At 47.6% G+C, this 279,237-nt stretch overlaps 2 protein-coding genes across 2 annotated transcripts; both read right to left on the bottom strand.

Annotated features, from left to right (window-relative positions):
* Positions 1-42,982: 42,982 nt before the first annotated feature.
* Positions 42,983-175,411, bottom strand: DOK1 (docking protein 1). Its single transcript, XM_069744975.1, has 5 exons — positions 175,228-175,411; positions 90,494-90,796; positions 87,600-87,699; positions 61,837-62,009; positions 42,983-49,653 (listed from the first exon to the last, which is right to left on the bottom strand). Exons 1-5 carry the CDS (start codon positions 175,291-175,293, stop codon positions 48,337-48,339), a joined length of 1,959 nt encoding a protein of 652 aa, XP_069601076.1. The 5' UTR covers positions 175,294-175,411; the 3' UTR covers positions 42,983-48,336.
* Positions 175,412-257,839: 82,428 nt separating this feature from the next.
* MRPS26 (mitochondrial ribosomal protein S26) lies at positions 257,840-274,943 on the bottom strand. The gene is made up of 5 exons (XM_069744974.1): positions 274,796-274,943; positions 268,398-268,690; positions 266,678-266,824; positions 266,483-266,606; positions 257,840-258,187 (listed from the first exon to the last, which is right to left on the bottom strand). The coding sequence occupies exons 2-5, from the start codon at positions 268,604-268,606 to the stop codon at positions 258,047-258,049; spliced, it is 621 nt and encodes a 206-aa protein (XP_069601075.1). The 5' UTR covers positions 268,607-268,690; positions 274,796-274,943; the 3' UTR covers positions 257,840-258,046.
* Between the last annotated feature and the right edge of the window lie 4,294 nt (positions 274,944-279,237).

Below are 279,237 nucleotides of genomic sequence, written 5' to 3'. Positions count from 1 at the left end.
ATTATAGCTCTCAAAATGTGGTGATGCAAAAACTATTTTTTGCAATAAAAAGGGTCTTTTAGTGTGTGACGGCTGCCAACCCTAAAAATCCGCTAAAAAACTCGCTATAAAAGTAAATCAAACCCCCCTTCATCACCCCCTTAGTTAGGGAAAAATAATAAAATGTAAAAAAAATTATTTATTTCCATTTTCCCATTAGGGCTAGGGTTAAGGCTAGGGTTAGGGTTGGGGCTAGGGTTAGGGTTAGGATTACATTTACGGTTGGGAATAGAGTTGGGATTAGGGTTAGGGGTGTGTCAGGGTTAGGAGTGTGGTTAGGGTTACTGTTGGGATTAGGGTTAGGGATGTGTTTGGATTAGGGTTTCAGTTATAATTGGGGGGTTTCCACTGTTTAGGCACATCAGGGGCTCTCCAAACGCGACATGGCGTCCGATCTCAATTCCAGCCAATTCTGCTTTGAAAAAGTAAAACAGTGCTCCTTCCCTTCCGAGTTCTCCTGTGTGCCCAAACAGTGGTTCCCCCCAATATATGGGGTATTAGCGTTCTCAGGACAAGTTGGACAAAAACTTTTGGGGTCCAATTTGTCCTGTTACCCTTGGGAAAATAAAAACATAGGGGATAAAATATCATTTTCGTGGAAAAAAAAATATTTTTTATTTTCACGGCTCTGCGTTATAAACTGTAGTGAAACACTTGTTGGTTCAAAGCTCTCACAACACATCTAGATAAGTTCCTTGGGGGGTCTAGTTTCCAATATGGGGTCACTTGTGGGGGGTTTCTACTGTTTAGGTACATCAGGGGCTCTGCAAATGCAACATGACACCTGCAGTCCATTCCATCTAAGTCTGCATTTCAAACGGTGCTCCTTCCCTTCCGAGCTCTGCCATGCACTCAAACGGTGGTTCCCCCCCACATATGGGGTATCAGCGTACTCAGGACAAATTGGACAATAACATTTGTGGTCCAATTTCTCCTGTTACCCTTGGGAAAAAAAAAATTGCGGGCTAAAACATCATTTTGTGGAAAGAAAAAATGATTTTTTAATTTTCACAATGCTACATTCTAAACTTTAGTGAAACAATTGGGGGTTAAAAGTGCTCACCACACATCTAGATAAGTTCCTTAGGGGGTCTTCTTTCCAAAATGGGGTCACTTGTGGGGGGTTTCCACTGTTAAGGCACGTCAGGGGCTCTCCAAATGCGACATGGCGTCCGATCTCAATTCCAGCCAATTTTGCATTGAAAAGTCAAATGGCACTCCTTCCCTTCCGAGCTCTGCCATGCGCTCAAACAGTGGTTTATCCCCATATATGAAGTATCAATGTACTCAGGACAAATTGCACAACAACTTTTGGGGTCCAATTTATCCTTTTACCCTTGGGAAAATAAAAAATTTGGGGCAAAAAGATCATTTTTTGTGAAAATTAATATAAATTTTTTTTTACGGCTCTACATTATAAACTTCTGTGAAGCCAAAGCCAAAGCTCTTCAACTCCAAGGACGTCCACCCATTTCTTCTGATACATGTTGGCACCAATGACACGGCAAGGAAGGACCTACCGACAATCTGCAAAGACTTTGAAGAGTTGGGGAAGAAAGTAAAGGAACTGGATGCACAGGTAGTTTTTTCTTCTATCCTTCCAGTAGACGGGCATGGCACCAGGAGATGGAACAGGATCCTTGATGCAAACAACTGGCTAAGACGATGGTGCAGACAACAAGGATTCGGATTCCTGGACCACGGTGTGAATAACTGGTACGATGGGCTCCTCGCCAGAGATGGACTACACCTCAACAAACCTGGGAAACACACATTCGCCAGAAGACTCGCTACACTCATCAGGAGGGCGTTAAACTAGAAGAAGAGGGGACGGGAAGAAAAACATTAGACTTGAACAAAGAAGATCCAGGAAAACATACTCAGAAGGGAGGTAAGAACATTTCTAAAACAATCCACAGCGAGGAGATTGGAACAAAACAAAATCCTCTAAACTGGATGCTTGCAAACGCCAGAAGCCTGACAAACAAGATGGAAGAACTAGAAGCAGAAATATCTACAGGTAACTTTGACATAGTGGGAATAACCGAGACATGGTTAGATGAAAGCTATGACTGGGCAGTTAACTTACAGGGTTACAGTCTGTTTAGAAAGGATCGTAAAAATCGGAGAGGAGGAGGGGTTTGTCTCTATGTAAAGTCTTGTCTAAAGTCCACTTTAAGGGAGGATATTAGCGAAGGAAATGAGGATGTCGAGTCCATATGGGTCGAAATTCATGGAGGGAAAAATGGTAACAAAATTCTCATTGGGGTCTGTTACAAACCCCCAAATATAACAGAAACCATGGAAAGTCTACTTCTAAAGCAGATAGATGAAGCTGCAACCCATAATGAGGTCCTGGTTATGGGGGACTTTAACTACCCGGATATTAACTGGGAAACAGAAACCTGTGAAACCCATAAAGGCAACAGGTTTCTGCTAATAACCAAGAAAAATTATCTTTCACAATTGGTGCAGAATCCAACCAGAGGAGCAGCACTTTTAGACCTAATACTATCTAATAGACCTGACAGAATAACAAATCTGCAGGTGGTTGGGCATTTAGGAAATAGCGACCACAATATTGTGCAGTTTCACCTGTCTTTCACTAGGGGGACTTGTCAGGGAGTCACAAAAACATTGAACTTTAGGAAGGCAAAGTTTGAACAGCTTAGAGATGCCCTTAATCTGGTAGACTGGGACAATATCCTCAGAAATGAGAATACAGATAATAAATGGGAAATGTTTAAGAACATCCTAAATAGGCAGTGTAAGCGGTTTATACCTTGTGGAAATAAAAGGACTAGAAATAGGAAAAACCCAATGTGGCTAAACAAAGAAGTAAGACAGGCAATTAACAGTAAAAAGAAAGCATTTGCACTACTAAAGCAGGATGGCACCATTGAAGCTCTAAAAAACTATAGGGAGAAAAATACTTTATCTAAAAAACTAATTAAAGCTGCCAAAAAGGAAACAGAGAAGCACATTGCTAAGGAGAGTAAAACTAATCCCAAACTGTTCTTCAACTATATCAATAGTAAAAGAATAAAAACTGAAAATGTAGGCCCCTTAAAAAATAGTGAGGAAAGAATGGTTGTAGATGAGGAGGAAAAAGCTAACATATTAAACACCTTCTTCTCCACGGTATTCACGGTGGAAAATGAAATGCTAGGTGAAATCCCAAGAAACAATGAAAACCCTATATTAAGGGTCACCAATCTAACCCAAGAAGAGGTGCGAAACCGGCTAAATAAGATTAAAATAGATAAATCTCCGGGTCCGGATGGCATACACCCACGAGTACTAAGAGAACTAAGTAATGTAATAGATAAACCATTATTTCTTATTTTTAGGGACTCTATAGCGACAGGATCTGTTCCGCAGGATTGGCGCATAGCAAATGTGGTGCCAATATTCAAAAAGGGCTCTAAAAGTGAACCTGGAAATTATAGGCCAGTAAGTCTAACCTCTATTGTTGGTAAAATATTTGAACGGTTTCTGAGGGATGTTATTCTGGATTATCTCAATGAGAATAACTGTTTAACTCCATATCAGCATGGGTTTATGAGAAATCGCTCCTGTCAAACCAATCTAATCAGTTTTTATGAAGAGGTAAGCTATAGGCTGGACCACGGTGAGTCATTGGACGTGGTATATCTCGATTTTTCCAAAGCGTTTGATACCGTGCTGCACAAGAGGTTGGTACACAAAATGAGAATGCTTGGTCTGGGGGAAAATGTGTGTAAATGGGTTAGTAACTGGCTTAGTGATAGAAAGCAGAGGGTGGTTATAAATGGTATAGTCTCTAACTGGGTCGCTGTGACCAGTGGGGTACCGCAGGGGTCAGTATTGGGACCTGTTCTCTTCAACATATTCATTAATGATCTGGTAGAAGGTTTACACAGTAAAATATCGATATTTGCAGATGATACAAAACTATGTAAAGCAGTTAATACAAGAGAAGATAGTATTCTGCTACAGATGGATCTGGATAAGTTGGAAACTTGGGCTGAAAGGTGGCAGATGAGGTTTAACAATGATAAATGTAAGGTTATACACATGGGAAGAAGGAATCAATGTCACCATTACACACTGAATGGGAAACCACTGGGTAAATCTGACAGGGAGAAGGACTTGGGGATCCTAGTTAATGATAAACTTACCTGGAGCAGCCAGTGCCAGGCAGCAGCTGCCAAGGCAAACAGGATCATGGGGTGCATTAAAAGAGGTCTGGATACACATGATGAGATCATTATACTGCCTCTGTACAAATCCCTAGTTAGACCGCACATGGAGTACTGTGTCCAGTTTTGGGCACCGGTGCTCAGGAAGGATATAATGGAACTAGAGAGAGTACAAAGGAGGGCAACAAAATTAATAAAGGGGATGGGAGAACTACAATATCCAGATAGATTAGCAAAATTAGGATTATTTAGTCTAGAAAAAAGACGACTGAGGGGCGATCTAATAACCATGTATAAGTATATAAGGGGACAATACAAATATCTCGCTGAGGATCTGTTTATACCAAGGAAGGTGACGGGCACAAGGGGGCATTCTTTGCGTCTGGAGGAGAGAAGGTTTTTCCACCAACATAGAAGAGGATTCTTTACTGTTAGGGCAGTGAGAATCTGGAATTGCTTGCCTGAGGAGGTGGTGATGGCGAACTCAGTCGAGGGGTTCAAGAGAGGCCTGGATGTCTTCCTGGAGCAAAACAATATTGTATCATACAATTATTAGGTTCTGTAGAAGGACGTAGATCTGGGGATTTATTATGATGGAATATAGGCTGAACTGGATGGACAAATGTCTTTTTTCGGCCTTACTAACTATGTTACTATGTTACTTGGAGGTTCAAAGTGCTCACCACACATCTAGATTAGTTCCTTAGGGGGTCTACTTTCCAAAATGGTGTCACTTGTGGGGGTTTCCACTGTTTAGGCACACAGGGGCTCTCCAATTGTGACATGGGCTCCGATCTCAATTCCAGCAAATCTTGCATTGAAAAGTCAAATGGCGCTCCTTGCCTTCCGAGCTCTGCCATGCGCCCAAACAGTGGTTTACCCCCACCTATGGGGTATCAGCGTACTCAGGACAAATTGTACAACGACTTTTGTGGTCCAATTTCTCCTGTTACCCTTGGTAAAATGAAACAAATAGGACCTGAAGTAAATATTTTGTGAAAAAAAAGTTAAATGTTCAATTTTTTTAAACATTCAAAAAATTCCTGTGAAGCACCTGAAGGGTTAATACACTTTTTGAATGTGGTTTTGAGTACCTTGAGGGGTGCAGTTTTTAGAATGGTGTCACTTTTGGGCATTTTCTGTCATATAGACCCCTCAAAGTCACTTCAAGTGTGAGGTGGTCCGTAAAAAAAATGGTTTTGCAAATTTTGTTGCAAAAATGAGAAATCGCTGGTCAACTTTTAACCCTTATAACGTCCTAACAAAAAAAAATTATGTTTCCAAAATTGTGCTGATGTAAAGCAGACATGTGGGAAATGTTGTTTATTAACTATATTATGTGATATAACTCTCTAATTTAAGGGCATAAAAACTAAGAGTTTGAAAATTGCTAAATTTTCATAATTTCCGACAAATTTTTGTTTTTTTCACAAATAAATGCAAGTCATATTGAAGAAGTTTTACCACTATCATGAAGTACAATATGTCATGAGAAAACAATGTCAGAATCACCGGGATCCGTTGAAGCGTTTCAGAGTTATGACCTCATAAAGGGACAGTGGTCAGAATTGTAAAAATTGGCCCTGTCACTTAGGTGAAAACAGGCTTTGGGGTGAAGGGGTTAATGCTCCTAACAAATAAAAACATGAGAGTTAGTATCACAAATAACATTTACATCCAGGTACCTTATAGATGGCGTTGTCTCTGGAGCCGTTCTTCTTTTCTTCATCTTGTCCAGACCCCATGATGAGTTTTCTCATCCACAGCCGTCTCTGCAGACTTCCATCTTCTCCGCTCTTTTGCAGAAAGTCTCCACATGACGCCCTTAAAGATACAAGTGTCATTATAATGCTCCGGAATAAAAAATTGCCCCTCACTATATTGTCTGCATAAAATATGACCCCCACACTGTCCCTCTTATGGTACATGCTCCTCACACTGATCTCTCCTTTCCATACCGGCCCCCTCTTCACACTGTCCACTCACACTGTGTCCCCCCTATAGGGCCCAGTATTTATACTGTACACTCTCATCACACTCCTCCTCCTTGGTATACTGTCCACTCCTGGCTGTGACCTTACACTGTCCCCCCATGCTATGCCCCCACTACTCAGTTTCTATTCTGTGCCCTCTCACTTTTCTCCCCCATACTGTCTCATCACACTATTCCACTCCCTCCTCATACGGCCTCCTTTCACATCCCTCCTGTTCACCATACTGTCTCATATATTAACCCCCTCGCTTTCTATACTGCCTGTGCACCTGACTCCCCATACTGTGTCTGCACACATCCCATCACCCTCACTCCCTGTACTCTGTCCACATACATTTTTCATATCGCTACTCATACAGTGCCTGCATACATTCCCCCGTTCGCTCCCCATACTGTCTGCACCCATCCCCCGTACTGTTTCCTCATACATGCCCCCCATTGCCCATACATGCCCCCAATTCCCCAGTACTGTTTCCTCATACATGACCCCCATTGCCTAGAACTCTGTTTCCTCATATATGCCCCCATTCCGCAGAACTGTTTCCTCATACATGCCCCCCATTACCCCATACTGTTTCCCCATCTCCTCCTTTGCTCTTCATTTTGTCCTCAAATATCCCCCCACACATTAAATCCCCCATCCCCACTCCAATTCTCCCCACATAATAAATCCCCCTATCCTCACTCAAATTGTCCCCACACACAATAAATCCCTCCATCCCCACTCCAATTGCCCCCAGACATAATAAATCCCCTCATCCCCACTCAAACTCACCACATACAAAATAAATCCCCCCTCCCATCTTGTATGAATGGCTCAGCTCTCCCCCTTGTATGAATGGCTCAGCTTTCCTCCCCCTGCATGAATGGCTCAGCTTTCCTCCCCCCTTGTATGAATGGCTCAGCTCTCCCCCCTGTATGAATGGCTCAGCTCCCCCCCTTGTATGAATGACTCAGCTTCCCCCCCTTGTATTAATGACTCAGCTCTCCCCCTTGTATGAACGACTCAGCTTCCCCCCCTTGTATTAATGACTCAGCTCTCCCCCTTGTATGAACGACTCAGCTCCCCCCCTTGTATGAATGGCCCAGCTTCCCCCCCTTGTATGAATGACTCAGCTTCCCCCCCTTGTATGAATGGCTCAGCTTCCCCCCCTTGTATGAATGACTCAGCTTCCCCCCCTTGTATGAATGGCCCAGCTTCCCCCCTTGTATGAATGGCTCAGCTCTCCCCCTTGTATGAATGGCTCAGCTCTCCCCCCTGTATGAATGGCTCAGCTTCCCCCCCTTGTATGAATGGCCCAGCTTCCCCCCTTGTATGAATGACTCAGCTTCCCCCCCTTGTATGAATGGCTCAGCTCTCCCCCCTGTATGAATGGCTCAGCTTCCCCCCCTTGTATGAATGGCTCAGCTTCCCCCCCTTGTATGAATGACTCAGCTTCCCCCCCTTGTATGAATGACTCAGCTTCCCCCCCTTGTATGAATGACTCAGCTTCCCCCCCTTGTATGAATGACTCAGCTTCCCCCCCTTGTATGAATGACTCAGCTTCCCCCCCTTGTATGAATGACTCAGCTTCCCCCCCTTGTATGAATGGCTCAGCTTCCCCCCTTGTATGAATGGCTCAGCTTCCCCCCTTGTATGAATGACTCAGCTCTCCCCCCTGTATGAATGACTCAGCTTCCCCCCCTTGTATGAATGGCTCAGCTTCCCCCCCTTGTATGAATGGCTCAGCTCTCCCCCCTGTATGAATGGCTCAGCTTCCCCCCCTTGTATGAATGACTCAGCTTCCCCCCCTTGTATGAATGGCTCAGCTTCCCCCCTTGTATGAATGACTCAGCTCTCCCCCCCTTGTATGAATGACTCAGCTTCCCCCCCTTGTATGAATGACTCAGCTCTCCCCCCTGTATGAATGGCTCGGCTTCCCCCCCTTGTATGAATGACTCAGCTTCCCCCCCTTGTATGAATGACTCAGCTCTCCCCCCTGTATGAATGGCTCGGCTTCCCCCCCTTGTATGAATGACTCAGCTTCCCCCCCTTGTATGAACGACTCAGCTTTCCTCCCCCTGTATGAATGACTCAGCTTCCCCCCTTGTATGAATGACTCAGCTCTCCCCCCTGTATGAATGGCTCGGCTTCCCCCCCTTGTATGAATGACTCAGCTTCCCCCCCTTGTATGAACGACTCAGCTTTCCTCCCCCTGTATGAATGACTCAGCTCTCCCCCCTGTATGAATGGCTCGGCTTCCCCCCCTTGTATGAATGACTCAGCTTCCCCCCCTTGTATGAACGACTCAGCTTTCCTCCCCCTGTATGAATGGCTCAGCTTTCCCCCCTTATATGAATGGCTCAGCTCTCCCCCTTGTATGAATGGCTCAGCTCTCCCCCCTTATATGAATGGCCCAGCTTTCCTCCCCCTTGTATGAATGGCTCAATTTCCTCCCACTTGTATAAATGGCTCAGTTCCCCCTTGTATGAATGGCCCAGCTTTCGTCCCCCCCCTTGTATGAATGGCCCAGCATTCCCCCTTTGTATAAATGGCTCAGCTTCCTCCCCCTTGTATGAATGGTCCAGCTTCCCCCCTTGTATGAATGACTCATCTCTCCCCCCTTCTATGAATGGCTCAGCTCTCCCCCCCTTGTATGAATGGCTCAGCTTTCCTCCCCATTGTATGAATGGCTCAGCTCCCCCCCTTCAATGAATGGCTCAGCTCTCCCCCTTGTATGAATGGCTCAGTTTCCTCCCCCTTGTATGAATGGCCCAGCTTTCCCCCCTTGAATGAATGGCTCAGTTTCCTCCCCCTTGTATGAATGACTCATCTCTCCCCCTTGTATAAATGGCTGTTTCCTCCCCCTTGTATGAATGGCCCAGCTTTCCCCTCTTGTATGAATGGCTCAGTCCCCCCCTTGTATGAATGGCTCAGCTTTCCTCCCCATTGTATGAATGGCTTAGCTCCCCCCCTTCAATGAATGGCTCAGCTCTCCCCCTTGTATGAATGGCTCAGTTTCCTCCCCCTTGTATGAATGGCCCAGCTTTCCCCCCTTGAATGAATGGCTCAGTTTCCTCCCCCTTGTATGAATGACTCATCTCTCCCCCTTGTATAAATGGCTGTTTCCTCCCCCTTGTATGAATGGCCCAGCTTTCCCCTCTTGTATGAATGGCTCAGTCCCCCCCTTGTATGAATGGCTCAGTTTCCTCCCCCTTGTATGAATGGCTGTTTCCTCCCCCTTGTATGAATAGCCCAGCTTTCACTCCCCCTTGTATGAATGGCTGTTTCCTCCCCCTTCTATTAATTGCTCAGTTTCCTCCCCGTTGTATGAATGGCTCAGTTTCCTCCCCCCTTGTATGAATGGCTCAGTTTCCTCCCCCTTGTATGAATGGCCCAGCTTTCGTCCCCCCTTGTATGAATGGCTCAGTTTCCTCCCCCTTGTATGAATGGCTCCCATCTTGCACGCATGGTTCGCTCCCCCATCCTTGCTCCGCCCTCCTTCATCCTCCCCCCATCCTCCCTGGCTGTCATACTGACCTTTCCACAACGCGCCGAACCCAGCTCTGTCCCGGCACGGCAGCTTCTTCCTGCTTGAGTGGTCACGTGGTACCGCTCATTAAGGTGATGAATATGCGTCCATATTCATCACCTTAATGAGTGGTACCACGTGACCGCTCACACAGGACGAGCTGCAGGCACTGAGACCAGGCATCGCTGGAGTAGGTGAGTATGACATCCTCAAGCGGGGGGGGGGGGGGGGGTTGTGAGGTGGGAGGCGGGCGGGCGCAAGCGGGGAGGAGACCCCGGACTTAAATTAAAAAAAAAAAGAACAAAAAACTTGCTCAGGTGCCGCCGCCCCGCATCTTCCCGCCCTAGGCACATGCCCTCCAGTGCCTAGTGGCAAATATGGAATATATTTGAATATACTTATCAAAAAAGTGTGAAGCAACTTAAATTATGTCTTATATTCTAGGTTCTTCAAAGTAGCCACCTTTTGCTTTGATGACTTCTTTGCACACTCTTGGCATTCTCTTGATGAACTTCAAGAGGTAGTCACCGGGAATGGTCGTCCAACAATCTTGAAGGAGTTCCCATGATGCTTAGCACTTGTTGGCCCTTTTGCCTTCACTCTGCGGTCCAGCTCACCCCAAACCATCTGGATTGGGTTCAGGTCTGGTGACTGTGGAGGCCAGGTCATCTGGCGTAGCTCCCAACACTCTCCTTCTTGGTCAAATACCCCTTACACAGCCTGGAGGTGTGTTTGGGGTCATTGTCCTGTTGAAAAATAAATGATGGTCCAACTAAACACAAACCGGATGGAATGGCATGCCGCTGCAAGATGCTGTGGTAGCCATGCTGGTTCAGTATGCCTTCAATTTTGAATAAATCCCCAAAAGGGTCACCAGAAAAGCACCCCCACACCATCACACCTCCTCCTCCATGCTTCACGGTGGGAACCAGGCATGTAGAGTCCATCTGTTCACCTTTTCTGCGTCACACAAAGACACGGTGGTTGGAACCAAAGATCTCAAATTTGGGCTCATCAGACCAAAGCACAGATTTCCACTGGTCTAATGTCCATTCCTTGTGTTCTTTAGCCCAAACAAGTCTCTTCTGCTTGTTGCCTGTCCTTAGCAGTGGTTTCCTAGCAGCTATTTTACCATGAAGGCCTGCTGCACAAAGTCTCCTCTTAACAGTTGTTGTAGAGATGTGTCTGCTGCTAGAGCTCTGTGTGGCATTGACCTGGTCTCTAAGCTGAGCTGCTGTTAACCTACGATTTCTGAGGCTGGTGACTCGGATAAACTTATCCTCAGAAGCAGAGGTGACTCTTGGTCTTCCTTTCCTGGGGCGGTCCTCATGTGAGCCAGTTTGTTTGTAGCGCTTGATGGTTTTTGCCCCTGCACTTTGGGACACTTTCAAAGTTTTCCCAATGTTTCGGACTGACTGACCTTCATTTCTTAAAGTAATGATGGCCACTCGTTTTTCTTTACTTAGCTGCTTTTTTCTTGCCATAATACAAATTCTAACACTCTATTCAGTAGGACTATCAGCTGTGTATCCACCAGACTTCTGCACAACACAACTGATGGTCCCAACCCCATTTATAAGGCAAGAAATCCCACTTATTAAACCTGACAGTGTACACCTGTGAAGTGAAAACCATTCCCGGTGACTACCTCTTGGAGCTCATCAAGAGAATGCCAAGAGTGTGTAAAGCAGTCATCAAAGCAAAAGGTGGCTACTTTGAAGAACCTAGAATATAAGACATAATTTCAGGTGTGTCACACTTTTTGTTAAGTATATAATTCCACATGTGTTAATTCATAGTTTTGATACCTTCAGTGTGAATGTCCAATTTTCATAGTCATGAAAATACAGAAAAATCTTTACAGTACAGAGCAAAAGTTTGGACACACCTTCTCATTTATAGTCTATGCATTGTATTTGGTGGTGTATATACCATGCGCTCACTACGAGTTCCTGAATAACCGGCCTATTCATGGTAACAACCGCTTGGCTTTTTACATATTTTGTTACATTACAACCTGTGTGTTAATATTTTTGTAATCTGATTTGTGTGTCATGCTTCAGCACTAAATAGTCTAAATGAAGTGAGAAAAATATAGGCATAAACTAAATTGGCAAAAATTGGCATGTGCATACGTTTCCCTTTTGCTATGAAGCACTTGAAAAAATTCAGGTGTGAGCAATTCCGTTCAGAAGTCCCATGTTAGTGACAGGACGTCCCCTGTGTGCGATCTACACGTCAAATGTCTGTCATTATATATACACTTTTCTGAAAGCCACAGAGGCTGCAACACCATTAACAAGAGGCACCACTAACCTAACACCAAGAATAATAATCTTTATTTATATAGCGCCAACATAATCCGCAGCGCTTTACAGTTTAACAGTTTCATATACAAGTTATAAGTAACAACGTTAAAAATAATACAATAATTAAAGCAAAAAAAGCCGCCCCTGCTCGTGAGAGCTTACAATCAACAATGAGGTGGGGGAGATACAAAGTATAGGTGCGTATTTACATTGATGGTCCAGCCATCTTGAGGGAGTGGGGGTAGATAAAGCCTGCGGTATTTGTGGTGCTGTTGGGTTCGGTGGAATTTGATGGAGGGTTATTCTCAGATAGTGAATGGGCCACACACACACATAAAATGACTGATTACTGAATGTGATAGGCCGCTCTGAACAGAGGTGTTTTGAGGGAGCGCCTAAAACTGTGCAAGTTGTGGATAGTCCTAATTTCTTGGGGTAGAGCATTCCAGAGGATTGGCGCAACTTGGGAGAAGTCTTGGAGTCGGGAGTGGGAGGTACGGATTAGTGCAGAGGTTAGTCGAAAGTCATTTGTCAAAAGTCGTTTGCACAGCGTAACAAGCAGGTAGGTCGATAAACAGAAATGAGGGAGGAGATGTAAGGGGGGCCGCACTGTGGAGAGCTTTGCGGGTGAGAACAAGAATTTTTAATTGGATCCTATAATGAATGGGCAGCAAGTGCAATGACTGGCACAGAGGAGAGGCATCCGAGTACTGATTAGCCAGATGGACGACCTTGACTGCTGCATTAAGGATAGACTGGAGAGGGGAAAGTCGAGTGAGGGGGAGGCCAATTAATAGAAGATTGCAGTAGTCCAGGCGGGAATGGATCAGGGCAACAGTGAGGATTTTTGTTGTTTTTACATGGGGAGAAAGGGGTAGATTCTAGAGATGTTCTTTAGGTGTAAGCGGCACGAGCTGGTAAGAGATTGTATATGGGAGGTGAAGGAGAGATCGGAGACAAACATAACACCCAGACAGAGCACCTGCTGCCGGGGCGTTATTATGGTGCCACCCACGGAGAGGGAAACGTCAGGTTTAGGGAGATTAGTAGATGGCGGGAGCAGAAGAAGTTCAGTTTTGGAAAGGTTGAGTTTCAGATAGAGAGCAGACATGATGTTGGAGACTGCAGACAGTCAGTGGTGTTCTGTAGTACAGCGGGGGTAAGGTCAGGGGATGACGTGTATAGTTGTGTGTCATCAGCATAAAGATGGTACTGAAAGCCAAATCTGATGTCCATCCAATTGGGCCATGTAGAAAGAGAAGAGGGCCAAGGACTCAGCCCCGAGGGACCCCAACAGTGAGAGGAAGAGGAGTCTAAGTGGAGCCAGCAAGTGATACACTGAATGAGAGGTCAGAAAGATAGGAAGAGAACCAGGAGAGAGCCGTGTCCTTTATTCCTATTGACGAGCATAGAGAGTAGGAGATGGTGGTTAACCGTGTCAAAAGCTGCAGAGAGGTTGAGAAGAATGAGGAGATAGTGGTTAATGATACAAATTGCTGTCAGGAGGTCGTTGGTCACTTTGATGAGTCCAGTTTAAAGGGGAGGTTAGAGCCTGGTCAGTAGTTATCGGTGCAGGATGTGTCGAGAGATGTTTTTTGTAATAATGGAGTAATGATAGAGTGTTTGAAGGAGGAGGGGAAAATACCAGATGAGAAGGATAGATTGAAGATTTTAGTTAGGTGAGTAGTGACGACTGTAGAGAGAGACTGGAGGAGATGTGAGGGAATAGGGTCAGTGGTGCATGTTGTCGGATGAGAAGAGGAGCCTGGAGACTTCTTCTGTGATGGGATCAAGTGTGGAGAGTGAGCCAGGGGAGATGCAGGGAGGAATGGAAGTCACAGCACTTTGTGGCTGGAAGGGGATTTCCTGAGTGATATTCTCTATTTTCCCTATAAAGTGGGAAGCCAGGTCATCAGTACAGATATCTATGATAGGGACCTGTGCATTTGGACGGAGGAGGGAGTGAACGGGGTCAAAAAGTTTTTTGAGTTGTTAGTGAGGAGATCAGGGTGGTGTAGTAGGTCTGTTTGGTGAGGTGAAGGGCAGAGTTATATGTCCTTAACAAATTTGTAGTGGATGAAGTTGTCTGTTGTGCGAGTTGTCCTCCATTGGCGTTCAGCACTCCTGGAGCATCGCTGGAGAAATCTACTTTGCGATGTGAGCCAGGGATGCTTTACTCTGTGTTTGGAGGTTATGAGGGTGGAGGAAAACAGATCTCCAAACAACACCATGAAGACCAAGCAGCTCTCCAAACAACATCATGAACATCAAGGAGATCTCCAAACAACACCATGAAGACCCAGGAGATCTCCAAACAACACCATGAAGACCCAGGAGATCTCCAAACAACACCATGAAGACCCAGGAGATCTCCAAACAACACCATGAAGACCAAGGAGCTCTCCAAACAACATCATGAACATCAAGGAGATCTCCAAACAACACCATGGAGACCCAGGAGATCTCCAAACACCATGGAGACCCAGGAGATCTCGAAACAACACCATGAAGACCCAGGAGATCTCGAAACAACACCATGAAGACCCAGGAGATCTCCAAACACCATGAAGACCCAGGAGATCTCCAAACAACACCATGGAGACCCAGGAGATCTCCAAACACCATGAAGACCCAGGAGATCTCGAAACAACACCATGAAGACCCAGGAGATCTCCAAACAACACCATGAAGACCCAGGAGATCTCCAAACAACACCATGAAGACCAAGGAGCTCTCCAAACAACATAATGAACATCAAGGAGATCTCCAAACAACACCATGGAGACCCAGGAGATCTCCAAACACCATGAAGACCCAGGAGATCTCCAAACAACATCATGAACATCAAGGAGATCTCCAAACAACACCATGAAGACCCAGGAGATCTCCAAACAACACCATGAAGACCCAGGAGATCTCCAAACAACACCATGAAGACCCAGGAGATCTCCAAACAACACCATGAAGACCAAGGAGCTCTCCAAACAACATCATGAACATCAAGGAGATCTCCAAACAACACCATGGAGACCCAGGAGATCTCCAAACACCATGGAGACCCAGGAGATCTCCAAACAACATCATGAAGACCCAGGAGATCTCCAAACACTATGAAGACCAAGAAGATTTCCAAACAAGTCAGGAAGAAAGGTGTGGAGAAGTACAAGTCAGGTTTGGGTTATTAAAAAAAATCCCAATTTCTGATGATCCCTTGGGGCACCATGAAATCCATTATCATCAAATAGAAAGAACATTGTACCACACGAAACCTGCCAAGAGAGGGCGACCACCAAAACTCTCAGCCCGGGCAAGGGGGGCATTAATTAGAGAGGCAGCATAGAGACCAAAGGTAAGCCTTAAAGGGAATATGACACCCTCTGCATGCTTTTAAGCTATTACTCTGGGCTATTTCTGGTAACAGAATGGTTAAACCAGTCTTACCTGTATGCCTCATAGCTGCAGTCTAGATGTTGAGAAATGCACTTTTAATGATTTATGTTAATGATTTCTTCCAGGTTCTGGGGCATGCAGTGACTACTCAATGACTCGCCAGCACCTGTGCAGAATCAGGATGAAGACAATGCCCATATTAGGGTGAATAAGGTCCCCATAACCACACAAGTGCACAGCACATACGTGGAATTACGGTGCCGCAACTGCAAGTCACAGGTCCATGTGACATGCATGGGAGGGGGGGGGCTATTGTAATGAAGAGCAGAGGCACGGATTTCTTCCAGGCACTGTACGTCTCGAAGCCTGGAAGGAAGCTCTATCGTAAAACATTAAAAGTGCATTTCTCAGCATCTAGACCACAGCTATGAGGCATATAGGTAAGACTGATTTAACCATTACATTACCTGAATGCCCATAGTAATAGGTTAAAAGCATCCAGGCTGTGACAGATTCCCTTTAAGGAGCTACAGAGCTCCCAAGCAAAGACTGGAGTATCTGTCCATACAACCACAATAAGCTGTACAAGCCATAGAAGTGGCCTTTATGTAAGAGTGGGCAGAAAAAAAAGCCTTTACTTACACACAAAATTGTAAGACGTGTTTTGAGGTTGTGAAAAAACAAGTAGGAGACTCCCAAAATGTATGAAGAAAGATGCTGTGGTCAAGTGAGACCAAAATTGAACTTTTTGGCCACCAAGGTAAATGCTGTCTGGTGCCAAACTAACACATGTCATCGCCCCAAGAACACCATCCCCACATTGAAGCATGGTGGCAGCAACATTGTGCTGTGGGGATGTTTTTCAGAAGCGGAGACCGAGAATATGGCTTGAGTCGAGGGGAAGATGAATGGTACAAAATACAGGGATATTCTTGAGGAAAAACCTTTTTCAGTCTGTCAGTGATTTGAGACTGAGACGGAGGTTCACCTTCCAAAAAGACAATGACCCAAAGTATACTGCTAAAGCAACGCTCGAGTGGTGTAAGGGGAAAAGTGTAAATGTTTTAGAGTGACCTAGTCAAAGCCCAGACCTTATGGAGAATCTGTGGTCAGATGTGAAGATCGCTGTTCACAGAGGAAACACCTAACCTGATGGAGCTGGAGTAGTTTTGCCATTAGGAATGAGCAAAAATTCAAGTGGCAAGATGTGGAGAGTTCATAGAGACTTGTTGTCATGGGTTTACCGTGACAGAACGGAGCCAGAAGACCGTCTCCTACCCCTGCTCTGATTAGAAGCACTTCACCTTCATATTAAATGGTGCAGGTTTCTTTTAGCAGTGCAGAGGTTAATTTGTTCTGTTGAGAGCTCCTGGAAGCTTTCCTGCATTAAGATTCTCAGCTGTGCACTGTTAGCCAGTCCCATTTCCTATATAATCTGGGCCCTGGCTATCGCTCATTGTCAAAGATAGCTTATGCTGCATGGCTGGAGGTGGTTATTACTGGATAAGGTATTTGGTGGATTTATCTATGATTGTTGCTAGGTTTTGAGTGTGTGATACTTCCCTTTCTTCTACTTTGGTTTTACCCCATCCTCCACTTCCCGGTGCATTCCTCTGTTACATGTGTGAGTATATTTGTATGTTTGGTACTTTACGTTACTTCTGGTCGTATTACCTTGTTTGTCTGGTTGGTGTGTTACAGTACACTACTACTCCCCTCTTACCAGGGTGGTGGAAGGGTACAGACTGAGGGCGGATTCAGGAGCTAAGGCAAGGTATGTGGCCCCGGCATCTTCACCATCAAAAGCAATCCAGGGAACAGGACGAGCTAGGATGCATCTAGGGTTAGGGACAGAGAAGGAGCCCCTGGTTCTGCTGACACCGGACAACACAGTCTTGACACTTATCCAAAGAGACTTGCAGCTGTAATTGCTGCAAAAGGAGGAGGTGAATAGTTATGCACACTGAGGTTGTCAGTAATATTCCCCTATTTGTTTGTTTCACAATAAATAGAAAACCAAATGTTCACAATTGTCAGTATGTTCTTTACATGAACTGATGCAAACCCTAAAAAAAAAGCAGTGAAATTCCAGGTTGCGATTTAGCAAAACACGAAAAATGCCGAGGGGTAAATACTTTCACAAACTACTGTAAATCACTGTCTGAAACACCACTTAGTCTCAATAGCCTATACATAGTGCTATCCCCCCTAATGCAGTGCACTAATTCCCTTTACATAAGTTTTATGGCATAAAACCCTTCAAAACGTCACATAACTTTTAAGTAGACACTTTCATGTATCAGCTCCTTAATCATTTCCTTATCACAGATGACTGCTTTATCAAATTCCACCCTGACAGATCAGAAATGTCCAAACAAGTCTTCCTTTGGCCTCATGCACCTGATGATGCGTAACCGGTTCTCCTTTGTGATTCCTGATGCCTGACTCATTCTTACTAGAGTTGCTGAGACTTGATTTGCAGGACCCAGTATATCGTTCACACCAGTTTTCTGAGGCTCCTGGATGGGGGCAGTCTGCCTCCTAACTTTCCGCATTTGCGACTCTTCTTTTAATTAGTTGTCACACCACAATAATGACTGGGCGCTACATCGGCAAACCGAAGAGCCGTGGATGCCGGGAGGTATGAGGTGGTTCTCAGGGCTTTTGTCCAGCAGCCTCAGATTATTTACACGGCTGATGCATTGGGTCCAAAGATTCACACAAATGATGAAAACTTTTACTGAAAAATGCATGGGATTCATTTCAGACTTATTTTCTGACACCTTTACTGTTCTTTCAAAGTCTTATCAAAATATAAAGGAGAACTCTTGGTTACAAAAAGTGGGACAGACCAGTGCTCAAGGAAGCCAGGCTTGGTCATTGAAATATCCTTTGCTGCTCCCAGTGTACTGGTTAGGTTAGGCATTGGCACCTCCATTGTATGAAATTCCCCCAAAAAATATTAAAACCAATGAGAAGATAACAGCACTGCTGAAGTTGTGTGGGAGGCCGAAATCGCATCAAACACTGTTATAAGGACAAAAGGTTTGTAGAGGACAATCCGCTTCAGCATTCATCTGATGCTGTCTATCAGTCTGACTGCTGCTCTCTATCCAAAACCTATCTCCATTTGATAACTTCTATACGTCCGATGCCTTCCATCATCTGATACCTTCCCTCCATCTGATACCTTCTATACGTCTGATTTCTTCCGTCGTCCGATGCCTTCCATCTCCCGATGTCTTTTCTCCATCTGATACCTTCTCTCCACCTGATAACTTCTTTATCTCCGATGCCTTCCATCGTCCGACGCCTTCCATCGTCCAACGCCTTCCATCATCCAATGCCTTATCTCCATCTGATACCTTCTCTCCATCTTATACCTCCTATACGTCTGATGCCTTCCGTCATCCGATGCCTCCCATCGTCCGATGCCTTCCGTCGTTTGATGCCTTATCTCCATCTGATACCTTCTCTCCATCCAATAAGTTCTATATGTCCAATGCCTTCCATCGTCCTATGCCTTCCATTGTCAGATGCCTTCCATTGTCTGATGCCTTATCTCCATCTGATACCTTCTCTCCATCTTATACCTTCTATATGTCCGATGCCTTCCATCATCCGTTGCCTTCCATCATCCGTTGCCTTCCATCATCTGTTGCCTTCCATTGTCCAATGTCTTCCATCGTCTGATGCCTTATCTTCATCTGATACCTTCTCTCCATTTGATACCTTCTATACATTGTGAGGCAGTGACCCCTGTTACAGCTGGGGGGTGCTGTTTGTGCTCTCCAGAATGTGCACGGAGGCATAGTGAGGCCATGAGCGCGTACTGCAGACACAGGTGTGGCTGTAATTAGAATGGTGAAGCAGTGACTGATTAAAAGCCCTATAGTAGAGGGGGAGGCGTGTCAGTGTTGGTTTGGATACAGAGCAGTTGTCTGCAGAGCTCTTTCTGTGTGGAGTAACACAGGGCAAGAGGAACCAAGTGGACTGACTCCCTGCATCCCGGGCTGTCTTGTGTTTGCCTGGCTGCAATCCGGAGAATAGCGTGTGGTGCATGATGTGAGTAAAGAGACTTGGTAACGGTGTGCGGTTGCCCCAGGGAAACTGAACAAAGGGAAATCTGGCCTGTGTAGGGACTGCAAACTAAAGCCGTTTACTGTGTATTTCTAATGGACTGTGTGAAGAAGCCGTGTACTGTGTATTTTCCATTGGTCTGGATGAAGATTTACTGTGTATTGCTAATAGACTGTGAGAGGTAACACATTAAAGGAACGTTTTGTTTCAACTTGCTTGGGTCACTGCCTTTTCACTGCGTATGGTCCTACCGCTGCATCACAACGTTTGATGCCTTCCATCCTCCGATGCCTTCCATCCTCTGATGCCTTATCTCCGATACCTTCTCTCCATCCAATAACTTCTAAATGTCCGATGCCTCCCATCGTCTGATGCCTCCCATCGTCTGATGCCTTCCATCGTCTGATGCCTCCCACCGTCTGATGCCTTCCATCGTCTGATGCCTTCCATCGTCTGATGCGGTTAGCAGTGGGGTACCACAGGGGTCAGTATTGGGCCCTCTTTTTAACATATTTATTAATGACCTTGTAGGGGGCATTCAGAGTAGAATTTCAATATTTGCAGATGACACTAAACTCTGCAGGGTAATCAATACAGAGGAGGACAATTTTATATTACAGGATGATTTATGTAAACTAGAAGCTTGGGCTGATAAATGGCAAATGAGCTTTCATGGGGATAAATGTAAGGTCATGCACTTGGGGAGAAGTAATAAGATGTATAATTATGTGCTTAATTCTAAAACTCTGGGCAAAACCGTCAATGAAAAAGACCTGGGTGTATGGGTGGATGACAAACTCATATTCAGTGGCCAGTGTCGGGCAGCTGCTACAAAGGCAAATAAAATAATGGGATGCATTAAAAGAGGCATAGATGCTCATGAGGAGAACATAACTTTACCTCTATACAAGTCACTAGTGCGACCACACTTAGAATACTGTGCACAGTTCTGGTCTCCGGTGTATAAGAAAGACATAGCTGAACTGGAGCGGGTGCAGGGTTATTAGAGGACTGGGGGGTCTGCAATACCAAGATAGGTTATTACACTGGGGGCTATTTAGTTTGGAAAAACGAAGACTAAGGGGTGATCTTATGTTAATATATAAATATATGAGGGGACAGTACAAAGACCTTTCTGATGATCTTTTTAATCATAGGCCTGAGACAGGGACAAGGGGGCATCCTCTACGTCTGGAGGAAAAAAAATTTAAGCATAATAACAGACGCGGATTCTTTACTGTAAGAGCAGTGAGACTATGGAACTCTCTGCCGTATGATGTTGTAATGACTGTGATTCATTACTTAACTTTAAGAGGGGACTGGATACCTTTCTGGAAAAGTATAATGTTACAGGGTATATACACTAGATTGCTTGATAGGGCGTTGATCCAGGGAACTAGTCTGATTGCCGTATGTGGAGTCGGGAAGGAATTTTTTTCGCCAATGTGGAGCTTACTATTTGCCACATGTTTTTTTTTTGCCTTCCTCTGGATCAACATGTTATTCATGTTAGGTTAGGCTATGGGTTGAACTAGATGGACTTATAGTCTTCCTTCAACCTTAATAACTACGATGACTCCCATCGTCCGATGCCTTCCATCATCTGATGCCTTCCATCGTCTGATGCCTTATTTCCATCTGATACCTTCTCTCCAAAGCCCACATTCATTGTGCACCAATAAATTAATTACAGTGCTAAAGAGTGTGTATATATTAAGGTCCATCCATTGAGTATAATATATATTTTTATTTATTCCAAAGAGAGGGTATTTTTAGACATTTAACAGCATAGTTTCCGGGCTCTGCTTACCGCCCCGCCTTGAATATATTGCCAAGTCTCTGACTGGACTCCTCTCTCGGATGTCCTCTGTTTTTCTGATTTACCCCTGCTGGCAGTTTTTCAAATCCATTGTAGTCTCACTACACCTTAGATCAGGATATATATTATATCATCCGATAGGGAAGCCAGCAACGGCATAGCTTGTCTGATGGGACACGCGCAGATGTTCAGGCCTGTCAGTTCTTCAGTGAAGGCTAGACATGATGAGGTCTTTAGGATATCCAAGCCCCAAATGCTTGATAGCTTAGAATACTTGGAAGTGTTATTGGGCAAATCTTTTCAAAATCAATTTTTCCCCTGGTCAATTCATAAGTTTCGGAAAGTATTCAGACCCCTTTAAATTTTTCATTCTTTGTTTCATTGCAGCCATTTGGTGAATTCAAAAAAGTTCATTTTTTTCCATTAATGTACACTCTGCACCCCATCTTGACTAAAAAAACAGAAATGTAAACATTTTTGCAAATTTAATAAGAAAAACTGTAATATCACTTGGTCATAAGAGTTCAGACCCTTTGCTCAGACTCTCATATTTAAGTCACATGCTGTCATTTTCCTTTTGATCCTCCTTGAGATGGTTCTACTCTTTCATTTAATTAAACTGATAGAACTTGATTTGGAAAGGCGCACACCTAAGACCTCACAGCTCACAGTGCATGTCAGACCAAATGAGAATCATGAGGTCAAAGGAACTGGCCAAGGAGCTCAGAGACAGAATTGTGGCAAGGCACAGATCTGGCCAAGTTTACAATAGAATTTCTGCAGCACTCAAAGTTACTAAGACCACAGTGGCCTCCTGTCATGGTTCACGGGAAGGATACCTTTATCCCCACCACTCACACCAATTTGTCATGAACTGGGGTTGTTTGGTTGCCCCTGGTTCTTTCTGAAGGGGATTTATCTATATACCAGTTCCGGTTTGGAACCTGCAGCTCCCTGGCACCCCCTTACCCTCAGGAGAGATCGGGTACTGCACCTAGGATAATTAGTCGCCATAAAGGCTGCCTTACTTTGTACTGGCTAATGGGCACACTGCAGCGAGGGCGATATAACTACTCCCACTCAGGCGGGAACAATAATAATCAACGCCGCCGTCACTACAACCTCCCAAACACTGAGGACAAGTCCGCTGCCACCAGCTCCAATTTCTTAATTATAAACGGGTCCGGAGCCCACCCAAATTAGTAGCGTAATTCACCTCAGAGGATGTGACCATACGTTATAGAGTAAGGAGAGACAAAGCTAGTAATTTTATATTTTAATCCAAAAATGTAGGTTTACAGATGTATACAAAGGTGTTATAAAGAAGGCAAGTATCATATGTACAGTATAATTACAAATAAAATGGGTTTAAAGCTGAAAAAAACACGTATACTGTATTTCGTTATGTAATTTCATCTTATGGCTGACCGTGTTCTGTGGGGGAAGGGCAAGCATATATCCAGATGCATCACCCCTGTATAGAAAAAGACACGTGAAGACTGCTGCTTCACTCACATATTTCCCAGCCTAAAACTAAGGCTCTCCCACTGTGGTGACCTCACTTAGAGGCTGAATCCTCCCCTTTTCTTAGTTATGGCAACCATTTTTATACATATCTTGTTTTATGATGTTACGACCGCTGCACATACTTACCCGGCTTCTCTCATCCCTCGGCGCACTAGCGATCCTGTCCCGTGCCGCTCTGCTTCCTCCTTCGCCGGCTCACGGCGTCCGGTCTCACTGCGCATGCGCGGTCGCGTCTCCTCCATCGCAGAGCCTTCTGGGAGGTCGCGACCCGGTGGCTCCGCCCCAACATGGCGGCGCCCATCGGGTATTTCTTCCCGGCGTCTTCCTAGGTAAGACACCTTTGCTTTGTAGGTGCACTGTCTGTCGTCAGTGTCCCTATGTCCTAGGCTCCCCTATTCCGATATCTTTTCCCTGCTTAGTGTTCGCTTTGTTTCAGTGCGGTGTCCTACCAAGTTCCGTGTTCCTGCTGTGTGTCCTGCCTAGTTCCGTGTTCCTGCTGTGTCCTGCCAAGTTCCGTCTTCCTGCTGTGTGTCCTACCTGGTTCCGTGTTCCTGCCGTCTCCTGCCAAGTCCTGTGATCCATCCGTATTCTACGTCGTCTGTGTTCCTGTTGTCTTCAGTTAAGTCCTGTTTTCCTTTTATGCCCCGCCACTCTAAATAGCTCTGTAGTCTCCATCTATCTTGGGTCGTCCCTTTGGCTCTAGCTGTTGTGTCTCCATTCCCCCGAGGTCCTGCTCCTAACGCTCCCTGTATAGGGGGTGATTCCATCTGGTCCGCTCGACCCCGGGGGCTCTAGAGTCACGACCCAGAGGGTCCACTCTCGGATTTCTGTCCGAATCCCTACAGTAAGCAAAGGCCATGGACCCCGCTGGGGCCTCTGCTGCGCAAAAAGAGCTACTCTTTTTGCGGGAGAATCAGTCCCGTATAATGTCCTTTTTGAAAGCTATGGATTCTCGCTTGTCTTCGCTCCTGCCCTCTGATCCTGGCAACGCTGCTCTACTCGTTGGCGTACAGCAAGAGTTAGCTCAGCAGCGTGACACCCAGGCCCATATTCTTAGTTATATGTCTTCAATAGACGATCGGCTGCTTTCTATCCAGACAGCTACCTCTACATCTGCTCCTGCTTCCCACCCTCCACCCCGCTTGGCTAAACCGCCTCGGTACAATGGGGATCCTAAATCCTGCCGTGGTTTTTTAAACCAATGCCGTCTTCACTTTGAGCTTCTGCCCCAGCATTACCCAACGGATCGGTCCAAGGTTGCTTTCCTCATTTCCCATCTGGAGGGTGACGCTTTGGCATGGGTTAATCCACTCTGGGAGCGAGACAATCCCCTAGTCTCCCGGTTGTCTGAATTTTTGGAGACTTTCCGTCTTGTCTTTGACAAACCTGGACGTCTGGCCTCGACTACTGAAGCTCTATTTTCTCTCCATCAGGGATCGCTATCCGTAGGCCAGTACGCTATTCAGTTCCGTACCCTCTCCTCTGATTTGGGCTGGAACAATGAGGCGTTGGTGGGTGCTTTCTGGCGGGGCCTCTCTGGGCGCATAAAAGATGAGTTAGCTGGTCGGGACACCCCTACAGTTTTGGAGGAATTAATTTCCTTAGCTACCCGTATTGACCTTCGGTTCCAAGAACGCACCCGCGAGCGGAGTTCTCTTCGTTCCTCTCCTGCCACCCGAAAGCCACTCAGCCCACAGCCTAGAATTTCCTCTCAGGCGTCTGCACCGGAACCTATGCAGGTGGACCGTCTTAAGATGTCTGAACAACGTCGTAAAGAGAGACGCACTCAGGGGTTATGTTTTTACTGCGGGAGTGCTGCTCATTTATTGCGCTCTTGCCCTGAACGTCCGGAAAACTCCTCCACCTAGGTCAGGTAAGAGAGGCCTCCCTAGGTGTGTGTGATCCCTCTCAACCCCTTACTTTGTCCGTTCTTTTGCATGTTGCGGGCAAGGGCATTTCTTTGGATGCGTATGTGGATTCGGGCGCAGCAGGGAATTTTATCAGGTTGGAAGAGGTTTTGAAATTCTCCGTTCCAGTCAAAACCTTAGAGGCTCCTGTGATTCTTGCATCTGTGGATGGTAGACCTTTACAGGAGACCATTACTCAAGTAACACTTGAGGTGGAACTTCAAGTTGGGGCTCTACACAAGGAGAGAATTGCATTTTATGTTTTAGCAGGCCTGTCTCATCCTATGCTCTTAGGTCTTCCTTGGTTACGGAACCACGAGCCCATTTTAGATTGGTGCAATGGCAATATCTTGCGCTGGGGTGAGTTTTGTCGGGAACATTGTCTGCTGCCGGTGCATCCTGTGGGGTCTTCCTCTAATTCTTCTCCTTCCTCTTCTCTTCCCACCTTACCCTGTGTCTACAGCGCTTTTTCTGATGTCTTCAACAAGAAGGAGGCTGAGGGTCTTCCGCCTCACCGTCTCTATGATTGTCCCATAGATCTCGTGCCTGGAACTAACCCGCCCAGGGGCAGAATCTATCCTCTCTCTCCTGCTGAGACTCAAGCTATGTCTGAGTACATTCAAGAAAATCTTGCTAAAGGATTCATTCGCAAGTCTTCTTCTCCGGCCGGAGCAGGGTTCTTTTTCGTGAAGAAGAGAGACGGTTCTCTCCGTCCCTGCATTGATTATCGAGGCCTAAACAACATCACGGTGAAGAACAAATATCCTCTGCCACTCATTCCGGAACTCTTCGACCGTCTTCAGGGTGCGCAAATTTTTACCAAATTAGATCTACGTGGCGCATACAATCTGGTTCGTATTCGTGCAGGCGATGAGTGGAAGACTGCCTTCAATACTCGTGACGGTCACCACGAATACTTGGTTATGCCGTTTGGTCTCTGCAACGTCCCCGCGGTTTTCCAGGAATTTGTGAACGATGTATTTCGGGATCTTCTCTACTCCTCAGTCGTAGTTTACCTTGACGACATTCTCATCTTTTCTCTGGATCTCTCCACTCACAGGCGAGATGCCCGTCGTGTTCTGCAAAGGCTAAGAGAGAATCATCTGTTCGCTAAGATTGAGAACTGCGTCTTTGAACAATCTTCCCTTCCCTTCCTTGGATATATTGTCTCAAGATCTGGCTTAGAGATGGATCCAGAGAAGGTTTCTGCTGTCCTGAATTGGCCTCGTCCTCTTGGAACAAAAGCAATCCAACGTTTTCTTGGCTTTGCCAATTACTATAGACAATATATTCCTCATTTTTTTTCCTTGACCAAGCCTATCTCTGCCCTAGTTCGCAAGGGAGTCAACTCCAGTCTTTGGACCCCTGAGGCTGAAGAGTCCTTTCTGTCCCTCAAACAAAGTTTCGCCACGGCCCCTGTGCTTCATCGTCCTGATGCTAATAGACCATTTGTCCTTGAGGTCGACGCATCCTGTTGTGAATTCTGTGGCAGAGCTCCCTCCTGTGGTCACAAGTGGTACTTCGGCTGATTCTCTCTGGGAGCTTCCGTTTGTGGAGGAAACTGGTACTGCTGCTTCTGAGTTTCCTCCCTCAGGTGATCTGGTGAGGTCGTTAGGTGCTTCTCTACTTAACCCGACCTAATGCTTTGATTCATGCTTCCTGTCAATGTTCCAGTGTTGGACTTGTGTTTCTCTGGATCATTCCTGTGGCCTGCTGCTCTGCATAGCTAAGTGCTTCTTTGCTATTTGTTGCTATTTTTTCTGTCCAGCTTGTCTATTTGTTTTGCTGGAAGCTCTGGGACGCAAAGGGTGTACCTCCGTGCCGTTAGTTCAGTACGGAGGGTCTTTTTGCCCCTTTGCGTGGTTTTCTTTAGGGTTTTGTGTAGACCGCAAAGTTGTCTTTCCTATCCTTGTTCTGTCTGGAATGTCGGGCCTCACTTTGCTGAATCTATTTCATCCCTACGTTTGTCTTTTCATCTTACTCACAGTCATTATATGTGGGGGGCTACCTTTTCCTTTGGGGTATTTTTCTGAGGCAAGGTAGGCTTATTTTTTCTATCTTCAGGCTAGTTAGTTTCTCAGGCTGTGCCGAGTTGCATAGGTAGCGTTAGGCGCAATCCACGGCTGCCTCTAGTTGTGTTTGGAGAGGATCAGGGATTGCGGTCTGCAGAGTTCCCACGTCTCAGAGCTCGTTCTATTATTTTGGGTTATTGTCAGATCACTGTATGTGCTCTGACCTCCATGTCCATTGTGATACTGAATTGCCTTTTATAACAGTACTGGAGGCCCAAAGTACTAATGATTCTCAATAGAGGGAAAAAAGAAGTTCTGAGACCATTTTTTTTTCTTGGCTTTGTGTTTTGTCTTTTTTTTCCCCTAGACATTTGGGTGGTTCAGTACACAGGTGTAGCGATGGACATTAGAAGTCTTCATTTGTGGATCAGCTCTCGGCAAGAGTACAAAAGATTCAAGACACTATTGATCAGAAATCTATGTTAGAACCAAGAATTCCTATTCCTGATTTGTTTTTTGGAGATAGAACTAAGTTTCTGAGTTTCAAAAATAATTGTAAGTTATTTCTGGCCTTGAAACCTCGTTCCTCTGGTGATCCAGTTCAACAGGTTTTGATTATTATTTCTTTTTTGCGTGGCGACCCTCAGGACTGGGCATTTTCTCTTGCGCCAGGAGATCCTGCATTGAGTAATGTTGATGCGTTTTTCCTGGCGCTCGGATTGCTGTACGATGAGCCTAATTCAGTGGATCAGGCAGAAAAGAATTTGCTGGCTCTTTGTCAGGGTCAGGATGAGATAGAGGTATATTGTCAGAAATTTAGAAAATGGTCAGTGCTCACTCAATGGAATGAATCTGCGCTGGCAGCTATGTTCAGAAAGGGTCTCTCTGAAGCCCTTAAGGATGTCATGGTGGGATTTCCTATGCCTGCTGGTTTGAATGAGTCTATGTCTTTGGCTATTCAGATCGGTCGACGCTTGCATGAGCGTAAATCTGTGCACCATTTGGCGGTATTACCTGAGCTTAAACCTGAGCCTATGCAGTGCGATAGGACTTTGACCAGAGTTGAACGGCAAGAACACAGACGTCTGAATGGGCTGTGTTTCTACTGTGGTGATTCCACTCATGCCATCTCTGATTGTCCTAAGCGCACTAAGCGGTTCGCTAGGTCTGCCACCATTGGTACGGTACAGTCAAAATTTCTTCTGTTCGTTACCTTGATCTGCTCTTTGTCATCATATTCTGTCATGGCGTTTGTGGATTCAGGCGCTGCTCTGAATTTGATGGACTTGGAATATGCTAAGCGTTGTGGGTTTTTCTTGGAGCCCTTGCAGTGTCCTATTCCATTGAGAGGTATTGATGCTACGCCTTTGGCCAAGAATAAGCCTCAGTACTGGACCCAGCTGACCATGTGCATGGCTCCTGCACATCAGGAGGATATTCGCTTTCTGGTGTTGCATAATCTGCATGATGTGGTCGTGTTGGGGTTGCCATGGCTACAAGCCCATAATCCAGTATTGGATTGGAAATCCATGTCGGTGTCCAGCTGGGGTTGTCAGGGGGTACATGGTGATGTTCCATTTTTGTCAATTTCTTCATCCACCCCTTCTGAGGTTCCAGAGTTCTTGTCTGATTACCGGGATGTATTTGATGAGCCCAAGTCCGATGCCCTACCTCCGCATAGGGATTGTGATTGTGCTATCAATTTGATTCCTGGTGGTAAATTCCCAAAAGGTTGACTGTTTAATTTATCCGTGCCTGAGCACACCGCTATGCACAGTTATGTGAAGGAATCCCTGGAGAAGGGGCATATTCGCCCGTCATCGTCGCCATTAGGAGCAGGGTTCTTTTTTGTAGCCAAAAAGGATGGTTCGCTGAGACCTTGTATAGATTATCGCCTTCTTAATAAGATCACTGTTAAATTTCAGTACCCCTTGCCTTTGTTATCTGATTTGTTTGCTCGGATTAAGGGGGCTAGTTGGTTCACCAAGATTGATCTTCGTGGTGCGTATAATCTGGTGCGAATCAGGCGAGGCGATGAATGGAAAACTGCATTTAATATGCCCGAGGGTCATTTTGAATATCTAGTGATGCCATTCGGACTTGCCAATGCTCCATCAGTGTTTCAGTCCTTTATGCATGACATCTTCCGAGAGTACCTGGATAAATTCCTGATTGTGTACTTGGATGACATTTTGATCTTCTCGGATGATTGGGAGTCTCATGTGAAACAGGTCAGAACGGTTTTACAGGTCCTGCGTGCTAACTCTTTGTTTGTGAAGGGATCAAAGTGTCTCTTTGGTGTGCAGAAGGTTTCATTTTTGGGGTTCATCTTTTCCCCTTCTACTATCGACATGGATCCTGTTAAGGTCCAAGCCATCCATGATTGGACTCAGCCGACATCTCTGAAAAGTCTGCAAAAGTTCCTGGGCTTTGCTAATTTTTATCGTCGCTTCATCTGCAATTTTTCTAGTATTGCCAAACCATTGACCGATTTGACCAAGAAGGGTGCTGATTTGGTCAATTGGTCTTCTGCTGCTGTGGAAGCTTTTCAAAAGTTGAAGCGTCGTTTTTCTTCTGCCCCTGTGTTGTGTCAACCTGATGTTTCTCTTCCGTTCCAGGTCGAGGTTGATGCTTCTGAGATTGGAGCAGGGGCTGTTTTGTCGCAGAGAGGTTCTGATTGTTCAGTGATGAAACCATGCCCTTTTTTTTCCCGGAAGTTTTCGCCTGCTGAGCGGAATTATGATGTGGGCAACCGAGAGTTGCTGGCCATGAAGTGGGCATTCGAGGAGTGGCGTCATTGGCTTGAAGGAGCTAAGCATCGCGTGGTGGTATTGACTGATCATAAGAACCTGACTTATCTCGAGTCTGCTAAGCGTTTGAATCCTAGACAGGCTCGTTGGTCGCTGTTTTTCACCCGTTTTGACTTTGTGATTTCGTACCTTCTGGGCTCTAAAAATGTGAAGGCGGATGCTCTGTCTAGGAGTTTTGTGCCCGACTCTCCGGGTTTATCTGAGCCGGCGGGGATCCTCAAGGAAGGAGTAATTGTGTCTGCCATCTCCCGTGATTTGCGGCGGGTGCTGCAAAAATTTCAGGCTAATAAACCTGATCGTTGTCCAGCGGAGAAACTGTTTGTCCCGGATAGGTGGACAAATAAAGTGATCTCTGAGGTTCATTGTTCGGTGTTGGCTGGTCATCCTGGAATCTTTGGTACCAGAGAGTTAGTGGCTAGATCCTTTTGGTGGCCGTCTCTGTCGTGGGATGTGCGTTCTTTTGTGCAGTCCTGTGGGATTTGTGCTCGGGCTAAGCGCTGCTGTTCTCGTGCCAGTGGGTTGCTTTTGCCCTTGCCGGTCCCGAAGAGACCTTGGACACATATCTCTATGGATTTTATTTCAGATCTTCCCGTCTCTCAAAAGATGTCACTCATTTGGGTGGTCTGTGATCGCTTTTCTAAGATGGTCCATCTGGTACCCTTGTCCAAGTTGCCTTCCTCCTCTGATTTGGTGCCATTGTTCTTCCAGCATGTGGTTCGTTTGCATGGCATTCCAGAGAATATCGTTTCTGACAGAGGTTCCCAGTTTGTTTCGAGGTTTTGGCGAGCCTTTTGTGGTAGGATGGGCATTGACTTGTCTTTTTCCTCGGCTTTTCATCCTCAGACTAATGGCCAGACCGAACGAACCAATCAGACCTTGGAAACCTATCTGAGATGCTTTGTTTCTGCCGATCAGGATGACTGGGCGTCCTTTTTGCCTTTGGCTGAGTTCGCCCTTAATAATCGGGCCAGCTCGGCTACCTTGGTTTCGCCATTTTTCTGCAATTCTGGGTTCCATCCTCGTTTCTCTTCAGGACAGGTTGAGTCTTCGGACTGTCCTGGTGTGGATACTGTGGTGGACAGGTTGCAGCAGATTTGGACTCATGTAGTGGACAATTTGACCTTGTCCCAGGAGCAGGCTCAACGTTTCGCTAATCGCAGACGCCGTGTGGGTCCCCGACTTCGTGTTGGGGATCTGGTTTGGTTATCTTCTCGTCATATTCCTATGAAGGTTTCCTCTCCGAAGTTTAAACCTCGTTTCATTGGTCCTTATAGGATTTCTGAGGTTATTAATCCTGTCTTTTCGTCTGACCCTCCCAGATTCTTTTTTCATACATAACGTCTTCCATAGGTCATTGTTGCGGAGATACGTGGCACCTATGGTTCCATCTCTTGACCCTCCTGCCCCGGTTTTGGTGGAGGGGGAATTGGAGTATATTGTGGAGAAGATTTTGGATTCTCGTGTTTCAAGACGGAAACTCCAGTATCTGGTTAAATGGAAGGGTTATGCTCAGGAGGATAATTCCTGGGTTTTTGCCTCTGATGTCCATGCTCCCGATCTTGTTCGTGCCTTTCATGTGGCTCATCCTGGTCGGCCTGGGGGCTCTGGTGAGGGTTCGGTGACCCCTCCTCAAGGGGGGGTACTGTTGTGAATTCTGTGGCAGAGCTCCCTCCTGTGGTCACAAGTGGTACTTCGACTGATTCTCTCTGGGAGCTTCCGTTTGTGGAGGAAACTGGTACTGCTGCTTCTGAGTTTCCTCCCTCAGGTGATCTGGTGAGGTCGTTAGGTGCTTCTCTACTTAACCCCACCTAATGCTTTGATTCATGCTTCCTGTCTATGTTCCAGTGTTGGACTTGTGTTTCTCTGGATCATTCCTGTGGCCTGCTGCTCTGCATAGCTAAGTGCTTCTTTGCTATTTGTTGCTATTTTTTCTGTCCAGCTTGTCTATTTGTTTTGCTGGAAGCTCTGGGACGCAAAGGGTGTACCTCCGTGCCGTTAGTTCGGTACGGAGGGTCTTTTTGCCCCTTTGCGTGGTTTTCTTTAGGGTTTTGTGTAGACCGCAAAGTTGTCTTTCCTATCCTCGTTCTGTCTGGAATGTCGGGCCTCACTTTGCTGAATCTATTTCATCCCTACGTTTGTCTTTTCATCTTACTCACAGTCATTATATGTGGGGGGCTGCCTTTTCCTTTGGGGTATTTCTCTGAGGCAAGGTAGGCTTATTTTTTCTATCTTCAGGCTAGTTAGTTTCTCAGGCTGTGCCGAGTTGCATAGGTAGCGTTAGGCGCAATTCACGGCTGCCTTTAGTTGTGTTTGGAGAGGATCAGGGATTGCGGTTTGCAGAGTTCCCACGTCTCAGAGCTCGTTCTATTATTTTGGGTTATTGTCAGATCACTGTATGTGCTCTGACCTCCATGTCCATTGTGATACTGAATTGCCTTTTATAACAGCATCCTCTATTGGAGCTGGAGCTGTACTTCTGCAAAAATCTTCGTCCGGATGTTTGGTGACCTGTGGTTTTTTATCTAAAACCTTTTCCGCCCCTGAGCGTAACTACTCTATAGGGGACAAAGAACTATTGGCTATCAAGCTAGCTTTGGAAGAATGGCATTATCTTCTTGAGGGGTCTCTTCATCCTTTCACCATTTACACAGACCACAAGAATCTGGCCTATATTCAGTCTGCCCAAAGACTAAATCCACGACAAGCCAGATGGTCTTTATTCTTCGGACGATTTGAATTTGAACTTCATTTCCGACCCGGAAATAAGAATGTCAAAGCAGATGCTCTTTTGAGATCCTTTCAGCCTCAGGACATTGAGGATTCTCCGGCTCACATCATTGATCCTGCGAAGATCGTCACTCTTGCTCCGCTTAGAGTGATTTCTACTCCTCCTGGCAAGACTCTTGTGGCTAATCAAGACAAGGAGAGAGTTTTACCTTGGGGTCACTCCTCCAAAATTGCAGGACATGTAGGAGTCAAGAAGACACTTTCTCTTATCTCTCGGCACTACTGGTGGCCATCTCTCCGACAAGACGTCACCAAATTCATCGCCTCTTGCCCTTCTTGTGCCAAGAATAAAGTCCCTAGGCAGCTTCCTTCCGGTCTCCTGCATCCTCTGCCTGTGTCTTCCGTCCCTTGGAGTCATATAGCTATGGACTTCATCACTGATCTACCGTGTTCCTCGAATTGCTCTGTCATCTTGGTTGTTGTAGATCGGTTCTCTAAGATGTCTCACTTCATCGCATTGCCTGGTCTGCCTTCCGCTCCAGAGTTGGCAAAGATCTTTTTACACCAAGTCTTCCATCTTCATGGTTTTCCACATCATATCGTCTCAGACCGTGGAGTACAATTTACCTCACGTTTTTGGAGAGCTCTCTGCAGTCTATTAAAGGTTAACTTGGATTTCTCTTCCGCCTATCACCCTCAGTCCAACGGACAAGTGGAGCGAGTTAATCAAGTTCTAACTACATAACTGCGACATTTCTCCAACGCACACCAAGATGACTGGGTCTCTCTTCTCCCCTGGGCCGAATTCTCGTATAACAATCTTCCCAGCGAGTCTTCCTCCAAAACTCCTTTTGTTGTAGTCTATGGTCAACATCCGAACATTCCTCTTCCTGTTTCTCTTTCCTCGGGGGTACCGGCAGCGGATTTCTTGTCCCGGGAATTCTCTACGATTTGGAATGAGACCAAAGTGGCTCTTGAGAGAGCTAGCCTTAATATGAAAAAGTTTGCTGACAAGAAGCGTTTGGATGCTCCGCTATATTCTCCGGGTGATAAAGTTTGGCTCTCCTCTCGCTATATCAAGCTTAAAATTCCCTCTTGCAAACTGGGTCCTCGTTATATTGGTCCTTTTCCTATCTTGAGTCGCATTAATGATGTCTCTTATAAGTTGAAGCTACCTGCCTCTTTGCGCATTCCCAATGCCTTCCATGCGTCTCTTCTCAAACCCGCAGTCTTTAATCATTTTCACTCCGCTACCTCTCCCTCTACTCAGCTCTGTACTTCTGATGGAATCTTTAATGTTAAAGATATTCTTGCTAAAAAGGTAGTTAGGGGTAAGACTTATTTTTTGATTGATTGGGAGGGATTTGGTCCTGAGGAGAGGTCCTGGGAGCCTCGAGAGAACATCAATGCTCCTCTTATCATGAAAAGATTCCTTTCTAGCCTTAAAAAGAGGGGGACTAAGGAGGGGGGTACTGTTACGACCGCTGCACATACTTACCCGGCTTCTCTCATCCCTCGGCGCACTAGCGATCCTGTCCCGCGCCGCTCTGCTTCCTCCTTCACCGGCTCACGGCGTCCGGTCTCACTGCGCATGCGCGGTCGCGTCTCCTCCATCGCAGAGCCTTCTGGGAGGTCGCGACCCGGTGGCTCCGCCCCAACATGGCGGCGCCCATCGGGTATTTCTTCCCGGCGTCTTCCTAGGTAAGACGCCTTTGCTTTGTAGGTGCACTGTCTGTCGTCAGTGTCCCTATGTCCTAGGCTCCCCTATTCCGATATCTTTTCCCTGCTTAGTGTTCGCTTTGTTTCAGTGCTGTGTCCTACCAAGTTCCGTGTTCCTGCTGTGTGTCCTGCCTAGTTCCGTGTTCCTGCTGTGTCCTGCCAAGTTCCGTCTTCCTGCTGTGTGTCCTACCTGGTTCCGTGTTCCTGCCGTCTCCTGCCAAGTCCTGTGATCCATCCGTGTTCTACGTCGTCTGTGTTCCTGTCGTCTTCAGTTAAGTCCTGTTTTTCTTTTATGCCCCGCCACTCTAAATAGCTCTGTAGTCTCCATCTATCTTGGGTCGTCCCTTTGGCTCTAGCTGTTGTGTCTCCATTCCCCCGAGGTCCTGCTCCTAACGCTCCCTGTATAGGGGGTGATTCCATCTGGTCCGCTCGACCCCGGGGGCTCTAGAGTCACGACCCAGAGGGTCCACTCTCGGATTTCTGTCCGAATCCCTACATATGAACCTCGTATATGAAAGACACAAAGATCAGGATGTGCACCACATCGCGGGGATTCTTTTAAGTGTAAACACGGCGTAGTTACATGACTCGCTTACGGAGAAACACGCTCCATGCACTCGGGTTTAGCTCCTATTTATTTCCGAGAGCTATAGATCTCTCGATGGACATCTGAAATATATAATCCTTATATCTCAAGCCCTGATCGGTGCCAATATATATATAATTTTATAAGAACAATAGAATCCCATGATTTCTGTACCAGTTTTGGCTGGTATTAGGTGGGAGGGGGGGAATGAGGAGTTTGAGCTGCGAAAGCAGGTCTCCTTAAAGCCATAAAAATTATTTTAGGAGGGGGAAATGAGGGGTTTATGATTAGACACGCAGGCACAGAAAACTGCAGCTGAGAGCACTGTATGTGTAATTGAAGTAGTCAGAACTTCTTCCTATTTCCTGACACCTTCCCCTTTTGGACTGTCTACAAAGGCAGAACCTCACGGTACTCCTCCATGGGCACCTCAGCAGGTTCACCCCGGCAGGACAACCCGTCTGCATTGCCATGCTCCCTGCACGTTTTGTATTTGACTGTAAAGTTGTACTGTTGGAGGGCAAGGCTCCAGCGTAGCAACCTTCTGTTGGTTCCACACATGGCTTGTAGCCAGCGCAGAGGGTCGCCATACAGGTAGGCCTGCAAATGATGCAAGGCCCAGACTCTGGTCAGGCACTCCTTCTCGATGGTGGAATAGGCCAATTCCCTCAGCAGAAGCTTACGGCTCAGATACAACATGGGGTGCTCTTGGTTCCCCGAGTTGACGTGGCTGAGCACAGCACCGAGGCCAAACTAACTGGTGTCGGTCTGCACGAGGAACGGTCGACTGCTTTTAACACATGAGAGTTGCACTGGGCTGTTTTCAATGCCTGGAAGGCCCCCTCACAGCCGTCGGTCCAGTTGACTATATGGGGTAGCTTCTTCCTGGAAGAAGCGCCTATAGTACCCTGCAGTGCCCAGGAAGGTCATCACCTGTTTCTTGGTTAATCCTGGGGGTGGGCCAGTATGCGATCGCGTACACTTTCCCAGGCTCTGGCCTTATGGAGTTCCCGCCTACCCGGTGCCCCAGGTAGTGGACCTCTCTCATGCCCATCTGGCACTTTCCCAGCTCGATGGTCAGACCAGCTTGGTGAATTCACCTGAGCACCTCCTGAAGATGCTGCAAGTGTTCGTCCCAGTAGGAACTGAAGAGGGCAATATCATCCAAGTTTGCCACCGCGTACTTCTCCAGTCCCTGAAGCAGGTGGTTGACCATCCGCTGGAAAGTGGCAGGGGCATTCTTCATGCCGAAGGGCATAACTGTGGACTCGTACAGTCCAAATGGTGTGATAAAGGTGGACTTCTGCGCCTCAGTGCTCAGGGGAATCTGACAGTATCCTCGACTCAGATCCATTATGGTCAGATATTCTGTGCCAGCTAACTACTCAAGCAGCTTCTCGATGCACGGCATTGGATGCATGTCAGAGGCTGTGATGGCGTTGAGACCCCTGTTGTCCACGCAGAATGGGGTAGTCCGATCCTTATTTGACACGAGAACTACAGGTGGGACCAACATGCTCTTTGACCGTTGAATCACCCCCCGCTGTAACATCTCATCGCTCTCCTGGCACATAACCTGCTGCACCTCGTCGGAGATCCAATAGGGTGTTCGCCATAGTGAGTCATGATTCCTATTTCCTGGTATCCACATCGTGGACCCCGAACTCAGTCCTTCCAGGTCGGTTGGAGATCATGGTCCGGAAGGGTTCCAGTCCTTGATGGACCCACCGGCCTTGGTAGGTAAATCCTACCCGTGAAAAGATGGCCAACAGTCCATCCGCTACCTTATTTGCCCTAGTTGAGGACAGAGCCACTGCCTCTGGGAACCAGGTTGCGTAGTCTACCACAGTGAGGACGTATTGCTTTCCAGACCTGCTGGGGATGGCCAGCAGGCCCACAATGTCCACCACGATCCTCTGGAAAGGCTCCTCTATCACTGGCAAAGGGATCAGGGGAGCCTTAAGAGCCGGCCCCGCCTTCCCCACTCTGACAGATGATGCAGATGCGGCAGTAGTTTGTCACATCTGTCTCCATCTTGGGCCAATAGAAGTGTTGAGACAGCTGGGCCTTAGTTTTGCTGATGCCCAAGTGTCCAGCAAGTGGGATCTCATGGGCAATCCGCAACAAGTCACCCCTGTGACGGGGTGTGCGACAGAGCAAGCAGGGAAGGCAGACCGATGAATCCAAGAGACCTTTATTGCAACTGAGAGAATATTCCGGCAAACAGTGATCAGGTTCTTCAGCTTACAATAAGGCCGCAACAAAATAACAAATCCAGGGCGACACCCGATAATCCGACTCCAGGGAAAACAAAACACTAGTTCATAGACAGGCACCAAGATCTGGCCGCAGCAGCAGATCCTAGCTCCTCACACCACACAGGTCCCAGAAGAAAGATAGTTATATCCATAGGCTTATTGTTCCATCCTTTAGGGATCAGCCCCTTGGATGGGTGGAGGGGCTCAAACTGTCACACCTCAGCTGGGCAAAGATTTAAGAACTGGTCTTTGATCATCAGGTCTCCCAGCTGCTCAAAGGTGGTTACTGACAGTCCTTGGATCCACTGTTTAAAGTGGGTCCTGATTCCATGCACCACATCGCTGAAGCTGCTATGTGGGCCACGTTGGAGGTTCCGGAACGTTCTATGGTAAACCTCAGGTGTAAGCTGGTACTTCGTTATCAGGGCTTGCTTGATGGCCTCATAATCTTCATCTTGGTCTGGCGGGAAAGAAGCAAACGCCTCCAGAGCTTTGCCTTTAGCCCTGGGGTCAGGTATCAGGCCCACTGGTTCCCAGGCAGCCGGTTCTCTCTGCAGGCTTTCTCAAATGCCTGCAGAAAAATATACAAGTCCCCGTCCTTTTCCATCACAGGAAAGTGCTCTGGCAGGGGTTTAGGGTTCTGAGTGCTGTTGGGCTCACTGCTGGACTGGGACGACCTCGGCACCTGGAGTCAGGCTAACTCCAGCTGGTACTCCCGCTCCACTTACCACTCGGTTCTCTCCTGGTATTGCTGGATCAGCTCCTGATGTCTACTACAGTCATCGGCGGGGAGTTGTTCCAAGGCCGCCAGCAGGTTGGGGTTCAATCCGCCCTGGTTGCAAGTAGGGCCAGCATTCAGTGGTTGAACCTCTGCTGCAGCACCATTTTTGCTTGTGCTGCTTTCTGCGGCCACAGGACTCTGAGAGTGGGCTTGGTCTGGTTCAAATTGCACCAGTTCCGTGACCTATTGAGCCTTGGTTTTGTCATGGTGGTCCAGGCCGTGGTACGTGCATACTCCAACAAGAGTGTCCTTCTGCTGGGTGTACCAGGCTTCTCCTTTTGCAGCCATCATTGCCAAATAAAAGATAGGATAGAAAAATGAAGAGAAGGGAGGGGGTAAACGCAAGTACACACAATTGTCTCAGGACTAGTAAACACTGAGTTTGTTTTCCAAAACTTTTTGCGCCAAGTCCTCGCAAGAACTGTGCAAGTTTTTAACCCCTTTACCCCCAAGGGTGGTTTGCACGTTAATGACCGGGCCAATTTTTACAATTCTGACCACTGTCCCTTTATGAGGTTATAACTCTGGAACGCTTCAACGGATCCCGGTGATTCTGACATTGTTTTCTCGAGACATATTGTACTTCATGATAGTGGTAAAATTTCTTTGATATTACCTGCATTTATTTGTGAAAAAAATGGAAATTTGGCAAAAATTTAGAAAATTTCGCAATTTTCCAACTTTGAATTTTTATGCAATTAAATCACAGAGATATGTCACACAAAATACTTAATAAGTAACATTTCCCACATGTCTACTTTACATCAGCACAATTTTGGAACCAAAATTTTTTTTTGTTAGGGAGTTATAAGGGTTAAAGTTGACCAGCAATTTCTCATTTTTACAACACCATTTTTTTTTAGGGACATCTCATTTGAAATCATTTTGAGGGGTCTATATGACAGAAAATAACAAAGTGTGACACCATTCTAAAAACTGCACCCCCCAAGGTGCTCAAAACCACATTCAAGAAGTTTATTAACCCTTCAGGTGTTTCACAGGAATTTTTGGAATGTTTAAATAAAAATGAACATTTAACTTTTTTTCACAAAAAAATTTACTTCAGCTCCAATTTGTTTTATTTTACCAAGGGTAACAGGAGAAAATGGACCACAAACGTTGTTGTACAATTTGTCCTGAGTATGCCGATACCCCACATGTGGGGGTAAACCACTGTTTGGGCGCATGCCAGAGCTCGGAAGCGAAGGAGCGCCATTTGACTTTTCAATGCAAAATTGACTGGAATTGAGATGGGACGCCATGTTGCGTCTGGAGAGCCACTGATATGCCTAAACATTGAAACCCCCCACAAGTGACACCATTTTGGAAAGTAGACCCCTTAAGGAACTTATCTAGAGGTGTGGTGAGCACTTTGACCCACCAAGTGCTTCACAGAAGTTTATAATGCAGAACCGTAAAAATAAAAAATCGTTTTTTTCACAAAAATTATCTTTTCGCCCCAAATTTTTTATTTTCCCAAGGGTAAGAGAAGAAAGTGGACCCCAAAAGTTGTTGTACAATTTGTCCTGAGTACGCTGATACCCCATATGTGGGGGTAAACCACTGTTTGGGCGCATGGGAGAGCTCGAAAGGGATGGAGCGCCGTTTGACTTTTCAATGCAAAATTGACAGGAATTGAGATGGGATGCCATGTTGCGTTTGGAGAGCCACTGATGTGCCTAAACATTAAAACCCCCCACAAGTGACACCATTTTGGAAAGTAGACCCACTAAGGAACTTATCTAGATGTGTGGTAAGCACTTTGACCCACCAAGGGCTTCACAGAAGTTTATTGTAAGGACTGAGACTGCATACCTGTTTTTGTCTGTTCTTGCCCTTAGTTCTGTTGGATTCTGCCCTTACCCAAGATGGAGTGGCTGGCTTCATGGGGGCCATCTTGTTTCCTGTCTGATACTCCTTGTTTCCTGTCTGCTGCATATATAAAGGAACTCTGCACACTATACCTTGCTTGTGTATCTTGTATCTCACTTGCTGCCAAGCTCAAGGACTTGCAACCTGCTTGTTCTTCTACTCCTCGGGATACCCCGCTTGCTTCTGGATCTACGTACCACCGGAAAGACTCTGTTACTCTTCACCTGCTCTGCACCCACCTCTGCTACGGTCTGCCCCTCAGCTGGGAGCCAGCCTGAACTCTGACCTCTGGATACTGCATTGCTGGACTTGTACTTGCACCCTCGGTCTGTACTTCTAATATCTGCATATTCTTGAGACTGTTTAATTGCTTATCTGTAAAGCTGCAGTTTGCATCAGTTATCTGAAGCTCATCTTCCTACTATATATATATATATAGATATATATATATATCTTGAACTGTGATATACCGTGTTTGTCGTCATTCTGACTCACGTCATCGGTCTCCATAGAACAATAGCATAATCTTATTACATTTATAATGCAGAGCCGTAAAAATAAAACACATTTTTTCCTACAAAAATTATTTTTTAGCCCCCAGTTTTGTAGTTTCCCAAGAGTAACAGGAGAAATTGGACCCCGAACGTTGTTGTCCAATTTGTCCTGAGTGCGCTAATACCCCATATGTTGGGGGGGAACCACCGTTTGGGCGCATGGGAGAGCTCGGAAGGGAAGGAGCGCCATTTGGAATGCAGACTTAGATGGAATGGTCTGCAGGCGTCACATTGCGTTTGCAGAGCCCCTAATGTACCTAAACGGTAGAAACCCCCCACAAGTGACCCCATATTAGAAACTAGACCCCACAAGGAACTTATCTAGATATGTTGTGAGAACTTTGAACCCCCAAGTGTTTCACTACAGTTTATAACGCAGAGCCGTGAAAATAAAAAATCCTTTTCTTTCTCACAAAAATTATTTTTTAGCCCCCAGTTTTGTATTTTCCCAAGGGTAACAGGAGAAATTGGACCCCAAAAGTTGTTGTCCAATTTGTCCTGAGTACGCTGATACCCCATATGTGCACACGGGAGAGCTCGGAAGTGAAGGAGCATTGTTTTACTTTTTCAACGCAGAATTGGCTGGAATTGAGATCGGACGCCATGTCGCGTTTGGAGAGCCCCTGATGTGTCTAAACAGTGGAAACCCCCCAATTATAACTGAAACCCTAATCCAAACACATCCCTAACTCTAATCCCAACAGTAACCCTAACCACACCTCTAACCCTGACACACCACTAACCCTAATCCCAACCCTATTCCCAACCGTAAATGTAATCTAAACCCTAACTGTAACTTTAGCCCCAACCCAAACTGTAGCCCTAGTACTAACCCTAGCCCTAACCCTAATCCTAACCCTAGCCCTAACCCTAGCCCTAACCCTAGCCCTAACCCTAGCCCTAACCCTAGCCCTAACCCTAGCCCTAACCCTAACGGGAGAATGGAAATAAATACATTTTTTTAATTTTTCCCTAACTAAGGGGGTGATGAAGGGGGGTTTGATTTACTTTTATAGCTATTTTTTTAGCGGATTTTTATAATTGGCAGCCGCCACACACTGAAAGACGCTTTTTATTGCAAAAAATATTTTTTGCGTTACCACATTTTGAGAGCTATAATTTTTCTATATTTTGGTCCACAGAGTCATGTGAGGTCTTGTTTTCTGCGGGACGAGTTGACGTTTTTATTGGTAACATTTTCGGCACGTGACATTTTTTGATCGCTTTTTATTCCGATTTTTGTGAGGCAGTATGACCGAAAACCAGCTATTCGTGAATTTCTTTTGGGGGAGGCGTTTATACCGTTCCGCGTTTGGTAAAATTGATAAATCAGTTTTATTCTTCGGGTCAGTACGATTACAGCGATACCTCATTTATATCATTTTTTTTATGTTTTGGCGCTTTTATACGATAACTATTTTATAGAGAAAATAATTATTTTTGCATCGCTTTATTCTGAGGACTATAACTTTTTTATTTTTTTGCTGATGATGCTGTGTGGCGGCTCGTTTTTTGCGGGACAAGATGACGCTTTCAGCGGTACCATGGTTATTTATATCTGTCTTTTTGAGCGCGTGTTATTCCACTTTTTGTTCGGCGGTATGATAATAAAGCGTTGTTTTTTGCCTCTTTCTTTTTTTCTCACGGTGTTTACTGAAGGGGTTAACTGGTGATATAGTTTTATAGGTGGGGTCGTTACGGACGCGGCGATACTAAATATGTGTACCTTTATTGTTTGTTTGTTTTTTTATTTAGATAGAGAAATGAATTTACGGGAATAATATATATATATTTTTTCATTATTTAGGAATGTTTTTTAATTTTTTTTACACGTGTGGAAATGTTTTTTTTTACTTTGTCCCAGGTGGGGACATCACAGATCGGTGATCTGACAGTGTGCACAGCACTCTGTCAGATCGGTGATCTCACTTAGAGCAGTGCAGCCTTCACAGTACCTGCTCTGAGCAGGCACTGTGAAGCCACCTCCCTCCCTGCAGGACCCGGATGCCACGGCCATCTTGGATCCGGGGCCTGCAGCGAGGAAGGAGGTAGGAGACCCTTGCAGCAACGCGATCACATCGCGTTACTGCAGGGGGGGCTCAGGGAAGCCCGCAGGGAGCCCCCTCCCTGGGAAGCTTCCCTGTACCGCCGGCACATCGCGATCATGTTTGATCGCGGTGTGCCGGGGGTTAATGTGCCGGGGGCGGTCCGTTACCGCTCCTGGCACATAGTGCCGGACGTCAGCTGCGATAGGCAGCTGACACCCGGCCGCGCTCCCCCCGTGAGCGCGGCCGATCGCGCTGGACGTACTATTCCATCCTTGGGAATTAGGGCCCACCCCACATGGACAGAATAGTACGTCCAATGGCAGAAAGGGGTTAATGAGAGGAATGATTGCTCAAACCCGATCACTAATGCTCTATGATCCCACTGCGCTGGCACCAATATGTCACGGTTCACTGGGAGGATACCTTTATCTTCCCCACCACTCACACCAATTTGTCACGAACCGGGGTTGTTTGGTTGCCCAGTTCTTTCTGAAGGGGATTTATCTATATCCCACTCCCCAGTTCCGGTTTGGAACTTGCAGCTCTCTGGCACCCCCCCTTACCCTCAGGTCAGACCGGGTATTGCACCTAGGGTAATTTGTCGCCAGAAAGGATACCTTACTTTGTACTGGCTAATGGGCACATTGTAGTGAGGGCGATATAACTACTCCCACTCAGGCGGGAACAATAATTATCAATGCCGACGGTCGCTACAAAGCCTCCCAACCGCTCAGGACAAATCCGCTGCCACCAGCTCCGATTTCTTCATTATTGATGGGGCCGGAGCCAACCCAGATTAGTAGCGTAATTCACTTCAGAGGACGTGACAGTACGTTATAGAGCAAGGAGAGACAAAGCTAGTAATTTTATATTTTACTCCAAAAAAGGTAGGCAGTGTTTACAAAGGTATGAAAAGATCTTATAAAGAAGACAAGTATCGTATGTACAGTACAATTACAAATAAAAAGGGATTAAAGTTGAAAAGAACACTTACATTTTGTTATGTCATATCATTTCCTGGCTGACCGTGTGCTGTGGGGGAAGGGAAAGCATATTTCGAGATGCATCACCCCTGTATAGCAGATAGACCCCGGACAAAAGACACGTGAAGACTGCTGCTTCACTCACTTATTTCCTAGCCTAAAACCAAAGCACTCCCCCCTGTGGTGACCTCACTTAGAGGCTGAATCCTCCCGTTTTCTTAGAGTTATGGCAACCATTTTTATACATATCTCGCTGTATGAACCTTGTATATGAAAGACAATGATCAGGAGGTGCACTACGTCAGGGGGATTCTTTTAAGTATAAACACGGTGTAGTCACACCACCCGCTTACGGAGAAACCCGCTCCTTGCACTCGTTTTGTTTAGCTTCTAGAGATTTCAGGGGGTTATAGATCTATTGATTGATATCCGGAATATATAATCCTTATATCTCTAGCCCTGATCGGTGCCATTAGACATAACTTTCAAAGAACAATAGAGTCCCATGCCTTTTGGAACAGGCTGTACCAATTTTGGCTGGTATTAGGTGGGAGGGGGGCAATGAGGCATTTAGGGAGAGACTCTTTCAAAGCACAGGGCCATGTAAATTCTTCAGTGAAGCTGGCAGGCTCAGGGGGGAGGGAGAAAGTGTGGCTTAGAATTCCAGCCCTGTGCTGGCAGGCAGACAATGACAATGGGGATGCTTGAGGACAAATCATAGACAGTGTGATGAGCAGACCACAGGAGAGCAAATAAGATCTGTGATTATAGGTAGGAAGGTTGTGGGGGAATAGGTCAGAGATGTTTGAAAATTACACAATAAAGTATACAAGGTATTCTAAACTGAATTCAGTGAAAGAATTGGTAGAAGTAGTAGAGTATCTAGGGTAGGGGTGAATTACCTGGTGTTAGGAGTGTTATTCAGGAGGCCTCAAATAAGGTTATTTCAGTTGAGGTGGGAGATGATCACGCCATGAACTAAAATATTAGTAGATTAAGGGTTGAGGAAGTGATGAATTCTGAAAATATTCTTGAGCTGGAGGTGGTCGGGCTGTCTTGTGAGAAGGACAGGGCAGAATCAAAGGTTTCTCAAAGGCAGTGGACTTGTGATACAGAGGAAAGTGTGATCATTTATAGTGACATATAGATCTGTTGGGGGGGTCAAGGAAACGATGGTAAGAGGAGTTGTTTTGTCCAAATTAAGTATTAGAAATTGCAGGGAGTAGGAAGATACGGCTGATAGACACTCTGGGATTCCGGACAGCAGAGAGGTGACGTCTGGGCTGAGAAGTAGATCAGAGTGTCATCAGTGTATAGATGTTACTGGAAGCCATGAGGCTTTATGAGATGTGCCAGGCCACAGGTATAGATGGAAAAGAGCGGGCGTCCAGGACAAAGCCTTGAGGGACACCAACAAAGAAAAGGCGGGAAGAGAAGGTACTGTGGGAGTGGGAGACACTAAGTGTGCAGCTGGTGCGGTGTGAGGAGGTCCAGGAGAGTGTATCTGTGTTAGATGTATTATAAGATGATAAGGTCGTCACCATTACTGCAGTCCTAAATCTATGTGGTGTTTTATGTTTTACTGCTAAAATTTATGGAAAAATTACTGTTCAATGATTGGATATAGCAAGCGATTGTATCAGGAATTGTGGTGTTTCTTTTTGGTGGGATAGTTTTCATTGGTGCCATTAAGAGTCCACGTAATTTCCTATTTAGAGAACATCTGTGCTCTATAAAAACTGGACAAGGTTAGTTAAGCCTAAATCTTAGACCTAGGAATCCACTGATCCCCATGTACGGACGGATATTTGAGTCTACAGACATGCGATGCTAGAGTATTTCTCACAGTGGGGGCTCTTACAACATGGATGCTACATGGTGGTCTCTGTAGATATTGGTTTGTCATCTTTTCGACATTGCATAATTACATTTGTCATCATTGATAACATTCAGGTGATTGATTACAGCATGTTATGGGTTGATGGCATGGCATTTTCCCATCAGGCCCGAGGAGCGTCATGGACCATCAGAACGGCCATAGGGCATGTGCGATTTCCAGGTGTTCCCGGCCTTTTTTTGCATCATAGTAACATAGTTTTTAAGGTTGAAGGAAGACTTAAGTCCATCTAGTTCAACCCATATCCTAACCTAACATGCCCTAACATGTTGGTCCAGAAGAAGGAAAAAAACCCATGCAGCAAACACTGAGCACAGCACTTCAGCTCCTTTATTGAGTCGCGTCATTTACATCCCTTGTTACTGTTATCTGGGGATTGAAGCGAAGCGCCCACGCCATTGTCACGGGGTGAGGCATGCTGTTGGCGCAGGGTTCTCGGCACGACCCTGACACAATAGCCCTGTGAAGCGAGCTGGGCCTCTCTGTAACAAATCGCAGCAACCAACAGGAGAAGGCTGGTTTTTCTTGGTTCTCCACCATTGAAGCACTAACGAGTCTTTCTCATAGACGGCACTATAATCATTGTAAGGACTTAGTTGCAGGCTGTTCCGTCAGGACATAAATGCATCTGAGTCGTAACGCCCCTATTGGTGGTATCCATCATACTGATGCATATCTGTTATGTGATGTCTGCCACACACCCACATCTGACCGGCCAGAATATGTGTAGGCATTGATGTGGATGGTGGTTGGAGCCAGATGGGTTCTTACGACACGGAGGACTGCAATCATTGACATCCCGGTGAGTGGATACTGATATGCAGCTTGTGTGCATTCATGTCCTGGGCGGTCAGGATCACACTTCTGTTTGTAAGACAGCTATAAATATCCTGGAGACCGTAGTGTCACACATCATATACAGGAAGTGGTTAGAGCTCTGCTGATGGGCCGGTCGCGAGGAGTGATCATGGCGCTCGTCATTGCATGCCCTGCTGGGTTAGGTATTAGAGAATTATTGATGATGGGACGCAGCCGTTTATGGCACTGTCTCTCTGTCTCAGGATCTGTAAAACTTCCCTTCCAGCCGGGGTGTAAAAAGGCCAATCTGAGCAGTTCTCAGAACATTGACTCCATTAATAAGAGATTACTGCTGAAATTGGTTGAAATCCATAAATCATCGTGTAGCAGGCTCATGGACTTGTGTTCATCTCCATCCAATCTCCTCTATCTCTCAGCATCAACCAAATACCTTTGTGCCTCTTTCAGAACACACTAGATTCCTGGTGGCCTTTCGAAACAGCTGTCTGGCATTGTGCTTTCATTTATTCTACAAGAACACTAAGCCTTTTCTTATTTCTTATGGGTATGGTACGTAGGTCACTTTGGCCTACAACCAGAATTGTCCCTATGCCATTTATATGAAATCGGCTGACCATCTAATTTGTTCAGGGGCCTGCCAACTCTTCCCCAACAGATGTTGTGGAGGAGAGGAACCCCAGCTGTGGTAAACTTTGTCCTGACAATGCATGGGTATGGAGGAGTTGAAAGAGATTTCTGTTATTATGGGAGTATGGGCACCTCAGGGCACACAGTAGCGCCCAGCACTCAACTTCAGGGACATTAATTGTAACAGGAGACAATGATATGTTGCTCCTGACTGCGGGTCTCAGACACAGAATATGTCTCATTACTGCCTTATATCAGACCACAGAGTATCTTGGGGTCACGGGATATACATGGCTCAGTAACAGAAATGTACACACGTGTCCTATACTATTGTCAGAAATCATTAGAACCACAGCAATTTATTCACTGTATTATAAAAATGTACACATCATCCAGGAAACTGGCAATGGAGTCTCGTGGTGGTTCTATTAACTATACAGTAGTATAATATCTGCTGGGAAATAGATGGATCACAAGTCTGTGTGGAAGATATCTGGTTATATACAGATAGACAACTACCTAGGAACAGTCATTGCAATCTGACGTACGAGAACAGTTATTTAATATCCGTGAAAAGTCATTACAATCCAAGGTCCGAGAACAGTCATTATAATCCAAGGTCTGGGAACAGTCACTACAATCCAAGGTCCGATAACAGTAATTATAATCCAAGGTCCGAGAACAGTCATTACAATCCAAGGTCCGAGAACAGTCATTACAATCCAAGGTCTGGGAACAGTCATTACAATCCAAGGTCCGAGAACAGTCATTATAATCCAAGGTCTGGGAACAGTCATTACAATCCAAGGTCCGAGAACAATCATTACAACCCAAGCTCGAGAACAGTCGTTACAATCCAAGGTCTGGGAACAGTCATTACAATCCAAGGTCCAAGAACAATCATTACAACCCAAGCTCGAGAACAGTCGTTACAATCCAAGGTCCGGGAACAGTCATTACAATCCAAGGTCCGAGAACAGTCATTATAATCCAAGGTCTGCGAACAGTCATTACAATCCAAGGTCTGGGAACAGTCATTACAATCCAAGGTCTGGGAACAGTCATTACAATCCAAGGTCTGGGAACAGTCATTACAATCCAAGGTCTGGGAACAGTCATTACAATCCAAGGTCTGGGAACAGTCATTACAATCCAAGGTCTGGGAACAGTCATTACAATCCAAGGTCTGGGAACAGTCATTACAATCCAAGGTCTGGGAACAGTCATTACAATCCAAGGTCTGGGAACAGTCATTACAATCCAAGGTCTGGGAACAGTCATTACAATCCAAGGTCTGGGAACAGTCATTACAATCCGAGGTATGAGAACAGTTATTACATTTCAAGGTCCGAGAATAATCATTAGAATCCAAGGTCCTAAAACAGTTATTAAAATCTAAGGCTCGAGAACAATCATTAAAATCCAAGGTCCAAGAACAATCATTACAATCCACGGTCCGAGAATAATCGTTACAATCCAAGGTCCGAGAATAATCGTTACAATCCAAGGTCCGAGAACAGTCATTACAATAGAAGAGCAGTCACTAGCAAAGGTTGTTCAGTGATGTAAACATCTGTGGATACATGTTTTGAATCTCACAAGACAAGTGTTCCCAAAAGACATCTGGAGCGCCGCAAGTGGGAAGCAGAAGAAGCTAGCAGTGGATATTGATCAGCTCAGAGGGTGAACCCCAATGATCAGTGTTTTCATCCAGGAGACAAATATCTTACCCTATTGTGTCCATAACAGCAGCTTTATAACAGCCCCCCTCCCTAGCTGTGGCTGCAACCTCAAATAAGAGCAAGTCGAGTTTATTACTGCTCATCAGAGCAAAGCCCACAAACTAATTTATATCCGAATATTTAGACGAACAAGCAGTGTTCTTATCACAAAACCCCCAATTCCTCATAGATTAGATCATCAGACATTTCCTTTTCTGAACCCTGCAGAGGTTGAACTGCTTTGGGTACTGGTACTGAGATGCTCGTCACGTTGTCCACATCCTGATGGGTTACTGAACTTTGACATGTAGCAGGATGAGATCCATTTGATGGTGTCTCATGTTCAGGTGTGTTGGATGTATACTGTGATGGCTGAAAGTGCAGTTTGACCATCAATGTGGGAGGTGGTGTGGACTGTGGTTTTGGTGGCAAGCGAGGCATAGATTTTGGTTTAGTTTCCTTGGTCTCTACTGTCCCTGGTTTTAGCACTTGACTATACATAGGTTCTGAGTTTCCATTGTTGTTATTGCTGTTTGTCTGGGTAACTTGAGCTGGAAGAGATGCCTTCTCAAAGTCGTCTTCCTTCCCTGGAGGTTTTGGTAAGAGTTTTCCTTGAGGTTTCGGAGCAGGGATTGGTTTTGGACCAGGTTTGTTACGTGGTGGATTGCGTTTACCTGTAAAGTTTGGCACAGAGTAGTCATCGGAGTTGGGATTGTATGGGTACTCGTATCCCACCTTTTCATTACTGGCTTGCTTTCTCCAGGCTGCAGCCTCAGTTTGTACTTCTGAGTATAATTGAAGAGGACTGGTTGTTTGTGCTATACCCTCAGGCTCATCATATATATGCTCCTCACCTCCTTTCCGCAGTATTGGAGGACCCATAGGATTTGCACTGATATTTTCTCCCACAACTTCATATCCAACTTGTTCGTAGAGGTCTGAGTAGAGAGGAGAGGCAGCATTTCTCTCCTTGTGAAACCTCACATCTTTACCGGTCATGCTATCCACAGGATCTGAATACAGAGGATCAATGTGAGGATTCAGCCCCTTGACTAAATCTTTGGGTTCGGAATAGACCATCAGGTGCTCGGGGTCTCCAGAGTGACAGCTTAGAGACCGAGAGACTGGAGAGCGTGGGGGAGTGTTAGTCTTCCCTGGAGTCACTCTCAAAGATGTGTGGTCAAGCAAGTGCTGGGGCTGAGCAGGTTTAGCCACCGGGAGGTTAGGAAGAGCTCTGCCTTTAAGTGACTTCTCCTCCACATCCTTTCTAGCCTGGATGTCAGAACCACCAGAGTCCGAACCCAGTGAAGTGTTATCTGTCTCTATGTCCAGAGTGGGACAGCTGAGACGGTTTTCTGAACCTTGCTGAGCCCGGATGGAACTTTCAACTTTCTGAAAAATCTCATGACCTTGTGAAGTCTCAAAAGTAAAATTTCCAGGACCAGACTGACATCTTCTGCCGGCTTCAAAAGAGAACATGACCTGAAAGAGAAATATAAAAAAAAATCATTTTCATTGTGGAGAACTGGATGGACAAATGTCTTTTTTCGGCCTTACTAACTATGAGAAGCGTCTCCATTCAAACCAACCAATATATTATGTCTGAGGGGTTGTCACAGCCCCACCACTTGTTACTGACATCACTGATATCAGGTTGGGTGGAAATTATTCTGATATTAAAGGAAATATCTTCAGGAACAAGTAGATGTGGACCATCTGTGAATCACGAAAACAGATTAAAAGAATGTCCACATACTTCCAACAAGAGTTGTCCTTTCACCGTACATGAGATCATGTCTAAAGAGGAAGAAAGCAGGTGGATGACATGAATAGGACGTCTACATTATCTCTCCTTCGGTGACAGCCACTGCCGCTGCTCCCAAATGGTTCCCCTTCCATGCGGGGATGCCACCATACTCACTGCCCCGCTCATCCTCCTCCTCCTGTGCACGCTGCAATGACGTCCGGCAGGACGCACATGCTCCCTGGCCTTTAAAGGGGCAGAGTGCGCACTTGCAAAGATGCCCCCAACCAATGTATGGGAGGCATCTTGTATAAAAGGCAATGTCCCCCCTGGGGAAGGCGCCTGAGCCAGCCCTATAGGTTATTAGTGGTATTGTGTGCAATTGTATGTTGCCAGCTGCCTTGTCCTTAGTGTAATACAGTTATTTCCCTGTCCTGTCCTGTCCTGTCCTGGTGGTTTTGTAGCACAACAAAGAAACCTATGTATGGAACTCAACCGATATGTGTCTGACATATGAAGGGTAAGAATCTTAACCAATTTAAAAATTAGTATAAAAGCAAAATGGAATATAACCATTCCTTTATTACAATTATAACGGGCAAAAAATGGCACAAACAGAAATGTGCCTGTACCTGGAGGTGAGTATAAACTATGTGCTAAAATACATATATACGTACGGTATGTATATCAAGATATGCAAGAAAACATACACTGGCGACAATAAAACGGACGCAGAAAAGGTCAGGTATATATATAAGGAAAAATGATTAGCTCGATCCACACGGCACACAAAAGTGCATCAAAAGGTATATATACAGTGCAACATAAATATATGTAAAAGCGCAAAAAAGTGCATGTAGTGAAATATTTAAAAATGAAGAGTGCAAAAATGTAAGTAAAGTGCACTAGTGCTAAAACAGATATGTGTGAGGCATATTAGGGTAAGAGGTAACAGTATATACGCCAGAAAAATAGTGCTAATATAGGTGAACTATATGGATGTTGGCGGGACCGAGCAACAAGAGTAATGAAATGTATACCTTGTCCTTAAAGGGACTCTGTCACCTGAATTTGGCGGGACTGGTTTTGGGTCATATGGGCGGAGTTTTCGGGTGTTTGATTCACCCTTTCCTTACCCCGCTGGCTGCATGCTGGCTGCAATATTGGATTGAAGGTCATTCTCTGTCCTCCATAGTACACGCCTGCGCAAGGCAAGATTGCCTTGTGCAGGCATGTACTATGGAGGACAGAGAATCAACTTCAATCCAATATTGCAGCCAGCATGCAGCCAGCGGGTAAGGAAAGGGTGAATCAAACACCCGAAAACTCCGCCCATATGACCCAAAACCAGTCCCGCCAAATTCAGGTGACAGAGTCCCTTTAAGGTACCTTCACACATAACGATATAGATAACGATATTGTTGCAACGTCACGCTTTTTGTGATGTAGCAACGATCCCGCTAACGATCTCGTTATGTGTGACAGCGACCAATGATCAGGCTCCTGCTGGGAGATCGTTGGTCGCTGGGGAATGATCAGGACCTTTTTTTTGGTCGCTGATCACCCGCTGTCATCGCTGAATCTACGTGTGTGACGCCGATCCAGCGATGTGTTCACTGGTAACCAGGGTAAATATCGGGTTACTAAGTGCAGGGCCGCGCTTAGTAACCCGATATTTACCCTGGTTACCATTGTAAAAGTAAAAAAAAAAAAAAGCAGTACATACTCACATTCTGATGTCTGTCACGTCCCCCGCCGTCAGCTTCCCTGCACTGACTGTCAGCGCCGGCCGTAACAGCGGTGACATCACCGCTGTGCTCTGCTTTACGGCCGGCGCTGACACAGTCAGCTGACGGCGGGGGACGTGACAGACATCGGAATGTGAGTATGTACTGCTTTTTTTTTTTTTTAATTTTACAATGGTAACCAGGGCCCTGCGCTTAGTAACCCGATGTTTACCCTGGTTACCCAAGGACTTTGGCATCGTTGAAGACCGTTTCAACGATGCCGAAGTCGTTCTCCTAATTGTTGGTCGCTGGAGAGAGCTGTCTGTGTGACAGCTCCCCAGCGACCACACAACGACTTACCAACGATCATGGCCAGGTCGTATCGCTGGTCATGATCGTTGGTAAGTCGTTTAGTGCAACGGTACCTTTAGAAAGGTCCAATCCTCCAGGTACAGAGCACCCCGACGCGCGTTTCGGACTTGGTCCTTCGTCAGGGGGTGGTGTACAGGGGGAACCGGAGATCTATTTATACCTATGTACGTATCGCCGATGAATGGGGCAGAAGCGTAAGGGCGCGTGCGCCACCAGGAGGACCCGGAAGTGTGCAGCGCTCGCATCACGCGACCCGGCAGTAAAGAGGCTGCCATGGTAACAAAGACGCAAGATGCACTACCAACGGGACACAGGCAGCGCATGCGCACAGCAACGGCACCGAAACATGGGCGGATGCAGAAGAAACGGAAAAGAGGATAACTGCATATAACATGTGCGTGTATATGGACAGGATGCTGATTATGTGTATGTGAGGATGTGAAAGGTGCAAATACTAAATAAGGGAAGGATGGGGCGGTAATTACGGCTCACAAAAACCGAGAGGGATGTCACTAGTGCCCAAGTGAAAAAAGATATGAGAAAAAAATAAAAAAAAAAAAAAAAAAATATATATAATGGTTGAAACAAATATGAGAGATAGTGAAAAGTAAATATTATATGTGTAGATAACTACATAATTGAACAAAAACATAAAAAATGTACTATAAGAGCATGTGACTGATATAAAGCATACAAATAAATAGAATGAAAACAAAATGACAAAATGAAAAAATATAAATAAATATAATAGGTAAAGTCCAATTCTATTCAAATGAAGCTGCCACGTCCAGAGCGGCTAGAAAGGTGCTAGATACATCAACATGGATGCATCAGGCAGTCCAGGATGAGCACCATCATATCCGAACAAGGAACACAAATAGAAATAACAAAATAAGAAAAATAATCCAAATAAGTAAAGTCCAATTGTGTTCGAAGGAGCTGTCCCGTACTTTTAAAAAAAAGTAAAAAATAAAAAATAATAATGTAATATATTATTTATTATTTTGTACTTGTTATTATTTATTTTTTCTATATAATTTATTTTTATCCGTTATTTTTCGTATTTTATATTTTTTTGGGACTCAGACTATACACATGTGCTTTTATATGATTTTAATATTTATATTTTTAATTTATTTCTAGTATATTATATGGTGATTTCTTGTGATTATTCCTGGCAACCTCCTCTCTTTTTTTGAAACGGATGTGACGGTGCCCACTCTGGATTTTCTGATGCATCCCTGTTGATGGATCTCGCGCCTTTGAGCCCCTCTGGACGGGACAGCTCCTTTCATCGGCGATATGTACATATGTATAAATAGATCTCCGGTTCCCCCTGTACACCACCCCCTGACGAAGGACCAAGTCCGAAACGCGCGTCGGGGTGCGCTGTACCTGGAGGATCGAACCTTTCTAAGGACAAGGTATACATTTCATTACTCTTGTTGCTCGGTCCCGCCAACATCCATATAGTTCACCTATATTAGCACTATTTTTCTGGCGTATATACTGTTACCTCTTACCCCAATATGCCTCACACATATCTGTTTTAGCACTAGTGCACTTTACTTGCATTTTTGCACTCTTCATTTTTAAATATTTCACTACATGCACTTTCTTGCGGTTTTGCATATATTTGTGTTGCACTGTATATATACCTTTTGATGCACTTTTGTGTGCCGTGTGGATCGAGCTAATCATTTTTCCTTATATATATACCTGACCTTTTCTGCGTCCGTTTTATTGTCGCCAGTGTATGTTTTCTTGCATATCTTGATATACATACCGTACGTATATATGTATTTTAGCACATAGTTTATACTCACCTCCAGGTGCAGGCACATTTCTGTTTGTGACATTTTTTGCCCGTTATAATTGTAATAAAGGCATGGTTATATTCCATTTTGCTTTTATACTAATTTTTAAATTGGTTAAGATTCTTACCCTTCATATGTCAGACACATATCGGTTGAGTTCCATACATACAGTTAAGTCCATATATATTTGGACAGAGACAACATTTTTCTAATTTTGGTTATAGACATTACCACAATGAATTTTAAACAAAACAATTCAGATGCAGTTGAAGTTCAGACTTTCAGCTTTCATTTGAGGGTATCCACATTAAAATTGGATGAAGGGTTTAGGAGTTTCAGCTCCTTAACATGTGCCACCCTGTTTTTAAAGGGACCAAAAGTAATTGGACAGATTCAATAATTTTAAATAAAATGTTCATTTTTAGTACTTGGTTGAAAACCCTTTGTTGGCAATGACTGCCTGAAGTCTTGAACTCATGGACATCACCAGACGCTGTGTTTCCTCCTTTTTGATGCTCGGCCTTCACTGCGGTGGTTTTCAGTTGCTGTTTGTTTGTGGCCTTTCTGCCTGAAGTTAAGTCTTTAACAAGTGAAATGCTGCTCAATTGGGGTGAGATCAGGTGACTGACTTGGCCATTCCAGAATATTCCACTTCTTTGCTTTAATAAACTCCTGGTTGCTTTGGCTTTATGTTTTGGGTCATTGTCCATCTGTAGTATGAAACGACGACCAATCAGTTTGGCTGCATTTGGCTGGATCTGAGCACACAGTATGGCGGCTCTGAATACCTCAGAATTCATTCTTCTGTCCTGTGTCCCATCATCAATAATCACTAGTGGCCCAGTGCCACTGGCCGCCATGCATGCCCGCGCCATCACACTGCCTCCGCCGGGTTTATGCATGCCCGCGCCATCACACTGCCTCCGCCGGGTTTATGCATGCCCGCGCCATCACACTGCCTCCGCCGGGTTTATGCATGCCCGCGCCATCACACTGCCTCCGCCGGGTTTATGCATGCCCGCGCCATCACACTGCCTCCGCCGGGTTAATGCATGCCCGCGCCATCACACTGCCTCCGCCGGGTTTATGCATGCCCGCGCCATCACACTGCCTCCGCCGGGTTTATGCATGCCCGCGCCATCACACTGCCTCCGCCGGGTTTATGCATGCCCGCGCCATCACACTGCCTCCGCCGGGTTTATGCATGCCCGCGCCATCACACTGCCTCCGCCGGGTGTTACAGATGATGTGGTGCTTTGGATCATGAGCTGTACCGCGCCTTCGCCATACTTTTCTCTTTCCATCATTCTGGTAGAGGTTGATCTTGGTTCCATCTGTCCATAGAATGTTCTTCCAGAACTGTGCGGCTTTTTTAGATGTTTTTTAGCCTTTTTATTCTTGATGCTTATGAGTGGCTGCACCGTGCAGTGAACCCTCTGTAGTTACTTTCATGCAGTCTTCTCTTTATGGTAGATTTGGATATTGATACGCCGACCTCCTGGAGAGTGTTGGTCACTTGGTCGGCTGTTGTGAAGGGGTTTCTCTCCACCATGGAGATTATTCTGCGATCATTCACCACTGTTGTCTTCCGTGGGCGCCCAGGTCTTTTTGCATTGATGAGTTCACCAGCGCTTTCTTTCTTTCTCAGGATAAACCAAACTGTAGATTTTGCCACTCCTAATATTGTAGCAATTTCTCAGATCGTTTTTTTTCTGTTTTCGCAGCTTAATGATGGCTTGTTTCACCTGCATGGAGAGATCCTTTACCGCATGTTCACTTCACAGCAAAACCTTCTAAATGCAGCACCAATCCTCAAATCAACTCCAGGCCTTTTATCTGCTTAATTGAGAATGACATAACGAAGGGATTGCCCACACCTGTCCATGAAATAGCCTTGGACTCAATTGTCCAATTACTTTTGGTCCCTTTATAAACAGGGTGGCAAAATACAGAATTAAGAATACAGATAATAAATGGGAAATGTTTAAGAACATCCTAAATAGGCAGTGTAAGCGGTTTATACCTTGTGGGAATAAAAGGACTAGAAATAGGAAAAACCCAATGTGGCTAAACAAGGAAGTAAGACAGGCAATTAACAGTAAAAAGAAAGCATTTGCACTACTAAAGCAGGATGGCACCATTGAAGCTCTAAAAAACTATAGGGAGAAAAATACTTTATCTAAAAAACTAATTAAAGCTGCCAAAAAGGAAACAGAGAAGCACATTGCTAAGGAGAGTAAAACTAATCCCAAACTGTTCTTCAACTATATCAATAGTAAAAGAATAAAAACTGAAAATGTAGGCCCCTTAAAAAATAGTGAGGAAAGAATGGTTGTAGATGACGAGGAAAAAGCTAACATATTAAACACCTTCTTCTCCACGGTATTCACGGTGGAAAATGAAATGCTAGGTGAAATCCCAAGAAACAATGAAAACCCTATATTAAGGGTCACCAATCTAACCCAAGAAGAGGTGCGAAACCGGCTAAATAAGATTAAAATAGATAAATCTCCGGGTCCGGATGGCATACACCCACGAGTACTAAGAGAACTAAGTAATGTAATAGATAAACCATTATTTCTTATTTTTAGGGACTCTATAGCGACAGGGTCTGTTCCGCAGGACTGGCGCATAGCAAATGTGGTGCCAATATTCAAAAAGGGCTCTAAAAGTGAACCTGGAAATTATAGGCCAGTAAGTCTAACCTCTATTGTTGGTAAAATATTTGAAGGGTTTCTGAGGGATGTTATTCTGGATTATCTCAATGAGAATAACTGTTTAACTCCATATCAGCATGGGTTTATGAGAAATCGCTCCTGTCAAACCAATCTAATCAGTTTTTATGAAGAGGTAAGCTATAGACTGGACCACGGTGAGTCATTGGACGTGGTATATCTCGATTTTTCCAAAGCGTTTGATACCGTGCCGCACAAGAGGTTGGTACACAAAATGAGAATGCTTGGTCTGGGGGAAAATGTGTGTAAATGGGTTAGTAACTGGCTTAGTGATAGAAAGCAGAGGGTGGTTATAAATGGTATAGTCTCTAACTGGGTCGCTGTGACCAGTGGGGTACCGCAGGGGTCAGTATTGGGACCTGTTCTCTTCAACATATTCATTAATGATCTGGTAGAAGGTTTACACAGTAAAATATCGATATTTGCAGATGATACAAAACTATGTAAAGCAGTTAATACAAGAGAAGATAGTATTCTGCTACAGATGGATCTGGATAAGTTGGAAACTTGGGCTGAAAGGTGGCAGATGAGGTTTAACAATGATAAATGTAAGGTTATACACATGGGAAGAAGGAATCAATATCACCATTACACACTGAACGGGAAACCACTGGGTAAATCTGACAGGGAGAAGGACTTGGGGATCCTAGTTAATGATAAACTTACCTGGAGCAGCCAGTGCCAGGCAGCAGCTGCCAAGGCAAACAGGATCATGGGGTGCATTAAAAGAGGTCTGGATACACATGATGAGAGCATTATACTGCCTCTGTACAAATCCCTAGTTAGACCGCACATGGAGTACTGTGTCCAGTTTTGGGCACCGGTGCTCAGGAAGGATATAATGGAACTAGAGAGAGTACAAAGGAGGGCAACAAAATTAATAAAGGGGATGGGAGAACTACAATACCCAGATAGATTAGCGAAATTAGGATTATTTAGTCTAGAAAAAAGACGACTGAGGGGCGATCTAATAACCATGTATAAGTATATAAGGGGACAATACAAATATCTCGCTGAGGATCTGTTTATACCAAGGAAGGTGACGGGCACAAGGGGGCATTCTTTGCGTCTGGAGGAGAGAAGGTTTTTCCACCAACATAGAAGAGGATTCTTTACTGTTAGGGCAGTGAGAATCTGGAATTGCTTGCCTGAGGAGGTGGTGATGGCGAACTCAGTCGAGGGGTTCAAGAGAGGCCTGGATGTCTTCCTGGAGCAGAACAATATTGTATCATACAATTAGGTTCTGTAGAAGGACGTAGATCTGGGGATTTATTATGATGGAATATAGGCTGAACTGGATGGACAAATGGCTTTTTTCGGCCTTACTAACTATGTTACTATGTTACTATGTTAAGGAGCTGAAACTCCTAAACCCTTCACCCAATTTTAATGTGGATACCCTCAAATGAAAGCTGAAAGTCTGAACTTCAACTGCATCTTAATTGTTTTGTTTAAAATTCATTGTGGCAATGCCTAGCACCAAAATTAGAAAAATGTTGTTTCTGTCCAAATATATATGGATCTAACTGTAGGTTTCTTTGTTGTACTAGTGTACAGAATGGTCTGCCATTCACTTTTTAAGTAGTAACATAGTAACATAGTTAGTAAGGCCGAAAAAAGACATTTGTCCATCCAGTTCAGCCTATATTCCATCATAATAAATCCCCAGATCTACGTCCTTCTACAGAACCTAATTGTATGATACAATATTGTTCTGCTCCAGGAAGACATCCAGGCCTCTCTTGAACCCCTCGACTGAGTTCGCCATCACCACCTCCTCAGGCAAGCAATTCCAGATTCTCACTGCCCTAACAGTAAAGAATCCTCTTCTATGTTGGTGGAAAAACCTTCTCTCCTCCAGACGCAAAGAATGCCCCCTTGTGCCCGTCACCTTCCTTGGTATAAACAGATCCTCAGCGAGATATTTGTATTGTCCCCTTATATACTTATACATGGTTATTAGATCGCCCCTCAGTCGTCTTTTTTCTAGACTAAATAATCCTAATTTCGCTAATCTATCTGGGTATTGTAGTTCTCCCATCCCCTTTATTAATTTTGTTGCCCTCCTTTGTACTCTCTCTAGTTCCATTATATCCTTCCTGAGCACCGGTGCCCAAAACTGGACACAGTACTCCATGTGCGGTCTAACTAGGGATTTGTACAGAGGCAGTATAATGCTCTCATCATGTGTATCCAGACCTCTTTTAATGCACCCCATGATCCTGTTTGCCTTGGCAGCTGCTGCCTGGCACTGGCTGCTCCAGGTAAGTTTATCATTAACTAGGATCCCCAAGTCCTTCTCCCTGTCAGATTTACCCAGTGGTTTCCCGTTCAGTGTGTAATGGTGATATTGATTCCTTCTTCCCATGTGTATAACCTTACATTTATCATTGTTAAACCTCATCTGCCACCTTTCAGCCCAAGTTTCCAACTTATCCAGATCCATCTGTAGCAGAATACTATCTTCTCTTGTATTAACTGCTTTACATAGTTTTGTATCATCTGCAAATATCGATATTTTACTGTGTAAACCTTCTACCAGATCATTAATGAATATGTTGAAGAGAACAGGTCCCAATACTGACCCCTGCGGTCCCCACTGGTCACAGCGACCCAGTTAGAGACTATACCATTTATAACCACCCTCTGCTTTCTATCACTAAGCCAGTTACTAACCCATTTACACACATTTTCCCCCAGACCAAGCATTCTCATTTTGTGTACCAACCTCTTGTGCGGCACGGTATCAAACGCTTTGGAAAAATCGAGATATACCACGTCCAATGACTCACCGTGGTCCAGCCTATAGCTTACCTCTTCATAAAAACTGATTAGATTGGTTTGACAGGAGCGATTTCTCATAAACCCATGCTGATATGGAGTTACACAGTTATTCTCATTGAGATAATCCAGAATAACATCCCTCAGAAACCCTTCAAATATTTTACCAACAATAGAGGTTAGACTTACTGGCCTATAATTTCCAGGTTCACTTTTAGAGCCCTTTTTGAATATTGGCACCACATTTGCTATGCGCCAGTCCTGCGGAACAGACCCTGTCGCTATAGTCCCTAAAAATAAGAAATAATGGTTTATCTATTACATTACTTAGTTCTCTTAGTACTCGTGGGTGTATGCCATCCGGACCCGGAGATTTATCTATTTTAATCTTATTTAGCCGGTTTCGCACCTCTTCTTGGGTTAGATTGGTGACCCTTAATATAGGGTTTTCATTGTTTCTTGGGATTTCACCTAGCATTTCATTTTCCACCGTGAATACCGTGGAGAAGAAGGTGTTTAATATGTTAGCTTTTTCCTCGTCATCTACAACCATTCTTTCCTCACTATTTTTTAAGGGGCCTACATTTTCAGTTTTTATTCTTTTACTATTGATATAGTTGAAGAACAGTTTGGGATTAGTTTTACTCTCCTTAGCAATGTGCTTCTCTGTTTCCTTTTTGGCAGCTTTAATTAGTTTTTTAGATAAAGTATTTTTCTCCCTATAGTTTTTTAGAGCTTCAATGGTGCCATCCTGCTTTAGTAGTGCAAATGCTTTCTTTTTACTGTTAATTGCCTGTCTTACTTCTTTGTTTAGCCACATTGGGTTTTTCCTATTTCTAGTCCTTTTATTCCCACAAGGTATAAACCGCTTACACTGCCTATTTAGGATGTTCTTAAACATTTCCCATTTATTATCTGTATTCTTATTTCTGAGGATATTGTCCCAGTCTACCAGATTAAGAGCATCTCTAAGCTGGTCAAACTTTGCCTTCCTAAAGTTCAATGTTTTTGTGACTCCCTGACAAGTCCCCCTAGTGAAAGACAGGTGAAACTGCACAATATTGTGGTCGCTATTTCCTAGATGCCCAACCACCTGCAGATTTGTTATTCTGTCAGGTCTATTAGATAGTATTAGGTCTAAAAGTGCTGCTCCTCTGGTTGGATTCTGCACCAATTGTGAAAGATAATTTTTCTTGGTTATTAGCAGAAACCTGTTGCCTTTATGGGTTTCACAGGTTTCTGTTTCCCAGTTAATATCCGGGTAGTTAAAGTCCCCCATAACCAGGACCTCATTATGGGTTGCAGCTTCATCTATCTGCTTTAGAAGTAGACTTTCCATGCTTTCTGTTATATTTGGGGGTTTGTAACAGACCCCAATGAGAATTTTGTTACCATTTTTCCCTCCATGAATTTCAACCCATATGGACTCGACATCCTCATTCCCTTCGCTAATATCCTCCCTTAAAGTGGACTTTAGACAAGACTTTACATAGAGACAAACCCCTCCTCCTCTCCGATTTTTACGATCCTTTCTAAACAGACTGTAACCCTGTAAGTTAACTGCCCAGTCATAGCTTTCATCTAACCATGTCTCGGTTATTCCCACTATGTCAAAGTTACCTGTAGATATTTCTGCTTCTAGTTCTTCCATCTTGTTTGTCAGGCTTCTGGCGTTTGCGAGCATGCAGTTTAGAGGATTTTGTTTTGTTCCAATCTCCTCGCTGTGGATTGTTTTAGAAATGTTCTTACCTGTTTTTTTTCTAATATAATTCTTTATTTTATGATATTTTATGTAGTATTATTTATCATTATTTTTAGTATTTATCTAGTACTTTCGCCGCTATTCTGTTCATTCCTGGTAGTTTTGTGTAGTTTATACAGGACACTGTAGCCGCTCCGGTGGCACCTGAACTGTTTCTCGTGACCTATGTTTGAATGAAAACCTATCCCTGAATTTCACGATGTCCATACTGTCCGTCAGTATGGGGCAATCTTCTCTACAAATCACTGTATGTAGGGGGCACATTTGTCATATGTTACGGTAGGTAGGGAGGCACTTTTCTCTATGGACTCCTCAACCATGAAGCAGTGTAGGTGGAAGCAGATTTCTCCATAGGCTCCGTGCCACGGTAGGTAGAGGCAACCTCCTCTATATATTACCTGCCTATATACATGTGATAGGTTGTCAGTCCGGCCCTTGGCGATGCCATCCCTGATATGATACTACAGCACCTACAAGCAGTCTGTATACCATAGCCCCGTACCCGGTGTCGGACATCACACCATCACCTCACCACTCATTTCTGTCCAGGTCTGTAGATCTTCCACCGTCAGCGGAGCCCTTACCTTGTCTCGTCCGTATCTCCGCAGCAGCTTATAAGGCCAGGAGTACTCTGTATACCATAGCCCAGCACCCGGTGTCGGACATCACACCCTCACCTCACCACTTTCCAGGTCTGTGGATCTTCCACCGTCAGCGGAGCCCTTACCTTGTCTCGTCCGTATCGCCGCAGCAGCTTATAAGGCCAGGAGTACTGCGCTTCCTTTGTGCTCGGATCCTTGAGTATTAAGCAGTCAGTTTCCGCTCTCAAGAGATAAGCTCCACGGAGTGAGCATCGCTCTGCCGCTTCCGTCCTCTGCACCGTGACTCTGAATTCTGACACTGTAACGAGACGACACAGTCAGTCCTGGACCAAGATACAAAGATGATGCATCGATCACTAATGAGCAAATGTATTGAAATTCCAACTACCCTGCCCCCTCCATTATAGCAAGCCCTGAACAGATGACACCTGAAGTCCCCGAGCACTGGATCTAATCCTCTCCAAGGTCTATGACCTGCAGCTTCTGGTGACCTCAGCATAGCAATGGTTATATATCACAGTGCAGACTTGAGAATGAAAAATGCTTAAAAAATGAGGTGAAAAAAATGAGGATGAACAGATATCAGACAGTGCAGAGAAGGAGGACGACAAGCAGGAGATGAAACTGACCAGGACTACTTGAAGAAGACGAGGTGAGGAGGACAGCTTGAGCCTTGCTGTGAATAATGGCCACATGACCAGGTGATGTCACGTCATGTTCCTACTCTATTCTAGTCTGGATGTCCATGGCTTATTGTCTGAACACTGAAGAGATTTATCAGCTGGCATAAAAGCTTCCCTGAAGCCCACCATACTTTTCTTACACGGAGACCCGGCCGACATCTCCCTCACAGGGGAGACAGATATGGCAGTCAATGCGTCTTCCGGGATCTAGGCCCCAGACCGCCCCGGCGTCGTCATGATGCTTATGTTTTGACACTTGCACTCACAGGACCCTTTCACCTTTCTTGGAACCCGAAGAACGCCGTCACTATCTAGCATTTCTTTTGCACGCCTCTCACACATTTGACTCAAACTTGACTCCACACTGACTGACTAAAGCAGGAAGAGCTTCCATTAATAACTGATCTAACCCCTCATACTAGTGGGCTAATCCCAAGCTGTTAACTATACTACGATGTGTGATGCAAGCTATAACCCTATCATTAGTAATGGTTCCCCAAGTGGATAGTAGGGTAACCATTACAAAGGAAAGGGATGTACGGTAGTTTACATGAGTGGGGCACAATACTGTGTGACAGTCATTATACTATGTGAGGGCACTATATTGTGTTGAGGGCGGTGTGGGCGCCATTATACTGTGTGGGGGTCATTATACTGTGGGGGTTTATTATACTGTGTGTCAGTCATTAAACTGTGGGGGTTTATTATACTGTGTAGGGCTGTGTGTGGTCTATGTTACTGTGTGGGAGCCATTATACTGTGGTTGGACATTATATTATATGGAGGGCTATGTTGGTGTTATTATACAATGTAGAGGGCTGTGTGAGGGCCATTATACTGTATGGGGGGTCATTATACTTTGTGGAGGGCTGTGTGAGGGCCATTATACTGTGTGGAGTACTGTGAGGGGCCTATTCTATTGTGTGCAGGGCTGGGTTTGGACATTATACTGTGTGTAGGCTAGTATAATGTGTGAAGGGCTGTGTGGGGGCCATTATTTTGTATTGGGGCCAGTATAATATGTGAGGACTATTTTACGTGTGGATAGCGTTCTGCTGGACATTATATTGTGTATGGGCCAGTACCATGTATGGGAGCCATTATAATGTGTGGAGGGCTGTGTGGGGGCCATAATACTGTGTGGCGGTCATTAGACTATATAGGGGCCATTATAGGGCTGAGAGCTGTTTTTGGACCACTCAAAATCTCACGATACATGGCCCCATTCATTCTTTCATGTACACGGATCAGACGTCTTGGTCCTTTTTGTTATGACCTGGTAATTCATTACCACAATGGGCATAGAAGTCAGAGCACATACAGTGACCTGACAATAACCCAAAAACATAGAACGAGCTCTGAGACGTGGGAACTCTGCTGACCGCAATCCCTAATCCTCTCCAACCACACTAGAGGCAGCCGTGGATTGCGCCTAACGCTCCCTATGCAACTCGGCACAGCCTGAGAAACTAGCTAGCCTGAACATAGAAAATAAGCCTACCTTGCCTCAGAGAAATACCCCAAAGGAAAAGGCAGCCCCCACATATAATGACTGAAATAGATTTAGCAAAGTGAGGCCCGACTTTCTCAACAGAGCGAGGATAGGAAAGGTAACTTTGCGGTCAACACAAAACCCTACAAAAACCACGCAAAGGGGGCAAAAAGACCCTCCGTACTGACTAACGGCACGGAGGTACACCCTCTGCGTCCCAGAGCTTCCAGCAAGCAGAAAAACCAAATAAGCAAGCTGGACAGAAAAAAACAGCAAACAAAATAACAAAAGCGGAACTTAGCTATGCAGAGCAGCAGGCCACAGGAACGATACAGGAGGAAGCAAGTCCAATACTAGAACATTGACTGGAAGCCAGGATCAAAGCACTAGGTGGAGTTAAATAGAGCAGCACCTAACGACTTCACCACATCACCTGAGGAAGGAAACTCAGAAGCCGCAGTACCACTCTCCTCCACCAACGGAAGCTCACAGAGAGAATCAGCCGAAGTACCACTTGTGACCACAGGAGGGAGCTCTGCCACAGAATTCACAACACCTTTTACAGAGAATCGGCCACAAAGCATGATGTTGCCACCCCAATACTTCATGGTAGGTATGGTGTTCTTTGGATACAACTCAGCATTCTGTCTCCTCCAAGCACGACAAGTTTTCTTTCTACCAAACAGTTCTACTTTGGTTTCATCAGACCATATGACATTCTCCCAATACTCTTCTGGATAATCCAAATGCTCTCTAGCAAACTTCAGATGGGCCCGGACATGTACTGACAAGTAGGGGGACACGTCTGGCACTGCAGGATCTTAGCCCCTGACGGCGTAGTGTGTTACTGATGGTAGCCTTTGTTATGGTGCTCCCAGCTCTATGCAGGTCATTCCCTAGGTCCCCCGTGTGGTTCTGGGATTTTTGCTCACCGTTCTGGTGATCATTTTGACCCCACCGGGTGAGATCTTGTGTGGAGCCCCAGATCGAGGGAGATTATCAGTGGTCTTGTATGTCTTCTATTTTCTTATTATTGCTCCCACAGTTAATTTCATCACACCAAGCTGCTTGCCTATTGCAGATTCAGTCTTCCCAGCTTGGTGCAGGGCTATAATTTTGTTTCTGGTGTCCTTCGACAGCTCTTTGGTCTTCACCATAGTGGAGTTTGTAGTGTGACTGTTTGAGGTTGTGGACAGGTGTCTTTTATACCGATAACAAGGTCAAACAGGAGCCATTACTACAGGTAATGAGTGGAGGAAAGAGGAGACTCTTAAAGAAGAAGTTACAGGTCTGTGAGAGCCAGAAATCTTGGATGTTTTAGGTGACCAAATACTTATTTTCCACCATTATTTGCAAACTAAATCTTGGCAGACGCGGTACTGTATAAGGTGCGCGTCTCTGACTGGGGAGCACACAGAGAGCTGCACGTAAAGGTGGTCTGTGCCAGTTCCCACCTAGCATCACTCCCCCCCCCTTTAGTGATGCACTAATTGGAAGACCCCCAGCCGGCCAGTGGGCACTAGAGGGGAGGGGTCCTACGGCCACTCCTACAGGGGTTAAATCCAGGTGTCCGGCCGAGAACTTTCTCTTTCACTCTCGGCAGGACACCTGGAAGCGTCCCCTCTAGTGCCCACTGGCCGGCTGGGGGTCTTCCAATTAGTGCATCACTAAAGGGGGGGGAGTGATGCTAGGGGGGAACTGGCACAGACCACCTTTACGTGCAGCTCTCTGTGTGCTCCCCAGTCAGAGACGCGCACCTTATACAGTACCGCGTCTGCCAATCCTGTATATATACACTGCACAGTACCACCTCTATATCCTGTATATATATACACTGCACAGTACCACCTCTATATCCTGTATATATATACACTGCACAGTACCACCTCTATATCCTGTATATATATACTGCACAGTACCACCTCCTCCGTTTCGCCAGCTACCTGGCAGGTGTATGGTAAGGCTTGGGAGGAGTGGTGCTCACTAATTCAGGGTAGGCCAGTCGATAAATGCGATCAAGCACGAAGCGCGGTGACGACTGATTTTCTTATGCGGATGAGAGGAGATGGGGCGTCGGGCACCTCGGCACAACGGATGTTATCGGGGCTAGCATTTTTCTTTCAATTATTGGGATGGGTAGACGTAACTAAGTCCTTCAGCATAAGACAAGCCATAAAAGGTTGGAAAAGGCTTCAGCCAAGCCAAGAATGTCGCCGCCCCATTTCTCTGAGACTATTGCAGGACCTGATTGCGTTATCCCCGTCAGTCTGCTCATCGCAATACGAGGCAGCCCTTTTATCGGCAGCTTTTGCGACCGTCTTTTTCGGAGCACTGCGTATCAGTGAATTGCTACCGCGGTCAAAAAACGCGTCGGAAGGCGGCCTAATTACTGAGGACATAGTAATATGCAGCGACGCCCTGCGCATCAGGGTTAGAAAATCCAAATGCGATCCCACCGGTAGGGGAACATGGGTCCTGGTTAACTCCACTGATGGCCCAGCTTGCCCGCTAAAAATGGTTAGAAGATTCGCCGAGATAAGACACGCTGGTAGATTTTTCTTCACTCATACAGACGGGTCCCCCCTGACCAAGTACCAATTCCAGGCGATATTCAAGCTATGCTTGGAAAAAAACGGCGCAAACCCAAAGGAGTACGGAACACATTCGTTCCGCATTGGGGCAGCCACGGAAGCGGCTAGGGCAGGAGTGTCAGAGGCCGAGGTGCAGAGAAGGGGTCGTTGGAAGTCCGCATGCTTCGCCAGATACATTAGACCCGACTTGCTTAATTAACATGTGTTGTCTCTTACAGGGGTTGAAGTTTGGGTGGTAGGAGATTCCTACGTTTACTGGGCCGAAAAGAGGGCCGAACGGCGGCCAGGAGGGATAAATCTTTACCTCCCGGGCATAAAAGTTAAATGGAGGGGTGTCAGAGGCCTCCAGTGGAAACAGGTGTTCAAAGAGATGGTTGGAATAGCAGGGATGGCGGAACACCCGGTGATAATGGTGGTACACGCGTGTGGCAATGACCTTGGCAAACAAAAGGTGGCCGAATTGTACAAATGGGTGACAACTGATATGGAAAGGTTCAGCTGTCTATTCAGGAACATGATACTAGTGTGGTCGGATATAACACCACGGGCCGTCTGGCACGGAGCAAGAGATAAAAAAGCCATAGAGCGGACAAGGAGCAAATTCAATGCTCGGATTGGAAAATATGTGAGAGGAAGAGGCGGTATCGTGATTCGTCACCACCAGCTACAAGGGGATAACACGCCACAATTAAGACCGGACGGAGTTCACCTAACGGACATTGGCCTCGATATTTTTCTGTCTGGTTTACAGGATGGGGTTGAACAGGCCCTAACATCGAGGGGTGGGGTCGGAGTCCCGCGTAGGTAATACACGGGATCCTCCGTGGCGGAAGAAGCGGGGGAGGGCAAAGGTCGTAACCGCTCGTTGGGCCAATTCCCCTGTCGATCACGGACAGGAGCTCGGCGCGAGCCGCTCGTTACGATATGTAATTGCCCTTTCTCTGCTTATTTAATTAATAAACTGTGACCGACCTGTTCAACCCACCTAGGACTGTGTGTGTTTTATTACGGGATTGATGGGAGGGGGGAAGACACTGGTTACGACACCCAGGTCTCCACAGTCTGGCAGACGCGGTACTGTATAAGGTGCGCGTCTCTGACTGGGGAGCACACAGAGAGAGCTGCACGTAAAGGTGGTCTGTGCCAGTTCCCCCCTAGCATCACTCCCCCTTAGTGATGCACTAATTGGAAGACCCCCAGCCGGCCAGTGGGCACTAGAGGGGAGGGGTCCTACGGCCACTCCTACAGGGGTTAAATCCAGGTGTCCGGCCGAGAACTTTCCCTTTCACTCTCGGCAGGACACCTGGAAGCGTTTGTCCCACCCACCCTCCCTTTTAAAGGCTAATGATGAAACTAACCCGCAGGAGAATGTAAATGTGTAAATTATGTTGTAATATTTAAAAAAAAAAAAAAAAAAAGTGTTTTTTTGCATACGTATGTGATATAACTAACCCTGGTAACCTTTATTAAGTCACAGCGGAAGAAGCGGGGGAGGGCAAAGGTCGTAACCGCTCGTTGGGCCAATTCCCCTGTCGATCACGGACAGGAGCTCGGCGCGAGCCGCTCGTTACGATATGTAATTGCCCTTTCTCTGCTTATTTAATTAATAAACTGTGACCGACCTGTTCAACCCACCTAGGACTGTGTGTGTTTTATTACGGGATTGATGGGAGGGGGGAAGGCACTGGTTACGACACCCAGGTCTCCACAGTCTGCCAAATCAGACGTGGTGATTTTCTGGATTTGTTTTCTCATTTTGACTCTCATAGTTGTGATCTACCTATGATGTCAATTACAGGCCTCTCTTATCTGTTTAAGTGGGAGAACTTGCACAATTGATGGCTGACTAAATACTTTTTTTCCCCCTGTACACTTTGTGATGTTGTAGACGGACAATTTCGGACTTGCATAAATGTAGCCGAGGAAGAGAACAAGAATGTAAAATATAAAAACAACAAAAATAATAAATAACATCAGACATAAAAGAAATCTAAGAAACAGAGTTCCCAGAAGGGGGAAGCATAATTTTCCTACATAGTACATACAGGGGCTTCTCACTAAATTACAATATCATCGAAAAGAGAATTTATTTCAGTTCTTCAATACAAAAAGTGAATCTCATATATTCTATAGAGTCATTACACACAGAGTCATCTATTTCATGTGTTTATTTCTGTTAATGTCGATGATTATATAGTAGGAGAGAGCGGTATGGGAGCTGTCGACGTGATCCAAATACGGCCAAATACGGAAAACAGGTGGCTGCCAGTTCCCCTGGTGAGCACAGCCGTGTAGGGAAAAAAAGAAAGGAACAGAACTGGCAAGCCAACCCATACGATAAAATATCAAACTTTTATTCCGGCATGTCAAGCTATAATGAAAACATAGAAAACACTGACGCGTTTCTGGTGCATTAAAAGCTCCCTTAGTCATAGGATCTAGCTAACAAATAACACAGATTTTAAATAGAAAAAAGTGACCAATCAGCAACATGTGAGTAATTACATTATACACAACAGGCAAATACCTAAAAAGAACACCAAGTAACTCTGTAAATAGGCAAAAACAAACGGTTTACCGATCAATATAGTGTGTAAAGCAGCAAGGTAGATGTGTGCATAAAGAATTATTTTAAAATAGGACTTTTAATTTTCACTAATAAAAGAACCCATGTGGTTCGTAATCTTACTTGAATTAATAAAGACAACAGAAAACACACCAAACAAATCACACTCGTCTCAGTGATGCAAAATATATAGAAAAAGATAGGGATAATGGATACTACTTCAGATATATAATAATAACAATAATCTTTATTTATATAGCGCCAACATATTCCGCAGCGCTTTACAGTTTAACAGTTTCAAACACAACAGTCATAAGTAACAACATTAACAATACAATAATTAAAGCACAATAAGCCGCCCCTGCTGGTGAGAGCTTACAATCTACAATGAGGTGGGGGAGATACAAAGCACAGGTGTGTATTTACAATGATGTATTTACAATGATGGTCCGGCCATCTTCAGGGGGTGGGGGATAGATGGAGATAGTGAATGGGCTACACACACACACAAACATAAAATGACTTTGATTACTGAATGTGATAGGCCGCTCTGAACAAATGTGTTTTGAGCGAGCGCATAAAACTATGCAAATTGTGAATGGTCCTAATATCTTGGGGTAGAGCATTCCAGAGGATTGGTGCAGCGCGGGAGAAGTCTTGGAGTCGGGAGTGGGAGGTACGGATTAGTGCAGAGGTTAGTCGAAAGTCATTTGCAGAGTGCAGCGGTCGGTTAGGCCGATAGACAGAAATGAGGGAGGAGATGTAAGGGGGGCCGCACTGTGGAGAGCTTTGTGGGTGAGAACAAGTACTTTGAATTGTATCCTGTAATGAATGGGCAGCCAGTGTAATGACTGAAGAAGAGCGGATGTGTTTGAGTAACGATTAGGTAGATGGACGACCCTGGCTGCTGCATTAAGGATGGACTGGAGAGGGGAAAGTCGAGTGAGGGGGAGGCCAATTAGTAGAGCATTGCAGTAGTCCAGGCGGGAGTGGATCAGGGCGACAGTGAGGGTTTTTGTTGTCTCCATGGTAAGAAAAGGGCGGATTCTAGAGATGTTCTTTAGGTGTAAGCGGCACGAGCGGGCAAGAGATTGTATATGGGAGATGAAGGAGAGATCGGAGTCAAACATAACACCAGACAGCGCGCCTGCTGCCGGGGTGTTATTATGGTGCTACCCACGGAGAGGGAAATGTCAGATTTAGGGAGGTTAGTAGATGGTGGGAGCAGAAGAAGTTCAGTTTTGGAGAGGTTGAGTTTCAGATAGAGAGCGGACATGATGTTGGAGACTGCGGACAGACAGTCAGTGGCGTTCTGTAATACAGCGGGGGTAAGGTCAGGGGATGACGTATATAGTTGTGTGTCATCGGCATAAAGATGGTACTGAAAGCCAAATCTGCTGATGGTCTGTCCAATTGGGGCCGTGTAGAGGGAGAAGAGAAGGGTGCAAAGGACTGAGCCCTGAGGTACCCCGACCGCGAGAGGAAGAGGAGATGAAGTGGAGCCAGAGAACAGAACACTGAAGGAGAGGTCAGAAAGGTAGGAGGAGAACCAGGAGAGAGCAGTGTCCTTAATGCCAAGTGACTGGAGCCTAGAGAGCAGGAGAGGGTGGTCAACAGTGTCGAAAGCTGCAGAAAGGTCGAGGAGAATGAGCAGAGAGTGGTCACCGTTACGTTTTGCTGTCAGGAGGTCGTTGGTCACTTTGATGAGTGCAGTTTCTGTTGAATGTAGGGGGCGGAAACTGGACTGTGAAGGGTCTAGGAGGTAGTGAGTGGAGAGGTAACGGGTAAGTCGGGAGTAGATCAGGTGCTCCAAGAGTTTAGAGATGAAGGGGAAATTGGAGACCGGTCTATAGTTATTTGTGCAGGATGGGTCGAGCGGGGGTTTCTTTAGTAATGGAGTAATGATAGAGTGTTTGAAGTAGGAGGGGAAAATGCCAGAGGAGAGGGAGAGCATAAACATTGTAGTTAGGTGAGTTGTGAGGACTGGAGTGAGAGACTGGAGAAGATGTGAGGGAATGGGGTCGGTATTGCATGTAGTCGGACGAGAAGAGGAGGAGCTTCTTCGAATGTGGAGAGTGAGCCAGGGGAGGGATGGGAGTCACTGCACTTGGTGTCTGGGAGCAGATTTCCTGATGGATATCTATTTTCTCTATAAAGTGGGAGGCCAGGTCATCAGCACAGATGTCTGTGATAGGGGCTTGTGCTTTTGGCCTGAGGAGGGAGTGAACGGTGTTCAAAAGTTTCTTGGGGTTGTTGGATAGTGAGGAGATCAGGGAGGTGAAGTAGGTCTGTTTGGCGAGGTGAAGGGCAGAGTTATAGGTCCTTAACATAAATTTGAAGTGTATGAAGTCTTCTGGTGTGTGTGTTTTCCTCCATAAGCGTTCAGCACACCTAGAGCATTGCTGGAGAAATCGGGTTTGCGATGTGAGCCAGGGCTGTTTCACTCTGTGTTTGGAGGTTCTGAGGGTGAGGGGAGCAACTTGGTCTAGGGTGCTTCTAAGAGTGTCATTGAAGCGATGTACAGCCAGATCAGGACAGGAAAAAGAAGAGTTTGGGGGCAATGATGAGCGTAGGGAGTCTGAAAGTGTATGAGGGTTAATGGCTTGTAGATTTCTGAATGTGTGGTAGGTAGGAGAGTGCTGGGGTGAGCGAGGATTTGCGAGTGTGAAGGAGAGAATGTTGTGGTCAGAGAGGGGAAGTGAGTTATCTAGGTAGGAGATTGAACAGAGCCGGACAAAGACCAGGTCCAGGGTGTTACCGTCCTTGTGTGTCTCAGAGGTTGAGAGCTGTGAGAGGCCTAGAGAAGTGGTTAGTGATAGAAGCTGAGATGCAGATGTGGAAGTGAGGCTGTTAATGGGGATGTTGAAGTCTCCCAGGATAAGGGTTGGGAGTTCTGAGGACATGAAGTGCAGCAGCCAGGCTGAGAAATGGTCCAGGAAGTGGGTGGGTGAGCCTGGGGGCTGGTATTTGAATGAATGCTACTCTGAGGGAGAGGGGACGGAAGAGCCTGATGGTATGGACCTCAAAAGAAGAAAATGAGAGTGATGGAGCTGGAGGGATGACATGGAACGTGAATTGTGGGGACAGAAGTATGCCGACTCCACCACCAGGTCTGTTTGTGGGTCTCAGGGAATGTGAGAATTGTAAGCTACCATGGGAAATGGCATGGTCTGTCCCATGGGCACCACCATCTTTCAAAATGGCGGGAGCATGCGTAGTGCACCCGCCGAATCTGCCGGCCGTCAGATTCGTTACAGGTACATTTTGATTGCTGTGATAGCTTCTATCACAGCGATCAAAATAAAAAAAATAAATAAACCTCCCTCATCACCCCCATAGGTAGGGACAATAATAAAAGAAAGAAAATATATATATTTTTTTGCCCCACTAGGGTTAGGGTTAGAATTAGGCTATGTGCACACGGTGCGGATTTGGCTGCCGCTGCGGATTCGTTGCAGTTTTCCATCAGCTTTACAGTACCATGTAAACCTATGGAAAACCAAATCCGCTGTGCCCATGGTGCGGAAAATACTGCGCGGAAACGCTGCGTTGTATTTTCCGCAGCATGTCAATTCTTTGTGCGGATTCCGCAGAGTTTTACACCTGTTCCTCAATAGGAATCCGCAGGTGAAATCCGCACAAAAAACACTGGAAATCCGCGGTAAATCCGTAGGTAAAACGCAGTGCCTTTTACCCGCGGATTTTTCAAAAATGATGCTGAAAAATCTCACACTAATCCGTAAAGTGGGCACATAGCCTTAGGGTTAGGGTTGGAATTAGGGCTAGGGTTGGAAATAGGGTTAAGATTAGGCTGTGGTGAGGGTTATGGTTAGGGGTGTGTTGGGGTTAGGGTTGTGGTTAGGGTTACGGCTACAGTTGGGATAAGGGTTAGGGGTGTGTTGGGGTTAGGGTTGTGATTAGGGTTTTGGCTACAGTTGGGATTAGGGTTAGGGGTGTGTTGGGGTTAGTGTTGGAGTTAGAATTGAGGGGTTTCCACTGTTTAGGCACATCAGGGGTCTCCAAACGCAACATGGCGCCACCATTGATTCCAGCCAATCTTGTATTCAAAAAGTCAGATGGCGCTCACTCCCTTCCGAGCCCCGACGTGCGCCCAAACAGTGGTTTACCCCCAAATATGGGGTACCAGCAGATTCAGGACAAACTGGGCAACAATTATTGGGGTCCAATTTCTCCTGCTACCCTTGTGAAAATAAAATAATTGCTTGCTAAAACATCATTTTTGAGGAAAGAAAAATGATTTTTTATTTTCACGGCTCTGCGTTGTAAACTTCTGTGAAGCACTTGGGGGTTCAAAGTTCTCACCACATATCTAGGTCTAGTTTCTAAAATGGGGTCACTTGTGGGGGGTTTCTACTGTTTAGGCACATGAGGGGCTCTGCAAACGCAACGTGACGCCCGCAGACCATTCCATCAAAGTCTGCATTTCAAAAGTCACTACTTCCCTTCCGAGCCCCGACGTGTGCCCCAAAATGGGGTCACTTGTGGGGGAGCTCCAATGTTTAGGCACACGGGGGCTCTCCAAACGTGACATGGTGTCCGCTAACGATTGGAGCCAATTTCTCATTGAAAAAGTCAAATGGTGCTCCTTCCCTTCCGAGCCCTGTCGTGCGCCCAAACAGTGGTTCCCCCCCACATGTGAGGTATCAGCGTACTCAGGACAAATTTTACAATAACTTTTGGGGTCCAGTTTCTCTTTTTACCCTTGGGAAAATAAAAAAATTGTTGCTAAAACATCATTTTTGTGACTAAAAAGTTAAATGTTCATATTTTCCTTCCATGTTGCTTCTGCTGCTGTGAAGCACCTGAAGGGTTAATAAACTTCTTGAATGTGGTTTTGAGTACCTTGAGGGGTGCAGTTTTTAGAATGGTGTCACTTTTGGGTATTTTCTGCCATATAGACCCCTCAAACTGACTTCAAATGTGAGGTGGTCCATAAAAAAATGGTTTTGTAAATTTCGTTGTAAAAATGAGAAATCGCTGGTCAAATTTTAACCCTTATAACATCCTAGAAAAAAAATGTTGTTTCCAAAATTGTGCTGATGTAAAGTAGACATGTGGTGAATGTTATTTATTAACTATTTTGTGTCACATATCTCTCTCGTTAAACAGAATAAAAATTCAAAATTTGAAAATTGCGAAATTTTCAAAATTTTCGCCAAATTTCCATTTTTTTCACAAATAAACGCAAAAATTATCGACCTAAATTTACCACTAACATGAAGCCCAATATGTCACGAAAAAACAATCTCGGAACCGCTACGATTCGTTGAAGCGTTCCTGAGTTATTACCTCATAAAGGGACACTGGTCAGAATTGCAAAAAACGGCCAGGTCATTAAGGTCAAAATAGGCTGGGTCATGAAGGGGTTAATGATTTACCTGATAACCATTTTTCTGATAATGCCAAGGGTAATACTGATAATGCTGATGATGTAAATGTGTATGTTTTACCTGCTAAACCTTTATCTCCTAATGATAATGTGTCTACAGGTGCAGGAGTGCTCAGCCACATCACTATGCAGGGTGAAATGGCTGTGGAACCCCTATCAGGCGATGGTGCTAAGGGAGATGGGGAGATGCATGGGAACCATGAGGAAGGTGATGCCGTGCAACTGATCAGTGCCACAGAGGAAGGTAACTACCCCTTAAGTAGCACTGCTCCTGAAGTGTTGGGGGTGGATGAGGAGATAGTACCCATAGCAGCGCCGCTTGATGGGCCTGTGGAAGCCCCCGGGGAGACAGCCTACGTAGCTGCTGTCACCCGCAGTCAGAGTGCTCGGAACGGAGATAACGTTCTGACTTCTGGACCCTCCTCAGTCACAGATATGACTGAACCAGAGATGGACCCGGAGTAGGTCCCAGAGGGTTCCCGTGGGGAAGGGACCCTGACATTGCTTCTAGCTGCCCCTAGCCAGGAGTTCCAGGATTTTTTGCATTCAGATGCGAGCCTGGAGAATTTGAGACACCTCGCGGAGACGCCCACCTCTGTGACTGATAGGGAGAGGATGTTCTGAGAGCTTGGGAGGTTGTATCTGGAGACAGTACCCGGAGAATCACAAAAGGAATGGTTGAGGGAAAGACAGCTGGTCGTCCCGCAGCAATTCCGGGGTGAGTTGTTGCAGATTGCCCATGAGATCCCGCTAGCTGGACACTTGGGGATCAGCAAAACTAAGGCCCGGCTGTCTCAACACTTCTATTGGCCTAAGATGGGGACAGATGTGTCAAACTACTGCCGCTCCTGTGTCACCTGTCAAAGAGTGGGGAAGACGGGGCCTGCTCTTAAGGCTCCCCTGATCCCTTTACCAATGATAGAGGAGCCTTTCCAGAGGATCGCGGTGGACATTGTGGGCCCGCTGGCCGTCCCCAGCAGGTCTGGAAAGCAATACATCCTTACTGTGGTAGACTACGCTACCCGGTACCCAGAGGCAGTAGCTCTGTCGACAACTAGGGCGGATAAGGTGGCGGATGCCCTGTTGGCCATCTTTTCACATGTAGGATTTCCTAGGGAGATGCTTACTGATCAAGGGACCCAATTTATGTCTCGCCTAATGGAGGCTCTCTGTAAGAGAATGCAGGTGAAGCACCTGGTATCGAGTGCGTATCACCCACAGACCAATGGCTTGTGTGAACGCTTCAATGGTACCCTCAAACAGATGCTACGCATGCTGGTTGAGACTCAAGGGCGCGAATGGGAGCGGTACCTCCCACACCTGCTGTTCGCTTACCGAGAGGTTCCGCAGGCCTCGACGGGGTTCTCCCCCTTCGAGCTCCTGTATGGCTGGCGAGTCCGGGGACCCCTTGGGTTGGTAAGAGAATCCTGGGAAGAGGAGCCGAACCCTTCCGAAGTGTCCATAGTGGAGTATGTCATGCGCTTCCGTGACAAGATGCAGACCTTGACGCAGTTGGTGCATGACAACATGACGCAGGCTCAGGCTGATCAGAAGCACTGGTACGACCAGAACGCCCGGAAGCGGACCTACCACGTGGGTCAAAAGGTGTGGGTGCTGGTCCCCGTACCAACGGATAAGCTTTATTAAACCTAACAAAATTATGGCTTAGTAGATACGTGAGCGGACAAATGATAAAGTGCTTCAACTCATTAGAATAATTACTATAATGATTCAAATGATGACAAACAGCCCGGATTGCCAAATGATGAGGAATAGAATAATATAAATTAATAACATCACATGTGAAAGGGCATAGTTCTCTTTCCAATGAAAATGCTCAAAAGCCTGCAATACAATGTATCCTTAAGATAGGCTGGAACCCTGGAATTGAGAGGGTGCAGATTCGCATCCACCCCAAAACGTACATATTTGTTGAATCAGTACTGGAAATTATAGGTCGAAGCAGGGGAGGAAACATGTCTATGGGTTTTAGGAAGCCCGTGAAAAACAGGAATAATGGGATGATCAGATAAGAGCCAATAGCGGGTTTTGTATTGGGAACACCTGACTTTAAACGTTCCTCCAATATACCCAGTAATTTTAATTTACATGACAAAGTGGGATCAGCACCAAGATATACAGTTAAGTCCATATATATTTGGACAGAAACTACATTTTTCTAATTTTGGTTATAGACATTAACACAATGAATTTTAAACAAAACAGTTCAGATGCAGTTGAAGTTCAGACTTTCAGCTTTCATTTGAGGGGATCCACATTAAATTTGGATGAAGGGTTTAGGAGCTTCAGCTCCTTAACATGTGCCACCCTGTTTTTAAAGGGACCAAAAGTAATTGGACAATTGACTCCAAGGCTATTTCATGGACAGTTGTGGGCAATCCCTTCGTTATGTAATTCTCAATTAAGCAGATAAAAGGCCTGGAGTTGATTTGAGGTGCGGTGCTGCATTTGGAAGGTTTTGCTGTGAAGTAAACATGCGGTAAAGGAGCTCTCCATGCAGGTGAAACAAGACATCATTAAGCTGTGAAAACAGAAAACACCCATCCAAGAAATTGCAACAATATTAGGAGTGAAAAAATCTACAGTCGGGTCCATCCTGAGAAAGAAAGAAAGCACTGGTGAACTCATCAATGCAAAAAGACCTGGGCGCCCACGGAAGACAACAGTGGTGGATGATCGCAGAATAATCTCCATGGTGAAGAGAAACCCCTTCACAACAGCCGACCAAGTGACCAACACTCTCCAGGAGGTCGGCAGATCAATATCCAAATCTACCATAAAGAGAAGACTGCATGAAAGTAAATACAGAGGGTTCACTGCACGGTGCAGCCACTCATAAGCATCAAGAAGAAAAAGGCTAAAAAACATCTAAAAAAGCCGCACAGTTCTGGAAGAACATTCTGTGGACCGATGGAACCAAGATCAACCTCTACCAGAATGATGGAGAGAGAAAAGTATGGTGAAGGCGTGGTCCAGCTCAAGATCCAAAGCATACCACATCATCTGTAACACCCGGCGGAGGCAGTGTGATGGTGCGGGCATGCATAAACCCGGCGGAGGCAGTGTGATGGCTTGGGCATGCATGGCTGCCAGTGGCGCTGGGTCACTAGTGATTATTGATGATGGGACACAGGACAGAAGAATGAATTCTGAGGTCTTCAGAGCCGCCATACTGTGTGCTCAGATCCAGCCACATGCAGCAAAACTGATTGGTCGTCGTTTCATACTACAGATGGACAATGACCCAAAACATAAAGCCAAAGCAACCAGGAGTTTATTAAAGCAAAGAAGTGGAATATTCTGGAATGGCCAAGTCAGTCACCTGATCTGAACCCAACTGAGCAGCATTTCACTTGTTAAAGACTAAACTTCAGACAGAAAGGCCACAAACAGCAACTGAAAACCACCGCAGTGAAGGCCTGGCCGAGCATCAAAAAGGAGGAAACAGCGTCTGGTGATGTCCATGAGTGTTATGACCTGGTGGTTAGGAGCACCCGGAATGACCTGATAGTTAAACCTCATACAGGACGAGCTCTGGGATGTGGGAGCTCTGCTGACCGCAAGCCCTAATCCTATCACACACACTAGAAATAGCCGTGGAGCGCTCCTGTCCAGACCTAGGCACCTCGTCACAGCCTAAGAACTATCTAGCCCTAGAGATAGAAAATAAAGCCTACCTTGCCTCAGAGAAATTCCCCAAAGGTAAAGGAAGCCCCCCACATATATTGACTGTGAGTAAAGATGAAAGTCACAAACGCAGAAATGAAACAGATTTCAGCAAAGGGAGGCCAGACTTACTAAATAGACAGAGGATAGGAAAGGTTACTTTGCGATCAGCACAAAAACCTACAAAAGACCACGCAGAGTGTGCAAAAAAGACCTCCGCACCGACTCACGGTGCAGAGGGGTCACCCTGCATCCCAGAGCTTCCAGCTAGCAAGACAAAATCATGAAAACCAGCTGGACAAGAAAACAATGAACAAATAATGACTATCAGAAACTTAGCTTCTGCAGGAGAAGGCAGGTCACCAGAGAGATCCAGGAGCGAACTGAACCAATGCTAAAACATTGACAGCTGGCATGGAGTAACGATCTGAGAGGATTTAAATAGAGCAGTCAACCAAAGGATAAACCACGTCACCTGTGTAAGGAACCTCAGAAGCAGCAGCTTCACTCACAGCCACCAGAGGGAGCCCATAGACAGAACTCGCCGAAGTACCATTCACGACCACAGGAGGGAGTTCGACAACAGAATTCACAACACATGAGGTCAAGACTTCAGGCAGTCATTGCCAAGAAAGGGTTTTCAACCAAGTACTAAAAATGAACATTATATTTAAAATGATTGAAGCTGTCCAATTACTTTTGGTCCCTTTAATAATAGGGTGGCACCTGTTAAGGAGCTGAAACTCCTAAACCCTTCATCCAATTTTAATGTGGATACTCTCAAATGAAAGCTGAAAGTCTGAACTCCAACTGCACCTGAATTGTTTTGTTTAAAATTCATTGTGATAACGTCTATAACCAAAATTAGAAAAATGTTGTCTCTGTCCAAATATATATGGACTTAACTGTATATGTAGATTTATCATTCAAAATATTATACACCAAATCAATGTACAAGGTGGTATCAAGAAGTACAGGACAGCCCCCTTTGCCCGATTGTTGTATAATGGTGTCAGAATTGTTCCCTATCTATTTTGGCCTTTCTTTTAAATTGTTTCTACAGTTAGTTTGATTTGCTTGAGTATCTAATAATCTTACATCCTTTTCTACCAATGATTGAAACATATCAAGAGACCGAACTCTTGTTTGCAAAGGATGGTAAGAAGAATTTTGAGGAAAAACTCTGACATCCCCCATCGCAAACGACGTCTGGATTCTGCTTTTGATCCTGTAAAAAAAAAAAGAAAAAAGGAGTAGAAATGGCATTTTGTTCTTCAAATGAAAGATATGTCATATCCGTAGAGGTAGGAGAAGAAAGATCTCGAGAAACATCCTGATAAAAATCATCTTGGAAAAAGTGTTTTTTAACAGTCAAAAGTCTAGTGCGTTTATTCACGTCTTTGAAAGTTTGAAACAGGTTGATTTTTTTGCTTGGTACAAAGTTCAATCTGTTTTGAAATAAATCTATTTGATCCTGAAAATACTAACACTGGATGGAATCTCCCAGGAGCCTTCTGGATTCTAGAAGTGGACACGAAGTATCCAAGGGGTGTGAACTCAAGGAATGACTTATATCTACTGAGTTACTTTCGCTTTTTTTTAGGTATTTGCCTGTTGTGTATAATGTAATTACTCACATGTTGCTGATTGGTCACTTTTTTCTATTTAAAATCTGTGTTATTTGTTAGCTATATCCTATGACTAAGGGAGCTTCTAACGCACCAGAAACGCCTCAGGTGTTTTCTATGTTTTCATTATGGCTTGACATGCCGCAATAAAAGTTTGATATTTTATCATTTGGAGTGCCGGATCTGTTCCTTACTTTTTTATTTCCTACACGGTTGATGATTATGGCTCACCTGCAACGAAAATCCAAAAGTCATTATCTCAGTAAATTAGAATAATTAACAACAAACACCTGTAAAGGCTCCTCAGTGTTTATAAAGGTCCCTTAGTCTGTTTCAGTAGCTCCACAATCATGGGGAAGACTGCTGACCTGACAGATGTCCAGAAGGCGTCACTGACACACTCCACAAGGAGGGGAAGCCACAAAGGGTCATTGCTAAAGAAGCCGCTGTTCACACAGTGCTGTATCCAAGAATATTAATGGAAAGTGGAAGGAGAACGTGTGGTAGAAGAAGGTGCACAAGCCACAGAGATAACCGCAGCCTGGAAAGGATTGTTAAGAAAAGGCCATTCAATAATGTGGGGGAGATTCACAAGGAGCGGACTGCTGCTGGAGTCATTGCTTCACCACACACAGACGTGTCCAGGACATGGGCTACAAGTGTCACATTCCTTGTGTCAGCCACTCATGACCAATAGACAACTCCAGAAGCGTCTTACCTGGGCCAAGGAGAAGAAGAACCGGACTGTTGTCAGGGATCCAAGGTCCAGACTCTGGAGGAAGAGTGGAGAGGCCACAATCCAAGCTGCTGGAGGTCTGGTGTGAGGTCTCCACAATCAGTGATGGTTTGGGAGCCATGTCATCTGCTGGTGCAGGTCCTCTGTGTTTTATCAAGACCAATGTTAGTGCAGCCGTCTACCAGGACATTGTAGAGCACTTTATGCTTCCCTCTGCCGACAAGCTTTTTGGAGATGGAAATGTCATTCTCCAGCAGGACTTTGCACCTGTCCACACGGCCAAAAGTACCAATACCTGGTGTAAAAACAACAGTATCACTAGGCTTGATGGGCAGCAAACTCGCCTGACCTTAACCCCATAGAGAATCTATGGAGTATTGTGAAGAGGAAGATGAGACACCAGACCCAACAATGCAGACGAGCTGAAGGCTGCTATCAAAGCAACCTGGGCTTCCATAACCCCTCAGCAGTGCCACAGGCTGATCGCCTCCATGCCACGCCGCAATGATGCAGTAATTGATGCAAAAGAAGCCCCGACCAAGTATTAAGGGCATTTACTGATCATACATTTCAGTAGGCCAATTTTAAATAATTTTTTCAAGCTGGTGTTATAAAGTATTCTAATTTACTGAGATAATGACTTTTGTGTCTTCATTGGCTGTAAGCCATAATCATCGACATTAACAGAAATAAACACGAGAAATAGATCACTCTGTAATGACTCTATATATGAGTTTCACTTTTTGTATTGAAGAACTGAAATAAATTCACTTTTTGATGATATTGATGAATGTTGTGAGAAGCTCCTGTATATAATATAGTATTGGCTGTTATCTAAACAAAAATACACTTAGAAATGGTTATCAATGGATATACACCAATGGATGTTCAGAAAGATAGAGAGAAAAGAAGGAATGGATCACCCAAGGTAAGGAAAATCTTACATATAGCAAACGTAACATACATATATGGTATAAGAATAAATGGTGTTATCTCCTGGAATACCCTGGACAGAGCCAAGGAGGAGTATCCAAAGTACAAAAAAATAAACAGATTAGAAAGTATATTGGTACAGTAACTAGGTATAGGAGCTGGGGCACAGCGTATGACCACAAGCGCTTCCCCCGTCACTCCAACTTACGTTTTGCCGTTGCTTCTTCCGCTGGGATTCCTTTTATGTCTGAATTTATTTATTTTTTGCTTCAATAAAGATTGTTTTTATATTTTACATTCTGGTTTTCTTTCTCGGCTAAATTTATGTAAGTCTGAAATTGTGTGCATATTATTATTATTTATTATTAAAGCGCCATTTATTCCATAGCGCTTTAGATGTGAGGAGGGGTATATATAAAAATGTACAGTAATCTTAAACAATACAAGTCACAACTAGTACAGGAGGAGTGAGGACCCTGCCCGCGAGGGCTCACAATCTACAAGGGATGGGTGGGGATACAGGAGGAGAGAGGACCCTGCCCGTGAGGGCTCACAATCTACAAGGGATGGGTGAGGATACAGGAGGAGAGAGGACCCTGCCCGCGAGGGCTCACAATCTACAAGGGATGGGTGAGGATACAGGAGGAGAGAGGACCCTGCCCGCGAGGGCTCACAATCTACAAGGGATGGGTGAGGATACAGGAGGAGAGAGGACCCTGCCCGCGAGGGCTCACAATCTACAAGGGATGGGTGAGGATACAGGAGGAGAGAGGACCCTGCCCGCGAGGGCTCACAATCTACAAGGGATGGGTGGGGATACAGGAGGAGAGAGGACCCTGCCCGTGAGGGCTCACAATCTACAAGGGATGGGTGGGGATACAGGAGGAGAGAGGACCCTGCCCGCGAGGGCTCACAATCTACAAGGGATGGGTGAGGATACAGGAGGAGAGAGGACCCTGCCCGCGAGGGCTCACAATCTACAAGGGATGGGTGAGGATACAGGAGGAGAGAGGACCCTGCCCGCGAGGGCTCACAATCTACAAGGGATGGGTGGGGATACAGGAGGAGAGAGGACCCTGCCCGCGAGGGCTCACAATCTACAAGGGATGGGTGAGAATACAGGAGGAGAGAGGACCCTGCCCGCGAGGGCTCACAATCTACAAGGGATGGGTGAGGATACAGGAGGAGAGAGGACCCTGCCCGCGAGGGCTCACAATCTACAAGGGATGGGTGAGGATACAGGAGGAGAGAGGACCCTGCCCGCGAGGGCTCACAATCTACAAGGGATGGGTGAGGATACAGGAGGAGAGAGGACCCTGCCCGCGAGGGCTCACAATCTACAAGGGATGGGTGAGAATACAGGAGGAGAGAGGACCCTGCCTGCAAGGGCTCACAATCTACAAGGGATGGGTGAGAATTCAGGAGGAGTGAGGACCCTGCCCGCGAGGGCTCACAATCTACAAGGGATGGGTGAGAATACAGGAGGAGAGAGGACCCTGCCCGCGAGGGCTCACAATCTACAAGGGATGGGTGAGAATACAGGAGGAGAGAGGACCCTGCCCGCGAGGGCTCACAATCTACAAGGGATGGTGAGGATACAGGAGGAGAGAGGACCCTGCCCACGAGGGCTCACAATCTACAAGGGATGGGTGAGAATACAGGAGGAGAGAGGACCCTGCCCGCGAGGGCTCACAATCTACAAGGGATGGGTGAGAATACAGGAGGAGAGAGGACCCTGCCCGTGAGGGCTCACAATCTACAAGGGATGGGTGAAGATACAGGAGGAGAGAGGACCCTGCCCGCGAGGGCTCACAATCTACAAGGGATGGGTGAGGATACAGTAGGAGAGAGGACCCTGCCCGCGAGGGCTCACAGTCTACAAGAGATGGGTGAGGATACAGGAGGAGAGAGGACCCTGCCCGCGAGGGCTCACAATCTACAAGGGATGGGTGAGAATACAGGAGGAGGGAGGACCCTGCCCACGAGGGCTCACAATCTACAAGGGATGGGTGAGAATACAGGAGGAGGGAGGACCCTGCCCGCGAGGGCTCACAATCTACAAGGGATGGGTGAGAATACAGGAGGAGAGAGGACTCTGCCCGCGAGGGCTCACAATCTAAAAGGGATGGGTGAGAATACAGGAGGAGGGAGGACCCTGCCCGCGAGGGCTCACAATCTACAAGGGATGGGTGAGAATACAGGAGAGAGGACCCTGCCTGCGAGGGCTCACAATCTACAAGGGATGGGTGAGAATACAGGAGGAGGGAGGACCCTGCCCGCGAGGGCTCACAATCTACAAGGGATGGGTGAGGATACAGGAGGAGAGAGGACCCTGCCCGCGAAGGCTCACAATCTACAAGGGATGGGTGAGAATACAGGAGGAGGGAGGACCCTGCCCGCGAGGGCTCACAATCTACAAGGGATGGGTGAGGATACAGGAGGAGAGAGGACCCTGCCCACGAGGGCTCACAATCTACAAGGGATGGGTGAGAATACAGTAGGTGAGGATAGTGCTGGTCGTGCAGCGGTTTGGTGGATCGGTGGTTACTGCAGGCTGTAGGCTTGTCGGAAGAGGGGGATCTTCAGGCTCTTTTTGAAGGTTTCGATGGTAGGCGAGAGTCTGATATGTTGTGGTAGAGAGTTCCAGAGTAGGGGTGATGCACGAGAGAAACCTTGTATGCGATTGTGGGAAGAGGAGATAAGAGGGGAGTAGAGAAGGAGATCTTGTGAGGATCGGAGGTTGCGTGTAGGTAAGTACCGGGAGACGAGGTCACAGATGTATGGAGGACACAGGTTGTGGATGGCTTTGTACGTCATGGTTAGGCTTCTGTACTGGAGTCTCTGGGTAATGGGAAGCCAGTGAAGGGATTGACAGAGTTGAGAGCCCGGGGAATAGCGGGGGGACAGGTGGATTAGTCGGGCAGCAGAGTTTAGAACAGATTGTAGATTGGAGGAGTGCGAGAGTGTTAAGGTACCGTCACACATAACGATATCGTTAACGAAATCGTTATGTGTGACACCGACCAACGATCAGGCCCCTGCTGGGAGATCGTTGGTCGCTGGGGAAAGTCCAGAACTTTATTTAGTCACTGGATCACCCGCTGACATCGCTGAATCGCCGTGTGTGATGCTGATTCAGCGATGTCTTCACTGGTAACCAGGGTAAACATCGGGTTACTAAGCGCAGGGCTGCGCTTAGTAACCCGATGTTTACCCTGGTTACCAGCGTAAACGTAAAAAACAAACACTACATACTTACATTCCGGTGTCTGTCCCCCGGCTCTCTGCTTCCCTGCACTGTGTCAGCGCTGGCCGGCCGCACAGCAGTGACGTCACCGCTCTGCTTTACGGCCGGCCGGCGCTCACAGTCAGTGTGGGAAGCTGAGGCCGGGGGACAGACACCGGAATGTAAGTATGTACTGTTTGTTTTTTTTTTTTACATTTACAATGGTAACCAGGGTAAACATCGGGTTACTAAGCGCGGCCCTGCGCTTAGTAACCCAATGTTTACCCTGGTTACCCGGGGACTTCAGCATCGTTGGTCGCTGGAGAGCTGTCTGTGTGACAGCTCCCCAGCGACCACACAGTGACGAAACAGCGACGCTGCAGCGATCGGCATCGTTGCCTATATCGCTGCAGCGTTGCTTAATGTGACGGTACCTTTAGAGGGGAGGCCACAGAGCAGGAGGTTACAGTAGTCAAGGCGGGAGACGATGAGGGCATGGACTAGGGTTTATGCAGATTCTTGGTTGAGGAATGTACGGATCCGGGAAATATTTCTGAGTTGAAGATGGCAGGAAGTGGAAAGGGCTGGGATATGTGGTTTGAAGGATTACTCTGAGGCAGCGAGCTTGTGGGACTGGGGAGAGTGAGCAGCCATTTACTGTAATGGATAGGTTCGTTGGGGGAGTCGAGTGAGATGGGGAAAGATGATGAATTCTGTTTTGTCCATATTAAGTTTTAGAACTTGAGCGGAGAAGAAGGATGAAATAGCGGACAGACATTGAGGGATTCTGGTTAGTAGGGAGGTGATATCTGGTCCTGAGATGAAGATCTGTGTGTCATCAGCATAGAGGTGATACTGAAAGCCGTGAGATTCTATGAGCTGTCCCAGGCCAAAGGTGTAGATGGGGAATAGCAGAGGCCCTAGGACTGAACCTTGCGGGACTCCGATAAGGGGCGAGGTCTGTGACCGCTCCTGGCACTTAGTGCTGGGTGTCAGCTGTGAGAATCAGCTGACACCCGGCCCCACACCCCCCGTGTGCACGGCCGATCAGTAACGACGCACTAGTCCGTCCATGGGGATTAAGTCCCAGGTCACATGGAAGGAATAGTACGTCGGATGGCAGAAAGGGGTTGAAGAGATGGGTTAGGGATGGAAATAAGACTGTGGTGAGGTTTGGGATGAGGTGGGATGGGATCGGATCAAGTGCACAGGTGGTGAGATGTGATCTTGAGAGTAGAGTGGAGAGTTGATCTTATATTACGGTGGATGAGTTGGTTATGGAGGAGGAGGGCTGAGCAGTTAGGAGGAGGGGTTGTTGGGGTTGGAGGCCAAAGCTTTTGCTGATGTTCTCAATCTTGTGCTTGAAGAATGAGGCAAAGTCTTCAGCTGAGATGAGTGGAGAGGGAAGAGGTGCTGGATATGAAGTGCTAGCTATTCGCTTTATGGACAACTTGATAAATTTACATATGTGACATAGAAGTTAAGTTTTACCTTTTTGCCAATCTCCTGGTCTTACACATTCTTGCTCTGCTGGCTTCTGTTTCGTGCCTTTCGCTCACTTTGCCTGAGGTTACGCGTTTTGTTCTGATAACATTTCGGTGACACCGGTCCTGACCTAATCCTGCTGACACAGCTCAGGGCTTATTTCACTCCTGTTTTCAGTGTAGACCTGGTCAGGTCCAAGTGCGTCCTATGGGCCACATCCAGAACAGCCAAAAGACTGGATACAATGGTGCCGCAAACCACTCTGTTCCTCCCCATGAAGATACTGGTTAATACAATGGTGGAGAAGGAGCCATTCAGCCTGTACATCTGAGGCTCTGCTCAGCGGCCGTGAAGACGTTCTCAGGTCACAGCGGCTCTTCAGTACGCACTGTGCACATAGCGGAGCAATACAGCGGCAAATGAGGTGAGCGGAGTAGTTTTATTATTTTCTTGTAATCATTGGTAAATGCTGCTGTTGAGAAAATGTGGAGTCCATAATACTGTCTGGGAGCAGAGTGCTTTATGGGGGCTCATACTGTGTCGGGGACTGTAGACGCATCATAATGGGGGGGTTGATTATACTATGTATGTGGATTGTGGGATCTATCACACTGTGTGTGGGGGCTGGAGGGTCCACTAAACAAACTATGTGTGGGGAGGCTATGAAGTCCATTATACTGTATCTGGGTCTGCGCCATCCATCACACTGTGTGGGGTCCATAATACTCTGCTAAAGCTTTAAGCCCCATTACACTGTAGGGGGAGTTTGTGGGGTCCATTATACTTTGGTTGGGGGGCGTGGAGTCCATTAATCTGTGTGTGTGAACTTTGGAGTCCATCATATTGTGGTGGGGGGGCTGTGAAGTCCATCAGACTGTGTGTGGGAGCTGTGGGGTCTATTAAACTATGTGCACGGCTGCTATGAAGTCTATTATACGGTATGTGGAGGGCTGTGATGTGGGGTCCGTTATATTGTGGTGGGGGGCTGTGAAGTCCATCAGACTGCGTGTGGGAGCTGTGGGGTCCATTAAACTATGTGCACGGCTGCTATGAAGTCTATTATACGGTATGTGGAGGGCTGTGATGTGGGGTCCGTTATATTGTGGGGGCCATGGGGCTGTAGTTCCCACCACACTGTGGAGGAGAGGGGCAGTGTGCTCCATCACATTCTGAGTCAATGAATGTAGGATCATCATACTGTGTGTGGGGGTTGTGACGTCCATTATACTGTGGGTAAAGAGCTGTGAGGTCCATTGGAGCTATGGGGTTCATCAATTAGAACGATGAGGGTGGCACCCACCATCACTGATCCCTGCCCTGGTCACCTCCATTGTCAAGTTGCCACTTTTGTGTCTCAGGACATTGATGTTTTTGCAGTAGGAGTTTTATAAAGGATTTATTATATCTAATGATTGATGTTATCAATTCTTCCATCATTCACATTTTCTTACCGTCCTCTCTAGAGACGTAAAGGCTGTTAACTGCCATTTCCAGGGATGTGGCCCCATCTGAGACCTCTGAGCTCTTGTCCTGGGAACCATTGACCTTTCCCTAAGAGTACACATCGAAGAATAAGGTCAATGACATCGGAGAAAAAACATCCAACATCTAGCAAGACTCAAATGTATCATCTCTATAGAGCGGACACAGCGGGATCGTCTCCTATAGAGATTACACAGCAGGGTCATCTCCTCTATAGAGCAGACACAGCGGGGTCGTCACCTCTACAGCAGTGTCGTGTTCTCTATACAGTGGATGCAGCGGAGTCATCTCCTCTATAGAGCGGACACAACTGGGTCATCTTCTCTATAGAGTTATCTTCTCTATAGAGCGGACACAGCGGGGTCGTTTCCTCTATAGAGCAGACACAGCGGGGTCGTTTCCTCTATAGAGGAGACACAGCAGGGTCATCACCTCTACAGTGGATGCAGCAGGGGTCATCTCTATAGAGTGGACACATCGGGGTCATCTCTATAGAGCGCACACAGCTGGATCATCTCTATAGAGTAAACACAGCGGGGTCGTCTCCTCTATGGAGCAGACACAGCGGGGTCGTCTCCTCTATAGAGCAGACACAGCGGGGTCGTCTCCTCTACAGCAGGGTTGTCTTCTCTATATAGTGGATGCAGCGGGGTCATCTTTTCTATAGAGCGGACACAGATGGGTCGTTCCTTCTATATAGCGGACACGGCAGGGTTGTCGCCTCTATAGAGCAGACACAGCGGGGTCGTCTCCTCTATAGAGCAGACACAGCAGGGTCGTCTCCTCTATAGAGCAGACACAGCGGGGTCGTCTCCTCTACAGCAGGGTTGTCTTCTCTATATAGTGGATGCAGCGGGGTCATCTTTTCTATAGAGCGGACACAGATGGGTCGTTCCTTCTATATAGCAGACACAGCGGGGTCGTCTCCTCTATAGAGCAGACACAGCGGGGTCGTCTTCTCTATATAGTGGATGCAGCGGGGTCATCTTTTCTATAGAGCGGACACAGATGGGTCGTTCCTTCTATATAGCGGACACGTCAGTTTCGTCTCCTCTATAGAGCAGACACGACAGGTTCATCACCTCTATAGAGCAGAAACAGGGAGACGTCATTACTATGGAGCAGATGCAATTCTTTGTCACCTCCATGGAGCGGACATACAGTGGGGCAAAAAAGTATTTAGTCAGTCAGCAATAGTGCAAGTTCCACCACTTAAAAAGATGAGAGGCGTCTGTAATTTACATCATAGGTAGACCTCAACTATGGGAGACAAACTGAGAAAAAAAAATCCAGAAAATCACATTGTCTGTTTTTTTATCATTTTATTTGCATATTATGGTGGAAAATAAGTATTTGGTCAGAAACAAAATTTCATCTCAATACTTTGTAATATATCCTTTGTTGGCAATGACAGAGGTCAAACGTTTTCTGTAAGTCTTCACAAGGTTGCCACACACTGTTGTTGATATGTTGGCCCATTCCTCCATGCCGATCTCTAGAGCAGTGATGTTTTTGGCTTTTCGCTTGGCAACACGGACTTTCAACTCCCTCCAAAGGTTTTCTATAGGGTTGAGATCTGGAGACTGGCTAGGCCACTCCAGGACTTTGAAATGCTTCTTACGAAGCCACTCCTACGTTGCCCTGGCGGTGTGCTTTGGATCATTGTCATGTTGAAAGACCCAGCCACGTTTCATCTTCAATGCCCTTGCTGATGGAAGGAGGTTTGCACTCAAAATCTCACGATACATGGCCCCATTCATTCTTTCATGTACCCGGATCAGTCGTCCTGGCCCCTTTGCAGAGAAACAGCCCCAAAGCATGATGTTTCCACCACCATGCTTTACAGTAGGTATGGTGTTTGATGGTTGCAACTCAGTATTCTTTTTCCTCCAAACACGACAAGTTGTGTTTCTACCAAACAGTTCCAGTTTGGTTTCATCAGACCATAGGACATTCTCCCAAAACTCCTCTGGATCATCCAAATGCTCTCTAGCAAACTTCAGACGGGCCCGGACATGTACTGGCTTAAGCAGTGGGACATGTCTGGCACTGCAGGATCTGAGTCCATGGTGCCGTAGTGTGTTACTTATGGTAGGCCTTGTTACATTGGTCCCAGCTCTCTGCAGTTCATTCACTAGGTCCCCCCGCGTGGTTCTTGGATTTTTGCTCACCGTTCTTGTGATCATTCTGACCCCACGGGGTGGGATTTTGCGTGGAGCCCCAGATCGAGGGAGATTATCAGTGGTCTTGTATGTCTTCCATTTTCTAATTATTGCTCCCACTGTTGATTTCTTCACTCCAAGCTGGTTGGCTATTGCAGATTCAGTCTTCCCAGCCTGGTGCAGGGCTACAATTTTGTTTCTGGTGTCCTTTGACAGCTCTTTGGTCTTCACCATAGTGGAGTTTGGAGTCAGACTGTTTGAGGGTGTGCACAGGTGTCTTTTTATACTGATAACAAGTTTAAACAGGTGCCATTACTACAGGTAATGAGTGGAGGAAAGAGGAGGCTCTTAAAGAAGAAGTTACAGGTCTGTGAGAGCCAGAAATCCTGATTGTTTGTTTCTGACCAAATACTTATTTTCCACCATAATATGCAAAAAAAATGATAAAAAAAAACAGACAATGTGATTTTCTGGATTTTTTTTTCTCAGTTTGTCTCCCATAGTTGAGGTCTACCTATGATGTAAATTACAGACGCCTCTCATCTTTTTAAGTGGTGGAACTTGCACTATTGCTGACTGACTAAATACTTTTTTGCCCCACTGTATATGGGACCCCAGGATTGGTGAAGATGATCTGTTATTTATGTTTTCAGCTCTTGACCAAGTGGCTGACACTTCTACATGTCTGTGAGGTTACTCACCAGGAAGGCGACCTCGCTCAGCCTCTGCACCCATTCCTCGCACAGTGGGCGCTCAGCAGAGAGCAGCATGGTCTTGTCACTGGTCTCTATGATGAAAGCTGCCATGTTTTCTTTATAGCCATTCTCTGTGGGAGCAGGGGCCACATGTATACATTCTGCCAGTCGCACAACCTTACGGTCAGCAGCTCGACGGGCGTGAATCTTCTCTCCAGCTAATGTACCGTCCTTCCAGTCATAGATCTCTAATCGTGCCACACCGAACTGGGAGTCTGGAAACAGGACCACGTAACATCTCTTCCACTTCTGTCATAAAACACATATGGGACACAAGGTCAGTGTGAGCACAAATCCACAGGGAATCATCCAAAACATGGTCAGGACCACTCTGACCAATCGGGGTATAGTCTACTTTTATGGTGCATCGCTGCTCAGACCTCTCCGACCATGCTAAGAGACATGACTCCACTTTCTACACCGCCAACTTGTCATTATATGATGCTCCACTCAGATACGTTCCCAACCAAAGACCCGAATAAACGATGGCTTCCAACGTCATATGCTGACGTAATCTAGGACCTCTGAGACCTTATCAATATCTCTTCTAAATGTCAGCACTAGAAATCCCAGAAGATGCAGCCCCTTCCATGTTTACACTGGTAACTGGCAGTCAAACAACAGGACATAAGCTACATGTCAGCCATGAGTAGTTGCTTCTCAGCCTGTTAGATAGGGCCAACAGCAAAAGCCCCTATCACAGACATTTGTGCTGATGACCTGGCCTCCCACTTTATAGAGAAAGACCATATCCGTCAGGAAATCCGCTCCCAATCACCAAGTTCAGTGACTCCCATCCCTCCCTGCATTTCCCCTGGCTCACTCTCCACATTCGATCCCATCACAGAAGAAGAAGTCTCCAGGCTCCTCTCCTCTTCTCGTCTGACTACATGCACTACTGACCCCATTCCCTCACACCTCCTCCAGTCTCTCTCTGAAGTCCTCACAACTCACCTAACTACAATCTTTAATCTCTTCCTCTCCTCTGGCATTTTCCCCTCCTCCTTCAAACACTATCATTACTCCATTACTAAAGAAACCCACCCTCGACCCATCCTGCACAAACAACTACAGACCAGTCTCCTATCTCCCCTTCATCTCTAAACTCTTGGAGCGCCTGATCTACTCCCGCCTTACCCGTTACCTCTCCACTCACTCCCTCCTAGACCCTTCACAGTCCGGCTTCCGCCCCCTACATTCGACAGAAACTGCACTCAAAGTGACCAATGACCTTCTGACAGCAAAACGTAACTGTGACCACTCTCTGCTCATTCTTCTCGACCTTTCTGCAGCTTTTGACACTGTTGACCACCCTCTCCTACTCTCTAGGCTCCAGTCACTAGGCATTAAGGACACTGCTCTCTCCTGGTTCTCCTTCTACCTTTCTGACCGCTCCTTCAATGTTCTGTTCTCTGGCTCCACTTCATCTCCTCTTCCTCTCGCGGTCGGGGTACCTCAGGGCTCAGTCCTTGGCCCCCTTCTCTTCTCCCTCTACACGGCCCCAATTGGACAGACCATCAGCAGATTTGGCTTTCAGTACCATCTTTATGTTGATGACACACAACTATACACGTCATCCCCTGACCTTACCCCCGCTGTACTACAGAACACCACTGACTGTCCGCAGTCTCCAACATCATGTCCGCTCTCTATCTGAAACTCAACCTCTCCAAAACTGAACTTCTTCTGCTCCCACCATCTACTAACCTCCCTAAATCTGACATTTCCCTCTCCATGGGTGGCACCATAATAACACCCCGGCAGCAGGCGCGCTGTCTGGGTGTTATGTTTGACTCCGATCTCTCCTTCACCTCCCATATACAATCTCTTGCCCGCTCGTGCCGCTTACACCTAAAGAACATCTCTAGAATCTGCCCTTTTCTCACCATGGAAACAACAAAAAACCCCTCACTGTCGCCCTGATCCACTCCCGCCTGGACTACTGTAATGCTCTATTAATTGGCCTCCCCCTCACGCGACTTTCCCCTCTCCAGTCCATCCTTAATGCAGCAGCCAGGGTCGTCCATCTGGCTAATCATTACTCGGACGCGTCCACTCTTCGCCAGTCGTTACACTGGCTGCCCATTCATTACAGGGTACAATTCAAAGTACTTGTTCTCACCCACAAAGCTCTCCACAGTGCGGCCCCCCTTACATCTCCTCCCTCATTTCTGTCTATCGGCCTAACCGACCGCTGCGCTCTGCAAATGACTTTCAACTAACCTCTGCACTAATCCGTACCTCCCACTCCCGACTCCAAGACTTCTCCCGCGCTGCACCAATCCTCTGGAATGCTCTACCCCAAGATATTAGGACCATCCATAATTTGCATAGTTTTAGGCGCTCGCTCAAAGCACATTTGTTCAGAGCGGCCTACCACGTTCACTAATCAAAGTTATGTTATGTTTGTATGTGTGTAGCCCATTCACTATCTCCATCTATCCCCCACCCCCTGAAGATGGCCGGACCATCATTGTAAATACATCATTGTAGATACACACCTGTACTTTGTATCTCCCCCACCTCATTGTAGATTGTAAGCTCTCACGAGCAGGGGCGGCTTATTTTGCTTTATTACTGTATTGTTAACGTTGTTACTTATGACTTTTGTGTTTGAAACTGTTAAACTGTAAAGCGCTGCGGAATATGCTGGCGCTATATAAATAAAGATTATTATTATTATAGGGATAGGGTCTGCTTCTGCATCCTATAAGGGCAGCATCTAAGTGTATTGCAATGAATTAGACCAGAATTGAACTGAAGGTAACTAGATACTTAATCACAGTAAATGTTTCAGGTTGTCTTCACACTCACCCCCATAGTCTTTCTCTTCATACTAACCCCCCAATCCATACACTTTGTAATGAACAGGTTCTCTCTCTTTTCCTCAACATACAATCCTTTGTCTCCAAACACAGACAGCCCCCTCGTGCCCACTCCTGTTCCCACCTACTAACACTTTCTCTGTTCCTCCTCACTGCCCATGATATCTCTCCAAATGCTGGTCTTCCTCACTGTCAAGAAAATATGAATTATTTTCCATTGTTCTGGGGACACAACCAGAGCTGGTCTACTACTCCTCCCATCATTGGTTTCTGTAGGACAAAGTCCTACATACAGCCCCTCTCTCTCTGTGAATTTCCACCCCACTCTCTTCGTATGTCAGTTCACTCGTTGTGTATGTCCTATTCTAATGTATAATGTTCTTCTGTCAACTCCACTGTCATGTCAACTATGTAATTCCTTTATGATTTTTATGATTTAAGTTGTGCTGCTGTGATACCATAATTTCCCACGGGATCAATAAAGTGTATCGTATCGTATCGTAAGCAAATGGTTGGTTGGAATGTGGAGTTTTATAGCCTGCCAGGACTAGCAGAACTGTATGCGTTTTTCCCTAAAAAAAAACCCAATTTGTCTTCTAAGCAAAACACTCAAAGTCCAATTCAAAAATAAACATTAATCCCAAAAATATGAAAATTACATTTCCAGGATCTGGGCACTTGGGGTTACACATGGCAGCATTTTGCTGCCTTTAGGGCTATCAGAAACCTGGGAAATTAATTTCTTTCCACCAGCAAATCACAGACATACCATGTGTGGAGTCTAAAAAATGGTAAAATCTCAAGTGGAAAAATAATGTCAATACCTTTGGCCTGTGAGCTTCCAGGCCAAAGATAGGAAGAAAAGTAGTTATCGATAACTTTCAAAGATACGTGTACATCCCAGAAAACAGCCCATATGTGAGGTCAGCAAAGTGGGAGTTCTTAGCTTTATGGCTGACGCATAAAACAAGAACCTCCATCTTTGGCATGCATTCAGAGCCAGCTGACACCATGCTGTGGTACTGGATCATTTCTCTGGGATCTCTCCTCCCCTTTATCGACACGTCATACCTGTGACTGAGATTTAGTAAGTTTCACTGGCTGTGTTGCCGCCATATTAACTACATGGGTCCACGGCCTCGCTCAATGGTCTTCTGCATCGACTCACAAACACATCCTCACATTAAAGGGAACCTGTCACCTGAATTTGGCGGGACCAGTTTTGGGTCATATGGGCGGAGTTTTCAGGTGTTTGATTCACCCTTTCCTTACCCGCTGGCTGCATGCTGGACGAAATATTAGATTGAAGTTCATTCTCTGTCCTCCGTAGTACACGCCTGCGCAAGGCAAGATTACTTTGTGCAGGCATGTACTACGGAGGACAGAGAATGAACTTCAATCCAATATTGCGGCCAGCATGCAGCCAGCGGGTAAGGAAAGGGTGAATCAAACACCTGAAAACTCCGCCCATATGACCCAAAACTGGTCCCGCCAAATTCAGGTGACAGGTTCCCTTTAAACCTCATCTTCACCTGCCTCTGCTCCCTATGTAACCTCTCTAATTCACCTCTACCTCTGACAGACCACAACCTACTCACATCCTCTCCTGGTGCACAATCGCCACTACACAAACTGCACACCATCACAGAAATCTTAAACACCTTGATTTACACTCACTTCTCCCTCTTGTAGACATAAGTTCTTTACCCAATGCAGATGCTACCACCACTTTATATAACGCCACAACAGCTGCAGCTCTTGAAATGGTCACCCTCCTCACAAGTACCAAAGCTTCCATAGTCAACAAACAACCCTGGCACACCAACCAGACTAAAGAACTGAGGTGGGCGTCCATGGTTGCTGAGCGGAGATGGAAAAAAATCCCACTCCAATGAGCACTTCATCACATTCCAACAATCCCTCACTACTTTCAAGTCCACACTCACTGCAGCAAAACAAACCTACTTCTCATCTCTCATATCCTCCTTATCTCGCAACCCTACATAGCTATTCAACACTTTCCATTCTCTCCTCCGTTCCTCACACCTCTTCCCTCTCCTCTCAGCTGAACACTTTGCCTCATTCTTAAAGCAGAAGATCGAAAACATCAGATAAAGCTTTGGCCTACAGCTTTTCCTCATAACTACTCAGTCCCTCCTCTAAAACCAGATTCTCCACCATTACAGAAGATCAACTTTCCTCTCTACTCTTAAGATTGCATCTCACCACCTGTGCACTTGACCCGACCATGTCCCACCTCATCCCAAACCTCACTACACAGGCTTCATCCCAACCCTACACAACAAAAGAGTGGGGATCTCTATTTAAATCCAACCCAGTAAAGTCAAATGGTAGTACCCTAAAATGTTATCCATATAACCAATCGCAAGGTGACAGAAAAGCCATAAATCACTAGAAAAAAATGGTACATTTTATTGTACAAAAACTACAATAGCATATAGAAATATAGTGACATGGAATAAGAAGAGAAGTAAAAGAAGATATGGGGAAAGATGGAAAAAATGACCATATCAAAAATTAGACAAAAAATCCCTCATAACCTGAACGGTAATAGGCCCCTACAAAGATATAATGGATGCTAATCAACATGTGTCCAAATGTATCGAGGGCACTTCACATCAATGCAACAACCAGTCCCACATACAATAATATGTGGGACAAGGAAGAGATCCCAACCAATTATAATAAAAATACATTTTATTAATTACACAGTAAAAACAATATAATAAAACCAATAAAAAAGCAAAACGCCGTCTAGGGGACGCTAGAGCACATCATTCTAAAGTACAAACTCCAAAAAAAGGGGGGGGGGGGGGGGGCAATCAATCATAGCAGGAACTGGATGGGGCCAATCGATCATAGCATGAACTGGATGGGGCCAATCAATCATACCAGGACTGGGATGGGGCCAATCAATCATAGCAGGAACTGGATGGGGCCAATCAATCATACCAGGACTGGATGGGGCCAATCAATCATAGCAGGACTGGATGGGGCCAATCGATCATAGCAGGACTGGATGGGGCCAATCGATCATAGCAGGAACTGGATGGGGCCAATCGATCATAGCAGGAACTGGATGGGGCCAATGAATCATAGCAGGAACTGGATGGGGCCAATCGATCATAGCAGGAACTGGATGGGGCCAATCGATCATAGCAGGAACTGGATGGGGCCAATCAATCATACCATCAAGGGAATGGGGTCAATCAATCATAGCAGGAACTGGATGGGGCCAATGAATCATAGCAGGAACTGGATGGGGCCAATCAATCATAGCAGGAACTGGATGGGGCCAATCAATCATAGCAGGAACTGGATGGGGCCAATCAATCATAGCAGGAACTGGATGGGGCCAATCAATCATTGCAGGAACTGGATGGGGCCAATCAATCATTGCAGGAACTGGATGGGGCCAATCGATCATAGCAGGAACTGGATGGGGCCAATCGATCATAGCAGGAACTGGATGGGGCCAATCAATCATAGCAGTAACTGGATGGGGCCAATCAATCATAGCAGGAACTGGATGGGGCCAATCAATCATAGCAGGAACTGGATGGGGCCAATCAATCATACCAGAACTGGGAAGGGGCCAATCGATCGTAGCATGAACTGGATGGGGCCAATCGATCATAGCAGGAACTGGATGGGGCCAATCGATCATAGCAGGAACTGGATGGGGCCAATCGATCATAGCAGGAACTGGATGGGGCCAATCGATCATAGCAGGAACTGGATGGGGCCAATCGATCATAGCAGGAACTGGATGGGGCCAATCGATCATAGCAGGAACTGGATGGGGCCAATCGATCATAGCAGGAACTGGATGGGGCCAATCGATCATAGCAGGAACTGGATGGGGCCAATCGATCATAGCAGGAACTGGATGGGGCCAAATGATCATAGCAGGAACTGGATGGGGCCAATCGATCATAGCAGGAACTGGATGGGGCCAATCGATCATAGCAGGAACTGGATGGGGCCAAATGATCATAGCAGGAACTGGATGGGGCCAATCGATCACAGCAGGAACTGGATGGGGCCAATCGATCACAGCAGGAACTGGATGGGGCCAATCCATCATAGCAGGAACTGGATGGGGCCAATCAATCATACCAGAACTGGGAAGGGGCCAATCAATCATAGCATGAACTGGATGGGGCCAATCAATCATACCAGGACTGGGATGGGGCCAATCGATCATAGCAGGAACTGGATGGGGCCAATCAATCATAGCAGGAACTGGATGGGGCCAATCGATCATAGCAGGAACTGGATGGGGCCAATCGATCATACCAGGACTGGGATGGGGCCAATCAATCATAGCAGGAACTGGATGGGGCCAATCAATCATACCAGGACTGGGATGGGGCCAATCAATCATAGCAGGAACTGGATGGGGCCAATCGATTATAGCAGGAACTGGATGGGGCCAATCGATCATAGCAGGAACTGGATGGGGCCAATCGATCATACCAGAACTGGGATGGGGCCAATCAATCATAGCAGGAACTGGATGGGGCCAATCGATCATAGCATGAACTGGATGGGGCCAATCAATCATAGCAGGAACTGGATGGGGCCAATCAATCATACCAGGACTGGGATGGGGCCAATCGATCATAGCAAGAACTGGATGGGGCCAATCAATCATACCATCAAGGGAATGGGGTCAATCAATCATAGCAGGAACTGGATGGGGCCAATCAATCATAGCAGGAACTGGATGGGGCCAATCGATTATAGCAGGAACTGGATGGGGCCAATGAATCATAGCAGGAACTGGATGGTGCCAAATGATCATAGCAGGAACTGGATGGGGCCAATCGATCATAGCAGGAACTGGATGGGGCCAATCAATCATAGCAGGAACTGGATAGGGCAAATCAATCATAGCAGGAACTGGATGGGGCCAATCAATCATACCATCAAGGGGATGGGGCCAATCAATCATAGCAGGAACTGGATGGGGCAAATCAATCATAGCAGGAACTGGATGGGGTCAATCAATCATAGCAGGAACTGGATGGGGCCAATCGATCATGGCAGGAACTGGATGGGGCCAATCGATCATAGCAGGAACTGGATGGGGCCAATCGATCATAGCAGGAACTGGATGGGGGCCAATCAATCATAGCAGGAACTGGATGGTGCCAAATGATCATAGCAGGAACTGGATGGGGCCAATCGATCATAGCAGGAACTGGATGGGGTCAATGAATCATATCAGGAACTGGATGGGGCCAATCAATCATAGCAGGAACTGGATGGGGCCAATGAATCATAGCAGGAACTGGATGGGGCCAATCGATCATAGCAGGAACTGGATGGGGCCAATCGATCATAGCAGGAACTGGATGGGGCCAATGAATCAGCAGGAACTGGATGGGGCCAATCGATCATAGCAGGAACTGGATGGGGCCAATCGATCATAGCAGGAACTGGATGGGGCCAATTGATCATAGCAGGAACTGGATGGGGCCAATCGATCATAGCAGGAACTGGATGGGGCCAATCAATCATAGCAGGAACTGGATGGGGCCAATCATACCAGGATAAGGATGGACCCATGCATACCAGGATAAGGATGAGGGGACCATATTTACCAGGATAGGTGATCTTAAGTATAGAATTTACCACATTTTTTGCTTCAGTTTTTTTTCCCCAATTTCCTTCTCTAAAACCTAGGTGCGTCTTATAGTCTGAAAAATAAGGTAGATAATATTGGTAGTATTCTAGATTTGTCATTACTGGGTTGGATTTAGATAGAGACCCCTCTCTTTGGTTGTATACATTGCTTCAGGGTTTGGCACACTACTGTGTAGCAGCTATTTCTTTATAGGCTAATATTCATCCCAATCCTAACCCATCTCTTCAACCTGTCACTATTAGCTGGTGTCTTCCCTCATGTTTCAAACATGCTTCGATCACACCGATACTCAAAAAGTCTTCCTTTGACCCATCCTTTGTGAATAGCTATCGCCCTATATCACTTCTCCCCTATGCCCCAAAACTACTGGAACAACACGTCCATCTTAGGCGTTTAGGCGTTAAACTAGAAGAAGAGGGGACGGGAAGAAAAACATTAGACTTGAACAAAGAAGACCCAGGAAAACATACTCAGATGGGAGGTAAGAACATTTCTAAAGCAATCCACAGTGAGGAGATTGGAACAAAACAAAATCCTCTAAACTGCATGCTCGCAAACGCCAGAAGCCTGACAAACAAGATGGAAGAACTAGAAGCAGAAATATCTACAGGTAACTTTGACATAGTGAGAATAACCGAGACATGGTTAGATGAAAGCTATGACTGGGCAGTTAACTTACAGGGTTACAGTCTGTTTAGAAAGGATCGTAAAAATCGGAGAGGAGGAGGGGTTTGTCTCTATGTAAAGTCTTGTCTAAAGTCCACTTTAAGGGAGGATATTAGCGAAGGAAATGAGGATGTCGAGTCCATATGGGTCGAAATTCATGGAGGGAAAAATGGTAACAAAATTCTCATTGGGGTCTGTTACAAACCCCCAAATATAACAGAAACCATGGAAAGTCTACTTCTAAAGCAGATAGATGAAGCTGCAACCCATAATGAGGTCCTGGTTATGGGGGACTTTAACTACCCGGATATTAACTGGGAAAGTGAAACCTGTGAAACCCATAAAGGCAACAGGTTTCTGCTAATAACCAAGAAAAATTATCTTTCACAATTGGTGCAGAATCCAACCAGAGGAGCAGCACTTTTAGACCTAATACTATCTAATAGACCTGACAGAATAACAAATCTGCAGGTGGTTGGGCATCTAGGAAATAGCGACCACAATATTGTACAGTTTCACCTGTCTTTCACTAGGGGCACTTGTCAGGGAGTCACAAAAACACTGAACTTTAGGAAGGCAAAGTTTGACCAGCTTAGAGATGCCCTTAACCTTATAGGCTGAACTGGATGGACAAATGTCTTTTTTCGGCCTTACTAACTATGTTACTATGTTACTATGTTACTATCTTGAACTGTCCTCCCATCTCTCTTCTTGCTCCCTCTTTGACCGCCTACAATCTGGCTTCCGGTCACACCACTCCACTGAAACTGCCCTAGCTAAGGTCACCAATGACCTGTTATCCGCCAAGAGCAAGCGACACTTCTGTCCTCCTCCTCCTGGACCTGTCCTCTGCCTTTGACACAGTGGACCATTCCCTATTATTACAGACCCTCTCATCCCTTGGCATCACAGAATTGGCCTTATCCTGGATCTCATCATACCTAACAGACCGGACATTCAGCGTCTCCCACTCACACACCACCTCCTCTCCTCGCCCCCTATCTGTCGGAAGTCCCGCAAAATTCAGTTCTAGGGCCCTTGCTCTTCTCCATTTACACCTTTGGCCTGGGACAGCTCATAGAATCTCATGGCTTTCAGTATCACCTCTATGCTGACGACACACAGATCTACATCTCTGGACCAGATATCACCTCCCTACTAACCAGAATCCCTCAATGTCTATCGCCATTTCATCCTTCTTCTCCGCTAGATTTCTGAAACTTAACATGGACAAAACAGAATTCATCATCTTTCCCCATCATCCCTTTCTCACAATGGTTAGATTATATACACAATCCTTAAGCCTATTTTTTTTTTATTATACACGTTTGCATCTATCCGCCAGTCATTATGGGAATTCACACCCCATTGACATCTATAAGGGAGGGAGGGTGGGACAAAGGCTTCCAGGTGTCCGCCGGGGAAAGAGGAACTTACTGGCCCAGACACCTGGATTTAACCCCTGTAGGTGTGGCCATAGGACCCTTCCCCTTTAAGAACCATTGGCCAGCTGGGCATCCCAATTAGTGCATCACCAAGAGGAGTGGTATGAGGGGGGACTGGGCACTGACAATATTTTATTGGCATGTTCCTTATACAGTACTGCGCCTGCCATTCTGATTATGTGCTCGTTCCTTATACAGTACCGCGCCTGCCATTCTGATTATGTGCTCGTTCCTTATACAGTACCGCGCCTGCCATTCTGATTATGTGCTCTCTCCTTATACAGTACCGCGCCTGCCATTCTGATTATGTGCTCGTTCCTTATACAGTACCGCGCCTGCCATTCTGATTGTGCTCACTCCTTATACAGTACTGCGCCTGCCATTCTGATTATGTGCTCGTTCCTTATAAGAGTACCGCGCCTGTCATTCTTATTATGTGATCGTTCCTTATACAGTACCGCGCCTGCCATTCTGATTATGTGCTCGTTCCTTATACAGTACCACGCCTGCCATTCTGATTATGTGCTCGTTCCTTATACAGTACCGCGCCTGCCATTCTGATTGTGCTCACTCCTTATACAGTACTGCGCCTGCCATTCTGATTATGTGCTCGTTCCTTATAAGAGTACCGCGCCTGTCATTCTTATTATGTGATCGTTCCTTATACAGTACCGCGCCTGCCATTCTGATTATGTGCTCGTTCCTTATACAGTACCACGCCTGCCATTCTGATTATGTGCTCGTTCCTTATACAGTACCGCGCCTGCCATTCTGATTGTGCTCACTCCTTATACAGTACTGCGCCTGCCATTCTGATTATGTGCTCGTTCCTTATAAGAGTACCGCGCCTGTCATTCTTATTATGTGATCGTTCCTTATACAGTACCGCGCCTGCCATTCTGATTATGTGCTCGTTCCTTATACAGTACCACGCCTGCCATTCTGATTATGTGCTCGTTCCTTATACAGTACCGCGCCTGCCATTCTGATTGTGCTCACTCCTTATACAGTACCGCGCCTGCCATTCTGATTATGTGCTCTCTCCTTATACAGTACCGCGCCTGCCATTCTGATTATGTGCTCGTTCCTTATACAGTACCGCGCCTGCCATTCTGATTGTGCTCACTCCTTATACAGTACCGCGCCTGCCATTCTGATTGTGCTCACTCCTTATACAGTACCGCGCCTGCCATTCTGATTATGTGCTCGTTCCTTATACAGTACCGCGCCTGCCATTCTGATTATGTGCTCGTTCCTTATACAGTACCGCGCCTGCCATTCTGATTATGTGCTCGCTCCTTATGCAGTACCGCGCCTGCCATTCTGATTATGTGCTCGCTCCTTATGCAGTACCGCGCCTGTCATTCTGATTATGTGCTCGTTCCTTATACAGTACCGCGCCTGCCATTCTGATTATGTGCTCGTTCCTTATACAGTACCGCGCCTGCCATTCTGATTATGTGCTCGTTCCTTATACAGTACTGCGCCTGCCATTCTGATTATGTGCTCGTTCCTTATACAGTACCGCGCCTGCCATTCTGATTATGTGCTCGTTCCTTATACAGTACCGCGCCTGCCATTCTGATTATGTGCTCGTTCCTTATACAGTACCGCGCCTGCCATTCTGATTATGTGCTCGTTCCTTATACAGTACCGCGCCTGCCATTCTGATTATGTGCTCGCTCCTTATACAGTACCGCGCCTGCCATTCTGATTATGTGCTCGCTCCTTATACAGTACCGCGCCTGCCAATCTGACTATGTGCTCGTTCCTTATACAGTACCGCGCCTGCCATTCTGATTATGTGCTCGTTCCTTATACAGTACCGCGCCTGCCATTCTGATTATGTGCTCGTTCCTTATACAGTACCGCGCCAGCCATTCTGATTATGTGCTCGCTCCTTATACAGTACCGCGCCTGCCATTCTGATTATGTGCTCGCTCCTTATACAGTACCGCGCCTGCCATTCTGATTATGTGCTCGCTCCTTATATACAGTACCGCGCCTGCCATTCTGATTATGTGCTCGTTCCTTATACAGTACTGCGCCTGCCAATCTGACTATGTGCTCGTTCCTTGTGCAGTACCGCGCCTGCCATTTTGATTATGTGCTCGCTCCTTATACAGTACCGCGCCTGCCATTCTGATTATGTGCTCGTTCCTTATACAGTACCGCGCCTGCCATTCTGATTATGTGCTCGTTCCTTATACAGTACCGCGCCTGCCATTCTGATTATGTGCTCGTTCCTTATACAGTACCGCGCCTGCCATTCTGATTATGTGCTCGCTCCTTATACAGTACTGCGCCTGTCATTCTGATTATGTGCTCGCTCCTTATATACAGTACCGCGCCTGCCATTCTGATTATGTGCTCGTTCCTTATACAGTACCGCGCCTGCCATTCTGATTATGTGCTCGTTCCTTATACAGTACTGCGCCAGCCATTCTGATTATGTGCTCGTTCCTTGTGCAGTACCGTGCCTGCCATTCTGATTATGTGCTCGCTCCTTATACAGTACCGCGCCTGCCATTCTGATTGTGCTCGTTCCTTATACAGTACCGCGCCAGCCATTCTGATTATGTGCTCGCTCCTTATATACAGTACCGCGCCTGCCATTCTGATTATGTGCTCGTTCCTTATACAGTACTGCGCCTGCCAATCTGACTATGTGCTCGTTCCTTGTGCAGTAATGCGCCTGCCATTCTGATTATGTGCTCGTTCCTTATACAGTAATGCGCCTGCCATTCTGATTATGTGCTCGTTCCTTATACAGTAATGCGCCTGCCATTCTGATTATGTGCTCGTTCCTTATACAGTACTGTGCCTGCCATTCTGATTGTGCTCTCTCCTTATACAGTACCGCGCCTGCCATTCTGATTATGTGCTCGTTCCTTATACAGTACTGCGCCTGCCATTCTGATTGTGCTCTCTCCTTATACAGTACCGCACCTGCTATTCTGATTATGTGCTCGTTCCTTATACAGTAATGCGCCTGCCATTCTGATTATGTGCTCGTTCCTTATACAGTACTGCGCCTGCCATTCTGATTATGTGCTCGTTCCTTATACAGTACTGCGCCTGTGATTCTGATTATGTGCTCGCTCCTTATATACAGTACCGCGCCTGCCATTCTGATTATGTGCTCGTACCTTATACAGTACCGCGCCTGCCATTCTGATTGTGCTCACTCCTTATACAGTACTGCGCCTGTCATTCTGATTATGTGCTCGCTCCTTATATACAGTACCGCGCCTGCCATTCTGATTATGTGCTCGTTCCTTATACAGTACCGCGCCTGCCATTCTGATTGTGCTCACTCCTTATACAGTACCGCGCCTGCCATTCTGATTGTGCTCACTCCTTATACAGTACTGCGCCTGCCATTCTGATTATGTGCTCGTTCCTTATGCAGTACCGCACCTGCCATTCTGATTGTGCTCACTCCTTATACAGTACCGCGCCTGTCATTCTGATTATGTGCTCGTTCCTTATGCAGTACCGCGCCTGCCATTCTGATTATGTGCTCGTTCCTTATGCAGTACCGCACCTGCCATTCTGATTATGTGCTCGTTCCTTATGCAGTACCGCGCCTGTCATTCTGATTATGTGCTCGTTCCTTATGCAGTACCGCACCTGCCTGTTGTGAATTCTGTGGCTGAATTCACTCCTGCGGTCACAAGGGGTACTGCAGCTTCTGAGCTTCCTCCCTCAGGTGTTCTGGTGAGCTCGTTAACTGCTTCATTACTTAACTCCGCCTGATGCTGCTATCCTTGCTCCTTGTCAATGTTTCAGTGTTGGATCTGAGCTTCTCCTGATTGTTCCTGTGACCTGCTGCTCTGTATAGCTAAGTGCCTTTTGCTTTTTGTTGCTTTTTTTCTGTCCAGCTTGTCTTTTGTTTTGCTGGAAGCTCTGAGACGCAAAGGGTGTACCGCCGTGCCGTTAGTTCGGCACGGTGGGTTTTTTTCCCCCCTTGCGTGGTTTTGCTTTAGGGTTTTTTGTAGACTGCAAAGTTCGCTTTACTGTCCTCGCTCTGTCCTAGAATATCGGGCCCCACTTTGCTGAATCTATTTCATCCCTACGTTTTGTCTTTTCATCTTACTCACAGTCATTATATGTGGGGGGCTGCCTTTTCCTTTGGGGAATTTCTCTGGGGCAAGTCAGGCCTATTTTTCTATCTTCAGGCTAGCTAGTTTCTTAGGCTGTGCCGAGTTGCCTAGGTAGTTGTTAGGTGCAATCCACAGCCGCTTTTAGTTGTGTTTAGGATAGGATCAGGTGTGCAGTCTACAGAGTTTCCACGTCTCAGAGCTCGTTCTTGTATTTTTGGGTATTTGTCAGATCACTGTGTGCGCTCTGATAGCTATGCACACTGTGTTTCTGGATTGCCTTCATAACACCTGTCATTAGCAAACATAACACCTGCCATTCTGATTATGTGCTCGGCTAGGTTCAGAGACATTGCATTCTGCTTTTACAGGTCATTTTCCAGATTCAATACCTCAGAGCCTTGCTGTGACCTGTGGTGCCACGATGTCTCCATGTGCCCGAGTCAGACAAAGGAATCCAGTATGGCTGATCCTGCTGGAGAGTTCACACCCCTGTGATAATTGCTGGGTGGGGGGCACAGGGTCTATACCCATCAATCTCCCCTGAAATGAGCATCAAAGGGTTTGATCCTTGAGTTAAAGGAAAACATTGGACTGCTCTGTCCAAGGACGTGCCTTCTCGGATGATGAGGTCCCTTTGACTGAGGTGCATTTCATTCCCCTTTATTACCTGTGTTGAATGCAAGGCTGGGGGCTGAGTTTGGAGCAGGCATTTTGAGCCAGACTGCATCTTATAGAGAAGTCTATCAGATAGGAAAATGATATCAAGTAGATATAATTTTCCCATATCTCACACTCTCACATCCTTCCAATATTTCCTCTGCTACCCGACTAATCCACCTAAATAAGATTAAAATAGATAAATCTCTGGGTCCGGATGGCATACACCCACGAGTACTAAGAGAACTTAGTAATGTAATAGACAAGCCATTATTTCTTATATAGGGACTCTATAGTGACGGGGTCTGTTCCGCAGGACTGACACAACTGTGGTACCAATATTCAAAAAGGGCTCTATAAGTGACCCTGGAAATTATCAGCCAGTAAGTCTAACCTCTATTGTTGGTAGAATATTTGAAGGGTTTCTGAGGGATGTTATTCTGGATTATCTCAATGAGAATAACTGTTTAACTCCATATCAGCATGGGTTTATGAGAAATCGCTCCTGTCAAACCAATCTAATCAGTTTTTATGAAGAGGTAAGCTATAGGCTGGACCACGGTGAGTCATTGGACGTGGTATATCTCGATTTTTCCAAAGCGTTTGATACCGTGCCGCACAAGAGGTTGGTACACAAAATGAGAATGCTTGGTCTGGGGGAAATGTGTGTAAATGGGTTAGTAACTGGCTTAGTGATAGAAAGCAGAGGGTGGTTATAAATGGTATAGTCTCTAACTGGGTCGCTGTGACCAGTGGGGACCGCAGGGGTCGGTGTTGGGACCTCTTCTCTTCAACATATTTATTAACGATCTGGTAGAAGGTTTACACACAAATATCGATATCAGCAGATGATACAAAACTATGTAAAGCAGTGAATACAAGAGAAGATAGTATTCTGCTACAGATGGATCTGGGTAAGTTGGAAACTTGGGTCGAGAGGTGGCAGGTGCGGTTTAACAATGATAAATGTAAGGTTATACACATGGGAAGAAGGAATCAATATCACCATTACACACTGAATGGGAAACCACGGGTAAATCTGACAGGGAGAAGGACTTGGGGATCCTAGTTAATGATAAACTTACCTGGAGCAGCCAGTGCCAGGCAGCAGCTGCCAAGGCAAACAGGATCATGGGGTGCATTAAAAGAGGTGAGAGCATTATACTGCCTCTGTGCAAATCCCTGGTTAGACCGCACATGGAGTACTATGTACATTTTTTGGCACCAGTGCTCAGGAAGGATATAATGGAACTAGAGTGAGTACAAAGGAGGGCAGCAAAATTAATGAAGGGCATAGGGGAACTACAATAGCCAGAGAGATTAGCAAAATTAGGATTATTTAGTCTAGAAAAAAGACTGAGGGGCGATCTAATAACCATGTATAAGTATATAAGGGGACAATAAAAATATCTCTCCAAGGATCTGTTTATACCAAGGAAGGTGACGGGCACAAGGGGGCATTCTCTGCGTCTGGAGGAGAGAAGATTTTTCACCAACATAGAAGAGGATTCTTTACTGTTAGAGCAGTGAGAATCTGGAATTCCTTCTCTGAGGAGGTGGTGATGGCGAACTCAGTTGAAGGGTTCCAGAGAGGCCTGGATGTCTTCCTGGAGCAGAACAATATCGTATCTTACAGTTATTAGGTTCTGTAGAAGGACGTAGATCTGGGGATTTATTCTGACGGAATAGCGGCTGAACTGGATGGACAAATGGCTTTTTTCGGCCTTACTATGCTACCTGTCTCCCCTGCTATTCCCCGGTGTCTCTACTCTGTCAGTCCCTGCACTGGCTCCTCATTAGGCCGCTGTCATGCTTACAAGTGCAATGTGAAAAACTCATACGAGTCTCTCACATCAATTCCCAGCACTGCCGTCGGCACTTGGGACCTGTGTGCGGCTGCATGTATTTCTATGCAGCTGAACATTCCGCTCCGAAGCGCCGGGAATTGATGTGCGAGTTTCTCGCATTGCGCTGAAAGTGTGACACCAGCCTTACATAGAGACTCCGGTTTAAAACCCAAACCATGACATACAAAGTCATCCACAATCTGTGACCTCGTCTCACCCATCCCTTGTAGATTGTGAGCCCTCGCAGGCAGGGTCCTCTCTCCTACTGTATTCTCACCCATCCCTTGTAGATTGTGAGCCCTCGCGGGCAGGGTCCTCTCTCCTCCTGTATCCTCACCCATCCCTTGTAGACTGTGAGCCCTCGCAGGCAGGGTCCTCTCTGCTCCTGTATCCTCACCCATCCCTCGTAGATTGTGAGCCCTCGCGGGCAGGGTCCTCTCTCCTCCTGTATCCTCACCCATCCCTCGTAGATTGTGTGCCCTCGCGGGCAGGGTCCTCTCTCCTCCTGTATCCTCACCCATCCCTTGTAGATTGTGAGCCCTCGCGGGCAGGGTCCTCTCTGCTCCTGTATCCTCACCCATCCCTCGTAGATTGTGAGCCCTCGCGGGCAGGGTCCTCTCTGCTCCTGTATCCTCACCCATCCCTCGTAGATTGTGTGCCCTCGCGGGCAGGGTCCTCTCTCCTCCTGTATCCTCACCCATCCCTTGTAGACTGTGAGCCCTCGCAGGCAGGGTCCTCTCTGCTCCTGTATCCTCACCCATCCCTTGTAGATTGTGAGCCCTCGCGGGCAGGGTCCTCTCTCCTCCTGTATCCTCACCCATCCCTTGTAGATTGTGAGCCCTCGCAGGCAGGGTCCTCTCTCCTCCTGTATCCTCACCCATCCCTTGTAGATTGTGAGCCCTCGCGGGCAGGGTCCTCTCTCCTCCTGTATCCTCACCCATCCCTCGTAGATTGTGTGCCCTCGCGGGCAGGGTCCTCTCTCCTCCTGTATCCTCACCCATCCCTCGTAGATTGTGAGCCCTCGCGGGCAGGGTCCTCTCTGCTCCTGTATCCTCACCCATCCCTCGTAGATTGTGTGCCCTCGCGGGCAGGGTCCTCTCTCCTCCTGTATCCTCACCCATCCCTCGTAGACTGTGAGCCCTCGCAGGCAGGGTCCTCTCTCCTCCTGTATCCTCCCCCATCCCTTGTAGACTTTGAGCCCTCGCGGGCAGGGTCCTCTCTCCTACTGTATCCTCACCCATCCCTTGTAGATTGTGAGCCCTCGTGGGCAGGATCCTCTCTCCTCCTGTATCCTCACCCATCCCTTGTAGATTGTGAGCCCTCGCGGGCAGGGTCCTCTCTCCTCCTGTATCCTCACCCATCCCTTGTAGATTGTGAGCCCTCGCGGGCAGGGTCCTCTCTCCTCCTGTATCCTCACCCATCCCTTGTAGATTGTGAGCCCTCGCGGGCAGGGTCCTCTCTCCTCCTGTATCCTCACCCATCCCTTGTAGATTGTGAGCCCTCGCGGGCAGGGTCCTCTCTCCCCCTGTATCCTCACCCATCCCTTGTAGACTGTGAGCCCTCGTGGGCAGGGTCCTCTCTCCTCCTGTATCCTCACCCATCCCTTGTAGATTGTGAGCCTTCGCGGGCAGGGTCCTCTCTCCTCCTGTATCCTCACCCATCCCTTGTAGATTGTGAGCCCTCGCGGGCAGGGTCCTCTCTCCTCCTGTATCCTCACCCATCCCTTGTAGATTGTGAGCCCTCGCGGGCAGGGTCCTCTCTCCTCCTGTATCCTCACCCATCCCTTGTAGACTTTGAGCCCTCGCGGGCAGGGTCCTCTCTCCTCCTGTATCCTCACCCATCCCTTGTAGATTGTGAGCCCTCGCAGGCAGGGTCCTCTCTCCTCCTGTACCAGCAGTGACTTATATTGTTTAAGATTATTGTACTTGTTATTATATATACCCCTCCTCACATATAAAGCTCCATGGAATAAATGGTGCTATAATAATAAATAGTATTATTAATAGGGTGACCTCAAATCCCTTGCACACAGAATTATGGCTTGCATGGCCAGATTTATATGGATTCAGGCTGGGACTATGCACCAGAAAATGTGTGACCAGTGATGCGGCACTCTACTCAGATGTTTAAGAAAGATGAATCCAGAGAAGCTGAGGCTCATTCCCCACCTTCAGGCTTACTGGGGCCTTGCGATCAAGGCATAAAGCGTCACCTCATTCTGCAATGATAGTGTGAGGTTTCTCTAGGGACAGGAGCATGTGGCGTGTAAAGGAGGCGACACAGAAGAGGAGCTATTATGGATGAAACTCCAGATATCGGTCACTCATATCCAGCTCCACAATAACTCCAGAAAAGAAGCAATGAACCTACACAAAATGAGACAAAAGTGTGTTCACCCCACAAAATTAGAGAATGTCCACTTCTGACCAGGGCATGACCGGAGCTCGGAGAAGCTCGGGAAGTGACTGGCATATAGGAGGCATATAGGACATTTAGTCCCAGCTCCGCTCTCGCTCGTTTGGTGACATCCACCCCGGCACACTCACCCAACATTCACCTTATCCCCTTTTTTTCTTCACCGACACATCAGGTTTTTTTTTACTTCTGCTATTTCTATGTGTATGCTGAGATGTGCCACATATAACGTATTCATGCGTTTTCTATATCTTTTTGTTTTATTAGTATAACTGTTCTGATGAAGATCCAGATGTGGACCGAAAACATTCAACCTTTTTGCTTTATGGATGCACAATAAATAATTTGACTTTTCAAGCCACAATACCATTTGAGTGCCAAGTTACTTTCTTCTTCTCCTGGTGTATAGGACATGTAGTCCCAGCTCCGCTCGTTTGGTGGCATCCACCCTGGAGCAGATCTCTCGGCTAGATTTCTTACATGTCCTCAGCCTCACACACAGCAATGGGGAAGTGAGAATTTATGCTTAGCCCAGGAAAAGTTGGAATTTAGAGAAGTTGCTATAAAATGATGAAATGGAATTCAAGGTTGGAATTTGAGGAAAGCAGAAGATCTGAGCCATGATGTATTCATCATCTCCTGGACATCTACCACCTTACAAATATCTCCAATGAGAATCCGGAGTCTCCATCATTGTGGTCACCGATCTCCGCTGGAGCAGAAAAGTACAACTCTGTGCCCTGAGACAGCAGCAGATCCCAGGATGAGGACTGGTGCCAGGTATGCCACCCTGCACAACCTGAGGTGGCCATAGGAGCTGGTGACCCTTCCTTATGTATGGGGTCACCACTCTCTCCCAGCAGAAGATATCTGTTGGATTGGGTGATGCCTGATCCGCGGCTGATTTCCCTCTCCTCACACAGTACACATGCATGATCTTATGAGCCGAGTGTGCATATAAATGGAAGAGGTGTGGACAATGACTGTCGCAGTCCTTTCCCTGAAGACACCAATCATGTCAATATTGTGAACTGTGAACAGTGTCTTGCGTCTTTGTGAATGTTGGAATGTGTTCCTGGGTAATATATAGTAATGTTGGTAGTACAGTACAGTATAGGATAAGACGTGGATTAAAGAGAACCTGTTTGTAACTAAAAGAGCAACTCCGGGCCTCTGCCCACCGGGCGCCGCCTCCTCTTCCTTCAGTAGCGTCCTCGGCGCCTGCGCTGTAAGTTCGAAGGGCAGCGCAACTGCACATGACCGAAAAAAAACTTACAGCGCAGGCGCCGGGGACGCTACTGAAGAGGAGGTGGCGCCCGGCGGGCAGAGGCCCTGAGTGATGGCTGTGTTAGGGGGGATAGACCTGCCCCAGGGACGATTTCACGGTATGAGGGACAAATTTGATAAACTATTCTCTCAGCAGTGGCAGCAACAAGAACTAAAAGAGCCACATTGTCAGAATGCAGCATTAGTGCCGCACAAGTGGCTCTTTTAGTTACAAACACCTGAGGGGTGACAGGTTCCCTTTAAGATCTAGAGCATAAGGTGGTGTTTGCATAGAATGTAGGTGACAGGGTAAGGCTGCTCAGCAACAGACAGCAGGGTCAGAAGTAGTAAAGTGCTGGGACTAGCCCACAAGGGGAGGGCACAATGATAGGGAAAGGACTGAGTTGCCTGGTTTGACAGGACTTCCAGTCTGAAGTAGTAACAAGTGAGCTACGCTGCCATTTGGGTGAACTACAGCAAAGAAGATGAAAAGGACAAGGCAGTAGTGTGAACAGGAACTGACAGAAGAAACAGACTGGCCTTCCACCTTAAAAGGGCCCCTCGGATAGGTCAATGTGTTACGAGAAACCCTGAGCTTGCTAAATACCGAAGGTAATGGACCTAAACAGGACTGAGTTCATGGGGACTAGTGGGTGTCCACAGTGGTGGATCCAGGGCATCCATAGTGATAGGAACCGCTGAGCAGGTAGAGAGACTTGCTGATCAGGAACGTGGCATCAAGCAAGTTTGTAATGAAGTGGGGCGAAACGGTGTGCTTCACTGGATATAGACTACAGTGGAAGGACACTGTGTGTGAGAAGATGCGTTACACTGTGAAAGAAAGGTCCATAAGACTTTGTACCGTTACCCCTTGTATATAACCCTCATCAAGGTCAGTAAATGCCCCATGTACGAATGGAAGTCTTCTTTATTAATCTGTGGATCTCGTGGTCCTGGACATCCAACACCATTTAGAATTTATCTATCCTGACTTCATCTTAGTTTCTTCCTACATGGATTTCCTTCCTTCCACGATGGAGTCCATGATCAGGTAAAGGGTCTCAGGAATGAATGATTCAGAGAAACGAAAGGTGGAGGCTATACGACCCAATTAGGAGTATGTCTGCTAATGCCAGCACATAATTAGAGATAATGCACATTGTCCTGCTGGAGAAACCAGTCCTCAGAGTTGGGGAACATTGCCTGAGCAGACGGAATCAATGGTTTTTCCAGGATAACCTTGCACGCGGCTTGATTCATACGTCCTTCGCAAAGACTAACCTGCCCAATTCCAGCCTTGCTGAAGCCTCCACAGATTAACACCTGGTCATCTAAGGCGTCCTTCACACTTCCGTTTTTTACAATCAGTCACAATCCGTCAAAATGTTGAAAAGACGGATCCTGTGCCGATTGTAGAAAACGGGTACACTTGGCCCGTTTTTCGATGTATCCGTCGAGGCTATGTGCACATGTTGTGTATGTGTCTTCGCTGCAAAAATGCATACACAACACAACCCAGGTTAAAAATAATAAAAAAAATAAATCATGACATTCTTACCTTCCGGCATCACCCGGAGCCCTCCCGCGGCCTTCCCAATGCTGCTGACAGCTCCTGCTCCCAGTAATGCTTTGCGAGCAATGACCTGTGACTACGTAGCATCTCGCGAGACCACTACATCATCGGGTCATTTCACAAGGCATCACTGGGAACGGGAGCTGCCGGCAGCATCAGGAAGGCTGTGGGTGACACCGGAAGGTGAGAATATCACCATTTTTTAAATTATTTTTAACATTATATCTTTTTACTATTGATGCTGCATAGGCTGTTATTCTGACCATTTCTCATTTTCAGAAAATAAATACAAAATGTATAGCTTGGAACTTCGGAGACATGTGGTCAGTAGTTTATAAAATTAAAGAACAATTATATATATATATTTGATATAGAGAAGCCGGTAATTCATGTGCGGTGTACAGTAACATCACACTGACAGGTTATATATGTGTGTATATATATATATACACACACGTCAGTAACACACACACACATATATATTTGGTCTGTACTGTATATATATATATATATATATATATATATATATACATACATACATATACAGTACAGAGCAAAAGTTTGGACACACCTTCTCATTTTTTTTTACATAGTTATTAAGGTTGAAGGAAGACTATATGTCCATCTAGTTCAACCCATAGCCTAACCTAACTTGCCCTAACATGTTGATCCAGAGGAAGGCAAAAAACCCCATGTGGCAAAGAGTAAGCTCCACATTGGGGAAAAAAATTCCTTCCCAACTCCACATACGACAATCAGACTAGTTCCCTGGATCAGCGCCCTATCAAGGAATCTAGTGTATATACCCTGTAACATTATACTTTTCCAGAAAGGTATCCAGTCCCCTCTTAAATTTAAGTAATGAATCCCTCATTACAACATCATACGGCAGAGAGTTCCATAGTCTCACTGCTCTTACAGTAAAGAATCCGCGTCTGTTATTAGGCTTAAACCTTCTTTCCTCCAAACGCAGAGGATACCCCCTTGTCCCTGTCTCAGGTCTATGATTAAAAAGATCATCAGAAAGGTCTTTGTACTGTCCCCTCATATTTATACATTAAAATAAGATCACCCCTTAGTCTTCGTTTTTCAAAATAAATAGCCCCCAGTGTAATAACCTATCTTGGTATTGCAGACCCCCCAGTCCTCTAATAACCCTGCACCCGCTCCAGTTCAGCTATGTCTTTCTTAAACACCGGAGACAAGAACTGTGCACAGTATTCTAAGTGTGGTCGCACTAGTGACTTGTATAGAGGTAAAATGATGTTCTCCTCATGAGCATCTATGCCTCTTTTACTGCATCCCATTATTTTATTTGCCTTTGTAGCAGCTGCCTGACACTGGCCACTGAATATGAGTTTGTCATCCACCCATACACCCAGGTCTTTTTCATTGACGGTTTTGCCCAGAGTTTTAGAATTAGGCACATAATTATACATCTTATTACTTCTCCCCAAGTGCATGACCTTACATTTATCCCCATTAAAGCTCATTTGCCATTTATCAGCCCAAGCTTCTAGTTTACATAAATCATCCTGTAATATAAAATTGTCCTCCTCTGTATTTAAAGATTTTTCTGTATTTTCATGAGTTAGACCGCACATGGAGTACTGTGTCCAGTTTTGGGCACCGGTGCTCAGGAAGGATATAATGGAACTAGAGAGAGTACAAAGGAGGGCAACAAAATTAATAAAGGGGATGGGAGAACTACAATACCCAGATAGATTAGCGAAATTAGGATTATTTAGTCTAGAAAAAAGACGACTGAGGGGCGATCTAATAACCATGTATAAGTATATAAGGGGACAATACAAATATCTCGCTGAGGATCTGTTTATACCAAGGAAGGTGACGGGCAGAAGGGGGCATTCTTTGCGTCTGGAGGAGAGAAGGTTTTTCCACCAACATAGAAGAGGATTCTTTACTGTTAGGGCAGTGAGAATCTGGAAATGCTTGCCTGAGGAGGTGGTGATGGCGAACTCAGTCGAGGGGTTCAAGAGAGGCCTGGATGTCTTCCTGGAGCAGAACAATATTGTATCATACAATTATTAGGTTCTGTAGAAGGACGTAGATCTGGGTATTTATTATGATGGAATATAGGCTGAACTGGATGGACAAATGTCTTTTTTCGGCCTTACTAACTATGTTACTATGTTACTATGACTATGAAAATTGTACATTTACACTGAAGGCATCAAAACTATGAATTATCACATGTGGAATTATATACTTAACAAAAAAGTGTGAAACAACTGAAATGATGTCTTATATTCTAGGTTCTTCAGAGTAGCCACCTTTTGCTATGATGATTGCTTTGCACACTCTTGGCATTCTCTTGATGAGCTTCAAGAGGTAGTCACCGGGAATGGTTTTCCAACAGTCTTGAAGGAGTTCCCAGAGATGCTTAGCACTTGTAGGCCCTTTTGCCTTCACTCTCCAATCCAGCTCACCCCAAACCATCTCGATTGGGTTCAGGTCTGGTGACTGTGGAGGCCAGGTCATCTGGCGTAGCCCCCCATCACTCTCCTAAGTCAAATAGCCCTTGCACAGCCTGGAGGTGTTTGGGGTCATTGTCCTGTTGAAAAATAAATGATGGTCCAACTAAACACAAACCCGATGGAGTAGCATGCCGCTGCAAGGTGCTGTGGTAGCCATGATGGTTCAGTATGCCTTCAATTTTGAATAAATCCCCAACATTGTCACCAGCAAAGCCCCCCTACACCATCACACCTCCTCCTCCATGCTTCACGGTGGGAACCAGGCATGTAGAGTCCATCCGTTCACCTTTTCTGCGTCGCACAAAGACACGGTGGTTGGAAACAAAGAGCTCAAATTTGGACTCCTCAGACCAAAGCACAGATTTCCACTGGTCTAATGTCCATTCCTTGTGTTCTTTAGCCCAAACAAGTCTCTTCTGCTTGTCGCCTGTCCTTAACAGTGGTTTCCTAGCAGCTATTTTACCATGAAGGCCTGCTGCACAAAGTCTCCTCTTAACAGTTGTTGTAGAGATGTGTCTGCTGCTAGAACTCTGTGTGGCATTGACCTGGTCTCTACTCTGAGCTGCTGTTAACCTGCGATTTCTGAGGCTGGTGACTCGGATAAACTTATCCTCAGAAGCAGAGGTGACTCTTGGTCTTCCTTTCCTGGGGCGGTCCTCATGTGAGCCAGTTTCTTTGTAGCGCTTGATGGTTTTTGCCACTGCACTTGGGGACACTTTCAAAGTTTTCCCAATGTTTCGGACTGACTGACCCTCATTTCTTAAAGTAATGATGGCCACTCGTTTTTCTTTACTTAGCTGCTTTTTTCTTGCCATAATACAAATTCTAACAGTCATTCAGTAGGACTATCAGCTGTGTATCCACCAGACTTCTGCACAACACAACTGATGGTCCCAACCCCATTTATAAGGCAAGAAATCCCATTTATTAATCCTGACAGGGCACAACTGTGAAGTGAAAACCATTCTCGGTGACTACCTCTTGAAGCTCATCAAGAGAATGCCAAGAGTGTGCAAAGCAGTCATCAAAGCAAAAGGTGGCTACTTTGAAGAACCTAGAATATAAGACATAATTTCAGCTGTTTCACACTTTTTTATTAAGTATATAATTCCACATGTGTTAATTCATAGTTTTGATGCCTTCAGTGTGAATGTACAATTTTCATAGTCATGAAAATACAGAAAAATCTACACATGAGAAGGTGTGTCCAAACTTTTGGTCTGTACTGTATATATACATATATATGTGTGTGTGTGCGCAAATTACTGGACATGTATTTAATTAATAAAAGATTTTAGGGAACAAAATGGGGTGGGCTCCCGCGCAATTTTCAAAACCAGCAGAGGGAAAGCCAGTGACTGGGGGCAGATGTTTATAGCCTGGGAAGGGGGTAATACCCATGGAGCTGCCCAGGCTATTAATATCAGCTCACAGCTGTATACTTAGGCTTTACTGGCTATTAAAATAGGGGAGTTTAGAGATGAAGGGAAGATTAGAGACAGGTCTATAGTTAGCAGCACAATTTTGGTTGAGGGATTTTTTTAAAGTAATGGATGTATGATTGCATGCTTAAATGAGGAGGGAAAGATACCAGAAGAGAGAGAGGGGTTGAATATTTTTATTAGGTGAGCGGCGACAGCAGGGAAAAGGGACTGGAGGAGATGTGATGGAATGGGGTCACTGGTGCAAGTGGTCGGGCGAGAAGATGCAAGGAGCCTGATCACTTCTTCTTCTGTGACTGGTTGAAAATCAGAGAGTGAACTAGATGCAGTGGGGAAGGGAGGACAGTGCATGGTACAAGGGGATTGGGAGATAATTTCCTATCGGATATGGTCATTTGGTTTACCGTATATACTCAAGTATAATCGGACCCGAGTAAAAGCCGAGGCACCTACTTTTGCCACGAAAAACTGAGTAAGCTTATTGACTCGAATATATGCAGGGTATGCATTGTCCCCTCATACCCATCCTGGTAGGCATGGCTTCCCAGTCCCAGTCCCAGTCCTGGTAGGCATGGCTTCCCAATCCCAGTCCCAGTCCTGGTAGGCATGGCTTCCCAGTCCCAGTCCTGGTAGGCATGGCTTCCCAGTCCCAGTCCTGGTAGGCATGGCTTCCCAGTCCCAGTCCTGGTAGGCATGACTTCCCAGTCCCAGTCCTGGTAGGCATGGCTTCCCAGTCCCAGTAGGCACGGCTTCCCAGTCCCAGTCCTGGTAGGCATGGCTTCCCAGTCCCAGTCCTGGTAGGCATGGCTTCCCAGTCCCAGCCCTGGTAGGCATGGCTTCCCAGTCCCAGTCCTGGTAGGCATGGCTTCCCAGTCCCAGTCCTGGCTTCCCAGTCCCAGTCCTGGTAGGCATGGCTTCACAGTCCCAGTCCCAGTCCTGGTAGGCATGGCTTCCCAGTCCCAGTCCTGGTAGGCATGGCTTCCCAGTCCCAGTCCTGGTAGGCATGGCTTCCCAGTCCCTGTCCTGGTATGCATGGCTCCCCAGTGCCTGTCCTGGGATGCATGGCTCCCCAGTCCCAGTCCTGGGATGCATGGCTCCCCAGTCCCTGTCCTGGTATGCATGGCTCCCCAGTCCCTGTCCTGGTATGCATGGCTCCCCAGTCCCTGTCCTGGTATGCATGGCTCCCCTGTCCCTGTCCTGGTATGCATGGCTCCCCTGTCCTGGTATGCATGGCTCCCCTGTCCTGGTATGCATGGCTCCCCTGTCCTGGTATGCATGGCTCCCCTGTCCCTGTCCTGGTATGCATGGCATGTATGGCTTCCCAGTCCCTGTCCTGGTGTGCATGGCTCCCCAGTCCCTGTCCTGGTATGCATGGCTCCCCAGTCCCAGTCCTGGTATGCATGGCTCCCCAGTCCCTGTCCTGGTATGCATGGCTCCCCAGTCCCTGTCCTGGTATGCATGGCTCCCCAGTCCCTGTCCTGGTATGCATGGCTCCCCTGTCCCTGTCCTGGTATGCATGGCTCCCCTGTCCCTGTCCTGGTATGCATGGCTCCCCTGTCCCTGTCCTGGTATGCATGGCATGTATGGCTTCCCAGTCCCTGTCCTGGTGTGCATGGCTCCCCAGTCCCTGTCCTGGTATGCATGGCTCCCCAGTCCCAGTCCTGGTATGCATGGCTCCCCAGTCCCAGTCCTGGTATGCATGGCTCTCCAGTCCCTGTCCTGGTATGCATGGCTCCCCAGTCCCTGTCCTGGTATGCATGGCTCCCCTGTCCCTGTCCTGGTATGCATGGCTCCCCTGTCCCTGTCCTGGTATGCATGGCTCCCCTGTCCCTGTCCTGGTATGCATGGCTCCCCTATCCCTGTCCTGGTATGCATGGCATGTATGGCTTCCCAGTCCCTGTGCTGGTGTGCATGGCTCCTTATCCTTATGTATGATTCCTGTTACAAAAAAAACAAACAAAATTAAAAAAAAAAATCCTATTTACCTGCCTGCACTCCCTCGGTGGCACTGCATCTTGTTCCGGTTTCCAGCAGCTCTTCCTGCCGAGCGATCAGGTGTCCCTCGCTCATTAAGGTAATGAATATGCGTGCGACGCCTATTGGAGAGGTCTGCATATTCATTACCTTAATGAGCGGTACCACGTGACCGCTTGGATAGAAGAGCTGCAGGCGCTGGCGGCCAGAACGAGATGCAGTCACTGTGCCAGCACTGAGGGCGCGATGATAGGCGTGTATGATGAGTGCTGGAAGCCTGCGGCTGGCACTGTGCGCTATTACAGCAGCGGCACAGGCATTAGCCACAGCCGCCGGCTCCGGCCTCTCTGACCCACTGCTCCCCCTCCCACGCCAGCTTTCTGGGACAGTGACTCGTGTATAAGCCGAGGGGGGAGTTTTCAGCCCAAAAAAAGTGCTGAAGAAAATCGGCTTATACACGAGTATATACGATATTTACTCAGCATAAACAGCATAACGTAAAGTCCATTTCATTACATTCATGAACATATCATGACCACCAGTCCTGTTCATGTAGCGGATAAACCTCTCTGCCGCTTCTTACAACCCCCTTCGTCACAGGCTCAGCAGGTACATGGTCTCACCACGTGCTATTCAGGAATCCGGTCCACTCGCAGGACCTTCCAACATAGACCATGTGATCACACCACAGTCTCATTATATTGCATGAGACACACCCCTTCATGGGGGTATGCTGTTTGCCAGACCCACCCAGCTCTCCGGCCAACCCTGTAAGCCTAGCCCCTTAAAATCTAAACAAAGCTCGTGGAACTACAGGTCCCAGAACAATATTTCAGGCTTACACTGCAGAGGACCTCCTCCTCGGTGACACATACCGGCCATTCACCTCAACACCGGTCACTGTCTCACAGGATGTTGAAATAGGTTTGTTTGGAGAGGTGAAGGGCAGAGTTGTATGTTTTAAGCATGAACTTATAATGGATGAAATCTTCTGGTAAATTGGATTTTCTCCACAAACGTTCGCCGCACCTGGAGCACCGCTGTAGGAAAAGTTTTTGCAGTGTGTGCCAGGGTTGTCGCCTTCTGTGCTGTGTTGTCAGGGCCGGCGCCAGGTTTTCATGGGCCCTGGGCGAAGGAGTCCCAGTGGGCCCCTTTATCCCCTTAATCCCATATGACGTACCATCCCATCACATACTTAATTCCCAGGGACGGGATAGTACGTCATAGCGATCGGCCGTGTTTACGGGGGGAGCGCGGCCGATAGTGGCCGGGTGTCAGCTGACTATCGCAGCTGACATCCGGCACTATGTGCCAGGAGCGGTCACTTATTGCCCCGGCACATTAACCCCCAGCACATTGCGATCAAACATGATCACAGCGTTCCGGGGGCATAGGGAAGCATCGCGCAGGGAGGGGGCTCCCTGCGTGCTTCCCTGAGACCCTTGGCACAACGCGATGTGCTCACCTTGTACCGAGCGTCTCCTCCCTGCAGGCCCCAGATCCAAAATGGCCGCGGGGCTTCATCCAGATCCTGCAGGGAGGTGGCTTACCAGCGCCTGCTCAGAGCAAGCGCTGGTAACCAAGCAGCAGTGCACATCAGATCGCTGATCTGACACAGTGTTCTGCAAAGTGTCAGATCAGCGCTCTTACACTACAACATGATGCCCCCCCCCTGGGCAATGTTATAAAGTAAAAAAAAATTATTTAGATGTGTAAATATATATATCCCATAAATACATTTCTTTATCTAAATAAAAAAAATAATAATAAAAGTACACATATTTAGCATCGCCGCGTCCGTAACGTCCCGACCTATAAAACTGTCCCTCTAGTTAACCCCTTCAGTGAACACCGTAAAAAAAAACCGAGGCAAAATAACGCTTTATTTTAATACCGCCGAACAAAAAGTGGAATAACACGCGATCAAAAAGATATAAATAACCATGGCACCGCTGAAAACGTCATCTTGTCCCGCAAAAAACGAGCCGCCATACAGCATCATCAGCGAAAAAATAAAAAAAGTTATAGTCCTGAGAATAAAGCGATGCAAAAATAATTATTTTTTCTATAAAATAGTTTTTATCGTATAAAAGCGCCAAAACATAAAAAAATGATATAAATGAGGTATCGCTGTAATCGTACTGACCCGAAGAATAAAACTGATTTATCAATTTTACCAAACGCGGAACGGTATAAACGCCTCCCCCAAAAGAAATTCATGAATAGCTGGTTTTTGGTCATTCTGCCTCACAAAAATCGGAATAAAAAGTGATCAAAAAAGTCACGTGTCAAAAAATGTTACCAATAAAAACGTCAACTCGTCCCGCAAAAAACAAGACCTCACATGACTCTGTGGACCCAAATATGGAAAAATTATAGCTCTCAAAATGTGGTAATGCAAAAAAAATCTTTTTTGCAATAAAAAGCGTCTTTCAGTGTGTGACGGCTGCCAATCATAAAAATCCGCTAAAAAACAACTATAAATAGTAAATCAAACCCCCCTTCATCACCCCCTTAGTTAGGGAAAAATTAAAAAAATGTATTTCCATTTTCCCATTAGGGTTAGGGTTAGGGCTAGGGTTAGGGCTAGGGTTAGGGCTAGGGTTGGGGCTAGGGTTAGGGTTAGGATTACATTTACGGTTGGGAATAGAGTTGGGATTAGGGTTAGGGGTGTGTCAGGGTTAGGAGTGTGGTTAGGGTTACTGTTGGGATTAGGGTTAGGGGTGTCAGGGTTAGGGTTACTGTTGGGATTAGGGTTAGGGGTGCGTTTGGATTAGGGTTTCAGTTATAATTGGGGGGTTTCCACTGTTTAGGCACATCAGGGGCTCTCCAAACGCGACATGGCGTCCGATCTCAATTCCAGCCAATTCTGCGTTGAAAAAGTAAAACGGCGCTCCTTCCCTTCCGAGCTCTCCGGTGCGCCCAAACAGGGGTTTACCCCAACATATGGGGTATCAGCGTACTCAGGACAAATTGTACAACAACGTTTGTGGTCCATTTTCTCCTGTTACCCTTGGCAAAATAAAACAAATTTGAGTTGAAGTAAATTTTTTGTGAAAAAAAATTAAATGTTCATTTTTTTTTTAAACATTCCAAAAATTCCTGTGAAACACCTGAAGGGTTAATAAACTTCTTGAATGTGGTTTTGAGCACCTTGAGGGGTGCAGTTTTTAGAATGGTGTCACACTTGGGCATTTTCTATCATATAGACCCCTCAAAATGACTTCAAATGTGATGTGGTCCCTAAAAAAAAATGGTGTTGTAAAAATGAGAAATTGCTGGTCAACTTTTAACCCTTATAACTCCCTAACAAAAAAAAAATTGTTTCCAAAATTGTGCTGATGTAAAGTAGACATGTGGGAAATGTTACTTATTAAGTATTATGTGTGACATATCTCTGTGATTTAATTGCATAAAAATTCAAAGTTGGAAAATTGCGAAATTTTAAAAATTTTCGCCATATTTCCGTTTTTTTCACAAATAAATGCAGGTAATATCAAAGAAATTTTATCACTATCATGAAGTACAATATGTAATGAGAAAACAATGTCAGAATCACCGGGATCCGTTGAAGCGTTCCAGAGTTATAACCTCATAAAGGGACAGTGGTCAGAATTGTAAAAATTGGCCCGGTCATTAACGTGCAAACCACCCTTGGGGGTAAAGGGGTTAACACACACCACAATTCATAATGCACCGATACGGCAGAGAAATAAAAGTATAGTACAATGCCAAAGATTTCACTTACTTCTTACATTACATGAGTGATATCTATTCTACATTAGCTCAGAAACCGGACAGTATGGTCCTCTATACAGAATAATGAGCCCCATATATTGCTCCAAACAGAATAATGAGCCTCATATAAAGCTCCATACAGTATGATGGGCACCACAGAGTGCTCCATACAGAATGAGTCGCATATATTGCTCAATACGGAATTGATCCCATATAATGCTCCATACAGTATAGTGAGCCACATATAATTCTCCATACAGTATATGATCGGCCCCATACAGTATACGGAGTCCCATATATTGCTCCATACAGAATGGGCCCATATAATGCTCCAAAAATAATTGGCCCCATAAGATGCTCCATGTATAATGGGCCCCATATAATGCTCCATATATAATTAGTCCCATAAGATGCTTCATATATTATTGGCCCCATATACTGCTCCATATGTAATTGGCCCCATATAATGCTCCCTATAGAATTGGCCCCATAAGATGCTCCATATAGAATTAGCCCCATATAATGCTCCATATATGGGCCCCTTCTGATGGTCCCCATATATTGCTCCAAATATAAAAAAAAATGAAATACTCACCTCTCGTTGCTTGACGCTGCTCTGGACTCCTCACCGTCGGCGTCTTCCTGCTCTCTGTGCTGTGACTGCTCAGGCAGAGGGTGCGCACTGGTGACGTCATCGCGCCCTCTGACCTGAACGTCACAGTCAGAGGATGGAAGACGCTGCAGCGCTGGAACCGGGAGAGGTAAGTATCGCAAGTGCCGGGGCCCAGAGCAGGCGGGGGTCCACTCGCGGGGGCCAGCACTATAGCATGCCAGTGTCCCCGATGGCAAGTAGGCCCCCTGCCTGCTCAGGGCCCCGGCACTTGCCCGGGTGCGGACGCTCGCCCTGCAAATTGTTCTATGTATAGGAGGAGCAGCTTCATCCAGGACACTTTGCAGGGTTTCATGGTGATGCTTCAGTGCAGAATCAGGACATGAGATGGAGGAGATAGAGGCCAATGAGGACTGCAAGTTCTTCATAAGTTTCTGGGTGTTTATGGCCTGTATGTTTCTATAAGTGTGATAAGTGGGGGTGACCTGAGTGGACAGAAGGCATGCAGGGAATATTAATGAGATTTGAGGGGTTTCTGAGTGTAGCAGTTGAGGGGTTTGACTTACTATAACATAAGGGGCTGGGGTTGGGAGAGATGTCTCCTGCGACTAGGAGGAGGATAGAAAGAGTGAGCAAGATGGCTGATTTGTGAGAGCGCCTCTTGTGTTGGATGGTCGGACTGAATGGATCTGTGCAGTTTAGCAATGTTAAAAGAGCATGAGTGCTCTACATAGGAGAGGAGAGGGGCTGCGATGGATGGAGGATAAAGAGTTAATGAAAGGACGGTGGATGTGAGTGAATGCAGCAGCCAGGATATAAATTATACAAATACATATGACGAATATTTGGTGTAATCCAAATATAGATGGAATAGGTTTGTGTAATTGTCTTACCTGACTCCTGCCCTGTCTAACTGCCATGAAATAACTGCAAGGTACTTAGAAAAATGTACTTGGAATCAATGAACATAAATGCTATCCCCCTAGATAAATACATCCCCAAGCTCTGACTGAATATATAGGAGGCTAGCTCTAAGATCTATCCCTATTTTACCTCGTTAGCAATCAACTAAGTTAAGACAGCAGGAGGCAATAAATAAACTAACAAATAAACAAGTTTGCCGGCCTACATGGATCATAGACCTCTTTAAGAAAGAAACATGACCTTACAGCGTTAAGGGACAAGCAGAGTAAGATGAAAGAGCTATATACCATAAGATATGCTTGCCGACATGAATAGAAATGACTGGAGAAATGCAGGATCTATGCAGTAGTTGAATGAGCTGTTCTCTGCCTTCTACATGACTGCGTTCCTCCTAAACCTGTCCTCTGCCTTCTACATGACTGTGCTCCTCATAGACCTGTCCTCTGCCTTCTACATGACTGTGCTCCTCCTCCTGGACCTGTCCTCTGCCTTCTACATTACTCTGTGCTCCTACTCATAGACCTGTCCTCTGCCTTCTACATGACTGTGCTCCTCCTCCTGGACCTGTCCTCTGCCTTCTACATGACTGTGCTCCTCCTCCTGGACCTGTCCTCTGCCTTCTACATGACTGTGCTCCTCCTCCTGGACCTGTACTCTGCCTTCTACATGACTGTGCTCCTCATAGACCTGTCCTCTGCCTTCTACATGACTGTGCTCCTCCTCCTAGACCTGTCCTCTGCCTTCTACATGACTGTTCTCCTCATAGACCTGTCCTCTGCCTTCTACATGACTGTGCTCCTCATAGACCTGTCCTCTGCCTTCTACATGACTGTGCTCCTCCTCCTGGGCCTGTCCTCTGCCTTCTACATTACTCTGTGCTCCTACTCATAGACCTGTCCTCTGCCTTCTACATGACTGTGCTCCTCCTCCTGGACCTGTCCTCTGCCTTCTACATGACTGTGCTCCTCCTCCTGGACCTGTCCTCTACCTTCTACATGACTGTGCTCCTCATAGACCTGTCCTCTGCCTTCTACATGACTGTGCTCCTCCTCCTGGACCTGTCCTCTGCCTTCTACATTACTCTGTGCTCCTCCTCCTGGACCTGTCCTCTACCTTCTACATGACTGTGCTCCTCCTCCTGGACCTGTCCTCTGCCTTCTACATGACTGTGCTCCTCCTCCTGGACCTGTCCTCTGCCTTCTACATGACTGTGCTCCTCCTCCTGGACCTGTCCTCTGCCTTCTACATGACTGTGCTCCTCCTCCTGGACCTGTCCTCTGCCTTCTACATGACTGTGCTCCTCATAGACCTGTCCTCTGCCTTCTACATGACTGTGCTCCTCCTCCTGGGCCTGTCCTCTGCCTTCTACATTACTCTGTGCTCCTACTCATAGACCTGTCCTCTGCCTTCTACATGACTGTGCTCCTCCTCCTGGACCTGTCCTCTGCCTTCTACATGACTGTGCTCCTCCTCCTGGACCTGTCCTCTGCCTTCTACATGACTGTGCTCCTCCTCCTGGACCTGTCCTCTGCCTTCTACATGACTGTGCTCCTCATAGACCTGTCCTCTGCCTTCTACATGACTGTGCTCCTCCTCCTGGGCCTGTCCTCTGCCTTCTACATTACTCTGTGCTCCTACTCATAGACCTGTCCTCTGCCTTCTACATGACTGTGCTCCTCCTCCTGGACCTGTCCTCTGCCTTCTACATGACTGTGCTCCTCCTCCTGGACCTGTCCTCTACCTTCTACATGACTGTGCTCCTCATAGACCAGTCCTCTGCCTTCTACATGACTGTGCTCCTCCTCCTGGACCTGTCCTCTGCCTTCTACATTACTCTGTGCTCCTACTCATAGACCTGTCCTCTGCCTTCTACATGACTGTGCTCCTCCTCCTGGACCTATCCTCTGCCTTCTACATGACTGTGCTCCTCCTCCTGGACCTGTCCTCTGCCTTCTACATTACTCTGTGCTACTCATAGACCTGTCCTCTGCCTTCTACATTACTCTGTGCTACTCATAGACCTGTCCTCTGCCTTCTACACGACTGTGCTCCTCATAGACCTGTCCTCTGCCTTCTACATGACTGTGCTCCTCCTCCTAGACCTGTCCTCTGCCTTTTACATGACGGTTCTCCTCATAGACCTGTCCTCTGCCTTCTACATGACTGTGCTTCTCCTCCTGGACCTGTCCTCTGCCTTCTACATTACTCTGTGCTCCTACTCATAGACCTGTCCTCTGCCTTCTACATGACTGTGCTCCTCCTCCTGGACCTGTCCTCTGCCTTCTACATGACTGTGCTCCTCCTCCTGGACCTGTCCTCTACCTTCTACATGACTGTGCTCCTCATAGACCTGTCCTCTGCCTTCTACATGACTGTGCTCCTCCTCCTGGACCTGTCCTCTGTCTTCTACATTACTCTGTGCTCCTACTCATAGACCTGTCCTCTGCCTTCTACATGACTGTGCTCCTCCTCCTGGACCGGTCCTCGGCCTTCTACATGACTGTGCTCCTCCTCCTGGACCTATCCTCTACCTTCTACATTACTCTGTGCTCCTCATAGACCTGTCCTCTGCCTTCCACATTACTCTGTGCTCCTCATAGACCTGTCCTCTGCCTTCCACATTACTCTGTGCTCCTCATAGATCTGTCCTCTGCCTTCTACATGACTGTGCTCCTCCTCCTGGACCTATCCTCTACCTTCTACATTACTCTGTGCTCCTCATAGACCTGTCCTCTGCCTTCTACATTACTCTGTGCTCCTACTCATAGACCTGTCCTCTGCCTTCTACATGACTGTGCTCCTCCTCCTGGACCTGTCCTCTGCCTTCTACATGACTGTGCTCCTCCTCCTGGACCTGTCCTCTGCCTTCTACATGACTGTGCTCCTCCTCCTGGACCTGTCCTCTACCTTCTACATGACTGTGCTCCTCATAGACCTGTCCTCTGCCTTCTACATGACTGTGCTCCTCCTAGACCTGTCCTCTGCCTTCTACATGACTGTGCTCCTCATAGACCTGCCCTCTGCCTTCCACATTACTCTGTGCTCCTCATAGACCTGTCCTCTGCCTTCTACATGACTGTGCTCCTCCTCCTGGACCTGTCCTCTACCTTCTACATTACTCTGTGCTCCTCATAGACATCTCCTCTGCCTTCTACATTACTCTGTCCTCCTCCTCCTGGACCTGTCCTCTGCCTTCTTCATTACTCTGTGCTCCTCCTCCTAGACCTGTCCTCTGCCTTCTACATGACTGTGCTCCTCCTCCTAGACCTGTCCTCTGCCTTCTACATTGCTCTGTGCTCCTCCTAGACCTGTCCTCTACCTTCTACGTTGCTGTGCTCCTCCTCCTAGACCTGTCCTCTGCCTTCTACATGACTGTGCTCCTCCTCCTAGACCTGTCCTCTGCCTTCCACATTGCTGTGCTCCTCCTCCTAGATCTGTCTGTCCTCTACCTTCTACATTGCTGTGCTACTCCTCCTAGACCTGTCCTCTGCCTTCTACATTGCTCTGTGCTCCTCCTAGACCTGTCCTCTGCCTTCAACATGACTGTGCTCCTCCTCCTAGACCTGTCCTCTGCTCTCTCCATTACTCTGTGCTCCTCCTCCTAGTCTTGTCCTCTGCCTTCTACATTACTGTGCTCCTCCTAGACCTGTCCTCTGCCTTCTACATTACTCTGCGCTTCTCCTCCTAGAACTGTCCTCTGCCTTCTACATTACTCTGTGCTCCTCCTCCTAGACCTGTCCTCTGCCTTCTACATTACTCTGTGCTCCTCCTCCTAGACCTCTCCTCTGCCTTCTACATTACTCGGTGCTCCTCCTCCTAGACCTCTCCTCTGCCTTCTATATTACTCTGTCCTCCTCCTGCTAGACCTGTCCTCTGCCTTCTACATCACTCTGTGCTCCTCCTGCTAGACCTGTCCTCTGCCTTCTACATTACCCTGTGCTCCTCCTGCAAGATCTGTCCTCTGCCTTCTACATTACTCTGTGCTCCTCCTAGACTTGTCATCTGCGCTCCACCTCCTAGACCTGTCCTCTGCCTTCTACATCACTATGTGCTTCTCCTGCTAGACCTGTCCTCTGCCTTCTACATCACTCTGTGCTCCTCCTCCTAGACCTGTCCTCTGCCTTCTACATTACTCTGTGGTCCTCCTCCTAGACCTGTCCTCTGCCTTCTACATTACCCTATCCTCCTCCTAGACCTGTCCTCTACCTTCTACATACTCTGTGCTCCTCCTCCTAGACCTGTCCTCTGCCTTCTACATTACTCTGTGCTCCTCCTCCTAGACCTGTCCTCTGCCTTCTACAATACTCTGTCATCCTTCTCCTGGACCTGTCCTCTGCCTTCTACATGACTATGTTCTTCTCCTCCTACCTGGGATAGTACACGGCACAGCGACCCCAGAGTCTATACCTGGGATTATATACGGCACAGCGGCCCCACAGTCTATACCTGGGATTATATACGGCACAGCGGCCCCACAGTCTATACCTGGGATTATATACGGCACAGCGACCCCACAGTCTATACCTGGGATTATATACGGCACAGCGACCCCAGGGTCTATACCTGGGATTATATACGGCACAGCAGCCCCACAGTCTACACCTGGGATTATATACGGCACAGCAGCCCCACAGTCTATACCTGGGATTATATACAGTGACCCCACAGTCTATACCTGGGATTATATACGGCACAGTGACTCCACAGTCTATACCTGGGATTATATACAGTGACCCCACAGTCTATACCTGGGATTATATACGGCACAGCGGCCCCACAGTCTATACCTGGGATTATATACGGCACAGTGACGCCACAGTCTATACCTGGGATTATATACTGCACAGCGGCCCCACAGTCTATACCTGGGATTATATACGCACAGCGACCCCACAGTCTATACCTGGGATTATATACGGCACAGCGACCCCAGAGTCTACACCTGGGATTATATACGGCACAGCGACCCCACAGTCTATACCTGGGATTATATACAGTGACCCCACAGTCTATACCTGGGATTATATACGGCACAGCGACCCGACAGTCTATACCTGGGATTACATACAGTGACCCCACAGTCTATACCTGGGATTACATACAGTGACCCCACAGTCTATACCTGGGATTACATACAGTGACCCCACAGTCTATACCTGGGATTACATACAGTGACCCCACAGTCTATACCTGGGATTACATACAGTGACCCCACAGTATAAACCTGGGATTATATACGGCACAGCGACCCGACAGTCTATACCTGGGATTACATACAGTGACCCCACAGTATATACCTGGGATTATATACGGCACAGCGACCCCACAGTCTATACCTAGGATTATATACAGCGGCCCCACAGTATATACCTGGGATTATATACAGGACAGCGGCCCCACAGTCTATACCTGGGATTATATACAGCGGCCCCACAGTCTATACCTGGGATTATATACGGCACAGCGGCCCCACAGTCTATACCTGGGATTATATACAGTGACCCCACAGTCTATACCTGGGATTATATACGGCACAGCGACCCCAGAATCTATACCTGGGATTATATACGGCACAGCGGCCCCACAGTCTATACCTGGGATTATATACGGCACAGCGGCCCCACAGTCTATACCTGGGATTATATACAGTGACCCCACAGTCTATACCTGGGATTATATACGGCACAATGACCCCACAGTCTATACCTGGGATTATATACAGCGGCCCCACAGTCTATACCTGAGATTATATATGGCACAGTGATCCCACAGTCTATACCTGGGATTATATACAGTGACCCCACAGTCTATACCTGGGATTATATACAGCGGGCCAACAGTCTATACCTGGGATTATATACAGCACAGCGACCCCACAGTCTATACCTGGAATTATATACAGTGACCCCACAGTCTATACCTGGGATTATATACAGTGACCCCACAGTCTATACCTGGGATTATATACGGCACAGCGGCCCCACAGTCTATACCTGGGATTACATACAGTGACCCCACAGTCTATACCTGGGATTATATACAGTGACCCCACAGTCTATACCTGGGATTATACACAGTGACCCCACAGTCTATAGCTGAGATTATATACGGCACAGCGACCCCACAGTCTATACCTGGGATTATATACGGCACAGTGACCCCACAGTCTATACCTGGGATTATATACAGTGACCCCACAGTCTATACCTGGGATTATACACAGTGACCCCACAGTCTATACCTGGGATTATATACAGCGACCCCACAGTCTATACCTGGGATTATATACAGTGACCCCACAGTCTATACCTGGGATTATATACAGTGACCCCACAGTATAAACCTGGGATTATATACGGCACAGCGACCCCACAGTCTATACCTGGGATTATATACAGTGACCACACAGTCTATACCTGGGATTATATACGGCACAGCGACCCGACAGTCTATACCTGGGATTACATACAGTGACCCCACAGTCTATACCTGGGATTACATACAGTGACCCCACAGTCTATACCTGGGATTATATACAGTGACCCCACAGTCTATACCTGGGATTATATACAGTGACCCCACAGTCTATACCTGGGATTATATACGGCACAGCGACCCGATAGTCTATACCTGGGATTACATACAGTGACCCCACAGTATATACCTGGGATTATATACAGGACAGCGGCCCCACAGTCTATACCTGGGATTATATACAGTGACCCCACAGTCTATACCTGGGATTATATACGGCACAGCGGCCCCACAGTCTATACCTGGGATTATATACAGTGACCCCACAGTCTATACCTGGGATTATATACAGTTACCCCACAGTCTATACCTGGGATTATATACGGCACAGCGGCCCCACAGTCTATACCTGGGATTACATACAGTGACCCCACAGTCTATACCTGGGATTATATATGGCACAGCGACCCCACAGTCTATAACTGGGATTATATACAGCGGCCCCACAGTCAATACCTATACCTGGGATTATATACAGTGACCCCACAGTCTATACCTGGGATAATATACGGCACAGCGGCCCCACAGTCTATACCTGGGATTAAATACGGCACAGCGACCCCACAGTCTATACCTGGGATTATATACGGCACAGCGATCCCATAGTCTATACCTGGGATTATATACAGTGACCCCACAGTCTATACCTGGGATTATATACAGTGACCCCACAGTCTATACCTGGGATTATATACAGTGACCCCACAGTCTATACCTGGGATTATATACGGCACAGCGACCCCACAGTCTATACCTGGGATTATATACAGTGACCCCACAGTATATACCTGAGATTATATACGGCACAGCGGCCCCACAGTCTATACCTGGGATTATATACAGTGACCCCACAGTATATACCTGGGATTATATACAGTGACCCCACAGTCTATACCTGGGATTATATACAGCACAGCGACCCCACAGTCTATACCTGGGATTATATACAGCGGCCCCATAGTCTATACCTGGGATTATATACAGCGGCCCCACAGTCTATACCTGGGATTATATACAGTGACCCCACAGTCTATACCTGGGATTATATACAGTGACCCCACAGTCTATACCTGGGATTATATACAGGACAGCGGCCCCACAGTCTATACCTGGGATTATATACAGTGACCCCACAGTCTATACCTGGGATTATATACCGTGACCCCAGTGTCTATACCTGGGATTATATACAGTGACCCCACAGTCTATACCTGGGATTATATATGGCACAGCGACCCCACAGTCTATACCTGGGATTACATACAGTGACCCCACAGTCTATAGCTGGGATTATATACGGCACAGCGGCCACACAGTCTATACCTGGGATTATATACGGCACAGCGACCCCACAGTCTATACCTGGGATTATATACAGTGACCCCACAGTCTATACCTGGGATTATATACAGTGACCCCACAGTCTATACCTGGGATTAAATACAACGGGCCCACAGTCTATACCTGGGATTATATACAGTGACCCCACAGTCTATACCTGGGATTATATACAGTAACCCCACAGTCTATACCTGGGATTATATACAGCGACCCCACAGTCTATACCTGGGATTATATACAGTGACCCCACAGTCTATACCTGGGATTATATACAGTGACCCCACAGTCTATACCTGGGATTATATACAGCAGGCCCACAGTCTATACCTGGGATTATATACGGCACAGTGACCCCACAGTCTATACCTGGGATTATATACGGCACAGCGACCCCATAGTCTATACCTGGGATTATATACAGTGACCCCACAGTCTATACCTGGGATTATATACAGTGACCCCACAGTCTATACCTGGGATTATATACAGTGACCCCACAGTCTATACCTGGGATTATATACAGTGACCCCACAGTCTATACCTGGGATTAAGTACAGTGACCCCACAGTCTATACCTGGGATTATATACAGTGACCCCACAGTCTATACCTGGGATTATATACAGTAACCCCACAGTCTATACCTGGGATTATATACAGTGACCCCACAGTCTATACCTGGGATTATATACAGTGACCCCACAGTCTATATTTGGGATTATATACTGTGACCCCACAGTCTATACCTGGGATTATATACTGTGACCCCACAGTCTATACCTGGGATTATATACAGGACAGTGACCCCACAGTCTATACCTGGGATTATATACAGCACAGCGACCCCACAGTCTATACCTGGGATTATATACAGCGGCCCCACAGTCTATACCTGGGATTATATACAGTGACCCCACAGTCTATACCTGGGATTATATACAGTGACCCCACAGTCTATACCTGGGATTATATACAGGACAGCGGCCCCACAGTCTATACCTGGGATTATATACAGTGACCCCACAGTCTATACCTGGGATTATATACCGTGACCCCAGTGTCTATACCTGGGATTATATACGGCACAGCGACCCCACAGTCTATACCTGGGATTATATACGGCACAGTGACCCCACAGTCTATACCTGGGATTATATACAGTGATCCCACAGTCTATACCTGGGATTATATACAGTGACCCCACAGTCTATACCTTGGATTATATACAGCACAGCGACCCCACAGTCTATACCTGGGATTATATACAGTGACCCCACAGTCTATACCTGGGATTATATACAGTGACCCCACAGTCTATACCTGGGATTATATACAGCACAGCGACCCCACAGTCTATACCTGGGAATATATACAGTGACCCCACAGTCTATACCTATACCTGGGATTATATACAGTGACCCCACAGTCTATAGCTGAGATTATATACAGCACAGCGACCCCACAGTCTATACCTGGGATTATATACAGTGACCCCAGAGTCTATACCTGGGATTATATACGGCACAGCGACCCCACACTCTATACCTGGGATTATATACAGTGACGCCACAGTCTATACCTGGGATTATATACGGCACAGTGACCCCACAGTCTATACCTGGGATTATATACAGTGACCCCACAGTCTATACCTGGGATTATATACGGCACAGCGACCCCACAGTCTATACCTGGGATTATATACAGTGACCCCACAGTATATACCTGGGATTATAAACAGCACAGCGACCCCACAGTCTATACCTGGGATTATATACAGCGACCCCACAGTCTATACCTATACCTGGGATTATATACAGTGACCCCATAGTCTATAGCTGAGATTATATACGGCACAGCGACCCCACAGTCTATACCTGGGATTATATACAGTGACCCCACAGTCTATACCTGGGATTATATACGGCACAGCGACCCCACAGTCTATACCTGGGATTATATACAGTGACCCCACAGTCTATACCTGGGATTATATACAGCGACCCCACAGTCTATACCTGGGATTATATATGGCACAGCGACCCCACAGTCTATACCTGGGATTATATACAGCGACCCCACAGTCTATACCTGGGATTATATATGGCACAGCGACCCCACAGTCTATACCTGGGATTATATACAGCGACCCCACAGTCTATACCTGGGATTATATACGGCACAGCGACCCCACAGTCTATACCTGGGATTATATACAGCGACCCCACAGTCTATACCTGGGATTATATACAGCACAGCGGCACCACAGTCTATACCTGGGATTATATACAGTGACCCCACAGTCTATACCTGGGATTATATACAGTGACCCCACAGTCTATACCTGGGATTATATACGGCACAGCGACCCCACAGTCTATACCTGGGATTATATACGGCACAGCGACCCCACAGTCTATACCTGGGATTATATACAGCGACCCCACAGTCTATACCTGGGATTATATACGGCACAGAGACCCCACAGTCTATACCTGGGATTATATACAGCGGCCCCACAGTCTATACCTGGGATTATATACAGCACAGTGACCCCACAGTCTATACCTGGGATTATATACAGTGACCCCACAGTCTATACCTGGGATTATATACGGCACAGCGACCCCAAAGTCTATACCTGGGATTATATACAGTGACCCCACAGTCTATACCTGGGATTATATACGGCACAGCGACCCCACAGTCTATACCTGGGATTATATACAGTGACCCGACAGTCTATACCTGGGATTATATACAGTGACCCCACAGTCTATACCTGGGATTATATACGGCACAGCAACTCCACAGTCTATACCTGGGATTATATACAGTGACCCCACAGTCTATACCTGGGATTATATACAGTGACCCCACAGTCTATACCTGGGATAATATACAGCGACCCCACAGTCTATACCTGGGATTACATACAGTGACCCCACAGTCTATACCTGGGATTATATACAGTGACCCCACAGTCCATACCTGGGATTATATACAGCGGCCCCACAGTCTATACCTGGGATTATATACTGTGACCCCACAGTCTATACCTGGGATTATATACAGTGACCCCACAGTCCATACCTGGGATTATATACAGCGGCCCCACAGTCTATACCTGGGATTATATACAGTGACCCCACAGTCTATACCTGGGATTATATACTGCGGCCCCACAGTCTATACCTGGGATTATATACAGCACAGTGACCCCACAGTCTATACCTGGGATTATATACAGCACAGTGACCCCACAGTCTATACCTGGGATTATATACAGTGACCCCACAGTCTATACCTGGGATTAGATACAGTGACCCCACAGTCTATACCTGGGATTATATACAGTGACCCCACAGTCTATACCTGGGATTATATACAGCACAGCTGCCCCACACTCTATACCTGGGATTATATACAGTGACCCCACAGTCTATACCTGGGATTATATACAGCGACCCCACAGTCTATACCTGGGACTATATACAGCACAGTGACCCCACAGTCTATACCTGGGATTATATACAGTGACCCCACAGTCTATACCTGGGATTATATACAGCGGCCCCACAGTCTATACCTGGGATTATATACAGCGGCCCCACAGTCTATACCTGGGACTATATACAGCACAGTGACCCCACAGTCTATACCTGGGATTATATACAGTGACCCCACAGTATATACCTGGGATTATATACGGCACAGAGACCCCACAGTCTATACCTGGGATTATATACAGCGGCCCCACAGTCTATACCTGGGATTATATACAGTGACCCCACAGTCTATACCTGGGATTATATACGGCACAGCGACCCCAAAGTCTATACCTGGGATTATATACAGTGACCCCACAGTCTATACCTGGGATTATATACGGCACAGCGACCCCACAGTCTATACCTGGGATTATATACAGCGACCCCACAGTCTATACCTGGGATTATATACGGCACAGAGACCCCACAGTCTATACCTGGGATTATATACAGCGGCCCCACAGTCTATACCTGGGATTATATACAGCACAGTGACCCCACAGTCTATACCTGGGATTATATACAGTGACCCCACAGTCTATACCTGGGATTATATACAGTGACCCCACAGTCTATACCTGGGATTATATACGGCACAGCGACCCCAAAGTCTATACCTGGGATTATATACAGTGACCCCACAGTCTATACCTGGGATTATATACGGCACAGCGACCCCACAGTCTATACCTGGGATTATATACAGTGACCCCACAGTCTATACCTGGGATTATATACAGTGACCCCACAGTCTATACCTGGGATTATATACGGCACAGCAACTCCACAGTCTATACCTGGGATTATATACAGTGACCCCACAGTCTATACCTGGGATTATATACAGTGACCCCACAGTCTATACCTGGGATAATATACAGCGACCCCACAGTCCATACCTGGGATTATATACAGCGGCCCCACAGTCTATACCTGGGATTATATACAGTGACCCCACAGTCTATACCTGGGATTATATACTGCGGCCCCACAGTCTATACCTGGGATTATATACAGCACAGTGACCCCACAGTCTATACCTGGGATTATATACAGCACAGTGACCCCACAGTCTATACCTGGGATTATATACAGTGACCCCACAGTCTATACCTGGGATTATATACAGTGACCCCACAGTCTATACCTGGGATTAGATACAGTGACCCCATAGTCTATACCTGGGATTATATACAGTGACCCCACAGTCTATACCTGGGATTATATACAGCACAGCTGCCCCACACTCTATACCTGGGATTATATACAGTGACCCCACAGTCTATACCTGGGATTATATACAGCGACCCCACAGTCCATACCTGGGATTATATACAGCGGCCCCACAGTCTATACCTGGGACTATATACAGCACAGTGACCCCACAGTCTATACCTGGGATTATATACAGTGACCCCACAGTCTATACCTGGGATTATATACAGTGACCCCACAGTCTATACCTGGGATTATATACGGCACAGCGACCCCACAGTCTATACCTGGGATTATATACAGTGACCCCACAGTCTATACCTGGGATTATATACGGCACAGCGACCCCACAGTCTATACCTGGGATTATATACAGTGACCCCACAGTCTATACCTGGGATTATATACTGTGACCCCACAGTCTATACCTGGGATTATATACAGTGACCCCACAGTCTATACCTGGGATTATATACAGTGACCCCACAGTCTATACCTGGGATTATATACAGTGACCCCACAGTCTATACCTGGGATTATACACAGTGACCCCACAGTCTATACCTGGGATTATATACAGCGACCCCACAATCTATACCTGGGATTATATACGGCACAGTGACCCCACAGTCTATACCTGGGATTATATACGGCACAGTGACCTCACAGTCTATACCTGGGATTATATACAGTGACCCCACAGTCTACACCTGGGATTATACACAGTGACCCCACAGTCTATACCTGGGATTATATACAGTGACCCCACAGTCTATACCTGGGATTATATACGGCACAGCGGCCCCACAGTCTATACCTGGGATTATATACAGTGACCCCACAGTATAAACCTGGGATTATATACGGCACAGCGACCCCACAGTCTATACCTGGGATTATATACTGTGACCCCACAGTCTATACCTGGGATTATATACTGTGACCCCACAGTCCATACCTGGGATTATATACTGTGACCCCACAGTCTATACCTGGGATTATATACAGTGACCCCACAGTCTATACCTGGGATTATATACAGTGACCCCACAGTCTATACCTGGGATTATATACTGTGACCCCACAGTCTATACCTGGGATGATATACAGTGACCCCACAGTCTATACCTGGGATTATATACAGTGACCCCACAGTCTATACCTGGGATTATATACTGTGACCCCACAGTCTATACCTGGGATTATATACAGCACAGCGGCCCCACAGTCTATACCTGGGATTATATACAGTGACCCCACAGTCTATACCTGGGATTATATACGGCACAGCGGCCCCACAGTCTATACCTGGGATTATATACGGCACAGCGGCTCCACAGTCTATACCTGGGATTATATACTGTGACCCCACAGTCTATACCTGGGATTATATACTGTGACCCCACAGTCTATACCTGGGATTATATACTGTGACCCCACAGTCTATACCTGGGATTATATACTGTGACCCCACAGTCTATACCTGGGATTATATACAGTGACCCCGCAGTCTATACCTGGGATTATATACAGTGACCCCACAGTCTATACCTGGGATTATATACAGCACAGCGGCCCCACAGTCTATACCTGGGATTATCTACAGTGACCCCACAGTCTATACCTGGGATTATATACGGCACAGCGGCTCCACAGTCTATACCTGGGATTATATACAGTGACCCCACAGTCTATACCTGGGATTATATACAGTGACCCCACAGTCTATACCTGGGATTATATACAGTGACCCCACAGTCTATACCTGGGATTATATACTGTGAACCCACAGTCTATACCTGGGATTATATACAGTGACCCCACAGTCTATACCTGGGATTATATACAGCACAGCGGCCCCACAGTCTATACCTGGGATTATATACAGTGACCCCACAGTCTATACCTGGGATTATATACGGCACAGCGGCTCCACAGTCTATACCTGGGATTATATACAGTGACCCCACAGTCTATACCTGGGATTATATACAGTGACCCCACAGTATATACCTGGGATTATATACGGCACAGCGGCCCCACAGTCTATACCTGGGATTATATACATTAGCCACAGCCGCCGGCTCCGGCCTCTCTGACCCACTGCTCCCCCTCCCACGCCAGCTTTCTGGGACAGTGACTCGTGTATAAGCCGAGGGGGGAGTTTTCAGCCCAAAAAAAGTGCTGAAGAAAATCGGCTTATACACGAGTATATACGGTATTTACTCAGCATAAACAGCATAACGTAAAGTCCATTTCATTACATTCATGAACATATCATGACCACCAGTCCTGTTCATGTAGCGGATAAACCTCTCTGCCGCTTCTTACAACCCCCTTCGTCACAGGCTCAGCAGGTACATGGTCTCACCACGTGCTATTCAGGAATCCGGTCCACTCGCAGGACCTTCCAACATAGACCATGTGATCACACCACAGTCTCATTATATTGCATGAGACACACCCCTTCATGGGGGTATGCTGTTTGCCAGACCCACCCAGCTCTCCGGCCAACCCTGTAAGCCTAGCCCCTTAAAATCTAAACAAAGCTCGTGGAACTACAGGTCCCAGAACAATATTTCAGGCTTACACTGCAGAGGACCTCCTCCTCGGTGACACATACCGGCCATTCACCTCAACACCGGTCACTGTCTCACAGGATGTTGAAATAGGTTTGTTTGGAGAGGTGAAGGGCAGAGTTGTATGTTTTAAGCATGAACTTATAATGGATGAAATCTTCTGGTAAATTGGATTTTCTCCACAAACGTTCGCCGCACCTGGAGCACCGCTGTAGGAAAAGTTTTTGCAGTGTGTGCCAGGGTTGTCGCCTTCTGTGCTGTGTTGTCAGGGCCGGCGCCAGGTTTTCATGGGCCCTGGGCGAAGGAGTCCCAGTGGGCCCCTTTATCCCCTTAATCCCATATGACGTACCATCCCATCACATACTTAATTCCCAGGGACGGGATAGTACGTCATAGCGATCGGCCGTGTTTACGGGGGGAGCGCGGCCGATAGTGGCCGGGTGTCAGCTGACTATCGCAGCTGACATCCGGCACTATGTGCCAGGAGCGGTCACTTATTGCCCCGGCACATTAACCCCCAGCACATTGCGATCAAACATGATCACAGCGTTCCGGGGGCATAGGGAAGCATCGCGCAGGGAGGGGGCTCCCTGCGTGCTTCCCTGAGACCCTTGGCACAACGCGATGTGCTCACCTTGTACCGAGCGTCTCCTCCCTGCAGGCCCCAGATCCAAAATGGCCGCGGGGCTTCATCCAGATCCTGCAGGGAGGTGGCTTACCAGCGCCTGCTCAGAGCAAGCGCTGGTAACCAAGCAGCAGTGCACATCAGATCGCTGATCTGACACAGTGTTCTGCAAAGTGTCAGATCAGCGCTCTTACACTACAACATGATGCCCCCCCCCTGGGCAATGTTATAAAGTAAAAAAAAATTATTTAGATGTGTAAATATATATATCCCATAAATACATTTCTTTATCTAAATAAAAAAAATAATAATAAAAGTACACATATTTAGCATCGCCGCGTCCGTAACGTCCCGACCTATAAAACTGTCCCTCTAGTTAACCCCTTCAGTGAACACCGTAAAAAAAAACCGAGGCAAAATAACGCTTTATTTTAATACCGCCGAACAAAAAGTGGAATAACACGCGATCAAAAAGATATAAATAACCATGGCACCGCTGAAAACGTCATCTTGTCCCGCAAAAAACGAGCCGCCATACAGCATCATCAGCGAAAAAATAAAAAAAGTTATAGTCCTGAGAATAAAGCGATGCAAAAATAATTATTTTTTCTATAAAATAGTTTTTATCGTATAAAAGCGCCAAAACATAAAAAAATGATATAAATGAGGTATCGCTGTAATCGTACTGACCCGAAGAATAAAACTGATTTATCAATTTTACCAAACGCGGAACGGTATAAACGCCTCCCCCAAAAGAAATTCATGAATAGCTGGTTTTTGGTCATTCTGCCTCACAAAAATCGGAATAAAAAGTGATCAAAAAAGTCACGTGTCAAAAAATGTTACCAATAAAAACGTCAACTCGTCCCGCAAAAAACAAGACCTCACATGACTCTGTGGACCCAAATATGGAAAAATTATAGCTCTCAAAATGTGGTAATGCAAAAAAAATCTTTTTTGCAATAAAAAGCGTCTTTCAGTGTGTGACGGCTGCCAATCATAAAAATCCGCTAAAAAACAACTATAAATAGTAAATCAAACCCCCCTTCATCACCCCCTTAGTTAGGGAAAAATTAAAAAAATGTATTTCCATTTTCCCATTAGGGTTAGGGTTAGGGCTAGGGTTAGGGCTAGGGTTAGGGCTAGGGTTGGGGCTAGGGTTAGGGTTAGGATTACATTTACGGTTGGGAATAGAGTTGGGATTAGGGTTAGGGGTGTGTCAGGGTTAGGAGTGTGGTTAGGGTTACTGTTGGGATTAGGGTTAGGGGTGTCAGGGTTAGGGTTACTGTTGGGATTAGGGTTAGGGGTGCGTTTGGATTAGGGTTTCAGTTATAATTGGGGGGTTTCCACTGTTTAGGCACATCAGGGGCTCTCCAAACGCGACATGGCGTCCGATCTCAATTCCAGCCAATTCTGCGTTGAAAAAGTAAAACGGCGCTCCTTCCCTTCCGAGCTCTCCGGTGCGCCCAAACAGGGGTTTACCCCAACATATGGGGTATCAGCGTACTCAGGACAAATTGTACAACAACGTTTGTGGTCCATTTTCTCCTGTTACCCTTGGCAAAATAAAACAAATTTGAGTTGAAGTAAATTTTTTGTGAAAAAAAATTAAATGTTCATTTTTTTTTTAAACATTCCAAAAATTCCTGTGAAACACCTGAAGGGTTAATAAACTTCTTGAATGTGGTTTTGAGCACCTTGAGGGGTGCAGTTTTTAGAATGGTGTCACACTTGGGCATTTTCTATCATATAGACCCCTCAAAATGACTTCAAATGTGATGTGGTCCCTAAAAAAAAATGGTGTTGTAAAAATGAGAAATTGCTGGTCAACTTTTAACCCTTATAACTCCCTAACAAAAAAAAAATTGTTTCCAAAATTGTGCTGATGTAAAGTAGACATGTGGGAAATGTTACTTATTAAGTATTTTGTGTGACATATCTCTGTGATTTAATTGCATAAAAATTCAAAGTTGGAAAATTGCGAAATTTTAAAAATTTTCGCCATATTTCCGTTTTTTTCACAAATAAATGCAGGTAATATCAAAGAAATTTTATCACTATCATGAAGTACAATATGTAATGAGAAAACAATGTCAGAATCACCGGGATCCGTTGAAGCGTTCCAGAGTTATAACCTCATAAAGGGACAGTGGTCAGAATTGTAAAAATTGGCCCGGTCATTAACGTGCAAACCACCCTTGGGGGTAAAGGGGTTAACACACACCACAATTCATAATGCACCGATACGGCAGAGAAATAAAAGTATAGTACAATGCCAAAGATTTCACTTACTTCTTACATTACATGAGTGATATCTATTCTACATTAGCTCAGAAACCGGACAGTATGGTCCTCTATACAGAATAATGAGCCCCATATATTGCTCCAAACAGAATAATGAGCCTCATATAAAGCTCCATACAGTATGATGGGCACCACAGAGTGCTCCATACAGAATGAGTCGCATATATTGCTCAATACGGAATTGATCCCATATAATGCTCCATACAGTATAGTGAGCCACATATAATTCTCCATACAGTATATGATCGGCCCCATACAGTATACGGAGTCCCATATATTGCTCCATACAGAATGGGCCCATATAATGCTCCAAAAATAATTGGCCCCATAAGATGCTCCATGTATAATGGGCCCCATATAATGCTCCATATATAATTAGTCCCATAAGATGCTTCATATATTATTGGCCCCATATACTGCTCCATATGTAATTGGCCCCATATAATGCTCCCTATAGAATTGGCCCCATAAGATGCTCCATATAGAATTAGCCCCATATAATGCTCCATATATGGGCCCCTTCTGATGGTCCCCATATATTGCTCCAAATATAAAAAAAAATGAAATACTCACCTCTCGTTGCTTGACGCTGCTCTGGACTCCTCACCGTCGGCGTCTTCCTGCTCTCTGTGCTGTGACTGCTCAGGCAGAGGGCGCGCACTGGTGACGTCATCGCGCCCTCTGACCTGAACGTCACAGTCAGAGGATGGAAGACGCTGCAGCGCTGGAACCGGGAGAGGTAAGTATCGCAAGTGCCGGGGCCCAGAGCAGGCGGGGGTCCACTCGCGGGGGCCAGCACTATAGCATGCCAGTGTCCCCGATGGCAAGTAGGCCCCCTGCCTGCTCAGGGCCCCGGCACTTGCCCGGGTGCGGACGCTCGCCCTGCAAATTGTTCTATGTATAGGAGGAGCAGCTTCATCCAGGACACTTTGCAGGGTTTCATGGTGATGCTTCAGTGCAGAATCAGGACATGAGATGGAGGAGATAGAGGCCAATGAGGACTGCAAGTTCTTCATAAGTTTCTGGGTGTTTATGGCCTGTATGTTTCTATAAGTGTGATAAGTGGGGGTGACCTGAGTGGACAGAAGGCATGCAGGGAATATTAATGAGATTTGAGGGGTTTCTGAGTGTAGCAGTTGAGGGGTTTGACTTACTATAACATAAGGGGCTGGGGTTGGGAGAGATGTCTCCTGCGACTAGGAGGAGGATAGAAAGAGTGAGCAAGATGGCTGATTTGTGAGAGCGCCTCTTGTGTTGGATGGTCGGACTGAATGGATCTGTGCAGTTTAGCAATGTTAAAAGAGCATGAGTGCTCTACATAGGAGAGGAGAGGGGCTGCGATGGATGGAGGATAAAGAGTTAATGAAAGGACGGTGGATGTGAGTGAATGCAGCAGCCAGGATATAAATTATACAAATACATATGACGAATATTTGGTGTAATCCAAATATAGATGGAATAGGTTTGTGTAATTGTCTTACCTGACTCCTGCCCTGTCTAACTGCCATGAAATAACTGCAAGGTACTTAGAAAAATGTACTTGGAATCAATGAACATAAATGCTATCCCCCTAGATAAATACATCCCCAAGCTCTGACTGAATATATAGGAGGCTAGCTCTAAGATCTATCCCTATTTTACCTCGTTAGCAATCAACTAAGTTAAGACAGCAGGAGGCAATAAATAAACTAACAAATAAACAAGTTTGCCGGCCTACATGGATCATAGACCTCTTTAAGAAAGAAACATGACCTTACAGCGTTAAGGGACAAGCAGAGTAAGATGAAAGAGCTATATACCATAAGATATGCTTGCCGACATGAATAGAAATGACTGGAGAAATGCAGGATCTATGCAGTAGTTGAATGAGCTGTTCTCTGCCTTCTACATGACTGCGTTCCTCCTAAACCTGTCCTCTGCCTTCTACATGACTGTGCTCCTCATAGACCTGTCCTCTGCCTTCTACATGACTGTGCTCCTCCTCCTGGGCCTGTCCTCTGCCTTCTACATTACTCTGTGCTCCTACTCATAGACCTGTCCTCTGCCTTCTACATGACTGTGCTCCTCCTCCTGGACCTGTCCTCTGCCTTCTACATGACTGTGCTCCTCCTCCTGGACCTGTCCTCTGCCTTCTACATGACTGTGCTCCTCCTCCTGGACCTGTCCTCTGCCTTCTACATGACTGTGCTCCTCATAGACCTGTCCTCTGCCTTCTACATGACTGTGCTCCTCCTCCTGGGCCTGTCCTCTGCCTTCTACATTACTCTGTGCTCCTACTCATAGACCTGTCCTCTGCCTTCTACATGACTGTGCTCCTCCTCCTGGACCTGTCCTCTGCCTTCTACATGACTGTGCTCCTCCTCCTGGACCTGTCCTCTACCTTCTACATGACTGTGCTCCTCATAGACCAGTCCTCTGCCTTCTACATGACTGTGCTCCTCCTCCTGGACCTGTCCTCTGCCTTCTACATTACTCTGTGCTCCTACTCATAGACCTGTCCTCTGCCTTCTACATGACTGTGCTCCTCCTCCTGGACCTATCCTCTGCCTTCTACATGACTGTGCTCCTCCTCCTGGACCTGTCCTCTGCCTTCTACATTACTCTGTGCTACTCATAGACCTGTCCTCTGCCTTCTACATTACTCTGTGCTACTCATAGACCTGTCCTCTGCCTTCTACATGACTGTGCTCCTCATAGACCTGTCCTCTGCCTTCTACATGACTGTGCTCCTCCTCCTAGACCTGTCCTCTGCCTTTTACATGACGGTTCTCCTCATAGACCTGTCCTCTGCCTTCTACATGACTGTGCTTCTCCTCCTGGACCTGTCCTCTGCCTTCTACATTACTCTGTGCTCCTACTCATAGACCTGTCCTCTGCCTTCTACATGACTGTGCTCCTCCTCCTGGACCTGTCCTCTGCCTTCTACATGACTGTGCTCCTCCTCCTGGACCTGTCCTCTACCTTCTACATGACTGTGCTCCTCATAGACCTGTCCTCTGCCTTCTACATGACTGTGCTCCTCCTCCTGGACCTGTCCTCTGCCTTCTACATTACTCTGTGCTCCTACTCATAGACCTGTCCTCTGCCTTCTACATGACTGTGCTCCTCCTCCTGGACCGGTCCTCGGCCTTCTACATGACTGTGCTCCTCCTCCTGGACCTATCCTCTACCTTCTACATTACTCTGTGCTCCTCATAGACCTGTCCTCTGCCTTCCACATTACTCTGTGCTCCTCATAGATCTGTCCTCTGCCTTCTACATGACTGTGCTCCTCCTCCTGGACCTATCCTCTACCTTCTACATTACTCTGTGCTCCTCATAGACCTGTCCTCTGCCTTCTACATTACTCTGTGCTCCTACTCATAGACCTGTCCTCTGCCTTCTACATGACTGTGCTCCTCCTCCTGGACCTGTCCTCTGCCTTCTACATGACTGTGCTCCTCCTCCTGGACCTGTCCTCTGCCTTCTACATGACTGTGCTCCTCCTCCTGGACCTGTCCTCTACCTTCTACATGACTGTGCTCCTCATAGACCTGTCCTCTGCCTTCTACATGACTGTGCTCCTCCTAGACCTGTCCTCTGCCTTCTACATGACTGTGCTCCTCATAGACCTGTCCTCTGCCTTCTTCATTACTCTGTGCTCCTCCTCCTAGACCTGTCCTCTGCCTTCTACATGACTGTGCTCCTCCTCCTAGACCTGTCCTCTGCCTTCTACATTGCTCTGTGCTCCTCCTAGACCTGTCCTCTACCTTCTACGTTGCTGTGCTCCTCCTCCTAGACCTGTCCTCTGCCTTCTACATGACTGTGCTCCTCCTCCTAGACCTGTCCTCTGCCTTCCACATTGCTGTGCTCCTCCTCCTAGATCTGTCTGTCCTCTACCTTCTACATTGCTGTGCTACTCCTCCTAGACCTGTCCTCTGCCTTCTACATTGCTCTGTGCTCCTCCTAGACCTGTCCTCTGCCTTCAACATGACTGTGCTCCTCCTCCTAGACCTGTCCTCTGCTCTCTCCATTACTCTGTGCTCCTCCTCCTAGTCTTGTCCTCTACCTTCTACATTACTCTGCGCTTCTCCTCCTAGAACTGTCCTCTGCCTTCTACATTACTCGGTGCTCCTCCTCCTAGACCTCTCCTCTGCCTTCTATATTACTCTGTCCTCCTCCTGCTAGACCTGTCCTCTGCCTTCTACATCACTCTGTGCTCCTCCTGCTAGACCTGTCCTCTGCCTTCTACATTACCCTGTGCTCCTCCTGCAAGATCTGTCCTCTGCCTTCTACATTACTCTGTGCTCCTCCTAGACTTGTCATCTGCGCTCCACCTCCTAGACCTGTCCTCTGCCTTCTACATCACTATGTGCTTCTCCTGCTAGACCTGTCCTCTGCCTTCTACATCACTCTGTGCTCCTCCTCCTAGACCTGTCCTCTGCCTTCTACATTACTCTGTGGTCCTCCTCCTAGACCTGTCCTCTGCCTTCTACATTACCCTATCCTCCTCCTAGACCTGTCCTCTACCTTCTACATACTCTGTGCTCCTCCTCCTAGACCTGTCCTCTGCCTTCTACATTACTCTGTGCTCCTCCTCCTAGACCTGTCCTCTGCCTTCTACAATACTCTGTCATCCTTCTCCTGGACCTGTCCTCTGCCTTCTACATGACTATGTTCTTCTCCTCCTACCTGGGATAGTACACGGCACAGCGACCCCAGAGTCTATACCTGGGATTATATACGGCACAGCGGCCCCACAGTCTATACCTGGGATTATATACGGCACAGCGGCCCCACAGTCTATACCTGGGATTATATACGGCACAGCGACCCCACAGTCTATACCTGGGATTATATACGGCACAGCGACCCCAGGGTCTATACCTGGGATTATATACGGCACAGCAGCCCCACAGTCTACACCTGGGATTATATACGGCACAGCAGCCCCACAGTCTATACCTGGGATTATATACAGTGACCCCACAGTCTATACCTGGGATTATATACGGCACAGTGACTCCACAGTCTATACCTGGGATTATATACAGTGACCCCACAGTCTATACCTGGGATTATATACGGCACAGCGGCCCCACAGTCTATACCTGGGATTATATACGGCACAGTGACGCCACAGTCTATACCTGGGATTATATACTGCACAGCGGCCCCACAGTCTATACCTGGGATTATATACGCACAGCGACCCCACAGTCTATACCTGGGATTATATACGGCACAGCGACCCCAGAGTCTACACCTGGGATTATATACGGCACAGCGACCCCAGTGTCTATACCTGGGATTATATACAGTGACCCCACAGTCTATACCTGGGATTATATACGGCACAGCGACCCGACAGTCTATACCTGGGATTACATACAGTGACCCCACAGTCTATACCTGGGATTACATACAGTGACCCCACAGTCTATACCTGGGATTACATACAGTGACCCCACAGTCTATACCTGGGATTACATACAGTGACCCCACAGTCTATACCTGGGATTACATACAGTGACCCCACATTATAAACCTGGGATTATATACGGCACAGCGACCCGACAGTCTATACCTGGGATTACATACAGTGACCCCACAGTATATACCTGGGATTATATACGGCACAGCGACCCCACAGTCTATACCTGGGATTATATACAGCGGCCCCACAGTATATACCTGGGATTATATACAGGACAGCGGCCCCACAGTCTATACCTGGGATTATATACAGCGGCCCCACAGTCTATACCTGGGATTATATACGGCACAGCGGCCCCACAGTCTATACCTGGGATTATATACAGTGACCCCACAGTCTATACCTGGGATTATATACGGCACAGCGACCCCAGAGTCTATACCTGGGATTATATACGGCACAGCGGCCCCACAGTCTATACCTGGGATTATATACGGCACAGCGGCCCCACAGTCTATACCTGGGATTATATACAGTGACCCCACAGTCTATACCTGGGATTATATACGGCACAATGACCCCACAGTCTATAGCTGGGATTATATACAGCGGCCCCACAGTCTATACCTGAGATTATATACGGCACAGTGATCCCACAGTCTATACCTGGGATTATATACAGTGACCCCACAGTCTATACCTGGGATTATATACAGCGGGCCAACAGTCTATACCTGGGATTATATACAGCACAGCGACCCCACAGTCTATACCTGGAATTATATACAGTGACCCCACAGTCTATACCTGGGATTATATACAGTGACCCCACAGTCTATACCTGGGATTATATACGGCACAGCGGCCCCACAGTCTATACCTGGGATTACATACAGTGACCCCACAGTCTATACCTGGGATTATATACAGTGACCCCACAGTCTATACCTGGGATTATATACAGTGACCCCACAGTCTATAGCTGAGATTATATACGGCACAGCGACCCCACAGTCTATACCTGGGATTATATACGGCACAGTGACCCCACAGTCTATACCTGGGATTATATACAGTGACCCCACAGTCTATACCTGGGATTATATACAGTGACCCCACAGTCTATACCTGGGATTATACACAGTGACCCCACAGTCTATACCTGGGATTATATACAGCGACCCCACAGTCTATACCTGGGATTATATACAGTGACCCCACAGTCTATACCTGGGATTATATACAGTGACCCCACAGTATAAACCTGGGATTATATACGGCACAGCGACCCCACAGTCTATACCTGGGATTATATACAGTGACCACACAGTCTATACCTGGGATTATATACGGCACAGCGACCCGACAGTCTATACCTGGGATTACATACAGTGACCCCACAGTCTATACCTGGGATTACATACAGTGACCCCACAGTCTATACCTGGGATTATATACAGTGACCCCACAGTCTATACCTGGGATTATATACAGTGACCCCACAGTCTATACCTGGGATTACATACAGTGACCCCACAGTATATACCTGGGATTATATACAGGACAGCGGCCCCACAGTCTATACCTGGGATTATATACAGTGACCCCACAGTCTATACCTGGGATTATATACGGCACAGCGGCCCCACAGTCTATACCTGGAATTATATACAGTGACCCCACAGTCTATACCTGGGATTATATACGGCACAGCGGCCCCACAGTCTATACCTGGGATTATATACAGTGACCCCACAGTCTATACCTGGGATTATATATGGCACAGCGGCCCCACAGTCTATACCTGGGATTACATACAGTGACCCCACAGTCTATACCTGGGATTATATATGGCACAGCGACCCCACAGTCTATAACTGGGATTATATACAGCGGCCCCACAGTCAATACCTATACCTGGGATTATATACAGTGACCCCACAGTCTATACCTGGGATTATATACAGCGACCCCACAGTCTATACCTGGGATTATATATGGCACAGCGACCCCACAGTCTATACCTGGGATTATATACAGCGACCCCACAGTCTATACCTGGGATTATATACGGCACAGCGACCCCACAGTCTATACCTGGGATTATATACAGCACAGCGGCACCACAGTCTATACCTGGGATTATATACAGTGACCCCACAGTCTATACCTGGGATTATATACAGTGACCCCACAGTCTATACCTGGGATTATATACGGCACAGCGACCCCACAGTCTATACCTGGGATTATATACGGCACAGCGACCCCACAGTCTATACCTGGGATTATATACAGCGAACCCACAGTCTATACCTGGGATTATATACGGCACAGAGACCCCACAGTCTATACCTGGGATTATATACAGCGGCCCCACAGTCTATACCTGGGATTATATACAGCACAGTGACCCCACAGTCTATACCTGGGATTATATACAGTGACCCCACAGTCTATACCTGGGATTATATACAGTGACCCCACAGTCTATACCTGGGATTATATACGGCACAGCGACCCCAAAGTCTATACCTGGGATTATATACAGTGACCCCACAGTCTATACCTGGGATTATATACGGCACAGCGACCCCACAGTCTATACCTGGGATTATATACAGTGACCCCACAGTCTATACCTGGGATTATATACAGTGACCCCACAGTCTATACCTGGGATTATATACGGCACAGCAACTCCACAGTCTATACCTGGGATTATATACAGTGACCCCACAGTCTATACCTGGGATTATATACAGTGACCCCACAGTCTATACCTGGGATAATATACAGCGACCCCACAGTCCATACCTGGGATTATATACAGCGGCCCCACAGTCTATACCTGGGATTATATACAGTGGCCCCACAGTCTATACCTGGGATTATATACAGTGACCCCACAGTCTATACCTGGGATTATATACTGCGGCCCCACAGTCTATACCTGGGATTATATACAGCACAGTGACCCCACAGTCTATACCTGGGATTATATACAGCACAGTGACCCCACAGTCTATACCTGGGATTATATACAGTGACCCCACAGTCTATACCTGGGATTAGATACAGTGACCCCACAGTCTATACCTGGGATTATATACAGTGACCCCACAGTCTATACCTGGGATTATATACAGCACAGCTGCCCCACACTCTATACCTGGGATTATATACAGTGACCCCACAGTCTATACCTGGGATTATATACAGCGACCCCACAGTCCATACCTGGGATTATATACAGCGGCCCCACAGTCTATACCTGGGACTATATACAGCACAGTGACCCCACAGTCTATACCTGGGATTATATACAGTGACCCCACAGTATATACCTGGGATTATATACGGCACAGAGACCCCACAGTCTATACCTGGGATTATATACAGCGGCCCCACAGTCTATACCTGGGATTATATACAGCACAGTGACCCCACAGTCTATACCTGGGATTATATACAGTGACCCCACAGTCTATACCTGGGACTATATACAGTGACCCCACAGTCTATACCTGGGATTATATACGGCACAGCGACCCCAAAGTCTATACCTGGGATTATATACAGTGACCCCACAGTCTATACCTGGGATTATATACGGCACAGCGACCCCACAGTCTATACCTGGGATTATATACAGCGACCCCACAGTCTATACCTGGGATTATATACGGCACAGAGACCCCACAGTCTATACCTGGGATTATATACAGCGGCCCCACAGTCTATACCTGGGATTATATACAGCACAGTGACCCCACAGTCTATACCTGGGATTATATACAGTGACCCCACAGTCTATACCTGGGATTATATACAGTGACCCCACAGTCTATACCTGGGATTATATACGGCACAGCGACCCCAAAGTCTATACCTGGGATTATATACAGTGACCCCACAGTCTATACCTGGGATTATATACGGCACAGCGACCCCACAGTCTATACCTGGGATTATATACAGTGACCCCACAGTCTATACCTGGGATTATATACAGTGACCCCACAGTCTATACCTGGGATTATATACGGCACAGCAACTCCACAGTCTATACCTGGGATTATATACAGTGACCCCACAGTCTATACCTGGGATTATATACAGTGACCCCACAGTCTATACCTGGGATAATATACAGCGACCCCACAGTCCATACCTGGGATTATATACAGCGGCCCCACAGTCTATACCTGGGATTATATACAGTGACCCCACAGTCTATACCTGGGATTATATACTGCGGCCCCACAGTCTATACCTGGGATTATATACTGCGGCCCCACAGTCTATACCTGGGATTATATACAGCACAGTGACCCCACAGTCTATACCTGGGATTATATACAGCACAGTGACCCCACAGTCTATACCTGGGATTATATACAGTGACCCCACAGTCTATACCTGGGATTATATACGGCACAGCGGCCCCACAGTCTATACCTGGGATTATATACGGCACAGCGGCTCCACAGTCTATACCTGGGATTATATACTGTGACCCCACAGTCTATACCTGGGATTATATACTGTGACCCCACAGTCTATACCTGGGATTATATACTGTGACCCCACAGTCTATACCTGGGATTATATACTGTGACCCCACAGTCTATACCTGGGATAATATACAGTGACCCCGCAGTCTATACCTGGGATTATATACAGTGACCCCACAGTCTATACCTGGGATTATATACAGCACAGCGGCCCCACAGTCTATACCTGGGATTATCTACAGTGACCCCACAGTCTATACCTGGGATTATATACGGCACAGCGGCTCCACAGTCTATACCTGGGATTATATACAGCGGCCCCACAGTCTATACCTGGGATTATATACAGTGACCCCACAGTCTATACCCGGGATTATATACAGTGACCCCACAGTCTATACCTGGGATTATATACGGCACAGCGGCCCCACAGTCTATACCTGGGATTATATACAGTGACCCCACAGTCTATACCTGGGATTATATACAGTGACCCCACAGTCTATACCTGGGATTATATACAGTGACCCCACAGTCTATACCTGGGATTATATACAGTGACCCCACAGTCTATACCTGGGATTATATACAGTGACCCCACAGTCTATACCTGGGATTATATACAGTGACCCCACAGTCTATACCTGGGATTATATACTGTGAACCCACAGTCTATACCTGGGATTATATACAGTGACCCCACAGTCTATACCTGGGATTATATACAGCACAGCGGCCCCACAGTCTATACCTGGGATTATATACAGTGACCCCACAGTCTATACCTGGGATTATATACGGCACAGCGGCTCCACAGTCTATACCTGGGATTATATACAGTGACCCCACAGTCTATACCTGGGATTATATACAGTGACCCCACAGTATATACCTGGGATTATATACGGCACAGCGGCCCCACAGTCTATACCTGGGATTATATACGGCACAGCGGCCCCACAGTCTATACCTGGGATTATATACTGTGACCCCACAGTCTATACCTGGGATTATATACAGTGACCCCACAGTCTATACCTGGGATTATATACAGTGACCCCACAGTCTATACCTGGGATTATATACAGTGACCCCACAGTCTATACCTGGGATTATATACTGTGACCCCACAGTCTATACCTGGGATTATATACAGTGACCCCACAGTCTATACCTGGGATTATATACTGTGACCCCACAGTCTATACCTGGGATTATATACAGCGACCCCACAGTCTATACCTGGTATTATATACAGCGGCCCCACAGTCTATACCTGGGATTATATACAGCGGCCCCACAGTCTATACCTGGGATTATATACAGTGACCCCACAGTCTATACCTGGGATTATACACAGTGACCCCACAGTCTATACCTGGGATTATATACAGCGACCCCACAGTCTATACCTGGGATTATATACAGTGACCCCACAGTCTATACCTGGGATTATATACAGTGACCCCACAGTCTATACCTGGGATTATACACAGTGACCCCACAGTCTATACCTGGGATTATATACAGCGACCCCACAGTCTATACCTGGGATTATATACGGCACAGTGACCCCACAGTCTATACCTGGGATTATATACGGCACAGTGACCTCACAGTCTATACCTGGGATTATATACAGCGACCCCACAGTCTATACCTGGGATTATATACGGCACAGTGACCCCACAGTCTATACCTGGGATTATATACAGTGACCCCACAGTCTATACCTGGGATTATATACAGTGACCCCACAGTCTATACCTGGGATTATATACAGTGACCCCACAGTCTATACCTGGGATTATATACTGTGACCCCACAGTCTATACCTGGGATTATATACAGTGACCCCACAGTCTATACCTGGGATTATATACTGTGACCCCACAGTCTATACCTGGGATTATATACAGCGACCCCACAGTCTATACCTGGTATTATATACAGCGGCCCCACAGTCTATACCTGGGATTATATACAGCGGCCCCACAGTCTATACCTGGGATTATATACAGTGACCCCACAGTCTATACCTGGGATTATACACAGTGACCCCACAGTCTATACCTGGGATTATATACAGCGACCCCACAGTCTATACCTGGGATTATATACAGTGACCCCACAGTCTATACCTGGGATTATATACAGTGACCCCACAGTCTATACCTGGGATTATACACAGTGACCCCACAGTCTATACCTGGGATTATATACAGCGACCCCACAGTCTATACCTGGGATTATATACGGCACAGTGACCCCACAGTCTATACCTGGGATTATATACGGCACAGTGACCCCACAGTCTATACCTGGGATTATATACAGTGACCCCACAGTCTACACCTGGGATTATACACAGTGACCCCACAGTCTATACCTGGGATTATATACGGCACAGCGGCCCCACAGTCTATACCTGGGATTATATACAGTGACCCCACAGTATAAACCTGGGATTATATACGGCACAGCGACCCCACAGTCTATACCTGGGATTATATACAGTGACCCCACAGTCTATACCTGGGATTATATACAGCGACCCCACAGTCTATACCTGGGATTATATACAGCGACCCCACAGTCTATACCTGGGATTATATACGGCACAGCGACCCCACAGTCTATACCTGGGATTATATACAGTGACCCCACAGTATAAACCTGGGATTATATACGGCACAGCGACCCCACAGTCTATACCTGGGATTATATACAGTGACCCCACAGTCTATACCTGGGATTATATACGGCACAGCGACCCGACAGTCTATACCTGGGATTACATACAGTGACCCCACAGTCTATACCTGGGATTACATACAGTGACCCCACAGTCTATACCTGGGATTATATACAGTGACCCCACAGTCTATACCTGGGATTATACACAGTGACCCCACAGTATAAACCTGGGATTATATACGGCACAGCGACCCGACAGTCTATACCTGGGATTATATACAGCGGCCTCACAGTCTATACCTGGGATTATATACAGGACAGCGGCCCCACAGTCTATACCTGGGATTATATACAGCGGCCCCACAGTCTATACCTGGGATTATATACGGCACAGCGGCCCCAGAGTCTATACCTGGGATTATATACGGCACAGCGGCCCCACAGTCTATACCTGGGATAATATACGGCACAGCGGCCCCACAGTCTATACCTGGGATTATATACAGTGACCCCACAGTCTATACCTGGGATTATATACGGCACAATGACCCCACAGTCTATACCTGGGATTATATACAGCGGCCCCACAGTCTATACCTGAGACTATATACGGCACAGTGATCCCACAGTCTATACCTGGGATTATATACAGTGACCCCACAGTCTATACCTGGGATTATATACAGCGGGCCAACAGTCTATACCTGGGATTATATACAGCACAGCGACCCCACAGTCTATACCTGGAATTATATACAGTGACCCCACAGTCTATACCTGGGATTATATACAGTGACCCCACAGTCTATACCTGGGATTATATACGGCACAGCGGCCCCACAGTCTATACCTGGGATTACATACAGTGACCCCACAGTCTATACCTGGGATTATATACAGTGACCCCACAGTCTATACCTGGGATTATATACAGTGACCCCACAGTCTATAGCTGAGATTATATACGGCACAGCGACCCCACAGTCTATACCTGGGATTATATACGGCACAGTGACCCCACAGTCTATACCTGGGATTATATACAGTGACCCCACAGTCTATACCTGGGATTATACACAGTGACCCCACAGTCTATACCTGGGATTATATACAGTGACCCCACAGTCTATACCTGGGATTATACACAGTGACCCCACAGTCTATACCTGGGATTATATACAGCGACCCCACAGTCTATACCTGGGATTATATACAGTGACCCCACAGTCTATACCTGGGATTATATACAGTGACCCCACAGTCTATACCTGGGATTATATACAGTGACCCCACAGTATAAACCTGGGATTATATACGGCACAGCGACCCCACAGTCTATACCTGGGATTATATACAGTGACCACACAGTCTATACCTGGGATTATATACGGCACAGCGACCCGACAGTCTATACCTGGGATTACATACAGTGACCCCACAGTCTATACCTGGTGATTACATACAGTGACCCCACAGTCTATACCTGGGATTATATACAGTGACCCCACAGTCTATACCTGGGATTATATACAGTGACCCCACAGTATAAACCTGGGATTATATACGGCACAGCGACCCGATAGTCTATACCTGGGATTACATACAGTGACCCCACAGTATATACCTGGGACTATATACGGCACAGCGACCCCACAGTCTATACCTGGGATTATATACAGGACAGCGGCCCCACAGTCTATACCTGGGATTATATACAGCGGCCCCACAGTCTATACCTGGGATTATATACAGTGACCCCACAGTCTATACCTGGGATTATATACGGCACAGCGGCCCCACAGTCTATACCTGGGATTATATACAGTGACCCCACAGTCTATACCTGGGATTATATACGGCACAGCGGCCCCACAGTCTATCCTGGGATTATATACAGTGACCCCACAGTCTATACCTGGGATTATATACTGTGACCCCACAGTCTATACCTGGGATTATATACAGTGAGCCCACAGTCTATACCTGGGATTATATACAGCGACCCCACAGTCTATACCTGGGATTATATACTGTGACCCCACAGTCTATACCTGGGATTATATACAGTGAGCCCACAGTCTATACCTGGGATTATATACAGCGACCCCACAGTCTATACCTGGGATTATATACTGTGACCCCACAGTCTATACCTGGGATTATATACAGTGAGCCCACAGTCTATACCTGGGATTATATACAGTGACCCCACAGTCTATACCTGGGATTATATACAGCGACCCCACAGTCTATACCTGGGATTATATACAGCGACCCCACAGTCTATACCTGGGATTATATACGGCACAGCGACCCCACAGTCTATACCTGGGATTATATACAGTGACCCCACAGTATAAACCTGGGATTATATACGGCACAGCGACCCCACAGTCTATACCTGGGATTATATACAGTGACCCCACAGTCTATACCTGGGATTATATACGGCACAGCGACCCGACAGTCTATACCTGGGATTACATACAGTGACCCCACAGTCTATACCTGGGATTACATACAGTGACCCCACAGTCTATACCTGGGATTATATACAGTGACCCCACAGTCTATACCTGGGATTATATACAGTGACCCCACAGTATAAACCTGGGATTATATACGGCACAGCGACCCGACAGTCTATACCTGGGATTATATACAACGGCCTCACAGTCTATACCTGGGATTATATACAGGACAGCGGCCCCACAGTCTATACCTGGGATTATATACAGCGGCCCCACAGTCTATACCTGGGATTATATACGGCACAGCGGCCCCAGAGTCTATACCTGGGATTATATACGGCACAGCGGCCCCACAGTCTATACCTGGGATTATATACGACACAGCGGCCCCACAGTCTATACCTGGGATTATATACAGTGACCCCACAGTCTATACCTGGGATTATATACGGCACAATGACCCCACAGTCTATACCTGGGATTATATACAGCGGCCCCACAGTCTATACCTGAGACTATATACGGCACAGTGATCCCACAGTCTATACCTGGGATTATATACAGTGACCCCACAGTCTATACCTGGGATTATATACAGCGGGCCAACAGTCTATACCTGGGATTATATACAGCACAGCGACCCCACAGTCTATACCTGGAATTATATACAGTGACCCCACAGTCTATACCTGGGATTATATACAGTGACCCCACAGTCTATACCTGGGATTATATACGGCACAGCGGCCCCACAGTCTATACCTGGGATTACATACAGTGACCCCACAGTCTATACCTGGGATTATATACAGTGACCCCACAGTCTATACCTGGGATTATATACAGTGACCCCACAGTCTATAGCTGAGATTATATACGGCACAGCGACCCCACAGTCTATACCTGGGATTATATACGGCACAGTGACCCCACAGTCTATACCTGGGATTATATACAGTGACCCCACAGTCTATACCTGGGATTATACACAGTGACCCCACAGTCTATACCTGGGATTATATACAGTGACCCCACAGTCTATACCTGGGATTATACACAGTGACCCCACAGTCTATACCTGGGATTATATACAGCGACCCCACAGTCTATACCTGGGATTATATACAGTGACCCCACAGTCTATACCTGGGATTATATACAGTGACCCCACAGTATAAACCTGGGATTATATACGGCACAGCGACCCCACAGTCTATACCTGGGATTATATACAGTGACCACACAGTCTATACCTGGGATTATATACGGCACAGCGACCCGACAGTCTATACCTGGGATTACATACAGTGAACCCACAGTCTATACCTGGTGATTACATACAGTGACCCCACAGTCTATACCTGGGATTATATACAGTGACCCCACAGTCTATACCTGGGATTATATACAGTGACCCCACAGTATAAACCTGGGATTATATACGGCACAGCGACCCCACAGTCTATACCTGGGATTATATACAGGACAGCGGCCCCACAGTCTATACCTGGGATTATATACAGCGGCCCCACAGTCTATACCTGGGATTATATACAGTGACCCCACAGTCTATACCTGGGATTATATACGGCACAGCGGCCCCACAGTCTATACCTGGGATTATATACAGTGACCCCACAGTCTATACCTGGGATTATATACTGTGACCCCACAGTCTATACCTGGGATTATATACAGTGAGCCCACAGTCTATACCTGGGATTATATACAGTGACCCCACAGTCTATACCTGGGATTATATACGGCACAGCGACACCACAGTCTATAACTGGGATTATATACAGCGGCCCCACAGTCTATACCTATACCTGGGATTATATACAGTGACCCCACAGTCTATACCTGGGATAATATACGGCACAGCGGCCCCACAGTCTATACCTGGGATTATATACAGTGACCCCACAGTCTATACCTGGGATTATATACGGCACAGCGGCCCCACAGTCTATACCTGGGATTATATATGGCACAGTGACCCCACAGTCTATACCTGGGATTATATACGGCACAGCGACCCCACAGTCTATACCTGGGATTATATACGGCACAGCGACCCCATAGTCTATACCTGGGATTATATACAGTGACCCCACAGTCTATACCTGGGATTATATACAGTGACCCCACAGTCTATACCTGGGATTATATACAGTTACCCCACAGTCTATACCTGGGATTATATACGGCACAGCGACCCCACAGTCTATACCTGGGATTATATACAGTGACCCCACAGTATATACCTGGGATTATATACAGTGACCCCACAGTCTATACCTGGGATTATATACAGCACAGCGACCCCACAGTCTATACCTGGGATTATATACAGCGGCCCCACAGTCTATACCTGGGATTATATACAGCGGCCCCACAGTCTATACCTGGGATTATATACAGTGACCCCACAGTCTATACCTGGGATTATATACAGTGACCCCACAGTCTATACCTGGGATTATATACAGGACAGCGGCCCCACAGTCTATACCTGGGATTATATACAGTGACCCCACAGTCTATACCTGGGATTATATACAGTGACCCCACAGTCTATACCTGGGATTATATACGGCACAGCGGCCCCACAGTCTATACCTGGGATTATATATAGTGACCCCACAGTCTATACCTGGGATTATATACGGCACAGCGGCCCCACAGTCTATACCTGGGATTATATACAGTGACCCCACAGTCTATACCTGGGGTTATATAAAGTGACCCCACAGTCTATACCTGGGATTATATACAGTGACCCCACAGTCTATACCTGGGATTATATACGGCACAGCGACCCAACAGTCTATACCTGGGATTATATACAGTGACCCCACAGTCTATACCTGGGATTATATACGGCACAGCGGCCCCACAGTCTATACCTGGGATTATATACAGTGACCCCACAGTCTATACCGGGGATTACATACAGTGACCCCACAGTCTATACCTGGGTACCTGGGATTATATACAGTGACCCCACAGTCTATACCTGGGATTATATACAGTGACCCCACAGTCTATAGCTGAGAATATATACAGCACAGCGACCCCACAGTCTATACCTGGGATTATATACGGCACAGTGACCCCACAGTCTATACCTGGGATTATATACGGCACAGCGGCCCCACAGTCTATACCTGGGATTATATACAGTGACCCCACAGTCTATAGCTGAGAATATATACGGCACAGCGACCCCACAGTCTATACCTGGGATTATATATGGCACAGTGACCCCACAGTCTATACCTGGGATTATATACAGTGACCCCACAGTCTATACCTGGGATTATATACGGCACAGCGGCCCCACAGTCTATACCTGGGATTATATACAGTGACCCCACAGTCTATACCTGGGATTATATACGGCACAGCGGCCCCACAGTCTATACCTGGGATTATATACAGTGACCCCACAGTCTATACCTGGGATTATATACAGCACAGCGGCCCCACAGTCTATACCTGGGATTATATACAGTGACCCACAGTCTATACCTGGGATTACATACAGTGACCCCACAGTCTATACCTGGGTACCTGGGATTATATACAGTGACCCCACAGTCTATACCTGGGATTATATACAGTGACCCCACAGTCTATAGCTGAGAATATATACGGCACAGCGACCCCACAGTCTATACCTGGGATTATATACGGCACAGTGACCCCACAGTCTATACCTGGGATTATATACAGTGACCCCACAGTCTATACCTGGGATTATATACGGCACAGCGGCCCCACAGTCTATACCTGGGATTATATACAGGGACCCCACAGTCTATAGCTGAGAATATATACGGCACAGCGACCCCACAGTCTATACCTGGGATTATATACGGCACAGTGACCCCACAGTCTATACCTGGGATTATATACAGTGACCCCACAGTCTATACCTGGGATTATATACGGCACAGTGACCCCACAGTCTATACCTGGGATTATATACAGCGACCCCACAGTCTATAGCTGAGATTATATACGGCACAGCGACCCCACAGTCTATACCTGGGATTATATACAGTGACCCCACAGTATATACCTGGGATTATATACGGCACAGCGACCCCACAGTCTATACCTGGGATTATATACAGTGACCCACAGTCTATACCTGGGATTACATACAGTGACCCCACAGTCTATACCTGGGTACCTGGGATTATATACAGTGACCCCACAGTCTATACCTGGGATTATATACAGTGACCCCACAGTCTATAACTGAGAATATATACGGCACAGCGACCCCACAGTCTATACCTGGGATTATATACGGCACAGTGACCCCACAGTCTATACCTGGGATTATATACAGTGACCCCACAGTCTATACCTGGGATTATATACGGCACAGCGGCCCCACAGTCTATACCTGGGATTATATACAGTGACCCCACAGTCTATAGCTGAGAATATATACGGCACAGCGACCCCACAGTCTATACCTGGGATTATATACGGCACAGTGACCCCACAGTCTATACCTGGGATTATATACAGTGACCCCACAGTCTATACCTGGGATTATATACGGCACAGCGGCCCCACAGTCTATACCTGGGATTATATACAGTGACCCCACAGTCTATACCTGGGATTATATATGGCACAGCGGCCCCACAGTCTATACCTGGGATTATATACAGTGACCCCACAGTCTATACCTGGGATTATATACAGCACAGCGGCCCCACAGTCTATACCTGGGATTATATACAGTGACCCACAGTCTATACCTGGGATTACATACAGTGACCCCACAGTCTATACCTGGGTACCTGGGATTATATACAGTGACCCCACAGTCTATACCTGGGATTATATACAGTGACCCCACAGTCTATAGCTGAGAATATATACGGCACAGCGACCCCACAGTCTATACCTGGGATTATATACGGCACAGTGACCCCACAGTCTATACCTGGGATTATATACAGTGACCCCACAGTCTATACCTGGGATTATATACGGCACAGCGGCCCCACAGTCTATACCTGGGATTATATACAGGGACCCCACAGTCTATAGCTGAGAATATATACGGCACAGCGACCCCACAGTCTATACCTGGGATTATATACGGCACAGTGACCCCACAGTCTATACCTGGGATTATATACAGTGACCCCACAGTCTATACCTGGGATTATATACGGCACAGTGACCCCACAGTCTATAGCTGGGATTATATACAGCGACCCCACAGTCTATAGCTGAGATTATATACGGCACAGCGACCCCACAGTCTATACCTGGGATTATATACAGTGACCCCACAGTATATACCTGGGATTATATACGGCACAGCGACCCCACAGTCTATACCTGGGATTATATACAGTGACCCACAGTCTATACCAGGGATTACATACAGTGACCCCACAGTCTATACCTGGGTACCTGGGATTATATACAGTGACCCCACAGTCTATACCTGGGATTATATACAGTGACCCCACAGTCTATAACTGAGAATATATACGGCACAGCGACCCCACAGTCTATACCTGGGATTATATACGGCACAGTGACCCCACAGTCTATACCTGGGATTATATACAGTGACCCCACAGTCTATACCTGGGATTATATACGGCACAGCGGCCCCACAGTCTATACCTGGGATTATATACAGTGACCCCACAGTCTATAGCTGAGAATATATACGGCACAGCGACCCCACAGTCTATACCTGGGATTATATACGGCACAGTGACCCCACAGTCTATACCTGGGATTATATACAGTGACCCCACAGTCTATACCTGGGATTATATACGGCACAGCGGCCCCACAGTCTATACCTGGGATTATATACAGTGACCCCACAGTCTATACCTGGGATTATATATGGCACAGCGGCCCCACAGTCTATACCTGGGATTATATACAGTGACCCCACAGTCTATACCTGGGATTATATACAGGACAGCGGCCCCACAGTCTATACCTGGGATTATATACAGTGACCCACAGTCTATACCTGGGATTACATACAGTGACCCCACAGTCTATACCTGGGTACCTGGGATTATATACAGTGACCCCACAGTCTATACCTGGGATTATATACAGTGACCCCACAGTCTATACCTGGGATTATATACAGTGACCCCACAGTATATACCTGGGATTATATACGGCACAGCGACCCCACAGTCTATACCTGGGATTATATACAGTGACCCCACAGTATATACCTGGGATTATATACGGCACAGCGACCCGACAGTCTATACCTGGGATTATATACAGTGACCCCACAGTATATACCTGGGATTATATACGGCACAGCGACCCCACAGTCTATACCTGGGATTATATACAGCGGCCCCACAGTCTATACCTGGGATTATATACAGCGGCCCCACAGTCTATACCTGGGATTATATACAGTGACCCCACAGTCTATACCTATACCTGGGATTATATAGTGACCCCACAGTCTATACCTGAGATTATATACGGCACAGCGACCCCACAGTCTATACCTGGGATTATATACGGAACAGCGACCCCACAGTCTATACCTGGGATTATATACAGTGACCCCACAGTCTATACCTGGGATTATATACGGCACAGCGACCCCACAGTCTATACCTGGGATTATATACAGTGACCCCACAGTCTATACCTGGGATTATATACAGTGACCCCACAGTCTATACCTGGGATTATATACAGCACAGCGACCCCACAGTCTATACCTGGGAATATATACAGTGACCCCACAGTCTATACCTATACCTGGGATTATATACAGTGACCCCACAGTCTATAGCTGAGATTATATACAGCACAGCGACCCCACAGTCTATACCTGGGATTATATACAGTGACGCCACAGTCTATACCTGGGATTATATACAGTGACCCCACAGTCTATGCCTGGGATTATATACAGCACAGCGACCCCACAGTCTATACCTGGGATTATATACGGCACAGCGGCCCCACAGTCTATACCTGGGATTATATACAGTGACCCCACAGTCTATACCTGGGATTATATACGGCACAGCGGCCCCACAGTCTATACCTGAGATTACATACTGTGACCCCACAGTCTATACCTGGGATTATATACAGCGACCCCACAGTCTATACCTGGGATTATATACGGCACAGCGACCCCACAGTCTATACCTGGGATTATATACAGCGGCCCCACAGTCTATACCTATACCTGGGATTATATACAGTGACCCCACAGTCTATACCTGGGATAATATACGGCACAGCGGCCCCACAGTCTATACCTGGGATTATATACAGCGGCCCCACAGTCTATACCTATACCTGGGATTATATATAGTGACCCCACAGTCTATACCTGGGATCATATAAGGCACAGCGGCCCCACAGTCTATACCTGGGATTATATACTGTGACCCCACAGTCTATACCTGGGATTACATACAGTGACCCCACAGTCTATAGCTGGGATTATATACGGCACAGCGGCCCCACAGTCTATACCTGGGATTATATACGGCACAGCGGCCCCACAGTCTATACCTGGGATTATATACGGCACAGCGACCCCACAGTCTATACCTGGGATTATATACAGCGGCCCCACAGTCTATACCTGGGATTAAATACGGCACAGCGACCCCACAGTCTATACCTGGGATTATATACAGTGACCCCAGTGTCTATACCTGGGATTATATACAGCGGCCCCACAGTCTATACCTGGGATTATATACAGTGACCCCAGTGTCTATACCTGGGATTATATATAGTGACCCCACAGTCTATACCTGGGATTATATACGGCACAGCGGCCCCACAGTCTATACCTGGGATCATATACAGTGACCCCACAGTCTATACCTGGGATTATATACAGTGACCCCACAGTCTATACCTGGGATTATATACAGTGACCCCACAGTCTATACCTGGGATTATATACAGTGAACCCACAGTCTATACCTGGGATTATATACGGCACAGCGGCCCCACAGTCTATACCTGGGATTATATACAGTGACCCACAGTCTATACCTGGGATTACATACAGTGACCCCACAGTCTATACCTGGGTACCTGGGATTATATACAGTGACCCCACAGTCTATACCTGGGATTATATACAGTGACCCCACAGTCTATAGCTGAGAATATATACGGCACAGCGACCCCACAGTCTATAACTGGGATTATATACGGCACAGTGACCCCACAGTCTATACCTGGGATTATATACAGTGACCCCACAGTCTATACCTGGGATTATATACGGCACAGCGGCCCCACAGTCTATACCTGGGATTATATACAGTGACCCCACAGTCTATAGCTGAGAATATATACGGCACAGCGACCCCACAGTCTATACCTGGGATTATATACGGCACAGTGACCCCACAGTCTATACCTGGGATTATATACAGTGACCCCACAGTCTATACCTGGGATTATATACGGCACAGTGACCCCATAGTCTATACCTGGGATTATATACAGCGACCCCACAGTCTATAGCTGAGATTATATACGGCACAGCGACCCCACAGTCTATACCTGGGATTATATACAGTGACCTCACAGTATATACCTGGGATTATATACGGCACAGCGACCCGACAGTCTATACCTGGGATTATATACAGTGACCCCACAGTATATACCTGGGATTATATACGGCACAGCGACCCGACAGTCTATACCTGGGATTATATACAGTGACCCCACAGTCTATACCTGGGATTATATACGGTACAGCGACCCCACAGTCTATACCTGGGATTATATACAGTGACACCACAGTCTATACCTGGGATTATATACGGCACAGCGACCCCAGAGTCTATACCTGGGATTATACACAGTGACCCCACAGTCTATACCTGGGATTATATACAGTGACCCCACAGTCTATACCTGGGATTATATACAGTGACCCCACAGTCTATACCTGGGATTATATACAGTGACCCCACAGTCTATACCTGGGATTATATACGGCACAGCAACTCCACAGTCTATACCTGGGATTATATACGGCACAGCAACTCCACAGTCTATACCTGGGATTATATGCGGCACAGCAGCCCCACAGTCTATACCTGGGATTATATACAGCGGCCCCACAGTCTATACCTGGGATTATATACAGCGACCCCACAGTCTATACCTGGGATTATATACGGCACAGCAACCCCACAGTCTATACCTGGGATTATATACAGTGACCCCACAGTCTATACCTGGGATTATATACAGTGACCCCACAGTCCATACCTGGGATTATATACAGCGACCCCACAGTCCATACCTGGGATTATATACAGCGGCCCCACAGTCTATACCTGGGATTATATACAGTGACCCCACAGTCTATACCTGGGATTATATACTGTGACCCCACAGTCTATACCTGGGATTATATACAGTGACCCCACAGTCTATACCTGGGATTATATACAGTGACTCCACAGTTTATACCTGGGATTATATACTGTGACCCCACAGTCTATACCTGGGATTATATACTGTGACCCCACAGTCTATACCTGGGATTATATACAGTGACCCCACAGTCTATACCTGGGATTATATACAGTGACCCCACAGTCTATACCTGGGATTATATACAGCGGCCCCACAGTCTATACCTGGTATTATATACAGCGGCCCCACAGTCTATACCTGGGATTATATACAGCGGCCCCACAGTCTATACCTGGGATTATATACAGTGACCCCACAGTCTATACCTGGGATTATATACAGCGACCCCACAGTCTATACCTGGGATTATATACAGCACAGCGGCCCCACAGTCTATACCTGGGATTATATACAGTGACCCCACAGTCTATACCTGGGATTATATACAGCACAGCGGCCCCACAGTCTATACCTGGGATTATATACAGTGACCCCACAGTCTATACCTGGGATTATATACAGCGACCCCACAGTCTATACCTGGGATTATATACAGCACAGCGACCCCACAGTCTATACCTGGGATTATATACTGTGACCCCACAGTCTATACCTGGGATTATATACAGTGACCCCACAGTCTATACCTGGGATTATATACAGTGACCCCACAGTCTATACCTGGGATTATATACAGTGACCCCACAGTCTATACCTGGGATTATATACAGTGACCCCACAGTCTATACCTGGGATTATATACAGTGACCCCACAGTCTATACCTGGGATTATATACTGTGACCCCACAGTCTATACCTGGGATTATATACAGTGACCCCACAGTCTATACCTGGGATTATATACTGTGACCCCACAGTCTATACCTGGGATTATATACAGTGACCCCACAGTCTATACCTGGGATTATATACAGCACAGCGGCCCCACAGTCTATACCTGGGATTATATACAGTGACCCCACAGTCTATACCTGGGATTATATACGGCACAGCGGCCCCACAGTCTATACCTGGGATTATATACAGTGACCCCACAGTCTATACCTGGGATTATATACTGTGACCCCACAGTCTATACCTGGGATTATATACAGTGACCCCACAGTCTATACCTGGTATTATATACAGCGGCCCCACAGTCTATACCTGGGATTATATACAGCGGCCCCACAGTCTATACCTGGGATTATATACAGTGACCCCACAGTCTATACCTGGGATTATATACAGCGACCCCACAGTCTATACCTGGGATTATATATGGCACAGCGACCCCACAGTCTATACCTGGGATTATATACAGCGACCCCACAGTCTATACCTGGGATTATATACGGCACAGCGACCCCACAGTCTATACCTGGGATTATATACGGCACAGCGATCCCACAGTCTATACCTGGGATTATATACAGCGACCCCACAGTCTATACCTGGGATTATATACAGCACAGCGGCCCCATAGTCTATACCTGGGATTATATACAGTGACCCCACAGTCTATACCTGGGATTATATACAGTGACCCCACAGTCTATACCTGGGATTATATACAGTGACCCCACAGTCTATACCTGGGATTATATACGGCACAGCGACCCCACAGTCTATACCTGGGATTATATACGGCACAGCGACCCCACAGTCTATACCTGGGATTATATACGGCACAGCGACCCCACAGTCTATACCTGGGATTATATACAGCGACCCCACAGTCTATACCTGGGATTATATACGGCACAGAGACCCCACAGTCTATACCTGGGATTATATACAGTGACCCCACAGTCTATACCTGGGATTATATACAGCGACCCCACAGTCCATACCTGGGATTATATACAGCGGCCCCACAGTCTATACCTGGGATTATATACAGTGACCCCACAGTCTATACCTGGGATTATATACAGTGACCCCACAGTCTATACCTGGGATTATATACAGTGACCCCACAGTCTATACCTGGGATTATATACGGCACAGCAACTCCACAGTCTATACCTGGGATTATATACGGCACAGCAGCCCCACAGTCTATACCTGGGATTATACACAGCGGCCCCACAGTCTATACCTGGGATTATATACAGCGACCCCACAGTCTATACCTGGGATTATATACGGCACAGCAACCCCACAGTCTATACCTGGGATTATATACAGTGACCCCACAGTCTATACCTGGGATTATATACAGCGACCCCACAGTCCATACCTGGGATTATATACAGCGGCCCCACAGTCTATACCTGGGATTATATACAGTGACCCCACAGTCTATACCTGGGATTATATACTGCGGCCCCACAGTCTATACCTGGGATTATATACAGCACAGTGACCCCACAGTCTATACCTGGGATTATATACAGTGACCCCACAGTCTATACCTGGGATTATATACAGTGACCCCACAGTCTATACCTGGGATTATATACAGTGACCCCACAGTCTATACCTGGGATTATATACAGCACAGCGGCTCCACAGTCTATACCTGGGATTATATACAGTGACCCCACAGTCTATACCTGGGATTATATACGGCACAGCGGCTCCACAGTCTATACCTGGGATTATATACTGTGACCCCACATTCTATACCTGGGATTATATACTGTGACCCCACAGTCTATACCTGGGATTATATACTGTGACCCCACAGTCTATACCTGGGATTATATACTGTGACCCCACAGTCTATACCTGGGATTATATACTGTGACCCCACAGTCTATACCTGGGATTATATACAGTGACCCCACAGTCTATACCTGGGATTATATACAGTGACCCCACAGTCTATACCTGGGATTATATACAGTGACCCCACAGTCTATACCTGGGATTATATACGGCACAGCGACCCCACAGTCTATACCTGGGATTATATACGGCACAGCGACCCCACAGTCTATACCTGGGATTATATACGGCACAGAGACCCCACAGTCTATACCTGGGATTATATACAGTGACCCCACAGTCTATACCTGGGATTATATACAGCGACCCCACAGTCCATACCTGGGATTATATACAGCGGCCCCACAGTCTATACCTGGGATTATATACAGCACAGTGACCCCACAGTCTATACCTGGGATTATATACAGTGACCCCACAGTCTATACCTGGGATTATATACAGTGACCCCACAGTCTATACCTGGGATTATATACGGCACAGCGACCCCACAGTCTATACCTGGGATTATATACAGTGACACCACAGTCTATACCTGGGATTATATACGGCACAGCGACCCCAGAGTCTATACCTGGGATTATACACAGTGACCCCACAGTCTATACCTGGGATTATATACAGTGACCCCACAGTCTATACCTGGGATTATATACGGCACAGCAACTCCACAGTCTATACCTGGGATTATATGCGGCACAGCAGCCCCACAGTCTATACCTGGGATTATATACAGCGGCCCCACAGTCTATACCTGGGATTATATACAGCGACCCCACAGTCTATACCTGGGATTATATACGGCACAGCAACCCCACAGTCTATACCTGGGATTATATACAGTGACCCCACAGTCTATACCTGGGATTATATACAGTGACCCCACAGTCCATACCTGGGATTATATACAGCGACCCCACAGTCCATACCTGGGATTATATACAGCGGCCCCACAGTCTATACCTGGGATTATATACAGTGACCCCACAGTCTATACCTGGGATTATATACTGCGGCCCCACAGTCTATACCTGGGATTATATACAGCACAGTGACCCCACAGTCTATACCTGGGATTATATACAGTGACCCCACAGTCTATACCTGGGATTATATACAGTGACCCCACAGTCTATACCTGGGATTATATACAGTGACCCCACAGTCTATACCTGGGATTATATACAGTGACCCCACAGTCTATACCTGGGATTATATACAGCACAGCGGCTCCACAGTCTATACCTGGGATTATATACAGTGACCCCACAGTCTATACCTGGGATTATATACAGTGACCCCACAGTCTATACCTGGGATTATATACAGTGACCCCACAGTCTATACCTGGGATTATATACGGCACAGCGGCCCCACAGTCTATACCTGGGATTATATACAGTGACCCCACAGTCTATACCTGGGATTATATACTGTGACCCCACAGTCTATACCTGGGATTATATACAGTGACCCCACAGTCTATACCTGGGATTATATACAGTGACCCCACAGTCTATACCTGGGATTATATACTGTGACCCCACAGTCTATACCTGGTATTATATACAGTGACCCCACAGTCTATACCTGGGATTATATACTGTGACCCCACAGTCTATACCTGGGATTATATACAGTGACCCCACAGTCTATACCTGGGATTATATACAGTGACCCCACAGTCTATACCTGGGATTATATACAGTGACCCCACAGTCTATACCTGGGATTATGTACAGCACAGCGGCCCCACAGTCTATACCTGGGATTATATACAGTGACCCCACAGTCTATATCTGGGATTATATACAGTGACCCCACAGTCTATACCTGGGATTATATACGGCACAGTGGCCCCACAGTCTATACCTGGGATTATATACAGTGACCCCACAGTCTATACCTGGGATTATATACTGTGACCCCACAGTCTATACCTGGGATTATATACAGTGACCCCACAGTCTATACCTGGGATTATATACTGTGACCCCACAGTCTATACCTGGGATTATATACAGTGACCCCACAGTCTATACCTGGGATTATATACAGTGACCCCACAGTCTATACCTGGGATTATATACTGTGACCCCACAGTCTATACCTGGGATTATATACTGTGACCCCACAGTCTATACCTGGGATTATATACAGTGACCCCACAGTCTATACCTGGGATTATATACAGTGACCCCACAGTCTATACCTGGGATTATATACAGTGACCCCACAGTCTATACCTGGGATTATATACAGTGACCCCACAGTCTATACCTGGGATTATATACGGCACAGCGACCCCACAGTCTATACCTGGGATTATATACGGCACAGCGACCCCACAGTCTACACCTGGGATTATATACAGCGACCCCACAGTCTATACCTGGGATTATATACGGCACAGCGACCCCACAGTCTATACCTGGGATTATATACAGTGACCCCACAGTCTATACCTGGGATTATATACAGCGACCCCACAGTCCATACCTGGGATTATATACAGCGGCCCCACAGTCTATACCTGGGATTATATACAGCACAGTGACCCCACAGTCTATACCTGGGATTATATACAGTGACCCCACAGTCTATACCTGGGATTATATACGGCACAGCGGCCCCACAGTCTATACCTGGGATTACATACAGCGGCCCCACAGTCTATACCTGGGATTATATACAGCGAACCCACAGTCTATACCTGGGATTATATACGGCACAGCGACCCCACAGTCTATACCTGGGATTATATACAGTGACCCCACAGTCTATACCTGGGATTATATACAGTGACCCCACAGTCTATACCTGGGATTATATACGGCACAGCAACTCCACAGTCTATACCTGGGATTATATACAGTGACCCCACAGTCTATACCTGGGATTATATACAGTGACCCCACAGTCTATACCTGGGATTATATACAGTGACCCCACAGTCTATACCTGGTATTATATACAGTGACCCCACAGTCTATACCTGGGATTATAAACAGTGACCCCATAGTCTATACCTGGGATTATATACAGTGACCCCACAGTCTATACCTGGGATTATATACAGTGACCCCACAGTCTATACCTGGGATTATATACAGTGACCCCACAGTCTATACCTGGGATTATAAACAGTGACCCCACAGTCTATACCTGGGATTATATACAGTGACCCCACAGTCTATACCTGGGATTATATACAGCACAGCGGCCCCACAGTCTATACCTGGGATTATATACAGTGACCCCACAGTCTATACCTGGGATTATATACAGCACAGTGACCCCACAGTCTATACCTGGGATTATATACAGTGACCCCACAGTCTATACCTGGAATTATATACAGTGACCCCACAGTCTATACCTGGGATTATATACAGTGACCCCACAGTCTATACCTGGGATTATATACAGTGACCCCACAGTCTATACCTGGGATTATATACAGTGACCCCACAGTCTATACCTGGGATTATATACAGTGACCCCACAGTCTATACCTGGGATTATATACAGTGACCCCACAGTCTATACCTGGGATTATATACAGGACAGTGACCCCACAGTCTATACCTGGGATTATATACAGCACAGCGGCCCCACAGTCTATACCTGGGATTATATACAGTGACCCCACAGTCTATACCTGGGATTATATACAGCACAGTGACCCCACAGTCTATACCTGGGATTATATACAGTGACCCCACAGTCTATACCTGGGATTATATACAGTGACCCCACAGTCTATACCTGGGATTATATACAGTGACCCCACAGTCTATACCTGGGATTATATACAGTGACCCCACAGTCTATACCTGGGATTATATACAGTGACCCCACAGTCTATACCTGGGATTATATACAGCACAGTGACCCCACAGTCTATACCTGGGATTATATACAGTGACCCCACAGTCTATACCTGGGATTATATACAGTGACCCCACAGTCTATACCTGGGATTATATACAGTGACCCCACAGTCTATAGCTGGGATTATATACAGCACAGCGACCCCACAGTCTATACCTGGGATTATATACAGTGACCCCACAGTCTATACCTGGGATTATATACAGTGACCCCACAGTCTATACCTGGGATTATATACAGTGACCCCACAGTCTATACCTGGGATTATATACAGTGACCCCACAGTCTATACCTGGGATTAGATACAGTGACCCCACAGTCTATACCTGGGATTATATACAGTGACCCCACAGTCTATACCTGGGATTATATACAGTGACCCCACAGTCTATACCTGGGATTATATACAGCACAGCTGCCCCACACTCTATACCTGGGATTATATACAGTGACCCCACAGTCTATACCTGGGATTATATACAGTGACCCCACAGTCTATACCTGGGATTATATACAGTGACCCCACAGTCTATACCTGGGATTATATACAGTGACCCCACAGTCTATACCTGGGATTAGATACAGTGACCCCACAGTCTATACCTGGGATTATATACAGTGACCCCACAGTCTATACCTGGGATTATATACAGCACAGTGACCCCACAGTCTATACCTGGGATTATATACAGTGACCCCACAGTCTATACCTGGGATTATATACAGCACAGTGACCCCACAGTCTATACCTGGGATTATATACAGTGACCCCACAGTATATACCTGGGATTATATACAGTGACCCCACAGTCTATAGCTGAGAATATATACAGCACAGCGACCCCACAGTCTATACCTGGGATTATATACGGCACAGTGACCCCACAGTCTATACCTGGGATTATATACAGTGACCCCACAGTCTATACCTGGGATTATATACGGCACAGCGGCCCCACAGTCTATACCTGGGATTATATACAGTGACCCCACAGTCTATACCTGGGATTATATATAGTGACCCCACAGTCTATACCTGGGATTATATACAGTGACCCCACAGTCTATACCTGGGATTATATACAGTGACCCCACAGTCTATACCTGGGATTATATACAGTGACCCCACAGTCTATACCTGGGATTACATACGGCACAGTGACCCCACAGTCTATACCTGGGATTATATACAGTGACTCCACAGTCTATACCTGGGATTATATACTGTGACCCCACAGTCTATACCTGGGATTATATACAGTGACTCCACAGTCTATACCTGGGATTATATACAGTGACCCCACAGTCTATACCTGGGATTATATACAGTGACCCCACAGTCTATACCTGGGATTATATACTGTGACCCCACAGTCTATACCTGGGATTATATACAGTGACCCCACAGTCTATACCTATACCTGGGATTATATACAGTGACCCCACAGTCTATACCTGGGATTATATACAGTGACTCCACAGTCTATACCTGGGATTATATACAGTGACCCCACAGTCTATACCTGGTATTATATACAGCGACCCCACAGTCTATACCTGGGATTATATACAGTGACCCCACAGTCTATACCTGGGATTATATACTGTGACCCCACAGTCTATACCTGGGATTATATACAGCGACCCCACAGTCTATACCTGGGATTATATACTGTGACCCCATTCACCTTTCCAAACTTGTTCTGCTTGATGTGCAGCTGACCCTCCTTCATGGGTTTGTCAGGGGCGGCCATCCCGGGTGTGGATCACAGACACAAAGCTCCGAACCCTCTGCAGGACATTTCCAGTCACAATCCACAGATCTCCGGCTTCATCCAACTTTACTGCACTTCACTGAGCTCCAACCTCCCCTCCCCCACCTCAATTTCTGCTTTTTCTATAACTTCCTCCTCTGTCCGCTTCCTGTATACAGATCACTGCTCTATATATACTGGTCACGTGTCCTTATATACTGGTATATACCGCCCTGTATACACATCACTGCACTATATATACTGGTCACGTGTCCTTATATACTGGTATATACCGCCCTGTATACAGATCACTGCTCTATATATACTGGTTACGTGTCCTTATATACTGGTATATACCGCCCTGTATACACATCACTGCACTATATATACTGGTCACGTGTCCTTATATACTGGTATATACCGCCCTGTATACACATCACTGCTCTATATATACTGGTCACGTGTCCTTATATACTGGTATATACCGCCCTGTATACACATCACTGCTCTATATATACTGGTCACGTGTCCTTATATACTGGTATATACCGCCCTGTATACACATCACTGCACTATATATACTGGTCACGTGTCCTTATATACTGGTATATACCGCCCTGTATACAGATCACTGCACTATATATACTGGTCACGTGTCCTTATATACTGGTATATACCGCCCTGTATACACATCACTGCTCTATATATACTGGTCACGTGTCCTTATATACTGGTATATACCGCCCTGTATACACATCACTGCTCTATATATACTGGTCACGTGTCCTTATATACTGGTATATACCGCCCTGTATACACATCACTGCACTATATATACTGGTCACGTGTCCTTATATACTGGTATATACCGGCCTGTATACACATCACTGTACTATATATACTGGTCACGTGTCCTTATATACTGGTATATACCGCCCTGTATACAGATCACTGCACTATATATACTGGTTACGTGTCCTTATATACTGGTATATACCGCCCTGTGTACACATCACTGCTCTATATATACTGGTCACGTGTCCTTATATACTGGTATATACCGCCCTGTATACACATCACTGCTCTATATATACTGGTCACGTGTCCTTATATACTGGTATATACCGCCCTGTATACACATCACTGCACTATATATACTGGTCACGTGTCCTTATTTACTGGTATATACCGCCCTGTATACACATCACTGCACTATATATACTGGTCACATGTCCTTATATACTGGTATATACCGGCCTGTATACACATCACTGTACTATATATACTGGTCACGTGTCCTTATATACTGGTATATACCGCCCTGTATACACATCACTGCTCTATATATACTGGTCACGTGTCCTTATATACTGGTATATACCGGCCTGTATACACATCACTGCTCTATATATACTGGTCACGTGTCCTTATATACTGGTATATACCGCCCTGTATACACATCACTGCACTATATATACTGGTCACGTGTCCTTATTTACTGGTATATACCGCCCTGTATACACATCACTGCACTATATATACTGGTCACATGTCCTTATATACTGGTATATACCGGCCTGTATACACATCACTGTACTATATATACTGGTCACGTGTCCTTATATACTGGTATATACCGCCCTGTATACACATCACTGCTCTATATATACTGGTCACGTGTCCTTATATACTGGTATATACCGGCCTGTATACACATCACTGCTCTATATATACTGGTCACGTGTCCTTATATACTGGTATATACCGCCCTGTATACACATCACTGCTCTATATATACTGGTCACGTGTCCTTATATACTGGTATATACCGCCCTGTATACACATCACTGCACTATATATACTGGTCACGTGTCCTTATATACTGGTATATACCGCCCTGTATACACATCACTGCTCTATATATACTGGTCACGTGTCCTGATATACTGGTATATACCGCCCTGTATACACATCACTGCACTATATATACTGGTCACGTGTCCTTATATACTGGTATATACCGCCCTGTATACACATCACTGCACTATATATACTGGTCACGTGTCCTTATATACTGGTACATACCGCCCTGTATACACATCACTGCACTATATATACTGGTCACGTGTCCTTATATACTGGTATATACCGCCCTGTATACACATCACTGCACTATATATACTGGTCACGTGTCCTTATATACTGGTATATACCGCCCTGTATACACATCACTGCACTATATATACTGGTCACGTGTCCTTATATACTGGTATATACCGCCCTGTATACACATCACTGTACTATATATACTGGTCACGTGTCCTTATATACTGGTATATACCGCCCTGTATACACATCACTGCTCTATATATACTGGTCACGTGTCCTTATATACTGGTATATACCGCCCTGTATACACATCACTGCACTATATATACTGGTCACGTGTCCTTATATACTGGTATATACCGCCCTGTATACACATCACTGCACTATATATACTGGTCACGTGTCCTTATATACTGGTATATACCGGCCTGTATACACATCACTGTACTATATATACTGGTCACGTGTCCTTATATACTGGTATATACCGCCCTGTATACACATCACTGCTCTATATATACTGGTCACGTGTCCTTATATACTGGTATATACCGGCCTGTATACACATCACTGCTCTATATATACTGGTCACGTGTCCTTATATACTGGTATATACCGCCCTGTATACACATCACTGCTCTATATATACTGGTCACGTGTCCTTATATACTGGTATATACCGCCCTGTATACACATCACTGCACTATATATACTGGTCACGTGTCCTTATATACTGGTATATACCGCCCTGTATACACATCACTGCTCTATATATACTGGTCACGTGTCCTGATATACTGGTATATACCGCCCTGTATACACATCACTGCACTATATATACTGGTCACGTGTCCTTATATACTGGTATATACCGCCCTGTATACACATCACTGCACTATATATACTGGTCACGTGTCCTTATATACTGGTACATACCGCCCTGTATACACATCACTGCACTATATATACTGGTCACGTGTCCTTATATACTGGTATATACCGCCCTGTATACACATCACTGCACTATATATACTGGTCACGTGACCTTATATACTGGTATATACCGCCCTGTATACACATCACTGCACTATATATACTGGTCACGTGTCCTTATATACTGGTATATACCGCCCTGTATACACATCACTGTACTATATATACTGGTCACGTGTCCTTATATACTGGTATATACCGCCCTGTATACACATCACTGCTCTATATATACTGGTCACGTGTCCTTATATACTGGTATATACCGCCCTGTATACACATCACTGCACTATATATACTGGTCACGTGTCCTTATATACTGGTATATACCGCCCTGTATACACATCACTGCACTATATATACTGGTCACGTGTCCTTATATACTGGTATATACCGGACTGTATACACATCACTGCACTATATATACTGGTCACGTGTCCTTATATACTGGTATATACCGCCCTGTATACAGATCACTGCTCTATATATACTGGTCACGTGTCCTTATATACTGGTATATACCGCCCTGTGTACACATCACTGCACTATATATACTGGTCACGTGTCCTTATATACTGGTATATACCGCTCTGTATACACATCACTGCACTATATATACTGGTCACGTGTCCTTATATACTGGTATATACCGGCCTGTATACACATCACTGCACTATATATACTGGTTACGTGTCCTTATATACTGGTATATACCGGCCTGTATACACATCACTGCTCTATATATACTGGTCACGTGTCCTTATATACTGGTATATACCGCCCTGTATACACATCACTGCTCTATATATACTGGTCACGTGTCCTTATATACTGGTATATACCGCCCTGTATACACATCACTGCTCTATATATACTGGTCACGTGTCCTTATATACTGGTATATACCGCCCTGTATACACATCACTGCACTATATATACTGGTCACGTGTCCTTATATACTGGTATATACCGGCCTGTATACACATCACTGCACTATATATATATACTGGTCACGTGTCCTTATATACTGGTATATACCGCCCTGTATACAGATCACTGCTCTATATATACTGGTCACGTGTCCTTATATACTGGTATATACCGCTCTGTATACACATCACTGCTCTATATATACTGGTCACGTGTCCTTATATACTGGTATATACCGCCCTGTATACACATCACTGCACTATATATACTGGTTACGTGTCCTTATATACTGGTATATACCGGCCTGTATACACATCACTGCACTATATATACTGGTTACGTGTCCTTATATACTGGTATATACCGGCCTGTATACACATCACTGCTCTATATATACTGGTCACGTGTCCTTATATACTGGTATATACCGCCCTGTATACACATCACTGCTCTATATATACTGGTCACGTGTCCTTATATACTGGTATATACCGCCCTGTATACACATCACTGCTCTATATATACTGGTCACGTGTCCTTATATACTGGTATATACCGCCCTGTATACACATCACTGCACTATATATACTGGTTACGTGTCCTTATATACTGGTATATACCGGCCTGTATACACATCACTGCACTATATATACTGGTTACGTGTCCTTATATACTGGTATATACCGCCCTGTATACACATCACTGCACTATATATACTGGTCACGTGTCCTTATATACTGGTATATACCGGCCTGTATACACATCACTGCACTATATATACTGGTTACGTGTCCTTATATACTGGTATATACCGGCCTGTATACACATCACTGCACTATATATACTGGTTACGTGTCCTTATATACTGGTATATACCGGCCTGTATACACATCACTGCACTATATATACTGGTTACGTGTCCTTATATACTGGTATATACCGCCCTGTATACACATCACTGCACTATATATACTGGTCACGTGTCCTTATATACTGGTATATACCGGCCTGTATACACATCACTGCACTATATATACTGGTTACGTGTCCTTATATACTGGTATATACCGGCCTGTATACACATCACTGCACTATATATACTGGTCACGTGTCCTTATATACTGGTATATACCGGCCTGTGTACACATCACTGCACTATATATACTGGTCACGTGTCCTTATATACTGGTATATACCCCCCTGTATACACATCACAGTACTATATATACTGGTCACGAGTCCTTATATACTGGTATATACCGCCCTGTATACACATCACAGTACTATATATACTGGTCACGTGTCCTTATATACTGGTATATACCGCCCCTTATACACATCACTGCACTATATATACTGGTCACGTGTCCTTATATACTGGTATATAACCGCCCTGTATACGCATCACTGCACTATATATACTGGTCACGTGTCCTTATATACTGGTATATACTGCCCTGTGTACACATCACTGCTCTATATATACTGGTCACGTGTTCTTATATACTGGTATATACCGGCCTGTATACACATCACTGCTCTATATATACTAGTCACGTGTCCTTATATACTGGTATATACCGCCCTGTATACACATCACTGCACTATATATACTGGTCACATGTCCTTATATACTGGTATATACCGCCCCTTATACACATCACTGCACTATATATACTGGTCACGTGTCCTTATATACTGGTATATACCACCCTGTATACAGATCACTGCACTATATATACTGGTCACGTGTTCTTATATACTGGTATATACCGGCCTGTATACACATCACTGCACTATATATACTGGTCACGTGTCCTTATATACTGGTATATACCGGCCTGTATACACATCACTGCACTATATAAACTGGTCACGTGTCCTTATATACTGGTATATAACCGCCCTGTATACACATCACTGCACTATATATACTGGTCACGTGTCCTTATATACTGGTATATACTGCCCTGTGTACACATCACTGCACTATATATACTGGTCACGTGTCCTTATATACTGGTATATACTGCCCTGTATACAGATCACTGCACTATATATACTGGTCACGTGTCCTTATATACTGGTATATACCGCCCTGTATACAGATCACTGTCAAACCAGTCTAATCAGTTTTTATGAAGAGGTAAGCTATAGGCTGGACCACGGTGAGTCATTGGACGTGGTATATCTCGATTTTTCCAAAGCGTTTGATACCGTGCCGCACAAGAGGTTGGTACACAAAATGAGAATGCTTGGTCTGGGGGAAAATGTGTGTAAATGGGTTAGTAACTGGCTTAGTGATAGAAAGCAGAGGGTGGTTATAAATGCTATAGTCTCTAACTGGGTCGCTGTGACCAGTGGGGTACCGCAGGGGTCAGTATTGGGACCTGTTCTCTTCAACATATTCATTAATGATCTGGTAGAAGGTTTACACAGTAAAATATCGATATTTGCAGATGATACAAAACTATGTAAAGCAGTTAATACAAGAGAAGATAGTATTCTGCTACAGATGGATCTGGATAAGTTGGAAACTTGGGCTGAAAGGTGGCAGATGAGGTTTAACAATGATAAATGTAAGGTTATACACATGGGAAGAGGGAATCAATATCACCATTACACACTGAACGGGAAACCACTGGGTAAATCTGACAGGGAGAAGGACTTGGGGATCCTAGTTAATGATAAACTTACCTGGAGCAGCCAGTGCCAGGCAGCAGCTGCCAAGGCAAACAGGATCATGGGGTGCATTAAAAGAGGTCTGGATACAGATGATGAGAGCATTATACTGCCTCTGTACAAATCCCTAATTAGACCGCACATGGAGTACTGTGTCCAGTTTTGGGCACCGGTGCTCAGGAAGGATATAATGGAACTAGAGAGAGTACAAAGGAGGGCAACAAAATTAATAAAGGGGATGGGAGAACTACAATACCCAGATAGATTAGCGAAATTAGGATTATTTAGTCTAGAAAAAAGACGACTGAGGGGCGATCTAATAACCATGTATAAGTATATAAGGGGACAATACAAATATCTCGCTGAGGATCTGTTTATACCAAGGAAGGTGACGGGCACAAGGGGGCATTCTTTGCGTCTGGAGGAGAGAAGGTTTTTCCACCAACATAGAAGAGGATTCTTTACTGTTAGGGCAGTGAGAATCTGGAATTGCTTGCCTGAGGAGGTGGTGATGGCGAACTCAGTCGAGGGGTTCAAGAGAGGCCTGGATGTCTTCCTGGAGCAGAACAATATTGTATCATACAATTATTAGGTTCTGTAGAAGGACGTAGATCTGGGTATTTATTATGATGGAATATAGGCTGAACTGGATGGACAAATGTCTTTTTTCGGCCTTACTAACTATGTTACTATGTTACTATGTTACTATATATACTGGTCACGAGTCCTTATATACTGGTATATACCGCCCTGTATACACATCACTGCACTATATATACTGGTCACGTGTCCTTATATACTGGTATTTACTGCCCTGTGTACACATCACTGCTCTATATATACTGGTCACTTGTTCTTATATACTGGTATATACCGGCCTGTATACACATCACTGCTCTATATATACTAGTCACGTGTCCTTATATACTGGTATATACCGCCCCTTATACACATCACTGCACTATATATACTGGTCACGTGTCCTTATATACTGGTATATACCGCCCTGTATACAGATCACTGCACTATATATACTGGTCACGTGTCCTTATATACTGGTATATACCGCCCCTTATACACATCACTGCACTATATATACTGGTCACGTGTCCTTATATACTGGTATATACCACCCTGTATACACATCACTGTACTATATATACTGGCCACGTGTCCTTATATACTGGTATATACCGCCCTGTATACACATCACTGCTCTATATATACTGGTCATGTGTTCTGATATACTGGTATATACTGCCCTGTATACACATCACTGCTCTATAGTAACATAGTAACATAGTAACATAGTTAGTAAGGCCGAAAAAATACATTTGTCCATCCAGTTCAGCCTATATTCCATCATAATAAATCCCCAGATCTACGTCCTTCTACAGAACCTAATTGTATGATACAATATTGTTCTGCTCCAGGAAGACATCCAGGCCTCTCTTGAACCCCTCGACTGAGTTCGCCATCACCACCTCCTCAGGCAAGCAATTCCAGATTCTCACTGCCCTAACAGTAAAGAATCCTCTTCTATGTTGGTGGAAAAACCTTCTCTCCTCCAGACGCAAAGAATGCCCCCTTGTGCCCGTCACCTTCCTTGGTATAAACAGATCCTCAGCGAGATATTTGTATTGTCCCCTTATATACTTATACATGGTTATTAGATCGCCCCTCAGTCGTCTTTTTTCTAGACTAAATAATCCTAATTTTGCTAATCTATCTGGGTATTGTAGTTCTCCCATCCCCTTTATTAATTTTGTTGCCCTCCTTTGTACTCTCTCTAGTTCCATTATATCCTTCCTGAGCACCAGTGCCCAAAACTGGACACAGTACTCCATGTGCGGTCTAACTAGGGATTTGTACAGAGGCAGTATAATGATCTCATCATGTGTATCCAGACCTCTTTTAATGCACCCCATGATCCTGTTTGCCTTGGCAGCTGCTGCCTGGCACTGGCTGCTCCAGGTAAGTTTATCATTAACTAGGATCCCCAAGTCCTTCTCCCTGTCAGATTTACCCAGTGGTTTCCCGTTCAGTGTGTAATGGTGATATTGATTCCCTCTTCCCATGTGTATAACCTTACATTTATCATTGTTAAACCTCATCTGCCACCTTTCAGCCCAAGTTTCCAACTTATCCAGATCCATCTGTAGCAGAATACTATCTTCTCTTGTATTAACTGCTTTACATAGTTTTGTATCATCTGCAAATATCGATATTTTACTGTGTAAACCTTCTACCAGATCATTAATGAATATGTTGAAGAGAACAGGTCCCAATACCGACCCCTGCGGTACCCCACTGGTCACAGCGACCCAGTTAGAGACTATACCATTTATAACCACCCTCTGCTTTCTATCACTAAGCCAGTTACTAACCCATTTACACACATTTTCCCCCAGACCAAGCATTCTCATTTTGTGTACCAACCTCTTGTGCGGCACGGTATCAAACGCTTTGGAAAAATCGAGATATACCACGTCCAATGACTCACCGTGGTCCAGCCTATAGCTTACCTCTTCATAAAAACTGATTAGATTGGTTTGACAGGAGCGATTTCTCATAAACCCATGCTGATATGGAGTTAAACAGTTATTCTCATTGAGATAATCCAGAATAACATCCCTCAGAAACCCTTCAAATATTTTACCAACAATAGAGGTTAGACTTACTGGCCTATAATTTCCAGGTTCACTTTTAGAGCCCTTTTTGAATATTGGCACCACATTTGCTATGCGCCAGTCCTGCGGAACAGATCCTGTCGCTATAGAGTCCCTAAAAATAAGAAATAATGGTTTATCTATTACATTACTTAGTTCTCTTAGTACTCGTGGGTGTATGCCATCCGGACCCGGAGATTTATCTATTTTAATCTTATTTAGCCGGTTTCGCACCTCTTCTTGGGTTAGATTGGTGACCCTTAATATAGGGTTTTCATTGTTTCTTGGGATTTCACCTAGCATTTCATTTTCCACCGTGAATACCGTGGAGAAGAAGGTGTTTAATATGTTAGCTTTTTCCTCGTCATCTACAACCATTCTTTCCTCACTATTTTTTAAGGGGCCTACATTTTCAGTTTTTATTCTTTTACTATTGATATAGTTGAAGAACAGTTTGGGATTAGTTTTACTCTCCTTAGCAATGTGCTTCTCTGTTTCCTTTTTGGCAGCTTTAATTAGTTTTTTAGATAAAGTATTTTTCTCCCTATAGTTTTTTAGAGCTTCAATGGTGCCATCCTGCTTTAGTAGTGCAAATGCTTTCTTTTTACTGTTAATTGCCTGTCTTACTTCTTTGTTTAGCCACATTGGGTTTTTCCTATTTCTAGTCCTTTTATTCCCACAAGGTATAAACCGCTTACACTGCCTATTTAGGATGTTCTTAAACATTTCCCATTTATTATCTGTATTCTCATTTCTGAGGATATTGTCCCAGTCTACCAGATTAAGGGCATCTCTAAGCTGTTCAAACTTTGCCTTCCTAAAGTTCAATGTTTTTGTGACTCCCTGACAAGTCCCCCTAGTGAAAGACAGGTGAAACTGCACAATATTGTGGTCGCTATTTCCTAGATGCCCGACCACCTGCAGATTTGTTATTCTGTCAGGTCTATTAGATAGTATTAGGTCTAAAAGTGCTGCTCCTCTGGTTGGATTCTGCACCAATTGTGAAAGAATTTTTCTTGGTTATTAGCAGAAACCTGTTGCTTTTATGGGTTTCACAGGTTTCTGTTTCCCAGTTAATATCCGGGTAGTTAAAGTCCCCCATAACCAGGACCTCATTATGGGTTGCAGCTTCATCTATCTTCTTTAGAAGTAGACTTTCCATGGTTTCCGTTATATTTGGGGGTTTGTAACAGACCCCAATGAGAATTTTGTTACCATTTTTCCCTCCATGAATTTCGACCCATATGGACTCGACATCCTCATTCCCTTCGCTAATATCCTCCCTTAAAGTGGACTTTAGACAAGACTTTACATAGAGACAAACCCCTCCTCCTCTCCGATTTTTACGATCCTTTCTAAACAGACTGTAACCCTGTAAGTTAACTGCCCAGTCATAGCTTTCATCTAACCATGTCTCGGTTATTCCCACTATGTCAAAGTTACCTGTAGATATTTCTGCTTCTAGTTCTTCCATCTTGTTTGTCAGGCTTCTGGCGTTTGCGAGCATGCAGTTTAGAGGATTTTGTTTTGTTCCAATCTCCTCACTGTGGATTGTTTTAGAAATGTTCTTACCTCCCTTCTGACTATGTTTTCCTGGGTCTTCTTTGTTCGAGTCTAATGTTTTTCTTCCCGTCCCCTCTTCTTCTAGTTTAACGCCCTCCTGATGAGTGTAGCGAGTCTTCTGGCGAATGTGTGTTTCCCAGGTTTGTTGAGGTGTAGTCCGTCTCTGGCGAGGAGCCCATCGTACAAGTAATTCACACCGTGGTCCAGGAATCCGAATCCTTGTTGTCTGCACCATCGTCTTAGCCAGTTGTTTGCATCAAGGATCCTGTTCCATCTCCTGGTGCCATGCCCGTCTACTGGAAGGATAGAAGAAAAAACTACCTGTGCATCCAGTTCCTTTACTTTCTTCCCCAACTCTTCAAAGTCCTTGCAGATTGTCGGTAGGTCCTTCCTTGCCGTGTCATTGGTGCCAACATGTATCAGAAGAAATGGGTGGACGTCCTTGGAGCTGAAGAGCTTTGGTATCACATCCTTGATCATCGCACCTGGAAGGCAGCAGGTCACGTGTCCTTATATACTGGTATATACCGCCCTGTGTACACATCACTGCACTATATATACTGGTCACGTGTCCTTATATACTGGTATATACCGCCCTGTATACAGATCACTGCACTATATATACTGGTCACGTGTCCTTATATACTGGTTGTCATGATATGTACTTTTGCCCTGTCCTGTATTTGAATAATATGCCATTTGATGTATGTAACTGTTCTCTGGTTTCGATTAGCTGTAATTTATATATTTTCTTGTGCTGGGAGTTCACCTGTAACAATGTCTCCTTCCCCCAATACTTGCAGCCCTCAGCTCTAATGTAATTAATCTTTGTCAACATCACTAGTGGAGGAATAGCCATTCTTCCTCACAGCAGGTGGCTAGTCAAATGTACATACTACATAGACTACTTGGAGCCCACCAGTCTGGAATCTTCTGGTGGACCCAACCATTGAATAGAAGGTGTGACCCCTACCCCCCTTCATGGGCGGATCCCAGGAGCTCAGACAATCCATTCTTATTTTTGAGATCAGATGTGAGTTGATCCTTGAAGGAGAAGGAGTGGGGATTCTTAGCTGAGGCAAGACCCCACGCCCATCTAGGACTGTGGAAGCGAACGGGGCGAGACTTGAGCTGAGGACATATCTCGTCGTTTGTGAGATTGTTTTGGGATCCCTTGGACTAATTGTGGACTATTGCTTTGTTACCTGGCACAAGGATTATCGGGAGGTGCCCCCGAACCTGTTCCATTGGACTAATTGTGGACTCTGTAGCTCTACCTGCATGTGTTGTTCCAGCGTTCTTGATAATAAATCTGTTGAATCATCCCTCGGCCTGTTGTCCCTTCTTTCTCTGCCATACACCCCGTCACAAACTGGTGGCAAGCAGTGGGACCAGAGCAGAAGGAATGGAGGACAATGGCCCAACATCGGGAACCAACACCGCAGAGTACAAGAACTGGACTGCGGTGAACCTACAAACAAAGGCCCGTGAACTGGGAGTCAGCTACAAGGGACTCTCCAAGGAGCAGCTCATTGAGGCTTTGGAAGGAGTTCGCCTGCAAGATGACGCTGAGGAAGGATCCTCACAGCAAATAGAGGAAAGACTGCAGCCGGAGGTAAATGCCCAAAGGAGTCAGTGGGTTGTGTGGTACGAGGAGGAGTTGGCATTGCTGGGAGAAGAGGCCACCATGGACGATAAGAGGGAGGCCATTCACAGAGCTCAGGAGAGGGAGGCCATTCACAGAGCCGAGGAGAGGGAGGCCATTCACAGAGCCGAGGACAGAGCTCAGGAGATGGCATTGCTGGAGAGGCAGATCGCTTTGGAAGCAGCTAGAAGCTCCAGACAGACTTTTACCCCAGCACCCACCATGAGGGAACTCCCCAGAGTGTCCCGCAAAGACTTCAAGCCCTTTAATGAGGCTGCAGGCGACATTGAGGGCTTCTTCCAGGACTTTGAGCATCAGTGTCGATTAATGGAAGTCCCGGAAAGGGAGCGAGTCCGACATCTGGTGGGGCTCTTAGAGGGTGGAGCTGCCGCAGCCTATAGAGCTATGGACCCTCGGGGAAACTGTGAGTATGCGGAGATTAAACAGACTATTCTAGAACATTATGCTGTTACCCCAGACACTTACAGGACTCAGTTCCGTACTTTAGCCTGCGATGAGGAAGTGTCTTTCAAGATATATGCCCACAGACTCAAACAGATATGTCATCGCTGGCTGGAGGCAGATGAGGCCTTAACCTGGGAGACCTTCCTCCAGGTTATCCTAAAAGAGCAGCTTTACTTCAAGTTCCCTGCTGAGATCCGGGAATGGGTGCGTGAGAGGAGACCAGCCACTGTGGAGGAAGCTGCAGCTCTAGCTGATGAGGCTCTCACCATCAAGCCTCAGTGGAAAAAACTACTATTCAGTGAGAAAAAAACTACCAGCCCCCCAACGCTGGCGGCCCGTGGTCCTTCGGCCTCCAATATTTACCATCCCACTAGACCATCAACTCATGGTGACCTTTGCGTGACTGTGCCCCGGAATACTCCTGCTCCACCTTTGGGAATACGACGTGGAGGAAGAATCCCAGAGCGCAGATGTTATGGATGTGGGCAGCCTGGGCATCTGCAATTCCAATGTCCAGGTGTTCGGAGGCAGAACAGCTACAGACCGCCTTTGCCTGTTCATTATCTACAGACCCCCTCACCAGGAGAGGAGCTGGATTCAGTCCCTGATGACTTGCCAAGTGACTCTGATATCCTGGCTCCCCTACCAGGAGTCTATGGGGTGCGAGCCCCAGCCACCTGTTCTTCATCACAAACATCTACAGGAGGTTGTGCTGGATGGCCAAAAAGTTGTTGGCTTCCGTGACACTGGGGCTTTCCTCACCTTAGCCGATCCCCGAGTAATTCAACCAGAAGCAATTCAAAAGGGACCAGGAATTGCCATTGAATTGGCTGGAGGCACCCAGAGATATATTCCAAGAGCGAGTGTGACCCTGGATTATGGCTTTGGGGCCAAACAATGCATGGTCGGTGTGATGAGCGGCCTCCCTGCAGATGTTCTTCTGGGAAATTATGTGGGAAATCTTCATTGCAACTTTGTCGGTGCGGTAACCAGAAGTCAAGCCAAGAGAGCAGCGGATGTGGACGTGTACAACCCATCCATGGAAATGAGGCCACCAGAACTGCCGTCACAGCCGGTGAGTGATTCTTCTTGTGGGGATAATATGAATGTTACTTGGGATAAAGTTCAGTTTAGACAAGAGGTAGAGACTGACCCCACCCTTGCTAGCTTTAGAGCTCGAGCTGAGATAGGGCAGCTAGGGGAGAACGGGGAAAGAATTATCAGAGAAAATGGACTTCTATATCGGATTACCAATGCCGACTCCCTAGATAAGCCCTGGACTTATAGCAAACAGCTGATTGTTCCTCAGAAGTACAGAATTCCCCTATTACACCTTGCTCATGACATTCCTACAGCCGGCCATCAAGGCAAAACTCGCACGGAGAGACGATTGACTCAAACTTTCTATTGGCCGGGGATTTCCCAAGCTGTAGCGCATTTCTGCCGAACTTGTGACATATGTCAGCGTAGAAGGCGACCCGGAGATCACCCAAAGGCACCCCTGCAACTGCTGCCTATAATAGAAGAACCCTTTCAAAGAGTAGCTGTCGATATCATTGGACCTCTGGCTAAACCAAGTAAATCTGGAAAGCAGTACATTCTCACTGTTGTGGACTATGCCACCCGATATCCAGAAGCTGTGGCATTGTCAAGTATTTCCGCAGCCAAGGTGGCCGAGGCCTTGGTTACCATTTTTACCAGAGTAGGATTCCCCAGTGAGATCTTGTCAGACCAAGGCTCCCAGTTCATGTCAGAGCTGGTCCAGTGCCTGTGGCGCACTTGTGGAGTACGAGCAATCCGAACGACCCCATATCATCCCCAAACAAATGGACTTTGTGAACGATTCAATGGCACTCTGAAGAATATGCTAAGGGCCTTCACTGACAGAGATTCAGACTGGGAGAAGTACCTACTCCATCTCTTGTTTGCCTATCGGGAAGTTCCCCAGGAGTCCACTGGGTTTTCCCCCTTTGAACTACTCTATGGAAGAAAGGTCCGAGGACCCTTAACCCTGCTCAAGGAATACTGGGAGGGGCAAGTTGAGGATACAGGAACCCCTGTTGTCCCTTATGTCCTAAAGTTGCGAGAAACCCTGGCTCAACTTGCTAGTTTTGCCCAGAGTCATGTGCAGATGGCTCAAACCAGACAGACAGTGGCGTATCTAGGGGGGGGCAGCCGGGGCATTTGCCCCGGGCGCAGCCGGCAGAGGGGCGCAGTCGGGCCGCCTAATTCGGCGGTCCGCAGTGTCTCCCCCGGCGGCTGCATTCTGCCACCCCCGCACTGGGAGTCAGCTGTTCTCTGTGCCGACTGTCAAGCTGACAGCCGGCACAGAGAAGCTGCAGAGTGCCGGCTCCCAGTGTGTGCAGAGGGGGAGGGGAGCCCCTGCAGAGTGGCTGCGGCGGGCAGGGAGAAATCCCTGCAGCTCCACTGCCCAGCCGCACGATCTGTCTTCTTCCTGCTTCCTCTCACACAGACGCGCCGCTGGATGACGTCATCATTCAGCGGCCGGCTGTGTCAGAGGAAGGCGATGGAGCTGCTGTGCAGAGTACGAGGAGAGGTGAGAGGAGTGTGTGTATGTGTGTATGTGAATGTGTGTATGTGTGTGAATGTTAGTGTGTATGTGTGTGTGAGTGTGTGTATGTGTGTGAATGTTAGTGTGTATGTGTGTGAATGTGTGTGTGTGAATGTGTGTGAATGTGTGTGTGAATGTATGTGTGTGTGTGAATGTGTATGTGTGTGAGTGTGTGTGAATGTGTGTGTGAATGTGTATGTGTGTGAGTGTGTTTGTGTGTATGTGAGTGTGTGCGTATGTGTGTGTCTCAGTATTGTGTGTGTGTGTGTGTATCGCGCTGCAGGGGAATGTGCAGAGAAGTGAATGGTGTGTGTGGGGGGGAGGAGAGGGCAATGATGGGGCTGACGGGGGGCATATGCCCTTGGAGGGGGGGGGCACAAAATGAATTCTTGCCCCAGGTGCCAGAAACGCTAGATACACCTCTGCAGACAGAAGACATGGTATGACCCTAAAGCACGCTATCGGGAGTTTGTAGAAGGACAACAGGTCTTAATGATTGTTCCCCACCGGCAGAATAAACTGCAGACCACATGGGAGGGTCCCTTCCGGGTTCTCAGAAAACTAAATGACACCAATTATCTTCTTGCTTTAGATGATCAGGGGCTAAGACAAAAGACTGTCCATGTGAATATGATTAAGGAGTACCATGACCGGAACATTCCAGTGATAGCAAGCTGTCGGCTGGCTTCAGAAGATGGTCAAGAGGATGAGGACTCCCTACCTGATCTCGTGGAAGCAGCGAGAGCCCCATCCACTGTGGAACAGGTTCCACTGGGAGATCACCTGGATTCCTTACAGAAAAAACAGATGCTGGGAGTGCTTCAACAGAGACGGGCTGCTTTCTCATCCCAACCAGGTCGAACCACCGTCACCCAACATCATGTGGACACTCAGGGTATCCGTCCCATACAACAGGCTCCTTACCGTGTACCTGAATTAGTTCGACACACCATGCAGCACGAACTGGAGGAGATGTTACAGCTTGGAGTAATCCAGGCCTCCCATAGCCCTTGGGCCTCTCCTGTGGTGTTAGTACCCAAGAAGGATGGGAGTACTCGGTTTTGTGTGGACTATCGACGACTAAATGACCGTACCGTCAGTGATCCTTATCCAATGCCCCGTACTGACGAGCTTCTAGACCGCCTGGCTGGGTCCCGATATGTCACTACCTTGGATCTCAGTAAGGGATACTGGCAAATCCCTCTGACGGAGGAAGGGAGAGAACGGTCCGCTTTTATAACCCCATTTGGTCTGTATGAATTTCTAAACATGCCCTTTGGAATGAAGACTGCCCCTGCAACCTTCCAGAGAATGGTGGACCAAATCCTCCGGGGATGTGGTGACTTTGCTTGTGCCTACTTGGATGATATCGCCATCTTCAGCCAGACGTGGGAGGAACATCTGAACCAAGTAGCCGTTATTCTTGACCTGCTTCTTGCAGCAGGCCTAACCATTCGACCAGATAAATGCCAATTGGGGATGGGTGAAGTCCAGTACCTAGGGCATAGAGTGGGAGGAGGGAAGCTCCGTCCTGAGCCTGCCAAAATCCAGGCTATTAGAGACTGGCCTGTACCCCAAACTAAGAAACAGGTTATGGCTTTTTTAGGCACTGCCGGTTATTACCGAAAATTTGTTTCTCATTTCAGCACTGTGGCCAAGCCTCTTACCGACCTGACCAAGAAAATGATGCCCCGGCTGGTGATCTGGACTCCAGCCTGTGATGAGGCTTTTAACCGGCTGAAGGACGCTCTGGTCTGCGACCCTGTTCTGGCTGCTCCAGACTACAAGAGGAGATTCATTGTGCAGACGGACGCCTCTGCTTATGGACTGGGAGCTGTACTCAGCCAGGTGAATGCAGCTGGGGACGAGCACCCCGTTGCCTACCTCAGCCGGAAATTGCTGGACTGAGAAGTGGCCTATGCAACTGTTGAAAAAGAATGTCTGGCTGTAGTGTGGGCCCTCAGGAAACTAAGACCGTATCTGTATGGACGAGAATTCACTGTGGTTACTGATCACAATCCCCTCATCTGGCTGAACAGAGTCTCTGGGGACAATGGACGCTTACTACGATGGAGCCTGGCTCTGCAGCCCTATAACTTTACCATACAGTATAGAAGAGGCAGCCAACACCAAAATGCAGATGGACTGTCCAGGCAAGAGGAGCCCTGAGTCCGGTCAGCCATGCCTGTGTGTACTTAACCAGTGACCTGTAGAGGTCCCTGGTACGTACACAAATTGGGAGGGGATGGGATTGTCATGATCTGTACTTTTGCCCTGCCCTGTATTTGAATAATATGCCATTTGATGTATGTAACTGTTCTCTGGTTTCTATTAGCTGTAATTTATGTATTTTCTTGTGCTGGGAGTTCACCTGTAACAATATGTCTCCTTCCCCCAATACTTGAAGCCCTAAGCTCTAATGTAATTAAGCTTTGTCAACATCACTAGTGGAGGAATAGCCATTCTTCCTCACAGCAGGTGGCTAGTCAAATGTACATATTACATAGACTGCCTGGAGCCCACCAGTCTAGAATCTTCTGGACTATAGCAATTGTTACCATCCACCTCTCGTGTCTCCCCTTTTCCTCATAGTTTGTAAGCTTACGAGCAGGGCCCTCACTCCTCCTGGTATCTGTTTTGAACTGTATTTCTGTTATGCTGTAATGTCTATTGTATGTACAAGTCCCCTCTATAATTTGTAAAGCGCTGCGGAATATGTTGGCGCTATATAAATAAAAATTATTATTATTATTATTATTCTGGTGGACCCAACCATTGAATAGAAGGTGTGACCCCTACCCCCCTTCATGGGCGGATCCCAGGACCTCAGACAATCCATTCTTATTTTGAGATCAGATGTGAGTTGATCCTTGAAGGAGAAGGAGTGGGGATTCTTAGCTGAGGCAAGACCCCACGCCCATCTGGGACTGCGGAAGCGAACGGGGCGAGACTTGAGCTGAGGACATATCTTGTCGTTTGTGAGATTGCCTGCAATGTCCTGAACACATGTAAGTGTTAATTTCTAATTTAACCCCTGTTATTTTTATAATTACCTTGTACATATTTTCAATTGTCTCATATTGTAACATCCTTGTAAAACTTTTCATAAACATTGCCTAATTTTAATGGAGTAAAATATTTAAAATACTAGATTCGTTCTTCCTGTTCTAAAACGTACCCTAAGTCTTCTGAAGGGAATTACGCTACTGTTTTGGGTTAGCTTTGGACCCGTTTAATCGAAGCTGGTGGCAGCATACCTTTGTACTGGGTAGTTGGGAGTCATTGTAGCGACTGCGGCGATAATTATTGTTCCTGCCTGAGTGGGAGTATTTATATTGCATCGCTGCAGCGTGCCCAATAGCCAGTACATAGCAGGCAGCCTTTCTGGCGACTAATTACCCTAGGTGCAGTACCTAATCTGACCTGAGGGTAAGGTGGGCACCAGAGAGCTGCAAGTTTCAAGTGGAACTGTAAGCGGGATATACATAAATCCCTGCAGTTCGTGGTATAGTGAAGAGCAGTGGGATACCTAAAATAAGCCCCTGCTGTAAACTAAGAGGTCAATAGCCTTGTGTGTGTTTTTTCCATCACATTGTGGAGTGGAGGGATAACTAAGATAAGCCCCCCTGCACATGTGATAGCCGTGTTGGCCTAAAGTCACCCCGATCCGTGACGTGGGGGTGACGGTCACGGTGTGAATCATGACAAATTGGTGGCAGCAGTGGGGATTAGTGACAAATTGGTGGCAGCGGTGTGGATTTGCGACAAATTGGTGGCAAGGCGGTGGGATCTTAGAACATTAGTGATTTGGTTTGAGCAATCATTCCTCTCACTAAAAACTTGCAAAGTTCTTGCGAGGACTCTGCACAAATAAGTTTGGAGAACGAACTCAGTGTTTATTAGTCCTGAGGCAATTGTGTACTGGTAATTATCCCCTCCCTTCTCTTTGTTTTTCTATCCTATCTTTTATTTGGCAACCATGGTTGTGCTGGGAGAAACCTTTTATAAGCAGCAGACCAGAGACACCCTTATTGCCTTATGCAAGTCACAGCACATTGACTTTGCGGGCAAAAACAAAGCCCAACTGGTCGCAGATCTGGTGCAATGGGAAGCCGCCCTAGACCACTCTCAGAGCCCAGAGGCCGCAGAAGCCAGCACAAGCGAACATGGTGCTGCAGCAGAGGTCCACCCATTGGATGCCGGCCCTATTAGTAATCAGGGCGAATTGGACCCCCACCTGCTGGCAGCCTTGGAAGAATTCACCACTGACGACCATGAGGGACGTCGGCAGCTGATTCAGCAATACCAGCAAGAAGCCCAGGCCCAGCGGCAAGCGGAGCGGGAGTACCAGCTGCAGTTAGCCCGACTGCAAATGCAGCGGTCGTCCCAGTCCAGCCGTGAGCCCAGCAGCGCTCAGATACCGAAGCCCCGTCCTGATCACTTTGCTGTTATGGAAAAGGACGGGGACTTGGACATGGAGCGCCCCCAGACACAGGTCCACAGGATCTCGGTACCGGTCCTCTCTGTCTCGGTGCTGGGGTTGTCACGGTGGCTGGACCCGGTCCGTGACCCTGCTAAGGGGCATCCAATGAAAGGGGTGATGATAGTTTGTCAAGGGTTCGTGACGCCACCTGTGGTATTCGGTCAGGGTGACCGACGCTGCTTAGGGGTCCGCTGGGGTGATGGAATGGCAGCTGGGTGGTATACCTTCCCACAGGTGAAGTGTGTCCCCAGGGCTTCCCAGTAGTGTAGGTGTCGATGATAATGAGGACACAGGGTTGCAGTCTCTTTACCTTTTACTGAAGACTTCGGGATCCTCAATCCAGAGCACTGCTAACAGGGCTGTCTGAGATCGGCCGGTCCATAGTAACATAGTAACATAGTAACATAGTTAGTAAGGCCGAAAAAAGACATTTGTCCATCCAGTTCAGCCGATATTCCATCATAATAAATCCCCAGATCTACGTCCGAAGGCACATCCAGAGTTCCCTTTGCAGGTGGAAATCAGTGCCTACCACTAGCGCCTGTGTGTTGTAGTTCTTCCCTGCTGAGCATTCGGGATAGTCTTCACAACTATCGTGTTCGTTCTTTCTCTCTCCGTCCCCCAAGTTTATTTGGATAGGACGCACCCGTTTGATGGGAAGGCTCGGAGCTATTCTGGGACCCTAGAGACGCCCCTCTCCACGCTTGCCCCCTATGTCTGCTTAGGTGATGTAAGGTAGACAGCCAACCTATAATTAACTGTCCTGCGGTATTTGAAGTAATGCTTGAAGTCAGTTACTCCCTCGGTTTTCAGGGCCCCGGCTACACGCCTCAGTAAGATGTTGCCGTTCTCGGGGCACGACTCCTACTGGCTCTCCTTTGTGCTTTGATCTCGTTTCTCACTTTTCCACAATATCCTTCTCTTCGTGTCCTTTCTTGGGATACCGCCGCAAGGTAGTGCAGGCGAGGTTCCGTCACTCTTTATCCTTTCTGCTAGGCCCGTCAGGAACCCACCCCTGACAGGTCCTCCCTGGAGATCTCCCAGGCTGCATTCTGTTCAAACTTCCTGTCCGACCCCCAGTTTTACCAGTGTGAGGAGTAGCCTAATACATAGTGCCTTTTGCTCCCTCTGGTGGCCGGAGTGTGAAGTGTAATGTGTGCTTGTGATACCTGGTCAGGTGAACTCCTTTAATGCAATCAGACATAACATCACTCCCCTTAGCGGCAGATCAACATTACTTCAACGACCAGGACTCTGGGGCGCTACAGACACTTTTATGCGGGCATTTGAGAAAGCCTGCAGACAGTACCAGCTGCCGACAGATGAATGGGCACGATACCTGACACCAGGGCTGAGAGGTAAAGCTCTGGAGGCGTTTGCTGCCCTCCCTCAAGAACAAGATGGTGACTATGAGGCCATCAAGCAGGCCCTCATAGCAAAGTACCAGCTTACACCCGAGGTTTACCGTAGAAAGTCCCGGAACCTCCAACGTGGCCCACACGACAGTTACAGTGATGTGGTGCATGGACTCAGGACCCACTTTGACCAGTGGACCCAAGGACTGTCAGTGACCACCTTTGCACAGCTGCGAGACCTGATGATCAAAGACCAGTTCTTACATCTTTGCCCAGCTGAGGTGCGGCAGTTCGTGATGGACAGAGAACTCAAAGACGTGACGAAAGCAGCGCAGATTGCCGATGCCTATGAGGCCAACCGTAGATCGGAAGCGCGGAAGCCAGTCACCACCAGCTGGAGAGGGGGTAAGCCTGCAACCAACCCAGGACCCCTGCCAGCCAACACACCAGAGGTCCTGTCCCCGTGGCCAACAGCGCCAGACCTACCACCGAACCTCGCAAGTGTTACCACTGCAATCAGACTGGTCATATCAGTACCTACTGCCCAGTCAAGCTGAAGAACACCCCAGCCAAGGCCCCAGGGCCTAATGCAGCAGTTCTTTTGGTGGGTGGTGTGGTTGGGAGGGTGTGTGACAACGTACAGCACGTCAATGTGGGAGGCCATGTCGCTACAGGCCTCAAAGACACCGGGGCTGAACGAACCCTCATCCGACCCGAACTGGCGGCCCCTGAAGAAATCATTCCGGGGAAAACCCTAACTGTCACTGGGATTGGGGGCATCAGCTGTCCCCTACCGATGGCCCGGGTTTTTATTGATTGGGGTGCCGGGAGCGGGGTGAAGGAAGTGGGGCTGTCTGATAATTTGCCCACTGATGTTTTGTTGGGGACTGATTTGGGGAGGATGTTTGCATACTACGTTCCTGACACCCCTCCCCAATCTGCTAATAAGGGTAAAGTTAACCCTGATGATGATGATGATGGGAAATCGCATGTGTTACCTGACCATGCTTTATCTTGTAATGATGCATCTGATAACCATTTTTTCCCTAGGATTGATGGTGAAAATGTTGTACCTGTGCCAGCTGAACCTGATAATGATTTTTCTGTGAAGGTTGATGTGTCCATAGGTACAGGCGTGCCCAGCCACGTCGCTCTGCGGAGTGAGACGGCTGAGGAACCCCTAACAGGGGCAAGTGTCGGTGCTACAGGAAATGGGGAGATGCATGGGAACCGTGAGGAAGGTGACGCCATGAAAGTGACCAGTGCCACCGAGGAAGGTAACTGGCCCATAAGTAGCACTGCCCCTGGAGTGTTGGGGGTGGATGGGGAGGTAGACCCCATAGCAGCGCCGGCTGATGGGTCTGTAGAAACCCCCGGGGGAGACAGCCTACGTAGCTGCTGTCACCCGCAGTCAGAGTGTCCGGAACGCAGATAACTGTCTACCTTCTGGACCCTCCTCAGTCATCAGTGTGACTGAACCAGAGGTGGACTCAGAGCAAGTCCAAGAGGGTTCCCTTGGGGAAGGGACCCTGACGTCGCTTCTGGCTTCCCCTAGCCAGGAGTTTCAGGCCGCTCTGCACACAGATGCGAGCCTAGAGAGTTTAAGACAACTCGCCGAGACGCCCACCTCCATGACTGAGAAGAAGAGGGTGTTCTGGGAACGAGGAAGGTTGTATCAGGAGAAAAGGAGTGGTTGAGGGAAAGACAGCTGGTCGTCCCGCAGCAATTCCGGGGAGAGTTGTTACAGATTGCCCATGCCCGCTAGCTGGACACTTGGGGATCAACAAAACTAAGGCCCGGCTGTCTCAACACTTCTATTGGCCTAAGATGGTGACAGATGTGTCAAACTACTGCCGCTCCTGTGTCACCTGTCAAAGAGTGGGGAAGGCAGGGCCTGCTCTTAAGGCTCCCCTGATCCCTTTGCCAGTGATAGAGGAGCCTTTCCAGAGGATCGCGGTGGACATTGTGGGCCCGCTGGCCGTCCCCAGCAGCTCTGGAAAGCAATACATCCTTACTGTGGTAGACTACGCTACCCGGTACCCAGAGGCAGTAGATCATAAGAGGCGCCCTCTGCTGGTTGTCCTCATATGAACTCGAGCCAGGGAGCTTTCTAGGAAAGTTCCCACGATCTATGAACAGCCAGCAGAGGGCGCCTCACCGCAAATGAAGCTAAATATAGCTCATTGATCTATATTTAGACTCATTCCCTGGGGTTTTGCAGCAAGGAGTAGCATTGCATTAGCGGAACTCCTTGCTGCAAAATGTTTTAACCCCTTCAGAAGGATTTACATCGTTGGACGTTACAGATCTGCGGAGGGTAAGTATATTGTTGGTTTATTATGTTTTTTCTTTCACAGAACGAGGGTCTTCAGTGATTGGATTGGGCGTTAAATAAAATATTACAACAACCTTTGTTTTTATTTCATTAAAATAATTTTTAATAATGTGTGTGTGTGTTTTTTTTTAACCCTTTACTAGTATTGGATTAATAATGGATAGGTGTCATAATTGACGCCTCTCCATTATTAATTAGGCTTAATGTCACCTTACAATGGCAAGGTGACATTAACCCTTCATTACCCCATATCCCACCGCTACCACGGGAATGGGAAGAGAGTGGCCAAGTGCCAGAATAGGCGCATCTTCCAGATGTGCCTTTTCTGGGGTGGCTGGGGGCAGATATTTTTAGCCAGGGGGGGGGGGGCAATAACCGTGGACCCTCTCCAGGCTATTAATATCTGCCCTCAGTCACTGGCTTTACTACTCTGGCGGAGAAAATTGCGCGGGAGCCCACGCCAATTTTTTCCGTCATTTAACCCTTTATTTTAAGAGCTAGAACGGCCAAATTTTGCAGATACACACTACTAACATTAGTAGTGTGGAATCTGCAAAAAAAAATGGAGAGAAGACATGGTTTACTGTATGTAATCATGTCTCAAATCATGTCAGGTTTAGGAAGGAGAAAGAAAAAGCCGGTAATTGAATTACCGGCTTTCAAGCTGTATAGCGCTGGAAATAATATTAATATATATACATATATGTGTCTCACTGACATACATATATATGTATACCTATTCTATGTGTACACATTTATTCTACCTATTCTACTGTAAGCTGTCAGTGTGATTTTACTGTACACAGCAATGAATTACCGGCTTTTCTCTCTAACAGCGCTGCGTATTTCTCGCAAGTCACACTGCTGGTCCGTGTGTAATCCGTATTTTTCACGCTTCAATAGACTTTCATTGGCGTATTTCTTGCGCAGTACGGTGACAAACGCAGCATGCTGCGATTTTGTACGGCCGTAGAAAGCCGTATAATACTGATCAGTAAAATACGGCAGATAGGAGCAGGGGCATAGAGAATAATTGTGCCGTATTTTTTGCGAGTTTTACGGACGTAGTTTCTGCGCTCTTACGTCCGTAAAACTCGCTAGTGTGAAGCCGGCCTTATACCGAGTATCTATGGGGCAGTATGAACAGTGCAGAACACTATATGGGGCAGATATGGGGCAGTATGAACAGTGCAGAACACTATATGGGGCAGATATGGAGCAATATGAACAGTGCAGAGCACTATATGGGGCAGATATGGGGCAATATGAACGGTGCAGAGCACTATATGGGGCAGATATGGGGCAATATGAACAGTGCAGAGCACTATATGGGGCAGATATGGGGCAATATGAACGGTGCAGAGCACTATATGGGGCAGATATGGGGCAATATGAACGGTGCAGAGCACTATATGGGGCAGATATGGGGCAATATGAACAGTGCAGAGCACTATATGGGGCAGATATGGGGCAATATGAACAGTGCAGAGCACTATATGGGGCAGATATGGGGCAATATGAACAATGCAGAGCACTATATGGGGCAGATATGGGGCAATATGAAGGGTGCAGAGCACTATATGGGGCAGATATGGAGCAATATGAACAGTGCAGAGCACTATATGGGGCAGATATGGGGCAATATGAACAGTGCAGAGCACTATATGGGGCAGATATGGGGCAGTATGAACAGTGCAGAACACTATATGGGGCAGATATGGAGCAATATGAACGGTGCAGAGCACTATATGGGGCAGATATGGGGCAATATGAACAGTGCAGAGCACTATATGGGGCAGATATGGGGCAATATGAACGGTGCAGAGCACTATATGGGGCAGATATGGGGCAATATGAACAATGCAGAGCACTATATGGGGCAGATATGGGGCAATATGAAGGGTGCAGAGCACTATATGGGGCAGATATGGAGCAATATGAACAGTGCAGAGCACTATATGGGGCAGATATGGGGCAATATGAACAGTGCAGAGCACTATATGGGGCAGATATGGGGCAATATGAAGGGTGCAGAGCACTATATGGGGCAGATATGGGGCAATATGAAGGGTGCAGAGCACTATATGGGGCAGATATGGGGCAATATAAACAGTGCAGAGCACTATATGGAGCAATATGAACGGTGCAGAGCGCTATATGGGGCAGATATGGGGCAATATGAACAGTGCAGAGCACTATATGGGGCAGATATGGAGCAATATGAACAGTGCAGAGCACTATATGGGGCAGATATGGGGCAATATGAACAATGCAGAGCACTATATGGGGCAGATATGGGGCAATATGAAGGGTGCAGAGCACTATATGGGGCAGATATGGAGCAATATGAACAGTGCAGAGCACTATATGGGGCAGATATGGGGCAATATGAACAGTGCAGAGCACTATATGGGGCAGATATGGGGCAATATGAAGGGTGCAGAGCACTATATGGGGCAGATATGGGGCAATATGAAGGGTGCAGAGCACTATATGGGGCAGATATGGGGCAATATAAACAGTGCAGAGCACTATATGGAGCAATATGAACGGTGCAGAGCGCTATATGGGGCAGATATGGGGCAATATGAACGGTGCAGAGCACTATATGGGGCAGATATGGGGCAATATGAACAGTGCAGAGCACTATATGGGGCAGATATGGGGCAATATGAACGGTGCAGAGCACTATATGGGGCAGATATGGGGCAATATGAACAGTGCAGAGCACTATATGGGGCAGATATGGGGCAATATGAACGGTGCAGAGCACTATATGGGGCAGATATGTAGCAATATGAACAGTGCAGAGCACTATATGGGGCAGATATGGGGCAATATGAACAGTGCAGAGCACTATATGGGGCAGATATGGGGCAATATGAACAGTGCAGAGCACTATATGGGGCAGATATGGAGCAATATGAACAGTGCAGAGCACTATATGGCACAGCTATGGGGCAGTATGAACAGTGCAGAGCACTATATGGGGCAGATATGGGGCAATATGAACGGTGCAGAGCACTATATGGGGCAGATATGGGGCAATATGAACAATGCAGAGCACTATATGGGGCAGATATGGGGCAATATGAACGGTGCAGAGCACTATATGGGGCAGATATGGGGCAATATGAACGATGCAGAGCACTATATGGGGCAGATATGGAGCAATATGAACAGTGCAGAGCACTATATGGGGCAGATATGGGGCAATATGAACGGTGCAGAGCACTATATGGGGCAGATATGGGGCAATATGAACAGTGCAGAGCACTATATGGGGCAGATATGGGGCAATATGAACGGTGCAGAGCACTATATGGGGCAGATATGGGGCAATATGAACAGTGCAGAGCACTATATGGGGCAGATATGGGGCAATATGAACGGTGCAGAGCACTATATGGGGCAGATATGGGGCAATATGAACAGTGCAGAGCACTATATGGGGCAGATATGGGGCAATATGAACGATGCAGACCACTATATGGGGCAGATATGGAGCAATATGAACGGTGCAGAGCACTATATGGGGCAGATATGGAGCAATATGAACAGTGCAGAGCACTATATGGCAGAGCTATGGGGAAATATGAACAGTGCAGAGCACTATATGGGGCAGATATGGGACAATATGAACGATGCAGAGCACTATATGGGGCAGATATGGAGCAGTATGAACAGTGCAGAGCACTATATGGGGCAGATATGGAGCAATATGAACAGTGCAGAGCACTATATGGCAGAGCTATGGGGAAATATGAACAGTGCAGAGCACTATATGGGGCAGATATGGAGCAATATGAACGGTGCAGAGCACTATATGGGGCAGATATGGAGCAGTATGAACAGTGCAGAGCACTATATGGGGCAGATATGGGACAATATGAACGGTGCAGAGCACTATATGGCAGAGCTATGGGGAAATATGAACAGTGCAGAGCACTATATGGGGCAGATATGGGACAATATGAACGATGCAGAGCACTATATGGGGCAGATATGGAGCAATATGAACGGTGCAGAGCACTATATGGGGCAGATATGGAGCAATATGAACAGTGCAGAGCACTATATGGGGCAGATATGGGGCAATATGAACAGTGCAGAGCACTATATGGGGCAGATATGGGGCAATATGAACGATGCAGAGCACTATATGGGGCAGATATGGGGCAATATGAACAGTGCAGAGCACTATATGGGGCAGATATGGGGCAATATGAACAGTGCAGAGCACTACATGGGGCAGATATGGGGCAATATGAACGATGCAGAGCACTATATGGGGCAGATATGGGGCAATATGAACAGTGCAGAGCACTATATGGGGCAATATGAACAGTGCAGAGCACTATACAGGTAACTTTGACATAGTGGGAATAACCGAGACATGGTTAGATGAAAGCTATGACTGGGCAGTTAACTTACAGGGTTACAGTCTGTTTAGAAAGGATCGTAAAAATCTATCCAGATACTCTCGGAAGATGTCATGCATAAAGGACTGAAACACAGATGGAGCATTAGAAAGCCCGAATAGCATAACCAGGTACTCAAAATGGCCCTCGGGCGTATTAAATGCGGTTTTCCATTCATCGCCCTGTTTAATTCGCACAAGATTATACGCCCCTCGAAGATCTATCTTGGTAAACCAACTAGCCCCCTTAATCCGAGCAAACAAATCAGACAGCAGCGGCAAAGGATACTGAAATTTGACTGTGATCTTATTAAGAAGGCGGTAATCAATACAAGGTCTTCCAGTAGACGGGCATGGCACCAGGAGATGGAACAGGATCCTTGATGCAAACAACTGGCTAAGACGATGGTGCAGACAACAAGGATTTGGATTCCTGGACCACGGTGTGAATTACTGGTATGATGGACTCCTCGCCAGAGACGGACTACACCTCAACAAACCTGGGAAACACACATTCGCCAGAAGACTCGCTACACTCATCAGGAGGGCGTTAAACTAGAAGAAGAGGGGACGGGAAGAAAAACATTAGACTCGAACAAAGACGACCCAGGAAAACATACTCAGAAGGGAGGTAAGAACATTTCTAAAACAATCCACAGTGAGGAGATTGGAACAAAACAAAATCCTCTAAACTGCATGCTCGCAAACGCCAGAAGCCTGACAAACAAGATGGAAGAACTAGAAGCAGAAATATCTACAGGTAACTTTGACATAGTGGGAATAACCGAGACATGGTTAGATGAAAGCTATGACTGGGCAGTTAACTTACAGGGTTACAGTCTGTTTAGAAAGGATCGTAAAAATCGGAGAGGAGGAGGGGTTTGTCTCTATGTAAAGTCTTGTCTAAAGTCCACTTTAAGGGAGGATATTAGCGAAGGGAATGAAGATGTCGAGTCCATATGGGTTGAAATTCATGGAGGGAAAAATGGTAACAAAATTCTCATTGGGGTCTGTTACAAACCCCCAAATATAACAGAAAGCATGGAAAGTCTACTTCTAAAGCAGATAGATGAAGCTGGAACCCATAATGAGGTCCTGGTTATGGGGGACTTTAACTACCCGGATATTAACTGGGAAACAGAAACCTGTGAAACCCATAAAGGCAACAGGTTTCTGCTAATAACCAAGAAAAATTATCTTTCACAATTGGTGCAGAATCCAACCAAAGGAGCAGCACTTTTAGACCTAATACTATCTAATAGACCTGACAGAATAACAAATCTGCAGGTGGTTGGGCATTTAGGAAATAGCGACCACAATATTGTGCAGTTTCACCTGTCTTTCACTAGGGGGACTTGTCAGGGAGTCACAAAAACATTGAACTTTAGGAAGGCAAAGTTTGAACAGCTTAGAGATGCCCTTAATCTGGTAGACTGGGACAATATCCTCAGAAATAAGAATACAGATAATAAATGGGAAATGTTTAAGAACATCCTAAATAGGCAGTGTAAGCGGTTTATACCTTGTGGGAATAAAAGGACTAGAAATAGGAAAAACCCAATGTGGCTAAACAAAGAAGTAAGACAGGCAATTAACAGTAAAAAGAAAGCATTTGCACTACTAAAGCAGGATGGCACCATTGAAGCTCTAAAAAACTATAGGGAGAAAAATACTTTATCTAAAAAACTAATTAAAGCTGCCAAAAAGGAAACAGAGAAGCACATTGCTAAGGAGAGTAAAACTAATCCCAAACTGTTCTTCAACTATATCAATAGTAAAAGAATAAAAACTGAAAATGTAGGCCCCTTAAAAAATAGTGAGGAAAGAATGGTTGTAGATGACGAGGAAAAAGCTAACATATTAAACACCTTCTTCTCCACGGTATTCACGGTGGAAAATGAAATGCTAGGTGAAATCCCAAGAAACAATGAAAACCCTATATTAAGGGTCACCAATCTAACCCAAGAAGAGGTGCGAAACCGGCTAAATAAGATTAAAATAGATAAATCTCCGGGTCCGGATGGCATACACCCACGAGTACTAAGAGAACTAAGTAATGTAATAGATAAACCATTATTTCTTATTTTTAGGGACTCTATAGCGACAGGGTCTGTTCCGCAGGACTGGCGCATAGCAAATGTGGTGCCAATATTCAAAAAGGGCTCTAAAAGTGAACCTGGAAATTATAGGCCAGTAAGTCTAACCTCTATTGTTGGTAAAATATTTGAAGGGTTTCTGAGGGATGTTATTCTGGATTATCTCAATGAGAATAACTGTTTAACTCCATATCAGCATGGGTTTATGAGAAATCGCTCCTGTCAAACCAATCTAATCAATTTTTATGAAGAGGTAAGCTATAGGCTGGACCACGGTGAGTCATTGGACGTGGTATATCTCGATTTTTCCAAAGCGTTTGATACCGTGCCGCACAAGAGGTTGGTACACAAAATGAGAATGCTTGGTCTGGGGGAAAATGTGTGTAAATGGGTTAGTAACTGGCTTAGTGATAGAAAGCAGAGGGTGGTTATAAATGGTATAGTCTCTAACTGGGTCGCTGTGACCAGTGGGGTACCGCAGGGGTCAGTATTGGGACCTGTTCTCTTCAACATATTCATTAATGATCTGGTAGAAGGTTTACACAGTAAAATATCGATATTTGCAGATGATACAAAACTATGTAAAGCAGTTAATACAAGAGAAGATAGTATTCTGCTACAGATGGATCTGGATAAGTTGGAAACTTGGGCTGAAAGGTGGCAGATGAGGTTTAACAATGATAAATGTAAGGTTATACACATGGGAAGAGGGAATCAATATCACCATTACACACTGAACGGGAAACCACTGGGTAAATCTGACAGGGAGAAGGACTTGGGGATCCTAGTTAATGATAAACTTACCTGGAGCAGCCAGTGCCAGGCAGCAGCTGCCAAGGCAAACAGGATCATGGGGTGCATTAAAAGAGGTCTGGATACACATGATGAGAGCATTATACTGCCTCTGTACAAATCCCTAGTTAGACCGCACATGGAGTACTGTGTCCAGTTTTGGGCACCGGTGCTCAGGAAGGATATAATGGAACTAGAGAGAGTACAAAGGAGGGCAACAAAATTAATAAAGGGGATGGGAGAACTACAATACCCAGATAGATTAGCGAAATTAGGATTATTTAGTCTAGAAAAAAGACGACTGAGGGGCGATCTAATAACCATGTATAAGTATATGAGAGGACAATACAAATATCTCGCTGAGGATCTGTTTATACCAAGGAAGGTGACGGGCACAAGGGGGCATTCTTTGCGTCTGGAGGAGAGAAGGTTTTTCCACCAACATAGAAGAGGATTCTTTACTGTTAGGGCAGTGAGAATCTGGAATTGCTTGCCTGAGGAGGTGGTGATGGCGAACTCAGTCGAGGGGTTCAAGAGAGGCCTGGATGTCTTCCTGGAGCAGAACAATATTGTATCATACAATTATTAGGTTCTGTAGAAGGACGTAGATCTGGGGATTTATTATGATGGAATATAGGCTGAACTGGATGGACAAATGTCTTTTTTCGGCCTTACTAACTATGTTACTATGTTACTATGTTACTATATGGGGCAGATATGGGGCAATATGAACGATGCAGAGCACTATATGGGGCAGATATGGAGCAATATGAACGGTGCAGAGCACTATATGTGGCAGATATGGGGCAATATGAACGATGCAGAGCACTATATGAGGCAGATATGGGGCAATATGAACAGTGCAGAGCACTATATGGGGCAGATATGGGGCAATATGAACGATGCAGAGCACTATATGGGGCAGATATGGGGCAATATGAACGGTGCAGAGCACTATATGGGGCAATATGAACGATGCAGAGCACTATATGGGGCAGATATGGGGCAATATGAACGATGCAGAGCACTATATGGGGCAGATATGGGGCAATATAAACGGTGCAGAGCACTATATGGGGCAATATGAACGATGCAGAGCACTATATGGGGCAGATATGGGGCAATATGAACAGTGCAGAGCACTATATGGGGCAGATATGAGGCAATATGAAAGATGCAGAGCACTATATGGGGCAGATATGGAGCAATATGAACAGTGCAGAGCACTATATGGGGCAGATATGGGGCAATATGAACGGTGCAGAGCACTATATGGGGCAGATATGGAGCAATGTGAACGGTGCAGAGCACTATATGGGGCAGATATGGGGCAATATGAACGGTGCAGAGCACTATATGGGGCAGATATGGAGCAAAATGAACAGTGCAGAGCACTATATGGGGGAGATATGGGGCAATATGAACAGTGCAGAGCACTATATGGGGCAGATATGGAGCAATATGAACAGTGCAGAGCACTATATGGGGCAGATATGGGGCAATATGAAGTGTGCAGAGCACTATATGGGGCAGATATGGAGCAATATGAACGGTGCAGAGCACTATATGGGGCAGATATGGGGGAATATGAACGGTGCAGAGCACTATATGGGGCAGATATGGAGCAATAGGAACAGTGCAGAGCACTATATGGGGCAGATATGGGACAATATGAACAGTGCAGAGCACTATATGGGGCAGATATGGGGCAATATGAACAGTGCAGAGCACTATATGGGGCAGATATGAGGCAATATGAACGATGCAGAGCACTATATGGGGCAGATATGGAGCAATAGGAACAGTGCAGAGCACTATATGGGGCAGATATGGAGCAATATGAACAGTGCAGAGCACTATATGGGGAAGATATGGGACAATATGAACAGTGCAGAGCACTATATGGGGCAGATATGGGGCAATATGAACGATGCAGACCACTATATGGGGCAGATATGTAGCAATATGAACGGTGCAGAGCACTATATGGGGCAGATATGGGGCAATATGAACGGTGCAGAGCACTATATGGGGCAGATATGGAGCAATAGGAACAGTGCAGAGCACTATATGGGGCAGATATGGAGCAATATGAACAGTGCAGAGCACTATATGGGGAAGATATGGGACAATATGAACAGTGCAGAGCACTATATGGGGCAGATATGGGGCAATATGAACGATGCAGACCACTATATGGGGCAGATATGTAGCAATATGAACGGTGCAGAGCACTATATGGGGAAGATATGGGGCAATATGAACAGTGCAGAACACTATATGGGGCAGATATGGAGCAATATGAACAGTGCAGAGCACTATATGGGGCAGATATGGAGCAATATGAACAGTGCAGAGCACTATATGGGGCAGATATGGGGCAATATGAACGGTGCAGAGCACTATATGGGGCAGATATGGAGCAATATGAACAGTGCAGAGCACTATATGAGGCAGATATGGGGCAATATGAACAGTGCAGAGCACTATATGGGGCAGATATGGGGCAATATGAACAGTGCAGAGCACTATATGGGGCAGATATGGACCAATATGAACAGTGCAGAGCACTATATGGGGCAGATATGGGGCAATATGAACGGTGCAGAGCACTATATGGGGCAGATATGGAGCAATATGAACGGTGCAGAGCACTATATGAGGCAGATATGGGGCAATATGAACAGTGCAGAGCACTATATGGGGCAGATATGGGGCAATATGAACAGTGCAGAGCACTATATGGGGCAGATATGGAGCAATATGAACGATGCAGACCACTATATGGGGCAGATATGGGGCAATATGAACGGTGCAGAGCACTATATGGGGCAGAAATGGAGCAATATGAACAGTGCAGAGCACTATATGAGGCAGATATGGGGCAATATGAACAGTGCAGAGCACTATATGGGGCAGATATGTAGCAATATGAATAGTGCAGAGCACTATATGGGGCAGATATGGGGCAATATGAACAGTGCAGAGCACTATATGGGGCAGATATGGGGCAATATGAACAGTGCAGAGCACTATATGGGGCAGATATGGGGCAATATGAACAGTGCAGAGCACTATATGGGGCAGATATGGGGCAATATGAACGGTGCAGAGCACTATATGGGGCAGATATGGGGCAATATGAACAGTGCAGAGCACTATATGGGGCAGATATGGGGCAATATGAACAGTGCAGAGCACTATATGGGGCAGATATGGGGCAATATGAACAGTGCAGAGCACTATATGGGGCAGATATGGGGCAATATGAACAGTGCAGAGCACTATATGGGGCAGATATGGGGCAATATGAACAGTGCAGAGCACTATATGGGGCAGATATGGGGCAATATGAACAGTGCAGAGCACTATATGGGGCAGATATGGGGCAATATGAACAGTGCAGAGCACTATATGGGGCAGATATGGGGCAATATGAACAGTGCAGAGCACTATATGGGGCAGATATGGGGCAATATGAACAGTGCAGAGCACTATATGGGGCAGATATGGAGCAATATGAACGGTGCAGAACACTATATGGGGCAGATATGGGGCAATATGAACGATGCAGAGCACTATATGGGGCAGATATGGGGCAATATGAACAGTGCAGAGCACTATATGGGGCAGATATGGGGCAATATGAACGGTGCAGAGCACTATATGGGGCAGATATGGGGCAATATGAACAGTGCAGAGCACTATATGGGGCAGATATGGGGCAATATGAACGGTGCAGAGCACTATATGGGGCAGATATGGGGCAATATGAACGATGCAGAGCACTATATGGGGCAGATATGGGGCAATATGAACAGTGCAGAGCACTATATGGGGCAGATATGGGGCAATATGAACGATGCAGAGCACTATATGGGGCAGATATGGGGCAATATGAACGGTGCAGAGCACTATATGGGGCAGATATGGAGCAATATGAACAGTGCAGAGCACTACATGGGGGAGATATGGGGCAATATAAACGGTGCAGAGCACTATATGGGGCAGATATGGGGCAATATGAACAGTGCAGAGCACTATATGGGGCAATATGAACGATGCAGAGCACTATATGGGGCAGATATGGGGCAATATGAAAGATGCAGAGCACTATATGGGGCAGATATGGAGCAATATGAACAGTGCAGAGCACTATATGGGGCAGATATGGAAAAAAATGAACAGTGCAGAGCACTATATGGGGCAGATATGGGGCAATATGAACGGTGCAGAGCACTATATGGGGCAGATATGGAGCAAAATGAACAGTGCAGAGCACTATATGGGGCAGATATGGGGCAATATGAACAGTGCAGAGCACTATATGGGGCAGATATGGAGCAATATGAACAGTGCAGAGCACTATATGGGGCAGATATGGGGCAATATGAACAGTGCAGAGCACTATATGGGGCAGATATGGGGCAATATGAAGGGTGCAGAGCACTATATGGGGCAGATATGGAGCAATATGAACGATGCAGAGCACTATATGGGGCAGATATGGAGCAATATAAACAGTGCAGAGCACTATATGGGGCAATATGAACGGTGCAGAGCACTATATGGGGCAGATATGGGGCAATATGAACAGTGCAGAGCACTATATGGGGCAGATATGGGGGAATATGAACGGTGCAGAGCACTATATGCGGCAGATATGGAGCAATATAAACAGTGCAGAGCACTATATGGGGCAATATGAACGGTGCAGAGCACTATATGGGGCAGATATGGGGCAATATGAACAGTACAGAGCACTATATGGGGCAGATATGGGGGAATATGAACGGTGCAGAGCACTATATGCGGCAGATATGGAGCAATATAAACAGTGCAGAGCACTATATGGGGCAATATGAACGGTGCAGAGCACTATATGGGGCAGATATGGGGCAATATGAACAGTGCAGAGCACTATATGGGGCAGATATGGGGCAATATGAACAGTGCAGAGCACTATATGGGGCAGATATGGGGCAATATGAACAGTGCAGAGCACTATATGGGGCAGATATGGAGCAATATGAACGGTGCAGAGCACTATATGGGGCAGATATGGGGCAATATGAACAGTGTAGAGCACTATATGGGGCAGATATGGGGCAATATGAACGATGCAGAGCACTATATGGGGCAGATATGGGGCAATATGAACGGTGCAGAGCACTATATGGGGCAGATATGGAGCAATATGAACAGTGCAGAGCACTACATGGGGGAGATATGGAGCAATATGAACGATGCAGAGCACTATATGGGGCAGATATGGGGCAATATGAACAGTGCAGAGCACTATATGGGGCAGATATGGGGCAATATGAACGATGCAGAGCACTATATGGGGCAGATATGGGGCAATATGAACGGTGCAGAGCACTATATGGGGCAGATATGGAGCAATATGAACAGTGCAGAGCACTATATGGGGCAGATATGGGGCAATATGAACGGTGCAGAGCACTATATGGGGCAGATATGGGGCAATATGAACGATGCAGAGCACTATATGGGGCAGATATGGGGCAATATGAACAGTGCAGAGCACTATATGGGGCAGATATGGGGCAATATGAACGATGCAGAGCACTATATGGGGCAGATATGGGGCAATATGAACGGTGCAGAGCACTATATGGGGCAGATATGGAGCAATATGAACAGTGCAGAGCACTACATGGGGGAGATATGGGGCAATATAAACGGTGCAGAGCACTATATGGGGCAGATATGGGGCAATATGAACAGTGCAGAGCACTATATGGGGCAATATGAACGATGCAGAGCACTATATGGGGCAGATATGGGGCAATATGAACAGTGCAGAGCACTATATGGGGCAGATATGAGGCAATATGAAAGATGCAGAGCACTATATGGGGCAGATATGGAGCAATATGAACAGTGCAGAGCACTATATGGGGCAGATATGGAGCAAAATGAACAGTGCAGAGCACTATATGGGGGAGATATGGAGCAATATGAACAGTGCAGAGCACTATATGGGGCAGATATGGGGCAATATGAACAGTGCAGAGCACTATATGGGGCAGATATGGAGCAATATGAACAGTGCAGAGCACTATATGGGGCAGATATGGGGCAATATGAACAGTGCAGAGCACTATATGGGGCAGATATGGGGCAATATGAAGGGTGCAGAGCACTATATGGGGCAGATATGGAGCAATATGAACGATGCAGACCACTATATGGGGCAGATATGTAGCAATATGAACGGTGCAGAGCACTATATGCGGCAGATATGGAGCAATATAAACAGTGCAGAGCACTATATGGGGCAATATGAACGGTGCAGAGCACTATATGGGGCAGATATGGGACAATATGAACAGTGCAGAGCACTATATGGAGCAGATATGGGGCAATATGAACGGTGCAGAGCACTATATGGGGCAGATATGGGGCAATATGAACAGTGCAGAGCACTATATGGGGCAGATATGTAGCAATATGAACGGTGCAGAGCACTATATGGGGCAGATATGGGGCAATATGAACAGTGCAGAGCACTATATGGGGCAGATATGGAGCAATATGAACAGTGCAGAGCACTATATGGGGCAGATATGGAGCAATATGAACGATGCAGAGCACTATATGGGGCAGATATGGGGCAATATGAACAGTGCAGAGCACTATATGGGGCAGATATGGAGCAATATGAACAGTGCAGAGCACTATATGGGGCAATATGAACGATGCAGAGCACTATATGGGGCAGATATGGAGCAATATGAACAGTGCAGAGCACTATATGGGGCAATATGAACGACGCAGAGCACTATATGGGGCAGATATGGGGCAATATGAACAGTGCAGAGCACTATATGGGGCAGATATGGAGCAATATGAACAGTGCAGAGCACTATATGGGGCAATATGAACGATGCAGAGCACTATATGGGGCAGATATGGAGCAATATGAACAGTGCAGAGCACTATATGGGGCAGGTATGGGGCAATATGAACAGTGCAGAGCACTATATGGGGCAGATATGGGGCAGTATGAAGGGTGCAGAGCACTATATGGGGGAGATATGGGGCAATATGAACAGTGCAGAGCACTATATGGGGCAGATATGGGGCAATATGAACAGTGCAGAGCACTATATGGGGCAGATATGGAGCAATATGAACAGTGCAGAGCACTATATGGGGCAGATATGGAGCAATATGAAGGGTGCAGAGCACTATATGGGGGAGATATGGGGCAATATGAACAGTGCAGAGCACTATATGGGGCAGATATGGGGCAATATGAACGGTGCAGAGCACTATATGGGGCAGATATGGAGCAAAATGAACAGTGCAGAGCACTATATGGGGGAGATATGGAGCAATATGAACAGTGCAGAGCACTATATGGGGCAGATATGGGGCAATATGAACAGTGCAGAGCACTATATGGGGCAGATATGGAGCAATATGAACAGTGCAGAGCACTATATGGGGCAGATATGGGGCAATATGAACAGTGCAGAGCACTATATGGGGCAGATATGGGGCAATATGAAGGGTGCAGAGCACTATATGGGGCAGATATGGAGCAATATGAACGATGCAGACCACTATATGGGGCAGATATGTAGCAATATGAACGGTGCAGAGCACTATATGCGGCAGATATGGAGCAATATAAACAGTGCAGAGCACTATATGGGGCAATATGAACGGTGCAGAGCACTATATGGGGCAGATATGGGACAATATGAACAGTGCAGAGCACTATATGGAGCAGATATGGGGCAATATGAACGGTGCAGAGCACTATATGGGGCAGATATGGGGCAATATGAACAGTGCAGAGCACTATATGGGGCAGATATGTAGCAATATGAACGGTGCAGAGCACTATATGGGGCAGATATGGGGCAATATGAACAGTGCAGAGCACTATATGGGGCAGATATGGAGCAATATGAACAGTGCAGAGCACTATATGGGGCAGATATGGAGCAATATGAACGATGCAGAGCACTATATGGGGCAGATATGGGGCAATATGAACAGTGCAGAGCACTATATGGGGCAGATATGGAGCAATATGAACAGTGCAGAGCACTATATGGGGCAATATGAACGATGCAGAGCACTATATGGGGCAGATATGGAGCAATATGAACAGTGCAGAGCACTATATGGGGCAATATGAACGACGCAGAGCACTATATGGGGCAGATATGGGGCAATATGAACAGTGCAGAGCACTATATGGGGCAGATATGGAGCAATATGAACAGTGCAGAGCACTATATGGGGCAATATGAACGATGCAGAGCACTATATGGGGCAGATATGGAGCAATATGAACAGTGCAGAGCACTATATGGGGCAATATGAACGACGCAGAGCACTATATGGGGCAGGTATGGAGCAATATGAACGATGCAGACCACTATATGGGGCAGATATGTAGCAATATGAACGGTGCAGAGCACTATATGGGGCAGATATGGAGCAATATGAACAGTGCAGAGCACTATATGGGGCAGATATGGGGCAATATGAACGGTGCAGAGCACTATATGGGGCAGAAATGGAGCAATATGAACGATGCCGAGCACTATATGGGGCAGATATGGAGCAATATGAACAGTGCAGAGCACTATATGGGGCAGATATGGAGCAATATGAACAGTGCAGAGCACTATATGGGGCAGATATGTAGCAATATGAATAGTGCAGAGCGCTATATGGGGCAGATATGGAGCAATATGAACAGTGCAGAGCACTATATGGGGCAGATATGGAGCAATATGAACAGTGCAGAGCACTATATGGGGAAGATATGGGGCAATATGAACAGTGCAGAGCACTATATGGGGCAGATATGGAGCAATATGAACAGTGCAGAGCACTATATGGGGCAGATATGGGGCAGTATGAACGGTGCAGAGCACTATATGGGGCAGATATGGAGCAATATGAAAAGTGCAGAGCACTATATGGGGCAATATGAACAGTGCAGAGCACTATATGGGGCAGATATGGGGCAATATGAACAGTGCAGAGCACTATATGGGGCAGATATGGGGCAATATGAACGGTACAGAGCACAATATGGGGCAGATATGGGGCAATATGAACAGTGCAGAGCACTATATGGGGCAGATATGGGGCAATATGAACAGTGCAGAGCACTATATGGGGCAGATATGGAGCAATATGAACAGTGCAGAGCACTATATGGGGCAGATATGGAGCAATATGAACAGTGCAGAGCACTATATGGGGCAGATATGTAGCAATATGAATAGTGCAGAGCACTATATGGGGCAGATATGGGGCAATATGAACAGTGCAGAGCACTATATGGGGCAGATATGGAGCAATATGAACAGTGCAGAGCACTATATGGGGAAGATATGGGGCAATATGAACAGTGCAGAGCACTATATGGGGCAGATATGGAGCAATATGAACAGTGCAGAGCACTATATGGGGCAGATATGGGGCAGTATGAACGGTGCAGAGCACTATATGGGGCAGATATGGAGCAATATGAAAAGTGCAGAGCACTATATGGGGCAATATGAACAGTGCAGAGCACTATATGGGGCAGATATGGGGCAATATGAACAGTGCAGAGCACTATATGGGGCAGATATGGGGCAATATGAACGGTACAGAGCACAATATGGGGCAGATATGGGGCAATATGAACAGTGCAGAGCACTATATGGGGCAGATATGGAGCAATATGAACGGTGCAGAGCACTATATGGGGCAGATATGGAGCAATATGAACGGTACAGAGCACAATATGGGGCAGATATGGGGCAATATGAACAGTGCAGAGCACTATATGGGGCAGATATGGGGCAATATGAACGATACAGAGCACTATATGGGGCAGATATGGAGCAATATGAACAGTGCAGAGCACTATATGGGGCAGATATGGGGCAATATGAACAGTGCAGAGCACTATATGGGGCAGATATGGGGCAATATGAACAGTGCAGAGCACTATATGGGGCAGATATGGGGCAATATGAACAGTGAAGAGCACTATATGGGGCAGATATGGAGCAAAATGAACAGTGCAGAGCACTATATGGGGCAGATATGGGGCAATATGAACAATGCAGAGCACTATATGGGGCAGATATGGGGCAATATGAACGATGCAGACCACTATATGGGGCAGATATGTAGCAATATGAACAGTGCAGAGCACTATATGGGGCAGATATGGAGCAATATGAACAGTGCAGAGCACTATATGGGGCAGATATGGAGCAATTTGAACAGTGCAGAGCACTATATGGGGCAGATATGGGGCAATATGAACAGTGCAGAGCACTATATGGGGCAGATATGGGGCAATATGAACAGTGAAGAGCACTATATGGGGCAGATATGGAGCAATATGAACAGTGCAGAGCACTATATGGGGCAGATATGGGGCAATATGAACGATGCAGACCACTATATGGGGCAGATATGTAGCAATATGAACAGTGCAGAGCACTATATGGGGCAGATATGGAGCAATATGAACGGTGCAGAGCACTATATGGGGCAGATATGGAGCAAAATGAACAGTGCAGAGCACTATATGGGGCAGATATGGGGCAATATGAACAGTGCAGAGCACTATATGGGGCAGATATGGGGCAATATGAACAGTGCAGAGCACTATATGGGGCAGATATGGGGCAATATGAACAGTGAAGAGCACTATATGGGGCAGATATGGAGCAAAATGAACAGTGCAGAGCACTATATGGGGCAGATATGGGGCAATATGAACAGTGCAGAGCACTATATGGGGCAGATATGGGGCAATATGAACAGTGCAGAGCACTATATGGGGCAGATATGGGGCAATATGAACAGTGCAGAGCACTATATGGGGCAGATATGGGGCAATATGAACGATGCAGAGCACTATATGGGGCAGATATGGAGCAATATGAACAGTGCAGAGCACTATATGGGGCAGATATGGGGCAATATGAACAATGCAGAGCACTATATGGGGCAGATATGGGGCAATATGAACAATGCAGAGCACTATATGGGGCAGATATGTAGCAATATGAACGGTGCAGAGCACTATATGGGGCAGATATGGAGCAATATGAACAGTGCAGAGCACTATATGGGGCAGATATGGGGCAATATGAACAGTGCAGAGCACTATATGGGGCAGATATGGGGCAATATGAACAGTGCAGAGCACTATATGGGGCAATATGAACGGTGCAGAGCACTATATGGGGCAGATATGGAGCAATATGAACAGTGCAGAGCACTATATGGGGCAGATATGGGGCAATATGAACAGTGCAGAGCACTATATGGGGCAGATATGGAGCAATATGAACGGTACAGAGCACAATATGGGGCAGATATGGGGCAATATGAACAGTGCAGAGCACTATATGGGGCAGATATGGGGCAATATGAACGATGCAGAGCACTATATGGGGCAGATATGGAGCAAAATGAACAGTGCAGAGCACTATATGGGGCAGATATGGGGCAATATGAACAATGCAGAGCACTATATGGGGCAGATATGGGGCAATATGAACGGTGCAGAGCACTATATGGGGCAGATATGGAGCAATGTGAACAGTGCAGAGCACTATAAGGGGCAGATATGGGGCAATATGAACGGTGCAGAGCACTATATGGGGCAGATATGGGGCAATATTAATAGTGCAGAGCACTATATGGGGCAGATATGGGGCAATATGAACAGTGCAGAGCACTATATGGGGTTAGATATGGGGCAATATGAACGGTGCAGAGCACTATATGGGGCAGATATGGGGCAATATGAACGGTGCAGAGCACTATATGGGGTTAGATATGGGGCAATATGAACAGTGCAGAGCACTATATGGGGCAGATATGGGGCAATATGAACAGTGCAGAGCACTATATGGGGCAGATATGGAGCAATATGAACAGTGCAGAGCACTATATGGGGCAGATATGGGGCAATATGAACAGTGCAGAGCACTATATGGGGCAGATATGGGGCAATATGAACGGTGCAGAGCACTATATGGGGTTAGATATGGGGCAATATGAACAGTGCAGAGCACTATATGGGGCAGATATGGAGCAATATGAACAGTGCAGAGCACTATATGGGGCAGATATGGAGCAATATGAACAGTGCAGAGCACTATATGGGGCAGATATGGGGCAATATGAACGGTGCAGAGCACTATATGGGGCAGATATGGGGCAATATGAACAGTGCAGAGCACTATATGGGGCAGATATGGAGCAATATGAACAGTGCAGAGCACTATATGGGGCAGATATGGGGCAATATGAACGACGCAGAGCACTATATGGGGCAGATATGGGGCAATATGAACGGTGCAGAGCACTATATGGGGTTAGATATGGGGCAATATGAACAGTGCAGAGCACTATATGGGGCAGATATGGGGCAATATGAACAGTGCAGAGCACTATATGGGGCAGATATGGAGCAATATGAACAGTGCAGAGCACTATATGGGGCAGATATGGGGCAATATGAACAGTGCAGAGCACTATATGGGGCAGATATGGGGCAATATGAACAGTGCAGAGCACTATATGGGGCAGATATGGGGCAATATGAACAGTGCAGAGCACTATATGGGGCAGATATGGGGCAATATGAACGATGCAGAGCACTATATGGGGCAGATATGGGGCAATATGAACAGTGCAGAGCACTATATGGGGCAGATATGGGGCAATATGAACGATGCAGAACACTATATGGGGCAGATATGGGGCAATATGAACGGTGCAGAGCACTATATGGGGCAGATATGGGGCAATATGAACGATGCAGAGCACTATATGGGGCAGATATGGAGCAATATGAACAGTGCAGTGCACTATATGGGGCAGATATGGGGCAATATGAACGGTGCAGAGCACTATATGGGGCAGATATGGGGCAATATGAACGATGCAGAACACTATATGGGGCAGATATGGGGCAATATGAACGGTGCAGAGCACTATATGGGGCAGATATGGGGCAATATGAACGATGCAGAACACTATATGGGGCAGATATGGGGCAATATGAACGGTGCAGAGCACTATATGGGGCAGATATGGGGCAATATGAACGGTGCAGAGCACTATATGGGGCAGATATGGGGCAATATGAACGGTGCAGAGCACTATATGGGGCAGATATGGGGCAATATGAACGATGCAGAGCACTATATGGGGCAGATATGGGGCAATATGAACAGTGCAGAGCACTATATGGGGCAGATATGGGGCAATATGAACGATGCAGAACACTATATGGGGCAGATATGGAGCAATATGAACAGTGCAGAGCACTATATGGGGCAGATATGGGGCAATATGAACAGTGCAGAGCACTATATGGGGCAGATATGGGGCAATATGAACAGTGCAGAGCACTATATGGGGCAGATATGGGGCAATATGAACAGTGCAGTGCACTATATGGGGCAGATATGGGGCAATATGAACAGTGCAGAGCACTATATGGGGCAGATATGGGGCAATATGAACGGTGCAGAGCACTATATGGGGCAGATATGGGGCAATATGAACAGTGCAGAGCACTATATGGGGCAATATGAACGATGCAGAGCACTATATGGGGCAGATATGGGGCAATATGAACAGTGCAGAGCACTATATGGGGCAGATATGAGGCAATATGAAAGATGCAGAGCACTATATGGGGCAGATATGGAGCAATATGAACAGTGCAGAGCACTATATGGGGCAGATATGGGGCAATATGAACGGTGCAGAGCACTATATGGGGCAGATATGGGGCAATATGAACAGTGCAGAGCACTATATGGGGCAATATGAACGATGCAGAGCACTATATGTGGCAGATATGGGGCAATATGAACAGTGCAGAGCACTATATGGGGCAGATATGAGGCAATATGAAAGATGCAGAGCACTATATGGGGCAGATATGGAGCAATATGAACAGTGCAGAGCACTATATGGGGCAGATATGGGGCAATATGAACAGTGCAGAGCACTATATGGGGCAGATATGGGGCAATATGAACAGTGCAGAGCACTATATGGGGCAGATATGGGGCAATATGAACAGTGCAGAGCACTATATGGGGCAGATATGGGGCAATATGAACGGTGCAGAGCACTATATGGAGCAATATGAACAGTGCAGAGCACTATATGGGGCAGATATGCGGCAATATGAACAGTGCAGAGCACTATATGGGGCAATATGAACGATGCAGAGCACTATATGGGGCAGATATGGGGCAATATGAACAGTGCAGAGCACTATATGGGGCAGATATGAGGCAATATGAAAGATGCAGAGCACTATATGGGGCAGATATGGAGCAATATGAACAGTGCAGAGCACTATATGGGGCAGATATGGGGCAATATGAACAGTGCAGAGCACTATATGGGGCAGATATGGGGCAATATGAACGGTGCAGAGCACTATATGGGGCAGATATGGAGCAATGTGAACGGTGCAGAGCACTATATGGGGCAGATATGGGGCAATATGAACGGTGCAGAGCACTATATGGGGCAGATATGGAGCAAAATGAACAGTGCAGAGCACTATATGGGGGAGATATGGGGCAATATGAACAGTGCAGAGCACTATATGGGGCAGATATGGGGCAATATGAACGGTGCAGAGCACTATATGGGGCAGATATGGAGCAATGTGAACGGTGCAGAGCACTATATGGGGCAGATATGGGGCAATATGAACGGTGCAGAGCACTATATGGGGCAGATATGGGGCAAAATGAACAGTGCAGAGCACTATATGGGGCAGATATGGGGCAATATGAACGGTGCAGAGCACTATATGGGGCAGATATGGAGCAATGTGAACGGTGCAGAGCACTATATGGGGCAGATATGGGGCAATATGAACGGTGCAGAGCACTATATGGGGCAGATATGGGGCAAAATGAACAGTGCAGAGCACTATATGGGGCAGATATGGAGCAAAATGAACAGTGCAGAGCACTATATGGGGGAGATATGGGGCAATATGAACGGTGCAGAGCACTATATGGGGCAGATATGGAGCAATATGAACAGTGCAGAGCACTATATGGGGCAGATATAGAGCAATATGAACAGTGCAGAGCACTACATGGGGGAGATATGGGGCAATATGAACAGTGCAGAGCACTATATGGGGCAGATATGGGGCAATATGAAGGGTGCAGAGCACTATATGGGGCAGATATGGAGCAATATGAACAGTGCAGAGCACTATATGGGGAAGATATGGGGCAATATGAACGGTGCAGAGCACTATATGGGGCAGATATGGAGCAATGTGAACAGTGCAGAGCACTATATGGGGCAGATATGGGGCAATATGAACGGTGCAGAGCACTATATGGGGCAGATATGGGGCAATATGAACGGTGCAGAGCACTATATGGGGGAGATATGGGGCAATATGAACAGTGCAGAGCACTATATGGGGCAGATATGGGGCAATATGAACGGTGCAGAGCACTATATGGGGCAATATGAACGGTGCAGAGCACTATATGGGGCAGATATGGGGCAATATGAACGGTGCAGAGCACTATATGGGGGAGATATGGGGCAATATGAACAGTGCAGAGCACTATATGGGGCAGATATGGAGCAATATGAACAGTGCAGAGCACTATATGGGGCAGATATGGAGCAATATGAACAGTGCAGAGCACTATATGGGGCAATATGAACGATGCAGAGCACTATATGGGGCAGGTATGGAGCAATATGAACGATGCAGACCACTATATGGGGCAGATATGTAGCAATATGAACGGTGCAGAGCACTATATGGGGCAGATATGGGGCAATATGAACAGTGCAGAGCACTATATGGGGCAGATATGGAGCAATATGAACAGTGCAGAGCACTATATGGGGCAGATATGGAGCAATATGAACGATGCAGAGCACTATATGGGGCAGATATGGGGCAATATGAACAGTGCAGAGCACTATATGGGGCAGATATGGAGCAATATGAACAGTGCAGAGCACTATATGGGGCAATATGAACGATGCAGAGCACTATATGGGGCAGGTATGGAGCAATATGAACGATGCAGACCACTATATGGGGCAGATATGTAGCAATATGAACGGTGCAGAGCACTATATGGGGCAGATATGGAGCAATATGAACAGTGCAGAGCACTATATGGGGCAGATATGGGGCAATATGAACGGTGCAGAGCACTATATGGGGCAGAAATGGAGCAATATGAACGATGCCGAGCACTATATGGGGCAGATATGGAGCAATATGAACAGTGCAGAGCACTATATGGGGCAGATATGGGGCAATATGAACAGTGCAGAGCACTATATGGGGCAGATATGGAGCAATATGAACAGTGCAGAGCACTATATGGGGCAGATATGGAGCAATATGAACAGTGCAGAGCACTATATGGGGCAGATATGGAGCAATATGAACAGTGCAGAGCACTATATGGGGCAGATATGTAGCAATATGAATAGTGCAGAGCACTATATGGGGCAGATATGGGGCAATATGAACAGTGCAGAGCACTATATGGGGCAGATATGGAGCAATATGAACAGTGCAGAGCACTATATGGGGCAGATATGTAGCAATATGAATAGTGCAGAGCACTATATGGGGCAGATATGGGGCAATATGAACAGTGCAGAGCACTATATGGGGCAGATATGGAGCAATATGAACAGTGCAGAGCACTATATGGGGAAGATATGGGGCAATATGAACAGTGCAGAGCACTATATGGGGCAGATATGGAGCAATATGAACAGTGCAGAGCACTATATGGGGCAGATATGGAGCAATATGAACAGTGCAGAGCACTATATGGGGCAGATATGGGGCAGTATGAACGGTACAGAGCACAATATGGGGCAGATATGGGGCAATATGAACAGTGCAGAGCACTATATGGGGCAGATATGGAGCAATATGAAAAGTGCAGAGCACTATATGGGGCAATATGAACAGTGCAGAGCACTATATGGGGCAGATATGGGGCAATATGAACAGTGCAGAGCACTATATGGGGCAGATATGGGGCAATATGAACGGTACAGAGCACAATATGGGGCAGATATGGGGCAATATGAACAGTGCAGAGCACTATATGGGGCAGATATGGAGCAATATGAACGGTGCAGAGCACTATATGGGGCAGATATGGAGCAATATGAACGGTACAGAGCACAATATGGGGCAGATATGGGGCAATATGAACAGTGCAGAGCACTATATGGGGCAGATATGGGGCAATATGAACGATGCAGAGCACTATATGGGGCAGATATGGAGCAATATGAACGGTGCAGAGCACTATATGGGGCAGATATGGAGCAAAATGAACAGTGCAGAGCACTATATGGGGCAGATATGGGGCAATATGAACAATGCAGAGCACTATATGGGGCAGATATGGGGCAATATGAACGATGCAGACCACTATATGGGGCAGATATGTAGCAATATGAACGGTGCAGAGCACTATATGGGGCAGATATGGAGCAATATGAACAGTGCAGAGCACTATATGGGGCAGATATGGGGCAATATGAACAGTGCAGATATGGGGCAATATGAACGGTGCAGAGCACTATATGGGGCAGATATGGGGCAGTAGGAACGGTGCAGAGCACTATATGGGGCAGATATGGAGCAATATGAAAAGTGCAGAGCACTATATGGGGCAGATATGGGGCAATATGAACAGTGCAGAGCACTATATGGGGCAGATATGGGGCAATATGAACAGTGCAGAGCACTATATGGGGCAGATATGGGGCAATATGAACAGTGCAGAGCACTATATGGGGCAATATGAACGGTGCAGAGCACTATATGGGGCAGATATGGAGCAATATGAACAGTGCAGAGCACTATATGGGGCAGATATGGGGCAATATGAACAGTGCAGAGCACTATATGGGGCAGATATGGGGCAATATGAACGATGCAGAGCACTATATGGGGCAGATATGGAGCAAAATGAACAGTGCAGAGCACTATATGGGGCAGATATGGGGCAATATGAACAATGCAGAGCACTATATGGGGCAGATATGGGGCAATATGAACGGTGCAGAGCACTATATGGGGCAGATATGGAGCAATGTGAACAGTGCAGAGCACTATAAGGGGCAGATATGGGGCAATATGAACGGTGCAGAGCACTATATGGGGCAGATATGGGGCAATATTAATAGTGCAGAGCACTATATGGGGCAGATATGGGGCAAGATGAACGACGCAGAGCACTATATGGGGCAGATATGGGGCAATATGAACGGTGCAGAGCACTATATGGGGTTAGATATGGGGCAATATGAACAGTGCAGAGCACTATATGGGGCAGATATGGGGCAATATGAACAGTGCAGAGCACTATATGGGGCAGGTATGGTGCAATATGAAGTGTGCAGAGCACTATATGGGGAGATATGGGGCAATATGAACAGTGCAGAGCACTATATGGGGCAGGTATGGGGCAATATGAAGTGTGCAGAGCACTATATGGGGCAGATATGGGGCAATATGAACGGTGCAGAGCACTATATGGGGCAGATATGGGGCAATATGAACGGTGCAGAGCACTATATGGGGCAGATATGGAGCAATATGAACAGTGCAGAGCACTATATGGAGCAGATATGGGGCAATATGAACGGTGCAGAGCACTATATGGGGCAGATATGGGGCAATATGAACAGTGCAGAGCACTATATGGGGCAGATATGGAGCAATATGAACAGTGCAGAGCACTATATGGGGCAGATATGGGGCAATATGAACAGTGCAGAGCACTATATGGGGCAGATATGGGGCAATATGAACAGTGCAGAGCACTATATGGGGCAGATATGGGGCAATATGAACAGTGCAGAGCACTATATGGGGCAGATATGGGGCAATATGAACGATGCAGAGCACTATATGGGGCAGATATGGGGCAATATGAACAGTGCAGAGCACTATATGGGGCAGATATGGGGCAATATGAACGATGCAGAACACTATATGGGGCAGATATGGGGCAATATGAACGGTGCAGAGCACTATATGGGGCAGATATGGAGCAATATGAACAGTGCAGAGCACTATATGGGGCAGATATGGGGCAATATGAACAGTGCAGAGCACTATATGGGGCAGATATGGGGCAATATGAACAGTGCAGAGCACTATATGGGGCAGATATGGGGCAATATGAACAGTGCAGAGCACTATATGGGGCAGATATGGGGCAATATGAACAGTGCAGAGAACTATATGGGGCAGATATGAGGCAATATGAAAGATGCAGAGCACTATATGGGGCAGATATGGAGCAATATGAACAGTGCAGAGCACTATATGGGGCAGATATGGGGCAATATGAACGGTGCAGAGCACTACATGGGGGAGATATGGGGCAATATAAACGGTGCAGAGCACTATATGGGGCAGATATGGGGCAATATGAACAGTGCAAAGCACTATATGGGGCAATATGAACGATGCAGAGCACTATATGGGGCAGATATGGGGCAATATCAACAGTGCAGAGCACTATATGGGGCAGATATGAGGCAATATGAAAGATGCAGAGCACTATATGGGGCAGATATGGAGCAATATGAACAGTGCAGAGCACTATATGGGGCAGATATGGGGCAATATGAACAGTGCAGAGCACTATATGGGGCAGATATGGGGCAATATGAACAGTGCAGAGCACTATATGGGGCAGATATGGGGCAATATGAACAGTGCAGAGCACTATATGGGGCAGATATGGGGCAATATGAACGGTGCAGAGCACTATATGGAGCAATATGAACAGTGCAGAGCACTATATGGGGCAGATATGCGGCAATATGAACAGTGCAGAGCACTATATGGGGCAATATGAACGATGCAGAGCACTATATGGGGCAGATATGGGGCAATATGAACAGTGCAGAGCACTATATGGGGCAGATATGAGGCAATATGAAAGATGCAGAGCACTATATGGGGCAGATATGGAGCAATATGAACAGTGCAGAGCACTATATGGGGCAGATATGGAGCAATATGAACAGTGCAGAGCACTATATGGGGCAGATATGTAGCAATATGAATAGTGCAGAGCACTATATGGGGCAGATATGGGGCAATATGAACAGTGCAGAGCACTATATGGGGCAGATATGGAGCAATATGAACAGTGCAGAGCACTATATGGGGCAGATATGTAGCAATATGAATAGTGCAGAGCACTATATGGGGCAGATATGGGGCAATATGAACAGTGCAGAGCACTATATGGGGCAGATATGGAGCAATATGAACAGTGCAGAGCACTATATGGGGAAGATATGGGGCAATATGAACAGTGCAGAGCACTATATGGGGCAGATATGGAGCAATATGAACAGTGCAGAGCACTATATGGGGCAGATATGGAGCAATATGAACAGTGCAGAGCACTATATGGGGCAGATATGGGGCAGTATGAACGGTACAGAGCACAATATGGGGCAGATATGGGGCAATATGAACAGTGCAGAGCACTATATGGGGCAGATATGGAGCAATATGAAAAGTGCAGAGCACTATATGGGGCAATATGAACAGTGCAGAGCACTATATGGGGCAGATATGGGGCAATATGAACAGTGCAGAGCACTATATGGGGCAGATATGGGGCAATATGAACGGTACAGAGCACAATATGGGGCAGATATGGGGCAATATGAACAGTGCAGAGCACTATATGGGGCAGATATGGAGCAATATGAACGTTGCAGAGCACTATATTGGGCAGATATGGAGCAATATGAACGGTACAGAGCACAATATGGGGCAGATATGGGGCAATATGAACAGTGCAGAGCACTATATGGGGCAGATATGGGGCAATATGAACGATGCAGAGCACTATATGGGGCAGATATGGAGCAATATGAACAGTGCAGAGCACTATATGGGGCAGATATGGGGCAATATGAACAATGCAGAGCACTATATGGGGCAGATATGGGGCAATATGAACGATGCAGACCACTATATGGGGCAGATATGTAGCAATATGAACGGTGCAGAGCACTATATGGGGCAGATATGGAGCAATATGAACAGTGCAGAGCACTATATGGGGCAGATATGGGGCAATATGAACAGTGCAGATATGGGGCAATATGAACGGTGCAGAGCACTATATGGGGCAGATATGGGGCAGTAGGAACGGTGCAGAGCCCTACATGGGGGAGATATGGGGCAATATAAACGGTGCAGAGCACTATATGGGGCAGATATGGGGCAATATGAACAGTGCAGAGCACTATATGGGGCAATATGAACGATGCAGAGCACTATATGGGGCAGATATGGGGCAATATGAACAGTGCAGAGCACTATATGGGGCAGATATGGGGCAATATGAACGGTGCAGAGCACTATATGGGGCAATATGAACGGTGCAGAGCACTATATGGGGCAGATATGGAGCAATATGAACAGTGCAGAGCACTATATGGGGCAGATATGGGGCAATATGAACGGTGCAGAGCACTACATGGGGGAGATATGGGGCAATATAAACGGTGCAGAGCACTATATGGGGCAGATATGGGGCAATATGAACAGTGCAGAGCACTATATGGGGCAATATGAACGATGCAGAGCACTATATGGGGCAGATATGGGGCAATATGAACAGTGCAGAGCACTATATGGGGCAGATATGAGGCAATATGAAAGATGCAGAGCACTATATGGGGCAGATATGGAGCAATATGAACAGTGCAGAGCACTATATGGGGCAGATATGGGGCAATATGAACAGTGCAGAGCACTATATGGGGCAGATATGGGGCAATATGAACAGTGCAGAGCACTATATGGGGCAGATATGGGGCAATATGAACGGTGCAGAGCACTATATGGGGCAGATATGGAGCAATGTGAACGGTGCAGAGCACTATATGGGGCAGATATGGAGCAATATGAACAGTGCAGAGCACTATATGGGGCAGATATGGGGCAATATGAACAGTGCAGAGCACTATATGGGGCAGATATGGGGCAATATGAACAGTGCAGAGCACTATATGGGGCAGATATGGGGCAATATGAACGGTGCAGAGCACTATATGGGGCAGATATGGAGCAATGTGAACGGTGCAGAGCACTATATGGGGCAGATATGGGGCAATATGAACGGTGCAGAGCACTATATGGGGCAGATGTGGAGCAAAATGAACAGTGCAGAGCACTATATGGGGGAGATATGGGGCAATATGAACAGTGCAGAGCACTATATGGGGCAGATATGGAGCAATATGAACAGTGCAGAGCACTATATGGGGCAGATATGGGGCAATATGAAGGGTGCAGAGCACTATATGGGGCAGATATGGAGCAATATGAACAGTGCAGAGCACTATATGGGGCAGATATGGGGCAATATGAACGGTGCAGAGCACTATATGGGGCAGATATGGAGCAATATGAACAGTGCAGAGCACTATATGGGGCAGATATGGAGCAATATGAACAGTGCAGAGCACTATATGGGGCAGATATGGAGCAATATGAACAGTGCAGAGCACTATATGGGGCAGATATGGAGCAATATGAACGGTGCAGAGCACTATATGGGGCAGATATGGAGCAATGTGAACGGTGCAGAGCACTATATGGGGCAGATATGGGGCAATATGAACGGTGCAGAGCACTATATGGGGCAGATATGGAGCAAAATGAACAGTGCAGAGCACTATATGGGGGAGATATGGGGCAATATGAACAGTGCAGAGCACTATATGGGGCAGATATGGAGCAATATGAACAGTGCAGAGCACTATATGGGGCAGATATGGGGCAATATGAAGGGTGCAGAGCACTATATGGGGCAGATATGGAGCAATATGAACAGTGCAGAACACTATATGGGGCAGATATGGGGCAATATGAACAGTGCAGAGCACTATATGGGGAGATATGGAGCAATATGAACAGTGCAGAGCACTATATGGGGCAGATATGGAGCAATATGAACAGTGCAGAGCACTATATGGGGCAGATATAGAGCAATATGAAGGGTGCAGAGCACTATATGGGGCAGATATGGAGCAATATGAACAGTGCAGAGCACTATATGGGGCAGATATGGGGCAATATGAAGGGTGCAGAGCACTATATGGGGCAGATATGGAGCAATATGAACAGTGCAGAGCACTATATGGGGCAGATATGGGGCAATATGAACGGTGCAGAGCACTATATGGGGCAGATATGGAGCAATGTGAACAGTGCAGAGCACTATATGGGGCAGATATGGGGCAATATGAACGGTGCAGAGCACTATATGGGGGAGATATGGGGCAATATGAACAGTGCAGAGCACTATATGGGGCAGATATGGGGCAATATGAAGGGTGCAGAGCACTATATGGGGCAGATATGGGGCAATATGAACAGTGCAGAGCACTATATGGGGCAGATATGGAGCAATATGAACAGTGCAGAGCACTATATGGGGCAGATATGGAGCAATGTGAACAGTGCAGAGCACTATATGGGGCAGATATGGGGCAATATGAACGGTGCAGAGCACTATATGGGGCAATATGAACGGTGCAGAGCACTATATGGGGCAGATATGGGGCAATATGAACGGTGCAGAGCACTATATGGGGGAGATATGGGGCAATATGAACAGTGCAGAGCACTATATGGGGGAGATATGGGGCAATATGAACAGTGCAGAGCACTATATGGGGCAGATATGGAGCAATATGAAGTGTGCAGAGCACTATATGGGGCAGATATGGAGCAATAGGAACAGTGCAGAGCACTATATGGGGCAGATATGGGGCAATATGAACAGTGCAGAGCACTATATGGGGCAGATATGGGGCAATATGAACGATGCAGAACACTATATGGGGCAAATATGGGGCAATATGAACGGTGCAGAGCACTATATGGGGCAGATATGGAGCAATATGAACAGTGCAGAGCACTATATGGGGCAGATATGGGGCAAAATGAACAGTGCAGAGCACTATATGGGGCAGATACGGGGCAATATGAACAGTGCAGTGCACTATATGGGGCAGATATGGAGCAATGTGAACAGTGCAGAGCACTATATGGGGCCGATATGGGGCAATATGAACGGTGCAGAGCACTATATGGGGCAGATATAGAGCAATATGAACAGTGCAGAGCACTATATGGGGCAGATATGGGGCAATATGAACGGTGCAGAGCACTATATGGGGCAGATATGGGGCAATATGAACAGTGCAGAGCACTATATGGGGCAGATATGGGGCAATATGAACGATGCAGAACACTATATGGGGCAGATATGGGGCAATATGAACGGTGCAGAGCACTATTTGGGGCAGATATGGAGCAATATGAACAGTGCAGAGCACTATATGGGGCAGATATGGGGCAATATGAACAGTGCAGAGCACTATATGGGGCAGATACGGGGCAATATGAACAGTGCAGTGCACTATATGGGGCAGATATGGAGCAATGTGAACAGTGCAGAGCACTATATGGGGCCGATATGGGGCAATATGAACGGTGCAGAGCACTGTATGGCAGAGCTATGGGGAAATATGAACAGTGCAGAGCACGATATGGCAGAGCTATAGGGAAATATGAACGGTGCAGAGCACTATATGGCAGAGCTATAGGGAAATATGAACGGTGCAGAGCACCAGCACCAGCAAGCAAAAAAGAAAAGGGCACCCAGCAACAAGTGACAGCAAAAAGTACAGCCAAGAAGCAACGAAGAGTGGTGGTGGTGGGAGACTGACTACTGAGAGGCACAGAAGCAGCCATCTGCAGACCGGACATAACTGCAAGAGAAGTATGCTGCCTTCCAGGTGCGATGATCAAGGATGTGACCGATAGGATACCAAAGCTCTTCAGCTCCAAGGACGTCCACCCATTTCTTCTGATACATGTTGGCACCAATGACACGGCAAGGAAGGACCTACCGACAATCTGCAAGGACTTTGAAGAGTTGGGGAAGAAAGTAAAGGAACTGGATGCACAGGTAGTTTTTTCTTCTATCCTTCCAGTAGACGGGCATGGCACCAGGAGATGGAACAGAATCCTTGATGCAAACAACTGGCTAAGACGATGGTGCAGACAACAAGGATTTGGATTCCTGGACCACGGTGTGAATTACTGGTATGATGGACTCCTCGCCAGAGACGGACTACACCTCAACAAACCTGGGAAACACACATTCGCCAGAAGACTCGCTACACTCATCAGGAGGGTGTTAAACTAGAAGAAGAGGGGACGGGAAGAAAAACATTAGACTCGAACAAAGACGACCCAGGAAAACATACTCAGAAGGGAGGTAAGAACATTTCTAAAACAATCCACAGTGAGGAGATTGGAACAAAACAAAATCCTCTAAACTGCATGCTCGCAAACGCCAGAAGCCTGACAAACAAGATGGAAGAACTAGAAGCAGAAATATCTACAGGTAACTTTGACATAGTGGGAATAACCGAGACATGGTTAGATGAAAGCTATGACTGGGCAGTTAACTTACAGGGTTACAGTCTGTTTAGAAAGGATCGTAAAAATCGGAGAGGAGGAGGGGTTTGTCTCTATGTAAAGTCTTGTCTAAAGTCCACTTTAAGGGAGGATATTAGCGAAGGGAATGAAGATGTCGAGTCCATATGGGTTGAAATTCATGGAGGGAAAAATGGTAACAAAATTCTCATTGGGGTCTGTTACAAACCCCCAAATATAACAGAAAGCATGGAAAGTCTACTTCTAAAGCAGATAGATGAAGCTGGAACCCATAATGAGGTCCTGGTTATGGGGGACTTTAACTACCCGGATATTAACTGGGAAACAGAAACCTGTGAAACCCATAAAGGCAACAGGTTTCTGCTAATAACCAAGAAAAATTATCTTTCACAATTGGTGCAGAATCCAACCAAAGGAGCAGCACTTTTAGACCTAATACTATCTAATAGACCTGACAGAATAACAAATCTGCAGGTGGTTGGGCATTTAGGAAATAGCGACCACAATATTGTGCAGTTTCACCTGTCTTTCACTAGGGGGACTTGTCAGGGAGTCACAAAAACATTGAACTTTAGGAAGGCAAAGTTTGAACAGCTTAGAGATGCCCTTAATCTGGTAGACTGGGACAATATCCTCAGAAATAAGAATACAGATAATAAATGGGAAATGTTTAAGAACATCCTAAATAGGCAGTGTAAGCGGTTTATACCTTGTGGGAATAAAAGGACTAGAAATAGGAAAAACCCAATGTGGCTAAACAAAGAAGTAAGACAGGCAATTAACAGTAAAAAGAAAGCATTTGCACTACTAAAGCAGGATGGCACCATTGAAGCTCTAAAAAACTATAGGGAGAAAAATACTTTATCTAAAAAACTAATTAAAGCTGCCAAAAAGGAAACAGAGAAGCACATTGCTAAGGAGAGTAAAACTAATCCCAAACTGTTCTTCAACTATATCAATAGTAAAAGAATAAAAACTGAAAATGTAGGCCCCTTAAAAAATAGTGAGGAAAGAATGGTTGTAGATGACGAGGAAAAAGCTAACATATTAAACACCTTCTTCTCCACGGTATTCACGGTGGAAAATGAAATGCTAGGTGAAATCCCAAGAAACAATGAAAACCCTATATTAAGGGTCACCAATCTAACCCAAGAAGAGGTGCGAAACCGGCTAAATAAGATTAAAATAGATAAATCTCCGGGTCCGGATGGCATACACCCACGAGTACTAAGAGAACTAAGTAATGTAATAGATAAACCATTATTTCTTATTTTTAGGGACTCTATAGAGACAGGGTCTGTTCCGCAGGATTGGCGCATAGCAAATATGGTGCCAATATTCAAAAAGGGCTCTAAAAGTGAACCTGGAAATTATAGGCCAGTAAGTCTAACCTCTATTGTTGGTAAAATATTTGAAGGGTTTCTGAGGGATGTTATTCTGGATTATCTCAATGAGAATAACTGTTTAACTCCATATCAGCATGGGTTTATGAGAAATCGCTCCTGTCAAACCAATCTAATCAGTTTTTATGAAGAGGTAAGCTATAGACTGGACCACGGTGAGTCATTGGACGTGGTATATCTCGATTTTTCCAAAGCGTTTGATACCGTGCCGCACAAGAGGTTGGTACACAAAATGAGAATGCTTGGTCTGGGGGAAATTGTGTGTAAATGGGTTAGTAACTGGCTTAGTGATAGAAAGCAGAGGGTGGTTATAAATGGTATAGTCTCTAACTGGGTCGCTGTGACCAGTGGGGTACCGCAGGGGTCAGTATTGGGACCTGTTCTCTTCAACATATTCATTAATGATCTGGTAGAAGGTTTACACAGTAAAATATCGATATTTGCAGATGATACAAAACTATGTAAAGCAGTTAATACAAGAGAAGATAGTATTCTGCTACAGATGGATCTGGATAAGTTGGAAACTTGGGCTGAAAGGTGGCAGATGAGGTTTAACAATGATAAATGTAAGGTTATACACATGGGAAGAGGGAATCAATATCACCATTACACACTGAACGGGAAACCACTGGGTAAATCTGACAGGGAGAAGGACTTGGGGATCCTAGTTAATGATAAACTTACCTGGAGCAGCCAGTGCCAGGCAGCAGCTGCCAAGGCAAACAGGATCATGGGGTGCATTAAAAGAGGTCTGGATACACATGATGAGAGCATTATACTGCCTCTGTACAAATCCCTAGTTAGACCGCACATGGAGTACTGTGTCCAGTTTTGGGCACCGGTGCTCAGGAAGGATATAATGGAACTAGAGAGAGTACAAAGGAGGGCAACAAAATTAATAAAGGGGATGGGAGAACTACAATACCCAGATAGATTAGCGAAATTAGGATTATTTAGTCTAGAAAAAAGACGACTGAGGGGCGATCTAATAACCATGTATAAGTATATAAGGGGACAATACAAATATCTCGCTGAGGATCTGTTTATACCAAGGAAGGTGACGGGCACAAGGGGGCATTCTTTGCGTCTGGAGGAGAGAAGGTTTTTCCACCAACATAGAAGAGGATTCTTTACTGTTAGGGCAGTGAGAATCTGGAATTGCTTGCCTGAGGAGGTGGTGATGGCGAACTCAGTCGAGGGGTTCAAGAGAGGCCTGGATGTCTTCCTGGAGCAGAACAATATTGTATCATACAATTATTAGGTTCTGTAGAAGGACGTAGATCTGGGTATTTATTATGATGGAATATAGGCTGAACTGGATGGACAAATGTCTTTTTTCGGCCTTACTAACTATGTTACTATGTTACTATGTTACAAGGTCTTAAAGAGCCATCCTTCTTGGCCACAAAAAAGAACCCTGCTCCCAATGGTGACGAAGACGGGCGAATATGACCCTTCTCCAAGGATTCCTTTATATAACTCCGCATAGCGGTGTGCTCTGGCACAGATAAATTAAACAGACGGCCCTTAGGAAACTTACTACCAGGAATCAAATTGATAGCACAATCGCAATCCCCATGAGGAGGTAGGGCACTGGCTTTGGGCTCATCAAATACATCCTGGTAATCTGACAAAAACTCAGGGACTTCAGAAGGAGAGGAAGACGAAATAGACAAAAATGGAACATCACCATGTACCCCCTGGCAACTCCAGCTGGACACAGACATAGATTTCCAGTCCAATACTGGATTATGAACCTGTAGCCATGGCAACCCCAAAACGTCCACATCATGCAGATTATGCAACACCAGAAAGCGGATATCCTCCTGATGTGCAGGAGCCATGCACATGGTCAATTGGGTCCAGTACTGAGGCTGATTCTTGGCCAAAGGTGTAGCATCAATTCCTCTCAATGGAATAGGATACTGCAAGGGCTCCAAGAGAAAACCACAGCGCCTGGCAAACTCCAAGTCCATCAAATTCAGGGCAGCGCCTGAATCCACAAATGCCATAACAGAATAGGACGACAAAGAGCAAATCAGAGTAACGGACAATAGAAATTTCGACTGTACCGTACCAATGGTGGCAGATCTAGCGAACCGCTTAGTGCGCTTAGGACAATCGGAGATAGCATGAGTGGAATCACCACAGTAAAAACACAGCCCATTCCGACGTCTGTGTTCTTGCCGTTCAGCTCTGGTCAAAGTCCTATCACACTGCATAGTTAAGTAAATAGGGCAGCACACTGCAGCGCCAAAACATGCAAACTTGAAAACACGAAATTTGAACTGCATTACTGCACTAGAAATATGAAAAATGAGAGCTTTTAGCGCATAAAAATGGCCAATTTTATGTGTACTTCGTAGCCACTTTACGGCATCTCTCTTATACGAGGTCCTACGCTTGACCTACCTCACCGAGAATAAATGTCTCCATCTGAATGGGTACATGTGAAACCTCTTCTTGGACTCAAATTCTCTCTCTCTGTGGAGAGGTATTGGACCTTCGTGTTTTCAAGTTTGCATGTTTTGGCGCTGCAGTGTGCTGCCCTATTTATTTAACTATATACGAGTTGGCGACTCTGGGTTCAGCACCTGTTCACACTGAGTCTATGTTTGGATGTGCCGGTCAGGTTTTTGAAATGTATTCTCTAGCCTTCTGATCGTGCACTCCGCCTCCTAGCCTCAGGTGTTTTAATTATAGTAGGTCCAATACCCCTCCACAGAGAGAGAATTTGAGTCCAAGAAGAGGTTTCACATGTACCCATTCAGATGGAGACATTTATTCTCAGCGAGGTAGGTCAAGCGTAGGACCTCGTATAAGAGATGCCGTAAAGTGGCTACGAGGTACACATAAAATTGGCCATTTTTATGCGCTAAAAGCTCTCATTTTTCATATTTCTAGTGCAGTAATGCAGTTCAAATTTCGTGTTTTCAAGTTTGCATGTTTTGGCGCTCCAGTGTGCTGCCCTATTTACTTAACTATATACGAGTTGGCGACTCTGGGTTCAGCACCTGTTCACACTTAGTCTATGTTTGGATGTGCAGGTCAGGTTTTTGAAATCTATCACACTGCATAGGCTCAGGCCTATGCTCAGAGAATACCGCCAAATGGTGCACAGCTTTGCGCTCACGCAAGCGCCGATCGATCTGAATGGCCAAGGACATAGACTCATTCAGACCAGCAGGCGTGGGAAATCCCACCATGACATCCTTAAGGGGTTCAGAAAGACCCTTTCTGAAAATTGCCGCCAGGGCTCATTCATTCCACTGAGTAAGCACAGACCACTTTCTAAACTTCTGACAGTACACCTCCGCTTCATCCTGACCCTGACACAAAGCCAGCAAGATTTTCTCTGCCTGCTCCACTGAATTTGGCTCATCATAAAGCAATTCAAGCGCCAGAAAAAACGCATCAACATCACGCAATGCAGGATCTCCTGGCGCAAGGGAAAATGCCCAGTCTTGAGGGTCACCACGTAACAAAGAAATAATGATTCTCACTTGTTGAACGGGGTCACCAGAGGAGCGGGGTTTCAAAGCTAGAAACAGTTTACAATTATTTTTGAAATTCAGAAACTTACATCTATCCCCAGAAAACAAATCAGGAATTGGAATTCTAGGCTCTAACATCAGATTCTGAACCACAAAATCTTGAATGTTTTGTACCCTTGCAGTGAGATGATCCACACAAGAGGACAGACCTTGAACGTCCATATCTACACCTGTGTCCTGAACCACCCAAAGGTCTAGGGGAAAAGAAAGACAAAACACTGCAGAGAAAAAAAAATGGTCTCAGAACTTCTCTTATCCCTCTATTGAGATGCATTAATACTTTGGGCCAGCTGTACTGTTATGACCTGGTGGTTAGGAGCACCCGGAATGACCTGATAGTTAAAACTCACGCAGGACAAGCTCTGGGAAGTGGGAGCTCTGCTGACCGCAACCCCTAATCCTATCACACACACTAGAAATAGCCGTGGAGCGTTCCTGACGCTCCCTAGGTGCCTCGTCACAGCCTAAGAGCTAGCTAGCCCTAGAGATAGAAAATAAAGCCTACCTTGCCTCAGAGAAATTCCCCAAAGGTAAAGGAAGCCCCCCACATATATTGACTGTGAGTAAAGATGAAAGTCACAAACACAGAAATGAAACAGGTTACAGCAAAGGGAGGCCAGACTTACTAAATAGACAGAGGATAGGAAAGATAGCTTTGCGATCAGCACAAAAACTACAAAAGACCACGCAGAGTATGCAAAAAGACCTCCGCACCGACTAACGGTGCGGAGATGCCACTCTGCATCCCAGAGCTTCCAGCTAGCAAGACAAAATCATGATATCCAGCTGGACAAGAAAACAATGAACAAATTAGATAATATCAGAAACTTAGCTTCTGCTGGAGTAGACAGGTCACCAGAAAGATCCAAGAGCGAACTGAACCAATGCAGAAACATTGACAGCTGGCATGGAGTAACGATCTGAGTGGAGTTAAATAGAGCAGCCAACCAAAGGATAAACCACGTCACCTGTGTAAGGAACCTCAGAAGCAGCAGCTCCACTGACAGCCACCAGAGGGAGCCCATAGACAGAACTCACCGAAGTACCATTCACGACCACAGGAGGGAGCTTGACAACAGAATTCACAACAAATATCAGAGACAAAATCAGGAAATCTTAAGCATTTGTGATATTTAGCAATAGGGCAGCACGGTGGCTCAGTGGTTAGCACTCTACTATATATAGGGCGGCACGGTGGCTCAGTGGTTAGCTCTCTACTATATATAGGACAGCATGGTGGCTCAGTGGTTAGCACTCTACTATATATAGGGCAGCATGGTGGCTCAGTGGTTAGCACTCTACTATATATAGGACAGCATGGTGGCTCAGTGGTTAGCACTCTACTATATATAGGGCAGCATGGTGGCTCAGTGGTTAGCACTCTACTATATATAGGGCGGCACGGTGGCTCAGTAGTTAGCACAGCAGCCTTGCAGCGCTGGAGTCCTGGGTTCTAATCCCACCAAGGACAACATCTGTGAGGAGTTTGTATGTTCTCTCCGTGTTTGCGTGGGTTTCCTCCGGTCACTCCGGTTTCCTCCCACATTCCAAAGACATACTGATAGGGAATTTAGATTGTGAGCCCCAATGGGGACAGTGATGATGTGTGAAAACTGTAAAGTGCTGCGGAATATGTTAGCGCTATATAAAAATAAAGATTATTATTATTATATATCTAATAACTGTTGGACACAGTAATGTTTCTGCCTTGAAATGAGGTTTATTGTACTAACAGAAAATGTGCAATCTGCATTCAAACAAAATTTGACAGGTGCATAAGTATGGGCACCCTTATCATTTTCTTGTTTTAAATACTCCTACCTACTTTTTACTGACTTACTAAAGCAATTTTTTTGGTTTTCTAACCTCATTGAGCTTTGAACTTCATAGCCAGGTGTATGCAATCATGAGAAAAGTCATAGTTACTCACCAATAACGGTGTTTCTCGGAGCCCATGACAGCACTACGGAGAGAGGGGATCCGCCCTTCAGGGACAGGAAACCTACAGATAAAAGGGCGATACCTCTCCCTCGCATCAGTTGGTTTACAGAGCATCGGAGGACCTCCAGGTTAGTTTACAACAGAGAAAAAATCATATTACAACATTTCTTAATAGAGGAACCCCGTGCCTATACTTATACTATATAAACTATATAAATTATATGTAATTAAAGGTGCTCACCGCACTCGTGATGGGAGGGAATAAGCGAGTGCTGTCATGGGCTCCGAGAAACACCGTTATCGGTGAGTAACTATGACTTTCTCGGTCTCCCATGACTACGGAGAGAATTGCAGAGACTAAGCTTAGGGAGGGACCACCGCCTCAAGAACCCTTCGTCCGAAGGTTAAGTCAGACACAGAGGCTAGATTTAATCTATAGTGTCTAAAGAAGGTTGATGGTGATGACCAGGTGGCCGCCTTACAGATTTGCTCTATCGATACCTCTGACCTCTCAGCCCATGAGGTAACCACTGCTCTTGTGGAATGCGCTCTTATACCATCTGGGACCGTATTCCCCGAGGATGAATATGCCAAGGCTATCGCCTCCTTTATCCACCTCGCCAAAGTACCTTTGGATGCCCGGAATCCTTTTCTGGGACCCTGAAAACAGACAAACAGACAGCCTTCCTTCCTATACTCTCTGGTGGAATCTAAGTATTGGATTAGGCATCTTCTGACGTCTAGATTATGGAAGCTCTGCTCTTTCTCATTTTTTGGGTTTGGACAAAAGGACGGCAGGGATACTTCTTGTGACCTATGGAATCTTGACGCCACTTTTGGCAAATAGGCCGGGTCAGGTTTAAGAGTGACTCTATCATCCAATATTTTAGTGAAAGGTGGATTAGAGGAAAGGGCTTGAATGTCACTTATTCTGCGCGCAGATGTTAACGCTACCAAGAGAATAGTCTTAAGTGATAATGTTTTAATGGGAATCGTCTCTATGGGTTCGAATGGAGGACTCGTTAACGCCGAGAGGACTAAATTTAAGTCCCATGAGGGCACCTTTTGAGTAATTAAGGGCTTTGATCTTGTTACTGCCTTAATAAATCTGATTATCCATGGGTTGGCTGCAATATTATGATTATAGAGTACTCCTAGAGCTGCTATTTGTACCTTAAGAGTACTAACCGCCAACCCCTGTTCTAGACCTTTTTGTAGGAACTCAAGTATTTTAGGAATTGAGGGCCCATCCTGGACTTTTACCTTGGAGACGGACAGAAATTTTTTCCATGTTTTCCCATATATTTTAGTAGTGACGGGTTTTCTACTTTTTAATAACGTGGCGACTAAGTTGTCTGAAAAAAACCCTTTCTTTTAATAGTCTCCGTTCAAAAGCCAGGCTGTCAAATGTAAGTTCGACTCCTGTGGGTGGAAGATCGGCCCTTGCTGTAGCAGGTCTGGTATATTCGGTAGGACCCATGGGTCTGAGACTGATAGCATCCTCAGCCAGGAGAACCAGGTTCTTTTTGGCCAGAACGGGGCTATAAGGATCATTTTTGTTTTGTCCTCTCTGACTTTCCGAATGACTGCCGGGATCACAATGATTGGAGGAAAGGCATAAGTCAATTTGTGAGTCCATGGAATCAGAAAGGCATCTAGAGCCTGTGTATTCCCTTCCGGGTTCAGTGAGCAGAATTTGTTCACCTTCTTGTTTTTGAAATTGGCGAATAAATCTATTGTCGGTGTTCCCCACACTTCTGTGATCTGATCGTAGATTGATTGGTTTAGGGACCACTCGCCTTGTTTTAACTGAGTTCGACTCAAGTAATCTGCTCTCTCGTTGTTTGAACCCTGAATATGTAACGCAGAGAGGGATAGTAGATTTTCTTCCGCAAGCTTGATAATTTTGGCGGAGGAACTCATCAGTGATCGAGACCTTGTTCATCCCTGGTGGTTTATATACGCTACAGTCACTTTGTTGTCCGAAAAAATTCGGACATGATTGTGACGGGGTGTATGGCAGAGCAAGAAGGGACAACAGGCCGAGGGATGATTCAACAGATTTATTATCAAGAACGCTGGAACAACACATGCAGGTAGATCTACAGAGTCCACAATTAGTCCAATGGAACAGGTTCGGGGGCACCTCCCGATAATCCTTGTGCCAGGTAACAAAGCAATGGTCCACAATTAGTCCAAGGGATCCCAAAACAATCTTACAAACGACGAGATATGTCCTCAGCTCAAGTCTCGCCCCGTTCGCTTCCACAGTCCTAGATGGGCGTGGGGTCTTGCCTCAGCTAAAGGCCCCTTCACATTTAGCGACGCTGCAGCGATACCGACAACGATCCGAATCGCTGCAGCGTCGCTGTTTGGTCGCTGGAGAGCTGTCACACAGACCGCTCTCCAGCGACCAACGATGCCGGTAACCAGGGTAAACATCGGGTAACTAAGCGCAGGGCCGCGCTTAGTAACCCGATGTTTACCCTGGTTACCATCCTAAAAGTAAAAAAAACAAACACTAGATACTTACCTACAGCCGTCTGTCCTCCAGCGCTGCGCTCTGCTTCTCTGCTCTCCTCCTGTACTGTCTGTGAGCCGGAAAGCAGAGCGGTGATGTCACCGCCAGTACAGGAGGAGAGCAGAGCGCAGCGCTGGAGGACAGACAGCGGTAGGTAAGTATCTAGTGTTTGTTTTTTTTTTTACTTTTAGCATGGTAACCAGGGTAAACATCGGGTTACTAAGCGCGGCCCTGCGCTTAGTTACCCGATGTTTACCCTGGTTACCAGTGAAGACATCGCTGGATCGGTGTCACACACGCCGATCCAGCGATGTCTCCAGGGAGTCCAGCGACGAAATAAAGTTCTGGACTTTATTCAGCGACCAACGATCTCCCAGCAGGGGCCTGATCGTTGGTCGCTGTCACACATAACGATTTCATTAACGATATCGTTGCTACGTCACAAATAGCAACGATATCGTTAACAATATCGTTATGTGTGAAGGTACCTTAAGAATCCCAACTCCTTCTCCTTCAAGGATCAACTCACATCTGATCTCAAAATAAGAATGGATTGTCTGAGCTCCTGGGATCCGCCCTTCTATTCAATGGTTGGGTCCACGAGAAGATTCTAGACTGGTGGGCTCTGCTTAATCTATGTAGTATGTACATTTGACTAGCCACCTGCTGTGAGGAAGAATGGCTATTCCTCCACTAGTGATGTTGACAAAGCTTAATTACATTAGAGCTTAAAGGTACCTTCACACATAACGATATTGTTAACGATATCGTTGCTATTTGTGACGTAGCAACGATATCGTTAATGAAATCGTTATGTGTGACAGCGACCAACGATCAGGCCCCTGCTGGGAGATCGTTGGTCGCTGAAGAAAGTCCAGAACTTTATTTCGTCGCTGGACTCCTGCTGACATCGCTGGATCGGCGTGTGTGACACCGATCCAGCGATGTCTTCACTGGTAACCAGGGTAAACATCGGGTAACTAAGCGCAGGGCCACGCTTAGTAACCCGATGTTTACCCTGGTTACCATGCTAAAAGTAAAAAAAAACAAACACTAGATACTTACCTACAGCCGTCTGTCCTCCAGCGCTGCGCTCTGCTCTCCTCCTGTACTGGCGGTGACGTCACCGCTCTGCTTTCCGGCTCACAGCCAGTACAGGAGGAGAGCAGAGAAGCAGAGCGCAGCGCTGGAGGACAGACAGCGGTAGGTAAGTATCTAGTGTTTGTTTTTTTTTACTTTTAGCATGGTAACCAGGGTAAACATCGGGTTACTAAGCGCGGCCCTGCGCTTAGTTACCCGATGTTTACCCTGGTTACCGGCATCGTTGGTCGCTGGAGAGCGGTCTGTGTGACAGCTCTCCAGCGACCAAACAGCGACGCTGCAGCGATCCGGATCGTTGTCGGTATCGCTGCAGCGTCGCTTAATGTGAAGGGGCCTTAGGGCTGCAAGTATTGGGGGAAGGAGACATTGTTACAGGTGAACTCCCAGCCAAGCAAATACATAAATTACAGCTAATAGAAACCAGAGAACAGTTACATACATCAAATGGCATATTATTCAAATACAGGACAGGGCAAAAGTACATATCATGACAATGATGTCCCTGAATGTAGGTCAGAAAAGAAAGAAGAGCCTGAAGCACCGCCCAAAGTTCTTTTTGGTTTGAGGATGCTGATAGTTCCTGAACTGACCAGATTCCCTGAGCCACTCTGTCCCCCAAGTGAGCCCCCCACCCTCTGGGACTCGCATCGGTTGTTATTACCCGAGTTATTTTTGGCACCCAAGGAACTCCCTTTGACAAGTTTTGACTTTCCCCCCACCAAAGAAGGGAATAACTGAGGAACTTAGGGTAATCCGACTTTCCAAGTTGTTCTTTAGTACTGACTGCCATTCTAGTACAGTGGGGCAAAAAAGTATTTAGTCAGTCAGCAATAGTGCAAGTTCCACCACTTAAAAAGATGAGAGGCGTCTGTAATTTACATCATAGGTAGACCTCAACTAAGGGAGACAAACCGAGAAAAAAAAATCCAGAAAATCACATTGTCTGTTTTTTTAACATTTTATTTGCATATTATGGTGGAAAATAAGTATTTGGTCAGAAACAAACAATCAAGATTTCTGGCTCTCACAGACCTGTAACTTCTTCTTTAAGAGTCTCCTCTTTCCTCCACTCATTACCTGTAGTAATGGCACCTGTTTAAACTTGTTATCAGTATAAAAAGACACCTGTGCACACCCTCAAACAGTCTGACTCCAAACTCCACTATGGTGAAGACCAAAGAGCTGTCAAAGGACACCAGAAACAAAATTGTAGCCCTGCACCAGGCTGGGAAGACTGAATCTGCAATAGCCAACCAGCTTGGAGTGAAGAAATCAACAGTGGGAGCAATAATTAGAAAATGGAAGACATACAAGACCACTGATAATCTCCCTCGATCTGGGGCTCCACGCAAAATCCCACCCCGTGGGGTCAGAATGATCACAAGAACAGTGAGCAAAAATCCCAGAACCACGCGGGGGGACCTAGTGAATGAACTGCAGAGAGCTGGGACCAATGTAACAAGGCCTACCATAAGTAACACACTACGCCACCATGGACTCAGATCCTGCAGTGCCAGACGTGTCCCACTGCTTAAGCCAGTACATGTCCGGGCCCGTCTGAAGTTTGCTAGAGAGCATTTGAATGATCCAGAGGAGTTTTGGGAGAATGTCCTATGGTCTGATGAAACCAAACTGGAACTGTTTGGTAGAAACACAACTTGTCGTGTTTGGAGGAAAAAGAATACTGAGTTGCATCCATCAAACACCATACCTACTGTAAAGCATGGTGGTGGAAACATCATGCTTTGGGGCTGTTTCTCTGCAAAGGGGCCAGGACGACTGATCCGGGTACATGAAAGAATGAATGGGGCCATGTATCGTGAGATTTTGAGTGCAAACCTCCTTCCATCAGCAAGGGCATTGAAGATGAAACGTGGCTGGGTCTTTCAACATGACAATGATCCAAAGCACACCGCCAGGGCAACGAAGGAGTGGCTTCGTAAGAAGCATTTCAAGGTCCTGGAGTGGCCTAGCCAGTCTCCAGATCTCAACCCTATAGAAAACCTTTGGAGGGTGTTGAAAGTCCGTGTTGCCAAGCGAAAAGCCAAAAACATCACTGCTCTAGAGGAGATCTGCATGGAGGAATGGGCCAACACACCAACAACAGTGTGTGGCAACCTTGTGAAGACTTACAGAAAACGTTTGACCTCTGTCATTGCCAACAAAGGATATATTACAAAGTATTGAGATGAAATTTTGTTTCTGACCAAATACTTATTTTCCACCATAATATGCAAATAAAATGTTAAAAAAACAGACCATGTGATTTTCTGGATTTTTTTTTCTCAGTTTGTCTCCCATAGTTGAGGTCTACCTATGATGTAAATTACAGACGCCTCTCATCTTTTTAAGTGGTGGAACTTGCACTATTGCTGACTGACTAAATACTTTTTTGCCCCACTGTATGTGCCACTGAAGCTCCCTTGTGTGGAATTGTGCGAAGGGTATCGCTGGTAGGCATGAGGACAGAGAGCCTAGTAGCAACATTGCTCTCCTGGAAGGATGGTGAAATGTTCGTGCTATCATGGCTAATATGTTGTCTTTTTTGGGATCTGGAAGTCGACATTCTTGGACCCGGGAGTCTAATGTCAGTCCTAGGAACTCCTGTACCTGACAGGGTTCCAACTTTGATTTTTTTATGTTTATGAGCCACCCCAAGTCCGTCAAAATAGTCATTACTCGGTCTCTGTGTTCTCTGCAACTTTGAGCCGAGTTGCTTGCAATGAGAAAGTCGTCCAGGTAAGGGACTATTAATATATTTTGTTCCCTTATGTGGGCCATCATTTCCGCTATTATCTTCGTGAATATTCGAGGAGCTATAGAGATCCCAAACGGAAGAGCCCTGTACTGGAAATACCTTAATTGCCCTTTTATGGGAACTGCCATTCTGAGAAATTTTTGAGATTGTTCGTGGATGGGCACATGGTAGTATTTGTCGGTTAGGTCTATCATGACCATGTAGCAATTCGGAAAAAGGATTTTTATGGTAGACTTTATTGTTTCCATTTTGAATTTGTGATTTTTTACGTATTTGTTTAGGTTTTTTAAATTTATAATGGTCCGAAAGGACCCGTCGGGTTTTTGTACCAAAAAAAAAAAAAGAGGGGAGAAAAAACTTTCCCCTATTTCCTGAGGGGAGATTTCCCGAATCACAGATTTTTGCAGTAGGGAAATAATTTCTCTCTCTAAAGCTGCTTGTTCTGCTACCGAGGACCTTGTTTTTGTTTCTATGTAATTCCGGGGGGGGGGGGGGGGGAAGAAACAAAACCTATTTTTAGACCGGACTGTATGATGTTTAAAATCCAGATGTTGGATATTTTCTTCCAGGCGGGAAGGAATGATGTGAGTCTACCCCCCACCGTAGGAAAAATGTCATTTGGAGGGCTTTTTGTCACGAGAGGCATTGCCAAAGAGGTAACCTCTATCCCTTCTCCTGCCTTCTTCCCATTTATTCTGCTCCCTGGGGGGTCTGCGGCGGAAAAATCTCCGGTTCCGAAAGGACTGCCTGAATGGGGCTGGACCTAGATTTGGAAACCCCTTCTTTTTGTCTCCCGCTTTCTGGAGGATGTCATCCAGAGTCTCGCCAAACAAAAAATTCCCTTCACATGGGATAGAACATAGCTTTAGCTTTGTCTGGAGGTCTCCAGGCCAGCTCTTGAGCCATAAGGTTCTTCTGTCTGCGTTGGAGAGAGCAGCGGCCTTAGATGATAAGCGCACGGAGTCTGCTGAGGAGTCCGCCAGGAACGCTGCTGCTGCTCTAAATTACAGGGATTGAATCCAGTAATTTATTTCTGGGTAGCCCGTCTCTAATTTGACTTTCTAATTGGTCAATCCACACAATTAGAGATCTGGAGGTGCAGGTCGCCGAAACAGCAGGCCTCAGGCTACCCCCAGCCGATTCCCATGCCCCTTTAAGAAATGTATCCGCTTTTTTATCTAAAGGGTCTCTGAGGGTACCCATATCCTCGAACGGGAGCGCAAATTTTTTTCGAGGCCTTTGCCACCGCTACATCCAGTTTTGGTGCCTTATCCCAGGAAGTGGATGCGTCCTCTTCGAAGGGATACTTTCTTTTGAGCGAGGGCACCGAAGAGTTTCTCCTATCCGGTTTCTCCCATTCTTTTTTGATTAGAGATTGGACATTGGGATTTAGAGGAAATGTTCTCTGCTTTTTTTGTCCCAAACCTCCAAACATTACATCTTGAGCCGTTTTGTCGAGTTTAGGCTCCTCAACCCCCATAGTAGCCCTAACGGCTCTCACTAAAGTATCCACTTCCTCAAGTGGAAAGCAATGCCGGCCCGAGTCTTCCTCGGAGGAGGATAGGGAGGAATTAGAATCGTCAGAATCTGCGTCTTCAGATGAGGATCGGACAGAGTGGGAATGTACTGTCTCCTTTATTTTATATTTCTCTTTTTTGGAAGAAGAAACGGCATTCTGAACCTCGGATCTGATTATGTTTTTCAGTTCAGATGCGAAGTCGGGAGTCTCCTCACACAGCAAGCGCTGGATGCATGATTTGCAAAGCTTTTTGTCCCAGGCTACCGGTAAAGCTTTGTCACAGATGGGGCAGGATTTATTTTTATTTTTCTCCAACCTCTTTCCCTATTAAGGGAGAAGAGGGAGCCCCATTATAAAATATGTACATTCACGGAGATCACTCACCATTCGGATGTGGAGGCAGGTACCGGTTCTGGAGGAGGGCCCGGGTCTGGTAGAGGAAGTTCTTGAGGAAGAGAGTTAGTCATTGCAGCAGATCTGCTGTGGAACGGCTGCTAGACCCACTTCTCCTGGTACTCTTTGGGTCTGTCTTCCTGAGGTGCTGCTGCCTTGGCTGCAGCTCCTGTGGATCGCTGTCCTCCATGGTTTACAGGGAGATGGTGCACACATAGTTGTCGCACTATCTCCCTATTTGTATTTGGCGCCACCTCCGGCGTTCCCCGCACTTCCGGTCCTGCGTCACATCCTCCAGGGAGAAAAAAGCTACCGCGCATGCGCGCGGCAATGGCCCGGAAGTCCTGCCGCATTTCCGGAGCGTCGGCCATCTTTGTACACCCGGAGAGTGCGCTTACCGGCACAGGAGCTCCGGGTGATCCAGCGCCCCTTCTTCTCATCAGAATCGGCGGCATTCTCCCTCCACTCACCCTGAAGAACCCCTCGGTTCCAGCGGTGGCGGCTTCGGGAGCCGGACAAGCCGCGGCAGGAGCCTCCTCGCTTCCGGAACCCGACCGCCCGGTCCATCGGTCTTCCTAACAGGTGCCACCGAAAAGAGGTTCCCTGTTCAGGGACAGGAAACCAACTGATGCGAGGGAGAGGTACCGCCCTTTTATCTGTAGGTTTCCTGTCCCTGAAGGGCGGATCCCCTCTCTCCGTAGTGCTGTCATGGGAGACCGAGAAATAGGTATTAGTCATACCGGTAATTATGTTTCCAGGAGTCCATACTGACAGCACCCTGGAGGACGTCCTTCTCCTCCTTGCAGGGACAGGAAACACACGAGAGTTCAAATATCCGGTTCCACCCACCAATCCTCAGTGTTGTAACAAGAGCCAAATCATGGAATAATGCCAATAAAACATTTTAATGACAGAATCATATTACAAAATAGTATATAGGCACAAATCTGAATATATCTGAGTTTATTACATACATGGGGGGGAACTACCGGTGCTGTCAGTATCAACTCCTGGAAACATAATTACCGGTATGACCAATACCTATTTTCCAGGACGTCCCTCCAGACAGCACCCTGGAGAGTACCAAAACACCTCCTCAGGGTGGGATTACCGCTTGGAGGACCTTCCTCCCAAAAGCCGTGTGCTGACCAGACAAAACATCAAGCTTATGTTTACAGAAAGTGTCAGCCCTGGCCCATGTTGCGGCCTTACAGATCTGTTCTACAGAAGCTCCTGTACGCTCCGCCCAGGAGGCAGACACCCCACGGGTAGAGTGGGCTTTTAAGCCTAAAGGTACCTTCACACATAACGATTTCGTTAACGATATCGTTGCAACGTCACGCTTTTTGTGACGTAGCAACGATCCCGCTAACGATCTCGTTATGTGTGACAGCAACCAACGATCAGGCCCCTGCTGGGAGATCGTTGGTCGCTGGGGAATGATCAGGACCTTTTTTTGGTCGCTGATCACCCCGCTGTCATCGCTGGATCGGCGTGTGTCACGCCGATCCAGCGATGTGTTCACTTGTAACCAGGGTAAATATCGGGTTACTAAACGCAGGGCCGCGCTTAGTAACCAGATATTTACCCTGGTTACCATTGTAAAAGTTAAAAAACCCAAAACAGTACATACTCACATTCCGATGTCTGTCACGTCCCCCGCCGTCAGCTTCCCTGCACTGACCGTCAGCGGCCGTAAAGCAGAGTGGAGGACTCCGCGTCTATTAACGGCACACACCACCTCTTCTCCTGTATAAGTGGATCTTATCCCTTGCCTGTTTGCATCTCAGACACCCCTCTTTATGTGTGCCCAGAGACACTGTTTTTTGTCTCTCCTCGTAACTCCTCACATTGTACGTAACTGATGAAGGTCCGGTGTGTTGGACCGAAACGTTTTTTGGGTACTACATTAAAATTCACAAAGAGCATAAATTTGAGTGCAAGGTTTTTCTTTTTATATATACTGTAAGGTGTGGGAACCTACCTTTGCACCACCACCAGTAGTGCACACGTTTCTACCATTATGGTAGTTTAGTATGGCATACAGGACATCTGTTGCTCTTCACTGTGACCTTCCCAGATCTTTTAGCCGTGGCCGGGGGAGCAGCGGGGTTTCCCTTATCCTAAACAACATAAGATAGGGAGTAATAGGCTAGAAGGAGCAAGGGATTTCCTGGGTAAAAGGGTGTACTGCCCTGGGCAGACTTACCCCCTCCTCGTCGTTTCTGTCTTCCATAGCCGGTCCTGAAGCAGACGATACGACCCCCTTTGCAGGTGCTGGACGCTAGCACAGTAGCGACCGCTCGGTCAGCGTTCTCCTGGTGGAGCGTCTGCTTTTCCCGCTCATAGAACGCTACCGGAAGTGACGTTTCGCCGGCTCTCATGAGACCGGAAGTGACGCGGCTCCCCAGACCCGGAAGTGCGGGCCAGCTGTAGCGTCTCCAGGACTGCGCGCTCTGCAGGATGGAGGTCTGCCTGGATCGCCGCCGCGTCCTGAACCGAGAGCCCCCCACCGGGAGGAGCGGTTCAATTCCGGAGCCTCGTCCCACTTCGGGCCTCTGGGGTAGAGGGACTCAGCCCCCCCCCGGGGAGTTTCGACCCTGAGACACTTGACAGGGGGAAGGATTGGATGCCCGCCCGATCCCCCTGAGCTCGGTAAGCCTGCTTCTTCTCTACGTGTGTCCCTCCATGCAGGGACAGGAAAAACACTGAGGATTGGTGGGTGGAACCGGATATTTGAACTCTCGTGTGTTTCCTGTCCCTGCAAGGAGGAGAAGGACGTCCTCCAGGGTGCTGTCAGGAGGGACGTCCTGGAAAAGCTACTTAAAGTGGCCACTTGCAAGTTGTACTCCTGTTTGAATCTCCTCTGAAGAGTGGCATCATGGGCTCCTCAAAACAACTGTCTAATGATCTGAAAACAAAGATTATTCAACATAGTTATTCAGGGGAAGGATACAAAAAGCTGTCTCAGAGATTTAACCTGTCAATTTCCACTGTGAGGAACATAGTAAGGAAATGGAAGAACACAGGTACAGTTCTTGTTAAGGCCAGAAGTGGCAAGCCAAGAAAAACATCAGAACGGCAGAGAAGAATGGTGAGATCAGTCAAGGACAATCCTCAGACCACCTCCAGAGAGCTGCAGCATCAACTTGCTGCAGATGGTGTCACTGTGCATCGGTCAACTATACAACGCACTTTGCACAAGGAGAAGCTGTGTGGGAGAGTGATGCGAATGAAGCCGTTTCTGCAAGCACGCAACAAACAGAGTCGGCTGAGGTATGCAAAAGCACATTTGGAGAAGCCAATTTCTTTTTGGAAGAAGGTCCTGTGGACTGATGAAACCAAGATTGAGTTGTTTGGTCATACAAAAAGGCGTTATGCACGGCGGCCAAAAAACACAGCATTCCAAGAAAAACACTTGCTACCCACAGTAAAATTTGGTGGAGGTTCCATCATGCTTTGGGGCTGTGTGGCCAATGCCGGCACCGGGAATCTTGTTAAAGTTGAGGGACGCATGGATTCCTCTCAGTATCAGCAGATTCTTGACAATAATGTTCATGAATCAGTGGCAAAGTTGAAGTTACGCAGGGGATGTGTTATGACCTGGTGGTCAGGACAATAATGGACCTGGTGTTTAAAGAGCACACGGAATGACCTGATAGTTACTGATAATAAAGGACGAGCTCTGGGACGTGGGAACTCTGCTGACCACAATCCCTAATCCTATCAAACACACTAGAAATAGCCGTGGATTGCGCCTAACGCTCCCTATGCAACTCGGCACAGCCTAAGGAACTAGCTAGCCCTGAAGATAGAAAAATAAAGCCTACCTTGCCTCAGAGAAATTCCCCAAAGGAAAAGGCAGCCCCCCACATATAATGACTGAGTAAAGATGAAAACACAAACACAGAGATGAAATAGATTTAGCAAAGTGAGGCCCGACTCACTGAACAGACCGAGGATAGGAAAGGTTACTTTGCGGTCAGCACAAAAACCTACAAAAAGACCACGCAGAGGGCGCAAAAAGACCCTCCGCACCGACTCACGGTGCGGAGGCGCTCCCTCTGCGTCCCAGAGCTTCCAGCAAGCAAGACAACAATGAAAATAGCAAGCTGGACAGAAAAATAGCAAACCAAAGAAGTACAAGCTGGAACTTAGCTTCTGTTGGGAAGACAGGTCACAAGAACGATCCAGGAGTAAACTAGACCAATACTGGAACATTGACAGGTGGCATGGAGCAAAGATCTAAGTGGAGTTAAATAGAGCAGCCAGCTAACGAATTAACCTCGTCACCTGAGGAAGGAAACTCAGAAACACCCACCAGAGGAAGTCCATGGACAGAACCAGCCGAAGTACCATTCATGACCACAGGAGGGAGCCCGACAACAGAATTCACAACAGTACCCCCCCCTTGAGGAGGGGTCACCGAACCCTCACCAGAGCCCCCAGGCCGACCAGGATGAGCCAAATGAAAGGCACGAACCAGATCGGCAGCATGAACATCAGAGGCAAAAACCCAGGAATTATCTTCCGGACCATAACCCTTCCACTTGACCAGGTACTGGAGTTTCCGTCTTGAAACACGAGAATCCAAAATCTTCTCCACCACATACTCCAACTCCCCCTCAACCAACACCGGGGCAGGAGGATCAATGGATGGAACCACAGGCGCCACGTATCTCCGCAACAACGACCTATGGAACACATTATGGATGGCAAAAGCAGGAAGGGCCAAACGAAATGACACAGGATAACCTCAGAAATCTTATACGGACCAATGAAACGAGGCTTAAATTTAGGAGAGGAAACCTTCATAGGAACATAACGAGACGACAACCAAACCAAATCCCCAACACGAAGTCGGGGACCCACACAGCGCCGGCGGTTAGTGAAACGTTGAGCCTTCTCCTGGGACAATGTCAAATTGTCCACCACATGAGTCCAAATCTGCTGCAACCTATCCACCACAGTATCTACACCAGGACAGTCCGAAGACTCAACCTGCCCTGAAGAGAAACGAGGATGGAAACCAGAATTGCAGAAAAACGGCGAAACCAAAGTAGCCGAGCTGGCCCGATGATTAAGGGCGAACTCAGCCAACGGCAAAAAGGACACCTAATCATCCTGATCAGCAGAAACAAAGCATCTCAGATATGTTTCCAAATTTGATTAGTTCGTTCGGTTTGGCCATTTGTCTGAGGATGGAAAGCCGAGGAAAAAGACAAATCAATGCCCATCCTTGCACAAAAGGATCGCCAAAACCTCGAAACAAACTGGGAACCTCTGTCAGAAACGATGTTCTCCGGGATACCATGTAAACGAACCACATGCTGGAAAAATAATGGCACCAAATCAGAGGAGGAAGGCAATTTAGACAAAGGTACCAAATGGACCATCTTAGAAAAGCGATCACAAACCACCCAAATGACCGACATCTTTTGAGAGACGGGGAGATCCGAAATAAAATCCATAGAAATATGCGTCCAGGGCCTCTTCGGGACAGGCAAGGGCAAAAGCAACCCACTGGCATGAGAACAGCAGGGCTTAGCCCGAGCACAAGTCCCACAGGACTGCACAAAAGAACGCACATCCCGTGACAAAGACGGCCACCAAAAGGATCTAGCCACCAAATCTCTGGTACCAAAGATTCCAGGATGCCCAGCCAACACTGAACAATGAATCTCAGAGATGACTCTACTAGTCCATCTATCAGGGACAAACAGTTTCTCCGCTGGGCAACGGTCAGGTCTATCAGCCTGAAATTTTTGCAGCACCCGCCGCAAATCAGGGGAGATGGCAGACAAAATTACCCCCTCTTTGAGAATACCCGCCGGCTCAGGAACACCCGGAGAGTCAGGCACAAAACTCCTTGACAGGGCATCAGCCTTCACATTCTTAGAGCCCGGAAGGTACGAAACCACAAAATCAAAACGGGAGAAAAATAACGACCATCGAGCCTGTCTCGGATTCAACCATTTGGCAGACTCAAGATAAGTCAAATTCTTGTGATCTGTCAAGACCACCACGCGATGCTTGGCTCCTTCAAGCCAATGACGCCACTCCTCGAATGCCCACTTCATGGCCAACAACTCTCGATTACCAACATCATAATTACGCTCAGCAGGCGAAAACTTTCTAGAAAAGAAAGCACATGGCTTCAGCACCGAGCCATCAGAACTTTTTCGCGACAAAACAGCCCTGCTCCAATCTCAGAAGCATCAACCTCAACCTGAAACGGGAGCGAAACATCTGGCTGGCACAACACAGGGGCAGAAGAAAAACGACGCTTCAACTCCTGAAAAGCCTCTACAGCTGCAGAAGACCAATTGACCACATCAGCACCCTTCTTGGTCAAATCGGTCAATGGTTTAGCAACAGTAGAAAAATTAGCGATGAAGCGCCGATAAAAATTAGCAAAGCCCAGGAACTTTTGCAGGCTCTTCACAGATGTCGGCTGAGTCCAATCGTAAATGGCCTGGACTTTAACAGGGTCCATCTCGATAGTAGAAGGGGAAAAAATGAACCCCAAAAATGAAACCTTCTGAACTCCAAAGAGACACTTTGACCCCTTCACAAACAAGGAATTCGCACGAAGGACCTGGAACACCATTCTGACCTGCTTCACATGAGACTCCCAATCATCCGAAAAGACCAAAATATCATCCAAATACACAATCAGGAATTTATCCAGGTACTCTCGGAAGATGTCATGCATAAAGGACTGAAATACTGATGGAGCATTGGAAAGCCCGGATGGCATAACCAGGTACTCAAAATGGCCCTCGGGCGTATTAAATGCTGTTTTCCATTCATCGCCTTGTTTAATACGCACAAGATTATACGCCCCTCGAAGATCTATCTTGGTGAACCAACTAGCCCCTTTAATACAAGCAAACAAATCAGACAGCAACGGCAAAGGATACTGAAATTTGACTGTAATTTTATTAAGAAGGCGGTAATCAATACAAGGTCTCAAAGAACCATCCTTCTTGGCCACAAAAAAGAACCCTGCTCCTAACGGTGATGATGACGGGCGAATATGGCCTTTCTCCAAGGATTCCTTAATATAACTCCGCATAGCGGCGTGTTCTGGCACAGATAAATTTAACAATCGGCCCTTAGGGAACTTACTACCAGGAATCAAATTAATTTCACAATCGCAATCCCTATGAGGAGGTAGGGCACTGGCTTTGGGCTCCTCAAATACATCCCGATAATCCGACAAAAACTCTGGAACTTCAGAATGAGTGGAAGACGAAATAGACAAAAATGGAACATCACCATGTACCCCCTGGCAACCCCAGCTGGACACAGACATAGATTTCCAGTCCAATACTGGATTATGAACCTGTAGCCATGGCAACCCCAAAACAACCACATCATGCAGATTATGCAACACCAGAAAGCGGATATCCTCCTGATGTGCAGGAGCCATGCACATGGTCAATTGGGTCCAGTACTGAGGCTTATTCTTGGCCAAAGGCGTAGCATCAATTCCTTTCAATGGAATAGGATACTGCAAGGGCTCCAAGAAAAAACCACAGCGCCTGGCAAACTCCAAGTCCATCAAATTCAGGGCAGCGCCTGAATCCACAAATGCCGTAACAGAATAGGATGACAAAGAGCAAATCAGAGTAACGGATAATAGAAATTTAGACTGTACCGTACCAATGGTGGCAGACCTAGCGAACCACTTAGTGCGCTTAGGACAATCGGAGATAGCATGAGTGGAATCACCACAGTAAAAACATAGCCCATTCCGACGTCTGTGTTCTTGCCGTTCAGCTCTGGTCAAAGTCCTATCACATTGCATAGGCTCAGGCCCATGCTCAGATAGTACCGCCAAATGGTGTACAGCTTTACGCTCACGCAAGCGTCGATCGATCTGAATGGCCAAGGACATAGACTCATTCAGACCAGCAGGCATGGGAAATCCCACCATGACATCCTTAAGGGCTTCAGAGAGACCCTTTCTGAAGATTGCTGCCAGGGCACATTCATTCCACTGAGTGAGCACAGACCACTTTCTAAACTTCTGACAATATATCTCCGCTTCATCCTGACCCTGACACAGAGCCAGCAAGATTTTCTCTGCCTGATCCACTGAATTAGGTTCGTCATAAAGCAATCCAAGCGCCAGGAAAAACGCATCAACATCACGCAATGCCGGATCTCCTGGCGCAAGGGAAAATGCCCAGTCTTGAGGGTCACCACGTAACAAAGAAATAATGATCTTTACTTGTTGAACAGGGTCACCTGAGGAGCGAGGTTTCAAGGCAAGAAACAATTTACAATTATTTTTGAAATTCAAGAACTTAGATCTATCACCAAAAAACAAATCAGGAATTGGAATCCTAGGCTCTGACATCGGATTCTGAACCACAAAATCTTGAATGTTTTGTACCCTTGTAGTGAGATTATCCATCCAAGAGGACAGACCTTGAATGTCCATGTTTACACCAGTGTCCTGAACCACCCAGAGGTAAAGGGGAAAATAGAGACAAAACACACAGTGCAAAGAAAAAAAAATGGTCTCAGAACTTCTCTTATCCCTCTATTGAGATGCATTAGTACTTTGGGCCACCTGTACTGTTATGACCTGGTGGTCAGGACAATAACGGACCTGGTGGTTAAGAGCACACGGAATGACCTGATAGATACTAATAATATAGGACGAGCTCTGAGACGTGGGAACTCTGCTGACCGCAATCCCTAATCCTATCAAACACACTAGAAATAGCCGTGGATTGCGCCTAACGCTCCCTATGCAACTCGGCACAGCCTAAGGAACTAGCTAGCCCTGAAGATAGAAGAATAAAGCCTACCTTGCCTCAGAGAAATTCCCCAAAGGAAAAGGCAGCCCCCCACATATAATGACTGTGAGTAAAGATGAAAATACAAACACAGAGATGAAATAGATTTAGCAAAGTGAGGCACGACTTACTGAACAGACCGAGGATAGGAAAGGTTACTTTGCGGTCAGCACAAAATCCTACAAAAAGACCACGCAGAGGGCGCAAAAAGACCCTCCGCACCGACTCACGGTGCGGAGGCGCTCCCTCTGCGTCCCAGAGCTTCCAGCAAGCAAGACAACAATCAAAATAGCAAGCTGGACAGAAAAATAGCAAACCAGAGAAAAACAAGCTGGAACTTAGCTTCTGCTGGGAAGACAGGTCACAAGAACGATCCAGGAGTGAACTAGACCAATACTGGAACATTGACAGGTGGCATGGAGCAAAGATCTAAGTGGAGTTAAATGGAGCAGCCAGCTAACGAATTAACCTCGTTACCTGAGGAAACTCAGAAGCACCCACCAGAGGAAGTCCATGGACAGAACCAGCCGAAGTACCATTCATGACCACAGGAGGGAGCCCGACAACAGAATTCACAACAGGGATGGATCTTTCAGCAAGTCAATAATCCAAAACACCGCTCCAAATCTACTCAGGCATTCATGCAGAGGAACAATTACACTGTTCTGGAATGGCCATCCCAGTCCCCAGACCTGAATATCATTGAACATCTGTGGGATCATTTGAAGAGGGCTGTCCATGCTCGGCGATCATCAAACTTAACTGAACTGGAATTGTTTTGTAAAGAGGAATGGTCAAAAATACCTTCATCCAGGAACTCATTAAAAGCTACAGGAAGCGACTAGAGGCTGTTATTTTTGCAAAAGGAGGATCTACTAAATATTAATGTCACTTTTCTGGTGGGGTGCCCATACTTATGCACCTGTCAAATTTTGTTTGAATGCAGATTGCACATTTTCTGTTAGTACAATAAACCTCATTTCAAGGCAGAAACATTACTGTGTCCAACAGTTATTAGATATATGAAACTGAAACATTAAGCTCAAGATTAATAGGGGTGCCCAAACTTTTTCATATAACTGTACACACATATGCTAGAATACCCGATGTGTTAGAATCGGGCCACCATCTAGTTAATCCAGATTCGTGCCATAGAAAGCACTAATAAATGACATTTCCCTCATGTCTCCTTTAAATTAGCGCCATTTTTAGCATTTTAGAAAGTGTTCAGTTATAAAGTGACTTTGGGGGTCCTATATATTGGAAACCCCCTAAAGTGAGATCATATTAAAAACCGTACCCCTCAATGTCTTCAAAGCTGCTGTCAGGTCATTTATTAACCCTTCAGGTGCTTTTCAGGAATGAATGCTAAGTGAAATGACAGCAATGAATCAGGTTTAACACTTATAGTTTCTAACTTCTGATCCGGCCGCTATTTGGCCATGAACAGCCGTAGTATACAAGACCTCAGGGTGCAGATGGGGTAAAGAAGAAGCCCCCACAATCTGATAACCGTCTAGATGCTGTAGTTATTAATGGCAGAAGTATTTAAGGGGTTAGTGGACAGCCAACAGCTACAGGACTGTCACCCGTTGGGGGAGGCTAGTCTCTTATAATGCAGGTCAGTAAAAAGACGTATTGGTGGCCACTAAGGGGTTAATCTTCAACTTGCTTAACTGTTCACACTAACAGTAATTTTGATGAGGTGCCCAAACTTTTACATGCCAGTGTACATGACATACACCATTAACCTCTATGGGAGATGGCCCTTAGCACTGCTCTCCGCTGTTGGGATATGTGTCACCTCCTACTCAGACGTCACAGTAACGACTCCTCCAGCTCCTCGTACACATTTATTCAGGTTACACAGGCGCAATAGCTCAGGGACACAGTCCCGCGTGCCCAGTCCTATGAAGATCTGCCCACAGGGCTCTAGATGATGGATGCCAGAGACGTGAGGGAGGTGGGCACTGACACCATGAGAGTCCTCGGAGCAGAGGCCGCATCTCAGAGAAGCCCCTTCATCCACTTCCTGCTCCAGAGATGTTCACCCTGAGACTTGGCCAGTGCTTTGCCGAAGGATTCGCCCGTCTCGGTCCAGGCAAAAATTGTAGGATTTTGGATTGTTCAGTGCGGCCTCAATCCGCTCCACCAAGTTCTCTGGAGTGATGAATGTTCTGGAGAGTTCCTGCGGATGAAAAGAGGACACTCTACGGTTACACCTGTCTGCCCTGAGGATGAAGCTGGGACACCCTGTGGCTACACCCGACCGCCTGAGGATGAAACTGGGACAACCTGCGGCTACACCCAACCACCCTGAGGATGAAACTGGGACAACCTGCGACTACACCTGACCGCTCTGAGGATGAAACTGGGACAACCTGCGGCTACACCCAACCACCCTGAGGATGAAACTGGGACAACCTGCGGCTACACCCAACCGCTCTGAGGATGAAACTGGGACAACCTGCGACTACACCTGACCGCTCTGAGGAAGAAACAGACACCCTGCGGCTACATCCAACCGCTCTGAGGATGAAACTGGGACAACCTGCGACTACACCCAACCGCCCTGAGGAAGAAACTGAGACACCCAGTGGCTACACCCGACCGCTCTGAGGATGAAACTGGGACAACCTGCGGCTACACCCAACCACCCTGAGGAAGAAACAGACACCCTGCGGCTACACCTGACCGCCCTGAGGATGAAACTGGGACAACCTGCGACTACACCCAACCGCCCTGAGGAAGAAAGAGACACCCTGCGGCTACACCTGACCGCCCTGAGGATGAAACTGGGACATCCTGCGGCTACACCCAACCGCCCTGAGGATGAAACTGGGACATCCTGCGACTACACCCAACCGCCCTGAGGAAGAAACTGAGACATCCTGTGGCTACACCCGACCGCCCTGAGGAAGAAACAGACACCCTGCGGCTACATCCAACCGCTCTGAGGATGAAACTGGGACAACCTGCGACTACACCCAACCGCCCTGAGGAAGAAACTGAGACACCCTGTGGCTACACCCGACCGCCCTGAGGAAGAAACAGACACCCTGCGGCTACATCCAACCGCTCTGAGGATGAAACTGGGACAACCTGCAACTACACCCAACCGCCCTGAGGAAGAAACAGACACCCTGTGGCTACACCCGACCGCCCTGAGGATGAAACTGGGACATCCTGCGGCTACACCCAACCGCCCTGAGGATGAAACTGGGACATCCTGCGGCTACACCCAACCGCCCCGAGGATGAAACTGGGACACCCTGCGGCTACACCCGACCGCCCTGAGGATGAAACTGGGACAACCTGCGACTACACCCAACCGCCCTGAGGAAGAAACTGGGACAACCTGCGGCTACACCCGACCGCCCTGAGGATGAAACTGGGACACCCTGCGGTTACACCCGACCGCCCTGAGGATGAAACTGGGACACCCTGCGGCTACACCCGACCGCCCTGAGGATGAAACTGGGACAACCTGCGACTACACCCAACCGCCCTGAGGAAGAAACTGGGACAACCTGCGGCTACACCTGACCGCCCTGAGGATGAAACTGGGACACCCTGCGGTTACACCCGACCGCCCTGAGGATGAAACTGGGACACCCTGCGGCTACACCCGACTGCCCTGAGGATGAAACTGGGACACCCAACGGCCCTGAACATGAAACTGGGACATCACCACCAATGAGAAAAAAACCACGTGACCACCATCACCCTGATAAATAAACCACATACACCATCCCCAGGAATAAAGCACACGACCCCCGTCGACCCTGAGGAATAAACCATGTGACCCACATTCTCCATTCCGAGAAATAAACCACGTAACACCCTGTTACGTGTTGCGTAACCCCACAGCACCCAGAATATGTTGAGTTATATGTATGTATAATAGGTTCCATGTGACATGCATGTCCCTAATGCCTCAGCCCACAGGCTGCGCCCCTGGGCAGAGGGGACACGATATTCCCCTTTTGTACGCCCCCCCCCCCCACCATTGTAATTCCCACAGTAAATATCGGCAGGCTTCGGCCACCTGCGGCTATTGTAATGTATGTCTGGCCTGCTGCTTTTCTATTGGCCTGCCCTCTGTATCTGTGTTATATATTCTGTGTCCTGTGAGTAAAGTGTTGTCAGACTGGAAATACGTAGAGAAGCAGTGATCTTTTATATGCGCCCATGTAACCAAGGAATTCCAGCCAGCGTCCTTCATTCAGATTCCAGCCAAAGCAGAGTGGACCTCCGGAAACACGGGGTGGTACTAGAAGAGGTACCCCAGCTTGTTAGACCCCGTTACTCTGGTGGCAGACAGCGGCATATGATACCCCTTCTACAGGAGGAAAGGAATGAATGGAAAACAACTACCAGAAGTTAAAGAGGACTACATTAAAAGATCTGGTGGAAGCCTGAGGGTTGATCACCAGAAACAAAACAAAAGCGGATTTGATAGCAGCCATCATGGAACACGACAGTGCAGCGCCCCCAATGTGAACGTGGAGGAGACTGAATTCCAGAGGGAGGTTGTCATGATATGTACTTTTGCCCTGTCCTGTATTTGAATAATATGTCATGATGTGATGCGACTTCTCTTTCGTTGTATTTACTGCACATTTTGCAATGTCATGGGGTGTATGTAACTAACCTGTCTACTTCCCCCAATACTTGTAGCCCTGAGCTATAATGTAATTAAGCTTTGTCCACACCACTAGGGAAGGAATAGCCATTCTTCCTCACAGCAGGTGGCTAGCCAAATACACAAACTTCTAGAATAAGCCGAGCAGTCTAGAATCTTCTGGTGGACCCAACCATTGAATAGAAGGTGTGACCCCTACCCCCTTCATGGGCGGATCCCAGGAGCTCAGACAATCCATTCTTATTTTTGAGATCAGATGTGAGTTGATCCTTGAAGGAGAAGGAGTGGGGATTCTTAGCTGAGGCAAGACCCCATGTCCATCTGTGACTGTGGAAGCGAACGGGGCGAGACTTGAGCTGAGGACATATCTCGTCGTTCGTGAGATTGTTTTGGGATCCCTTGGACTAATTGTGGACTATTGCTTTGTTACCTGGCACAAGGATTATCGGGAGGTGCCCCCGAACCTGTTCCATTGGACTAATTGTGGACTCTGTAGATCTACCTGCATGTGTTGTTCCAGCGTTCTTGATAATAAATCTGTTGAATCATCCCTCGGCCTGTTGTCCCTTCTTGCTCTGCCGTACACCCCGTCACAGAGGTAAAGAACAGACTGGCGTTCTATGGCCCAAACCCTGCAGTAGAGATCATACGAGAGGTGATGGCTGATGTGCGTACTGATCTGATGGAAGAGATGGCCGAGCGGACCAGGATAGAGCTAACCAAGATGGAGATGGCAGAGCGGACCAAAGTGGAGCTAGCCAAGATGGAGATGGCAGAGTGGAGAGAGGAGAGTCAGCGAGCAGGTGGAGCTCTGGCCTCCGCCCAGGTACCTTCAACAGTAAGCCACAAAAAGATCCAGTATAATGCCTTCCGACAGTTGGGGGAGGCAGAGGAAGACATTGATGGCTTTCTGCAGGACTTTGAGCGGCAGTGTGCCCTTCATCAAGTGAAGCCGGAGGAACGGGTTCAGATTCTGGCCAGCTAGCTGACAGGCCGGGCAGCGGACGCCTATCGCACGGTACCCGATGAGGACTGTATGGACTATGAGCGGATCAAAGAAGTGATCTTGGCCCGGTATGTGCTGACACCAGAGGCATACCGCCAAAAGTTCCGCGGACTTATAAAACGAGTAACCGATACCCACGCTGAATGGGACTGTAAATTACGGTGGTCACTGCTACAGTGGGTACAAGGGAGCCAAGCAACCACTAAGGAGGACGTCCTCCAGCTCTTCTTGTTAGAACAATTCTTTAATGGACTAACCCCCCGAGACACAGGAATGGCTTCTGGACAGGCGGCCAATGACTCTTGAGGAAGCCGCTCGTCTGGCCGATGAACATCATGACGCCAGGAGGCCTCAGTTGTCCGGATCAAAGATGGTCACTAGGGGTCCGCCCATGGACCTGGAGGCCCCCAAACCACCGAAGATTGTAGGGGGACCAGCTAGAAACCCGGCCTACCACAGTTCCCCTGGGGCGCGATGCCACACCTGCCGTCAGATGGGCCACCTGCAAAGACAATGTCCAAACCAGACTCAGCATACCCACTGGCCAAAGGCGGGAACAGCTGCCTTCAGCCGGGCCGCTGTACACTGCTACCAAGATGAAGCTGACCCGGCATTGGGGGCTACGACTAACCAAGGGGTGGAAGAGATGGAGGAAGTGCTGCATGAAGTAGACCCCGGGCAGGCAGCCCGGGCAGATAATCGACAACAGCATTGACAGGTCGTGTGGGTTAATGGGAAACGCATGCAGGGACTAAGAGATTCCGGGGCAACTTTGACCCTTGTGAAGCCTCATCTCGTCCGGAACCAAGAGAAGACGGACCGGACAGTGGCAGTCCGTGTAGCAGGGGGAGCCATACATCGACTGCCCACTGCCAGGATTCACCTGAACTGGGGAGTTGGGGATGGCCTTGTCGAGGTCGGCTTGATGGAGGATTTGCCTGCAGACGTCTTGCTGGGAAATGACTTGGGGCCCATATTGTCTGCCTTCTCGGTTGCCCCTCTGGCTGAGACATATCCTGTGACCACCCGGAGACAAGCTCGAGCTGCGGAGGCGGAATCACACTCAGAGGAGGCCCAGGTAAGACATCCCAGCCCTACACGTATTCCCATAGCCAGACACATTTCTTGGGCCACTCCAGATGAATTTAAGAGGGAGTTACTTGAGGATCCTTCATTAGAGGGATATTGTGGGAAGGCACAGGAGGGGAGAGGGGTACTGGAAGGGGACCAGTTTATATGGAAGCAGGGACTCCTCTACCGGATCACAGAGCAGCACCACACAGGGACGAGCCCCACCATAAAACGACAGCTGGTAGTTCCCAAGAAGTATAGGCAGGAGTTACTGCGAATCTCTCATGACATTCCCTTTGGCCGGGCACTTCGGCGTCAGTCGCACCAGGCATCGTCTGACACAAAACTTCTTTTGGCCGGGGGTAACCTATGATGTTCGTCAATACTGCCAGACCTGTGACAGTTGCCAGCGCATTGGCAAGAGGGGAGATGGATGCAAGGCCAAATTACGCCCTCTCCCCATTGTGGAGGAACCATTTAGCCGAGTAGCGGTCGATCTGATAGGGCCGTTAGCCAAACCCAGTCCGTCAGGGAAAAGGTATATATTGACAGTGGTAGATTATGCCACACGGTATCCAGAGGCGGTTGCGTTACCTAACATACTGGCAGAGACGGTGGCGTCCGCCCTGCTCCAGGTTTTCTCACGGGTTGGATTTCCCCGGGAGATTATCTCAGACCAGGGTACCCAGTTTACAGCAGAGGTGACCAACCAACTGTGGAAGCTGTGCGGCGTAAAGTCCATTAGAAGCGCCCCGTACCACCCGCAAACCAATGGGTTGTGTGAACGCTTTAACGGGATGTTAAAACAACTCATTGGGACTTTTACCAGGACCTACAGGGACTGGGAGAAATTCTTGCCTCACCTCCTGTTTGCCTATCGAGAGGAGCCTCAAGAATCCACGGGGTTCTCCCCATTCAAACTGGTATACGGGAGACGGGTAAGGGGACCCCTAGACTTAGTGCTAGAACACTGGGAAGGGGAGGGCACCATAGAAGGGGTTCCTATTGTACCCTATGTGCTGGAATTCCGGGACCGCCTACAGGAGCTGACCCAGGCTGTACGTGGGAACATGAAGGTGGCCCAGCGGCGCCAGCACGTATGGTACGATCGGAGGGCCAGAGAGCGCACCTTGGAAATAGGGCAGAAGGTCCTGGTGTTAGAGCCCACTAGGCAGAACAAGTTCCAAGCTGCATGGCAGGGGCCCTACCAGGTAGTGGGGAAAATAGCCGACACCACCTATAATGTCGCCGATTGTGACGACCCCAGGGTTATCCGCATGTTACACGTGAATATGCTGAAGCCCTATCGGGAGCGCCCTGAAGAGGTAGTGGCCATCTGTGCACCTGAAGCAGAGGATTTAGCCGGACTTCCTTTGCCTGATGTCTTAGGGGAGAGGACTCAGTCTAAAACATGGGACCAGGTACACTGGGGTGAAGACTTAGGTCCCCGGGAGAGACAGCAGGCGGAGGAGTTGTTGAGGCAGCGACAGAGGATGTTTTCGGGGAGACCAGGGTACACTCACCTGGCACAACACAAGGTTGAGACCCAGGATCAGACCCCCCTGCGACAACCCCCCTCCCGCGTCCCTGAGTCGGCACGAGAAGGGATGCGACAAGAGATACAAGAGATGTTGCGTTTAGGGGTCATTGAAGAGTCAGATAGTCCCTGGGCATCCCCCGTAGTGTTAGTGCCCAAGAAGGATGGGGCTACACGGTTTTGTGTAGACTATCGTAAGCTCAATGAGAAAACAGTGACGGATGCATATCCCATGCCGCGTGTGGATGACTTGTTAGACCGGCTGGCGGGGGCAAAGTATTTGACCACCATCGATCTATGCAAAGGCTACTGGCAGATTCCCCTTAGTCCTGATGCTATTCCCAAGTCGGCATTTGTCACCCCGTTTGGCTTATTCCAGTTTCGAGTTATGCCATTCGGGATGAAGACTGCCCCGGCGACCTTCCAGAGGCTGGCTGACCGGCTTCTGGATGGTCTCCAGGACTATGCGTGTGCCTACCTGGATGACATCGCCATCTATAGCGCGACATGGGAAGAACATCTAAATCACCTAGAGACAGTATTGGACAGGATCCACAAGGCCGGAATCACCCTGAACCCAAACAAGTGTCACGTGGGCAAAGCAGAGGTTCAGTATTTAGGGCATTGGGAGGGAAGTGGGAAACAGAGACCAGAACCAGCCAAGATTGAGGCCATAGCCAAATGGCCCACCCCACGCACTAAAACCCAGGTCATGGCGTTTCTAGGGACAGCGGGGTATTACAGGAAATTCGTTCCCAATTACAGCAGCGTGGCCAAGCCCCTCACTGATCTGACCCGTAAGAACCAACCCCGCCAGGTAACCTGGACCCCAGAGTGTGAGGAAGCCTTCCGACAACTAAAGGACGCCCTCACCAATTCCCCTGTATTGGCCGCACCCGATCCAACTGAACGTTTCCTTGTTCACACACACGCTTCTATGTTTGGATGGGGGGCAGTACTGAGCTAAGTCAGGCGGACTGCCAAGATCACCCGGTAGCTTACTTGAGTCGGAAACTACTGCCCCGTGAAGTGAGCTATGCGGCCATCGAGAAGGAGTGCCTGGCAATAGTATGGGCACTCAAAAAGTTACAACCATATTTGTATGGACGACAGTTTTCCCTCCTAACGGACCATAATCCCCTAGTCTGGCTTAATCGGGTCTCCGGAGACAACGCCAGATTACTGCGGTGGAGTTTAGCCCTACAACCTCTGGACTTCACCATCCACTACAGACCCGGCAAACAAAACGATAAAGCCGATGGACTAAGTCGACAAACGGAACTCGTACCAACCCCCATAAACTTCGGTCATCCTCAAACCGATCCGTTAAGGATCAGACTGTGTATGCCGATCGCATCGCTGAAAAGGGGAGCCGTGTTACAGAACCCCCCAGCACCAAGAATATGTTGTGCAGTTATATGTATGTATAATAGGTTCCATGTGAGATGCATGAGCCCACAGGCTGCGTCCCTGGGCAGAGGGGACACGATATTCCCCTTTGTCCGCCCCCCACCTTTGTAATTCCCACAGTAAATATCGGCAGGCTCCGGCCACCTGCGGCTATTGTAATGTATGTCTGGCCTGCCGCTTTTCTATTGGCCTGCCCTGTGTATCTGTGTGATATATTCTGTGTACTGTGAGTAAAGTGTTGTCAGACTGGAAATATGTGGAGAAGCAGTGATCTTTTATATGCGCCCATGTAACCAAGGAATTCCAGCCAGCGTCCTTCATTCAGACTCCAGCCAACGCAGAGTGGACCCCCGAAAACATGGGGTGGTACTGAAAAAGGTACCCCAGATTGGTAGACCCCGTTACACACCCCATGAACAATAAGTCACCTGATACCCCCAACCCCGTGGTGAGGAATAAACCACGCGACACCCATATCCCCTCTGAGGAATAAACCACGCGACACCCATCTCCCTCTGAGGAATAAACCACGCGACACCCATCCCCCCTCTGAGGAATAAGCCACGCGACACCCATCCCCCCTCTGAGGAATAAACCACGCGACACCCATCCCCCCTCTGAGGAATAAACCACGCGACACCCATCCCCCCTCTGAGGAATAAGCCACGCGACACCCATCCCCCCTCTGAGGAATAAACCACGCGACACCCATCCCCCCTCTGAGGAATAAACCACGCGACACCCATCCCCCTCTGAGGAATAAACCACGCGACACCCACCCCCGTGAGGACTACAAGTCATGTGACCCCATCACCTGCAGCCGCTCCAGCTCCTGCTCCCGCTGCTGCTGCTCCTCCATCTTGGCCTGGTCTTGGAGCTTGGCAGCTTCTCTCCTCAGCACCTTGTAGGACTGCTCCTCCATCTTCAAACGCTCCAACCTGCAAAACTGACTTGTCAGAGGTGGTGCACTACTGATCATACACGTACAGACGGCATCACTCAGCCTCACCTCCTGCACAGAGCCCGGTCGTTCTCCTCCTTGTTCCAGGCCATCAGCGCCGTGTGCTCCACGGCCTCCAGGTGCAGACGCTGCTCAGCAAACGATCCCACCCGCTGCTCAAAGCGCGAACGCAACATCTCCTCCTTAAAGTCGGCCCTACAAGACAGCCAGAGAACGCAGTGAGGCCTGACAGTCAGGGGCCGCACACCAGACCCCCGGACAGTCAGGGGCCGCACCGTGGGGGCCGCACACCAGGCCTCCGGACAGTCAGGGGCCGCACCGTGGGGGCCGCACACCAGACCCCCGGACAGTCAGGGGCCGCACTGTGGGGGAGCTCACCAACCCTCCGGACAGTCAGGGGCCGCACTGTGGGGGAGCTCACCAACCCTCCGGACAGTCAGGGGCCGCACCATGGGGAAGCTCACCAGACCCCCGGACAGTCAAGGGCCGCACCGTGGGGAAGCTCACCAGACCCCCGGACAGTCAGGGGCCGCACCGTGGGGTCCGCACACCAGGCCTCCGGACAGTCAGGGGCCGCACACCAGACCCCCGGACAGTCAGGGGCCGCACCGTGGGGGCCGCACACCAGGCCTCCGGACAGTCAGGGGCCGCACACCAGACCCCCGGACAGTCAGGGGCCGCACCGTGGGGGCCGCACACCAGGCCTCCGGACAGTCAGGGGCCGCACCGTGGGGGCCGCACACCAGACCCCCGGACAGTCAGGGGCCGCATCGTGGGGGCCGCACACCAGGCCTCCGGACAGTCAGGGGCCGCACCGTGGGGGCCGCACACCAGGCCTCCGGACAGTCAGGGGCCGCACCGTGGGGGCCGCACACCAGGCCTCCGGACAGTCAGGGGCCGCACCGCGGGGGCCGCACACCAGACCCCCGGACAGTCAGGGGCCGCACACCAGACCCCCGGACAGTCAGGGGCCGCACCGTGGGGGCCGCACACCAGGCCTCCGGACAGTCAGGGGCCGCACACCAGACCCCCGGACAGTCAGGGGCCGCACCGTGGGGGCCGCACACCAGGCCTCCGGACAGTCAGGGGCCGCACCGTGGGGGCCGCACACCAGACCCCCGGACAGTCAGGGGCCGCATCGTGGGGGCCGCACACCAGGCCTCCGGACAGTCAGGGGCCGCACCGTGGGGGCCGCACACCAGGCCTCCGGACAGTCAGGGGCCGCACCGTGGGGGCCGCACACCAGGCCTCCGGACAGTCAGGGGCCGCACCGCGGGGGCCGCACACCAGACCCCCGGACAGTCAGGGGCCGCACACCAGACCCCCGGACAGTCAGGGGCCGCACCGTGGGGGCCGCACCGTGGGGGCCGCACACCAGGCCTCCGGACAGTCAGGGGCCGCACCGTGGGGGCCGCACACCAGACCCCCGGACAGTCAGGGGCCGCACCGTGGGGAAGCTCACCAGACCTCCGGACAGTCAGGGGCCGCACCGTGGGGGCCGCACACCAGACCTCCGAACAGTCAGGGGCCGCACCGTGGGGGCCGCACACCAGACCTCCGGACAATCAGGGGCCGCACCATAGGGAAGCTCACCAGACCCCCGGACAGTCAAGGGCCGCACCGTGGGGAAGCTCACCTGCCCTCCGGACAGTCAGGGGCCGCACACCAGCCCTCCGGACAGTCAGGGGCCGCTCACCAGCCCTCCGGACAGTCAGCAGGGGGCGCTCCTAGCACCACCCCTCCTATACGGTAGATTTTGAGTGCGTACCTCATGGCTCCCAGGATGGCGGTGTACTCCCTGTACCGGCGCCGCACGTTCAGGAGCTCCTCTATACACACCACGGGGGGATACTTGATGCGGGAGGCTTTCGATTTTGCAGGTGGATCAGAGCGAGATTTCCGGCCCCTGATGCTTGTTATGCGGGGGGCACAGGAGACACGGAGAAGGCGCGGGGGGGACAGAGGAAGCCGAAGCATCGCAGCGACTGCAGCAGGAACACGTCCGGACGGCAAACAGGTCACCGCACCGTCAAGAGGAAGGAGCCGAACACCGGCCACAACCTGGGAGACAAAACACAAATGCTTACAGGCTCCTCCCACATGACTCCAGCCACCTCCATGGACCTCTGCCATGATGGAGAGGTGCACCCCCATTACCAGAGGGACCCCCGACCAAGAGGAAGGGGCCGAACCCCGGCCACAACCAGTGAGATAACACAGTCATACACAGGCTCCTCCCACATGACTCCAGCCACCTCCATGGACCCCTGCCATGATGGAGAGGTGCAGCCAACATGGTGTGTCACTCACTGATCAGCAACCAGGAGACAGATGTCTACATGGGGCGACAAGCTGCGGGCACCCGCCGCCGACCCCTCTTTTCCTGCCCTAACCCCCCTCCGTTTTTGCCCCTCCCCCCTCCGTTTCTGCCCCCTCCCCCCTCCGTTTCTGCCCCTCCTCCCCCGTTTCTGCCCCCTCCTCCCCCCCACTCTTCTGCCCCCTCCTCCCCCCCACTCTTCTGCCCCCTCCTCCCCCCCACTCTTCTGCCCCCTCCTCCCCCCCCTCTTCTGCCCCCTCCTCCCCCCCCTCTTCTGCCCCCTCCTCCCCCCCCCTCTTCTGCCCCCTCCTCCCCCCCCCTCTTCTGCCCCCTCCCCCCCCCCCTCTTCTGCCCCCTCCTCCCCCCCCCTCTTCTGCCCCCTCCTCCCCCCCCCTCTTCTGCCCCCTCCTCCCCCCCCTCTTCTGGCCCCTCCTCCCCCCCCCTCTTCTGCCCCCTCCTCCCCCCCCTCTTCTGGCCCCTCCTCCCCCCCCCCTCTTCTGCCCCCTCCTCCCCCCCCTCTTCTGCCCCCTCCTCCCCCCCTCTTCTGCCCCCTCCTCCCCCCCCCCTCTTCTGCCCCCTCCTCCCCCCCCCCTCTTCTGCCCCCTCCTCCCCCCCCCTCTTCTGCCCCCTCCTCCCCCCCTCTTCTGCCCCCTCCTCCCCCCCTCTTCTGCCCCCTCCTCCCCCCCTCTTCTGCCCCCTCCTCCCCCCCTCTTCTGCCCCCTCCTCCCCCCCCTCCTCTGCCCCTCCTCCCCCCCCTCCTCTGCCCCCTCCTCCCCCCCCTCTTCTGCCCCTCCTCCCCCCCCTCTTCTGCCCCTCCTCCCCCCCTCTTCTGCCCCCTCCTCCCCCCCTCTTCTGCCCCCTCCTCCCCCCCCTCTTCTGCCCCCTCCTCCCCCCCCTCTTCTGCCCCCTCCTCCCCCCCCTCTTCTGCCCCCTCCTCTTCTGCCCCCTCCTCCCCCCCCTCTTCTGCCCCCTCCTCCCCCCCTTCTGCCCCCCTCCTCCCCCTCCTTCTGCCCCCCTCCTCCTGCCCCCCTCCTCCCCCTCCTTCTGCCCCCTCCTCCTCCCCTTTCTGCCCCCTCCCCCCTTTCTGCCCCCTCCCCCCTCCTCCCCTTTCTGCCCCCGCCCCCCTTTCTGCCCCCTCCCCTTTCTGCCCCCTCCTCCCCTTTCTGCCCCCTCCCCCCCTTTCTGCCCCCTCCCCCCCTTTCTGCCTCCTCCCTTTCTGCCCCCTCCTCCCCTTTCTGCCCCCCTCCCCCCTTTCTGCCCCCTCCCCCCTCCTCCCCTTTCTGCCCCCTCCCCCCTCCTCCCCCCTCCTCCCCTTTCTGCCCCCTCCCCCCTCCTCCCCTTTCTGCCTCCTCCTCCTCCCTTTCTACCCCCTCCTCCCCTCTCCCCCCTCCTCCCCTTTCTGCCCCCTCCTCCTCCTCCTCCCCCTCCTCCGTTTCTGCCCCCTCCTCCCCTTTCTGCCCCCTCCTCCTCCCCTTTCTGCCCCCTCCTCCTCCTCCCCTTTCTGCCCCCTCCTCCTCCTCCCCTTTCTGCCCCCTTCTCCTCCTCCCCTTTCTGCCCCCTCCTCCCTTTCTGCCCCTTCCTCCTCCGTTTCTGCCCCCTCCTCCCCTTTCTGCCCCCTCCTCCTCCCCTTTCTGCCCCCTCCTCCCCTTTCTGCCCCCTCCTCCTCCCCCTCCCCCTCCTCCCCTTTCTGCCCCCTCCTCCCCTTTCTGCCCCCTCCTCCTCCCCCTCCTCCCCTTTCTGCCCCCTCCCTCCTCCTCCTCCCTTTCTGCCCCCTCCCCCCCTTTCTGCCCCCTCCCCCCCTTTCTGCCCCCTCCTCCCCTTTCTGCCCCCTCCCCCCTCCTCCCCTTTCTGCCCCCTCCCTCCTCCTCCTCCCCTTTCTGCCCCCTCCCCCCCCTCCCCTTTCTGCCCCCTCCCCCCCCTCCCCTTTCTGCCCCCTCCCCTTTCTGCCCCCTCCTCCTCCTCCCCCTCCTCCGTTTCTGCCCCCTCCTCCCCTTTCTGCCCCCTCCTCCTCCTCCCCCTCCTCCGTTTCTGCCCCCTCCTCCCCTTTCTGCCCCCTCCTCCCCTTTCTGCCCCCTCCTCCCTTTCTGCCCCCTCCTCCTCCTCCCCCTCCTCCGTTTCTGCCCCCTCCTCCCCTTTCTGCCCCCTCCTCCTCCCCTTTCTGCCCCCTCCTCCCCTTTCTGCCCCCTCCTCCTCCCCCTCCCCCCCTTTCTGCCCCCTCCTCCTCCCCCTCCCCCCCTTTCTGCCCCCTCCTCCCCTTTCTGCCCCCTCCTCCTCCCCCCCCTCCTCCCCTTTCTGCCCCCTCCTCCCCTTTCTGCCCCCTCCCTCCTCCTCCTCCCTTTCTGCCCCCTCCTCCCCTTTCTGCCCCCTCCCCCCCTTTCTGCCCCCTCCTCCCCTTTCTGCCCCCTCCCTCCTCCTCCTCCCCTTTCTGCCCCCTCCCCCCTCCTCCCCTTTCTGCCCCCTCCCCTTTCTGCCCCCCTCCCCTTTCTGCCCCCTCCTCCTCCTCCCCCTCCTCCGTTTCTGCCCCCTCCTCCCCTTTCTGCCCCCTCCTCCCCTTTCTGCCCCCTCCTCCTCCTCCCCCTCCTCCGTTTCTGCCCCCTCCTCCCCTTTCTGCCCCCTCCTCCCCTTTCTGCCCCCTCCTCCCCTTTCTGCCCCCTCCTCCTCCCCCTCCTCCCCTTTCTGCCCCCTCCTCCTCCTCCCCCTCCTCCGTTTCTGCCCCCTCCTCCCCTTTCTGCCCCCTCCTCCTCCCCTTTCTGCCCCCTCCTCCCCTTTCTGCCCCCTCCTCCTCCCCCTCCTCCCCTTTCTGCCCCCTCCTCCTCCCCCTCCTCCCCTTTCTGCCCCCTCCTCCCCTTTCTGCCCCCTCCTCCCCTTTCTGCCCCCTCCTCCTCCTCCTCCGTTTCTGCCCCCTCCTCCTCCCCTTTCTGCCCCCTCCTCCTCCCCTTTCTGCCCCCTCCTCCCCTTTCTGCCCCCTCCTCCTCCCCTTTCTGCCCCCTCCTCCTCCCCTTTCTGCCCCCTCCTCCTCCCCTTTCTGCCTCCTCCTCCCCTTTCTGCCCCCTCCTCCTCCCCTTTCTGCCTCCTCCTCCTCCCCTTTCTGCCCCCTCCTCCTCCCCTTTCTGCCTCCTCCTCCCCTTTCTGCCTCCTCCTCCCCTTTCTGCCCCCTCCCCCCTCCTCCCCTTTCTGCCCCCTCCCCCCTCCTCCCCTTTCTGCCCCCTCCTCCCCTTTCTGCCCCCTCCTCCCCTTTCTGCCCCCTCCTCCCCTTTCTGCCCTTTCTGCCCCCTCCTCCCCTTTCTGCCCCCTCCTCCCCTTTCTGCCCCCTCCTCCTCGTCCTCCCTTTCTGCCCCCTCCTCCCCTTTCTGCCCCCTCCTCCTCCTCCTCGTCCTCCCTTTCTGCCCCCTCCTCCCCTTTCTGCCCCCTCCTCCTCCCCTTTCTGCGCCCTCCTCCCCTTTCTGCCCCCTCCTCCTCCCCTTTCTGCCTCCTCCTCCCCTTTCTGCCCCCTCCTCCTCCCCTTTCGGCCTCCTCCTCCCCTTTCTGCCCCCTCCCCCCTCCTCCCCCTTTCTGCCCCTCCCCCCTCCTCCCCTTTCTGCCCCTCCCCCCTCCTCCCCTTTCTGCCCCCTTCTCCCCTTTCTGCCCCCTCCTCCCCTTTCTGCCCTTTCTGCCCCCTCCTCCCCTTTCTGCCCCCTCCTCCTCGTCCTCCCTTTCTGCCCCCTCCTCCCCTTTCTGCCCCCTCCTCCCCTTTCTGCCCCCTCCTCCCCTTTCTGCCCCCTCCTCCTCCTCCCTTTCTGCCCCCTCCTCCTCCCCCTCCTCCCCCCCTTTCTGCCCCCTCCTCCTCCCCCTCCTCCCCTTTCTGCCCCCTCCTCCCCTTTCTGCCCCCTCCTCCTCCTCCTCCGTTTCTGCCCCCTCCTCCCCTTTCTGCCCCCTCCTCCCCTTTCTGCCCCCTCCTCCTCCCCTTTCTGCCTCCTCCTCCCCTTTCTGCCCCCTCCTCCTCCCCTTTCTGCCTCCTCCTCCCCTTTCTGCCCCCTCCTCCTCCCCTTTCTGCCTCCTCCTCCCCTTTCTGCCCCCTCCCCCCCTTTCTGCCCCCTCCTCCCCTTTCTGCCCCCTCCCCCCTCCTCCCCTTTCTGCCCCCTCCTCCCCTTTCTGCCCTTTCTGCCCCCTCCTCCCCTTTCTGCCCCCTCCTCCCCTTTCTGCCCCCTCCTCCTCGTCCTCCCTTTCTGCCCCCTCCTCCCCTTTCTGCCCCCTCCTCCCCTTTCTGCAGAAAGGGGAGGAGGGGGCAGAAAGGGGAGGAGGAGGAGGGGGCAGAAAGGGGAGGAGGAGGAGGAGGGGGCAGAAAGGGGAGGAGGAGGGGGCAGAAAGGGGAGGAGGAGGGGGCAGAGAGGGGAGGAGGAGGCCCCCTCCTCCCCTTTCTGCCCCCTCCTCCTCCCCTTTCTGCCCCCTCCTCCTCCTCCTCCCTTTCTGCCCCCTCCTCCCCTTTCTGCCCCCTCCTCCCCTTTCTGCCTCCTCCTCCCCTTTCTGCCCCCTCCTCCTCCCCTTTCTGCCCCCTCCTCCTCCCCTTTCTGCCCCCTCCTCCCCTTTCTGCCCACTCCTCCTCCTCCTCCTCCCTTTCTGCCCCCTCCTCCCCTTTCTGCCCCCTCCTCCTCCTCCTCGTCCTCCCTTTCTGCCCCCTCCTCCCCTTTCTGCCCCCTCCTCCTCCCCTTTCTGCCCCCTCCTCCTCCCCTTTCTGCCCCCTCCTCCTCCCCTTTCTGCCCCCTCCTCCCCTTTCTGCCCCCTCCCCCCTCCCCCCCTTTCTGCCCCCTCCCCCCTCCTCCCCTTTCTGCCCCCTCCCCCCTCCTCCCCTTTCTGCCCCCTCCTCCCCTTTCTGCCCCCTCCTCCCCTTTCTGCCCCCTCCTCCTCCCTTTCTGCCCCCTCCTCCCCTTTCTGCCCCCTCCTCCCCTTTCTGCCCCCTCCTCCTCGTTCTCCCTTTCTGCCCCCTCCTCCCCTTTCTGCCCCCTCCTCCCCTTTCTGCCTCCTCCTCCTCCTCCTCGTCCTCCCTTTCTGCCCCCTCCTCCTCCCCTTTCTGCCCCCTCCTCCCCTTTCTGCCCCCTCCTCCCCTTTCTGCCCCCTCCTCCTCCCCTTTCTGCCCCCTCCTCCTCCTCCTCCTCGTCCTCCCTTTCTGCCCCCTCCTCCTCCCCTTTCTGCCCCCTCCTCCTCCCCTTTCTGCCCCCTCCTCCCCTTTCTGCCCCCTCCTCCTCCCTTTCTGCCCCCTCCTCCCCTTTCTGCCCCCTCCTCCCCTTTCTGCCCCCTCCTCCCCTTTCTGCCCCCTCCTCCCCTTTCTGCCCCCTCCTCCCCTTTCTGCCTCCTCCTCCTCCTCCTCCTCCTCCCCTTTCTGCCCCCTCCTCCTCCCCTTTCTGCCCCCTCCTCCCCTTTCTGCCCCCTCCTCCTCCCCTTTCTGCCCCCTCCTCCTCCTCCTCCCCTTTCTGCCCCCTCCTCCTCCTCCTCTTTCTGCCCCCTCCTCCCCTTTCTGCCCCCTCCTCCTCCCCTTTCTGCCCCCTCCTCCTCCTCCTCCTCCCCTTTCTGCCCCCTCCTCCCCTTTCTGCCCCCTCCTCCCCTTTCTGCCCCCTCCTCCTCCTCCCCTTTCTGCCCCCTCCTCCCCTTTCTGCCCCCTCCTCCCCTTTCTGCCCCCTCCTCCCCTTTCTGCCCCCTCCTCCTCCCCTTTCTGCCCCCTCCTCCTCCCCTTTCTGCCCCCTCCTCCTCCTCCCCTTTCTGCCCCCTCCTCCCCTTTCTGCCCCCTCCTCCTCCCCTTTCTGCCCCCTCCTCCTGCCCCCTCCTCCCCTTTCTGCCCCCTCCTCCTCCTCCTCCCCTTTCTGCCCCTCCCTCACCTTCCTCCGCTCCGGTGCCGTCTGTCTGTGATGAGGTGGCCGCAGCACGTGATAACACTTCCGGTCACGTCAGTAGCAGCAGAGCGGGCGGCGATCACCGGGAGCTCATGTGTCACTCGGGAGCCGCCATGTTGTTGACCTCAGCGCTGTGCATGCCGGGATTATTCCTCCGTATATCACGTGCTACCGATCAGGCATGTGACGTTAGGAGGCGGGACGTACGCACCGAGCTCTCTTTCTGATTGGCTGTTATTGCAGAGGGCGTGTCCAGTGTAAAGCTGCGATGTCGCGCTCTGCCAGCAGGTGGCGAAAATCCTGACACTTCTAACAGCATTTGGTAAATACAGTAAAATGAACGCAAGAACCAATCAGCTCACGGCTTTCATGACGTCAAGAGCGCTGATTGGCTGCTATGGTCGCGCTCTTCTTCTGGTTGGTTGTAATATTATGACGTTTCCATCGATCCGCCTCTCAGTGATAACTCCTCCTCCTGTAATAACAGCGGCTCTAGTAACATGCACTCGGGCTCTAGTGAGGGGCGGTCCGGCTCTAGTGATGGGCGGTCCTGCTCTAGTGATGGGCGGTCCGGCTCTAATGAGGGGCGGTCCGGCTCTAGTGAGGGGCGGTCCGGCTCTAGTGATGGGCGGTCCTGCTCTAGTGAGGGGCGGTCCTGCTCTAGTGATGGGCGGTCCTGCTCTAGTGAGGGGCGGTCCTGCTCTAGTGATGGGCGGTCCTGCTCTAGTGATGGGCGGTCCTGCTCTAGTGAGGGGCGGTCCTGCTCTAGTGATGGGCGGTCCGGCTCTAATGAGGGGCGGTCCTGCTCTAGTGATGAGCGGTCCGGCTCTAGTGAGGGGCGGTCCGGCTCTAATGAGGGGCGGTCCGGCTCTAATGAGGGGCGGTCCGGCTCTAGTGAGGGGCGGTCCGGCTCTAATGAGGGGCGGTCCGGCTCTAGTGATGGGCGGTCCGGCTCTAGTGAGGGGCGGTCCGGCTCTAATGAGGGGCGGTCCGGCTCTAGTGATGGGCGGTCCTGCTCTAGTGAGGGGCGGTCCGGCTCTAATGAGGGGCGATCCGGCTCTAGTGATGGGCGGTCCTGCTCTAGTGAGGGGCGGTCCGGCTCTAGTGAGGGGCGGTCCGGCTCTAATGAGGGGCGGTCCGGCTCTAGTGATGGGCGGTCCTGCTCTAGTGAGGGGCGGTCCGGCTCTAGTGAGGGGCGGTCCGGCTCTAATGAGGGGCGATCCGGCTCTAGTGAGGGGCGGTCCGGCTCTAGTGATGGGCGGTCCTGCTCTAGTGAGGGGCGGTCCGGCTCTAGTGCTGGGCGGTCCGGCTCTAGTGAGGGGCGGTCCGGCTCTAGTGAGGGGCGGTCCGGCTCTAGTGAGGGGCGGTCAGGCTCTAGTGAAGGGCGGTCCGGCTCTGGTGACGGGCGGTCCGGCTCTGGTGATGGGCGGTCCGGCTCTAGTGACGGGCGGTCCGGCTCTGGTGACGGGCGGTCCGGCTCTGGTGATGGGCGGTCCGGCTCTAGTGAGGGGCGGTCCGGCTCTGGTGACGTGCGGTCCGGCTCTAGTGATGGGCGGTCCGGCTCTAATGAGGGGCGGTCCGGCTCTGGTGACGGGCGGTCCGGCTCTAGTGATGGGCGGTCCGGCTCTAGTGACGGGCGGTCCGGCTCTGGTGACGGGCGGTCCGGCTCTGGTGATGGGCGGTCCGGCTCTAGTGACGGGCGGTCCGGCTCTGGTGACGGGCGGTCCGGCTCTGGTGATGGGCGGTCCGGCTCTAGTGAGGGGCGGTCCGGCTCTGGTGACGTGCGGTCCGGCTCTAGTGATGGGCGGTCCGGCTCTAGTGATGGGCGGTCCGGCTCTAGTGACGGGCGGTCCGGCTCTAGTGATGGGCGGTCCGGCTCTAGTGATGGGCGGTCCGGCTCTAGTGATGGGTACTCCGGCTCTAGTGATGGGAGGTCTGGCTCTAGTGATGGGTACTCCGGCTCTGGTGACGGGCGGTCCGGCTCTGGTGACGTGCGGTCCGGCTCTAGTGATGGGCGGTCCGGCTCTAGTGATGGGCGGTCCGGCTCTAGTGATGGGTACTCCGGCTCTAGTGACGGGCGGTCCGGCTCTGGTGACGGGCGGTCCGGCTCTGGTGACGGGCGGTCCGGCTCTAGTGATGGGCACTCGGGCTCTAGTGATGGGCGGTCCGACTCTAGTGAGGGGCGGTCCGGCTCTGGTGATGGGTACTCCGGCTCTGGTGACGGGCGGTCCGGCTCTGGTGACGGGCGGTCTGGCTCTAGTGAGGGGCGGTCCGGCTCTAATGAGGGGCGGTCCGGCTCTGGTGACGGGCGCTCCGGCTCTGGTGACGGGCGGTCCGGCTCTGGTGACGGGCGGTCTGGCTCTAGTGAGGGGCGGTCCGGCTCTGGTGACGGGTACTCTGGCTCTGGTGACGGGCGGTCCGGCTCTGGTGACGGGCGGTCTGGCTCTAGTGAGGGGCGGTCCGGCTCTAATGAGGGGCGGTCCGGCTCTGGTGACGGGCGCTCCGGCTCTGGTGACGGGCGGTCTGGCTCTAGTGAGGGGCGGTCCGGCTCTAATGAGGGGCGGTCTGGCTCTAGTGAGGGGCGGTCCGGCTCTAATGAGGGGCGGTCCGGCTCTAGTGACGGGCGGTCCGGCTCTAGTGATGGGTACTCCGGCTCTAGTGACGGGCGGTCCGGCTCTGGTGACGGGCGGTCCGGCTCTAGTGATGGGCACTCGGGCTCTAGTGATGGGCGGTCCGGCTCTAGTGAGGGGCGGTCCGGCTCTGGTGATGGGCGGTCCGGCTCTAGTGAGGGGCGGTCCGGCTCTGGTGATGGGCGGTCCGGCTCTAGTGCTGGGCGGTCCTGCTCTGGTGACGTGCGGTCCGGCTCTAGTGACGGGCGGTCCGGCTCTAGTGCTGGGCGGTCCTGCTCTAGTGATGGGCGGTCCGGCTCTAGTGACGGGCGGTCCGCTCTAGTGATGGGCACTCGGGCTCTAGTGATGGGCGGTCCGACTCTAGTGATGGGCGGTCCGGCTCTAGTGAGGGGCGGTCCGGCTCTGGTGACGTGCGGTCCGGCTCTAGTGATGGGCGGTCCGGCTCTAGTGAGGGGCGGTCCGGCTCTGGTGACGTGCGGTCCGGCTCTAGTGATGGGCGGTCCGGCTCTAGTGACAGGCGGTCCGGCTCTGGTGACGGGCGGTCTGGCTCTAGTGATGGGCGGTCCGGCTCTAATGAGGGGCGGTCCGGCTCTAGTGACGGGCGGTCCGGCTCTAGTGATGGGTACTCCGGCTCTAGTGACGGGCGGTGCGGCTCTGGTGACGGGCGGTCCGGCTCTGGTGACGGGCGGTCCGGCTCTAGTGATGGGCACTCGGGCTCTAGTGATGGGCGGTCCGGCTCTAGTGAGGGGCGGTCCGGCTCTGGTGATGGGCGGTCCGGCTCTAGTGAGGGGCGGTCCGGCTCTGGTGATGGGCGGTCCGGCTCTAGTGCTGGGCGGTCCTGCTCTGGTGACGTGCGGTCCGGCTCTAGTGACGGGCGGTCCGGCTCTAGTGATGGGCGGTCCGGCTCTAGTGATGGGCGGTCCGGCTCTGGTGACGGGCGGTCCGGCTCTGGTGACGGGCGGTCTGGCTCTAGTGAGGGGCGGTCCGGCTCTAATGAGGGGCGGTCTGGCTCTAGTGAGGGGCGGTCCGGCTCTAATGAGGGGCGGTCCGGCTCTAGTGACGGGCGGTCCGGCTCTAGTGATGGGTACTCCGGCTCTAGTGACGGGCGGTCCGGCTCTGGTGACGGGCGGTCCGGCTCTAGTGATGGGCATTCGGGCTCTAGTGATGGGCGGTCCGGCTCTAGTGAGGGGCGGTCCGGCTCTGGTGATGGGCGGTCCGGCTCTAGTGAGGGGCGGTCCGGCTCTGGTGATGGGCGGTCCGGCTCTAGTGCTGGGCGGTCCTGCTCTGGTGACGTGCGGTCCGGCTCTAGTGACGGGCGGTCCGGCTCTAGTGCTGGGCGGTCCTGCTCTAGTGATGGGCACTCGGGCTCTAGTGATGGGCGGTCCGACTCTAGTGATGGGCGGTCCGGCTCTAGTGAGGGGCGGTCCGGCTCTGGTGACGTGCGGTCCGGCTCTAGTGATGGGCGGTCCGGCTCTAGTGAGGGGCGGTCCGGCTCTGGTGACGTGCGGTCCGGCTCTAGTGATGGGCGGTCCGGCTCTAGTGACGGGCGGTCCGGCTCTAGTGATGGGCGGTCCGGCTCTAGTGATGGGTACTCCGGCTCTAGTGACGGGCGGTCCGGCTCTGGTGACGGGCGGTCCGGCTCTGGTGACGGGCGGTCCGGCTCTAGTGATGGGCACTCGGGCTCTAGTGATGGGCGGTCCGACTCTAGTGATGGGCGGTCCGGCTCTAGTGAGGGGCGGTCCGGCTCTGGTGATGGGCGGTCCGGCTCTAGTGCTGGGCGGTCCTGCTCTGGTGACG

This window comes from Ranitomeya imitator, chromosome 1 (assembly GCF_032444005.1).
Source record: "Ranitomeya imitator isolate aRanImi1 chromosome 1, aRanImi1.pri, whole genome shotgun sequence".
NCBI lineage: Eukaryota > Metazoa > Chordata > Amphibia > Anura > Dendrobatidae > Ranitomeya > Ranitomeya imitator.
The sequence above is the reverse complement of the archived record's forward strand: the minus strand, read 5'-3'. Positions and strand labels throughout refer to the sequence as shown.

What these genes read in the sequence shown, in the direction of transcription:
- DOK1 (XM_069744975.1), bottom strand. Translation starts at nt 175,293, where the DNA reads ATGGCCGCCCCTGACAAACCCATGAAGGAGGGTCAGCTGCACATCAAG. An exon ending in AGCAGAACAAGTTTGGAAAG is followed by an intron (nt 90,797 to 175,227) that starts GTGAATGGGGTC and finishes GTTTTATGACAG; the next exon opens with AAGTGGAAGAGATGTTACGT. An exon ending in GGCGATACGGACGAGACAAG is followed by an intron (nt 49,654 to 61,836) that starts GTAAGGGCTCCG and finishes TTTCTCTTTCAG; the next exon opens with GTCATGTTCTCTTTTGAAGC.
- MRPS26 (XM_069744974.1), bottom strand. Translation starts at nt 268,606, where the DNA reads ATGCTTCGGCTTCCTCTGTCCCCCCCGCGCCTTCTCCGTGTCTCCTGT. An exon ending in GCCATCCTGGGAGCCATGAG is followed by an intron (nt 266,825 to 268,397) that starts GTACGCACTCAA and finishes GCTGTCTTGTAG; the next exon opens with GGCCGACTTTAAGGAGGAGA. An exon ending in GACCGGGCTCTGTGCAGGAG is followed by an intron (nt 266,607 to 266,677) that starts GTGAGGCTGAGT and finishes TCAGTTTTGCAG; the next exon opens with GTTGGAGCGTTTGAAGATGG.